At 42.6% G+C, this 252,691-nt stretch overlaps 2 protein-coding genes across 6 annotated transcripts; both read left to right on the forward strand.

Annotated features, from left to right (window-relative positions):
* The first annotated feature begins 13,156 nt into the window (after positions 1-13,156).
* Positions 13,157-27,842, forward strand: CCDC82 (coiled-coil domain containing 82). Of its 5 annotated transcripts, none has more exons than XM_058844798.1 (8): positions 13,157-13,426; positions 13,500-14,066; positions 14,520-14,748; positions 15,921-16,013; positions 18,027-18,151; positions 18,705-18,875; positions 24,297-24,482; positions 25,040-27,842. In XM_058844798.1, exons 1-8 carry the CDS (start codon positions 13,415-13,417, stop codon positions 25,103-25,105), a joined length of 1,449 nt encoding a protein of 482 aa, XP_058700781.1. In that variant the 5' UTR covers positions 13,157-13,414; the 3' UTR covers positions 25,106-27,842. The 5 variants fall into 5 exon arrangements, with proteins under 5 accessions (XP_058700781.1, XP_058700800.1, XP_058700811.1 ...); XM_058844817.1 differs by having other exon boundaries at positions 13,157-13,412; XM_058844828.1 differs by having other exon boundaries at positions 13,157-13,378.
* A 5,721-nt stretch (positions 27,843-33,563) lies between these two features.
* Positions 33,564-242,809, forward strand: MAML2 (mastermind like transcriptional coactivator 2). Its single transcript, XM_058844785.1, has 5 exons — positions 33,564-34,002; positions 178,570-180,018; positions 230,005-230,208; positions 232,234-232,345; positions 238,060-242,809. Exons 1-5 carry the CDS (start codon positions 33,607-33,609, stop codon positions 239,040-239,042), a joined length of 3,144 nt encoding a protein of 1,047 aa, XP_058700768.1. The 5' UTR covers positions 33,564-33,606; the 3' UTR covers positions 239,043-242,809.
* Positions 242,810-252,691: the final 9,882 nt, after the last annotated feature.

Here is a 252,691-nt window from a genome sequence, read left to right on the forward strand (position 1 = left end):
ACCTCTTGTCTTTCTAGTGTGAGGGGCCCAAAAGAACACACAGGATTCCAGGTGCAGCCTCAGCAGTGCCAAGTCCAGGGGGACGGTCACTGCCCTGCTCCTGCTGGCCACACCACTGCTGATCCAGGCCAGGATGCCATCGGCCTTTTTGGCCACCTGGGCATACAGTGGATCATGTTCAGCTGCTGTCACCAGCACCCCCAGGTCCTTTCCTGCCTGACAGCTTTCCAGCCCCTGCTCCCAGCCTGTAGCACTGCCTGGGGTTGTTGTGACCCAGGTGCACTTGGCCTTGTTGAACCTCAAAAAAATGGCCTTGGTCCATCAATGCAGCCTGTCCAGATCCTTCTGCAAAGCCTTTCTGTACTCCAGCAGATCAGCATTCCTGCCCAACCTGGTGTCATATGCAAACTGAGGGTGCACTTGATCCCCTTGTCCAGATCCTTGGTACACATATTAAATAGGACTGTCCCCACTAATAAGCCAAATAATTCTATTTCATTTAGACTCCATTTGACAGACCAGCCATTTGCCTGGATTGACTTAGACTAACATGGGCATTATCTTACATACATAATGAACATATTTTCAGTTATTACTGAAATTGCTAAGGTCCAAATAATAACTTTAAATAACTGAGAAGGTACTTTGGCCTGTCATGACTCACTGCTCCAGCTGTCTAGCTGAGGACCTTCACATCCTGTCCGTGTCTAAATCAGGAGGAAGCAAACACTACTTGCTCCTTCCCAGCGGTCTGCCTCTGCACTGTATTCATTACTGTGAAGTTTAAAATCATATGTAAAATTTACTGTTATCCCCTGCATACTGTGTAGCCTTATTAATGACACTTTTCCTTCCCTTCCCCCAAGTTTTGCTAGTTCTGACATCTCATCAGGATTTGAGCATATGGACAGCATACTTCAGGCCAGTGCTTTGCAGAGCTGATGGTGCAGCTTTCATGTAGATGTGGCTGTTTATCCTGAGTGGGATCAGTGCATAGCTGGGTTTAGGTTTAGGCGAGACAAAGCCTGTGAGTGCCTCAGGAGTTAGTTTCACAGTGTTATTCCCTGCTGTTTTCTTTAGTTCTTTCATATGCAGAGGTCAATACTTTTGTAGAGATTATCCTTTTAAATCAATGTCAGCTGACTTAAACTCAGATCAGCTTACACAAAGTCTGATGGTATTTGAAGCTGCAGGAAGAATGTGTGTAGGCAGGGAATTTCATGCTGAAAGTTGGCCATTAGTGTAGATCCAGGCTCTGTTAAAGCATTTTGCAGCTTCTTTAGTGTCTACATACGACATGATAGTGGATTTACAACATGCTGTGACAGCCCCTCCAGCAGGACAGTACCATTAATCTTCGGCAGACTACTGAGATCAGCACTGATTTCATGTTTGGATCCCCAAATCCAGGATCCTGTGCCCAGCAGGACTGTGATGGAATAAGCTTGTTCCAGAGCCACAGGCCTTGATCTCAGCCTGGATTTCCCTACCTCATATTTAATCATAATACTTTTCACAGGTCCTCTGCAGGCTGTGATGTGGTGACTGAAGACATAGTCAAGCATTAAGTACATGATTAACCTAAAGTGCTTGAAAGGAGTTGTTGACTTCAGGAGAGCTGCTTGTATACCTGGAGTTAAAATGCACTCAGGTGCTTCACAGTTCAGTTAATTATCATTAAATACCTGCAACACAGCAACGTGGAGATGACACAACCACAGGTATACTGCAGAATACATCTCCTGAAGCAGAAATAGCAAATATTGACATTAGGTGCACCTTTAAAGTACATTTTTCAACATTAAGCCAAGAGGATATTTGACTATCGTAGAAGACCACGATAGACTCAATATGCAAAACAAGAATACACTTAACCTGCTCCCAAGATGTGCCTGCTTCCCACAGAATAACTGTAAAATGAATAAACGAATTGAAGTTAAACAGATGCTGGTAGTTAATTACAGAGTATTGAAAACTTTGTAAGGAAAGGGGCCAGTCGTGAAAAAAAGAAATAAAATAAAATAAAATAAAATATAAAATAAAATAAAATAAAATAAAATAAAATAAAAAAATAAAATAGGTTTGGTTTGGGTTTCTTTCCTGTAAAGTACGGGCAGGAACCCATGCTGGGGTGCTGCCCGCGGTGCTGAGGACACTCTCGCAGGCCTCCCTGCCGTTCGCGGGGAGGGGGATGCGGAGGATGCGGAGGATGCGGAGGATGCGGAGGACGCGGAGGACGCGGAGGCTCGGGCCAGCGGCTCCCGCAGGGCAGCAGCGGCCTCTGCCGGCTCGGAGAAGCAGCGGCTCCCGCTCCCGTCCCGCGGTCACAAACATTTTTGTCAGTAGAAGTCCGCAAGTAGGTCAGGACTGTGCCAGGGATTGGCCCTTCCTTCCCCCTGGTAATGCCGCGGGTGGTGGCAGTGGTGCTTTTCTGTGCATTTGCCTCACTTATTCTCCTTGAAAGTACCAAGAAAGAGCAAGTTTGGCTGATGGTTCCCTCACCAGTGCACTGAAAAACGTGATTTCCAGGATAAGTTAAATTATGTAGGGAGTGGCAGAAAGGGAGGCTGAGAAGAGATGTGAAATGCAAGACACTCCGTGATTTGCATTTTAGTTTCTTGTATTGATTTCTGTGAAATCCAGGGGCGTGGGAAAAAAAAAAAAAAAAAAAAAAAAAAGAGAAAAAAGCAGTTGGCAGGTCTCCAACTCCAAATATTTCCAAAATGATTATACGTTTTATTAATCGAGGTTAAAGTAACCTCATTTGGCCAGTCTTAATGAAAACATAAGGTGTATGTTAACTAAAAATCACTTCAGCATAGCAAATTGAGATACACTGGAATTCAGGACAAGCAGCTGTCAGTACATGGGTTCCAGGTGCCATCTGCTGGGCACATCCCATGCTGGAAAGGGACAGGGTCGCCCATCACAGTGTGTCAAAGGTTTAATGTGAAAACACACACAAAGTTCTCTGTAAACAGTAAAGAGGGAAAGGTGTTTTAGCATGTAAGTACAGCATGATGGAGCACAAGAATGGTTCATGTCAGGAGCACCACTCCCAAACATACAAAAAAATATAAACAAAGGTCACCTTGAAAAAAAGGACATACTGTGCAGAAAAGCCAAATAATTACTTGGGACTATAAAAAAAGATACAAACAGAAAACGTCAACACCATCCTACACCTTCCACCCCACCAACCCCAGAAGTACAACCCAAAAGGAGCCTAAAGGAAGCACAAATGCATCACAGCTTTGCTTCACAGTGTGAGCCACGCAAGGCAAGTGCACTGCAGCCAGCAGGGCTTTCTGTCCACTTCAGGTTTTGTGCTGGAATCAGACAGGCAGTCTGGCTTTTCTGCATAAGCACCCTTCACGATTGATGACTTGGAGTCTCTTTTTTAATGACTTTGTTTCAGCACTGCACTAGGACCAGAAGGGATTAACCCACCCCTTAAACAAAGTGAGAGTCCCTACCTGGGGAACTCGCAGCACAGAGCCTGAATTCTAGGAGGCAGGTCCCTTTAGTACAGTGTTAGCAGAATGTACTTTTTGGGTCCTGGACTAAAAACCCTCAGATTATTCTGCAAATTAAGCACTCTTTTGTGAGCTACAGTTCTGGGTTTTAGGCTCCTTCTAAGTTTCTTTGATAAGCTACAAAGCAAAGCTACCATGATGCTTAAATTAATTTATCTTCCATTGCACCAGATTAAGAGTACACATATGGTAATTTCCTCTATCCTTCCCCTTCTCTCTCTTTCCCACACACACATCTCCCAAGGCTGTAGATGTATAGACAAACAGAGGGTTTTTTTCATTGTTGTTTCATTTTAATAGGACCAGTGGGAATTGGCCTACTTAATGAGAGAAACTTTTTGCTTAAATAAATCTCATTCGAAACTGTGAGGAATAGGTAGAACTGGGGTAAAAATTACAAACTCCCTTAAATCTGAACAAAAAGGTTAACCAAAATGGCACACTGATGCAAGGTACTAACATTTTATTTGGGAAAATTTAAGTGTGTGATTTCTAATATGGACACATGTATAACTTACAAAAAGCTGTCACTAATTTATAGTTTAAAATATTTTTTTTTTAAATACAAGACAGAGATTTCCCAACTTTGAAAATATTAATATACTCGCAATTTTGAAAAATGCTCTGAGCAATCTTTAACTTCAGAGGGTATTTCAACTAACCCATTTCTATAATGTGTTTTGTGCCAAAAAAAAAAAAAAAAATCACTTTTTTAATAAACCAGTTTCTCAGTTACTAAACCACTACAGCATTTTAGCAACTACTGATTTTTCATCAGATCAGAATAAAAGCAAACCCAGCAAGAAAGAAATTTCCTGAAACCATACTGGATAAATCCAGAAATCCATCTCTGTCCTAAAAACTTCAGTGTTACATAATCTACAATCACCAGAAAAAGATAAATCAGCACCTGCCAACTAATGAGGAAGGGTTATCATTACATTATTTCATAGTAACAGCTCTTCTTCCTTTCCTCAAAAATCATGTTTAAAAACCTGCTTTAAATGCCTATATGAAAGGACGGCTGTTATAAAATATAAATTCCCATGCTAAAAAAACTCTTAAGATTCTTTCTCTAGAACCACCTTCTCACAAGAAAGCAGTAAAACTGCATACTTTATGAAAGATAAAAATACTTTACTTTGGCAGTTAGGAAAAGGGCTTGTTCTGGGTCAGTTTTTCTGTTTCTGTTGACACAGCAGAGGCAGCATAAGCAAAGATCTGCCAGATGCTTCTTAACCACTGTCACAGGAGAGGAGGACACATTCCCAAATTTTGAAGTTCACAGGAGCTCTGGCCCCAGACCATGGGTCAGGTGTTTACTGCAAGGGCACCTATTTATTTTGCAACTTTGTTTTCAAGTCAGGCAGCATCTCCTCTACCCTTGGCCACACACCCTTAATCCTAGATAAATGCACAAGGGAACCATTGCATATTCTTCCTTACCATTCTCCATGATTTCTTCTGTTTCCTCCTCCACTGCTTCCTTTTGCACCCTGGTTTAGGTGTGGGTAAGTGAGCCCTGTGAGCCTTGCACCCAGAGCAGACTGGAAGACCTGCAGCACACAGCAATCCCACTCTGCTATATTTCTATAAAATATTCGTCATTCCTGCTCCCACCACCACCATTGGTCACAACAATCCTTCTGGAGGGTTCTCCACAGAATTTTGCTGTTTGCTTAAATATATCTTTGGACTACAACAGTGCTGTCAATTTTGACTAAGAAAAATACCCAAGGGAGGGCAGAAACTACAGCCAGTTTAGAGTGCAAATCTCTCCAGCTGCAAAAAACTTCTCAGCACTAATCATTTTGTGTGACAATCAGCATTTAATCATGCTCAGGTGGAGAAAGTGGTCACCCTGAGTTTGCCTGAATGCATATGTGAACGAAGCTTGTTTTGCCTGAGATTTTCTTTATAAGCACAGTAGTGGTTTCCTGGCCATTAAGTTTTTAGGTGCTTCTTTCAACTTATTTTGGTTTTTTTCAGTTTCCCAGCTAAATTGCTGAGATAACTGCCCATGGTCCTACTTGCCTGGCACTGTCAGAAGAAGACGGGAATGATTTAATAATTTAAAGCTACAGAAATGTTTTCAGCCAAAACAACAATCAAATTCCAAAGTTCTCTGAGATTTGATTCATGGTGTTTACAAAACTGTGGTTCTGTGACCTCCACTTGTCATTGCAATCATAAATAACTGGCTGTCTCCCTCTTTTTTTTTTTTTGTTTCCCATTATCCACCCTCTGTCTCTTACTTCATCCTTAAATCATACGTTCTAAGGAACAGAGACCATCTTTTCACAATAAACACTGCAGGACTATATGTGAGCTGGCAGGTTCTTCTCTAACACAAGTAATGACTACCCAGAACAGCATCAGTGAGTGGAAACTGAAACACCCCTTCTGCGCCTCCCCTGTGAGAAGTTAACATCAGGTCACTGTGGTTTGAGCTGCACAAGGTACATGGGCAAAACAGAGACCCAGCAATTGTGCAATTGCATTCTAGTGCTCTGCTCTACACTCTTCGGTTTTCAAACAATATTAAGCAGTTTGCAAATGTGATGCTTGGAATTCAACATGCCATTTTAACCACCATTTTACCAACTTCAAGTGTGGGGAACTTAAATTTAATGGAACAAAAAGAAATTAATACTGTAAGAAAAGCATAATCTCAAAATATGTTATGCTCTAGTATCGAAAGAGGCACCTTATGTGAAGGGAAAAATCCCTGTCATTGCATATTATTACATCCAAATGTAAGAAATTCCAAAGCATTTGCTATAACCAATCATAGAAAGCTCAAGTAAATTTTTTATTGTGACCAGTTTTGCTCCTAATTGGTTATATAACCAATATATTGGCAGGACAGAGAGAGATATTTCAAACAGAAAAAAAGATGTTTAAATCTTTTATTGGAATATAAAAAGAGTAATAATCATGTTTTGTTTTAATAAGCCAAATTACACAAAAATCAAGAGGGGGAGGGAAATGCAAAAGCCTTCTAACAAATGAAAATTACAGTCAGCACTGGTTTTAAAGTTAAGCTACTGGCAAATATCCATATCTAATAAAAGCAACTTTACCAACACTCCCCACCAAGAACTTTCTTTCCCTCCCCCAGTATCCCCATGTGCTTAAAAAGTAGCCATGGCAATTCCTAAGCATGTTGTATAGCCAAAATATAAGACACCAGTTAATGAATTATGTACCCCTAGATCTGAATGGGAAAGTATGTCACATATGCTTAGATAACATCAGAAATAGAAAAGTCATGGGAAAGGAACTGAGAAACTACATTAGCCTAAAAAATCTAAGATAAAAATCTTGCCCAGACCTCCAAGGGCACAGGTCTTTGAGGTCTTTCACGTGACCAAATTATTTCATCATTCACAGTGTTCAGGGGCAATTCAGTCTGGGACTGCTTACTTAGTAAATGGCTTGCTTTTTTTTTCAGGCCCATTTCACCTTGGTGAAAATGCTGCTAGTCTGCACTAAGTACTGCTTGGAAGTGTGGGGAAAGGTGGTAGAGGTTTGAATATTTCTGATCTATATAATCTCAAAGGAAGTGGATGACCTCAGCAGCACAGAGATCCTGTGCTGGCCTCTATCTACTTGTCTGTGGTTTTGATAATTTCTAGGCAGAATTTCAAGACAGGAGTTCTGTGTAACACTCTTTTGTTTGGCTTTTCCTTTTGGCTTACTAGAGACCACATCCCAGCCTCAGTATCATGTAGGCTGGGATCATGTGAACTCCAAGGCTATTTCTGGAGGGAGAGAACAAGCACAGAATAGAGGGGATGGTAAACTTTAAAGACAGAGTTAGGGTGAGGAAAAACCTCACTGCACCATCTGGTGTCTGCAGAGACCATACCTATGGTAAGGACTTTGGATGAACATAGCTTGTTAAGAAAACAAGTTATTGTACTTACAAAGAACTTTGCTTAGGAACAGAATATTTGATTACTTACCAGGTACCAGCATTTGTGTCTGTCTTGTCTACAGTTTGCTTTTGGGTAATTTTGATACATAATACATGTTGTTAATACTGTTGTTTTTTATATGCATATCCCCAATTATGCTGCAAGAGTCATAGATTTTAACAATGACAAATAAGCCCTCTTAATTAAGTATTGCTGTGCAATAGGCCAGTGGTAAGCAGATACAGAATAATATCAGGGAAGGCTGGGAGAATACTGAACCAGAGCAGACGTGCAAATTTCACAATAGTAAGAAAAATTAAAGAATTCTGGAGATGAATACGTACAGTGAAAATCCATCTTCTATTTTAATTATTTTAACAATGAAAGAACTCTCCATGTGATCTACATTTTTCATATGGTTGAAACATGTAAATCTAGAATTAAAATTACATCTTAAAATATATATCTATTTCAAAAAACACCCAGGCAATCCTGCTTTCTCTTTTTCTCTTGTGTACTTTTTTACACATCTTTTTCCCGTGTCAGTCTTTCATGGTCTGAATCTGTGTGCCTGAAGTCAGTTGCGCTTTTGTTGTTGGCTCCACAGGAGCAGGTTAGGACTCTAAACTCTATCTATCTGCAATTGTCCTGATACCTGTACATCTTTTTGCCAAGGATCTGAATAGAAACAATACCTTAACATGAAAAGTGCTTTAGTCAAACAGTAAATCTTGGAGAAGCCACATCAGCCCTGGGATGAAAAAATCCTTTATTCTAACTTTGCTGTTATGCAAATAATTTAATAAATTTCTAACCTTTACAGATAGAATCTGTAAACTGCACCTCCTTACAAACAGGGTTACCTCACCTTCATTCCCTCAATTCAGTAGAAAATAAACAACACAGTAAGAAATGTAGGGATGTCCGTTTGTTTGTGTATACTTTGGTATCCTCTTTGTAGTATGCACAGGTTAGGTTAATCAGGCAGGTGTTCTCTTCTTTATAGTTTAAATACTTACTTTTTGTATCTATAACACAATGAAACCACAAAAGAAGGATTTTAATAGCCATTCACCAAGCCAGGCCAAAAATGAAGGCTAAGTTAAAGCAGAAAGGCTTTTGCAGGTACAGAGACTCTGGTACAAAGCACAGTTAGAAGTTAGTGCACATGCACTAACAAGCAGACAAATGCTTCTGCTACTACAGCTCACTCTAAGAGTCTCTTGCTTCTGCTGCCACAGATGAAATATATTCAAGTACCTAAGCACAGTCTTGTGGGTGGAACTCCAGCAATCCACTCTCAGCAATTTTAACAGCACAGCTATTCCAGTCACACATCGTGACTCATCACGTTCCTCCTGGCAAGACTGTACTCCAACTAGAGAAATGCTGCCAAGAGGTTATGTTTGATTTGGGACCAAGAGAAAAGAAACCACACAAAAGTTAAAGTAAATTCTCCAGGAAATACTACAATGAAGGTAAAAAACTCTGTAAGTAGGATCAAATACCCCTCCCCTCAATGCACAAAACTGCTGACATTCATTACACAGTTCTTGAGGACGCTAGTAAGTTATGCCTTGGTTTTCTTCTGCTCAAAATTCAGCACATCAACATGGTCGACTTATAGCAAGCATTATCTAAACATTGACATCATTCAAACAGAACCTCTCCAGGATTGTGCAGGAATGCCTCACCCTTATACCAGCACCAGATAAACATCAAATCCTATTTATTCCACAGTCTTACTTCAACACAGAAGGATGTAATTCATACCCAATGTGATTTCGAAAGGTATTTCTGAAACCTTAAGGCCGTGAAAATAGAATAAATTGAGTTTTACTAGAGTGAAACTGGATCAAAAGAGAGGTCATCTTCAAATAGTGATAATGAACCTTAACTACATGCAGTCTTGTACCCTCCTGCTGTTTGACTGTATAGACTTCAGGCACTGAAGATAAAAGATTTTAACTTACATATACAGTAAACTACACATTTTATCAACTATTAGGTCTTTGAAATAGCAGGGAAAAGAGCTCCCAAAGGCACTGCTGACATCATGCAAGTCATCTAGTAAAAGTGATCCAGCCTATAAGATACACAATGAAAACTTTTGTATCTGAAACATCACTTCAGAATCTCACAAGACCAGAAAGCTCTCTGTGTTTCAAAAAGAGATTAAATGTTAACTCCGTTAGTCTCTTTTGTCTGAAATTCACTCTTTCTATGAAATTCAACACCACACAAAGAGCCAGAATCAGGATTAAGGATCTCATAAACCCCATTTAATTCCTTAAAAAGGCTTCTGTGCAGAAATGAATTCCAGTCTCTGAGAAAAGTTGTACTATTCACAAAAGTGGGGGTGGGGGCTTTAGAATTACTATGAAAACTCTGTGCTCCAGGAAACTTTTTAGGCTCTTTTTGGAAACATACTTCTTCTAAATGGAGATGCATGTTCTTTAAAATAGGCATTGAAAATGGAATCTTAAAATGTTTTCTCTTAAAAAATTATAGCCATTAAAGTAAATTTCTCTGTTGCTACTGATTACAGAGTGATAACAACAAAATCACAAGAACCAGGTCAAAGTCAGCCAGCAGCTACAAGAGCTTTTGGGCAGGCTTACCATTTGCAGGGATTCTCCCTAAAATTCGAGTAATAGTCTTCTATTGACAAGAAATAGGAGGCAGAGTAATGCAAGATAGTGAGTCCCCTGTAATACGTTCTTCATGCATCTTACAGGAGGTTGAGCTCAAGGAAGACAAACAGAAAGAATAAAAGACCAAAAAAAAAAAAAAAAAAAAAAACCACAAAAAAAAGAGATGATGACCTCATATTCAATTTCTACACTTCAGGTACAGTTTTACTTGGGGACCTCCCTGTGAATGCTAGCAGCTCTTTCTGGTGATAAAACTGTTACTGTGTGGTAAATTTATGTCTCTAATGCATGACATAAATGGACTGAGCAGTGCCTTTGGTGAAGGGATGGGGAGTCTCTGGATATGTAAGCTGGTGATCAGTAAAAAGTCCCTTAGAAGAAACTGCAATGCTGAAAATTTATTTCAAAAGCATTAAAGCTCATTGTCATGGGTGTCACTGCCTAAACCTCTTGTCAAACTCAGAGGTGGCTTGCCACTTCCACTCTAACATGCTGTTGAGCTATTGCAATCTGTCGGAGAGCAAGAGCAGCTTTGGTGCCTGTGCCAGTCCCAGCCAGACTGAACCTCGTCATAAGTTTAAAAGTCAAAAAGAGTTTTCTAAGGTTTTTGTATTTGTTTTGGTTTTTTTCTTTTTTCCAATTGGGGTAAGTTCCAACACTACTATTTGGGCATGAGCCAGCTTAATGCTCAGTATGCCTGGGAGTCATGGGGCATTTGCAAACGCAGCACTACTGCAGGAAACAGTCCCTGGGAACTGTGGGCTTTGAGCTTCCCATTGCTTACCTTAGGGAAAGGAGAATACCCCAAGCAGGAAGGGTCTGTTTTATGGAAGGAATGTTCATATAACCCTGTACATCACTGAAACCCAGAAAAGCTAAAGCTCCAGAGAAACTGCAATGTGAACACAGCAACAGCCAGACAACTAACAGACCAGCTGGAAAGCAGCAGAGCAAATACTCAGTGGCTAAAGCAGCCAGCAACAGAAGGGGTTACTGGGGGCTGCCACTTAAAATAGATGTTCCAATATAATAATTTCTCTATTATCTAAAATCACATGGGACTGGAATACCCCAGTAAAATATAAAATTCTGTAATGGGGAGATGCTTCCGCCATCACATGGCATAGTAACTTCACAAACTCAGGAAAAATGCTGTGGTACACAAGAAAATCAACTGCATTTATTTTCTAGGAGACAAATGAGTTTTCTTAATGTGTACAGAACATATTAACATACTTAGAGAGGAGTTTTAAAGAAAATTTGTCTGTTTGGAAAACTTTTGTCTTTCGACTGAATTTTGCTACTAAAATCTAAGGTAGCACAGGACCCCATGCTGTAGACTCCCCTGGGACTGGGGCTCGCCTGAAAAATCATCAGAAAAATCAGGATATAAGCATTGTGAATAGTAAGAACTTTTTGCTGTCCTTCAGAAGCCAGTATTCATAACTGAAACTCTTCATGTCATTGAAGGAGGGAAAAAAATGTATTTACTGGATATTCTCTTTAGTTACATACAATATTTTCATTGTAACTACGTTATTTTACGTCTGCTGTACTACAGGAGTAAAACTACCAGGACTCCTTCATGCCTTCTGTCACAAGGTGGCGACGTTGGAAGCAAGAAACGTGATGGAGACCAGGGACAGAGCAGCACCCTGAAATGCTGACTTGCACCACACTTTGGAGAAAATAATAAGTCATGGGTAAATTCTGATCCGTATATTTATGTGAAAATCCACGTACTGACTTTAAATGTAAAGCAATTTAAAGAAATGCCAGCCCAACACTACAAATTCCCTAATGCAATATAATCCTTGAATTATAACCATTATATAAATATTTTGGTGGGAATTCAACACATCTGTGCACACCTTTTCACCATATCAAATTCATTATGTAAATAAGATGAGAAATAATTGTCTTTCAAGGATTTCCTCTCCTTAAGGTTTTGTTAGCAGCTATTTTTAAAGAAATATATGGAAGCAATTACAAGATCTTGTTAAAAGAGTTCTAAAGTATGTCAGCAGAATGAGTTCCAAGGTAACAGCAGTTTTCTGCCACCGACCAAGCAAAGCAGAGAAAATTTAAGGCACGGATCTTGTTATTAAAATGCATTTGTAAGCTTATTAGCTCTGAACAGAATCCAGCATCCTATTCAAAGACGCTTTATGCAGAAAACCAGCAAAGCTCATTGTTCACAGAATCATGGAATCGTTAAGGCTGGAAAAGGCCTTTAAGATCATCAAGCCCAACCACCGGCCCAGCACCACCACTGTCTTCACCACTAAAACCTGTCCTGAAGTGCTATATCCACACATCTTTTGAACGTTTCCACCACTTGCCCGGGCAGCCTGCTCCAATGCCTGACCATCCTTTCAGGGAGTAATTTTTTCCTAATGTACGACCTAAACCACCCCTGGCGCAACTTGAGGCCATTTCTTCTTGTCCTATCCTTGCTACGCCCTCCTTTCAGGCAGTTGTAGAGAACGATAAGGCCTCCCCCAGCCCGCTTTGCTCCGGGTTAAACAACCCCAGCACCCTCAGCCACCGCTTACAAACCCAGCGGCTTCGCTCCGAGGGCTACCGAGGAAGCTCCTGTGGCGAGGGGTGCCTCATACCAGCGGCGCTCCCTGCCAGCCCCGCTGGGGAGGCGTCGTACCCCCAAGCCAATGCAGACTTTTCTCGGGAATGCACTGAAGACGGACACAATTAAACCACCACACGACAGCGCCACCTAAAACCTCCGTGTGAATCACAGGGAAAGAGCCGAAGCGGGACTCGAACCCATCACCTTCCGGTTCGCCAGGCCACTGCGCGCCAACACAAACAAAACCCACCTCCCGACCCCCACCGCGGCGTGACTGCACTTCCGTAAACATCGCGTCGGGATGAGTGAGAGGCGCGACGGCCAATCGCGATGCGCGGAGCGGTGGAGGGGGCGGGAGCCCGCGCGCTGTGGCTGAGGAGGCGCGCGGCGGGAAACGGTGGCGCGCGAGCCGTGGCGTCCTGAGCTGGAACGGCCCCGCAACCGCCCCGGAGCCGGGAGCGCCGCCTCAGACCTGATTGATTCCTTCAGCGCCGCCTCAGACCTGATTGATTCCTTCAGCGCCGCCTCAGATCTGATTGATTCCTTCAACGCCTCCTCAGATCTGATTGATTCCTTCAGCGCCGCCACACCGGGCGCGGGCGCTCCTGCGTGCCTGCAGCGAGGTGCAGCCTCTCGGGAAGTCACTGTGCGTGCTGAGTTTTGTTTGGTGCTGGTTTCCGCGTGAGTCTCTTACTGGCGCTGCTAAGTCATAAACGTATGGAGCAAAATGTACTCTTTTTTTTTTTTCCCCTTTTGAATGGCACCATGTAATAAGTGCTTTGTTCTACCGGTTTATATTTAGGTGTGTTGCTACAGCCTTCCGATGGGGGTAAAACCAGTTGTGAAAAGATACGAAACAAGAAATAAGACGGAAGTGCCATCATCCAAATCCCGAGTCGATTGGAGACGCACTAGAAGGGCGCTCATACTGCTTGATAGCAATGACGAATCCTCAGCCACCTCTGAGGAGGAGTCTACCACATCAGAAAGTGAAATAGATGAGAAAGGTCAAGCGGCTGTGAAGAACAACCTTTCAGATCAGGAGGAGAACAACCTTTCAGATCGGAGTGGGGAAGTAACAAAAGATGGTGACGATGAGTGCGTTGTGCCTGGGAAGCGCAACAGGTTGAGCGCCTCTGTCATGTATGACAGTGATGAAAGCGAGGGCAGTGACATACTTGTTAGAAAGGTTTCTGCCAAACGCCGCTGTATATTGGATGACGATGAGAGTTCTAAAGAACAGCACCCTGATAAAACAGGTCCTACAGAGAATGTTTCTACTAGTAAGAAACAGAAAGTGCTCGAAAAATTGAAAGAACTTGTAAAACAAAGCGCAGCTCGGAGATCCTGCAGAACTGAAAATTGTGAGGTCAGGGTTTTATCTTTGAAATTTAATTGGAGCAAATATTTAATGTGAGGAAAGGTTAGGCAATACAAATTAGTGGGATTTTTTGGGTTTGAATGCATGACAAATTAGTAATTCTGTAATATTTTAACAGTCACATTAACTGGTGAAAATCTATCGTATTAATTTTATCAGGAAGCAGAATACCTGCCAAAGTGTCTTGGAGATTTCATGTTAGCTTAATTCCTAGAAGTAGACTGAAAAGAGGTACATGGAAGTAGCTATTTTAAAGCTGAAAGTAATTGCTATCTAGTACAAAATGATATATTTTTTTGGAAATGTGTGTTTTCCTGTTAATTGAACAAATGGTGTTATTAGATGGTCAAAAATCTTAGCTGGTGTATGTAGTATTTTGTCTGTGCAATTACTGAAAATTCTTGTATTTTAAAAAATTTTTACATTTTTAAATTTAATTAGGATTCTAATAGTGAAGAAGCAATAGAAGAGGAACCACTCCATCAGCTGCCCCTCATACCATCAGAAGGAAGTGAAACTGATGGTGACAGCTTAAAGGATTTTGTAGTAGAGGAAGACAGTGATGATGATGACATTGGCAACCCAGAGCATGTGAAGAGTCAAAATCAGCCACATCAAAAGCAACCAAATCCATCAAACAGTGAGCTGCTGGCACACTACATCCCACAGTGTAAGATCAAAATTAGTGATAATTCTTCATGTATAACTAGCTTGTAGAATTGTAATAAAATTTAATGGGCTAAATACAAATATTAAGGAATAGAATATGATACTTAAAATCAGATCCCTAAAAGATTTCAATTTATTATGAAGGCATTTTGATTTCCACAGTAAATTTCTACAGTCTTTCAGTATTAAATTAAAGGGAGGGTATAAGTTGCACAATTTTTTTTTTTCAGTTGGTGTGATTTGGGATGAAGTAGGCTGCCTGTGATGCATTCATTCCTGTGGAGACCTGAAAGCATCATCCTTCATCCTACAATCTTGTGGTTTATGCTAAGACCGGCTATGTTAATCTGTCCAAATTCTGTTTTCGCTATGAGTTTGGGGCTTGGGATTTTATTTCTTGGATTTTTTTTTTTTTGTTGGTTGGTTTTTTGTTATGTTTTGGGGTTTTTTTATGTATTTTTATTCTGTGGTGGTAAGACTTGTGACCAGAGGTCTGGAGGGGTTTCTGACTCCACTGGCCAGTCTCAGCTGAATTACACAGAGCAAGAAAACTCTTCAAGGTGTTCTTTTATGAAAACAAATTTATGGATGGAGCAGAGAGATTTGAAGCAGAACCTTATGCAAATCTTTTTTCTGCCATATTTTGTTGTTCGGTTGTAGATATGTAGTGATAGCACAGTCACTGCTAGTGTAGGTAATTACAAGCATTTGTGATATTCCTTCCCCAGTGAAGACATCAGCAGAACTGTGTTTGAAAGAAAGAAAAAAAATGACCACAAGAAACAAAATGCAAGCAAAAAACCCATGACCACAGCATAAGCCTGGGCCTTCTCTGATTTACATTTTCTGCTATTTGTAGAACAAATGATTCACTTCTCTTTGTGTTTGTAGTTCTTACTGTGGACTCCTCTTGCTGGAAGTGCATGTAACTTTAGGGTGCTAAAATTCTGTAGGATCCCTGGGATGATGAGAAGCACAATTTAAAGGCAAAATCCTATGGGTGTGAGTGTTGTGCATTAAAATAATTTCTAAATCTATATTTAAATAACTTTAAAATTCTAAACTTACAATGGAGAAAAAGAATTCTTCTTACAGGACTTCTAACATGGCATTTTTTTTTTTTTCTGATTTTTTTCCTTTTGGTAAATTTTGGTTGTATTGCTTTCTTCCCAGTATCTCGCTGTGATCATTATGTACACTTCAAAAGAATAGTAAAGGCTTTCCTCATAAATGCAATTGATGACACTTTTCTGAGCTCATTATATGGTAAGTAAATTGCATTAAATAATGTATTAATGCATTCAGAGTTGTACAGAGCCATTTATTGTAGGGAAAAGTGTTTCTCCTGATTAGGGTATAGAACTGAGGGTCCTGAAATCTGTGTTTTTCCTGCTATATAACTTTGGTGGGGGAGAGCAGAGGGGACTATCTGAAAATGATACAGTAATCTTGGAAAAATGTAGACTTAATTCTTGAGCTTAAATGCCTTCTTGAGATGTAGGAATGTGTTTCTGTGTTACTAATCAGTAGTAACCTTTCTAGCATGAAATCCAAATTAATTTCAAAGCAGATATCTCAATAAAAACATTGCAAGGTCAGCTGGTTTGTCAAAATCTCTTGTGCTTCATAGCTTTTTTTCTTAGGAATTTGATAGATAATAAATGCTTTTAATTATGGAGATGACTCTACATCAGATTTTTTTTTCTATTTTTTTTTTTTTTTTTAATCACATCAGATAAGTAAGCTTCAGCTGCAGTCCATACTTGTCTTATTCTTTCTGAGGAAGTGCTTTTTGGCATTTGGCCTAGCAGGGCTGAATAACAGCCTCACACATAGTTTCATAAGCATTATAAAGATGGGATTAAGGAGAGGACTCGCAGTGTCAGATTGTGGAAGGAGTCAGTAAAGTGCCATGGTTTTGATGTCATCAGGAACTAAGAGGGAATGGAGAAACTGAAGTACACCACAGACCTCAGAATAAAGGTTCTATAGTCTTGGACCTAAAAATGTCTTTCATCTACCGCTGTTGGTTCTTTCAGGTTTTTGGTTTGTTTTGTTTCAACAAGTAAAAGCAAGCCTTTGAAAAGTAGTAAGTAAACACTGCCAGATTAATGTTGTAATAACTTCCTTCTATTTCAAATTATATCTGCTCAATAAAATGTAACAATTTATTGCTAAATTGCTGGAAGTAAATGACTTCTGCGGGTGAGCTGGAGGCTGTACGTGAACATTGTATGAACATAGACTAGCATTACAAACATATATTTTTGTAACATAGAGTGGATTGTTCTGAGTTAATTGAAGTGAATCTCTTCATTAGTTTTGACTCAAAAGCAGCTACTGTAGTATTTGAGTTCACACTTGCTTTTTATTGGGAGGGATTTTGTTTTGTGGTCTAGCACAGCCTCTTCAAGCTCCTACTGCAAATGTGTGTGTAAAGTGAATATGGAAAAACAGTTAATTGCAATTATGGTTGCTAAAATGACAATTAACTGCTTTAAAAAGCTAGATAGACAGTGGTCCTTCTCAAGTCTATTTTTTGGATAATAGCTGGCTGAATTCACTTTTATGTCTGTACACACTGAAGTTCCAGGGCAGTGTGCACTGGCCTGCATCTAGGGAAGTCCTGTTTAATTCCTGGAGTCCACCATGCATTTGGGAAACAGTAACAGTGGTAATTTTACTCATCCTTATGGTTTTTTATTTATTTTTACTTGAGTAAGTATTTAGAAGTACATATGCTGCCTAATTCAAGGCATCTGACTGTGCTACTGAAGGTCAGTTTCTTTGTGATCTTTATGTGACAGAGAGTTGTCAAAATTTCTGCTCTGAAGTAGCTCAGAGCAGTTTGTTTTCATAGATTCCAATACTTTTCTTTTACATTTTGAACAACTTAAATAAGTTGGTTGAACAGCATGACATTCCCCCACATGCTTCCTCCTTTTCTATTAAGTGGGACTGAGTGAATTGATCTCCATTTGGGATGAGAGCTTTTGATTTGATTGTAGAGTTTATTCATGTACCCCTTTTGAATTATAAAATACATCCCTTTATGAAGAGGTAGGGATTGCATGGATGAGTTTTATGGGTAACAGTAGCAAATGTATTTGCAACTACACATATATGCTACTATACCTATATACATATGCTATAAATAACAATTTAGTAAAATTATTCATAGTTCTTAGTATGCAGAAGCATATTGTCATTGAAAATTTTATCAAAAAACTTGTACAATATAGGGTGGTCAGCAGATTAGTAATGATTCTCACTGAACAGATGGAACGAGACAAAAGAAGTACGCACAAGATATGCTGCTCTCACTTCATTATTTGGATGACCGCTTCATTCAGCCTCGTCTTGAGAACTTAATCTGTAGAAGTCGCTGGAAAGATCGATACAAGGTGTGTAGATTCTACTTCAAATGCTGAAATTCTCTGTAAAGGTGCAACAATCACTATAATTATATATCCTTTTTAATAACGACTATTGTTCTTTAACTTAAATAATTTGTTTTGATGCTTATGTAAATATGAGAAATATTTTCCATGTTGATAATCAGACAAATATTCAGAGAATCTGTTCTCAGCTACCTGAATGTGTCTCCTGCTAACTTCAACAGATGACATTTGAGGAGTTTTTTTGTCACTTGCTAAATGTTCTAACAAAACTTTGTCCTCCTCCGATAAAAAGGTAAACAGTATGTTCATCATGAACCTTCTACTACTACTACAAAAAATTAAGTAACTATAGAGCAATTACTTACTGTATGTATATTACTAGAAGAGTATTGGTGTCATGGGTGTGATGATTTAATAATCACTGTAATAATGAAATTTGGATCCCTTTCATTTTTCTTGGACTAATTTTGTGTGAGTACAGAGTGCTCAGCAGCCTGTTTAAGGCATCGTTCAGTTCACAGAGATTCTTTAATGTTATTTGGAATCTGTTTTTCAGGAGCGTGTGGATTGTTACCCAGATGTTCGCATAAGCTTGAAAAATACAAAAAATATGTCTTGTCAGGCCTGTGAACTGAAGCGGTGTTGTAGGTTCAATGTGTTGCTCTCTGGAAGGCTTTATAATAGTAAAACTATGGAAGTGGATGACTTCATGTCAAATGATAAACAGGTAATTTCAAACCAGCTCTCTATTTTTAAGTTTCATTTTTAAGTTTTTCTTTTATCAAGAAAATAAATCTGATTTTTTTTTTTTTTTTGACCTTTGGTTTTGCCTGCATCACAATGACCTGTGTGCTGTTTCCTCCTCACATCTACCCCTTAATGAAAAAGCCTTTTTACCTTTGTATGCCTGTAATGTCCTTAAAGCTTCCCCAGCAGGAATCTTGCATTGTTTAGTGGTCGGAAACATTGTAAAAGTAACTTTCTGTATGACTTACAATCATTGCCATTGAATGATTGTGTTTTCTATTTTGCTGCAAGTAAGATTCGTTTAATATTGCATCACTAGGTTTGCTAATTCTGTGCCTGATCTGCCTCTAGCAGAGGGTTGGAGGGTCCACGTGCACTCCAGCAGTTCTTGTTTGCTTTAGGTTCAAACATTGAATGAAAGAGTGCAATGGTCATCCTAGCAGTCCAAGTGCGACCTTACTTAATTTAGCAGAATTTACTGTTTCGTTCTTCAGATTTTTTTCCCATATCTACTATTTCCCACATAGCTCTTCACTCAGGACAAATTATCTTGGCATCTCAGATGCATTGACACTTGAAGTTGCTGATCTCCTTTCAAGAAAACTTGTTCCTACCTACATCAATACATTTTATTAGAGCCTTTTTCCCATTACTGCAGTATCGGAATTACTTGTCCAAACTAGAGGGCACTTCCATTTAGGTAGTCCTGCATCTATTTCTCCCTCAGTTGTCACTTCTAGAACATTTGGATTCAATTTTTTTTTTTTTACTAAAAGGTATTTTTCATGTTGTTACATAATGTTCCATTAAGCAGTCATTTTCACCTAAAATAATTTAATAATAGGCTAATACAATTTTATTTCACAGCTGAGCCTTTTGAAAACTTTGACTTTCAAGAACCTAGGTGTTTCTAATATTTAGACATCTTCCCTTCAAATTTACAGCTACATATAATTGTTATGATTAGGTATGCATATGACCTTCAGTAATGCAATTCATGACTTCTTATGATAAATTCAAAGCATGTGATTTGTCAAGAATTAAATATTGCTACAGTTGTTTATCAAGCTGATATCCAAGTTCTGTCTTTCTTCCCTTTCAGGAGACACAGATGGTATTTTATTTGTGAGTGTACAAGAATTTTTTAACACAGCTAAAGTTCTTCACAGTATTTGTTGAAAATAAAGAAGTTTCAGAACAAGGTTTTTTTTCAGTATATTTTATAGTGAGGTATAATAGGATTTCTTAAGTAAAAATAAAGTGAAGCCATTGTCAAACAGTGACTATACCTTACTGAAGCTCCAACGAACTGTTTGGATATTTGCAAATTCCTTAACTTACAGATTTGAGAGGTGTCACTGTGATTATCATTTTGTCATCATGCAGGGCTCTGCATGTAATGCAAGAAATTGAAAATCTGTGCCAGAGTTTTTCTTATATTACAGACCCTTCTAAGCAGGAGAACTCTGCTGATACTCTGTTTTGAAAAGTATGTTTGTGTGTGATAGTCAAGAAAGCTAGGCTTTTCCAGCAATGCTTTTTCCCTTTTTGATCCTGTTTTTTGCAGGAAAACAGTAAGTCCTCTGCAATCATCCCAGCACTGAGACTGCAGTCTGTCATAGTCATTCTTCCTCACATACAGATCACTAATTTAAAAATACTCAGTTTTTCATGGGAAGTGTGTGCCTTACCTCACCAGAAATAGTTAGTGAACTAGCACAAGAATTTAATCTTTACCTAACTTTCAGCTTAACTGTGGAAATAACAGTAGCAGTTCCCTCACTGCTGACCAAATGTTGTCCTGCATAAAGTGTTGGCTATTTTTTACTTTGGAAAAACTTGAAATATCCTATGGAATACTGAACTAACTTGCTAGTTCATTTTTGTCCTCTTCAGCTTAGCAGTACAAAATTAGAGCTTTTTTTACCCTGTGTACATCAGCATCTGGGGATGTCTGCTATGTGCCTGCTCAGTATAGCTCAGTGGCTGTTAAGCAGACTCAGGAGATAGAGTAATTGAGCACTTTCCAGTCATTTTTGATAGGGTCTTGTAATGCAGCATTTGTGTTCTTAGGGTGACCTGTAGTTTAGACTGCTAAAAGTACTGTTCTCAAGTTGTCTTTAAAGCTCTGCTGGCAATGCATTGAGCAACTTGTCCTGCCAATTTAGAAAAAAAAAATAATATAAAAGAAAAAAAGGCTCACGGAGCTACATAAAACTGCCATTTCACAAGCTTAATTGACTGGTAGAGAAGGCAGTTCAGCACTGACAGATCAAATTGAACAGAAACACATAGTTGGACTATTTTCTATAGATTTGTTTGAAAATACTCGAGAAAAGTGGATGTAAAGAGAACAAAAACAGACCTCCAACCTCCTTTTTCTGCATAAAACTTTCCTTTTCTCTCATCTCTGAAGTATTCTGCTTTGCCAGTAGAAAGAGAAGAGAAGAGAAACAGCTGTTCCAATTTTGCTTAGGCTTGCAGTGATTATTCACTGTGTAGGTGCCAATTCTCATTTCCCCCTGATCAGGGAGAATCACAAGGTTTAGAGATGTGTCCCCCACACTTACTTCCTTGCTCCTTACGTCACCTGGATTATAAACTGTTTTCTACTCTCAGTCTTGGTGTTCTGTTTATAAACATGCTTAGAGGACATGGATTCAGTCACTACATGTTGTGCTATTGTCCAACCATGCTCCTGCATTCCATACAAAGTGATTTAACACAATTTTGGCTGATAGGGCCAGCTTGAGTAGATAAGTTAAGCATTAACACAGAGGGACTGAGAACTGTGAGGGGGAAAAAATTAGAGTGAGTACAGTACTGAGATTCTTTCCAAAGCTGCATTCTGAAATAGCATTGTATTTTTAGACTATCTTTCTTGCTTAAAAACACAATACATAGTTACATTTATACGATATTTAGGTATTTGCCTTTGGCATTTCTCCACATCACACATAAATAAGCTATGAAACTCACTGCCACAGGATATTTTGGAAGGGAATAATAGTATTGGGTCCCAAAACAGATTAGACAGGTTCTTGGGAAAAGTTCTTTCACGCTATGGAACATAATATTTGGGATGATACAGACTGTCTTAACTCTTGACTGCCAGAAAATGTGTGGTAATCTTATGATCATTCTAATGTTTGTGCTGGATCTTATACTAACTTTCTACATATCTCCTGCTAGCTGTTGTCACAGGGGAGAAAACTGGGCCATCAGTTTGATGCAAGATGGTATCTCCTATTTTATATCACATAATGTTCCAAATGCCACACCTCATTGCTTGGGATACTTGAAAAGTTGTGCAATGCTCTACAAAGCACTGCAGCTCAGTTCTTCATTGCTGCAGTATTTGAAATGGTGCTTCTGGAAATTTGAATTAATCAAGGCTCAGCATTAGTTGGTAGGTTTTGCACTTCAGAAGCACTGGCAGCACCAAATACAAGCCTTAGCTTTTTAGTTTCGGGAATACTAGAAAGTGGAGCTGTATATAGGTACAACATGTACATGATCAGTAGAGAATTAAAATATAGTAATATGCATTTTTTATCTCAAAATGCTTAAAATTTCAGTTAATAATCAGATCAGATCAAAAGTTCTTTTTAGTGTGTGTGTCTCTTTTGACTTAACTGATACTATGCCTGGTGATAACCACTGAGCTGCTGGTTAATATATTTAAGAGATTAAGATATGTTCATATAGTTAAGAAAATATATAACTAATACCTATAAATTCTGTTAACATAATCTTTAAAATACACTTTTCTGTTACTTTCATTGTTGGCAGATAGAGCTAGTGCTGGGTTGCACTAGTAGGTCAGGTGTTTTGGGGAACTGCCCACAGATGCAAACATTTGGTCATGCATTCAGAAAAGCTCCCTGAAAATGTGGGTTGTAAGGCATTAATTAAAACTTAACCTTCTTGTAATTTGAGAGTATTGAGATTATTAGCAATAAAAGGTACCACTTTTATGGCTCAGAAGAAATCGTTTTACAACTTAAAATTTGGTTGATTAACATATATATATGTTTGTGCATGTAATGTAAAACAGCAATGCAACTGCATCTTGCATTCCAAATGCAGAGGACTTTAGCCATTTACATATTTGTTGTGGAAAGGTGTGACAAGACATCAGTCCAAAACAATGTTGTCCTTGGAGGATAAGTTGATGAGAGTTTGGTTGGGTTTTTTGTTGTTGTTGTTTGGTTTTTTTAAGAAAAACAGAATCAATTTCTTTACATATGTGTAAGTTACGTTGCTTTTTAGAAAACCTGACTTCCAAAAACAGCCAGATGTAGATTTCTTACCTGGTAGGCTTTTTCTCCATGGGTTGAAGTAATAATCAGTGCACCTATGGGTCATTTACAGAGGATAGACTCTTCTTCTGACTTGCTATTGTAGCTGCTGGAACTACTGCTCTGGTAGACACGGAACAAAGCATTCTCTTGTGAAATGCAGGATGTCCTTAAAGGCAGGTGAAAACTGAGTCTTGTTCCCTCCCTGCTCCTCCAATGTCACATATTCTTAGTGATCACTTAGGATAGCCAAAGTTTCTTGTAAACAATATATTACTCAGTATTTTCATGGTAGTGCTGATAGATGATACAAAATCTATTCTAATCCATGTTCTGATTATGTAGTAACAGGCACATTTTACCATTTGTTTACCTATAAATACTGCTGTGGAAAAAATGAAAAATAAGACAATCAATTTTTTTCTGCATGGAAATTATAGGAATAAAACTGGGAATAACTGGGAGATTCAGAGACTTTATTTTCTGCAGCATCATAGCTTAGCTATTCCTTCCAGACAGTTACAGATTAATGTTTGTATTGTATAAAACTTCGAGTTCAGATTTTATTTTTTTTAAATTCAACCTCTCCATTTATTAAGTGCTGTGAGGCATATGCCAATATGTGTTTATATGTTTCTTGAAGAAATAATGAACATTATTCAGTCTACAAAATATTAAAACTGGTATTTCATCTCCCTAGGAAGTACTTACATATTAAGCAAAAGCAAATAATTCCTCTTCCTCTGCTTTCACAATAAGATGGTTGTCTAAAGTGTTAGTGATTTTGTAACAAAACTCCATCAGGAGATAGGAAAGATACAACCAATTACAAACATGATTGTGTTTGCAAGAAGACCACACTGATAAGCTGCCATTGCTTGGACTTGCTGGCTGCCTGCTTGCTCAAAAAGCTGTGTCTGTGAAAAGTACATAGGTTTGTGTCAGTTTTATGCATGTAGTGTCATTCTGTTTATTTCATTATTCAAAAAAAAAATCCTGGACTGACTGTTTAAATTGTACGAGATTAGCCCACCAATTCTGTATATTGTAAAGATAATCATGGTTCTGTCCAAGGGAATCATTTGTTCATTCTGGCCTAGGTTTTGAAGGTTGGCATAGTGTGTGCAAATCGTACAAGAGTTTATCACAACTTGAAACACTTCAAGTACAAGTTATACATGGATTGCAGCTCAGTTGCTGGATTGGATGGTGTAGAGGATGAACCAGTCAAAGACACTGTAGAGCGGCTTCTCAACCACTTGGAAGAGAGTGGGTGGATTCAGAAGGTATGACTGGATTATTCCCTATTCTTTTCCAAGCAGATGAAAGTACGTTGAGATAAAATGTCTGATTTAATGGATCAGTTCTGAGTTACTGGCTGTCAATAACACAACTCAGCTCAACCATTCTCCCATTTTTGCTGACCCAGTTTTTCAAACAGTGTTGTGCTGCCTGTGCTCACACAGAGTTTGCATCAGCTTTTGACATGAAGCTTTTTGACAGCTGCATGATCTCTAGGCTGTGGTGGACAGACCCCTGTTTCATTTGGAAGCAGCAACCCAGCAAACTTGAGCTGTAACTTAGAAAGATGGGAAAGATGTACATGAGGCACAGCAAGAATATTTTAGAATTCCGTTTACACTGAAGAACTTTGAATTGTTCAGAACCACTTCATTAACTATTTTAAGACAATTTGCAGTACAATTGCATTTAGTATGCTTTCAGATATAGCTTCTAAATCATTATTGACATACTTGGTCATGTGTTGAACAAGAAAAAGCAGTCTTTACATAATACAGTTAGTAAATATTGATAAATTGTAAAAATTTTATTTCATTCACAGAAATATGATGGTCTTGAAGATTACATGGAAGATGCAGACAATTTTCAAGAAGAGAAAATTGATTAAGAGGTCATAGAGCTCTTTGGAAGACATCTTTAAAAATGTGAATGGCCTGCTTCATGTGCATGCACATGTCTGCCTGGACTTCAAGATTTTTCTATAGGCTGTTACACCCAAATTCATATGCCTTTAAATTACTGTTTGATAATGTGCTGTATCTTTTTTTCTCATCTGTGTCAATATAAACCCAAAGTTTTACCAAATTAGTCCTTACAGTCTTTCTGCATTAATCACTAAGTTTTCTACTATTAGAAATATCAATTCAGTATCTATTTACTTGTGAACTAAAACTTCCACCTATTTAGATTGACCTGCATTGTAGGGAACATAGAGGATCTTCTGAAGTGGGTATATTTGGAAAGGTAAGGCTTTGTTATACAAGAACTTAGGACTTGCATCTTACCTTCCTTATTGCTCATGTGCAAGTAAGTTCAGTCAGTTAGAATGATAGTTACAGCAAACAGGACCCAAATACAAAGATCTATTTCTCCACTGAGGAATCAATACAGGCAGTTGCAAGGCAACAGAGGAAATATTCTGCAGTCCTGACTGCATTTGCAGCACAGTAGTCATTCCTCTTGAGAAAGTAGGTGATGAGTCACAATATGGGCGTCATACAGACTGAGTCTGGCTTAGCCATCTAAATGAACACATGGGCCCACATTGCTGTCTTTGATAAGCAGCTGGGACAATTTACTGAGATTTTAAACATCAGGTTACATTGTGCAAACATAATGGCAGCAAATTGGAGTAACTGCAGTCCTAAGAGATTGGATTAATATGCCCATGCAAGATAAGCAAGAATTCTCCCAGTGTAACTTAACAGAAAGTAGGAGTTAGTCAGAAACAGGATGCATGGCTTACCAGAATGACACAAAACCCAAATCAGAGTAGATTTTCAAGGATTTAGGAAGGGTTAAGTATGGTACTGTCCATTCTGAAAAATTGAACAAGAACTGTAAACGTGTACTTGAAGCCCAGAAAGGTAACTGTGTCCTGGGCTGCATCCAAAACAGCATGGCCAGCAGGCTGAGGGAGGTGATTCTACCATTCTACTCTTATGAAACCCCTACCTGCAGTGCTGCATCCAGCTCTAGGGTCCCAGCACAGGAAAGACTAGGTGTGCTGGAGCAAATCCAGAGGAGGGTCACTAAATTGATCAGAGTGCTGGCTGTAGATAGGCTGAGAGAGTTGGGGTTGTTCAGTCTGGAGAAGGGAAGGTTCTGGGAGACCAAGTATTTAAAGGGGGCCTACAAGGAACATGAAGAGGCTTTTTACCAAGGCCTGTAGTGACAGGACAAGAAGTTTTAAACTCAGAGAAGGTAGGTATAAAAGGACATATGGAAGAATTTTTTTTACTGTGAGGTAGGTGAGGCACTGGCACAGGTTGCCCAGAGAAAGTGTAGATGGCCCACCCCTAAGAGGGTGCTAAGGTTAGGTCAGGATGGGGTTTTGAGAAACCTGGTATACTGAGAGATACCCCTGGCCATTATGATCCTTAAAGGTCCCTTCCAACCCAAATTATTCAGTGTTTCTATCCATGTATTTTGGGCTGCATATAAAAAGAATTAGGTACAGCTTAAGATAAAATGCAGGGCACAGCCTTTTGAATCCTTCATGTTGCTGTATGCCCTATTAGTTTTTTTTGGCTTAACAACTTAGTGAAAGATACTGTTAACACTCTGAATCCTTTTAACAGGTTACTCTCTCAGCAGCAAAACTAATGGAACCTGATTTCTCATAGATTTGTCCATAAGAAGTCACTACATTTATTTTGCCACTTTACTGGGAACAGATAGGCTGATTGTGTAGGCACCTGCTGCCAGATGTATTGCTTGACAGTGAACATCTGCTGCCTTTTTTACATAGAGACTGTACCTTAGATTCATCTTTTACATAGAGACTGTACCCTAGATTCAACTACCCTTTTTTCAGCATTCATTGTGAGAAATTAACTGCTTTTACTTTGTTAAGGACTTGAAATTGAGCAATGTTTTAAATGCTATTAGGGTGAGTTAGTGGCATCAGTACTCCTTTGTACCACGTACAGATACAAGATAGACAAAACCAAGATGAAAATTCCCAGTGAACAGATTGAGACTTGCTCTCCAGTAAACTTACATCGAAGATATTCTTTCCATGCCTTACCTGTTAGACACATAAACTTTCTGAGGTTTGGTATGTCTTATATATATCTCCCTGGTTACCAAAGCCAAAGGTTTCCTTCTCTATTTCTTCTCCTCCCTCATCTCTGTTCCCCTGGGAATATTGGTGGAATACACCCATCAACTTAAAAATACTCAGGAATTCATCTTGAATATATCCCTTTCAGTTATTGATACCTCAGTTCTTTCTGTTAACAAAGTCTCTGTATAGTTTGGTTTGCTTCTCTAGAACATACATCTGGTGTGACTTTATTCTTACAAAGGAAAACCATTTGGAAATGAGTTCTGTACCATGTAATGGAGTATGTCCTCTTAGAGCCTTCCTGACTGATCCTAATTTTTGCTACTTTATGAATTTTCTGAAAACTCTCGAGACTATGATTTTGCTTAAAAATTTTGTCAAAATGAATCTCTTATTTTGCTACATTAAAACAATTCACTACCAAATAAAGAATAAGTTAGTGAAACTCTGGCTTGCTGATTACAGGTAATATTTCAAGAATAAATACAGTTTGATTGAAAATTGAAATGGTCCATTCTACTTACTTTTTGATATCCCAGGTTTCTCACCTCCTCTTCATTCACCGAAAAAGCATGTGCTATCTACAGCATTTTTTTTCCAGATCAATTTTTTTTCTGTTGCTAGCAGAGATACAAAAGTATTCTGATGGAACTTCTTGGTAGAAAGTGCTTCCATAGGTTTACTAATCTTGGCTGTGATATCAGCATTGGGACCAAGAAAATGCCTTAAAGTGAAATCATTCTTCTGTTTTAGTAAGGAAGATATATTTGATTTGGCAGGAGCTGATGTTTTTGTGTGTTAAACTCTGATATTCCCCTCACTGAGATGGGAGGAAGTGATAATATTTTTGTGGCTGCTGTTCTACCTGAAGTGTTTCTAAAAGACGTTCTAAAATGTGAAGTGTCATTACATCACTTTTACATTTATCTTCACCACAGGAAGTTAAAAAATTGTTTAGAAGAGTAAATATGTAAAAATTTAGATCAGTTTTCTAGGTCTGTCTGCAAATGCTAGTACACCATGAAGCACAAAGAACACTCTTACCCCTGAGACTTTCTATATATAGAAATAATCAATAAAAATATTTCTAGCAGAAAAAAAAAAAATGTGCAAATATCTAATGATGGGAGAGGTTAGAAATCTGACCAGTCTTTCATGCTTTTTTTTCCACATCAGAGAAGTTGAATGGAGCTAGGTGAGAGAATAAAATGTTTGTTCCAGTAGAATATTTTAAATTGTTTTTAGTGTTAATTTGTGAAGAAGTAGCTCTAATCAAGATAAAGTACATGTCGTAATGGAACAATGAAGAGAGCTCAGTATGTGATTAGACTTTGAATAGGTGATTAATGATCATACTTGAAAATTACTTTAGTTCCTGCAATGTTTTGATAATCTGCTCTAGTTTAAGTTCTGTAACTGGAGACAATGATAATGATGAAGTTCACACAAGGTATTTATGCACAGGATCAGGCTAAGACGATGGACTTCTGGGACAGGAGGTTCTTTTTGGTCTATATTCTGTCCAGTTCTTGCAGCAAAAAATGAAAAGAAACTATTTTTCTCCCTATGTCCTTCAGTTTTTGAAAAGAAAGTTGTTTGCTAGTAGCAGATAGCTGTTACTGTCACTTTTTCGACAGTGAAGGCTTCTCCTGTTTCCAAAAAGCAGCTATTTTTAGCACTTCAGCAGGCAATTACAGGCAATTCCCATGCTTAACTCCTCTAGTTTACATTTATTTGGATAAATAAAGGCTTCTAGTTTTATGCTTTTTTAAGTCTGTCTGGATAAATAGAGTGGGCTAGTGTGCATGTGTGCTACACAAACACTTGTAAATACAATACCATTTGAACAGAAATAACCAGCACACAAAGTAGACTTTAAAAAGTTGCCTTTTTGATTCTGCTTTGCGAAGAAAGAAATACCAATTTCTAATCTGTATTTAGAGGAAAGACAAAAGAATGTAAAAAAGTATGACTTACCAGCCAAAGAATAATATAAGAAATATGTGAAATTATATTAAAAAACTGATAATAACCATCAGCGGCTCCACTTCCCTGAATAGTTGATGTGAATTTTGGTAATTGTCTAGGTAGTAAGTGGTAGCATGTGGTTGTTCAGGGTTTCTTCCCCTATTGTTTATTAAATAAACACAGTTTCCTTATTAATTATTATTAGTTAAAACAAAAACAAAAAAATCCACAGAAACGCTCTGTTCAAGACTGCTTACTTTATAGTATAACAGAGCAGCAGTTACAAGCACCTTGTGCCCAAAATTTAAAGGCAAGAAAACAGACTCAGGTGCAGTCACCCTCTGCTTCAAAGTTCAACAATTTGCCAGGTGGGCAGCATCATACATGAGACTGGCTGGGAATACCCCAGGAACTCAAAATGGCAAAGAACCCTTACTGAAAAGTAAATAATGGAAATGGCTGAAAATTCAAAGCTCCAAGTTCAGAAAGTCCTCTGCAGGATTGATATTAAGTATGTGCTGTTCAGTGGAGTTAATACAACTTTGAAGCAATTTGATATGTGATTTCTAAACACAGATGAACGAGGCATGGGCTGAAACTGAAGCATGCGCTCAAGATTTTAGGCGACACAGGTTCAGCACAGTCTTTTTGTTCCATTTTTGGAAATTTATTAGTGCGATGGGATGTCTGTGGTGAGGATTCCTGGCTGTGAACCCGGCACAAATAAGTGCTTTTCTCATCTGGAGGGGGCTGCTGGTTTGGGAAACTCAGGGCTTCAAGAGCAGTAGGGAATTCACACAGAAAAAATGATCAAGCATGACAGTTCATGCGAAATTACAATGTCAGGTAAAAAGCTAACAAATTAGAGTCAACAGAAGGAATAAAGTAATTAATTGTTCAAGAACCTCTAATGTTAATTGTTTTATCGTGAGTTCACTTACGAGAATGGCACTAATCGCAAGGGATGTTATAAGGTGTTAAGAATCGTTTGTTTTTAAGAAAACTGACAAGCAACCAGTCCAAAACTGATGGCCGTATCCAGGGGCTGGTGACATTCGCCAGGGTCTTCTGAGCAAAACTTGGAAAGCCGAGGAATGGCTGTGGGATATTTCCTGCTCGGAAACACCAGGGGCAGCATTTGCTACGGATTGAGAGAGCGGGGCTCTGAGCGCAGCCCCGCAGCCGGCTGCTTCTCACCTCGAAAGGGAGAGATCGAACCACAAATCGGACCCTCAGGATGCTGCTTGGCATAAAGCGAATCTTAAACGTCTCAAGTTAAAATGAAAAAAAATCTTTGTTTGGAAAGATCACTCTCTGAGTTCCACGAAATCTTGTAAGAGAGAGAATTCCTCCAGCTGTCTTGGTAGCTTCCGGAGCAGCACCATGGATTTCATATTCCCACAGCCACTTTGAAAACCCCAGCCAAGCCGTCATTTCAAACACTCTTGCTTATTCCCCATGAGATTCGTGTGTTGCTGTTGCATGTGTGTTCTGTGACTGATCCCCTTAAACACAACAGTGACATCTGAGCTGTAAAGAACAAATAAAAGCCTAACTAAGCAAGGCCTGAAGCAAAGGTAACGATGTCTACTATTTTACAAACATTATAATTTCATTTTATTTTCCAGCTGTGCCAACCCACTGTTCTCAACAGATGCAAGCTACTGTTATGTATCAAATAACCCACTCTTCCTCAGTTGTTCAAGGTTAAACAACAACCAAAAAAATCTCTTTTTCCTGTTAGCAATGCCTTCCTCTGAAGGCAGCCCAGCCCCAAATCCTTTCCCCCAGACTTTATCCCTCAGCAAAGTCTCAAAGCATTTGCTGAGACAAACATGGATCTGAACGTGCTGGAGGCTCTGGCCAGTGCCCACCAAGCCAGAACTTGGAAACCCACATCTTGCAATAAACCCTCATGTTTGTTGCCACATGAAGAAGAGGGGCATCATGAAAGTGGGGGCTTTTATATTTCCCATATGTCTAATGCTATGTATCTTTTATATTCTGGGGGATTTCCCAGGAATGTGTCGCTTCATCACTGGCGTTCAAAGTATTTATTTGCATGACCTTGGAAGGGGATAAAAACACCTGAGAGGGTTATTGTTGGCTCCTCCTCATATTCAGCTTAATGGTCTTAGTATGCTGAGATGAAATTTGTGTATTTTTCTGACTGGACCCGTTGCAGCACTGAAAGAGATAATGCACCCATCTGCTAAGGGCTGTACAATCCCAAAAGACCCTGGAGGTTTTCCATCGGGGATGTGTCTCTGCCTGCTTGGGGGCCATTTTTATTCCCAGAGGTATCTGGGAATTTGGCTAATACAGCCACAGTAGTACAACAGCATATTGCTTTAATAAAGCCGGCCAGCTCCCAGCTATTTCTGCATCCTCCTTTACAGCTCACCTACAACAGCACGCAGAACCTGACGGCTGCCAGTCGCAGCAAGGCCAGTTCCAGAGGCCGGATCTCGTCGTCTAAAATTGCCCTGCTCTAAACAGAGGAGCCGGGCGAGAGAAGCACTAAGCCTGCGGCTTTCCCGGGGAGGAACCACAGTGCAGGCGCTACGTGACTTGCCCCGGACACCCAAGAAGCTCCTTGTCAGCGGCAGAGCTCCCACATCCCGAGCCTGACCTCGTGTCGTGCACTCGTCCCGTGCATGTGAGCGCCCTAGAACGCACTGCTTGTTCTTATACCGTCTGTTCCAGAGAAATCCAGCTGGTAGAGGAGCGCAGCGCCGTGATTTATTTGAGAACTCCCTCGTACTCGACTGAAGGTCTCGCCGCCGGGGGAGGAGGCAGAGGCTGCGCTCCTCGGCAGCTGCTCCGCGCCCGGCCCGGCACCCAGGTAGAGGGCGAGGAAGGGAGAGGGGATTTCCTCGGCTTCCTCCCATGCACATACCTCCCGGGGAGCGGCAGCGGCCCGACTCCCCTCGGTGGCCGCTGGGAGGCTCCGCGCCTCGCCCCGGCCTCCCGGGCGCCGCGTCCCCGGCCGCGCTCTCTGTCGGTGACACCCGCCTCCCGCCCCCGCTCCGCTCCGCGCCCCGCCGCGCCGCACGGAGGGGCCGCGGGCAGCTCCGGCACCGGCAGCGCCGACAGCCCACCGGCAAACACCCGCCCGCCGGAGCGGGCATGGAATATACAAAAACACAAAGGAAAAGTGGCTGCTGGACTGTTCTGGGGGCAAAATGCTGGAAGTTTGTAAGTGCAACTCTCCGTTTGTAATTACTGTTTGAAGAGGGGCTGGGTTGCTTGTTTGGTTTTTTTTTTCCCTCTTCCCCTTCTCCCCCCTCCTCCGTGCTTTTCTTGAAACTGTACTTGAAACTGTTCAATATCTGGGAGTAAAAGGGAAAGTACGCGAGAGGAGTTCTTTGCCTGGGTCCGTAGCTCGCTGCTTAATATACTAAGGGGGGAGATGAGCACTGAAAGCAATACGGATTTATCCAGTGCCTGAATTAAGTGAAGGCGAAGCGTGATTTGGAAGTCCACTGACTGACTGACATTGTTCCGGACCGGGGGATCTGTCTCTCTGATTTTTAGAGGAACTACAGTTTAGCGGCAGCCAGCCGGACACAGTCACCACGCCGCAGAGTGGCCAGCAACGAGCGGGCGAGAGAAACGAGAAAGCACAAAGACTGAACTAACCCGACCCTCCTCCTCTTTCTCCTCCTTCCCCGGCTCTTTATTTGCACATTTACTAAAGACTTTAAAAAAAAAAAAAAAAAAAAAAAAAGAGAGAGAGAGAGAGAGAGAAAACCCAACAAACCCACTCCAGCTACCCTACGAGATTTTCGGTCCGCCGGGGGTTTCTCCGCGCCGCCGACCACGGCAATGCCTTAAAAATTTTCACTTCAAGGAATAACACCCCCCGCTCCCCCGAAATAAAATAAACCCAATAAACCTGCCAAGTCTCACTCATTTCCGAGGGAGAGCTCCTTCGTCCAGGGATTCATTTTGAAGGCAGCGGCTCGCTTTATTTGGCTTTTTCTTTTTTCTTTTTTTTTTTTTTTCCCCCGTTCTCCTCCCCCGGCGGAGCCCCCCCCGTCCCCCCTCACCGGGCGCCCCTCGGCCGGGGCTGCCCGGCCCCGACCCCCGCCCCTCCCGCCGGCCGATGCTGGCGCAGCCCTAGCGACCCCCTCCCGCCCCCCGATCTGTCAGCCCCCCGCGGGGCCGTCACCGCCCGGGGGCCGGGCGGGGGTGGGCTGGGGGCGCGGGGCTGACCGCCCTCCGCCCCGCCGCCAGCCCCCGGGCTCGGGCTCCCACCGCTGCCCCCGCCTCCCCCCCCATCCCCCCCCCCCTCCTCCATGCGGCAGTGAGGACCGACCCATCCGGAGGGCCAGGACCGGCAGCCAGCGATGGGCGACACGGCTCCCCCCCAGGCCGCGGGGCTGGGGGCCGGGCTGCTGGGGGGGGGCCCGGCGGCGCCCCGGGTGCACAGCGCCATCGTGGAGCGGCTGCGGGCCCGCATCGCCGTCTGCCGCCAGCACCACCTCAGCTGCGAGGGGCGCTACGAGCGGGGCCGCGCCGAGAGCTCCGACCGCGAGCGGGAGAGCACCTTGCAGCTCCTCCACCTCGTGCAGCAGGGCCAGGGCGCCCGCAAGGCCGGCAAGCACCCCAAGGCGGCGGCCGCCCCCGCCGCCGCCGCTGCCGCCGGCGCGGCGCCCCCGGACTACCACCAGCACCTCCTCGGCAACGGCGGCATCAACGGGGAGCAGCCGGCGGGGGAGCAGCGCGCCTCGGCGCTCCTGGCGGTGAGTCACAGCGCCCGCTGCCGGCGGGGAGGCGCCGCGCCGAGCCCCCGCTCGCTCCTCGGGGCGCCCGCCCTGCCCGCGCCGAACCGCGGGCCCGGGGCTGTGGGCGGGCTCGGCCCGCTGCGCCGCGGGGAGCTCCTGCCGGGCGCTGGACCCGCGTGTGGGAGGAGCGGTGGGCAGGCGCCGAGCTCGGGGGGCTGAGGGCGTGAGGGTGCTCTTCGAAGGGGTTTTGGGACTGCTTGAGGTGTTGCTTTGCGTTTGTTTTGGGCTTTTTACATCACGCTGTGCACCTACAAACGCGTCGCGCGCCTCTGCCGTCGCGCCTTGCCAAGGCGGTGACAGCGGCATCCTTGAGAAGGGCACGGGCGGCCGACGCTGTCAGTGCGTCCCCGAGCAGGGGGGAAATGTAGCGCTCGAGTATCACCCGCGTTCAGAATTGTCCCCCCGGCCCCGCGCCATCCCGTTCGCCAGGGCTTCGGACACCTATCTGAGCTCATTTCGCCGCCGTGCCGCTGGAGCTCGGGCAGTGCCTGCGCCCGGGGCAGCGGGCACAGCCCGGAGCGAAGCAGCGCCTGCGGGGCAGCTCCGAGCGCCGGCCTCGCCAGCGATGCTCAGGCTGTTATTGTCACCCAGAGTGTTTCGCGGAGCAGAGTTACGAGAGTTTTCCAGGCACTGCCGCTGTGTAAATGATACGCTGACCTTTTTCAACTGGAAATTGCTCTGAACATGTCAAGGAGGCGAAGCCTTGTCTCCTGTTACTTTATTACGAGCAGTCAGTGCACCACGCTTTTGAAGGCGTATGCTCCGCTGTGCTGCCTCCCAACTCTTAATTCTCGGCATACATGCGAAACATTGAGAGGAGTGACTGCGTTCTGATAGGCCCGCGGCTGCTATTCGAACAGCCGAAAATAGATCGCTCCCTCCGCTCCAGACATCAAACTTATCTTTCTTAGTGCCTGACGTATGCTAAAACGGGACCTTTGTGGTCGTTTCTCCCTTCTTACCCGTGCGGTGCGTGGATCGACGTTTGGGGCTGCGTTACTCAGCATCATTCGTGAGGGTGATGATGTAAGCGTTAAATGCGATAACATTGTGTCCGAGGGGAGTTTAGGCGCTTCCACCTGACTAAGTGTTCAGATTAAATCTCCCCACATTCCTCGTCACAATCAAGAAAGCCATTATCTTATTTTTCCAGTGTGTATTAATGGAATGCTTTGCACTTGCCTTACAAAGGGGGGGGGGGGGGGGAGAAGGAAAAATTCACTTTCTGAAATCAGGCAACAGGCCTATGTGGGTTGCTCTGTTTTGTTTTGTCTGTTTGTTTTGAATTTTTTTTTTTTTTTGCTAGTTGTTATTATTATTATGAAATAGCTGGAGACAGCTGTTTGGAAATGCTAAATGGAACAACTCCCAAGAAATTACTGAAAGATTTTCATCTTTTGAGTGCAGAGAGGTTGCCCTTGTTTCTGAAATACCACTGATGGGTATTAGCCAGCTGCTTGCTGGAGATGCTGTGCACGGCTCTCGCACTATGTTGCATGTTGCATTAGCTCCCAGAAAACTCCACACACACGTGTCCTTGAGAAGCAAAAGGTCTGACGAAGTCCCTGCCGTTTTTGCACGCTAGCCTTCAGTAACCCTGCTGAGAAGGTGTATGACTTCAGTAAGCATGACGTTTGGGGCCCTGAACCACGTTTTGACACCAAGTAAATGCTGGCTCTTGAAACAGCACTGTTGTAATGGTGGCACTGCACATCCTCCCAGTCTATGCTTGACACCGACATTCCTCATTTGCTGCTCTGATTAAGAAACAGAGAAAGGCTTTGGTTCAAAGTCACATCTCTTCTACCACCTTCTCCTTACCCAGAGCTCCTTAGGACATTGTTACAAATATTAACAAGGAGTAGCAAAATACACGGTGTCTGAGTAGGGTGAATTCAAGTGGGTGAGGGTCATATAGCTTTGAGGTAGTACAGCTTTGTATTCCTGTTCTTGAAAATTCAGAAGGCAGGGATTGACCAGGTAAGAGCAGAGTCTTGCTTTTCCTTCAGCCATAGCTGGAAAAGGAATTATCCCTGCCAGTTGTTCCAAGGGAAGAAGCTGAAGAAGAAAGATGAGGTAGGCTAAGACCGTTGTCCTGTGCAGTATAAATGGATAGGAAGAGAACCATTTCTAAGCAGAATTCATCCTCTATGGAGTGATTCTCGAGAGGAAATCCAGTGGAATATGCACCATTCCTCTAATTCCAGATTTGTTCCTTACAGCAGACATGAGGTGCACAGGGTCCTGGATAAAGGGCAGCTCTGAGTTTCAGTTGTGGCTGGTACAGCTCTGGCACAGGGAAGCACAAGACAGGAGCACGGGTGTGAGTCTCACACTGGGCCTGTGAGACTAGACACATACCCAAATCCAAGGGGAATGTAAAGCTCCACATTCCTTGCTGTAGGCCCACCAGTTTAGAAAAAAAACACAAACCACAGGTTCATACAGATAAGTGCAAAGGCAGTCAATAACTCTCGCTGGGGAGTTCTGGCTATCAGGACGCTCTTTGTCTGCAAAACCCAGCTGGGTTGTTTCCTCTGCTTTGCAGGTCCCGCTGCTCTTGTTACACATGCGCGGTATTTAGTGGCATTGGATGGGTCATTTACACAGTTGGACTCAAAAGTAAATATTTGACACTTAGTAACATATGAAACAATGTTTCCTTGAACACATCAAAGAGCTTTAAGTGATTACCTGACATTGTTGATACTATTATTTGATAATTATCTTTTCCCAGTGGGCACTTTAAAACTGGCAGAAGAGAGAGTTTTTAGAGGAGTTTGGTTTGGCATTAATTTAACAGTGTTACTTTGATTTTTGAGAAAGTATCTTTGGCAACAGCACTTTCTAATTGGAGCCTTGAGATCAGATTTTTTTAGCTGGACCAATGGATGTGGGTGTGTGTGAATGAGAAATTTATTCTTCGGGACACAGCTAGGGAAGCTTTTGTACTTTCTGCCTTTCTGCATTTCCCAAGAGCTAACATTTGTTTATTTACATGGTGTTGTTACTTTTCATAGTGCAGAGTGGAACAGATAAATTATTCTGTCTTTCTTTTATACATACATCTAGATGTATGTATATGCCCTCCAGCACTTAGCTGTTTATACTATTTATGTTATATATAAACAGTTAGCTCTGGAGGGCATTCCTCGGTGTCTTAAGCACTGAACTGGTAATACCAAAGTTCTTACATTGCAGTTTCAAGTCTCCAGCAGCCAATTCATTCCATCGTCCTTCTGACAGAGGCTGAGTGAGCACTGTTCATTTTGCTCTGTGAGAGCTGGGAACTCTGTCTCATGGGCACTAGTGTATTATTCTAGTCAGGTTCTTTCATTGCAGCCACCACCCGCTGGCTCTGAGTGTGTTAAGTGATGCTTGTCATCAGTCACAGGTGACTTGTTCTACTTTCACCCATCTCATGACTGTGCTGAATTTATCATTATAATAATTAATTTAAAATAATAATTAAATACAATAATATTTTCCCTACTTAGAAAAGTTACTGTGAAAGTGGTCTGCTCCCCAGATGTAGTCTGCAAGCAGGTGAAAAAAAGAAAAGGCAAAACAATTTCATAAAAGTGATGTATCCAAGGAAGAGGGGAATGTGTTAATTCCTCCTGCTCCCCTAAATTCTCATAAACAGCTGTACAAATCTAGAAGAGTCAATGGGTTTGTTCCAGTTCCCAGAGGACCTCAGTGGAAAACAGGGTTGCCTGACTGGTACCAAGAGCCAAGACTGACTTGTAAAACCTCAATTTAGGCAGTTCTTTTATGTGGAGATCCTGAATTAATTTCCTTAGGACTTTTTTTTAAATGATCCACACTGTGTTTGCTGAGGTTTGGCCTCCTCTGTGCTAGTGTTAAAGATCCTTGAGTATTTTAAAAGGAACAGTTGTGCTCTGGTATCTTTGCCCAAGCTGACACTTACCCCCATGTCCCAAGTTCTTTGTTTTGTTTGTTAGTTGGCTGCCAGGGTACCCTGCAGAAATATCTGCATTTTTTGGTTGTGGAAGCACATAATATTTGGAAACACTCTGAAGCAAGCAGGATAAGGTGACCAGCTATGGGGTGAAGTGACATTATGGTGGCGAGGATGGGTAAATTCAAGCACAAACCATTCTGCAAAGCTAGAGTGCAGTCTTTTGACTGACACAAAGTTTGGTGCCAAAGCAATGGAAATGTTCTCTTTGTGAGGTAAAGGACTGCTGTCTGCTCCTTGGGCTTCTGCAGGAGCAAAGCTGTGCTCTGATAATGACAATTTATATAGCTGAGCCAGGTAAAAGGAGTAAATCACATTTCCTGTGTGGGTGAAAAACATTGATCTGTTGTTATGGGCCCTCTGGCCTGCTGCGAGCATGTGGTTAGGATGGACATGGGTACAATTTTTAAAATCTTTGTTCCCCTTAATTGTGAGAATATTTTCCAGACCATAATCAAGAAGACTCCTTGGAAGCTGCATAGCAGCTGTTTTTAATGACGATTTCAACAAGTGAATTTGTTAAATTTATGCTAGTATGTACGAGCCTTTTCAAGCCTAGCTCTCCCATTACATCACTTGTCCCCTCTAAAATTTTTTAAGCTTTGAATACATTTAATAAAATCTTCTCCATTCTGAAACTGTTTAACAGACTGTTTCCATCACCAAAGCTTCTGCAGGCAGTGAGCAGAGGAACACCTCTGCCTGGGCATGATGTGCTCTCTAAGGCCAATGTCTGTGGCTGTTGTGGCATGCCCTCTGAGAGAGTTCTTGCACCCCTGCAGTACTCAAACTGAGTCCCTTTTCTGTAACACCACAACAAAAGAAAGTGATATTCAGCTTCTGTTTGTTCTGCTTTGAAAACTGTGACTCCAGCAAAAATGTGAGTTGTTCTGTGGGGAAATCTGAACCAGAAAGGCATGCCTGAGTCAGAGAGGCTGTTTTGCCTAAAGTTTGACTCACATCACTTTTAGTACTTCTGTTCTTGCAAAGAACGCTCACAGAAGAAGGAGTATGTGGGGTTCAGTTAGGTTGCAGTGACCAAAAAATGTCCCAGCAGCTTGGTTAGTCAGCAGGTTAAGAAAGGCCACTGTGCCTCTCTTCCTCTTCCTAACTGCTGTCAACAGTCACTCCTACCAAGATATTGTCTTCAGATGCCAGTTGTAGTCTGCTTTTCTTATGAAGTCTTCTGCCTTATGAAACTGAAACTTCAGCACTATCTCATTAATGGAAAAGAATTGCTCCATCCAGGTCCCTTTGACAACTTTGGGAGTGTGGTACCTCCACTGCTTCATTTATATTGCACTCCCTATGTGGTATAGGAGGAGCTGGAAGCTGGCATGCTGCTCCAGCTAACAAAACACTGGCATAAAGGTGCCAGCTCTGCCATAAAGTGTCTCTTTGGTCTTGCAAATGTCTCCTGCTATGCCACTATTTCCCTTCTACGCCTTAGCTTTTCTGGTGGTACAGTCTCACTAGCACATGGGACCTTGGGTTCTGCTGAAGGCTTAACTCTGCATGACAATGACCTGACACCATCACATCCTGGAATTCAAGCAGGTCATTAAAGCAACCACTGTGTAAGACCTTAGAGGGCACACAAACAGCTGCATGGTGCCTAGAAGAGCTTTGGCCACCTGGCTGCTCTCAAGAGAAGAAGAACAAGGTCTTTGCTCTTCGACCTCTCTCCAGTGTCTGCATGTCAGCATTCTCCTGTTTGAATTCCCAGTGGTGGTACTCCCTGCAGGAGTAGGATGAGGCTGATGGGATTCTTGACAGGTCTGTACTTTCCACAAATCTTAATCACTGTCTGCAGACCTGAAAAGGGTCTTACCTATATCACGCTGCTTCAGTTTGGAACAGCTTTGAGCAGTGAAAGAGGCAGTGGTTTTGGCTGCAGTAAAGAAGGAGTTGGTGCTGAGTGAGGTTTGTATCAAATTTTCAACTTAGCAGTACTAAGATACAGATTTTTTTTCTGTGCTTTTTTCTTTATTTTAAATAAAAGCATAAACTATTTATGCCCTAGATTTCCATTGGAAAGCTTCCTAAAGCCACTTGAGAGTCAACTTGTAAATTTGTTATACCTTGTCAGGTTCTTCCAAAGTATTTTTAGATGCAGGTAATCAGTCCCTAATTGTCCTGTAGTGCCAATACAAATACCTAAACCAAAATACCTGCAACTCTCAAGAAACAGTTTTGAAGTGAGCATGCTGTAGACTAAAATCTAAGTGTTTCCACTCTGACTCTAGGATGTATTCAACAGATTACTCCTGTGATTTCACTTCCATAAACTTCAGTTTCTTCTACGAAAGATACTATTTATCACTTCTGTAAAGTGAATTGAGATGTGATGGTGAGTTTTATGGCTCAGAAGCCAAATTCATTAGTGATGGAGCCTAAGACAGGAGTTTTGAATGTTTGCTTTGACAAAGCCTTTGAGGAGCTTCAAATCACCTTTTCAGCCTTTGACCTACAGATCTGAGTATTGGAAATACAAACCTGAATGAGTCTTTTACATAATCACGACTCCAGACTTAGGTTTTCATGGCACCATGGTGCCAATATTCACAATAAAAGTGCAAGATGTGGCAGTGAACCTTCTTTTTAGGAGAGAAAAGCATTTTTTGACTTTCTCTTCATAATCATGAATGTGTATGCTTCATATTTTGTTGATTTAATTGCTCCTGATTCTGCATCAATTTTGCTCAAATTAATCTCCCAGTTAAGTCATCTGTGTCCAAGTTTCATGTACTTGATGCTTCAGCAAACTGGGAGCAGAGTGAGAGTGGAACTGTGAGTGTATACACAAGTCATCAGCTTCCTCTGAGGCTGCAGCTGCTCCCCAGAGAAAGCAGGTGAGAGCTACCTTGCCCTGCATGTGTTGCCTCCCATCTGGTAGCAATGGAGGAGGGTTCACATTTGTGGCTCAGGGTGAGAAAAACACTGAGAAATATTGCTTAATTGAATAATTAACATAAAATTCCAATGCACTTACAAAAAAAAAAAATTTATTTTAGTTTTGATTTGAAAACACCTCACACCTGTGGTTTCACCTATAGGTGTTGGCATTTCCCTGAAGAAATTCCTTTAATTCAGAAATGGCTCCTGTAGCTATTTTTATCTGTGTCACTCAGTTATAATTCTGATGTGCTTGCAAACCCAGATGAATCAAGCTGGAGAGAAATTAGTACCAATTAGGAATCAATGTGAAAATCCTTCTGACAAGTGAGGATGTAGATCTTGCAAATCCATTTACCTGCTGCCTGAACCTGAAGCTGGCTGAAAGACTTGGTAAGATCCCAGACTAGGAGATGAAACCCCAAGAGGGTTCATTGTGGCCACTCTGTTTTGAAACAAAAAATGCTATTGTGCAAGAGTCATCCTGGTGGTACCCTGGCTTTATTGCAGATCTCTGCAGCCACCTCCCTAGAGTAGGTGTTGTACAAACACCCAATGAGAACTGTGCCCTTCCCTGCGTAGCTCAGTGCCTCAAGAGACAAGATAGACAACGAATGGAAGGAGGAACAGAAGCACAGAAAGGTCAAGTGTCTTGCCCAAGGCCAAACAGCAGGTCAGTGGCAGAGCTGGGAACGGAGCCCAGATTTCCTGACTCCTGGTCCAGCACTCTATTAATCATCTCTTTGCTTTGTGTTCCATGGCCTGTTACTGATCATAGGAAATGTGAGAATGACTTTCCAACAGCTTCAGAATTGCTTCTTAGTTTTGGAAACTATTGATCAGCAGCACGTTATTGAGATAAAGAGGTCATGTACTGGACTCTTGTACATGTATATGCACTAGAGGATTCAGAACTAAGTGTTCTAGGTATGAATTTCAATCCAGGACACTGAAAAGCCATATTTCATAACCCAAAATGTTTCTTCTAAGTCAAAATTTTACAGTCTTTTTTTTCCCCCCCTATGTTATGTACAAAGTGGGTTGTTTTTATAGCATCATTCATCTCACTCCTGTATTGGTGCTTACCCTATAAATTATTTCTTCCTTGAAAATGAGTTACAACAGCTTTTTAGTTAGTAGGGCTTTTCTTCTCAATGGAATTTATCCACAAAACAGACAGAAAACAAGTAAGTCAACAGTCCTGAGACACTAGTGATCCTTACTTATTTTCATTCCTCACTGTAGGATGTATTCAGTTTCCAAAGCCTTTCAATGGATTATCTTGATCACAAAGTTAATTATACCTGTGAGATTTTTTTTATCTTCTGAAAAATTTTGACTTGAGGCAAAACTCTGGCTTACTGTGGTAATGCCTTACTGAGAGTCTCTTGTAAACAATAGTATAATCACTTTCTTATAGTCATGGCAACAGTGTTTAAGCAATGAGCTTACTGAACATAATGTGCACTGTCTCCACTGAACAGTATTATTGCAGCACTGAAGTGTATGCTGCTCATTTTCAGAAGACTCAGAGACATAAATTATTCAGCAAAACAACACTGCTCCAGAAAGCGTCTTTGAAATCGTTGCATTCTGTACTAGCCAAAGAAGGACATTCATTGGTGCTGACAGGGCTGTGTTTAGTTACTGCACAACAGTGGAGTCTTTGGTCCAGGCTTGCTCCCATGGAGTTTAAGGGTGTCTGTCTTAAACTACTTGAGGACTGTGCTACCTGTCGGCAGGGTCATGCTTCCCCCAGTAATGTCTGCTGCTGTGGAGGGCAGAATGGATCAGGAGGATGCATCATGCACATACCCACGGTGTGAGAGGTGGTGACTAGGTGCAGAAGGAAGAATTTGGTTTAATGAACAGGTTTACTCAATCTCTTCCTTCACCCAGAGGATCACCTGGATGCCTATCCAGTGACTTGGAGAGGCATCTTGGAGAGTGGGAAAATTCATAGGAAGCTTCAGAATTGAACCCCAAGAAAAGAAGCTGTCCCTGTTTTTTCTGTTTATTTTGTTTTTGTATCTCTCTTATTCTAATATCTAGACCTGAAGGAAAGACCTTGTTGGCAACAGTTGTTGTTCTGGGATGAGTCATTCCACCAGATTTTAGAAATACCACCTCATGACAGTTGGCAAAAATGCTGCATGGGCTGTTCAGTTTATGTTTTTCACTTCAGAAAATCAGACCATTTATTTAGGGTTCTGTTGCTTTAGAAACCATCTCCAGACACTCCAGGTTCCTTCCCTTCCCTTCCCTTCCCTTCCCTTCCCTTCCCTTCCCTTCCCTTCCCTTCCCTTCCCTTCCCTTCCCTTCCCTTCCCTTCCCTTCCCTTCCCTTCCCTTCCCTTCCCTTCCCTTCCCTTCCCTTCCCTTCCCTTCCCTTCCCTTCCCTTCCCTTCCCTTCCCTTCCCTTCCCTTCCCTTCCCTTCCCTTCCCTTCCCTTCCCTTCCCTTCCCTTCCCTTCCCTTCCCTTCCCTTCCCTTCCCTTCCCTTCCCTTCCCTTCCCTTCCCTTCCCTTCCCTTCCCTTCCCTTCCCTTCCCTTCCCTTCCCTTCCCTTCCCTTCCCTTCCCTTCCCTTCCCTTCCCTTCCCTTCCCTTCCCTTCCCTTCCCTTCCCTTCCCTTCCCTTCCCTTCCCTTCCCATTTTTCCCCCCCTCACTCTTTTTTTTCTCTTTTTCCCCTTTTCCTCATTGTTATGGTATCTCAACATCTGCAATTTCAGTCTTGATTATGATCTGATTTGCCTCTCCTGAAACCGCCTATGGGAAATACTGTGGACGTGGCACCGTGGAACATCAGCCTAATGTAGGATCAGGCTTTTTATTTCTGATCATTACACTAGTTGAGAGTCAATTATTTTGTTTTCCAAAGAAATGCATTCTCTCTGCTTCTCTGAAAGCTTTTGGTTCGACATCCTTCCAAGCTAGATAGACTTGGTGTTCAACATGCAGCCGCTTACCTCCATGGCCCAGTTCCCGGAAACACTTATGCGTGTGCCTAATTGTGCACACATGGGTAATCGCACTGAAATCAAGATGTGTCGAATTAAGCAAGTCAAGAAATATTTGCAGCGTTTGGTCTTTGTTCAACAAACAGGCCTCAGCCTGGCTGAAGTCCACGACATGCTACAAAAAGAATCCAAATTCAGAAGTAAGTAGTGTATTAATTATCAATTGACTTTTTCCTTAAAACAGTTAATTCTGTACTTTTTAAAACTACTTTCCATTTTTCCTGCAAATCTAATTGCCCTTTCTTTCACACTCATTTTTTGTCCTCACTGCTCAACTCCCAACTGACCTGAGCTGCCAGCCACATGATCCCCTTTTATAACGATTTAAGTTCTGATGTTTCCTTTTTTTCCTACCAACTTTATGTATTACCGTAATGGTTCCTAGGACATATTTTGGCCAGCTTTTAGGGAGAGAGAGAGTGTCACAGTGTTTCAGACCTTCATTTCTAAGTGCAGTATTAAATATAATCCTTATAATTATAGCACTGCCACTTGGACCACTGTAGTTCAGGCTATGTCAACATGTCGTCAAAAGCTCTCTTTTGCAGGAGCTGGAACTCAGTCATGTTGATTGAATTGAAATTTGATGGCCAGCAGCTGCAAACACACTCTGGCCTCATTCCCCGCCCCCCTCCCCCCCACTTCCCCCATATTTCCTTGCTTTTTTCCCCCCCCTTTACTACAAAAATCTTCTTGCTTTCCATCAAAGTCATAGTTTAGAAAACAGAGCTAGTGGCTAATTCCAGGCTCAGTTATTCTGAGCCGTCCTTTTGGGTAAATCTAGGCTCTCCTTCAAGGGGTGCCCTGAGGCAACTTAAAGGCACAATCTACTGTTTGTGTGTGGATGGTGAATCTGAGAGCACAGCCCAGGTGCAGTGCAAAGGCCATCCTCAAACTAGGCATGACCATCCTTCATGTGGGAGCTCCTAGGGTTCCATCAGTGCCACTCTCAGCAGCAAAGGAAGCTGTAGATGTGCTTGGGCTGAAGTCTGTGAGGCTCCTGTGTAAGCAGGCTGGGGAGCACCACAGCCCTCTCCTCTCTCATCCCCTTGGTCAATCCCATACAGACCTCACTATTCATCTAAGCAAGGGCATTGGGATGAGGGCAATTGCCAGCAGTAGTTTGTACTGCAAGTTTAACACACGGCTTTTTCAGCCCTAGGGGACCGGTGGAGAAAAAAACAGCTTTGAACTGGAGGAAAAAAATAGCTGTATCCAGTAGTTGTATAGCATGATCCTGTCATTTTTGGTACTTAGAAACCAAAACAAACCCCCAGCATTCATAACACAAGATATCCAGGTTTTAAAAGGTGCCACTTGGAAATATACAGTAACTACTTTTCATAAGGCCCTTTAGTCCATGTGTTTACAGGTGGACCAGAATAGCTCTTCAGAAGTTAATCCAGTCCCTTGAGTAAACAGCATGTACTGCTAAAACTTTCTATATAAACCAACCATATGTAAGGCCTTTGACATACATTTGTACTACACACAATACATCTGAGGGACCCTGCTAGAGCCAGGATGGCTAGTGAGGTTGATAACCCCCTTGCTAGTGTACTGAATGTGCATTCATTCTGTCGTGCCTCTGAAGGATAACAGCCTTTGGATGATGGGTGTGCCAAAAGGGCTATTTACTGCAACACTTTATTATGTGGTTCTTTCAGCCCTCTCCCAGGACGTACTGTCTGTGCTTGGGTCTCCCAGGCTGCCATCAAAGCACAGGCTCTTTGACACAGGTCAGGACTCCTCACCCCAGCCTTGCATTGCCACTTTTGGTCGCTGAAGTCACACTCACCCCCTTCCCCTGGTAAAGTTTTTCTCTGCTGTTCCCCTCCTCCACTTCCTAAAGCTATAAGCCATGTCTTCTCTTCCACATTCACCCCCTCTCACCTGGGTTATTGCCCTCCCATCTCCCCTTTCATGCTTCTGACACTGCTGCTTCGTAATGTTGTTTTTCTAGTTTGGAAAGGCCAGAGGGCCAGGCTAAGAGAGACATGCTGAACACATGTTTTCCACATGTTCTCCTCATCTTCCCTCATACTGCTTCTCTAGCTGTCTTTAGCTTTTTGCTTAAACAGAACGTCTCATGACCATGAGCATATTCTCTTATTAGTTTTATAAAGGATGAGCTCAAAGTTCCTGTGTCATTGTCATAAGAAACTTAGAGCAAAAGCTTCTGTGAGTTGACGAGGCACTTGTAGGTTCTTTGGCCCTTCACCACAGGCCATGAGCACTCACAGACTGGGCATACAGTTGTGAATGCTTAGGATCAAGTTCAGAAAAATACTAAAAGAATATGTGTGACATTAAACATATGATTAAATACTTTTCTGTTGTGGTGCTGCTTTGTTGAAGTGGACCCCATTCCAGGGGAGGCATCTTTATTGGTCTGATTCAGAAAATACTTAAGAGTATACCAAAGTTTTAAGAGTAGTAGTTAATTCACTATCCTGTATTTTTAGTGACTCTTAAATAGGGCTGGGTGGTGCAGGCAAGGCAGAAAATGTGGAGGCTCTCCTGGTCACCTTTTACATTTTCACTCACTCTGGACTCTGAGTGTCTCTGAACTGTAAACACGTTTTGGTAGTGCTACTGCCTATTTGCCACTTGAGTGTTCAATAACGTATGCTTTGTGCCCAGGTGCAGATTATTTAAAGCAACTGCCACTAAATGAAGAGAAATTATATCTTAGAAAGGTAACTCTTCACACAGAGTTAGCATTATCTCTATGACTGCGTTTGACCCTTGGACTCTTAGATTCCTCTCCTGCATCCCAATGACCAGTTTGGGAACAGTTAGGAGTCCAGATCTTCTTTATTTAAAACATGTAGCCATCAAATCTTCTCTGTACTGAACCAAAACCAAGGAGAACTGGACATCTAATTGTATTTTTAAATCACAGCCTAAAGTCTCTGGAGACTTTTGGAACATTCGTCCCTAGGAGATTCTGCTTGAGTCAAGAATACACACTTGAGCCATGGCTGAAAAAAAAATGCCAACATGTAACATTAGCGCATCAGTCAATGAATCATCCATCAGTGCCAGAGGACAAAGTATTCTTTGTATTTACCTGAGAAGTAGTTACCTATTTACTTTCTGAAATTATACTTATACTACTAATATACTATAAGTATAGTACTATAGTACTACTTGACATTTTGGTTTGCTGTACAGTGAAAACACTATTATAAATGCCTTGTATAAAGACAGACTTTCTTGTTTCTTGAACAGTTAGAAATACTAGAGAACAAATGTAAAAGGCCCATTTCCTACCTTGCTTGTATGTGTGGTCTAGGAAAAATCCTGAATTGTGCTAGTAAGAGACAGTCCAGTCTCTTTTCTTGACAGTGATGTAAGTGTTGGGCCTTCAGACAAGGCTGAGTTATTATCATTGCCTTCTGATCTGTCACCGTTTCTGCTTTCCCTCTGTATGGGCCTTTCATTCTATAGATACATTACTGAAATGTATTTTAAAAAATTAAAGGCAATAATTTACTGAAAAGGGCTTTACCTGTAAAGGACTCTAGGCCTACCACACACAGACAGGTCCCAGCTGGGAAATCCAGTATTAAGGCTGAAACTGTGTCTCTCAGACTCACTGTTTCTCACGGTCCTTGCAGGGTGGTGGGATGCCTGGACTTCCCAGCACACATGGTAACCATTGATCTCAGTGTGGTGTTAAGAGGCCAGTGCTAGGAGCTGAAGGCAGAAGAAGAGCTGAAGGACAAAGGAAAAGAGTGAAATCTTGCTGTCAGTGTTCAAGTGTCTAGCTCTGTACAATACCATAACATGTAAGAAAAGGAGGCTTGAAAAAATTACCCTGGGACTAAGAAAGCATATTGATGCAGAGCAGGAGAGCCGTTCTTTCAAGAAGTAGTAAAATAATTTGTTGTCATTTTCCAAGGAAAAAAACCCACTGATCCAATTTGACCGACTCCACATCAGTGCAGCAGGAGCCAGTGGCCAGGTCTCCTGTTTTATCAGGCCTACTACAAGACAATTGCGCATCTAAAACTTGTGCTTTTCTGTCTCTTGGTACGCTTTGTCTCTTCAGAACAGGTTTTGTCCCTCAGCACTTTATCTGTCTTTAGCCATCACCTTTTCCTGCCTTACAAACCACTCTGTGTGCACTTTGAAGGTTGTGTGGGCACCAACCCAATGTGAGTGCTTTGTAGGGGAGGCCAGAGCCAATGCCTCTTACAGGGGCAATGAGCTGTATGTTAGGACCTGGCTTCTTCTGAAATGGTCTGTAAAGGTACAATATTACGGGAGCAATGGGTTTGAAAGCAAAACAAATCTGCTTACAAACAGAGACATTTAAGTCCTGCATGAACAGCTCTGCTGGTCTTTTGTAACCATCTCTTATCTAATCTAACACATTAGTATCTTTACAGCATTTATTATCGTTTTATCAAGGAATGGCAGGAAGGAGATTGGGGCCTTGGTAAAAGCATGAGGCAGAGAAACATGAGACATAATGTTGAGCAAAGGTTAAAAGAGCTATACAAGCTCTTTTACTAGGCAATGAGCATTTCAAACATCAGACCTTCTTCTCCTTCTCCACTGACTTTGAGGTGGTGAGGACCTGGTGGCAGGGACTCGGTGTGGGTGACTGAGATACTATAGGACAGAAATGGATTGTTCAAAGGTTTCCTGTGACTTAAAGAGTTTCTCCAGCAAATGCAAGGCTGTGGATGCCTCTGATCACCACTCAGAAACATTATTAATGAGATCATTTTCCTGGAGAGAAAAGCCATCTACACCATCAGATTTCATTTGGTTTCCTTGATGGTAATGAGCTAAAGCTACTGTCAATTCTTATTTTCAGTTAGTTTCACTGGTGGCACTGCTCAGGAACACATGGTTAGGATGGTCCAGTTAATCAATCTTCCTCCTCACTGCCTCCCCATTTCATTTTTCTTGTCTGCTCTTGCATCACAGAAACATTTCCAGCAATTCCCTTTACGTAATAGTTACTGAGGCAAAGGGCTGTCTAGTTATGCTCCAGCAGAAACCCAAAATGGAGAAGGTTAAAATGGACCACAGTGGATCATCTGATCCAGCCCTCCTGCTCAAGCAGGACTGTCCTAAACACAGGATTGTGTGTCCTATGACACAGGATTGCATCCAGATGGTTGTTGAATATCTCCAGTGAGAGAGACTCCACAACCTCTGTGGGCTACCTGTTCCAATGAAGAACTCAATGATAAGAAAGATGCACCGTTTGCACAAGTAATTCCCAAACCAAGCATGACAGGGAGGCACCCAGAGGTGTTTATGAGGGCCCATTAAGGTCCTTAGGTTTAGCCAGGATTGGCTGCTTAGCAGGAGACACAGGGAGTGCCTTTCCCACTCACAGTGGGCAGAAGAATGTCTGCTTATTCATGAAAACAGTCCTGAAACAGATGAACAGTCATGAAAAAGAGAAAGCGATATTAAGCTGGAGTGTCTGGCTCCTACTGGAACACTTGCAGCTTGCACTGGTGATGATGCCCCCTGGTGTGTCCAAAGGCTGTCAGCCAGCAGAAGATAGCACACCGATGTGGTGGGGGGACAGGCATGCAAACCAGAATAACTGGTACCTGGGACTGCTCATTGCAAGGGACACTTCTGGCTGGGCAGGGATGAACCAGGATGTAGGATGGTGATATGAAGGGCTTCACATTTGTTTTCCCAGTGTGGGCTAAGTAATTCCTTGGCTTGCAAGGAACACTAGGAAGATGGTTGAGAACTTCCACCCCATCTATCTATGAAGGGAAGGAGTACCTGCTGTTGCAGAATGAAAAGATTTGATCTACTGACAGACAATGGCTTTGCATGCAGAAATACTCTTGAGCAGCTGGCTACAAAGCAGAAAACGAACATGTAGACCCTTGGCTAGGGCAGGACCCTTCAGTGTTATATCCAATCTCATTACTTTCTTCTGATTAACACCACTGAGAGAAAGAAGAGAATCTGTACCGATAGCAACAAGGCTGTAATTTTACGTCTGGTTAATAAGCCATTTGATCTTTGCTTTACTGGTCTTGCTGGAAACCAGCCTGACCTCCTCCAGCTGAGGCTAAGATCCTGATACACATCTTCAGCCACCACCAGTGACACATGAGGGAGTGACAGAGGGAATGTCACATTCATCCTAAGGCTCCCCAGCCTATTGAAGAGAATCTTACCAGAGCTGAGGCAGACTAGTGCAAAGCTCTAGATTCCTTTTCTGGGTCTGTGGGTTCTGAGACTGCTGTGGCAGTGCATCACAGAGTCCAGGAGGAAGTTTTATTGTCGTGTCTCAGTAGGAGCCACTGGGGTTGTACTAGTAAGCTTGTTCATACAGAAGACAGGTGTTCGTGTTGCCATTGAAGAAAAAAGGACTGGCCCCAACCTAAAAGTGGAACGCTATGTTCTTAAGATAAGGAAAAATCAAATTAAAGATAATTTTCGTAGAAGAACTCAGTTTGGGTTGACTGGCTTTGTTCAGGTCATCAGTACATAATCATAGGATAACTTCTTTTTTTGTGTCCTAGTTAATGTTAACACATGGAGACTTGCATGCTAACCACTGTTTTCACCACCATCAAATTCTAGAGGTCAGGGACATCTAGAATTAAACTCACAAGCTATCATAGTGTGGGCGGACGAACCAGCTCTTTCAGGGTAGTGGCTGAGAGACTCATTTCCTCTGTGGATGAGCCACAGAAATGGATGCATAACACACACTAACCAGCGGGTTATGTTTTGGCCTGTACTGTGTGTAACCCAGTGGCCAGGGTGAAGCAATCCTAAAATGACATGGAACATACCATCATTAGGACCTCATCACACTGTGGGTATCAAAAGAAGTGCTTCTCTTGCCAGTGAGAGTTCAGCTCAGTGTTAGGGTGTCAAGATTTATGTTAGGTGCAACAAATCCTGCCTGAGCTATGAGTATGTCTATCATGTAGAAAACTCACTCTCTTAAGCTATCCAAATCAAAATGTCTCTAATGTAAGTTTGAACAAATTATTTTGGCTGAGGGTAAGGTTCAGAGCTGTTCTGCACTAACTTGGACTGAAACACATGGAACTGAAGTTTCTGGTGGCTGTTAGGCCACCAGAATCCTTGTTTGTAACATTCACTCCAAAAGAAGGATGAACTCTCCCACAGGTTGTACTGGACCAAGACAAACTGCAGAGCTCTGTACAAGGGACTGTGGCCCTGCAATGCCTCAGTCTCACATGTGTCAGTGAAGAAGGACTAATGGGGGCAGGATTTTGCAGTGGGAACTGACACCCTCAGGTCACTTGTCCTGCACGGAGGTTCACACCTTCACACAGGCTTAATCCGAGTCCAGGCACATTGAAAACACAGGGCTATCTCAGCCTACATTTAAGTTAGAATACTGAGAGCGTTATTTCCATTTTGAACTTTTTCCAAATAAATAATTTTTTCAAATATTATGAAACCAGTTAAATAATTTTGCAAAGCCTGAAGAGCATTCTTTTGCATGAGGATTTGAATTGGAAATGACTGTTTGGGGGCCAATTTACTTTAAAAATTACTTTGTCCACAAGGAGCTAGTCAGCCTATGGTATTTCTAGCCTACAAAGCTTTTTTTACTTTTACAAGGGCCTAAAGCTAGACAAGAAAAATCTTAGTCCAAAGAAATTCCAATATTGCTTATGCCAGGAAAACTATATCCATTCTTGAGTTTACACTGCTGAGGTTTAGTGGCAGAGAACTGGCCATATGCTTATCCATGCTGTCACACATACCCTCAAATTATCCAAAAACAGGGTAGCTTTTCTTGCACAGAGCAAGTTCTTACTGTGTCTACAGGGGAGTATAAAGTCTGTGGACATACCTGTCAATGTTTTATAAACTACAGATCCTCTAAAAGTTTTCCAATACATATGAAGGTTCATTTACATCTAATTTAAGCCTTGTGGCAATTGACTTGCTTTTCTTACTTAGCTTTCACAGACCCTTCAGAAGTAGTCCTCAGACCCTCATGGGTCTGCAGACCACAGCTTGAAAACCACTAGCTCTTAGTTTAAATAAGATACTTTGGGGCCTTTTGGGCCTAATTTTCTATAGCCTTGCAGCTTGTGAGGTCTTATATACCTATGCAAAGTGTGGGTAAAACGTTACCAGATGAGGAAGGTGGTGTTCGGCTCTGGTGTTGGCTTCTATTTGGACAGGTGTGAAGGATGCCAGTGCAAAGCAGTGACAGGTCAGGGCCCCACCACTACTCACAGCAGAGCTGGGGAACAGTTCTATTTGCAGAATCATCATTCTGCTGCTATTCCCTGAAATCCAGGCACTGGCCTGGCACATCAATAACCATGGCAAGAATCAGGCCATTATACACCTTGGAGTAACAGGTGGTTCTCTTGGGCTAAGGGGCTCTACTCAGGTTTAGACTCTTGCTCTGTAGTGCTGTGTGCACCCCTGTTCAGTCTTAGTGTGCTTACTCTTTTTGGTGTTTCATGTCTTGAACATGGAGCAACAATCCTCTCGATTAAGCAAAGTACAGTGAGAAGTGTTAAGTGTTTCTGTGCCTTTTCTCTCCTTTGATCTCAATTAAAGCTCCATGCAGGGGGTTACATGATCTCCATCACTATCTCCTTTCATGCCCAATAATTAGCACAGGTCCATGGGCTGGGTGCAATGCTATCCTTCCCTGTGCTACAAGGGGAGAAGTAGAAGGGGTTGGAGGGATTGTTTGCTGTGTTGATGATTATGGTGTTGCCATGGAAAAGCTGGAGACTTCAGGGGAGTTTGTGTTTTGTTGGGCAGGGAGCCAGCCTGCTCTGACTTACTACAACTGTGTGAGTGAGTGAACCATGCAGAACTTTATCCCTCTGTAGCAATTCCAAGGCAGGGAGAAAAAGAAAAGGACAGGACTGCTTTAATAAGGAGGAGTGCAGTACACTTTGCTAAGGCTGATTGCATGAAATACAGAGATGCAGAAAAAATCCTTTGTTTTGTTTTGTTGTTTTTTTTTTTGGCAGAATGTATCCACTCTCTTCTAAGGACTGAATTTAGAGCAGTGCAAATAATAAAATCTCAAGTAATCCTCCTGGAAGCGAACAGACGCATTTAATTGGCTGTATCTGTACAGAAAGGAGCATTTGGAATTCTGCTGAGTCTGAGTCCATTAAAGTCTTTGATCTGTTCCAGAAACAAAAGTGGAAGCAGACTATACTGTTTTCATTATCTATTCTGAATGAAGTGCAAAAAGTAAATACACAGTGTAAACAGGGAAAAAAAATTAATCAAGGCCTAGGTCCAGCAAAAATCTATCTTCATGCTGAGCTTCCCATACTCTGAGTAGTGCCATTATTCCCTGGAGGTGGAATTAAAAGCGATGTATGCTTTCTACGAATCCATTTCTATGGGCAGATCTCAAAGCAATTTACACAACTAGCCAGTTCCATTACTCCCACATTAGACAATGAATAACTGGATGGGGCTCATCCAAGAGAGTAGACCCTTCCTGAATCTCATGTTAGCCACAGCCTTCTCACCACGCTCCCTCTGAATGCACAGAAACTAGGTATGGGATGCCAGGGTTATTCCAAAACATTAAAACACCACTGCATAGTATAATTTGTTGTAACTGACTATTCTCTACAGCCCTGGCTTCCATGTCATCTTCTTGTGTTGTATTTAATTGAGATAGAGGCAGCTGCCTCTTTCTGAAATGTATTTGTGAAGGTAGGAAGTAACAGAAGGTGGGAAATAAAATTTTGTTATGGACTCTTCTTGCTTTCAGGACTTCTGGATGTTTCAAAAATTTCATTTTTATAGGAAAGGACTGTTGCATGGGTAATTTTCTGATTTTGTTTTTTTAAAATTAGAATTTCCTACTTGACTGTTCAGTGGTATAGTAGGTGGACCTAGGTGTCCTATTTTAACATATTTTAACTTCTCAGGGAAAGGTGTTCTAAATGTTCATCATAAATTGTCATCTAGCAAAACTCTGATTTCTAAAAGAACAGATGAAAGCAAAATTATTTCCTATAGGGGTTGGCCAGGGAACACAAAGGGAAATCTTGACTCTGCATGAGTCAGTGACGAACTTCTGGAGCTTGCAGCCCTCCTGTGATCTATTCAGAAGGTGAATACTGCAAAACCTCTGACCATGTGAGACTCCCATGAACTGCAGCCAAAAGCATCACCACCTGTTTACTTCCAAAGGTAAAAAACTGCCTGGGTACCATCACAGTCTCTGATGTTAGGCTGGCTTGCAGTGTTCTGTGATTGAGTTGGGAGCTCCAGCTGAGAAGCTGGGGACAGAGCTTGCCAACATGGGAGGTGGCAGAAACTTCTTTTGGTTTCACTGTGATCTAGGTAAGGTCTAAAGGTCAGGTATTACCACAGGATCCACCCACAGTTTGTCAGTGAAACCATTGCCTTTTTTCTGTATCTCATCACATTTAACAGGATTTGTCTTTGGAGATGATTGTCTAGTTACTTGGTGGCTGTGATATCTCAAGTAGTTACAACACAAAGTAGATTGACTTTCTGTTCCAAACACAGCAGGACAAATCAACTAGTGTAAATAAAATGTCTTGATGAAGATGTGACAGTTTACACCAGCAGAGGACTTAGCCAGGGAGATGAAGGGTTTCTGCTTTAAAGCAAATGTCTGCTCACAAAAGCTGCTTTTATCTGAAATTTTTTTTCTTACTTATTTCTGTGACATTACTGATTCAGTATGGAAATTTCTGTCCTCCCCACAGAGGTGTAGTAGCTACATGTTCAGGGACACTCTAGATTAATGAGATCTGCAACATCTTTAATCTTTCCTCACAGCATGCTGTGCTTGGGATGCAGTGTGTGAGAAAGACCAAAAGTGAGGGATGCGAGAAATTTAGTCACACAGGAAACTGAAACTCTGCTGTCATTCATTCCTGTAGTACAAAAAACCCTTTCTGTAACCTCAGCTTCCTGATTCTCTCGTGGCTGGGACCAGATTTGCCACTGGTACAAACTGGCATAGCACTCCTGACAACACACCAGTTTACTCCAGGAGATAACTTGTTCCAAGTAATTTAGCAACAAAACCAAGAGGACAACAGATGTGGATGAATCCAAAAGCCGCGAGGTCTTATGAAATGAAGGGATTGTTTTTAATAGTTGGTGAACATGAAGGATGGGCTTCTTAAGGACACTTGAACCCAGTTCTACCACCGTTTTCCAAAGGAAAAACTACTACTGAGTGCACAGCAAAAGTATCCACAAAGTTGTTTATCATTCAGGGAGTCATCCTTAAACTGAAAATGTCTTGAAAATGAATGGATTTTTTTGTAAGCTGCTCCATCTGAGGAGCTATTGAAGATTCATTCCTTAAGGATCCTAATGTTTCTCAACTTTTTCTCCACTAGCCAGAGAGGAGCTGGCTGGTATAAACTGCAGCAGCAATTTTCTGGGGTCATGCATGCTGTGATGTCAGAGAAATCTGGGAAGTCAGCTTCCAGAGTTTCTATTTTATTTTCCTCCCCTGAGGCAAAATGGTCTTAATAGTATTAAGAGAGACCCAGCTAAGGATATGTCCTACAGCAGGTCTTGCTATGTTAGTTTATAACATTTTCAGGCCTCCAGATATGGGTGTCAGTGATGCTTATGTTCTTCTACAAGTATCAGGGAAGTTAAACTGGCAGAACTGGGGTGAGGTGGGAAGAAAAGGGAAGGAAACCTCTGCACACTCCTTCCTCTGGCCCCAGGGGATTTGTTCTGTTTGCATTGGGCTTGTCTGAGCTTCAGGGCAGTGGGCAGAGAGGAAGTTGGAGTGAAGCTGTAAACTCAACCTCAAACCTAACTGCATTGACATCCTGATGCCTCTTTTGATTAGGCAGTGGTGTACAAAGCTTCCCTGTACACAGTGAGGTACCCTCCACTTGGCTTAGTGGTGTCTTCTTGCTAAAGTCATAACTTCTACCAGCTATCAGCATTTCAGGCTAGCCAAATGAGAAGGAAAGGCCATGGTTAGGGTGGAGACTAATCAGAGGGGCTAATCAAGGGTGCTGGCAATTGTGTGGACAGCCTGGTGAAAGGAGGGATGAGGAGATACCCATGTTCCCCAGCCTCCCGCTAACAGAGCCTTGCTGTTTCACATGGCTACTACAAACATATGGAAAGGCTGTGAATTCCTATGGTGCTTCTTTACCTCTGTCTCAGCCAGGTGGAAGCTCTGTGGAGGCAGAATAGCTTATGCTACACATCAACACAGCTGCAAGAGGGCACCTTCCTTCTCCTACACATCCCATCAACTGACCAAGGCAGATTTTCCGCCTACTTGATAATACCTAAATCACTCTAATGGGGAGGAGAGAGCAAAGATAAGCTTGTGAAGTTTGTGAATGCTTGGGAACTTCCTTGTGCTATTTAGAAGTCCTACTTCTTAGAGGTTGACCCATATGTAAACCTAAGCTCTTTGGATACTGCCAAATTCTTCACTCATGGTATTGCAGAGACTGCTGAATTCAGGGATAGCAACAGCAATCCTGCATTTCTTTATGCTAATTTAAAATAGGCCATCAACCCAAAAGCATAATCTTAAATTTAATCTAGAAAGGATTTTGAGCTGTATTGAAAGCTCATCTCAGGATAGCTCACAGCCACCCTCGTTTACCCCAAATGGGTTACTTTTTGTTAAGGGCTGGGTGCAGCCGCTGGCTGAGGGGGAAGGGGCAAGAGATGCTGCGTAGGACTGCACCCACATGCCACATAGTGCAAGTGTGCATGGCACACACAGCTCTGTGTGAGTGGGAGGGGAGAGGGGAAGGAGAAAAGATCAGACCACTACAGCACCCTGGGCTTCCCTGGCAAAATTGCAGAGGACTTAAAAGGAGTGATAGACTAGGTGGAAGCAGCATTAAAAATAATTGCATTCTGCTGCTTTGGTTATAACGTGTCCCTTGTTCGTAACTCCATCCGTGACTCAAGTGCCCTGCAGAAGTCTGGCCATGTGACAGCTAATAAATTCATTTATTGCGAGGGCTGTTTGTTTCAAATTCAGAACTGAAAGTTCATCTGCAGGTGCAGCAGGGCTGTGCAGGGAAGCAAACGCAGATTTACAGCTGTTGTGGCTTACTCCGCTCTGCTACAACAAATCATTTTGTTCAGGAAAAGTGGCTCTGCTGTTGGCCAACCAGGACGTGGTCAGAAATTTGAAACGCTGCTTTGTTAGTTTAAATGAAAACATTGCTGGACATGTTAGGGTGGGCATTTTTTTTAACATTTAGTGAAATCTGTCATAAATCAAAGACTGATTGAAACTGAACAGAATGTGCCTTGCTTTCCACTGTCATTTGCTATCTTCTTCCCTTGCTGTTGTGAGGGTGAGTCAAGATCAGGATTTTAAAGTGTTCAGCTCCAAAGGCCAGTTATTACTTCCTCCTGTGATCCTGTTTGATTTTCTGAAAATGAGTCAGTCATTTTTTGCTAGAATTTGGTGCAGGCTGAGCCTTTTCTCTGAGCTCCACTCTGCAAGACAAAAAAACATATTGCTTCACGGGCAAAGCAAGTCTGCACAATAGAAGACTTCCTTACAACTGGGCTCTGCCAAGTCTGCTCTTAGCCCTGCAAGGAGTCATGTTACTCCTCAGCAAGGTCATACAGGCCTAAAATAATCACTGATGTTTATCTTTCCCACAGGATATTAAGCACCCCCAAATACCACCACAAGAATATCTATTAAAAAAAAAAAAAAAAAGAGAAAAGGATTAAAAATAGTTTGCACCTCAGCTATCAGTAGAAAAGCATTATGGCTTTGCCTTTTCCCATTAATATTTTGTGATCTCACATCTGAAATGCTGAATTACACCAAGAGTGGAGGAGGATCAGTTTTGCTCATTCATTGATGTTATATCTCCCTATTAGAAGCAGGCTGTGTACTTTTCTCATCATTTTATTGCTGTACCTTGGCTGTGTGCTGTTTTTACCCTACTTCTGCCATAGGGAGAACTAGAGCATGGCTTAGTTATGGCAGTGCTGAGGCTATGTTACAGCCTGGATACTTGCCTGAAGGTGCACTAGCTGAATGCTTCATGGATCTCCATCTTTGCAGCAGCCTTGAAAAGGAGAAAATTCATGCCAGGCTGTTTCTGCAGACAGAGAGGGAGGAGGCTTGGGAGGAGTGTGAACTGGCAGCTGAACTCTGCCCAGCACCGGTGGTTGTCACACCACAGCTCCATCACCTCGCCACTGCCTTGTGAGCTCCCAAGAGGTCTGCAGCAGCTCCAGATGAGCAGAAAGGCTGCAGGATGAGCTGGTGATGAAGAAGGGAAGTGTGAGCAGGCCATGCCTTGAGTCGGGCTTCAAGAGAAGAAGCAGGGGCTGTTGGATACACAGGATCTAAGCCTGTACCACTGAGGCTGCCAAATGACAGGGATTTTATCCCAGTCAAGGGTGTCCAGCCCTGCTGTCAATGATTTGCAGTGCAGGAAAGCAAATAGACAAATGCTTTGCAGGCCATATTCCCCTGCCTTTCATGTCTATACCTCTGAACATCTACTTACTTCAGTCTTCCCTTCCACACTATTTAGCAAATCCTCTCATGCCTACAGTCCCCAAATTCACAAGCCTCCTCTGGCTGGTTGGGGAGCGAGAGACATTTCCTCGCCGCAGTGGTGTTCGTGGGAAGATGTGTGCTCAGGGGGGATGCAAAAAGCTTCAGGCAAGTTCTTTGTGTTTTGACAGACTTTGCTGAAGGATTTTGCTCTGACTTGAGCCAGACACGGTACTGGCAGATGCTGTGCAAGCTTCCCACGCAGCACTGGCAGTGCCTCTCGGATCTGACCCGCGACCACCGCCCCTCCCTGACCCCCCTTCCCTCTCCCCTCCCAGCCCAGGCCAGCGTTTATCTTGTGCGGAGAGAGCTCTCCCTGCCAGATTGCGTGGTGGTTCTCGATGTGAACAGATGGGACTAGGGGGGCAGGCTACATCTGTTCCCTGAATTCTTCCACCTTCGCAATTGTTTGCAAATGGGTGAGAGCTCTGGGAGGCTGGGAAACCATGGGTTCAGGCTCAAAATGTTCTTTTCCTGTAACGTACTCAAAAGTGAACCTGTGCTGTGTAATTAAGTTTGACACTGACGAGGAAAACACCTGCTGCTGCAAGCAGCTTGCCTCTTTACCCACAGAAGCACAGATTCTTTGCAGGACTAGTGCTAATGCTTTCTTCAGTTCAGTTTGGAAAAGCCCAAGTGAAGAAGCATGCCTTGGGATACTGTTCCCCAGCCTAACAGCATCAGGATGTCTTTTTTCAAGATTCAGCATGGATTTAATTCCTGTTTCAATTCCTCTTTATGTTTATGTAACTGATTTTCAGGAGGCCTCGGCTCTCAAGTAAGTAAGTACTAGTCAGGGACAGATGTAAATAGCAAAAGAAAGCTGAAGCCTTTGTGGAAAATGGGCCATAAACCCTTAACTTTGAGATTTTTATAGCCTTTAAGCATTTTCAGGTTGTTGTCATCCAGGTTTGCTTCTCCTGCTTATTTCTTGCCAGATCCTCCATACAATGCTTGAGTTTTCCTCATAAATCATCCTGTCTTGCTTCCTGGACACAATTGCCTCTGTCCATCCTGTTTCTGCCAGGGAATGAACTGCCTCCATCTTTCTCACCATCTTCTGTCCTACACAGCATCACCTTATGGGCCACCAAAAGCCTTAAGAGCTGGAGCCACACATGCTGAGCCCTAGTAAATGCAGTGACACCAACTCTGGGCAGGGCAGCTCTGTTGGCTCGCTGTCAGCTGAGAATGCCTGCCCAGACACCTGGCATCAGCGGGACTCAGCCACTTGACCACTATTGTGTGCCCATGCTCAGTCCCCTTGTGCCTGTCTCCTCCTGGCACAGCAATGCCAGGGTGTGGATGCCTGTGTTCCATGTGCTGGACTTACACACCTGCAGACTCCCACCCTCTGGCTGGTGGTGCTGTAGGACTGATTTCTCAGGAGGACAGAAGTACCTATTTCCTGTAAAAAGAAGTGTGCATGAGAGCATGGATACCACTGAGGCTCTGGTTGTGCATGTTTATAGCACTCATCTGCTCTTCCTCAGTAGTCTCATCTGCACTTGGACTCCACCTTGCTGAATGTGTGTGAGCCAAGTATTTTCCACAGGCAACAAGTTGCCATGTTTGTGCCTGGATTAAATGTCATCTTCTTACACTTTTTTTACTGCAGGTTTCTTTCCATTTGCAATATTCTGCTGTTTTCATTGTTTCTTGATGTTTCTCCAGCTCTGTTAGCAGTTGGTGATTTCATTCCTGAACTGTTTATTTCTTCTTTCAGATTATTTGTAAGTACTAAAAAAAATTCCACTTTAATACACTGATTCATGCATTGCCTCACAGGGCAGAGCTCATTACATTTACATGCGACTTAGCCTTTGGTTATGAACCTTCAGCCAGTTTTCAAACCACATCACAGTGGCCCTATTCTGGCATACTCAATTATTTCTCTTTTAAGATTTTATCCATTGGTAATAGTGTGTGTTTTAAAATAAAAGGAAACAGTAATTTTAAATCTATGCTGCCTATTATTTTGGCTTCCTTTTCCCTCTGGATGTTTAGCAAATTATTACGTCTTGATATCGTTTTCATTATTTTACTGTGAAGAGCAGCTAGATGTACAAGATTACAATTACTACAATCACTCCAGGATCAAAAAGCACTACTATGCTTGCTTTTATTTGGTCTTTCACTTCCTTCCCACCAAGCAGGGCAGTCGGCTCTGCCATTGAGCCCAGTGTAAGGGATTCAGAACAACTGCCCTTCATTCAAAGGCTTAGTGTTCCTGGCTTAATGTTCTCCATGAGAATTGTGTTAGCTCCCTCTCAGGAAAACTGGAGTATCCGTATTTTGATCTTCTTGGTGATACAGGTTCCAGTTTTAGCCCCATGAGAATAATTACTTACCCTTCACGTCAGAGCTAACCATTATGTTTGTTCCCAGACCTGAAGGGGACTGATGTGCAAAGGAAGGCAAGGGTATATTCTGGAGTGAAATGGGTTCACTAAGTTTCAAGTGAATCTTCAAAAACACTATTCCTAGTGAGTATCAACAACCTTTCACTGAGCTCACAGCTGCTACATGTGACTAGATTGGACAGGAGTCACTTTTGGGAAGTTGTAGTGAGAAATGTTCTCCCAGGTACAACACACATTTTTTATTTCTGTAGAGAACTCCTACAAAACTTTACAAAATGCTCAGGACAGAAAGAAACAGAGGCTATGATCAAGCATGTTTTTGTCTTTTCATTAAGAAACAAACTATAGACCCATAATTCACACAGCTGTGGCCAAATTCTCACTGGCTTTAATCATATCTGGCTAAAAACTGGCTGGTGGTAGTGGTTGTTGTGTTGTCCAAAGAGTCCAGTAAGAAACATACAATGACATAAATGACATTTTAGGTATAATGTTTTTTTCAGCACAGAAACAGTTTATATCTGAGCTGGATGCAAAACATACTTTGTTGATGGTTACAGGCTTGGTTTTCCTTGTGGTTAGGGGGTGACTGTAGGGTTTGAACTGGGAAATGGTCATCCTGTCTTGTTTCTTAACAAGGCAGATGCTTGTCCTATCATAAAACCTTCCAGGAGCTTTGGCTTTAATAAGGAAATTGTATTTTACATTCATCTATTGAGTTCTCCAGTGCCCTTCTCCAAAACAAATCTTAGACATTTGTAGCAGAACTGATCTTCCTGGATCCTGTCGTGTCCGTGGAGCAAAATAAGAACACCTTGAGTAGTATTTGATCTATGAACATTAAAAATTGGTCATAAAAATTATATCTTAAAAAGTGCTTACTCTTTTCCATTGAATAAAATCAAAAATGTTTAGAGTAAATGGCTCCTTCTTAGAACTCTACAAATAGGTGAAATATGGCCTGCCTGTCAGTGTTTCCCACAGGAGAAAGATAAACATGACCATTTAAGATAGAGGTGAAAGCTTTCAGAGTACTTATATTATAGAAGTCAAATGGGCCCTGGAGGCAGCCCTTGGCTGGACAAGCTGAGTGCCAGCCAAAGGGTCAGGAGGTGGTCGTGGGCACAGCACAGAGCTCTTAGCCCTACAAAGAGTAGTGCCAGCATCCAGGACTGCATGGAAACACAACCCAGAGCTACAAGTCTGAACTGCTGCTGGCCACAGGGAGAGGAGGCTGCTGTAGGGACTGATTTGCCAGGTGCAAGGATACATATCTGCCTTTTTCTATGGCCACATGGCATGCTTTGCATGTGGGATTTATACCAGTGCCTTGGTCTTGGGACTTGAATACCCTCACATCCCAGTGGCACCTCTATAAGGACACTGAAGATTTCACAAATAGATGTCTCCAGTGCAGCTCATAGTAGATGACTATGCTAGTCAGCAGTGGTGCTTTAATAAAAAGAATTTGATCCCTATCGAATTTAATGTACAGAGCAGAAATTGAAGAAAAGGTACTTTTTGATATGCAAGAGAAGGGTTTATTTAGAGCCTTTTCAACATCTCAGTGTTTTTTCTTTCTTTGCCAGGCTTTTACTGGTAGGAGAAAAGTATCACACTAGCTGTATTGCCAGTTTTATGATTTTCTCATGAGACAGTGTTTGCTATTTTGCCTAAAATCCCAGCTCCTAGAAACAGTGTATTATGTGAGAATCTCTCAGCTTGGTTTGAAAAGCAAAGAAAATTTCTAGTTCTTTTTTTTTGTCAGAAAAATGATTGAAACATGACCCCAATTATATACTAAGAAATCCAAAAGCATGTTTGGAATTGATTACACTTTTTATGTACATGGTTTGAAGTCAATCGTGTGATTTTTCTTTTGGAGGGAGACATCTGACTCATGATTTCTGAATGCTTGGGGAGTGGTGCTATTACATTGGGGATAACACTGGTGTTTCCAAATCTGTTGAATGATTTCTGACGCAAAATACTTTAGCTTCTTAAAGCAAAGAAATGTTTTTATTTGGTAAGATGTATAGGACAGACCTTGGTTTAAAAATATACGGAATATGCTTTTGTCTTGTTTTTTGCTGAGCAGCAGAAACATTGAGCAGATCCCATGCAAATCCCTAAAGATGAATCATAATGCCTTTTGGTATGCACAGAGAGCATCCGAGTTCACCACAACATAGACTTGACCAAAAGGTCGAATCCTGTGTATATTCAGTTCCTTTAGGGATACTGAGCTTGTGGGACTTTTATACTTCCTAAAAAGCCCCCTCTGCCCCTTTCAGAGTTAGAGCACCTCATAAAGACTGTGTAAATGCTCCTTTTGGGCAGCATAATTCACTGTCTTGGTTAGGCAGCAGTGCTGCCTGGGGAAGCAGCTTTGGTGTGAATTGCCACGATAGGTTGCACTGGCTCACAGACTCGCGTAGAACTAAGCTATGGACACATGAGCCAAGCCTAGAGGCAGACCCCTCTAAAGGCCTCTAAAGGTCTGTGGCCAGCCCAGAGGAGACTGAGCACACAGTTTGTGTGGGACCTGGGCAGGGCTGAGCATGTTGTGATGGGTCAAGTATTAGAAAGCAAAGGCTGGTGCCTTTGAGGGCAGTAGTAACTATTCTTTGTTACAGCATCATTTTTCAGTTTCTGGGTTTAAACAAAGGCAGATGATAGCAATAGGAGATATGGCTAATGAACCTGCTCCCCCTGGGAACCCTGTAACACACAGTGTCAGCACCTGGTAGATGATGCCATTCACTGTGATGCCAGTGTTTGTCCAGAACACATGGTAGGTCTGGCAGTGCTGCCATGCATGGAAGCACTACTAAAATATCTTCTGTTTTTTATTTATTGTTAGCATATTTTTACTTGAGCAAACTCCCTTCAGAATTGCCTGTAAAATGGAATTAAGGAGAATTTTTCTTGCTGAGGCCTCCACAGGCCTTTCAGATTCTTTTGATGAACCATCCATTTACAAAAACACATCCTGCATGCTTGCCAGTAATAAGGTGAAAAATCACACACAGGCTTTAGCTGTTCCAAAAGCCTAATGTTCTTTACCCCAATGTAATTGAAAGACACTGCCTGACTCCATGAGTCAAGCTATGTCCCTGATAACTTATTTGATAGAGTTGTGTATAGGGTCCCGTAATTAAATGAAACTTCCAAGACTGGTGCTTGGAATAAAATTCATTACACTGTTGGAACAGTTATATCTAGGGGGAGTTTGAACTACGTTTTCCAGTCTCACTCCCTTCTCTGTGTACTTTTTTGTTACTCCTTTGTAGCTTCATTGTTTTGGATCGAAATTAATAAAAACCACAAATTAGGATTAAGATTGCATAATCCAAGATTGTGAGATCTGGGGTATTTAAATTTTGCTGTGTTGCTAACAGTTGAGGTGCTGGTTGCTTAGCACAAGGCAAAAGCAGATCTGCTGAGATCTGCAGGAAATGAGTGCCTGAAGACAGCATGAGATGGATGAGGGTCCCAGCATGCTGCAAGGTACCTCTTCCTCCTTCACAGGAGGATCACAGGAGAAGAGAGGTGTGAGAGGGGCCAAGGCAAGAAGCTCCTGCCTTCAATTGATATAGTAGGCTCACAGGTCACCTTTTGGGGCCAGATTAACACTGAAACAATAGACGCAGGGGAAGCATCCACTTGAAACACACCTTGTTGTTTTGTGGACTGGGAACAATTGAGTCCTGGCTGCCTTGAGTGGATTCACTGATGTCTACTAAGGACTAAATAATCTCTCACCTTTGCCACAGTAAGATCATTAATATAATTCTCTTTTCTTTGTCTATTGTCAATAGTCATGCTGTTACATAAAATGTTTTCAGATTCTTTTATATGTTCTTCTATATCTCAATGTTTGGTAAAATTGGCCAGCAAATATAAGAATTAGTGGTTAAGACCAAGCAAATGCAAGTATTTTTGACTAACCTGATCTCCTTTTATGATAAGACCCACTTGGCTGATGAGGGAAATGCTGTGGACGTTATCTACTTGGATTTAGCAAAGTCTTTGACACCATTCCCACAATATTCTCCTGGAGAAACTGGCTGCTCATACTCGGATGCATGCAGTGCCCTCTGGGTGAAAAACTGGGTGGATGGCTGGACTGTGAGACTGGTGCTGAATGGAGAGGTGAACTGAACTCCAGCTGGTGTCTGGTCATACATGGTGTTCCCCAGGGCTTAGTGTTGGAACCAGTTTTGTTTAATATCTTTATCCATAATCTGGGAGAGGGGATTGAGTGCAGCCTTGGTCAGTTTGCAGACAATACCACTTTGGGCAGGAGTGTCAATCTGCTGGAGGGTAGAAAGGCTCTGCAGAGGGATTGGACAGGCTAGATCAGTGAGCCAAGGCCATCTGTATGAGGTTCAGTGATGCCAGACGCTGGGTCCTGCACTTGGGTCACAGCAACCCCAGGCAGTGCCACAGGCTACGAGCAGGGGCTAGAAAACTGCCTGGTGGAAAAGGCCCTGGGGATGCTGGTCTATAGCAGCTGAACATGATCCAGCAGTGCCCAGGTGGCCAAGAAGGCCGATGGCATCCTGGCCTGGATCAGCAGTGGTGTGGCCAGCAGGAGCAGGGCAGGGACTGTCCCCCTGGACTCGGCACTGCTGAGGCCACACCTCAAATGCTGTGCTCAGTTCTGGGCCCCTCAGTGCAAGAAAGACATTGAGGGGCTGGAGCGTGTCCAGAGAAGGGCAGCGGAGCTGGGGAAGGGGCATAAGACTGGGGCACAAATGCTGTGAGGAGCATCTTGGAGAGCTGGAGTTGTTAAGCCCAAGAAAAAGAGGCTCTGGGGAGACCTTATCACTCTCTACAACTGCCTGAAAGGTGGGTGTAGCCAGGTGGGTTTTGGTCTCTTCACCCAAAGAACAAGGGTAAAGGACAAGAAGAAACTACCTCAGGTTGCACTGGAGGAGATTTAGACCATGCATTAGGAAACACTTCTTCCCTGAAAGGATCATCAAGAGTTGGAACAGGCTGCCCAGGGTAGTGTTGGAGTCATCGTCCCTGGAGGTATTTAAAAGACATGTAGATGTGGCACTTAATGACATGGTTTAAGTGGTGAACTTGGCAGTGTAGGTTAATGGTAGGATTGATGATCTTAGAAGTTTTTTCCAACCTAAACAATTCTGTGATTCACATATGAATACACATAAGACCGCATGTACTTCTTTTACTTAGAAAACCAAGCAAGAAAAACCCACTCTAGTAAGAGCGGAGGCCAAGGAAAACTACAATGCCCTGTGTTAAGGAGAGCTATGTGGTGGGTCTTTCTGGTTCCAGGGTGCATGAAGGCCTCATCCTGACTTTCTCCACACAACATAACCTCAGAGAGGACCAGCAGTGACTCAGCTCCTTTACCACTTGCTGTGGGTACAACCTGTGGTGAGTCTTCCCCACCCAGGTTTTTTTAAATTACATTTTTCTTCCTTAGTATTTGGTATAATGGAGTACAGCAGGCACTTTGGTATAGTGTCCATTTTGAAACATGCCCAAGACCTCTTGAACACCACATTTCCTCACTAATGCAGCTTTCATTCATTTAATAACCCAGACTCACATTTTTACCTGATACAGCTTGAATAGTTCTTTAGCAAGCATGCTGCTTGCACATTATTGCTGATGGCTGATATTGGTAATATAACTTCTTTCATTTCAGTATCCAAGAAGGAAATTGTACATGTATTTAGAAGTGCAGTTAACCTTTTTGTAGGTATCAGTGCAAAGCCTCTTCTTCGATTGCTGAATCTGAGCCAATATTTAAGAAGACAAGCTACTGTAAAGGACTTAAGTGCAGCAAAAACTGTAGTCTTCAGTTTGCAAGTGAGTACCAGCACTAATGAAAAAAACATGTTATTTGTCTTCACTGATTTCTGTCTTGAGAAAGACTGAAAATATTGAATAGAGAACCTGTAGTAGGATCAGGTTGGTAGAGTAGATTGGTATCCCATCTAAAGCAGAACATCCCCTCTAGTAAACAATTTTTTTATATATTTAAGTCAGTTTTAAAGATTTTGCTACTAAGAATGGTTTTTGCTGAATCAGAGACTGAATCTTATAAGAGTGCTGTCTTTTGTGCGAGGAGCATATTCAAAACTGTAAATGAGAAAACTCTTCCTACTGGTTTTTGTCCTATTCTGACAACTTTTGCTAATTAACTGACAATTAGCAGCCCTAAAGTTTATTGTTTATCACTTTGCCTTATTTTCCCCTTTGTTAAACAAATGACCCAAAGTTAAGCTTTATGGATCACACCTCTTTGTTTGCCATTGTTGACGGATCATTTTCCACTCAGAATGGAAATGATTAAACCATATAAGAAAGGATCATGCTTGCCGCTTATTCTCTGGCATCATATATGGAAAAATATTGCAGCTGGTTGAATTGTCTAGTTGAAATTAGCCTTTAAAGGAAAACGAAACAGAAGGGAATTGTGCAAGTCGGTTCATTAGGGCTTTATCGTAACAAGGAGTGAGTGGTAAAGAGGGAGAAAAGATGACGGAGTTCATGTTCCTGCAGATTAATTTATCAGTCTTTATGGGCACATGAAAAGAAAATTATGGCTACCTATAAAGGTCTAATTAGAGCATCTAGTGTAAATTCTCTGCAGCTAATCTGGTACAGTTCATAAAAAGCAAACAATAAAAACATAATGATGTGTTGCATTAAATGGGCAATCTTCAGCAAATGGGGCTAAATTAAAAAAGGTCTATTGGAAAAGTAGGCTCTTTATAGGCCTTCAATTGAGGATAACTCATTAAATACACAGCATGTTTTGCTGTTTAGTCCAATAGTGACTAATGTACCTTGGATGTGTACTCCTGGGAATGTTTCTGGTCTTGGGAGCAAGTCAGAACTTCTGGTAAAATCCTTGTAAGTATCACCTTGAGCACTTGGGGGGATTACATGCATTTTTTAATGCTTCTTCACAGTTCTGACCTTCATTATATAGCCCAGTCCTGCTGGTGAGCATTTCTTAGTGTAAGCAATCAAAACTGGAACAACTTCTCTGACCCAGCCTTCATATCCATGCCTGAAATGTGGACATACGAGAACTTGGCAAAGGCGTGAGTTAAAAATTTTGTGTAAATACTCAGTTCTGTCTGAAAGGAATAATTCGTAATTACTGTAATTTGAGAGTGCTGAGAGTGCACTCTGAAAACTCATCTCTAGGAAGCCTCCAAATGTTAAGGCAGTGAGAATAGAAAGGCAAATGAATTTATTCAAAATTGTGTCAAAAGAATTTTTCTTAAGGATTGCTTTGACTACACCATTGTCTTTCTGCCTCATGACTGATTTCCCCTTCTCACCCACTCCAGACACAAGCTACCTGTCTGTGTTCTGTGGACTCTCTATGTCCCTATGTACTCTGGTTCTGCTGCCACTAATTGATTTTTTAGAGGCCACTTGGCCACTAATTGAATTTTTGAGAAAGTCTTTCTGCACATTTGAGAAGAAATTTTTCAAATGAACCAAACATCAAGCAAATTTTCTCTCTTTATCTTCAAGCTCTCTGTAAAACTATCAGGGACAAATTCTTAAACGCTGTTCAACAACCACAAAAGAACCAAAACAGCTTTCCATTTTTCTGGCCATGGTGGTCTCCTTGTCTGGTGGTTTCCTCTGCTGTCTGTTGTAGACAGTCCACCTTCAACAGAGAGGAACAATTTTTGGGAGGCTGCTGCTTTGCTATCATCTTTCTTTTATGGTACCATAACATAAAAAATTATAAAAAATACATAAAGAAAGGCAAGAGTTAATCAGGTTGGCAATATTTGCAGGATGAGTAAGAACTGTGAATTCTGGGGTCTTATCAAAATAGTCTCTGCAGAGAGTGAAGCTCTGGTGACCACTTCCTAGAAGTGCCTTTGAGACAAGCAGCTCTGTTCCCATGTTCCTGAGCAACAGAGAAAGAAAGTAAAAAGCTGCAGAGGCCAAGCAGACCATACAGATCATAGTTTCCTCTCCAAACCTTTCAGTGCATACACAAATACAGCAATCAGATGGCTATGTGCTATAAAATCTATGTGAGCATACTTAAGGAGGGAAAAAGAGAAAGTAGCAGAGTTTTGTGCATAAATCATCCTTTTCTAGGCAAAAGAAACAGACTTAGCCATTATGTTTACCTCCACATCTTTGGAGGCCATTTTAGCAGAGGTCTCTACTTCCCTTGGTGTGACTGCCAACTTTGAGAATTTTTAGGTTGTGGATGATTGGTCTAATTGGTTGTAAAATAAACTATTTCAAAGAACTGGCACTCCTCACATCTGCCACTCTTGGCCTAATGTGTTTATGATGTATTTGCTGATAGAGAAAAATGTTGCTGGATGTGTATGCCCTGGAAAGCTGCAAGTTGTTTTGCCTTTCTTTTGTTTCTGTTTATCTTGGTTTGCAAATATTAAGCAGACATAGTTCTCAATATGGACAAATGTGCTGCAAAATGCCACTCAGCTGAGGAGATCATAGCTGTTTTTCAATTATTAAAAACACATGCAGAAGAGTAAATGCACAGCCAATTTCAGAATGAAGGTTCAAAGCAGATGCATAACCCTAGTGAGGAAAGGTTTAGGTAACAGAAATGCTGATGTTTTTTAATTTGTGTAGTGAAATCCCCAGAGACAAGGAGGATTGTATGTTGGCACAATTACCACATTCAGGTTATATCTGCATGTCTGAGACAGTGCCTGTTAAATGTCACATAGCCCAGTTCTTCCAGTTATGCTGGTGACAAGCATTGGAGTTTCTTGTATGTTTAGGTTGGTGTGATGAGAGAATAAGTCTCTACAGGTCACACATGAGCAAAAGCTCTGGGCTCTTCGGTAAAAAGAGGTTTTACTCTTTCTCTCTGCATACTCCTGAAAGGGCTGTGTTTTTTTCTTTGTTTTGTTTAGTTGTGTATTTGGTTTGGGGTTTTTTGGGGGTTTTTTTGTATGTTTTTGGGTGTGTGGGTTTTTGGTGTTTTTTATTGTTCGGGTTTTTTTTTTTGTTTTATTTTTTTTTGTTTGGGTTTTTTGTCTATTTTGTTTTGTTTTTAAAGCCAGAGGAAATGCAAGCAATTCTGAGAACAAGGTACATCCACCAAAACAAAGTTCTGGAAAACGGGCAGAGATAAGGGAGTAAGGAAGGATGAGGAAATATGTGGCTGCATTACCACCTTCCATCCCTACAATTTCTATGTAACAACCTTCCTATGAGAAGGGAATGGGATAAACTTTGATAAACCGTCTGACTCAAACCCTGCACATCCAGGAGCCCTTAACAAGGGGATATAGCTTAAGACAAAATTCTAGCCATCAGTTGGGATGATGTCCAGAGCAGCTTACCCTGCTCCCTCTGTTCCATGTGAAATTCCTGGCCTCAAGCCCAGGAGAATCTCACAGGTTCCATTGTGCAATGAGAGCCCATGCAACACTTACCCAGCCTACTTCCAAGTCCTGAATGGTAGAAGATGGCCAGGCTGTTCTTCCCACTGCAAGGAACAGCTGGACCACACACAATTTGATGGAAAACCTGCCCTGTCTGTGTACATGCAGGCACTCAATGGTTTGTTCATCAGCAGGCACTGGGAGTCGGAGGGCAGGGAGTTCGGGTTGTTTTGTTGTTTTGGGAATCAAAATATGCAAGTGACCTCTTTCAGCTGTGTGTCACAGAGGACATGTTTGGGTTGGCTTTGTGGTGCAGCAATATCTATAAATTTTGTTTCTTTTGTCAGTTTGTTTCGCAACCTTCATGTTGTTTGAGTGTTCAGGAGGGACCACTGGTGTCTACCAGAGCCATTTGGAAGCCTTTTTTTTTCCCCTCTGTCCTGTCAAAAGTAAAACAGTTTAAGTATGGCTAAATATCCAAAACCACTGATACCATGCAATGGATAAAATAAATACTTCTGTACAAGGGAGTCAATCCTTCATAGCTGACTATGTAGTGATATCCCCTTTGTGTGCTTTCTGCTTGTTTGTAAATGTGTCATCTTCACGAAATATCTCCAATACAGATCTCAAGGGGCAAAATCCTTCCTTCTGCTTGTATGACTTTGCGCTCTCCTCTTTTACAGTGGAGGGGGAGGATGAACAGTTCTCTGTGAGCTTCCCTTGCAGGATAGCATCCCTTCTTTGAGACCAGACTTCCTGCTTGCTCAGGACTGAGCACATTTGCTCCAGACAGACCCGGGCCAGACTTGTCTTCTGCTTGGTCTTCAGCCTTTCCAGAAAGACTTACAAAGCCTCACTGGTTCAGGGTTACAGCACCCTCAGGGGAGATACACAACCATCATCTCATGGCCTAGAAAAAAAAAGATTATTTAGATGTATTGTTCTAGAAACATTTTGAGTCCTAGCCAGACATTTAGGGCCAAATTCTGCACAGAAGTTTACACAGGCATAACTGCAAGTATGCAAGTCAGTATTTCTCTCAGCAAGCACAAGTCTTTTCTCTCTTTATCCATCTTTGAATGCAAATTGCACCAGAGATCTGTGAATGATTCAAGATTAATTTTGGCATGAAAATAATCAGAATCAATAATAAAAGTGTCATCTTAAGTCTTTCTGAAACAGGCATCTTCTAGGTGTGTGGAGGATAAGAGCTCCCTGACATGTGGACTGGATGTTTTTGTTCAGCACAATGAGAATTTATAGCAAACATCATATCACGCCTGTTTCTGGGTTGTGACAAGGTAGGGTTGACTTCCTCCAGCTCATTGTACTGTCTGCAGAAAGAGTAGCATAGCAGAAGGCCAGTTGTGGTTTGTGCCACCTTTAAATGTCCCAATGACTTGTGGGCAGCTTTAAGCTATCTCCACTCATATCTTTGGGTAATCCAAACAGTACCTGACCAAGTCCTTACCACTCTGCAGGGAGGTTTCTTAGCTCAGACACGATACCTGTAAGTAGCATAGGAACAGATTATGTGCTAATTTTGCCAAGAGTCAGACAATGCAAGTAGTAAAGAACATGAGCCCCTTTTTTGATCTTAGGTATCAAAGTGGTAGAATGATACATTAGACACTTAGAGGCAGTGGTCTGACTATAGTCCAAAATATTTATGAAAAATTAGTAGCCTTTGTAATGGGAATGCCATGTAAAACCACCGGAAGCTGCTTGCCTTTCCCAGAGGAACCACTGGAAGCTCTTGACTGTGCTATTCCAATTCCAGAAGTGAACAGGATTTGCTCAGCACAGTCCCCAGCAGACAGTGGTGTTCCCAAAGTCACCCTGCCCTCACACAGTGCTGCCTCAATGCTGCATTTGTATGGGATGCTCCTTTGCTCTCCCTTATCATTCTGAATTGTCTTCACCAAAGACCTTTCTTTCACAGACCAAAGTTATTCCAGTAAAGCTGGGTTTTATTGTCTCACTTGCAGATTTTGTGGACAATTATTCACAGGGAAAATATTTATCTTGTTTTTCCCAATCTCATTTCTACACCTGCCAAATCGCCTCACCCTTTCCAACTCCTTCTAATGCCCATGAAGATCCCATTGTATCATTTTGGTCCGTTTCGTAAGCGAAAGAATGTATTGGATTGGGCAGGTCTGGATTTACTGCCAACTATGACAGCTAATTCGAATGTCTGTTAGTATCTGTGGGACAATATAATGTTCTAATCTTAACCAAAATGGCATCAGACTTCTGGCTCCGTCATAGTTAGTGTCATTATTAGGAAAAATATTTACTCCATAATGAACAACTTCATTTGTTTTTTGCAGTGAATTTGTACATTTATGATGGTAACTTCTAATAATACTATTTCTCTGTCAAACCAGCAGCCCTGAAAGAAAGTGAGAAAGTAGAAATCTCAAGTTTGTTCAAAAATATTTGACCCCAACTTGTCTGTGGGGAAAAAGTATTGTGAACATCTAGTCAATGTGTAATAAAGTTTCACAAACGTGTTAATGAATGAATGTTGGATTCTTTTCATTATTTTCTTTCTTAAAATCTCCTGGATTGTTTGGGTTTTTGAAGCTGGTCTTATGATTTTGTGGTCCAACACTTGCATTTCAAAATCTGGATATTGGCAGTAATATATGTAATGAATTTAAGGCTTATTTTAAAACAACTTTTATAAACTGTGGATCTTAGGCTGGCTGCCAGATATTAAGAATATATGGGTCTTCTTGATACAAACTTGCTGTCACTGAAAAAGATTTATTGTTGCAACAAGATAAGAACTGATAAGGGTTTAAGTCCAGCCTCTGCAATGAAAGAATTTATGTGCCATTTCCTCCTCTTTAATCAGTGGTTAGGGTAGGAATGTGATGCATTTGAACCAGTTAGTGCAAACTGTGCTTGTGGGGGTTACTTATTTGACATGACTAGGACTAGTTATGACCTTCACCTAAAGATTTCAGCTGATTCCCCTGGGAATTGAATGAGGCCCTATGGTCTACTCTGTCCCCTGGGTGGGGTGCTACTGTTTCCCAGATGCCTGGCTGTGATGCCTAGGGGTGCTGACCCTCTTGTTACCCACTGAGTTTGACATGAGTTTCCAGTGCTCTGAGAAGGCAGGCCCCACAGGGATCTGGTACACAAAAACACCCTAAACTAGGGCAGACTTTGGTTATCCTAAGGGCACAAAGCAGTTTGGGTCACTACCTGTGGTGCTCTGAAGTAGCTGCTGTTCCCAGAACAGCTGGTAGGCTGGGAGGGAAAGGAGCTGAGCCAACCAGACTGGAAAAGCCAGGAGAGCTCTATAGGGAAGGGTCCAGTTTCCAAGCCCTTGCACTGGGACGGTGGTATGAAAAGTCTGGGGCTGCTGCCCAGGGAGGCTGGTCTGAAGGAAAGATTGAATGGCATATATAAACATGATCCAGAATTGTAATACATGGGGTGAATTCACAGGAGAAGCTCACAAAACAAAATCTGTGAATGGGTAGAAGTGAAGCCTTGGCTTATTTACAGAAAACAGAGTTTATGAGTATGTTGAAAACACATGAAGGTGAGAGTAAAATAAACTAAAAAAAGGGGAGAAGTGCTGGTCTTGCAGCCTGTCCCTGAGTCTCTTCGTGCCTTGTGGCTTAAACAAAGCAAGACAGCTGGGGAGAAAGGAAGAGAAATTGCAAGAAGGACATCACTGGAGGGATGTACATGAGTAAAAGGAGGTAGTGACCTTTCATCTCAGTTGTCTCCCAAACTGTGTTGGTGGGAAGGCAGGGATAGCCATTATTACTCCATATTCTAGATTAGAGTTTGGTGTACAGCTATACACCAACTGCAAACTAGAGACTTCCCAGGGAGCACTCTGAAAACAAAATGATCCTTTTACTATCTTTAGTTTTTTTCCCTTCTCTTACACTTGCCTCCTATTCCTCTGTATCCTGTTACTGATTCTGCAAGAAAGAAAGACTCTGAGTTCATTATTCCATCTGGGTAAATCTGGTGGCTCTCTGCTCCTATTGTCCCATCCAGATGAGCAAGAAGGATTTTGATGGTAAGGAGAACAAGTGGAAGGGAGGGATAGAACAGAAAACTGCATCTGGAAGGTTGGAAAGGTCCAGGAAAGCACAGTCATGTAAAGAGAATATTTAGTCTTTAACACAGTGTGCGCTTGCTCGGAGTATAAAGGAAAGGAAATCTCTGAGCAACATTATAAACATATCTTCCAGCCCTAGTTATGCACACACACATAAATGGCTCAAGTTTCACTCCTGTGGATTATTATTGTATCAGCACAACCTTGAACTATATTTATAGTCTTGTAAGCTGCCAAGTTGCAACCTGCTTCTTGTTTTTTTCCTGGTGGCAGCCAGCATGGCCTAAAGGGGCGATTGCAGCTGAGAGTGTCAGTGGAAGAGATTGGAGTCTGGCCACCCACTCTCTGTGTGGCCACGAGCAACTCCCTGCTTCTTCGTACCTCAGTTTCCCCACTGATAATAGCAGGAAGGGTTATTATTCCCAAAGCAATTGTAAGCACTTTATTAGAGCTTCTTGTACCTTTGGAACACCTGGTGGTTACAGTAGCTGATAGCAACAGCTTCTTGTGAGATGGCCTTTTCAGCCCCTGCTGACTGAGACAGAGCTGCAGAGGACTCTGGTGTAGGTGCCTATATCTCCATAAAATCAGCACGGCTCCATGTTCACTGGGATTTTTGCAGGACAGACACATAGGCTTAAAAAACTCCACCATTTACAGAATGACAGATAGGATGCCATACCTGCATACTTGAGGAAAACTAATTTTCTTTCAGAGACAGGCACTAGGGAAGACTTTTCTAACACAGTTTATACATAGGAAAGGCAAGAAACCAAAAAGGAGAGCAAAGGTCTCCCAGTGCTTGCCAGAGCTGTGGGTACCAACAAACAGGAGTGCAGGTCTGAGGAGGTGGTGGCAGATGCTAGTGCTACAGGTTCCCGGGGTGGGAACCTGTGCTGATGAGGCCAGCTGCAGAGTTCACTGATTCTTATTTGTCCAATACAGAATTTTCTCACATCTCATGTGACATGACCCTGTTGCCATTGTGCCTGGCCCTCTGGACAGAGTCTTGTTTTGCCAGGGTTCACTTAAAGTCTAAGGCCTGAAAGGTCACAACGTCACATAGTTATAACTTCCAGCTCCCAGACTGTCCTTTCTATTGCTAGCTCCTGTCTCACATTTCTGGGTTTCCTCTCTCCAAATGTGAAGCCTACAGAAACCCACTCTTCCTGTGTCCTGTAACAATTTTTATCAGGTTTGTGATACGCAGTACTATCCACTTTGCAACTTCTATCTGATGGCAACAGAAAAGCCTTCACAAAATTAGCTGATTATATTTCTTTTATTTTTTTTAAACAAATAGCTAGCTCTTTTTAAATTTTCATTCCCCTTAAAGCTTCGGTCATATCTCTAATCTTGGGGGCTACTCAGACATAGAGAGGGCTTTCCTTTTTCAGCACATTCCTATCCTCCACTGTCCACAAGCCAAAAGATGATGTGATCCTGGCAGCCCACTTTTTGTGTTGAAAGTGTGCTTTATGCTAAGGTTCTTCCCCCTGGAGTCTTCTTTGTGCACTCCTCAAAACGATGAAATCAGGGATCATAACTCAGCAGCTAATTAGAATGATGATAGCACCTTATCCTTGGCAGCTTGCCAGCTTGCCTGACTGCAGCAGTGGGTCTTGCCTTGGAGTTTGGTCTCATTTCAACCTCCAGGCCCTTGAGTGCTGTGATTACTCTAAAGGTGTAGGTCTCCCACCATGGCCCATTCCAGCCTCACAGCTGGGGTGCTATGGCCTCCCTCCCTCTCTGAGATCCCAGCATCTCAATCAGCTCGCCTCTGCTCTGTGGCACACTCAGGGATCATAGGCAAGAAGAGAAATTGTGAAGTTGCATTGCTGTAAGAGGGAGTGCTTTAGGAGACACACAGGCTGCTCAGCCCTTCCCCATCACTGGAAGTACTGTGCCTCTTCCTAGGTCACATCCTATACTTCACATCTAGATTTGCATCAAGAGGAAGAAAAAATCAGGAGCAAAGAAGGTCGGGGAAAGATGAACAGTCGCTTTAAACCTAGGAGTCAAATAAAATACTTCCCTTCTCCATTACTACTCATTAAAGAAAAAAAAAAAAAAAAAGGCACTAATTGAGCCAGTTCCTGACTGTAGTTTTTTGGGGTGGGACAGGAGAGAGGAAAGGCTGAGTCACAATTTCTGAGCACTCAGCTCTTCCATAATGCTTCATCACCAAGGATTTTAAAGGTTTTGACATATGAATGAGTTAAATTTCACCACTTCCTAGTCAGGCCAGGAAAACCTTTGCTGAGTTCATTCACAGATGAAATGGAGCAAGCCTTTAGGTCAGAGTTTTCCAACCTGGATACTTCATGTTAGATACCAAAGCTAGAAATAACTTTAAAATGTAGTGGGTTTAATAGTGCATTTATCCATGCTTCTACTGCCACATTAACAAGGGGTATCTGGATTTGTTTAGGATTTAATCAGACTGTGGAATTCAGTAGCCTACTTCTGATCTGGTAACACCAGATACCTCCTCTGCCTCCACCAGAATTATCTGTGAAAGGCTGAAGAGGAGGCAGATTTGCTATTTTCTGCCGAAGGAGGGAGGGTTTCTCACTCTATGAAGTAGTAGCATCCTCCTTTCTTCCCTCTCATCTTCCCTCCCGTGGTTTTCTGTGTCCAGGACCATGGTAAAAGCACTAGAGATAATGGAGCCTTCAGCACCTTCAGCTCCAGAGATGCCTACTGTCAGGTTTTCACTCCTTCTACTTCTCAGAGCTCTTGCATGGAAGAAGCCAGCCTTGTCCAGTCACAATCTGCACACAGACAATAAGAAAATTGCCATGAATCTGCACAACAATTCAATGGCTTGGACATGGTTAAGTCAGGGGAAATCTATGTGAAACCAGCCAAAATTAAGTGTGTTACCTTGGAACCATTCTGGGCCATGAGCCATGAGTGAGACATCAAGGACCTGGAGCACTCCTTGAGCTGCCTGTGTGGCAAGGCTGGGGTCTGCTAACCAGCTGATCTTCCCTGAACTGTCAAGGCTGCTCACCTGGGCTGGAGTTCTCCAGAGAGCTGCCCCATTTTATCCACCTCCAGCTTCCTTGCCTGAACCTGCCCCATCTTGTCCTGGCACAAGCTAAGGAACCCCCATCGAAATCTGAGCTCAGTTGCTTCTGAGTAGTCACTCTGGGGAATACAGGACCAGGCACAAACCTTTGGCAGGTTACAAGGCCTGCTGAGATGGCTGTGTTCTCTTCTTCAAAAGTGTGTCTTGCAGGAAATGCTGCACTAAGGGGACTTTTGTGACAGTATTGTAAGGCACTGTGAGTATCCTCTGGGCTAGCTCTGGGCTAAAGTTTATTTTGCCTCTGTATCCCGACTGTCTGAGCAGAAACGTTGGCTTAGCTTGTAAATGTGACTTCACAGAAACATGGCAAAAGACAGAGATACCTTAAGCCAATAAATGCTTCCAGATGGGGGCATTTCTGGTGAACTTTTTACTTCTGCCTCTAAATGAGGCACTGTTAGCTTTCTACAAAGATCGAAAAGATCTGAGCCCTAGGTAAAGTGTCGTGGTTCTTTCTTTCTTCTTTTCTTTCTTTCCTTTCTTTCCTTTCTTTCCTTTCTTTCCTTTCTTTCCTTTCTTTCCTTTCTTTCTTTCTTTCTTTCTTTCTTTCTTTCTTTCTTTCTTTCTTTCTTTCTTTCTTTCTTTCTTTCTTTCTTTCTTTCTTTCTTTCTTTCTTTCTTTCTTTCTTTCTTTCTTTCTTTCTTTCTTTCTTTCTTTCTTTCTTTCTTTCTTTCTTTCTTTCTTTCTTTCTTTCTTTCTTTCTTTCTTTCTTTCTTTCTTTCTTTCTTTCTTTTTCTTTCTTTCTTTCTCTCTCTCTCTTTCTCTCTTTCTCTTTCTCTCTTTCTCTCTTTCTTTCTCTCTTTCTCTCTCTCTTTCCCTCTCTTTCCCTCTCTCTTTCTCTTTTTCTTTTTCTCTCTTTTTCTCTCTCTCTTTCTCTCTCTCTTCTTTCTCTCTTTTTCTTTCTCTCTTTTTCTTTCTCTCTCTCTTTTTCTTTCTCTCTCTCTTTTTCTTTCTCTCTCTCTTTTTCTTTCTCTCTCTCTTTTTCTTTCTCTCCTCTCTCTCTTTCTCTTTCTCTATTTTTCTTTCCTTTTTTGCTTTTTGAGTATTTTAAGTTTTCCTCTTTTTTTTTTTTTTTTGTGCAAAACAAAGCAGGTAAGAAGAAGGACACACTGCTGTTTTAAAAAATGCAGCTTATTATACTCTTAGAAGCCTGTAAATAGAGGAAAAAACAGGCAAAAGAGGGAGAGCAAACAAATTTTGACAGTAATAGCAGTGAGCCAGTGGAACATCTTGAAAGGAACTAGCCTTGTCCTAGGAAATTAAAAAGACATGTGTGCAGCTGTTAAAAAGCCTGAGAAAAGTGTCTATGATTCCCAAGCAAGGCAGTCCTGCAGGAGGAAGTTTACAAGATCTAGGAGTAGTAGTATCCTTGACTTTAATCTGGTCTTGGAAATTATTAGTTCTAAGCATGCTGGAAGGAATTAAGAGCAAACAAGGGGTTTCAGTTTAGAATCTGAGTCTTTGATGCTTTAGGAAAGTAATTTGATTGCATCAAATGGGTCCCAGGGATAGGAACCTTAGTCCATAAATATCACCGATCCACATCATTAAAAAAACTTCAATCTGCACTTTTTTTTTTCCCTTCTTCTTTTTGCAGTGCTAATATTCTTTGGACACAAGAGGCCCACAGCTGAATCAGCAGGGAGATTGATTTCTCTCTCTCCCTTTAAAAGAGGGAAAGAAGGTCCCTTTGGGTCAGGGTTAAGGGCTTGGAAGGGGCCTAATGGGAAAGTTCATCTCGCAGCTGCCAGCAGTATATAGTACCAGGCCCATGGATAACAACAGGATGTGGGTTTTGAGCACTGTCAGCTCCTTCATGATATATTTCTTTTTAATTTTCTCCTTTTAAAATAATACACCAGCTAAGAACATTCTTTATTATCATAACAAAATCTCTGCTTCAGTGACTCTGAGACGTTCCTAATTGTTTTCAATCTGTCAGGAGCGCTTTCTGTTTGCATTTCTGCAACCACTCAAGAGATTGCTGTAAAGAAAACAAACAAAAAAAATAGCCTGGGCTAACTGAGGGGTTGGGTAATGGGTTATAGCACTTTCACCTCACTCAGCACTGCTGAGCAGGAACCAAAAACTGAATTGGTTGGTAATAACTTGAGTATCAGCTTTGTAACAGCCAATTTTGAGCTGTTGTTAGCACTTCAAGTCACCAAACAGGCACAGTGACAGCCAGTGAGTTAAAAATAAACTCTGGTTATGGTGGAAGGCACGGGGAAAGCACACCATTCACCCAAGTGGAGATGGAAAGTGAAGGGGGAGAATGCACGTAGCTCTTTGCACTGTCATCCTGTGAATGACAAATAGCAGTGCATTTCCCACGGTGAAAAACACATCTGATCTAACTTTTCATGCTGTTTTCTGAAGAGTGATCTCATTAACGTAAGAGCAGAGTGATTTCTGGGAACAGCCGTATTCTAAGTGGTTTCTGCTGTCCCTGCAAGAGTCAGTGATGCCGGGCAGCCTTATGCCACCATCCCTGCATCCTAACCTGTACACCCTACAGGTCCTGCTGTCTGATGGAGGGAGCAGTGGAAGCACAGGGGCTGCAGGGAAGGCAATGCACTGGCAGCCCAGGGCCCCCCGCAGATGTCTGCTGGCAGAGCTGGGACACATGGGCCATGGGAGGAGCACCGAGGAATTTTCCCATCGCCGTTCCCTGCGTGTGTGGGTGTTGCCTCCCACCACGGAGGCAGCGTCCTGTTATGAGTCTCAGCATTGCAGCACAAATGGTGGGCCCCCAGCCCAGAGGGGGTCCCTGCTGTACCACAGGCTGTAGGAGAGAGGTGCTACCTTGAAGAGCTGCAGAACTAAGATGGACGAAAGCTGCCCCACTGAGCACGTGAGCTGAGAACAGAAGGCAGCGTTCATGTCACCTTCTAGAAATGCTCGTGAGATGTCAAGTCTAGCCCTCTTCCTTAGTGGTACAGGGACCAGTGATCTATCTGCAGACAGCTTGGATCTCTTCTTGGGCTTGGTGATGGATGTAGTGGTCATGATGACAGGGCCCCATAACCAGAGGGAAACTTGAATTCAAACCTGGTAGACTTTGAAATCAACAACAGAAAACGTAGGAGATGTGCATCAAGTCCATTGAGGTTTATTCCGGATAACCACAAAGGTGAAGACAGAATTGGTCACTGAGCTCCTCAATTGCAGCTCGGTGTTGTAACCACCCATTCCACCAGAACTGTTCTCTCATAGCCCTCCCTGGCCATCAGGGCTCCATATGTCCCTCAGTGCAGAGGTAGCTGAAGGAGAGTCAGGGCTGATTTTACACACGTTAACAAAAAAGCAGAACCACAGGAACTGTCAGTATGTTTGGAAGGAACTCATCACCCTGGTATCTGGTATGTCCCAAGCTGCTCTCAACTACTGGCACTGAGAAGTTCACACCAAAACGCAGGAGCTCTGACCACCCCTGGGGAAAGGTCTGGGTGAAGAGTGGGCCAGTGCAGAGGACCCAGAGCCATGGGCCTGAGTCAGGCTTTTGTTATGAAGGATGGGAAGAAGGGCCTATGTCAGAAAGGACTTACCCTGCTGGTTTGGAGGTCATGACTCCTTTTGCTCTGCCACAGACTTCCCACGTGTGCTTTAAGCACATCATTCAGCTCTCTTTGGCTGCCTGTGTATGATGGAAGGTGTTGCCTTACTCTGTCTCACCAGAGAGCTGTAAAACGTGATCTGTTCCAATTTTCAGGGGCTCTCACTGTCACTTATACAAGTAACTTAAAAAAACTTCAGCTTAAAGCAAACCACCTTTGGGACATCTGCTTGGTCCCAGTAGTTGGGAGGAGCCCACAGTAAGAAAAAGACATGAGGTTCCTGTTCCCCACTGCTACACAGACATGGCTGACAAGTCTTTTCATGGGATATGGTTTCCCACCTGTTTTTCACCAGTATAAAAAGTTCTGCTAAATGCAAGGCAGCAGTTGGGTTCATGCTTTTCCACAGGAAATGCTGGACACAGAGATAAGCTCGTCTAAGTTAACACTGGGATAACAGCAAATCTTTAGCGAGTAGGAATGTGAAGCATGGCAGCCACCATAGCCATGGGGTATGTGAGGGCTCTGTCACATTTTTTAGGGAGAAGCAAAATTGCTTTTCCTCTCACTTTCCTGGGAAAGAGGAGACAGATGGTTAGCTTGACTTATCAGGAGTGTTGTTGCTACTGCTTCTTGTCCTCCCTGTGCCCTTTGGCTGCCTTTGCTCTCTGCAGCAGCATACAGATATACACGGAGTGGCTGTGGGCAGAGGAGGAGAAAACAAGCTCCAGAACAAAAACAGAAAGTGTGTTCTCATGCAAACCTCATTAATAATGGAGAGCTGGTGAAGAGAAATGGTACAAAAAACAAGATACTTGTTGGAAAGAGAGGGAATGTGCTGCAAGAGGGAATGTGAAAGGTGAAGGTTTTCAGAGTTTACATCACTCTCCATAAAACAAACTTCTGGCTATTTCACAGTTACTGCAACATTTAGCCAGACAGTAGGATGACAAACACCACTTAAAAATCAACAAAGAAATCATTTTATGATATTTTTACTATCTCAGATTCTTTTGGGTTTTGGGGTTTTTTTTTCTATTTCAGCTCAACATCTCAAATTTTCTTTTTTACTGCTGGCTCTCCAGAGAATTCAAATTCATGCTGAAATGATAAGCCTTTTTCTCAGGTAAAGCAAATAAAGCCCATATAGCACTGCTCAGCAAATACATGTCTCTTGGAGACATGCTGCCAGCAGAGACCTTGGCTTAGCAAGTCATTCATTATTCAGGGCCATCATGCTACTTTCTGGCCCAGTGGTCCAGATAGATGGTTTAAAGATGCAGTACCTGTAGCTCTGCCTGGAAGTCTCTGCCATAGTATGACATAAAGTCCTCCTAAGATTGTGGTCCATGAATTCTTTCTCTTTTATGCTGGTCATTACTCTCAGAAATGCATATGAAATTGATTTCCTTTTCATGACATTGTTTTCAAATGACTCTTCTGTTTTCTTCTGCTTGGTTTTTGGCAATCTCAGTGGATTGGGAGCTACACGAAATAAAATTCAGAGTGTCTCCAAATGTTTCACTGACAAAGTTGTCAGTGCTTGCTCCCCCCTGTGTTTTATTGGATTTGGATGTAGCAAGGAAACTGCAAAGAATTGGGGCATCAGGGTAGTAAAATTCAAATGCAAGAATATAGTAATCAGAAGAAATTAGATCCTTTTGAGCTCACAAAAGTAGAACTAAGAGCAGAACTTGGATGCTAAACCTGGTAGGCATTTGGGATGTTGGGTTTTTTAAAAGCTCAGGAAGAGAACACAGGAGAGTCAGTTGCTTTAATATGCACTGCCCTTCTGAGCAGCAAAGTTCCCAAATAGTAAAACTCTCCCAACAGCTCTCCCCTTGCTTGCAAACAGCAAGCTTACATGCAGGGAGGGGGAAAAATGCAGTCACATTCCTTTCGCACTCCCACTCGCCTCTGAGGTTCTTCCACTTCCTTCCTATGGCTTTTTTTAGAACTGTAGTGTTTTTCTCACGTCCGGCAACAAAGGATGTTTTGTGCTGCTCCTGAGGTTGTTGGTTTCTTTTTTTCTTTTTTTTTTTTTTTCTTTTTTTTTTTTTTTTTTTTACTTTAGATACATGTTTGAAAATATCACTCTTGTTTGTGTGGAAGCAAATTTTTTTCCCTCTGGTACTTTACAGATTTGGTCAATTGCTGAGGACTTGTTTAGTAGCTAAAATCCTTCCACCAGAGTCAACATTTGTATTTTCCTGTATATTTGTATTCATCTTCTTATTTACTTGTGAAAACCACCGTGCTGCAACCCTAAAGGTTGAATGATACTGGGGAGTCAGTGATACTGCAGTGATTTCTCTGCCCTGTTAAGGAATAAGAAATGGAATCACTCCAGAATGACCACGGTGCAGATGAGAGAAGAGCATGGTGCATAAATTGGTTCAGAAAATGCATAGCTTACAAAATCCACAAAGGTCTTGTGTTGTTCCCAGTAAAAGAAACAGTGAGGAGACAAGAAGGAGCAGTTTAATAATGGAATCAGTCTCCAGCCTGTAGAGTCAGCTCTCCCATTTTACAGTAGTGTAACATAATGAAATGAGAGTGGAGATATGCATCCAGGATTAAATCTTTGGGGTTTGTTACATTCTTGTCCCCAATCACTACAGCTGGGTCTTTGTCACAGTGATAAATTGACCGTGGTCACACACTGACATAATTCACTCTGAGAAGTAAAACTCCAAACATCAGTCATCGCCATGTCAGGGACCCTGGATATTGAATATTCAGGCATTCGGTGTTTCCAATTTATTATATTTTGTAGGCAACTAGACAAGGTGGGGAGAAAGCCCATAGACAGCCTGGAATTATATCATAAATCTCCAAAAGCCCTAACACAATCTTTAAGACTACCTTCAGTTCCTCAGACAGAGAGAATGAGTGATACAGTGAACCGGATTTTGACCTTTTGCTCAGCAGTGCTGCACAGGTATTATTACACTGTTGGCTTTGGCTTCTGTGGGACTCGGTGCATAAGTGTCTCAGAAAGGAAGCAGTCAGTGGTAAAACATAAGGACTGCTATTGCAGTGCCTGCTTCATCTCGGTAGTCAGGGTGAAGCAAAGAGAAAATGAGAGGCTGTGAGTCTCCACTGTCTGGTGTGGGAATTGCTCCTGGGCTGTGCATATGGGGCTAGAGAGAGGTACCACACACTGTCACTGCAGACACCCTTTGTACTGCATATAAATTAAGAAATACCCGTACCCCTGTTACTTGCTGGATGTTTTCTCCAGATTCCTGAGAAATACCAATACCAGCTCTCCAAAACAGTCAGCAAAATACAAGAACATGCTGGAGCTCTAACAAAGCGAGCCCTGATTAAGAAAACTATTTGATTGCTGCTTTTGTGGCATGTCTGGCTTCCTATGCCTGCTGCCAAGTTCTCCAGAGTGGAAGGAGGAATTTTCCCCTATTATATGGCCAAAGCCTTGCAGAAGTCTTGGAGCCTGCTTTGGTTGGTGTGAGCCATTGGGCATGTGCTGGGGAGTCATAATGCCACATGCACAAAGGGGGGAACCTGTGCAGACCATGGATGTCTCTGTGACTTCCTGATAGCTCAGCTATGGCTCTGTTCCCTGTCTTCTCCCCTAACACTAGGCTGAATGGAGGGAGAAATGTCAGATCTGAGTGATTTGAGTTGCCCCTCGTGTACTACTCTCACTCTGAAAGTCTAGCTCTAGGAATTGTGCTGTGGTGCCATCAATCCCCACTTTTCTGCTAGATTATTTCTCCCCAGCCTTCCAGAAAGTAACACATACTCGAGCCACAGGCACCCCAGCAGCCCAAGGCCAAGACAGACACATGGAGGCTGCTTCACACAAAGATGCCAGGCAGTGAACTGAGATGCCCGAGGCATGTTTGCTTGTTTTATCCACCAGTTTGGATAAGGGCAGTGATTCTGACAGTCAAACACCCACGGTGGTAAATATCTCAAACAAACACATCTGTTTACCAAAAGTCTTCCATTGGGTTTGGCTAACATGAACTAGCAAACCTGATTTAACCCCAGCCTTTTATTCAGGGTAGGCACAGCAACTTGCAGCTGCTTCTGGAGAGGCATTTTCTCTAAATGGCTGGGTGAGGCTATCACTGGTGAAAGGTGGTGTCATATGGCTGTCCATGGCAAGACCTGGCTGGCAGTATGACACCCTGCCAGGAGAAGCTGGTTTTGTCACTGCAGTGGGATGTGCTATAACAGCCCTATGAAATGTCCTGTCTGGCTTTTCTGTGACCCAAACAGATCCCCAAGCCATCAGCTGATGGTTTGTAACCCAGCAAGCACCGTGGCTTTTGCCAGCCCCACACCTCAGTGGGAGCAGGTGGTATCCTGTGGCTGCAGCCAGTGTGCTGTGGTTCAGCAAGGTCAGTGCTCCTCCAGACAGAGAAACAGCATTGTCAATGTAGCCTGGGTAAACAGCCTGCTAGACTATGGTCAACTCACTTTGCAAGTCAAGATAAATAAATTAAAAAAAAATTAGTAAAGCTCACTATTTTTTTTTTTAATTTATACAGCAGGAAAACCCTTAACTACTTGCCCAAGTAACACTGAAAATAAACAGCAACAGGGAGGGGGGTGTTCTGAAGGCTTTATCTTGCTCCTACGCTGTCCTACTCATCCCTGTTGCAGCCTCCAGTCAACCCAGGTCACACTGGCAGCCTGATCTTGTTGTTCCTATTACTTTAAAGTTGCTGGCTTACATTTGTCTGGATCCCATTAGAAAAAATAAAAAGCTACAGTTTAAACCACTGTCCCTAGAGGCAACTGCAATCCTGCTTCAGTAAAGACAAGCAGGTGTTGCTCTGACACTAGCTCACACCTGTGCTGCTTCTGCACCACTGGGACATTTCCCAGATCAGGATGGTGATGCTTTCACGGCCCTCGAGTGTAGTGTGGCACAAAGAGATGAAATACACCTACTTTGCCTTTTCTAGAAAATGTGATTTATGATCAGGAAGGATCTACCTTTTGCGGTGGGCAAGTGCTGCAGGACAGAGCTCCAGCCAAGACAGCACCCAGGGCTGTGGTGCTCCATCCCAGCCATAATGCTGCAGGGAAAGGGAGGGTGAAACAGTGTGAGACTTGGCAAATCTTCATGAAGCCACAGAGTAACTGTACTCGGGAGAGAAATGCAGCCCCTAGATCTACTCTACAAATCCCAAACAACCTCTGGATAAGTTTCAGCTGAAAACTGGCTCTTTCATGCCCGTGATAACTGCACTTGACAGCCAAACAGAGACCCTTTCATATTTAAAAATAGAAAAAGCAATTAATTATTGGAGTCAATATAAGCCAGGAGCTGGCAGAGTAGCAGAGCAGTGTCTGCAATGATCTGACTGGAGCAGAGGCCATAGTGGCTTTAGAGCTCATGCGCCCATCAGCCCAGGGGGACACGCCAGCATTCGGAATGCAAAGCTGCTCAAACACAGGCACAAAACAGTCATGCCCTAAAGCATCAGGGTTGGTAAGCAGTAGAAATGGGAGGCAGCCTCTGAACCCCCTAAAGAGCTTAAAGGAGTCAGTGCTATTTTATCAAACCCTGCCTGGCTCAGATTTGGACAACTCGAGCTGAATGCTTGCCTGTCTGCTTTACTGTTCTCCAGTGGCTGTGTGCAGCGAGTGCCAGTGTGTCAGAGGCAAGCCTTGGAGGTTAGTGGGCAAGCCCTGAGAGCCAGAGCCGCTGATTTCTCTTTCTCATGGCTGGTTCAGTGAGGAATGAAGCATTGTGCAACAAAGCCAGGCTCAATTTTTTCTGTCTCAGTCTTTACCTAGAACAGACCATGATGGGAAGTAGTGATGGGACTTAAGAATTCCTGGCTTTGTTGCCAGGGACTTGATAGCATTTGACCTTCTCTTGACTCTGAGTCCTTTGGACACTGGAGAATTCCCCAGAAGGGAGCTTTCCTTATCCTCCAGGAAAATCCTATTAGGTTTTTTGTGGTGGTTTTTTGTTTGTTTGTTTTTGTTTTTTGTTTTTTCTAATTTTTTTATTTTATTTTTTTTTTGTTTGGTTTGGTTTTTTACTATAAAGCCCAGTTCTTGACACTTGCTAGCTACAAGCTGTCCTCATGGATTAGCAACCCAGAGAGGTAATGAAAGCCAGCTGCCTTAGTCACTTCATTTTCTGCTGCAAGATACTTGCACATGGCTGAGGTCACTGATGTTTGGTGAGCCCAAACCATGTGGAGAATTGCAAGGAGAAGCAGGTCCTGAGCTGGAGGAGACTGTGGCTAGGAAACTGAAGTGGTGGTGCTGTGATGCGAGTCAAGGAGGGACCTTTGAAGTGCAGTCACAGGCAGCTGCCTGTGCCAAAAACAAACACTGCACAGGACTTCCACTTTGCTAACAATAATGAAAGCAGTTCCTGGAATGATTTGCTTGTCCTGACAGCAGCACAGTTTGGTTGAAATATGTACAAATTAAAAAAAGAAAAAAAAGAATAAAAGAGGAATTGTAAGAGAGGCCCTTCCTTGGACTGGTTGTTCTCACAGCCTCCTTTCCCTGATCAAATTGGTAATTCCCAGCAAAGCCACGATTCGAGTGCATGGTGACTGCTCTTTTAGCATGATCAAAGGAATAATTATATGCAGTGGAATTCTCCAAACACAACAATCGCGTGTGATCCGCCCGGCATGGGGAACCGGCTGCGTGTCTGCAGAAAGCTCCCATTTGCTCCGCAGACAAGCAGCCCCAGGTTGCAGCCAGGGACTGTCCCTGCCTGCCACCACGGAGCTCTTCCTCAGCTGCCTTCCACTGTGTAAGCTCACTCCCTGCTTTTGGGCTGCCTGAGTGGCTGGGGGATGTGGAGGTCCTTTGTTTCTCTGTGTATTCAGGGGATGAAGGGGATATTCTCCTAAAAATTGACTACTGCTTTCTTAGTTTACTCTGAAATGGAAACTTTATTTATAGAAGCAACAGCAGCAGCAAGCACCCTGGGCCCTAGCAACAGCAAAGTGAGCTCTACAGGTTCTGATGGGAAGTACTGCCAGGTATTGTGCTTCAGCAGCAGATTTTGCTCATGGTCTCCCACTTTGCACCTGTCCCATCTCTTCTAGGAACTGCAAATTGGAAATCAGCCTTTTCTTCATCGACTGGACAGTTTTTTCCTTCTTCTCAGCAGTCAGCATAGTGTAGTGTGTCCAGGGAAGGGAGGGCTTGTGGGGACACATGGAGGTGGGGCCTCTCCTGAAGTGGAAAAGGTTTCTCTGGTGGCCTGAAGTGGGTCTGCACCAGGCCACCAGGGCGTTTGAGCAATATGGGCCAAGCAGAAAGTCACTGAGCCCCAAAGTGACTCCATCACTCTTCTGCTACATCCCTAGCTGTTGTTCAAGCCCAAAGCTTCCAAGTTGCAGGATTATTGCTGGGGCATCCAGCCATTCCATTGCAGTCTACCTGCTTCTGCTTTACCCAGACCACACCAGCTCTGTAGGAAATCCCTGAAGCTGCTCACACTCACCCCATTGATAAAGCTCACCTGAAATCCCTGCTGAAGTGCATGCCTGGGAAGCAGCAGTGCAGATGCTGGCCCAGTCTGCATTTCATTGTGCATGTGTGTCCTGTCTCATCCAAACTATTCCTGGCATGGTCTTGTCTTTCTTTTCAGTTTGGCACTTAGGATGAGAATCTGAAGCCAAGATTGCCCATGTAATTGATGCCTGGACATGGAGTATTGGAGTGGTCTGAAACTCAAACAAATCACCCTCTCCACCTTGCAAATGGAGTCTCATTTTGTTGATTTACATAGTTGGCCTTATCTATTCATTTTACCTCCTCTTTATTCAATTATTCCTTAAAGTATCCACCAGGTCAGATGGGTACTGTTAAGATGCTTTTGAGTGCTTGGTGGTCTACCCTGTATCACCTTCATCAGTTTTTCCTATCTTTTTCCACATGAGCCTGTAGATTATCTAGATTGTTTTTGTTAATAGGAGACAGATGGGAATTGGGTGTCAAGTTGCAATTCTGAAGCGTAGGAGCTTCATAGCCTTTTTAAAAATGCATGGTATTAAACATAATTAAAACAAAATTAGTTTCTGGCATTTAACAATTAGTGAGGCAAAATAGGTGCTTAATAAGAGAGAGAGAGAGTAATTCTTTAGTCTGACTAGTCACCTCTGAACTCCAGGCTGACATACTTACATGTGGTACAAAAAGCCAGACTCTTGCATTCTCTAAATCTGCCATGTTTGCCCTGGCACTGCACAGCTCTCATTTCAGTGGATTGCATTGCCTTTTTCAATCAGATACACAGCACAAGAACAATATGGAACGAGAAACACTGGCATCACTGATATATCTAGGACCTTGTGCATTAGACAAATCAGATTTTGAAGGGCTTACTTTGCCTTAGCCTTTTAGTCAAACCTTCAAAATTAAAAGCAAGAGGCATTTTTCAGAGCACACAATTGTAAAATGAGCTGCACACACAACTGTAAAATGAGGAGTTTTACACATGGCTGAAGAATAAGTGTACTGAAATGAGTATGTCAGCTCCAGGATCCTGTCCTAGTTCTGGCCAGGAGTGGATGCTGGAGGAAAAACGTATGAAAACAGGCAAACATGGCACAGTCCTTTTCCTGATGCAGTTGTAGGGCTGGGAGTTCCTCAGTCACAGAAAGCATCTTTCTGTTTAGTAATTCCAGTGGGCTTGCTTTCCCTCCACAAGTTTGTTTTAACTTTTGGCCTCAGCAACAGCTGATGACAATGAGTCCAACAGTTTAATTTGCATTGAATGGAAACCTGCTTACTTTGATTTGCTCAAAACCTGATGCCTGCTAATTGCATTTAATGCCCTCTTTTGGAAAAAAAGAAGAAATGGGAGGCTCCAAATTCAGCAGGTGACAGGTGCCTCCATTACAAAGCATCCACAATTGTCTCATTCTTCACCTCATGCAGTCACTGCGTGGCTCAGCCTCCTTCCCTGGCACTGAAGTGTGATCTTCTCACCAGCAGCTTCCAGCAGGCAAAGCCCCTGTGCAGGCCTGCTTGTTGCAGTTCAACAGGTGAATGGACAGTGACTCGGGCTCCCCTCTTGCTCCATTATGTCTCTTATAATTTCTAGCTCAAAGTTGATATTGTCTGGGATTTCCTCATATGCAAGCTTTGCACTCAGTCAGCTATCCCACACCCCTTGGATGCAAAATAATGCAGAGGGCAGGAAAATGGGATGCTCAAGTGTCCCAGCTTGGGTCAGCTGGAACAAAAAGGTTATGCAGATCTGAAGTAGCCAGTTCTCAGATGCCATCCAAGTACCATCACAGAAATCTTATTGTGGCTGTGTGGGGATATGCACCAGAAGCTCTGACACCAACTGTCTGCTTATTTACTTACAGAGAATAATTCATGCTCCAAAGCTCTCTGTCAGCTCCATTTTTTTATTTCATAATTTGTATCCCAGGAGAAGCTCTTTTCTCATTGACTAGTAGAAAGTGCCCCCCTGATTTAAACCCAAGCCTGGGTTAAATATCACAAGTTATGCAGTACCATGATATCTCCCTATTTAAACTGCCCCCCTCCTTTGGAAGGGATACCCCCAGGTTTTGTATAGTGTGTCTGAAGGATGCTTGTAAACAATGTAAGAGAATTTTTTTCTTTTTATTGGTACAAAAATATCATCAGCTTAATCTGGCAAAGTACTCCTAGTGTGGACACATCTGGCAAAGCTGTACTGGTAGTGGAAAAACTCTTTTCACAAGCAAAACAAGTTTAACTGTACAAGTGTGGGTTTGTCACTGTAGCTGAGGTGAGGGGAGAAATGGCTCAGGGCAGGACTGAAGATCTTATCTCCCATGATCTGGAAAAGCGGGTGGATAGTGAGGTGGCAATGTCTTACATTGATAGTTATTAAGGGTAATAAAAATGAAAGTTGACTGCAAAGACTTGCAGAAGGCACTCACTGTAGTGAGGCAATAAAAAAGCAGATAATTTAGATAAACACGGGGTGTTGTGCATGGGAAAAACCCCTAGCTGTAGATGCCAGTTGTAATAGACTGTGAGTTAGCTGTGTCTGCTCAGGAATGAGATCCCGGAGTTGTAATGGTTCTGTGAAAACAGCTTCTTGTTCCTTGACAGCACTACAAAACAAATTAAACATCAGAAGTTATTATGAAAAAGAATAAAATCAGAGCTATACAAATTTTCTAGTTCTGCCTTTGCATCTCAGAAAGGGTGTATTAGAAATAAAAAAGGCACCAAAATTGTGAGGATAATCTGAAGTATAGGACAATTTCTACATATTTGGGACTCCCTTGTCAGAAGAGGGAGTGAAAGATTGGCATAGAGGTGCTGACAACCATGAATGCCCTCCGGCAAGTCTGCTGGAAATTATTTGGGCTGTTTCTTTTCACACAAGACCTATGGGATATCCAGTATGGTGACAGTGGTGCTGGGCTTTGGACGAACAGAAGGAACAGTTGCAGTTAAACTGCAGAACTCACTCCCACATGATTCTGTGTTGCGAACAATTTGTAAGGTAAAAAGCAATTAAACGTATCTCAGGAAGGAAAAAAAAATGACAGCCATGAAGTGTAAACACCCCAGCTCTGTCTCAGGAGATCCCTAAACTAGAAACATCTGGCAATGGATTGAAAATACAAAGCACTTATTCCTATGTGTTTACCTCATTCCCATCCTCTTCCCCATGTACCTTCGGTCAGTCTGAGATGGCAATAGGACATGGAGACAGATTGACCTTTGGGCTGACTCATGGCTAAAATGCTTAAGTTTGTCATAACACTTATTTATACCATTTTTATTCAGATCATGAGATGAGTTGTAAAGAATCAGAGTGAAAGTGAGATTCTCCCGCAATAAAAGTAATCTATGCTTCAGAAGGATTACATTAAATTTATTTTTTTTTGGAAGAAGAATCCAGTGAGGAATTGGAAATCTAAAAAGTCATCATTTGAGCATTGGAAAGGCATCATGCAAGTCTCCCTAATAATCTTCTGCTGCTGTCTGTCGTCAGCCCATTTCACCTACAATCTTAGCTTTCAGTCATATCTCACATTTTGAAAGTTCACATGATGCAAAAAATAATGAAAATATGTTAATTGGACTGGCTTGGTTATTACAGCTCCTGAGAATGGGGAAGAACATTTCAACTCCACTTCCCACAGCCAGCCATCTGTCCCTGCTCTCACCACTGCAGTCACTCAGGGCATCCTTCCTTGGATAGCTTTAGGAAGAGGCACAGGGTTGGCACATAGGGTGAGCCATCTTGCAGGCTGACCCTCGTAGATTCTGTATCTTTCTAATATAGCTTCTTCTTCTCCAGCCCTAAACTTTCCAGCCTGACAGACTTCACTGACAGGTTTTCTGGCTGCTGTTAAGGTTTGTTAGACAACTCTTAGGCTTCACCACAGATTTAGCTTCATTTTGGTGCTGGGAAATGGATCATTGAGTTTAGAAGTGAGCACCCAGAGTGCTTTCAGAAGAGCTGCAGGAAGTAGGTAATTAATTATTAAGAAATAATTAGAACAGAAAGAGGTTTGCATCAAAGTAAGGATTTAAAACTTATCTGGAAGACTAGCGTTCTTCCTTGTAGGTTCTTCTAAAGAAATGTGGAGCTGCTGATAGTGTGAAACATGCCCATGAACCCCAGTGTGCTGACTGTGGATTTGTGAGACACTTAAGGACACCTGGAGGGGACTGCACAACTGATACTACCACTGGCACAAATAGCTCACTGAAGAGCCATGGTCCAAGAAGTCACTGCAATGACTGGAAGTGGAAGGTTAAGGAAGGAGTTGCTCTGTGTTTCTGTTCTAGGCTGACCCTCTGGCCAGGAGGAGCTGTGGTGCTCAGGTGCTGATGAGAAAGGACTGGTGACACTTTCCACAAGTGTATGCTCCTCCCAGCTGCAGCTTCATGTCCACAGGACAGCAAACACTTTGGAGAAACACCTCTCCCTGGGACACTAGATGGCTGCTTGTCTTTCTCAGGGAGGAAGTAGCTTCCATTTAAGGATCTGGAGAGGTTCTTGGCAGGGATTGGAGCAAAGCATCCCAAACTCTGGATCCCGTTGGCAGAAAGGCTGGGGCAGCTTGAGCTCATGCTTGAAGTGCCATCTTTTGTCAGCTTGAGATTTTTCAGAATTTCAAGGCAGAAAGAAGGAGAGGGGTATGAGGAAGCTATTAAAGATATATAAAGTAAACTTGGAGCAGGGAGGAAAGCATGTTTCATTGAGGTGCCGTGCACTTTATTCGAGAGAAGGATCGGTAAATGCTTATTATTTTAACAAAGACTTTTTCTGTCGTGAACAAGAGAAGCAGATGTTTAAAAGACGGACAGGAAGCGGCTGTGACAAATGAAAGGATTTTTGATTGAATTCATGAGCTGTGTTTCCTGCCAGTAATTCATTCAGCTGTAGGCTAGATCAAAACATAATATTATGGTTTAATCAGCACGCTTTTTAACACGAAGCCAGGATATACAAGTTCTTGGTGCTACAGGTAAAAAGCCATTAGTACACTTGGCTCAGAAGCTTTTTTTAAAAGCATTATTCATTCTTTTTCTTTTAAGCAAATACTGTCTATCAGCAAACACCTGAGAGCTCCTAGAGAGCCGTGTTTTGGAGCATGCACAAGCAGCTGTAGAAAGGGTAAAGCACTATCAGGGTATGGCAGATGAAATAGGCTGTCTAGAAGTACAATCCCACTTGCACTGCAGTCAGAGAAAACTCAGCTTCCTACCAGTTGCAGGGAGCATTAGATCAAGCTGGTGTGTGTGTGTGTGTGTATGCACACTGCAACTGTTAATTTTGATGTTTCCTGCCTCTCTCCCATCCTCCTAATGAATTCTATTTGTTTACAGCCTCAAGGAAAGCTTGTCACTAGAAATTTCCTTTTGAGTTTTCAGCTCAAGATTTCACAACCACAGAACCATTGCAACACAGTGATAAACAAGCTGAGGGAGGCAACTCTGGAGAATTGAGGCCTCTCTTTTTCACCATTTAGTTAAGTAAATAGTTACCAAATGTGCTGAGAGGTAGAGAACTTTATCCCTAGCTGTAATAAGTATTAGCAAAAGTGGATTTTTTTCCTATCCAAAAAATTAGAGTAGGCGCAGGAACTGCTTATCCTTTCACCACTCCTTGTCAGAAAGGGTCAGATGCTGGGATGTACTTCTGGGACACAGCACTGTGCTGTAGGCTGTAGGAGAGCAGGGAAAATGGAAAAGAGAAGTTGCAAAAGCTGCCTGAGGCTTGGGGTCACAAAATAGATTTACATTTCTCAGGGCAAACACAGAACCTGGCTGAAGCTGAGAAATAATAACCAAGATGTGCCTCATGCACAGACACCAGCTGCCCTCCATCCCCTTTGGCCAGGCTCTGGGAGCAGGGATGAGGACACAAAGCAGCCTCTGCCAGGCCCCTGCAGGGGTGCAGCCAGCATGGCTTGGCTGCCGGCTGGGTCCGGGGCCCATCCTGCACCGAGTGTGTCCTGTGCAGGCTGTAGTCCTTGGCTGGTAAGCACAATATCCACAGATCTGCTGTGATTACCAGGCAGGCTTCCTCTGTCCCATTCAATCCTCTGTTTCTACAGGTGACCCTCTCATTATATCAATGTATTGCAGAAAGCCCTGCAGCCGTGACTTCCAGGGGGCATGCTGGGATAATGTAGATAAAGGCTGCTTTCTGGAATTTGGGAAGAAATTACACAGCACAGATTTTCCTTGCTGAAAAAAAAACAAAAAAACAAAAGTGCTTTGGAGCAACCAAAACTTTTTAAAAATACTTGTGAAATTTAGCAAGTGATGGCAGAACAGGCATATCTTGCCATTTTTTACATAATTGGTTTGTTTTTTCACTGGGAAACAAAGTTTCGTTTTGCAGTTTGTCTCAGCTTTTTAATAATAGAGTACAGTAAGAGAGAAAAATCATTCCAGAGAAACTAAATTCAACTACAAAATTTCAGTTTAAGTTGAATGTGTATTTTGCTGTTCAACCCAACCTGAACAGATCTTTTTACCTCTTTGAGTATTAACAAAAGTGTATTTTTCCACTGCCCAAGGAGTGGAAATTAATAATTATTATTAATTTGTAATAATAATTATTAAAAGTAATAGATTTTAAAATATTTCCAGATTTCTGTCTAATTCAATGTGCAGTATAATTACTGATAGGAGAAAGCAGATCAGATGTGGAGGACCATATCCCTTACTCATGCAGAGAAGACACAACATACATTTTTGGATTTACACACTAAACCAGTTGAGCTAAAGAATAAAGACAGGGGAACTAAATTACCTTTCCTCTTTTCCAGTAGCAGAAAACACAGGAGCTGCCTCATCTTTCAGTGCACAACCTGATCCCACATCAAAGGAGCTAAAGGTGTGGTGGGATCTGCTGCCAGCCAGCTGTTTGAAGCCACTCAAATCATAGAAACGTAGAATTATTTTGGTTGGGAGAGACCTTTGAAGGTCATATAGTTCCAAACAGATGGCAAAAAGCAGGGACATCTTTCACTTGACCAGGTTGCTCAGAGCCATGTCCTTTAGGCTTCCAGGGATGGGGCATCCAGAAATTTTCTGGGGAACCTGTGCCAGTGTTTCACTACTCTCATCATAAAAAATTTCTTCTTTATAGCCAGAGGTTTGAGAATGGTTTGAGTTTTCCAGTCTCCCAGCAGAGGCACAGCATGCACTAATCCTCTCTGTGTTACAGCTGGGGAGGAGGGTCCCCAGGTCCTTCTGTCCCATAAAACATCTTCACTGCCAGAATTACGCCCAGTAAGTGGTGGCTCCTTGGCAAACAGTGCAATTGTTAAATGTCAGCTACTGCTTACAGTTTAATTGCTTTTGAATTTTAGCAAGCAGCTCCTCATTCATAGCAAATTGGCATTTTGTACATTCAGGATTGTGCTATTAGCTGCACAATAGAGAGGCTGGTTTTCTGTAAATATTGAGATTTGGTAATTATAACCCGACAGTTATTAACACTCCATGGCAGATAAATGCTTCAGCTGCTGAATCTGCTGTGAGCAAACCTCCTTCCGGAAGGAGCATCTTATCAGTGAGTGGAGGAAGGCTCTAGCTGCCATACTCCATTAACACCATGTTAATGAGCCAAGAGCCCACGCACCACAATGAAAACATACCCTGAAGTGTAGCAGATGGGCTCAGAAGCCAAAGCCACACAATGGGGAAACCTAGAAAATCACAGCTAAATTCAATACAAAACAAAAGCTGGGCAGCTTGGCCCTCCTTGTAGTAAATACCCTGGAGTAACAGACATTCCTGGATCTCACTGGGTGAAATTGTAGCCTTGCAGAACCTTCCAGTGATTTCAGGAGGACTTGGGTCTCAGCTGGTTACGGGCAGTATGTCAAAACCCATCTGGAAACCACTGCTGATTGCCTGAGCTCTGCACCCGCATCTCCAGTGAAATCCTTCAGCGATGCTCACAGAGGACTTGTGATTCAGTCCTTCAGATAACTGTGCTGCTTCACACATCTTCTTGCTAGAGCTGCTTAAAATAAAATAAAAGCAAGTTGACAAACGTGACTGAATCAGTTTAGGGGGAAGCACTAACACGTTAATCGTGTAAATGATTAACAACTGTCTATTAGTCATATGTGATTGACACTTCCCCACATGCTAGTAAAAGTGCTACAGCATCATTTGTAATCTTAATGAAGTCATAGCAGAAAAAGCCCTCACTCTTTGCTGGGAGACAACAACTGTTGTTTATGGTTCTAAAGAATCTGTTCTTTTACAGACTAGTGTAAGTCTGTTTGCCTCTCCACCAGCACTGCATCACTCTACCTCACTGTCATTAGGGAGGGTGTTATGTACATGAAGCACAAAATTAGAATTAAGTAATTTTCAGTTGTATATCCCAGACAGAGGAAATGCATCCTTGTAGCCCTTTGATGAAGCTGTGTGCAACCAGTGCTGTGGTACGTAGGCAGCAGTGCTAGTATCAATACAAGTGTTCTGCACACCAGCCTGGCAAAACTTCCCCTATTGCTGCTTGCAAATGCAGAACAATCTCAAGTGGAGAAAGCCACTGCCTTTTTTCCAGGAGCTTTGATATGTTCTGGAATTTTTGGACAAAATTTCTTACCTAGAATGTTGTGATACAGTGGTTATTGGGAAAGACTTTTTGGTCAGAAATTCCACTTCCAGTCATCCAGAGGGATGCTATTTACATTTTACATCCCTGCCCTGGTCTCTGGTGTCAGGTTGCCCAGGGAAGAGGCAACTGAGGCTTTGCAACTTTTACTGGTTGGTGATCTTTGCAACAGGGAGATGTTAAACTCCGTGTGTGCGTGCTCAGAAAAAGAGCAAGAACCAGAGAGCAGTCATACAAAAAGGACTTATTAAAAACAGGGTAGGGAAGGAGTAAGGACTCCAATGTACACCTGACCCTCCAAAGGGGCCTCTTGCTCAGGGTTGGTCTGGAAAGTTGAGGCACTCAGTAGGGCAGAACTTGGCCAGAGTTCATGGTGCCAGGTCTGGCAAGATGGGAGCAGAGTCTCAGACACATGCTTCCAGTTTCCAGTGGCCAAAAAGAGATTTTGGTTAAGAATGCAGATGCCTGTATTAAAGTGATAGTTAGCTCTGTGGTCTTCCACATCAAATCTGCAGAGAGCAAAGACTTTAGGGCAGCTTCACTATGCTCTTCTGATACAGGATTCTTATCAGGGCAAATTTTTCATTAGCAAAAAATTTCCCTCTCTCTGCTACAAACAGGGCTTATCACCTGTTTCCCATCTACTTTCATTATAGGGGAGAAGTAATTGGTACATCTGGGCATTACTGGAGAAGTGGTTTGTCTGAAGCCATAATGTAGTAATTATAGACTGAACTGAGCCATGCCGATGCATTGTAAATGCATTTGCCTCTGAGTGTGTGATATTGTCACGTGTCCTTTCAGATAGACGGGTTTTTGAGGGAAGAGGGAGGAGAGAGAGGGGCAGTGTGGAAAGTTGACCACATCTTGTGCAAGTGCGGTAAGCGTCAAAGATACAAAACCACTGCCATCACAGCAGAAAAACGGTGTGACCCACTGTAAAATGGAGCAGTGATCCAAGTGGCTTGTTTTCCTGGGGAATCAATTATCCCATGCATGACACTTGCTTCTGGTCTTTTGTAACTGCGAGGAGACATCAAACCAAACCAGCTCATTTTCATTGTTCTGGTGATGCTTTCTGCTAAATAGCAACACGTGACTGCTGGTCCACCACAGAAGCCAGTAATCTAATGGAAAGTGGGACAGCAGGCTCTGGCAGCAGCCTTCACTGCCTGAAGGATGGGGAACCAGAATCTTCCAATGGCCCTGTCTGCGCCTGTGCTTTCAGAGGGGATTTTAGACACATCTCCACAAACTCCCAGCGCTCCTTCCCACATGTGACCCTTTCAGTGCAGGAGAAAGGAAGTCACAGTGGTGTTTTACGCCACTGGTTCATGGCACACTGCAGAGCCACATAATCACAGAGTAGCTGAGGTCAGCAGGGATCTCTGGAGGTCACCTGGTCTGATCCTCCTGCTCAATCAGGGCCACCTCAAGCCAGCTGCCCAGGATAATGTCCAGGGGAATGAACCATGTCCCATTGCACCAAGCTGGTATCAGCTGCTTTGGGCCTTGGGGTTTGGGTACAGTTCTGCATAGCCCAGGTGGGTGTTACAGTTCAGAGGGTTTTGCCTTGAGGCAGATACCAGTGTAAGATGCTGCTGCAGTAACTGAGCCAGCGCCATGCAAAACTAGTCGGATAATAAGGTTTGGATCTTTGGCGGTCTCTTGGCACGTCATTGGTATGCTATGGGTTTAGAGAGGTATAGGATTTCAGAATATGGGGAAAGATAAGCCTTCTGGAGTCAGACTTGTTTCTCTGGTCACTCTGGCCTCCCACCTGTGTCATTTCCATAGTTCAGTGTATGGACTTCACAGGGGGATACCACCATGAAGGGACTTTTTCCACAGGAAGGCTTGTTCTCTGCACCCTAAGGGGTGCTAACACACTGCAATTTCTCCAAATATAAAAAACGTACATGTATATTTTGGGGGTAGTGGCAGCTTGTGTTTATACTCTTTCCTGTTTTCATTCCTTACATTAAATTGTCATACCTCTGATCTGTAGTGAGCAAAATATTATCAAAAATACTAAAATAGATGTGTTTAATCTTATCCTGTACATAGGGAAAAAATCCAGAATTTCCAGAAAAATATAGCTCCAGGGTAGAGCCAGCTGTGATCCAGGTGAAAGTGGCATTTGCAGACGGCAGAAGACAGAGAAGAGCAGGATGGCTTTGCTGCTGGACCGCCGCAAGCTCCACACCAGTTGACTATCCAGCCAGAGACTGGATAGGACATTTCTATTTCTTTCTCTTACCTTTTCCAATCAGGGAAAAATGGTGTCCTTTTGGGCTGGGCTAAAATGGAGCAATCTGTTCATTTAGCTGCTGAGAAGGGAAATTAACTTCATTCTTATCCGTCTAGCTTATTAGCACAAATATTGCAGCTGCATTATCCTATCCCACATAAAACCCTGTACAGTAGAGCCTTTTAATTGTCTGGCTAATTGTTTGGCCTCAGAGCCGTCTATTTCCGATTGTCTAATTCTCATTAGAATGCCAGCTGACACTGAGTCCTCCAAAGCTGCCTTTAGCTGCTTTTAACCACTTCTGGACTAATTTGGTGGTGTTGAAAGCACTTACAGAAAAGCAACCAACAATAAGAAACACAGTGCAAACGTTTCTCTTCTCTAATGCATTCAACATTTTAAATCCTGCTCATAAAGGAGTTTTGATGCTGGTTTAAATGCGTGTATCCCAACAGAGTCACAGCATTGTTGGTAGCGTTCAGAAGTGTGTAAAATACGTGGAAGGAAAATCTAGGCACAAATGCTTCAGTCTTTGATCTGAAACATCTTCTAAAACCAATGGGTGTTTTTCACCCTATGAATAAGAAATAAATCAGGATAGCAGTGTGCAGGCCCCCAGTAAGAGAAAGGATTAGTCTATATTTTAGTGCTCTTTGTTAACCCTATGCTATGCATTTCTGAGGACAGTCTACAAAACCTGAATGAGACAAATCTTGGGGTCACAAGAATTTACTGAATTTACTGTCATATTTTATTGCTGCATAGCCCTCTTTTCACATTGTGGTACTTCAGCACCCATTTTAGGATTTTAGTCTGTTGCCATAGTTAGAAAATTTTCATGTTGTCTGTTCCTTCAGTTGCCTTCTTTGAACAGCTCTCAGCAATCTAGTTGGAGTGACATGAGGCTGGCCAAAGCTTCTTCCATGTTGCCGTGAAACTGAACAAATGCAGGCAGATAGGAAAATTCACTGAGGCAGGACTCCCTCAGAGTCATGTTCCCTACCACCTCACTGCCTTGAGAGAAGATGGGGAAAAAATATGTTCTTGACAGATTTCATGTGAAATCTGCTGACCTAAAATCTAGAGAGGAATTAAAATGTGTCTAGCAATTGAAACTGGAGCCTAGAGGTCTCCTGTGGGTTTATTGACAGATTTAGCACTAGATTTTTTGATCAGAAACACAGGAGAAGAGTAGCAAAGGCGTCAGTGTTTCACTGGTGATGGATTTGCTGGCTTCCTGCAGATTGGGTACCTCTTGCCTGACTACAGAGCCTTGGACACCGGGAGCCCCAAGGCTGCCTTTTGCTGCATCCTTCCAGTTTGTTGGGCAACATGAAAGATTTCAGGGAGTCTTAAAACTTAAAGCTGTCCACAAGCTTTCCAAGCTTCTCCCTCCAATGCAGTGGGCAGGTGGGCAGAAATGAGGGAAGCCCCAGCAGCCTCCCTGTAACAGCAGGCATGACACCTCTCAGCCAGGGCACCCGGGACGCCTATCCCCAGCAGCCATGCCATGTGCTTTGGAGGCATTGCGTTTGACAGCTATCAAAAGGAAATGCTGCAAGATCTGTAAAAATGTGTTCTTTGGTGTGTTTCCTTCACATATCTTGTAGAAAAGAGATTGGAAGGGTCACGTATGAAGTAGAAAAAACCCCTGCATGTTATTCCAGCCCATCCCAGGACTTGCCTTCTGTTCCTCTCCTAACCCCCTCAGCACCGCCATCCCCCCAGCTGTGTTAACCTGCCTACTGCATCACTATCTGCAGCCAAAGGGGTTAATGACATTTCCTGCCAGCAAGGGCAGCTGAGCCCATATGTCTGGCATGTACAACTTCTGTTTATGTCATGTTACAAAGATGTAGTAGCAAAATTTTACAACCAGTTTCTTCTTATGTCAAAGATAAAAGGGGAAGGAGAGCAAAACTTCTCCCATCTTGCAACTTGCTGGTTCCAAAAGCAGGTCCTGGGGACTACATCCAGAGTTGCCATGGTTTAAAAAGCGGTACAAGGCCATGGATTCAGCTTTGCAGCTCTTCCTCCCTTCTTGAGATGGGACATTTCCTACATTTTTCAATGAAGTTCCACTATGCTGATAGGGTTAATTTCCCAAGCATCTTTTTTTTTAAAAAATACCTGAACTACTCCTGCCATGTATTTCCCTTCCTCGTTTTATTGCTTTCTAGAAAATCACAGTGTTCTTCTCTGACATCTTCTCCTGTCTCATGGAAGAGGAGACGGAGTTACTGGTGTCTCCTTCAGCTGTGAACACAGATGGAATTTATGGCTTTTGGGGTTGTATTTATAACTGTTTTAAAAGCACAGCAAATGCCATCTACAAAGACTCCTGTTAGGCTGTTTCTTCCCCAGGCACCACGCACTTCACGACTACTGCGGCACCCAAGGCAGGGATCCTTGAGTTGGTGTGAATTACTGCTTTTGTAGCTACTTCTGCATGTTGCTCAGAGATTTACCTACGTGTGATGCTTTCTTGAATTGTGCACTTCATGTGAGCCACATGCTTTCCACCTAGAGGAACCACAAACACCACCACTCTCACCTATCTCACACAGGGACAGGTTAAAATAGAAGAGAATGCCACATATTACTATTCATTCTTTCAGGTTTGTGCCTGCATTTAGACTTCTAATTGCCATCAGGTTTCACAGACTTATAAACCTTTTTGGCTCTGTATTTTGTAGTTGAATTTTTTCTTTTTTATTATCTATAACTCATTTCTCTAGCCTGAATTTTTCAGATGTCCACAAATATCTGATTAATTTTTCCTTTTAGCCTACATTCCTAAGGAAACAAATATCATCCAGTTGTGCTTCTTGTCCGTAATAAGTTCTGGGCAGTTTTTCAGCCAAATTTGATAGAAGGTTAAAGGTCTGTAACACAAAAGTTCCTGCAGTTTCCATGAAAATTATTCTGGTTAGAAGAAAGAGGAAGAAATTAAGCTGGCACTGCAGGAAAGGCAGCTGTCACTCAGTTTTCAGTGGCAGCAGCCAACTGCTCAGCCAGCCATCAGGATCTGGCCACAGGAGTTTGTCCCACTAAATGGGCTGGCAGTATTAGAGGGAATTGTGCAGACTGCTTTTTGGTGGTGGGATTTTGAGGACACTGGGCACCATTCCTCAAGAAACTGGAGTTTACCAGATCCATTGCTCATGGAACGGCTTTAATTAAATAGGAAGGCTAAACAAACATTTTCCTTCCTCCTGATTGTGTGTCATTTCTTTTCAAGCCAATGCTTTTGAAAACAAGAGTCTAATGTTAGCACAGCTTCCCTAGAAGAGTTTTCCAAGACTCTCTGCTCCCAGCAGCTCTTACTGAAATTAATGGGAGCTGGTGGGGCTCAGTGCTTCCAAAAATAAAAACACTTTGCCAGTGTTACAGATGCAGATGTCTAAATTCAAGCTGTAGTTTTTGAGCATCTGGGACCTAAATCTGTGTCTGAGCGCTTCAAAACAAGTGGCCTGATTTTTTTATAGGTAGTGAACAGCCTTACTGAAATCAGAACTTACAGGCTGTATAGTTCAACCTATATTTGGAAGTCAAGAGGTAGATATAGGTAGCTGAAATTTAGGCACACAAATTGGAGCACATGGACCCCGCACTCAAGAGCTGGGGTTTTCAAAGCATTCAGCCTTGGCATGAGTGATCTTATTGAAATCGCTGGAGGCCAGAGGGAAAGAGTTAAATCAACACAGAGCACTTCTGAAGGCTCCTGGCTCAGCATGTACATCTGTGTTTAAGAAAGACGGTGGAATAAAAAATACTTTGCAGGTGCAACACAGCCAAATTAGTGCAGTAGAAGAAACCATAGGTTTTTAAAATCCTTGGACTGCAGCAGCAGCTCTTGCAGCTTAATGTACGCGCATACTCAGGGCTTTTTGTATTTATTTTCTCTGTGTGCCTTGTTGTTTTAAGAAAAAGGAACAAACAGGGAGCAGTTGGCTGGCAGAGCCTGCGAACTCGGTGGGAGCTGCCAACGGGGCTTGCTGGGTCTTTGCAGTGAAAAGAAGGGGCTTGTGGAGTTACAACTGCTCTGCACACCCCTCCTGCCCCATCCTGCCCCGGCTCAATGGGGCTTTGTGTAGAGGCAGGGGCTGCCCGGCAGAGCAGCCTCCTTTTTCCCTCCCTGAGATGTTGACAGGCTGCCTTTAACCCTTTCCTAACTCTATGTCAGGATTTTGATCCAAAAAAATGCCTTTAAAGATTCCTTTCCTTCTTCCAGCATATGAAAACAACAAAAACAACAAAAAACCTAAACAAGAACCTCAAAAACACTCAAAAAAACTTAGCAAAACACCCTCCAAAAAAACCCAGAGAAACCAAACAAAGAAAATCTCACTTTCTTCAGACCACAACTCAGCACAGATTAAACAAACAGAGTTTAGATGTTGCTGATGAGGGAGATGATTTTTAAGTTGAAAAGTTCAGTCCATAGCTATCAGAGCCCAATCCAACACTCCATCCTCAGTAATGTGGGAGAAGTTTAATGGTTGAATGAAAAGAGGCAGGATTTATTTGATCAGAGGTAGATGATTTATCACCTTTTGTTTGACAGCTGCAGGATTAAATGTACTATCAAGTCAGAGGTGGTTGCCTGTAAGGAGATTTACCTGTGAATGTACCCCCTGAGTGAAACAGTCTGGATTTACTAAAGATGCCAGATTTACCATAAGCAAATGAGGGGTTATAGAGGCCCACATGATTAAGTGACAAAATGGAGGTGGAAACTCAGAGGAAATGAGGTGAAACACAAGGGAATGACAGTTCAAAAATACAAACTGAAAAGCAAAAGAGGATAAAGCATTTGGGCAGGAGGCTTGAGAGGCTCTAAGGTGCAAAGAGGCAGAAGGAACAGTGTTCAGATACCCTTATATAGCACTGGCCTTGAGTCTTTGCCTATCCTCCACTGGAAAAATGTGGCAAAACATTGCCAAAGGTTCCTAGTGCTATTTATGGAAATGAGATAAAATTGAAGCCAGGTTTGGGGTAAGCAAAACCTCCTTATTCCAGAGCTGTAAAACAAAAACCCTGGTTTGGATTAAGGACCTGCTGGATCTGCATCTTCTGAGCTGGTGAGAGGGGAGCTGGTGGGTAAGGAATCCCATGAGTGTGTTGCTCTGCCTTGGAGAGCTGCTGGGAGCTGGCTGTTACGGTCATGCAATTCTGCAGAGTTCTGGTACTCTACATATTTTTTTAAATTTGACAAAAACTCAGAACCATAATCTGCAATAGTTTATTTGGACAGGCTGGGAAGACAAGGTTATTGTTGTAGTTTGAAAGCCCCGTCATTTAAAAATTTGTACTAATGATTTGTGGATGCATGCCCACGGATGTAAGGATCTGTGTGTGGAGTATCCAATGCTGGGGAGTAAAAACTGTGTCCATGCAGGGAAGAGATGGTGCCGAGGTCAGAATTCTGGACACAGACCCTGAGGAGTCACCTGGAAGGGCTATAAATGAGCACACCGAACACAAAGCCCACGGGACATGCACATCCCCTTGTCCTGCATGTACATGTCCATTTACTCAGCCTCTCTGCAGGTTTGGAGCGATCTGTCCCTTTATTTGAGTTCACGTGCATGCATGCTGAAGGGACACATCTTTAGTGCTGCCTTCTAAAATCTGATTCTAATTTTAGACCAATTTACTATTCTGATGAAATGAACCTGCAAAACATATGGCCCAAATAGCATTTGTCTAAGTGGCCTGTACGGTTCAGGTTTGATTTGTGACTTTTCTTTACATTCCCATTCACGTGGGAGTCCATGATAATTCTTGAAACAGAATAAACCAAAAGCTGTCCACAGCTGCCTCACATCAGGGTGAGCAGACAGGCTCCAGGGTCCAGCCTTCGTCTGGGGCAATTGCTACTACTGCTGTGGAGGATGGTGCATATGCACTGTGGGCCACAGAGGAGGAAGGCACTTGTTCAGCTTGTGGCTGTTTGTCCTCCAGACAGACACTGCAGCTTACAGAAATTCACTCTGGGGGCAGGGGGGAAAAAGTGAGAGAGAGCAGAAAGAAAGAAATCATTAAAAAAAAAACCAAAACCCCACCATGATGGAGATTTGGTAGTGGTTTTTAAATCACATTTAGACATAAATCCTTTGAGTTCACAATTTCCATAGATTAGTGGCATCTGTGGACCCCAGATAGACTGTAATCACTAAGATTGTTCTAATCTTCCTATGAGAGGTTTTTCAAAGGAAGTATTGAATTACACCAATTCTTAGTAGAGCTGGGTTTTAACTTGCAAGAAAGTGCTTTAAATCCAAATGCATACATTAGTGCCAGACCTATAAAGTCAGGGTATAATGCTTGTGACTTTCATACATCCTGATGTGTAATTTGTTATCCGGACAATAAAACTTCACAAGAGACACACATGTTCAGCTGCACCCACTGGTAAGTATATTATAAACCATCAGGCCCATGTTGTCACCTTTGGACTTTCTGTGTGACAGTCTTTTGAAGCACGTCTCTGCCCTTTGAAGGGAGCAGTGCTTGACTCAGGCACCAAGGTTGCCCTAATTGAATCTTGCTGCAGCATAGTGTTTCATGTCATTGTCTTGTACACCTACTCCCAACCCTGCTCCCATCACACTCTGAAAGTCATCAGAGTTGAAAATGATGTGGTTGAGAAGAGATCTATATGGTATGGAAAACTGTGTACAGAGACAGCAAAGCTGTGTGGTCCGTGCTTGTGACCAGAGCATGCAGGGGAACATCAGAGAATACCAGCAGAATAAACCTAATTCTGCTTACACACATATAAACGCAAGATGGAATTGCTTCTACTGAACACACCAGAGGGATGTGGGAAGCTGGTGTGAGATGGAAATACCACACCAGTGGTGTGGTTGTTGCGTCAGATTCATCACTGGTACATGAAAATGAAATGGAATTACACCAGAGATTACATTGTCCCCATATGGGTTTTTATGCCTGGTAAATTCTCAGTTTCAATGGGTATCAAATTTGCACCTGCTGTACTGGGTTGTACAGCTGAATGCATTTGCCCCAATGTTAAGGGGTTAATTAGACAAATGAGATTTCTCAGAAAGGATGTAGAAGATGTGAATCAAAAAGAGGGTCCTTGGAACTGGCTGCAGTGCTGACAGCCCTTAACAATGCATGCTGCCTCCAACTGCTCTCAGTGAGTGGCTGCAGCAGCACCTGCACTGATGCAGAGCAGCGTTGGAGCCGTACTTGGGGGGGAATGGAATGTGGCACTGAGAGCCCACAGGTCCCCAGCAGCCTGCTCCAACAGGTGCCATCTGCAACCTGGAAACCTAAATCTGATCTTCCCGTGTGGCCAGGAGAGCTGGAGTGTAGCTGGTGTGGGGAGCTGCCAGGGGATATATCCTTGCTCTGGAGATGGGGCTGTGTTCCATAGGACTGTGCCCCTCTGCTCAGTGGCTGCCAGACACCAGTGTGGGGAAGTACTTGCCTTTGCATTACATTCAGATAACTGAAATATTAGCGGCCCATCAGGAGAGTCTGGAGGAGTCTAAGGCAATGCTGTGCCTGCCCTGAGCAGAAATATGCTGGAGGGAAGGATCTGACCTTGAGAACAAGTTCATGCTGTGCTGTATTTCTCTACGATCAAAACGATTTGCTTTACCAGAGGGTAAACATTTTTGTTACCTTCCTGGGAACCAGTCAGCACTTCTTTTATGACAATGCAAGTTTCCAGTTTGGGGTTTACTTAGGGGGAAAAAAAACATCTTTTTTGTTTCATTTGGTTTGAGGGTTTTGTTTGTTTTGGAAGAACACCACTTCCTTACAAGGGACCACAGAAATTCATTCTCCACAGCTGTATAAAAGCCAAGCTGTGCAGGGAAAACCTGTTCCAAGCACTTGTTGATGTTCACGCAGGTTCCACTTTGTGTGATAAGACAAGCAGTGACCATGACAGAAGACTGTAATGAGAAGTCCGTGCATCAGTGAGATGTTGTCATCACCATGAGGCAGAGCTGGTTGCCTTAAGTAGATGAAAAGCAGATAAGGAGTTGGGAAAGACAATGCCAAGCTTCACTACCCTGTGCTTAGTGTTAACTAAGTAACCATTTGCTGTCTACCATGCCATGGTGGTGTGAAATTAATCCCTGAATAGAGTGCAGAGTGTGGAGTGCAGAAAGTGGATTTAATCCATGCAACCTGCAGTGATGTCAAGGGAGTTAAGAGAAAGATGGTCACACCATGGTGTGGTTTCATCAGCCAAAGCTACAATTATACAGTTTTGGCAGCCACACTTAGTTATTTTACTTTCCTATGTGATGTTAACAAGGTGACTACCCAACTGTGCCCCTACGTTGGATTCCCCAAGGTGCTGCAGAGTTTAGCATGGGCTTTCTGTCCCTGTCTTTTTTCCCTGTCTGAGGATATGAGTGTTGGCGTGTGTCTGAACAGGGAAAGGCAGATGTTGATTGCATTGTGGACCTTGTGCTTGTCTGTGTGCTGTCCTCTCTGTCTCCCAAGGGAAGCATGTCCTGATTTTGTGTGCAGAGCTTATCCTGTTTTCAGTGACAGTGAGACATTTCCCAGGGTCCATCAAACTGCTTTGGCTCTGAGTGGGCTTTCTCCAGTGTTCAATTGTTTCTTGTTTATCACAGATGTAAGCTCACACATACATCCTGGCTTAAGTGACTTGCCATGGTATAGCCCTTGCTGTAATGCACATTTGGAATGGTTATCTGTGTTCCCTCCTAGCTGAAGCAGTGCAACTTCTGTCCACAGGTCAGCCCTCCTGGAATCTGACCTCTCAGGAGTGATGGTGAGCACAGGGCTTCTTAAAAAGCAATCAAACTTTTGAGGAGACATTGCACATCCTGTTTGCCTGGATGGTACCATCCTGGAGTGCTGGTGGTGAGCTCCATGCCTCAGATAGCTAGATCTTCATGGCTGTACTGTGGAAAAGCAGTGTTCTGCTTTTTCTGCACAAACACTTGCCATGTGGCTACTTCACTCTCATCTGTTTTCAGCCTATCTGACAGCACTGGACAAATTTAAGTGTGTAGGAACAGACAAGCTCTGTCCAGGTATTTTATGTGGCTTGAGGGGAGACTCAATTCCCCATGCATGTGTAAGCAGTCTCAGAGGTTGAAGTCCTCCTCCAAGGGCTCCTTGCTCTGTGGGTCTTCTCTTTGTCACCTCTTGTTTATTTCCTCCTTGCTGTCAGCAGATCAGCAGGGCACATTAGCTGAAGCATAATTCTGGACTAGAGCTGGCTCCCATCCACTGGGTTGGACTGGCCTCACTTCACACAGCCATATACACATGTCCAAAAATATTCTTCAACTTCAGCAGACATATGGAAGAGCAAAATATATTCATGCAATAAGAGTAGCAATAAGACTGACTGAGTTGTCTGAGTTGCCACAGGCTTTGTACAGACCTCTGTCTCTCAGGTGGTACTACATTTAACATTTACGTGCATGCTTTACCTTGATTTACTGGAGGTTCATTTACAAAAACAATATGATTATGAAATACAGGTATCCTCAAGTGAATTATTTTTCACGGAGGGGTTATATTCTCTGCTTCTTACTTTTCTGAGCCTAATACCAATGGATTAGTAGCTGAGAACTATCAGGGGAAACAGTGCTCCTGATTTTTCTCTTACATATGCTATGGTGAATTAGAAATAATACTGTGGAAGGTAATGAAGTGTTAATAAGTACAATAAATCTCAGTGAGTTAAGAAGCATGTGATTGCAAGGCCCATTTTATATTTCACAGCACTTAGGCAAAAACTTTACCCCTTGCAGTTTCTACTAGGATCTAGTTCAAATGATGCTATGGTCAGACTTAGGCCCAAATTAGCATGTTTGAAGCCACAACACCTTAGTTGAGCTGTGGAGTTTTCCATGTGCATACAAGCCCTTAGCCTGGGGCCAGAGTAAAAGACTAATCTCAACCCCAGCTAATTACAGGCTAAAATATAACAAATTACCTTGCTTCAGTCTTCCAGTAAGTGCAAGGTGAATTGCCATGGCTCAACTGACCCATGCAGTAGGATCCAGCTCCAGATTGTAAACACATAGTCGTGGTATCTAAACCCCTTCTTTACTCGATGGAGACCTAGGTAATGCAATTAGTAGTCAGAAGCATTTCAGCTGATGTAAAATTGCCCTTTCCTAATATGAATAGGCCTGTGTTCATCCATGTAAGCATGTTGTTCATGTTGGAGCCTGTCCAATCTCTGAGATGTCAGTTCATGTCACTTAAATGCCATTGGGACCATTTTTGGAACAAGGCTCTAGATCCTGGGTTAGGGTATGAAATGTGCTGAAATAGTGAGATGCAAAGTATTCTTGCAGGGTACATTCATCTCGGATCTGTTTCCAAAGGGCTGCATTATCAGTGCTTTGTATCATTGGGGTCAAAACTGCAAGCAGCCTTTGTTGACTCACTGGACAAAATAAATCAGAGGCATATTGGAAGAATACAGCCTTTCATAAGATTTTACTCACATTGATCTTTCGTACCTGTGATCATTTCTGTTACAGTGAGATGATGTATTATTGCATCTTAACTCCATGTCATAGGGACAGAACTGATGTGATCCTTCATGGATAGATGGAGTGCAGAGAGTCACAGACCAAGCACTACAAAAAGTGAGGCAAGCTAGTGGGACATGATTGCCTGTACAAAAGGGATCGCCTGTTTAAATGGCCTGTGGTTGATTTCTGTCTCAAACCAACTCAGATGTTTCACTGGCACAGCTTACCATCCTCCACAGATAATTTGAACACATATTCAAACCCCGCTTTGGAGATTAGAAGAGTGTAAAGATTTGAATGTGGTTTGTGGTGTGTTGGCAGTGGTGAACAATGGAGAATGACCCCAGTGGCATTAAATTTCCTAGTAGAGACACAAGTATATTGGTTCTCCATAAAGTTGTACATGAATTAGCACAGAGCAGGAAAATGAACTCAGATCTTGTGCCTTCAAAAACCTTGATTTAACAGCAGTTTAACATGCCTGGCAATAAGATGAGAAGAAAACAAAATATGGCTTGTAGGGAGATGGAAAAAGTTACAGCACTTTCTCCTCTTGGAGAAGATTGCAGGGGTGGTGCCCAGGCTGGTGGTGATCTCTGCTGGTAAGTCTGCAGAGCACAACGTGGAACAATGCTGGGAGCCATCTGGGAGCTGTGAGAGTGTCAGGGGAAGCTAGTTTGGAAAATGTGGTGGTTGAATCTTTCCATATATTATTTTCTAATTGAACATTATCATTTTGTTTGCTGTCATACAGCCTTGATGGCCATAGGCTCTTTCCCTAGCACTTAGTGATGGGGGATCATTCTTTGCATAATTTGTTTACCCACAGACAATTTATAACCTTTCCCCATTTAATCTGGAGAAATTTGCCTAATATGTGATATGTACATCACCAAAGAACTGTGGTGCTTCCTCATTATTGGTGACTATGAGTAGAGTTCTTAAACCTTATCCTTTAGTGTCACTTGGCTGTTTGACAACTCTACTCTCTCATGGGATGAGTAAATATCAGTCTGTTCCCAGGAAGATTAACCAGTAACATGATTGAGGGGAAAGAAAAAAACCAACACAACAAACAACTTTCCAGCGTGTTTCACTTTTGACTGCCCTCCAGACTTCCCTTAGACTTGGTAGCCTTTATTTTTAAGATGCTTTAGTTTGCCTAGATTCATAAAACCTTGGAGTGTCAAAAAAAAAAAAAAAAAGGGGTATTTTTCTCCCCAAAGCAGCTAATTTGAGGAAAGGTTTAGCACTATGAATAAAAATGCTTTGTGTTCTAAGGAAAGAAATGGGTAAAAACTCAGTCAATCTTTGCCTGCAACAATATAGAATTTATCTTTCTTGATTGAAGTCAAGCTCACTGCACTTGAACAGTAATGAAGTGTGGACCACCAAATAGGGATGAAAGCAATTCCTGTCCACTGCAACCCTGTGAACTTCAGTGAAGTCATAGTCCCTTCAGCATTCCTGGAAGGAGGGATTTACTTCATTTAAGTGACTGGAAACTTGGGCCATTTGTCTCAGCTGCTTTTCTAGACTATCTGTGCAGTCAGAGAGATTTTGCATTCTGAAAGTGCCTGGTCTGGGCTTCAGGTGTGTTGGATTGCCTTTGGGAGGTGCTCCTCTCCCCACTGGCTGAAGAACGATAGTGCCAGGGCAAGGATGGGGGTTCAGTCCCATGCTGGATGTTGCACAATCTGCAGAGCTGTTTAATTACGGAAAGAGAACTGGAAAGCAACAAAGGCAGGGTGCCAAGGTGGCAGAGCTAAGCACAAGCATTGCTCCTCTTTTTGTAGTCTTTTCAAGGGTTCTCTTCCACACTGAATGTTGCTTCTCCCTGTGTCACAGAGAGGTCCATATTGTCCACTTCTGCTGAGGGTACACTGGCCTTTCTCTTCCTCCATGATCTGCTTTGCAAAAAGAGCTTGGGCAACACTGGTCCTCAGGCAGGGAGAGACTGTGACAGGTCCCAGGGACCTCTTGCACACAGAAACCTTTTAGTGACTTGGTCAGCTTGATGTTGTCTCACCAGCCAGGTTTCTGCTCATATGGTCCATCCAAAATCTCCTGTGTATTTAGAGATGTGGGTCTTGGGCAGCCGCTTCACTTGGCTTTAAAACCCAGCTCACTGTCGCTGATACTAAGGAACATGAAGCACTAGCAAAGTGAAGGGCTTCATTTTACAGACACTTGGCTTTCCTTTTGCACTTGCAGCAAAGACTCAGGATCCAGCCTTTTAAATTGAGTTTCCTAACTGCATTTCATTGTACCTGAATTAAAATAGACATCTCAAATACAGTGATCAATGGCATCTGATCCCACAGACTTTTGAGGTCCAGTTTATGTAAAAATTGTTCTATATACATCAGTTAATCCCTGCCATTGACACCAGCTGAGGACTCTTTACTTCATTACCTAAATATGATAATGGCATGCTCCCACTTCCCCAGTCATTTTATCCAAGGAATACAAAGATCTCTCCTTTTGTTAATGAGTTTATCAGCACGACACTCTCAGGGCAAGTTTGTCAAAAAGTAAAATGAGGCACAGAGAAGCTAAATCTACCCACATTCACTCTGTGCAAACTGAGATTGAACTGGAAATGCCACCTACCTTGTCCCTGGTTGTTAGGAACTGCCTCACCCAAAGTAACACATGTGCACACCAAAGTATAGCTCTTTTTTTTGTTTGTTCGCATTTGTTTGGTTGATTGGTTTTTGGGGATGTAGTTTGTTTGTTTGTTTTTATAGCAGTGCTACTAATGTTTAGAAGAATCATTTTTCAGCTACTAGGTCATGTCTTTTTCAGTTGTAGCTAGGGAGGAGTTGGCACACTGGAACACCAAGCTGAGTCACATCTTCTTAGGTTTCTTCTCAGGATGTCACATGCAGTTTTGCTCTTGAAATGCATAAACCAACCTGGGACTCAAGAGAGTGCTGGGCTCTTAAATTAAAATTAAAAGAGAGGAGAGAGAGGACTTGGGCTTTCCCTTGGGATGTAAGCTTTGTGTCAGGTAGGAAACAATTTGTATGACTTCAGGAAATTCCCCAGTTTGAGAAAGAGAGGTTCAGGAGTTAAATCTGTACTTTTTGTCAATTAAATGGAGTGGGCACATCTGGCTTTGTGAGAGGGTCAGAAACATGGATGCTACCTCTCTAGTGCAACTGATGGTTAAAACTGTACAATCTAAACAAAACCACTCATTAGCCCAGGTGATTTCCTTCTGGTCACAGGAAAGGTTTCCAGCTCAGACTGGGAGAAAGCCTGTACGATAGACATAAAACTCTCTGCTCATTGCCTCTCCTGCAAGGGAAAGCCCTGTCTTATCTCAAGGCAAGATCATTGACTTCTGAATCAGATACTTGTATAGCCTGCTCCTGCAAACCTCTAACAAGATTCCTAATCTTCTAAAGGAAACCTTTCCCATGCTACTTAACTGTGTATCCTTTTCCTTTGGTGGCTTGGGACCAAATTAAAAGAAATTAGAGGATATTACATTTCAGAGAGTAGGTTTATGAGTGGTTTTACTCATTCCCCTACTTCACACATGGCTCTAAGTATTGGTGATTCCAAACCATTATGGTGTAAGGGTGCTTTTTCTGGGTACACGCATTTAATCAGAACATTAGAAAAATTTGCATTGATATCCAAAGTTATTATGATAAATATAGGTATAAATTTTGTAAAGAGGTCTCTCCATGTCTGGTAATTTTCCACAAGAAGCTTCCTTGTCTGTACTGTGAACTTAAGTAAATTTGAGGTAATTTTAAAAATGGGTGTGTTTATAAGAGGTTATCTAATGTTTTTTAATAAGTCTTTAATGCAATATATATATTAATTTTGAAATGAAATGGTTATGTGGAAAAGGTAGCAAATGCCATTTAAGGAGAAAGAGGTGTTATTTATTTCAAGTGAAATACTTTTCACGTTATTCTGCTGCATTTCACAGTTACTGTTTGACCCCCAAAAAACAGCAAGTAAACATCTTCACACTGAGTTAGACTGGAAGTTAATTATTGTTTGGAAATAACAGGAGGAAGACTGTGACCCCTCCAGGCAGGACATAAGTATCTGCAGATCTGTATCTGTCATCAGGGATCCTCTCTGGCATGTGATGGTGGAGAACCAAATCCAAGTCTCCCTTCAGTAGGACAGTGAAGCCTGAGAAGCACAGATGACCTGTGGCAGTGCCACCTAAAAACGCACAAATTCTCATCTGTGCAGATGAGATGGCAGACCCTTGGTGCCATCACAGTTGAGGGGACCAGTGCCTTTCTTATGGGATTTAGCCCTTCCTGAAATGGTTTAGGGTTACATCTCCCCTCTCTCAGGCTGAGCAAGGACACCAAGCAATTCATTTCACTTCAGCTTCAAGTCATTCTCTAGCCTGGCTGGCCTGGATTTGGCTTTGATTGTAGACTCACAAGAGGCAACCCTTCCACATTCAAGGATGCAGTGTTTGTTTAAATGAAGAGCTGTGCTCTCTTTCCTTAACATTTTGGAGCAAACTTTCTGTCGGGAGGTGATGGATGCCAATGCGGAAGGACCTGGAAAGGACACTGACAGGGTGGTACCAGGATGCTGCCCCATGCAGGTGTTGTCTGGCTGGTGAGGACCACCCCAGTCCTGGTCTTCCTGACCAGAGGAGCCGGTCTGCCTTGTGAGGTAAAGCGAGCACAGCTGGTTGGCTTTATTGACTTCATTTAGGCTGTGGTGAGGCATAGGAATGCACCACAGGGACCTCCAGACAGCATTGCTCACACAGCTTGCATGCCTTATGAAGCCTTTTCCCGTTTCTTGACCCTCCTTTTTATCACTGTTTCTCATCCCTGTTCTTTTCCCAAGTAAATCACCCAGCTCCAGTCATTTTTCCCCTTCTTGGTTACATCCCACAGGGGCAGATGGGCTTTGCAGGCAGCATAAATCTGGAAATGGTATCAAGCTGCCAGCTGAGGAATAAAGCATCACCATTTTTTGATGCATGAAGTCAGACTTTGCTCACTTCAGTATTTGTCAAAGCATCTAGAAAATGACTCATTTTTTTCCACCTCTCTACAGAAGCCACTGTTGGACTACATCCCTGTATCAAGTATTGGCCAGATCTTTCACAATATTGTTTACAGCTCATTTTTAGGCTTGTTTCATGCAGTGAATCCTTGTGTTACTTCAGACAGCAGCAGGTGAAGTACAGAAGAGAGGAAAAGATTAAAACTTCCGGAGAAGCACTCTGCTGCATTGTTGCTCAGCCGTGCATGTGGTACAGCTAAAAATAACAGTTAATGGAATGGGAAGCCAAGACAATCTGTTGATTTATAATGGGTTTTTTTCCTGGTTTATTGCTTGAGTGCCTTGCCCACTGAAATTTGACATTGCAGCCCAACTGCCATTAGAAAATCAAAGAATACTCTTCCTTACTGTACGGGCCTCCCTAACTACAACAGGCCTCTGAATTTTCTTTGTAAGAGACATTCTTTTCTAATATCATTCAGGCAAATTAGATGGATGACTTCTAAACTAATCAAAGCATTTCATTCTCTTCCAGTGATAGTTACAAGATGATGTATATAGGCTAAGGACCAGTGTAAGGGATACACATTCCCATGTGACCTGGATCTAAGAAATTTACTTTGTCTGGATTTATAGTTCTTTTTTGATTTGAATTTTTATCATTGGTCTGCATCAAGAAATTTGGAGATAATAAATGTAGGTGTTCAGGCTTTTTTTCTTTCTTTCCAGATTCAGAATTAATCCTTAATTCCGCTTAAGAAAAGGATTTGGTACTAGTAAAAGGGAAAAAAAAGTAAGACTATTGATCTCTTTGCATGTTTTTTACTTTTAAAATCACAGTAGATTGTACACTGAGAAAGTAATATTTTACATGGTTTGTAGAAAATAAATCTGTTTTATCACTGCAATAAAAAAGGAGCCAGATGTTTAGAGGAACATGTTCCATATGGAAGAGGCTTAAAATTGTGGAACTTGCTAAAACCGTGCAAAGCTGCAATTATGGAGAAAACAGGAAGGCAGCTTCCTCCCTGAATGTACACCATTTCCCAAGGAGGAAGCAGGCCTTTTTTCTCTGCTCTTTGTTGATTTTGAAGCAGAGAGACAACTACTAAGTCATGACCATAAAAGGCTTATGCTGGCAGTGACATCAGTGATAAAACCACCCTTCTTCCCTCCCCACAAGGACTCTAACTACACTTTTGAGAGACTTCTGCTTCCCCTATAAAAGGGTGGAGGATGCATGGATTTCTTTGTTTTGTGGCCAGGATGCTATCTAATGTAGGGGTATTGGCACTGTCGCTTTTATGAATGTGTTTCCAGCTTTGCAGAACCATGAGGTGCCTCCTAAATTTTCATGGAACAAAACAAAAAACCTCCTCAGTTAGCTAATTTGATTTCTCTTTATCACCCAAAGCCATTGTGCTGAAGTGTGGTCTGCTACATCTCCAAGCATGCCTTGCTGCCTGCTTATCGAGGTGGAAGTGTCCTGGCTGGTTTTAACTCAGTGGGAACCACAGATTTATTGATTAAACTGTTGTTAAAGAGGAGGAGGAACAACATGGCACTATACTATGGAGAGCCTATGATAGTATTTACCTTTTAATGGGAGCTGAAAGCAGCCTAAGTGCTGCTAGAGAAAAGCAGTGGAAATCCTCTGCTTTCAGATGACCTGCATGCTTCTCTGCTGAGCACTCCTGAGAGAGGCTGGATGCTGATGTTGTCAGCATTTAGTATTTAATCCAAAAGCCCACAGCATTTTGCTCCAGTACCTAGGCTGATCCCATGAGAAACTGAGGCTTTGAATTCCCAAAGTTCACTGAACTCATCATGCTGTGCTGGGTGCTATAACAGGGGCAGTGCTGCATCTTCACTCTACCTGTAAAATCAGGCTCTTAGCATAGTCTGCTGTTACCTGATTTGGTAGGTGTGAGGAGAAAAGGAAACTCACTAAATCCTGACTCTGTAAACCAGAGTCAAATCTTGTATTTAAAAGCATGCCATGAAGCACTTGATTTCTGCTTGTCATTGTAATTTTATGTTTTTAGCAGAAAAAGGCGGCCAGATATGATGGAAAGGTGATCTTTGTGCAAATAAATCCCAGGGGGCTAGTAAAAAAAAATCTCAAATTTGTTGTACTGCCAAGATCTTTGGTGTTTCGTTTTCTCTGTATTTTTCTAACTTTGGGGACTTTATCCTTTGCCTTGTAAGTACTTGCATTACCCCTGCATAACCTCTATGACATTCTTGCTGGGCAGTTCTGACTACTGTGTTTGGAAGAGGGATTTTCCCACTTTTAACCTGTGCAGTGCAATCTTCCCTTGTGATGGATTCTCTCATCTTACTTCTAGGCATTGCTTGTTCCTGATTGCATGTTTTATTGCATGTTTTATTCCTATCTGCTTAATGGGTGTGTTCCTGAGTGCTACAGGGACCACCTTGCAAACTGGTGATCATAAAGTGTATGTGACATTATAGCAGAGACGGGGAGATGGATGAAAGTAAGACGATGCTCACACTTGAGGAAGTGTAAGTGGCTTTTTGAATCGTGCAGTCACGAGGCAAGGTGTCATTTCGTGAGTCACCACCAGCAGCATTCTTCTGTCCTCCACCTGGGGCACCTGCTGGTCTCTCCTGAGGACACCAGTGAGCTGAAATCTTCGGGGTCAGTGTAGAAGGATATGGGCTAATAATAAACCAGAAGATCCAGTTAGGTGATTCAAGATCTCTGTAACCACCAGTGCTTGCAGGAAAGGGTGGTATGGTTGTGGAAAGGAGACAATGTGAAGCGTCATCAACCTTAGCTCAATTTAGCTAAGAGCATTTCTGTTTCTAGCTTGTTTTATCACACCAAACCAGCTACATTCATGGGATTTGGAGAATGTGCTGCTGCGCTGCACTGGAAGTTTTGACAGTTCTTTTAGTGCCCATTAACAGGCTTAAGAGACAGGCCAGCAAGGAACCAGGATGACATCCTCTGGAGCACAGGGCTTCAAAGGAAATGGCTTCCCCCTCCCTCCTCCCCCTCGCCCCTCAAAGGGCAGCGCCTCAATGATTTTGGAGTTACAGATTTTGCAGCTGCAGTGAAAAAAAGGTGCTGCAAGTTGTAAGGAAGCAAAAAGTATTTGTGAGATCAGAGCAGAGTGATTTATGAAACAGTGAAAGGAAAAGGTGTAGCAGCTTGAAATTTTCATGCACACATTTGTACATTTTAAAGCTTTTTGGTGGGGAAATAGTTCTTTTTAATCCCCACCTTTTCTTTTTCTCTGTGAGCTGCCTCTCTACACCATGCAACAGAAGCAAAGGTCATATAAACCCTTTTTTGCCCTTACCCCATCATCTCTGCCTTTCCCAAATGCATGTGAAAACACTATTTTCCCCTCTTCACCATTTTAATTTTTTATTCTTTATTGTAGAATTAACTATAACATTTTTATTTTTCATATATGTTCCGGTATTAACATGAATTCATTCCTTCAAGGATTTCTTTCATAGATAGCGGTAGAAAGAAAGACACAGTTTTGAGCTCGTGTTGTTGGGGTTTTTTATGAATTCTGTCTTATGTATCTGCTGGCTGCACTAGAAATTTTGCCTCTTTTATAAGCTAAAGGTTTGTGAATATTAATTTATATATGTGAAACAGAATCAGTTAAAGTACTGGTCATAATTGTTATTTAAATCAGCAAGTAAAAAAAATTAATTTAAACAATCTTTTTCAAGTCTTGGTTTGCTTTGTCTAATTTAGATATTTCCCAAATGAAAAACTGAAGTCTTTGTTTCACAACAGCTAAAATACATTGTAGCTAAAAATGGATCTTACACTAAAACTGAGGGGGTTTTAACAATTTAGAGGATATATAATACATACAGATTGAAGCCATGGAATACCACACATATATTCAGATTTCAATACTACCTATAAGAGATAACACTATGAAATAAAGCCATTTTATTACTGACATATTTTTTTTGATAATCTGTATCAAATGCCACATGCACAGAGTCAGAATACAAAAATACATTTAGTAAACCATAATAAGTTTCCTGTTAGTAAGGGAATATGATAGGTAATTAAAAACATAGTATGTCAAAACTAATCTATTTTTTTTAAACTGCTTAATGTCTTAAATGATAGAAAACATTTCTTTAGGGAGGGGATTGAACAGATTATTCCAGGCTGTCTTGTCCTTCAGTTTTGAACCCATGGGTGAAAATATCTTGTATATTGGTTTTATTCCTAGACTAGAGAGGGAAAATTGGTTCACTGTGGTTTGGTTTTTTTTATTTCTCAAGTGGTGTCTTAGCATTGAGTGAAGTAATTACTGAACTGAACTAAGCTGAAGGAACTGAGAGGAAGAAGTGCTTTCTGCACCTGCAGAACAAGTTGCAGCTGTCAAGTGCTGGTTTATCACTTCAGCAAATTCTTGTTCCAGGTGCTCAGCAAGTGACTTCCCCGAAGCCTGTTGTTTCTTAAAACTTCAGTAACAGCATGCCCTGCCTGAATTCTATTTGTGTTTAATTTAAATCATAGAAATAGGTTGCTTCAGTCTCACATAAAAGATTTGATTTCAAGATTTTAAATGTAGCATAAACATGTTTATTCTTAAAGAAAAGCACGCTGTATCTAAATTGGATTAAAAAAGCAATACTATCTGAATAAAGCGAGTGATAAAGGTACAAAAATTCCCAATAACTCACACATTCCCTTTAAAAAAGAGAATGAAGTAGCATTTTTCTTGAAATTATTCTTTAAAATGTAGCTTAAATCAATAGAAGGAAGCGTGAGTTACTGAATAATTTTGTATTATTATTTTGTACAAATTATTTAAATTTGTATTATGATTTTACTTAGCTTATGAATACATTATTAAAATTTTAAATCAGTTTTTGAAGTACCCAGAGGGCTCTTGGTTATAATTTATAGAAAAAAAATGAAAAAATAAATTGAAAATACTCCTATTTGGAGGAAATATATTGAGGGAATTCAGATGATAGTTTGATGAACATTCCCTTCACTGGACATGCTGAAAGTGAGCTCTAATTTCAGATTTTTCTTTGAGTCATTTTTTTCTTATAAGAAGTCATGAGCTCATCTGACTATAACAACATCCTGCACACAAGGAAGCTTGCTACCACGGAAGGTAACAGGCGAAGTGTATCTAACCCGGTCCCTGTCTCGAGTAATGGCCAGGAGTGAATATTTAGACCAGAGTGCAGGAAATCAGATGACCATTCCTTGGTGAACACGGCCAGTTTGCAGTCGTCACCAAGGTAGCGAGACCACCTGTGGGCACCACCAAGTCAGTCCTGTGTGAACCTTTCTGTTCGCTTTTTGAACTCGCTTCTTCTTTTGGTGGCAAGTTCCCATTCAGCTTGTGAGCAAGATGGTTTAAATGGTGTCAAATTAACACTATAAATTTCTGCTTTTTACAATGTCACTGAGAGATTTTTGGATGCCACTGAAAAACTTGCATTAATTTTGATGGAAACCATAATACACAATCTGAGGTGGGCGTTTGACTGGGAAGACAAGTACATAACTAATTCAGTAAGCTTTGGTCACTTTGAGGTTGTTGTATAGGTGATGCCCTTCTGAGTCTGGCTGGCAATTTTCCAGCATTATAGCAGCCTTCAGAAGCACTAATTGGCATGTGGAACACAGAGTGCGCTTTCAGAAGGACTGAAGGGTGAATTTCCCGCTTTGTCATGTATGAAAGAATTATGGTGAACGAACTCTTATTTCACAGTGCTGTGTAACACACAGACTACAGAGCAGCTCAAAGCACAAAGTTTTGGACTGCAATCTGTAATTTCCTAAAATCTGAACCTTAACCAGAGCTTTTGGTTTAGTTTTACACTCGAAGTGTGAGTCTCTTGCTCCAAGTACTGTCAACACCCAACCCAGTAAGCAAAGGCAGCAAGGAATTAGGAATCACCCAGCATTTGTAGCACAGCTAATTACTTGTATAACATATAACGACTTCCTGAGATCTAGTGAGAAGGCCAAGAGTAGTGACGACTGCGAGGCTCCCTGTAAATCCAGCTGAGTGGAGGAATGCGTTCTCCTCCTTAGGATTGCTGGAGCAAGCAGAATTTTATCTGAACTGACGGATGAGATAAAACCAAAGCAACTGGAGATGCAGAAGTTATATTTGATCACATTTTCTAAAGCACCTGAGGACGTAACCTGCAATCCTGGCTCTCCAGACAACTGATCAGGGACCTCTTTGGGGACAGCCTATGGCCCTTGCAGTGAAATCAGGGGATCAGCAGTAGAGTGGGGAGTGGTGTGTGTCCGGGCTTTATCCTCGCGCATTGTCAGGAGGAGCCATGATGGTCATTCACAGAGGCTTGAAAACCCTCCCAGAGCTTCAGCTGTGACCTCTGAGACTCCAGCCTCCCACTAAAGAAATTATCCAAGTGTTCTAAATCTCCTGGAAGGGACGAGAAGGCAATTTGTCAGGCAGGTGAGCACACAGTCATATAAATATCATTGCTGTGGAAGACCAGGCTCAAAATGTGGGTTTTGGATATCCTTGACTTAGATGCGCCAACTACATATTCATGAGGATCAGTAGGACTAAATTTAAACAACAACAACAACAAATTACCAGCTAATATAAGAGTGAAAGGTGGGACTAATTATCCTTGTAGCAAAAAGTACCAGGTGCTCACAAGAAAAGACAGAGCACAAAGGAAGATCAGCCTCAGAAAAAGGGAGTACATTTTGTTAAAGAATCACTGTTCTTTCTACTAAGAGGTAGAATGTATTTTTCCAAAGGTCCAAAAATTTGCTTCTGCTGTTATATAGCAGTGAACATTGGGAATAACTATGGAATGAGAGTTGGTGTTGGCCAGCTGAAGTCTGAAGGCCATTTCTTTTTTAGCAGCTAAGGAAAATAAGTTTTACAGTCTAGGAACAGCTCAACAGTTCCTTCTCTGAAGCATAAAACATTCACAGGAATCAGTGGGGGTCCTGGCTGAGAAGGGAGCGGAATTTGTGGTTGAGCTTGAGCCCCATGCAACACTCTGGCGTGTAACATGCTGCAGGTCTGCAGCTGGGCAGATGAGGCCATGGATGGACTTCATGGCTCACATACAGATCCTGAACCATGGGCTGTGGTCTGTACAGATCAGTGCTGTTGCACTTGGACTGGACATGAGTTCCCACACTACTGCCCCATAGTTCTCTACACTGAAGAGCACTGACTAATGGAAAAGGTGAGAGGTGGCCTATAGACTCAAAAATTATTTGCCATCCATGCCTGCCCATGGAGGGACACACAGATTTCAGGCACAGCCACAGGTACTCGCATACTGACCCAAAACAGCCTGAAGAGCAAATCCACCCACTGCCTGCTCAAGGAGGGGATGGAGTTCAACTCACATGCTGCTCTTGGCATCAAGCCTGGGGAGTAATGAGAACTCCCTCCACCTTTAGCATCAGACAACCAATAAAAGGCAGTAAATGTTGATTTGCAAAGGAGGAAGGAAACTGAAGACAGACTGACAGTGAACACTGAGGAGGGTCACTGAGGCTTATGGAGAGGAATTGCCCCAGCTTCTAGAGAGATGAAGGGAATTTCATGTACCAAAAGGCACCATGAGAAATCCTGCACAGTGCACTCTGTAGAGTGCAAGGATGTGGCTGGATTCCAAAAGGAGTTTGCTTTGCGGCTGTCGATGCAGTCCCTTGATTCACAACTCAGTTTGGTTTCTCTCTTGACTTGTTGTTTGAAACACATGTGCAAACTGGCCAGAGTTTTGCTTTTCATACTGTTCAAGGATGATAGGAACACAAAGTTCTGCCTCATGAGTTTTGTCGACCCATTCCCTTCCAGAAATTTGCTCACATCTGATTTTATTTCCTCTGCCCACTCTCTGTAGATACTGAGTTTCCAGTGTCATTTGCCTCCTACACACGCTCATTAACCCATTTCCCTCCACCTCTGATCCTACAATGTCCATTTTATCCAATTAATGGTAGGAAATAAGTGGGGGTTTTATGGCAAGGGTGTGAAGTTCCGTCTGACACTTTGCATCTTTCTAAAGAACAATGCTTTCTCAATAATTATGTTCAGATGACCATTAAGTTGGTGCTGCCACAGTTCTCCCTTCAGTTTTAATGAATATAATAAACAGGAATGAACTTCTGCTATCTGCAGCTGCTGCCATTGTCCGTGAACTGCACATTGCTTCAGAGTTTATTTTAGCTTTAAACCTCTTTCAAACAATGAGCAAGAATGAAAAAAAAAAAAAAGTTGGTGCATTTCTGTCAGCTCTCGCCTTTCATAGATGTTTTTGGCATGAGAAATGCTGTAGGATAATTAAAAAAAAGCTTCATTTTCAGAAGTATTTGGGAAGCAAGACTCCACTGAAGTCCCAGGGCTCTGAGAGTGCTCAGAAATTTGTCACCTCTGGGGTGCAAAGTCTCTCCCTGGTTGTATGACCATGCAAATCCCAGAGTAGGGGACTATTGAGGTAATGGAGCGCAGGTTTTTCAGTTATATTCAGATAAGGAGAAAATCCTGGCCTGATCATCTCCTTGTTTGGGAAAAATCTCAAGCTTTTTAAAAATATCAGCCTGCCTCAGTAATGCTTTGCATCTAAGACCCTTCAAGGAGGAGCTGAAGAGAATTTTATAATAATTTCCACCACTAAGAAGAGACCTATGTAAGACAAAGACCCCAAGAGTCATGGTACATGGTCCTTGCTCTGAGCACGAACATTTAACTGGCAGCATTGCAAGTGGACAAGTACTTATCTCATCAGCACTGAATCCTTAGTCTGTGTATTTTGACCTTTGGGTTTGTTTTCTTGTTAGTATTTTTTTTTTTTAATTTAAACAGATGTGTTTTTTTTTATTCAAGATATGCAGATGTACAGAGCCATTGCTGCATATACTACCTTTAATCACCATACCCAAGATAAATTGCTGTTCCCTAAATATTTTATTTCAGATACAGGTATCTCTGGCAGTTCTGAAAAGTTCTGAACACTGGACCCAAATTTAGTTGAAATATCTAGTTTAAAATTATTATTAGTAGTAGTAGTATTAGTAGTATTATTGTTATTTCTACTATTACTATGTACATACAGCTTTTGCAGCATTGTGATTAAGGTTGTGTCAGCAAGTGACATTTAAAAGCCAAGTTTAGGGACTTAAACTTGCTGAAGAAATTCATTTGGGGCTAAAAGTTGGCTTTGCAAGCAGTTCTGTGGGAGTTAGCCAATATCTTTGCATTTTTTGGCTTCTCTTGGCTTTGAGTCACAATGTGACTGAAACATGCATTTCTTATTTTCTCTGTTTAAAAACTGATCTGTTGTCTTCCCATCTTAATATAAGGTAGCCCCAGTTGTTAATGCTTGACCTGAAAGTAGTTATATGTTTCTTATTCAGGGGCAGAAAATTGGTGAATTGCAGCCAGATTAACTGAACAAGCAAATCCACATTGTGCACTGTTACTTACTATTGTTTTTCATGAAGGTGACTGACACATCTCTTTGCTTGACAGTTTGTAATACCATTTCTGCAGGACTGACCATGAACACTGTAAGGTGTTTTGAGATTTAGTAATTCCCTGAAGGGGCACCATACATGCCTAGTGTTACTTGTCTTGCACATGCCTGACAGATAAAAATCCAAATGGTTTCACCTCCGAATGAAAATCTTAGGTGATGACTTGACTATTATTTGATTGATCTGCACAGTTGGTGGTTTTGGGGTTTTTCCACCACTTTTTTGCCTAATGGCTTAAAAACACTCTGAAGCCTGTTTCCTCTGAGGCTTTTCAAGGGTTATATTAAGGCTTGCAACAGCCTGGGAGGCAGATTCTTAAATCATTGATTTTTGTGAGACACATGTCGATATTACACTGTGAGCAGGTAGCTGTTCGCTGTCATGCTACCTACATTATTGTAGGGCTGTACATACCACCAAGTTAGCATTGTGGTGGTGTCATTTGGAAACCTCAGACCTTTTTTGTTTAGTACTATCATGAAAGCAGGTATGGATTAGGAATATATGAAGTTACTTCATTTCCCTTTATGGAGGTATTTGAAATATCTTTGTATTTTGATGAGAAGGTGTTTAGAGGAGTATTCAGTCCTCTTGTGATTACAATGAGATTTAAGATTTACCCAAAAACCCTGCAGCATCCTCTGCCAGCTTCTACAGTTCTTTTTCTTTCAGTACTTGTACTCACCCCCATCTCTTCTATGGCAGTAAGCTTGGGTTTGAACTGTCCCTTTTTCAGGAAACCACCAGCTATGTGCTCAGGAAACTGGGGACACATTCTCAGTTGTGGCTGTTCTTCAAGAGGATCCCATGAAAATTGCTTTTGGTTTATGTAAGTTCTGTGATAGTTATCTTAAGGACTGCTTCTCCTAGTTATCATGGGCCAAGGTTTTAGTGATCCAAAGTGGAAGTCAGGCATTGGGAAGAAGTCTCTTGAGGGGGGAGCTTGTCTTTAGGGAACAACTTGTCATTTGTTTGTGAAAAGCAGTAGAGACTGGAAGGAGATTTGGAAGACATGGCTGGAGGAGGGGATTAGGAAGGCTGCACTTCCCAAAGAGGAAGATGCCAGGGAAGCCACTGCAGAGTAAGGTGCTCACTTGGACATTCAGAAACAGCTCTGGAAGTTTTAGCCTGTAGTGAGATTGAATGAGGCTTCAGCACATGTCAAGCCCGAAAAGAATGCTTTCTGCTGCTTTTAGATTTTACTTAAATGAAAATACATGTCAAAGATTAATAGCCTTTATGCTCTAGCACAATCTATGATATCAAACCCCCCAGCATTCTAGAAATGATGATCTGTCCTGCCTTCCCCAGCTCTGTTTGCTGGCATTGTTGGTAGACAGATCCCCCAGTCCTCTCTTTCCAAGCTGAAGAACACCAGTCTCCTTCCTTTCCATCCACTTCATTGCCCTTTGTGTGTGTCCACGTCTCTTGGTGCAGGGGGTTGAGAGGGATCAGCTGAGGTAGCTTATGAAAACCTAAATTCATCCTGTGCTGTTTGGTGAAACATTTACCCGTGGCTGTTTCCCGGGATTTTAAGAGGAGGCGGGCAGCAGTATTTGGTACCCACTAATTAAATGCAGTTTGAACTGTGTTGTTTGTGGTAATGTAGTGAAAATACAGCCCCTGCTGTGACATCTGCAGCTAGACAAGTGACACCACTCAGCCTCTGGTCAAAACAATGTTTTCAATTCAGCAAATAACAGCTAAAACACTGTAAAGACCTCAGAAAGACAGAGACAAATGAAAGACCGATTCCTATTATTTCCATAAGATGTTAACCAGGGCTGAAAAATGCATATTTTCTTTTTTCCAGGAAGATTTTTTATGGACATTAAATATTGTTTGTGATTTCTTTATATTATGTTTTTTGAGAGAAAGTATTTTGCTCTTCTGTTGAGTAGTTCCAATGTTTACAAAGGGAGAAGAAGCTTCCTCATGGAAATTAGCAGATCTAAAGATTTGGAAGTAATTTGTTTTGTGGTATATGAGGTCTTCTTCCTAGCGTACATGTTGCTTAATTAAAAAAGCCAGTATAAATCTTGCACATAAGTCTAACAGAAGATATTAGAAAATGTAATTGAGGCTCACAAGTGAATTTTTAGTTTTTTCAAGGGGCAATGGTGCCACCTCTAAAAGCACAGCTGACAGGATTTCATGTTCCTACACTGCCAAAAAAGAGAGTGATGCTGAAAGGAATAGAGAATTCATGAATGTTGAAAAAATATCAGAGGAAGTGGAATGACCTTGCCCACTGCTCACGCTTAGATGAGTTTCTCCATGAGAGTTTAGAACTGTAAAACAGCTGTACATGTCTGGATGAGAATGGTAATGCAACCAAATGGAAGCCATGCCATGTAGTGAAATCATACATTTGGTAAATGGGAGATCTATAAATAGTTTTTTAAGGCCTAAGAATTATTAAATAAGAACTTATACCTGGATGTGCACTCCTTCAAGAGCTCCAGCTGCTCAATAGCTTGTTTTGGACTACAGCATAGAACCAGAGGCAGTACATTTTACAGATGTGCTTTCACCCTTTGCAAACACTCTACTAGAGGTGATTGAAGAATGTTGCCAGCATACTGCCAGGATGCTGTGTAGCTTTCCATTTGAGGCTGGTGCCAAGACAAGACACTCAGTCTGTTGGCTTACAGCATAACTACCTCCCAGGTTCATCCATGGAGGTCTGTGCTCCTCAGTGTGCTGGCAAGGTGGCAGCTGCCACAGAAATGCCTGTCACCCAGTCAGGTAACAGGCTGACCACTTTTCCTAACATTAATGTTAATGTGCCTCTCTCCCACCCAGACTGTGATCTGGGGTAGAGCAGTGGAGCTGTCTCGCAGCCGCTACCGTGGAGCGCGTTCCAGCATTGTTCAGTGCTGAAAGCTGCCTCCAATTAGCCCAGCTGCACCTCCTTTTTAGGAGAGAAGAGCCAGCTGCCAGTCAACGTGATGCTAACCACAGCATCCCGCCTGCCACCAGCCAGGGAATTTGGTGTGTCCTGGCCACATCGGCTCCACAGCCGATTGGAACCCCCTTCCACAAGATTTAACCTCCTCCAATCTACATCTGCAATGAGGTTTAATTTCCTAAAGGTGTAGAGGGCTGCTAGGATTTAAGAGATCTTTAGTCAAATGTTGTTGATGCCAAGGGGTTCTGGGTGCCAGCTGGCACAGAGCTTTTGTAAAGGCCCAGTCTGAAGGAGCCAGGGCACTCCAGACTAGAAGAGTAATGCACCTCTTAGGGTCCAGTTGCCTATTTACATTGCAGACTCACAGACCTTTTTGAAGGCTGACCCTATGTACCTGAGAGATATCATTTGTGACACCTGTCTGACCCACCAGAAATGGTTTGAGAGCAGCAAAGCATGGTCATGGGCATAGTCACCTGTTGAACCATTCAGGTTAAACCCAGCCTGGACTATGCACCAGCACCACTAAGTCCCTGCCCTTACATTAGTGTCAAATGAAGTTCAGGGTAGCTGAACACCCTGTGCTGAGCAGGGTTTGGTTGTAGGGCAGGCACACCCGTGCTGCTCCAGAGCCATAGCCATTGACTCTGGGGCTCTGCACACTGCTGGCTGTGTCCTATTACCCCTGCACAAATTATCAGTTATCAGCCAAAGCTGAAAGATCCTCTTGCAAATGAAACCCCAGCTCCTACAGCACTCGGTACCTTTTGTAATGTCAAACTCAGACAGTTTGGCTGGGTCTCACAAAAGGGGCCTTGCTCCCCTTGCACATGATCTGGCTTCCTCCCAGAGCACAGTGAGAAGGGATGCTCCCCTCACAGCAAGCACCGACAGCTCCCTCACTGGAAAACTCATCTGAAAGCAAGAGCAAAATGCTTCTGGCGGGCACAGCTGGAGAAATAGTTCAGTTGTGCACCTCCATTAGCCATTAGCTGGACCCTTGCAAGGAAATAAATGTTAGCAGCAGCCTTTAACTTACAGGTTCCTTACCTAGAAAGGTCCTGCCACAAGACTGTCCCATAGCCTTGCTTTATCTTCTGCAAGAGCCATGCTAAGTCTCTGAAGGTACTCGGGAGTTCAGCATTCAGGCAGGGCTCAGCATCCAAATCTACAGCAAGCTGGAAAGCACATGAAACCAAATTACTCAGATTTTCCCATCTGTGCACATGTGCTTAGCTGGTTTTAAATTATCAGTGTAAAGGCCTAGTAGCTTCGTAATGTACACACAGAAAGATTCCCACAGATTTTTCTTCTCTTTTTCCTTTTTTTTTTTTTTCTTTTTATTGAAGCCAGCTGAGTAAATTCATAGGAAGTTGTAACAGGACAAGTGAAATGTATACCCACATTCCCTGGGAATCCAAATGCCTTTAGCACATACTGTATTTCATGTGAAATTTATTTTAGAAGACATGAGAACAGCGTAACTTTTTCATCACTGTGTTTTAAAGCTATCACTTTTGAATGAAATAAGGTGACAAGAAAAAAAAGAAAATGTGAAAATCCCAGAACTTGATCCCCCTCTCCCACATTCTAAGAGAAGAGATTAATTTCGCCATTTTTCCAGGTCACTTTCAAATTTTTAACTAATTACAGAATAGCTTTAAAATACAGCCCCAATTTAAACTACCGTGAGTGAGAAGCGGCTGGAATGACACTTAACTGTGGAGTTGTGTGTTGTCTTGTGCTTATACTCTATTTTGTCTCAGAAAGTCTTGCTATCCCATATCAATTAAATGAAAACCATTTCTGCTGTGGCAGGCAAGTGTTATCTGAGCACCACATGAGCAGGGACCATGCAGGTGGCTGGGGAAGCCCTCTGATAACCTGTGGGGTGATGAAGCCACTGAAGAACAATGTCCATGCCAATTCCTTGGGCTAAGCAGACCTGCTGTTGGTCCCAGCAGACATGTCCATCTGCATGGTCATGCTGGTGAGGAGCCTGGTGGTCAGCAGCAGCTTGCCAGTCTCAGCATTGAAAAGGCAATGGTACCAGGGCATCCTTCACCCAATTCCTACCCTGCCTCCACTGCCTTTTATATTTAGCCTTATAAAAATCTGGGAGACAAACCTCCAGCTCACTTGAGTCAGGGGCTGATTTATGCTATCTGAGGGATGTGAATGTCTTCACAGCCGGTTCCTCATTTGTAAAATAAACTGAGCTGAGCTTAATGAGATTTTGTGTGATGACTTTGATGAGCTCTGCATTGGATGCAGTAACATATAGACCACAGCAGTGAGGGCTGATGCAACTGGGCAGGCAACCCCTACATGTAGAGAAGGGGCAGTGGTCCCTGATGGGAGAAATAAACCAGAAAAAAACAGGATGTCCTTGGGGGTGGCCCTGGTTGGCCTCATTATGATGGGGGATAAATGGTCAAAAGGGCATGATCCTCTTGAAGTCAATGTGATATCCTGGACCTGGATATGAGTCTGAGTTCTCCAGGAGTGAATAGTTTTTGCATCCATTCTGAAATTAAATGATTTGTTACTCAGCTACATGATAGCTGTGTAAATGTAGATGTCACTTAATACTGCATGAGCTGCTTCTGCAGTGTTGTGCCCATGAATTTGCTTGCTGCTGCGCTGTGAGGAATTCCATGCCTGAGTAAAGTCTGCAGGGCTGGGCTTCAGGTGTTTTTTTGGTGGGATTGCACATTTCCAAAAGTGCATGTACAACAGAGAGACTTGTCCCTCTTTGTGCAGGCAGCTAGACTCACTCTTGCTGGGCTCCAAACCCCTTCCTCCACTAACTGGAGTAGGAATGAACTTTAGCAGAGCTGAGTTCAGGCTTTGAGCCCAGGCTCTCTTCTGCAAACATAACTTTAGTTGGTATGTTCAGCAAACACAGATCTGACCCCTTCTCCCACACCTTGTCCTTCATCAATGCTATTGCTTATTGCAAAGCCTTTTTTTTATTATTTTGAAATGAGCCCTGACTTCCAAATGAGCTTAGTCCCAGCATGCTGACCATCACACACACATCTAGCAAGGATTCCCTGCTGCCTTCTGAAAATAAATACACTTAAATGAAAGGGAGACAAGGCAATGACACAAAGGCTTTACCTTGCAAAACTATTTTTTTGCAGTAGTTGATGATAATTTCTGAAGGCTAAGATAGTCTTGTTTGTGATTGCAGTTAAGAGTCCAAGTTGTGGCGATCTGCCCCATAGATAAGTGCTCTGGTGTTGTATGATTCTCCTCAGAGGCTGGGGGAATTGGTCCTTCTGCTTCCACAGAGGCTCCTATGCTTTGGTTGTTCAGCAGAATGTTGGGTCTCCCTGCATGGCCACACTCATGGCCATGCATGGAATAACACTTTGCTGTTTATTTAATTATGAGTTTTGCTCATTTGGGCAACTTGTGGTGGTTGTTGGCATTGGTTGCGTTACGTGTGTAGGGAAAGATGAAGACGTGAACCAGGAGTAAGTCTTGCAGTAATCTGATTTTCCAGCTGTGCCACTCATCTGTTCTCTTTGGCTTCACGCCCATGACAACTTTTTGCACAATGCCCATTCCCTCTTCTTTTCACACTCACTACTGGTTTGCTACACTACATTCCTGGCTCCAAGACCCATGTGGGACTTTCATCTTGGGTAAGGGAGCTCAGCACCTGGTCGGGTCAAAAGAAAACACAGGAAATGGTAGGGTTTTTTGTTGGAATTTGCTGACTCAGCAAAGCTGAGCAGCCTCAAAGAGAAACTTTGATTTTGACATGGTTCTGCTGGAATGTGGTGGAGTCACTGCCTTCTCCCCTTTCATTCCCCTGCTTCACCAGCAGGACTGACAGAACCAGATCTCTTGGGCTATCTGAGGCCATGAATCGCAGCTGGCTCCACAGCCCAGCTTCAGCTCCTGGAGCATTTTGAAAAGTGCAGACTTTGCTTCTAAATCCCTTATGAAAGTCCAAAGAGCGAAATCCTGCCTGAGGTCGCCCAGCTCCCCTCCACACTATGCAGGATGGAGCCTTTCCCCTTTGACATGTGGGTTTGGCCCAGCTTTCAGAGGCTCTGTGCCCTGGAGGGGCTGAGGTTTGGCAGGACTCGCACGCTGCTCCGCGCCTCTGGCTCACACACAGCCGATGTGACAACCCTAATCACGCTGAGCGTCTGGCAGGGGCCTGCACCTCCCCAAAGGGGGGCAACTGTAGGTACAATCGGGTTGCTGGCTCCTTCCTTCCCCCACCTCTTCTCTTACTGATTCCTCAGCCACCTTTGCAATCACTGCTCCAGAGGTCTTTTTCCTCTCCTCATGGGAATGATGGTGGTTGCAGTCTCTTCCTGTTGGAAATAAGAAAAGTTTGGGGGTTGGAAACAGGTGCCCCTCCTGTCCTCTGCAAGGGAGTCCTGAATCTTGGAAGAAGTTCCTCTCCCCGCTGTTTCCCTAAGCAAGGGGAGACGCTCATTATCTTTCAGGAGCAGTAAAATGGTCTAAATTACCTCAGTTTGTTGGCTATTGCCCCCTTTGTTTTTATTTTGTTTTTGAAGAGATCACCCATCACCCCAGTGTCTGAGTGTTCATTCTTGAGAGAAAGCATCTGGGGTGGCTGCTATCCCACCAAAAAGAAGTACCTGGTCATATGCACCCCAGGAAGAGAGTACTGGGCTTTGCTTTTAGAGATTTGCTTTTCATGCAGTACTTTCATCCCCTTGTCAAATGCTCAGAACTGAGAAGGTCACAGGGCTTATTATATTGGCTATATGCAGGCAGCATGCAGCCTTCCCAGCAGAGCTCTGTCAGTGCAGTTCAGGCCTGACCATAACTCCCCTGAGCTAAATCTGTCATTTACGCTTAGTTTTCTATCCATGAAAAAATATTTATTGGGGCTTGAGTTAAAGTTGCCAGATGAAGCCTTTGTCTGGTAGTTAAGGGAGCTTTCTAGGATGCAAACAGAGGTATTCATCCTAATACACTCATGGCATTCAATAAAATAAAATCTCTCCTAATACTGCAGAGGAGCTGAAATCCTCAGGTGCTCCCTGTCTAGCTTAATAACATCATCACTGAGTTTCCTTGGCTTGTCTTCTTGAAGTGAAACATGCCAAAATGCTAATGACAAGGGATTTTTAAAGAGTCAGTGATTTGTTATGCTGGAAAATGGATGAGTGTGGAAAACAACGGGTTTGGGAAGCTCACACAGATTGCCAACCTTCCTCTAAGTTTTAGCTGAGACCTTGTAAAAATGGACTGTCAAGGTTATCAGCTCACGGACAATAAACAGTTGAGGAATGCAAGGTTTTGTGGGGAAGATACAGCTCTAAAATATTTTCTGGAAAGACACTGGAGGAGGTTACATTTGGAACCTTCCAAAGATAAGCAGCCATAGCAATATTTATTGTTTACATGTAACTACCATACTTCTGTCATTTACAAGGGAGGAATCATTTTGCAAGAATTTGAAATAAAAAGCTCAAGCATAGATGGTTCTGATTAGGGACTCACAGAAAATGCTGCACATTTAAGGTTACAGCCAAAATCTGGTCCAAACCAAGATAGTCCAGTGTGTCTATTTCTCTAAGGATATTAATCTTCGGTGAACCTTGCTGGGCTGGTAAGTTGTTGCTGTCTCAGCCATCCACCCCACTACCCTGGGGAGGTTGTCCTGCCTGGGAGACGAGTCTGCAGAAGCAAGGGTCGTCTCTAATTCCTGCCACCAATACCCTGATGAAGGTGAGCTCAGCCCACAGCAGCAGACCGTGAGGAAGCTGGCTAAGGCACTGACCCACATTCCCCTCCATCAGCTGCTAGAGGGAGGGGACGGAGTGCCAGCAAGATGCTTCTCTTGCACTACCCCAGCAAGATTCTCCAGAATCCATCTGCCAAAGCCCTTGGTGCCTGAGGTTTACTGTATAAAAAGGATTAGAGAGATTTCTACCTTAAAACAATTTTATTTCAACCCTTGTAAACCTACACTTTGTATATCAAAACCCCTTTAAGAACGTACAGAGATTTGGGGGTGTTTTTTCTCCTTTCTGTCATTTGCTTTGTGGCATGTTTGTTCTGAGATCACCTTCTAGGCATCTTCTATTAAAATATATGTGACAAGCACCAGATCCACTTTCACGCAGCTGTGCAGTATGTTATTTTTCATGCTAATGCACTGCTACAATTCTACTGAGTGCAGTTATCTACAGATCAAATTCGCCACATGTGCTCTGTGTTTTTTGGCTACCAGGTCAAGAGCAACGGGGAGAAGGAGACGATGTGCGTTTGTTAACTATTCATGTTGCCTTCATGAAACATGGACTTAATATTCAGGCAGTCAGAGAAACTTTTGCTTTGCCCCACCTGCCCTCTTGGTTTTTTGTTTTTTCTGTTAGCACAGCTGACTGCTTCATTGAGACTTAAGACCAAACAGACTGTTATTACATGAGACAGAGTCACTGTCTGCCACCAGGAGATGATTTAATGTTATGTGATACACAACCTTACTCTATGCCCCCCTACTGTTTTCCACACAAAAATCATTCTCCAACTTGCTTTGCTGTCAGGTTTCACCTAGGAGAAAATTTGAGTCACTGACTACAGCAATGACAGCAACCAGAAGTAATGATTAAAGACCTCCTTGTCATCATTGTGCCAGATAGTTGTGGGTGAAAGGGGCTTATGAAGACACATTCAAACCTTATTTACCCCAAGACCAGCAGCTGAATTCTGCCTTAGATAAGATGCATGCAGTACACAGCAGGACCACATGCAGAAGTTGCTAACATAGCCTGAATCTCAAGCTATCCTATTAAAACAAGGAGGAAATACTAGCTTTGGTGAAATGCTAGATATCAGCGTGGTTGGAGTTACGCTTCCAGATTTCTCCTAGAAACGCAGAGGGAGCTTTTAGGATTGCAAAAAGGACTCAAGACAACAACATACAAGCAATGCAGCCTATCTCATATCAGATCTCTCTGACATCCACTGCTTTTGGTGCTACTGTCTGAGCTAAGACCTCCCACCATGTCTGATGCCCTTGCTCCACTGCAGACTACTTACTTAGTTCACCTAAATATGAACCAAAGTTTCACTTCCTTAGGGCGAGAGGTTTAAAGTTATTAATAATTTTTGGCCTTTAAAGTGGAATAATTTCTTCCCAGAGCCTTTACATGGCCTTCTTCAGGGAAGAGGGCATCTGCAAACTGTCTTCATCTTCTGGAGAGAGATTTATCTTTTGCAGCTACAAATGCTCTGTTATTTCTTCATGTACCAGGGAGAAATGTTGCCTCTTTTCCTTTCCTCATTTTCTCATGGTCTTGGATTGATGCACCAAAGCAGTGGAAACTATTTCCCAGATTTTTCTATGACTATGGATTGCTGAGTGTACAAGAAGATGCCTTTTCAGTTTACACTTGATAAAAAAAATCATGTCTCATCCATAAGTTAATTATTTGAGAATGTCACAATAATAAACTTTGACTTCTTAACCTTTTCCAGAAATGATGCCAAGACTAAATCCTGAGGCTGCTTTCTAGCTACTGGTTAGTAGCTAGAAATCTGACCTTTTCTGTCTGTGCAGAAAACAGAGGCAGTGATGCAGCTCTCCATGCTGCTAAAGTCAGCTTGATTACAACTCCATCTTTCTTTCCAAGCAACATTAGCCCTTGGGTGTTTTGGTCTGTCTCCCTTTTTCTTTTGAAGAAAGACACAGACCTGAGCTGGACTTGGAAAAACTTCAGAACATCACTACTGCTCACAAATTAGTTAAGCTTCATCTTTGCCTCTGCTCACTTCTTACCAGTTGCCTGCTCACTGCTGTTATATCTGACCACCCTCGAGTAACGTGTTGTGCAACATTGACTGTCCCTTGGACACATGCTGTTTGTTCTGCCAGCCTCTTCCAGGAGAAAAACAGAAGCTCTTGAGAGCTTAAAGGGGAGTTTAATTGTGTGTTTTTTAAATGAATATGCTAACACATACCTTAAATATCCTTTCAAGATAAGTCTGAAGAGTGGCACTCTGCCTGTGGAGCAGACAGCGGTTAGGTCTTGATATCCAATGATTGCTGGGGAGGTTTGTACCACCCTATGGACTGGGCCTGGAATACATGCTGTCTCCTGCTCAGATGTCTAAGGAGCCATGTCTTGCAGACAAATAAAGTTGTCAGAAGGACTCATTTTCACCCCAAGACGCATACTCCATGTAAAACTGCTCTGCAGTACAGAGCTGGCAGCAGCAACTGCACTGAAGAGCTTTGTTTATCACATTGTTGTGCTTTAATGATTACTCAGGCTCAAAATTATGTGTTCTTCAGGAGTGATGGGGTTTGGGACTGTCAGTCAAAATTTGTAAGTGATGTTGTTTTTATCCCACTTCAGATAACATGAGTGAGGATGTTCCAAAAATTGTTTGTCATCTATGTTTTACAGTTTAAAGGTGATCTCTCTAAGCTATTATCCCCCTGCCACTGTTGCAGAAATAGTGTCTTCTTTTTAAGGTGTTCAGAGTCATCTGCCTATCACTGAGATGATGACAGCCTTGTATTAGTTGCTGGAGGTTGCCTGGAAATTAACCCCTCCCTGTTTAGCTTGTGTGCCTTGTCACAGCCTCTTCTGGGACCTGGTGAGGTGATGCAGTGGTGCTTGGTGGGCCTCTGCAGGGAGGATGAAACATCAGGGATGTCTTGCCCAACATCAGCTATTTCTGTAGGCTGACATTTGCAAAAATCAAGGTGCTGACAGAAAAAGTCCTGACAAAATTCACTGCAAAAATGAAAGCATCTCCCTCTTGCAGCTCTCTGCTGACTGTTGTCCCAAGATTACCAACCAGCCTTGGCTCAGCACTGGCAGGAGCCAGCCCTGAAGCCTCTGGCTCAGCCTCTGCCATGCACTACTCAGCAGCTGTGTAAGACCAGCTTTGCTCTGTCCTTTAGGCTGAACACTCCTCCTGGGGTCCTGCCTGCAGCTTTGGGCCAGAGACAGCACTTTGTGGCTGAGGAGTAAGAAAAGCTGGTGCAGCATCTTGAAACTCCTGCTACCATGTGCTGAGTGGCTGTGACTCAAAGCCTCTTGGCTCTGGAATTGCACTCAACTGCACCTTGGGGAGCAGCAAGATCTCTCAGAGTGCTGAGCAGCAACCTCTGACATCTGTGGAAATTTGTGGGGTTAGCATTTATCTGCACTAAAGCAAAAGGGAACAGAGGCCAGTCTCCGAGTGCCACAAATGTGAAATTACTCACCAATTTTCAGAATGCAATTACTTCTCAGTTAATCAAGGCCCTTGGAAAGGCTCTGGACACTTTTTACAGGCATAGCTAGTGAAGTGATTTTTGTGTTAACAACATTTATTTTGGTCCTTAACATGTTTAGATTGTGAGTAAACCCTTAGATGCTATGCAAAATGACAGCAATTTATGGCAAACCTTTGGAATTAAGACCCAAACCAGTTTTGCACTACAGGCATGATGGATTAATCACCATTTGGTTCTGCATATAAGCAAAAAGTCTTTTAAGTCAGTTCTGTGCTGCAGAGGAAGTTGATGGAGCTTTGCTTGTAACGTGAGTAATGAATCTTGGCTGGGATGAGCATTTTGGAGCCACAGTTCTGCAAAAATTCAAATCCCTGAAGGAAGTACGGTAGCATGAAGACCTGCAAATAATGGATTACAGTAATCCCACCAGGAAGTGATAATGGCATGTATAAATATTTGCCTTAGTTGATTGCAAATTATATCCTCCTGAAAGATGTTTGTCACTGTCGTTAGTCATTAGCATTTTCTAAATGCTTTACCAGCTGTTGGGTCATGCATAATGAGGACTCCATCCCTACCAAGCATGACCGAAGTGTCTGGATCGGATGGGATTGGTTTTTCTATGTGTTTTTATTCTACTGATTATCATATAATCATTTAATAGTTTGGTTTGGAAAGGTCCTTAAAGATCATCTAGTTCCAGCCCCACTGCCATGGGCAGCGACACCGTCCACTAGACCAGGTTGTTCAAAGTCCCGCCCAACAAACCAAAAGCCTGTGGTGTCAATCTGGAATATTTTGCACCAAGTGTGCAAACTGTGTGACCATGAAGTGAAATTGTGGCCATGCAGAAGTCTGCATCTAACCACAAAATGAAATGAGATTGGATTCATATGCAAAACAGAGGGATTCTGTTGCCCAATGCACTACCACCCCATTTTTACTGGCCACAGCTCTGCAGAGTCTGGCTGAAGGTAGAGATGGCTCTGATAAATGGGAACAACCTGTACCAGCAAAAAGCTCTGGCAATTTCCCAATCAGAGTCCTATCAAGCTTGGCTAACTCACAGCCTTTTACATCTCGCAGATTCCAAGAGGGATTAAGTCTTCATTGTCAGTCTAGCGAAGTAAGTTGAAACTTAGCTGAAGTTTTAAATCAAAAAAGAAAGATCCAACAGTCTTCAACAGAGGCAGCAGACTAGGAGAGAATGGGATTTAGAACAGAAGCACAGCCAGAAACCAATGAAGCTTTTATGCCATCCCTCCTCATTTATGTATAAATCCCATTCTTCCAACTATTTAGATCTTATCTCCACACAGTAGCTGAATTAGGTTTATTTTGTAAACCAGTTTAGGAAAGCTAGTGCAAACCCCTGTAGAGATACCCATATTTTGGTTTAAGAGTGGCTGCAGAGGGTAAGCTGGCACCTGAGACAAAACCTCAGTTAAAGTGATAATGCTTAGGCTTATCTGCATGGAAGATAGAGTGAAAAAACTAAAATGTGAATTTAAAGTGTTTGAGGAAGAACCTATTAAACCCATGGGTACATGCTTTTATTCATACAAAAAAGAGCTTTTAGTTTTCTTGATTCAGTTTTAAAACAAGTTACGGTTACTTTATTTCAGAATTAAACCTTCCATATTAGTATTTAATGTCCTTTAACTGATCTACTTGAAATCCATCTCTGTAATTTGGCTTTGTTTCCAGTGTATGCAAACCCCTTGTAGTCCAGTTCAGGTTTGCTGGAAAATGAAGTCTGAAAAATATCCTCACTAAGCTATGTGAAAATTAGTTATAAATTTTTCAGTAAAAGGAAGTATAAGCCTCAGGTAGCCTCAAAGCATCAGTCAGCTGGATTCTCTCAACCCTATCAGTTTATACCACTTGCAGACCAATCCCTTTGCCTGTGGTTTATACTGCTGGTTTTGCATTATTCCCTGCTGGGGATGGGTTCCAAGCATCAGAAAAGCATTTCTGTTGCGCTAAGTATACAGCATTTCTCATATTCTCCCACATTCAAGGGAAGTCGAGAGCAGATTTGCTGTCAAGGTAGCAACTTGTAACCTGCCTCATGTTCCTGAGAGGACTGTATTTTTTCCTGCTGCCTCTCAGGCAGGAGCTGGGTCAGATTCCTGCTCAGAGCTGTTAATAATTGCACAGGGACTCTTCTGCTCAGCGAACTTTCATTTTCACCAGGTTCCCAATTGACAGGATGTGGTTTGCTATGTAAATGTAAAGGAAAAAAGAGGATCTTGCCCTGTAGGCTTTCAACTCCTAGAATACTTTAGGGTCTTTGGCCATGCAGTTTATTTGGCTTTTTTTGCTACTGTCATTTGTTAGTGTGGTGATGTTTGAATGCTCATCAAAACACTTCCTACTGCCTAGAAATTAACTTGCTAATTCAGAGGAACATACATTTACCGGAACATCCTCTCCATGACAGTGACTATTGGAGATATTACAGGAAAAGGTGAAAACAAACAAACTGGAATAACCTTCAGGGCAGACAGTTATGAATGAGCCTGCCAAACATCCTTGTGTTGAATGCTTAAACACATACCCACATTTATTCACATTGTAGTGCCACAGCAGAATTCAACCACTGAATCAGTAGCTATAGAAGATGCCATATTCAGAGATACAAGACTCTGATTCTCTTCTTCTCTAGAATTCAGAGGAGCAAGAATTAAAAGATAAGAAACAAAAGCTGGTTGAGAGGGGGCTCAGGTCAGCATTTGGTGTTCTTGTTCTTATGACAGGCATCAAACTTGTTTGAAGACCACAAATGAAAACTGATGCTGATTCCTGTTTTCCCTCCTGTGGGCTGCAATTGTATGCCTGTATTCATCTCAAGATTATCAGCACAAAAATGGGTATAATTTTAAAATCTCCAAAGTACATAAAAATGGCCAGGTTTTGGCTTTCCTTACCTCTCTCCTTCACTATTTCCTTTTTCTGTCTCACGTTTTCATGCTCTGCTGTCTTCGTGGTACTCTGAGCACCTTAAGCCATGGCATTAGCCCATGGCAGAGGTGACTGTTTTCCTTCTTGAGCAATTCCAATTGAGTTATTCCAGCTGTTCTGCATTTTTGGAGGTATGGTTTCACAGCTTGTGTTGCACCCTTATTGTGTGAAAGAGAAATGTGACAAAGCCTTGGCCTTCAGAGTCATTCCAGAGAGCCCACTCCATAGACATGTTCTGTCCCACATCATGTCCTGCATCTGCCTTGGATAGGCCTTACCTTTGCCATGGACCCCTGCTGAGCCTGACCTCTGTAGTGATCTGCACGAGTCTGATCTGTGGGAATGGATCTGGGCTCTTTCAAAAACTACGGTAAAGTTGTCAAATAACACTGCAAGATACTTTCCTGGCAAAAGCTGCTGTTTGTATATGAACACATCAGGAGAATCCATCAGACTTAAGTTTATGCCCAGACTTTTGACATGTGGGTATTGTCTGAGGGAAGAGCAGTGATGAAAGGCGTGTCTGGTGTTCCACAGTGGGAACACACCGATTTGTCACCATCTGTCCTGGTCTGTACTGCACAGGCAATCTAGACATCTCCTTCCCACTACCTGGCCGTGGTGCATCACTCTTCAGGCATTTGGACAGATGCCCTGTTTCACCTCTGGAAAAATGGGTGAAACTCTTGTTTTCCACTCTCCGGCTCACTTGTGTGGAGAGGAGGGGCTGAGGTATAGGATCTGCAAAGTGGATTTAATTTTCAGAGCTTTCCCAGTTTCCCTAGTCCACCTGGACCCAGGGAGGGGGGAACTCCCATTGAGATCTGGGGAGGGATCAAAGAGCAGGGGTTTTGCCTGAGGGGAGCCATGGGGCAGCACTGCCGTGGGTGATCCAACACCTGCGCATTCCCAGAGCTGGCAATCAAAGGCTGCGTGGCCTCGAGCTGAGAGTGTCTACTTTTTGTTGTCAAACTTACAAGTTCAATTAGAATTGAGGGGTTTTGGTTTTTCTCAGATTTTTCTATTGATAACTTTTCTGTTTGTCTCAGTCACATCGATCATGACTTTTTCATCTGCTAATTAAATACAAGTGATACCAAGTTTATTGGGCAGGATTTGCAGGTGGTCTGCATCAGGATAAACCCATAGCAGCAAGGAGAAGATCAGCCACATCATATTTCTGAAAAGTCAGATGCTTTCATATCAGGAAGTAAAACCTAAAATAAAACCTTATTTCCCATTCCCCTAGCTTTAAAACACTGGAATCACTTATAACTAAATCACCACACTGTCATGAAGTTAGTAACATGGATATAAAACAGTTTTTTCTTCCCCATTGTTGTAAGTTTAATGATATCTTGGGCATTGTGGTTTGAGCCAAAAAAAGCTCTCTTTTCATATATTCTTTAGTCAATGCAAGTTTTCAAGATCCTAGTCTTTATGTTGCAATATTTTAATTATTATTTACTTTATTTAATTGCTCTTTTCCTAAATATACATATTTTCTCTCCACTTCAAGGCTTTTGGAATTTTTCCAATCAGTCCAGTATCAAAGAACATTTACAGTCTTGTATTTAAAATCCTCATGCTTGTAAACTAAAACCTGTGCAAGCCCCAAGGCCAAGGCTTTGGCTGTATGTTGTTCATAGCTGATTTTTTTTTTAATGTATATGCTAATTTTTTTAGGAAAAAGGTCTCTTGCAAAAGCAAGAATCTTATCAGAAAGTAAATGTTTACATTTTCAGATTGGGACAGAAAGATAAAAAGTGAAAAATCTAAAGCTGATAAATGAAATGTCTTCATCCTCTATTTTTCCCCTTTTTCCCTCCTCTTTGTTCTTTTTTTTCCTCGTGTCATCTCTATGAAAGGGATGTGAGAAAAAATTCTGTGAAGACCAAAAGCCTTTCTATTTCATGTTGAACAAAAAAAGAGCTTTGTTATTTTACTGAACATAAGAACACTTGGAGATCACAGTTTTCTTTTGGAATTTTATATATCTATATACATATATATATATATATATATATATATAAGAAAAATCATGAGACAGGGCCCAATCACTGAGGCACTGACTGAAGCCTTTCTGTAATATTTTGCAGGATGTCTTTTGTTTGAAGAACTCAAGGCTCTTTCCAGAAAGGTCTTTTAAGTCTGTATCTGGTGGGGACGCACCACACTCAGTGAAGTCCCTGAAGTAAGACAGAGTGGGGTGGTATCACCAAGGTGCTTGCACAAATAGAAACGCAAGTGGTCAGGTTCTCAGCAAGGATTAGCAAGAGATGTGGTGGAACAGAGGGTTCTGTGGGTGCCAAGGACCCCCCAGCCCTCACCTGTACACGTTGTGTGTGGTTTTGCTTTGGAGCAAGCCCGTGCTATTCTTGCAATTGCCGAATCCTGTGCCATGCACTCTGGGATGGCCCTGCTTGAGCAGGGAGGTTGGACCAGATGACCCACTGAGATCCCCTCCAACCTGACCTGTCCTTTGATCCTGTGAAATCTTGTGCAGCTGCATGGGCTGAACCACGGCCTTCCATGCTGGGAAGGCAGAGCAGGACTGAGAGGTTTTCCAGCCTGCCTGTTCCCTGTTCCTCACCGCCGTCCAGGGAGGAGCTCCTGCATCTCATAGCCACGCTGACACTGCCCATCAGCCTCAAGTCTTGCAGTTACCCTTAATTGCAATATACCTACCTGTATTCGTGGTAGCTGTACCTGAAACTGCAGTGGCCAGTGACGGACAGCTTTCAGGAGAAGCAAAGCTTAGAGTCAGTTTTGGCAACAGTGTAGCATTGAGCAGAGCATTGAAAGATGGGGTTGGAAATCTCTTGATAATAAACTTTCTTGGGAGATTTTTAGCAACCTTTGTGTCTTGTCCCAGCTGGAAATGCTATGAGAACATTTTTTCTTGGGGTATTTTGTCACTCTTAGTTTCAGATAGCAAGTGGGAAAATATTTATTCTAACATCAGAGAGGTTGAAAAAATGGTCTAGTAAACTGAATCCTGGAACAAAAGGGAAATTGAAGGGCTTTGGTTCTATTTAGACTCTTTCAGTACTCCACAGAAAGAAATCTGACAATTGCAGAAATAAGAGGTAAAGAAAGCTGCCCAGACTTTTGGGATATCTAACTATTCTCCTTGCTGGTTCAGTTTTTCCTTGTAGTACATTGTCTTTTATTTTGTCAGTCTACTTTTAAGCAACCCAAGTAATAAGTCTTCCCCTTATTCCTGAAGACACAACAATAAAGTCAGTAGATCTCAGAGTTAAGAATTTTTTTTTCTTCATATCCAGAATATTTATTTTTCTTTTTTACTTAGCACTTGGCCTCATGAGCAAGTTATCCCAGCTGAGCTCAGCTCTGGCGGTAGCTTTGTTCTCCCTTGTAGCACTCAAAAATTTCAGCCTGCTCTAACCTATTTCAAGGCAGTTTAGTGCAAATCAGCTTTTGGGCTACAAGTGCACAGGTAAAGAGTTACCATGGCTCTGTTTACACACAGTAACTTGTCAAGTTGATGTATTCCTTACTTGTGTCCAAGTTTTTAATTCCATTCCTGATGTTCCCTGGTTTAACTGGTTGGCCCAGTTCTCTTTAACATCTTCATTAATGACTTGAATGTAGGACTCAAGAGAACACTTAAGTTTGCTGACAACGCTAAATTGGGAGGAACTGTTGACTCCCTTGAGGGCAGAGAGACCCTGCAGAGAGGACCTCAAAAATCAGAGGCCTGGGCAGTCGCTAACCATATTAAGTTTAACAAGGGCAAGTGCTGGAGTCTGCACCTGGGACAGGGTAATCCTAGTTGTGTGCACAGACTGAGGAATGAGATGCTGGAAACCAGTGCCACAGAAAGGAACTTGGGGGTCCTGGTCCATGGCAAGTTGAACATGAGCCAGCAGTGCCCTGGCAGCCAGGAGGGCCAACCCTGTCCTGGGGGCATCAGTCACAGCATCACAGCCGGGCAAGGGAGGGATTGTCCTGCTCTGCTCTGAGCTGAGAGGACCTCACTTTGAGTGCTGGGGGCAGTTCTGGGTGCCACAATAGAAAAAAGATATTAAGCTCTTAGAGAGCATCTGAAGAAGGGCCACAAGGATGGTGAAGCCATCCTTCACAAGGAGGGGAAGCCGTATGAGGAGCGGCTGAGGTCACCTGCTCTGTTCAGCCTGGAGGAGACTGAGGGGAGAGCCCACTGCAGTTACAGCTTCCTTGTGAGGGGAAGGGGCAGGCACTGATCCCTTCTCTGTGGTGACCAGTGACTGTACTCCAGGAAACAGCATCAAGCTGAGTTAGGGCAGGTTTAGAGTGGATAGCAGAAATATTTTTCTCACTCAGAGAGTAGTTGGGCACTGGAACAGGCTCCCCAGGGGAATGGTCACAGCCCCAAGCCTGACAGAATTCAAGAGGCATGTGGACAGTGCTCTCAGGCACATGGTGTGACTCTTGGGGATGGGTTCCTGCAGGTCTTCTGCAAGACTTGATTATCCTGTTTAGTCCCTTGCAACTCATCACATTCTGTGTTACTATAATTAAAACACCCCTGTAAATAATAACTGTTCCCAAGGCATTGATATTGGCTGGGCATTCTAATTCAGTGCTCAGGTAGGCTATGTACAGTTAACCTTACAGTTAACTTCTTAATCCTTTCTCATACCTTAGTCCTTCTATCTTCCTCATCTTACCTGCTGCTGTCTTCTGAATTCCCTGCAATTTCCCTGCTCCTCTGACTCTGGGGAGCACAGCACAATACTCCACATGCTCTTATCACAGCCTTTTCTGAGCACATCACAAACAACAGTTTAGCTTTAGGTATGAGCACAACTTTGAGTGACCCGAACAGTGCACTTTCCATATGCCTCATACCGGTTCTGCTACGGGCAGCTGTTCATTTCTAGACCAATATACTGTGTATTGTTCTCCTAAGGTTTCCTTTTTATCTTTAACAACTGTACTTTTCAGAAAGATATGCATCTAGAGCTCTGTTGTTGTGTCTCAGTTATCTACAGATCACGTATGATCAATGAAAAGCTCCTCTCTTTGCCCTGCCAGCTCTGCAAGCCTAACCTGGGATCTCACAATGAAACTAGGATCTTTCTTTGGTTATACATGATTCCCAGGAATCCTGTTTCAGCCTGAGCCTGAGCTCTATTATCAATACAATTAAGGTGAATTTGAGCTGCCGTGTAAAGTTTTCAAAAGAGCTTACATGACCTTAGAGGCTGGGGCTTATTTTCAAAAGTGACTTGGTGCACTCAGAAGCCTAAGTGAATTAGTTCTCTATTAAATTGGTCCTCTCTTACAATTTAAATGCTTTTGAAAAGGGAATTTAGGGTTCCTTTGGCATTTCAGGCATTTCTGACAAGATTCTTGATGTTATTTAGGTGCAAGTGTATCAGACCTCAGCTAGCACAGGAAAACCGGGAAGTACCAAGTTTATTTTTCAAACTGAAATTTGAGTTTAGGGTTGTAATGCCCAGAAAACTTATGTTGGAAACTAAGACAATTCAATCCTGAAAGTAGTGAGAATAAACATAAAACCCTTCAGTCCTGGCTTAAAAATGTAGTCACAGACTAAGCAACTAGACACACTGTGGTGGCTGCTGTAAATCCCCATTCAGGGACACTCAGTGCAGCTGAAGGAAGTGACAGGACACAGCAAGAAATAAGACACTCCATTATATTAGAGAACATTTTTTTTGAGGCTCTGGCATTTTTACTCTGTACTTGCCTTCACTGTAATGGACTACTTCTCTTTGTGGTTCTTAATGTTTTATTAATATTTCTCGTAAATACAAAACATTTAAAATAGGCACATATTTTAAAATATTAAAAATATGTAAAAAGTGCATGACAGACATGAAACAGCAATGTTGCTTATGATTGTACCAATTTACTTCTATTTGTCTGAGTTTTGCCTGGGAATGTTATTAAATGTCCTGAAATTGAGGTCAAGAGAATTTTCTGCTCAAAAGTTTTATACTATGTCAATTAAATGGACTGTGTTCCTCAATCAAAATGCAATTTTTAATAATTTTCTCTTTCTCTTGCTCACTGTGGTTCTTCATTGCTTATATTCTTGTCAGACAATGTTGCTCACAAATAGCTACTGAAATGCTGATGGATTAAAGGTACATTAGAAACAACCTTTAGCCCAAGTGGGAAAATTGATCTGCCACAGAACAGCACTAATTCCATTGGAATTAGAATAGAGTTCATCAGTGCTACTGATGCCTACATATAGTTCTCATGGAATGAGATTCACATCTGAACTCAAAGTGCATGCTATCCCACACTCAGAGAGAAGAAGCAAGTCTGTTCGTGATCCAGTCTTATGTTGGAGAAAGATATAAAGACCTACTTCACTTTAAACAAATGTATCTTTCCATTTAGTTTCAAGGTTTTTATTGCACCCTCAACTTTGCATCAATTCACATTAATGGAGAGAAAGTAGCAGCAATACTGAATAAAAAGCACTGCCATACTTTTGTAGGCAATCAGTTCTCTGAATTTCTGGTTCAAGATGAGAAATTTATTTTCAGATTTTTCCCTCTGTGCTCTTAAACTTGTTTCTGATCTTACAGGATGCTCATCTTGGTGAGGTTAGATGGCTCCTAAGGGCCAGTCTGACTGCAGGAGCAGAAGCAGGCTGTCTTAAGGCAGTGGATCACTGCACTCCGAGGAAGGGCTTGTTGGGGTCGGTTTGGTGCGATGGGATTGCATAAGGAATAAACCAGGCAGGATCTAGGTCTTTTTTGTTTATATATTTTTATGAGATTTGATGGCATTAGATGCCAGCCCCTCAGTTGTGATGCAGAGATCATTTGATTTTTCAGCGATGCACATACTTCACAGTGGTTCTCGGTGTGTTTTTGTAATTAGGCATATTTAACTGTGCCTTGTTTTACTGCTGGAGGAAGAATCTCATTTGTCAGCAGTTTTAAGCTTTGCCAAATAAAGGCATATTGGCAAACTGCATTGAGCACTCTGATAATAACCCAACTTTAGAAAACACACACCCTGCTGTGTTGTATTCAAGCCATGGTGCTGTTGAAATTAAAAGGGGAGACAATGCCTGCTTTCAAAAACTGGAGGTTCTTTGTATTCTAATAAAAGCCTAAATTAATGTTTTAAAAGGTTATTGCTATTTTTTACCAGCTAGCTGGCACTGTGTATAAATCTTATTTAGGCAAGGTCCTACATTATTTCACTGTTTTTAACACATCAGCCAGTATCATACTGCCATGGATAATCAGTTCCTGAAATTCATTAGTCCAACCAGTTAAATCCCTTTTGTTTAGCTTTAATAGCAGGGTATTTCTGTGTTTTTGGGAATCTAATATATGATGTACATTCTGACAACACCAGCAGGGACCACAAATATTTCTTACATAATCTAAAGGACATATGTTTGGCTTATGGCAAAAATAACCTCATCATTCCTGTGTTTTAGGTTGAGGTGTCCATGTGAGGTCCTTTTATAAGAGCAAAGTAATAGGAACTATGTATAATTTAATCTTGTTGGCTTTTAATACATTTCCTTCAGCTTTTAAAGAGTGCTCTAGGAAATGGAAAAACACACAGTCAGCTATGAAATTCTATGACACTGATGCAGTCAAGCTATAAAATATTCTTTGCATCTTAATTGCATTTTATATAGCTGTATAACCTTCTGTAATTCTTAACTCTATAAATCCTAGCTCTGCATCCCGCTCTGGCAGCTCAGCGAGAGGGCAGAAGAATGTTTCCCACAGTTCATTGTTCGCTTCGGTTGTGTGGGCAGCACACAAACGTCAGGACTAAGCAGGAAACTTGCACTGAACTTTGCAAACTGCTTTTTGCAGACAAAGGTTCTCCTTATCCCTGTGGATGAACCTGATCTCGCACGATGAGATCCATATCTGAGCTCTTTCCAAAACCAGCCGTGATTTGACAGCCAGGTGAATGACAGAGCCTGTTTTATGTAGCTGGTTTACTTAAAGGTTTGGAGGACAGTTCAGAGGAGAAGAGAAGGTAGTTTTATTGGTGTATAACTCTGAGAACAAAGCAGGACAGAAGCTAAATACCTATCAGGTGATAGATCAAGCCAAAGCCAGAATAATCTTTCAGGCACCACCAGCCATGTGAAGCACTGACATAATGCAAGTGTGCCTGCAGTGATGCTGGAAGCAGCAACACAGCAGATGCACTTACCAGTATTTTCTCCCCTCTGATCGTCCTCTTCCAGTACGAGCTGCATCCACAGCCTGTGCCACAGTCACAGCCTTGCAATTGCTTCCCCACTGTAAAACAGAGACTGAAGAAAGAACAGCCCTTTGCAGAGACAGGAGACTGTGGTTTAAAAGTGAGGAAAACAGTGGGAGGATCACAAAGCAATGATGGATGTGATCTGTTCAACTCTGTAGCATATTTCTAATAATAGAAGGTTTTTAGAATGGATAGACAGAGGCATAACAGGATCCAGTGGCTGAAAATTGAAGCTGGATAAATTTAGATGAGAAATAATGCTCTGTCTACACTGCAGATTACAGTGCAGTGTTGAGATACATGAACATTAAATGAGCTAATTCAGAGAGCAAAAGCCATCCAACAGCAGTGGCAGGGAGATCCCAGATTGATATTGCTCAAGAGAATAAAAGAGCCTGCTCAGAGGTCTGTGCTACTGCAGCCCAGCCATTCCCAGCTATCCAGTGAGCATTTAGCCTCACCAAGTACCCCAGATCTTGGCCCGTGATCTGCACTGGAGGCACAGACCATGTCACAGAATCACAGAGTGGTTTGGGTTGGAAAGGACCTTAAAGATCATCTAGTTCCAATCCCCCTGCCATGGGCGGGGACATCTTCCACTAGACCAGGTTGCCCAGAGCCCCATCCTGCCTGACCTTGTCAAGAGCAGGTGAATATTGCAACATCTCATCAAGGAATGCTGAAATAAGTGAGTGGCATGCTGTGTCTTGCTTTGCACATAAGATGTTGACAGATTTTACATGAAGATCCCTTTTTGGTTTTGGGAATTCTACATGGTTACATAAAATAGATGCTGTTGAGCACCTGTTGAGAAGGTATTCAGCAGTTGGAGGTTAAGCTATTTGTATAGTTGAAAATTTCTGCTATACCAGCTGAAAATCAGAATTTCTGTGTCATGGTGAAATTTTATATTTTGGCATTTGGCTTCATTTTACTTTGGAAGATTTTTTTGGTTTCTTGTACTGCTGAACTTCTGTAATTCTTTTTTCTTTGGAAATGCTTTCCACAAAATATATTGCTTTTAACAAACCATCACTTCTGCAATGGAAAATCCTTTCTGACCGAAAAATTTCAAACTCCCCACTACACAGTTGAAACTCATGGGTTAATGTCCATGAAGTTCCACAGGACCACCATCTGCAGGAGGGACTTTTACAGCCTCTGTTAGAGAACAAAAATAAAGAGGAACTGACTTTAGCCCAAAGGGATTAATTGGTACCCTTATTTCATTAGGTTATTTAAAGCAAAGATCTCATTAAACTTTCATTGGAATAACATTAGAAAAAGTCTTGTAAGCTGCAGCTGTTGGGAAGAATTGAGAGGTCAGCAAATTACCAGTTGATAACAAAAAATAGTATTACAGTCTGAGAGAGGGAGAATAAAGGTGCAGAGTGGAGATCTGGGACCTTTAAATTCTCTGGTTTTATATTTGTTGGCTATGTAGACGCTGATGTGCCGCTTGCTCCATGTAAAGTCTGTTGAGCTAAGAAGGCTCAGAAGAAGCAGAGGAGACCTCATAAGCCTGGTGTGTCAAAATAAGACAAAGTTGTTCATGTGGTTCTTCACTGAGGTTGTTTGGCTCTCTGGCCTAATTAGCTGCTGTGCTAGGGATGATTTATGTTCTTTGAGTTTGCCCTGTTGAAACCGCTCCACATGCACCATGCTGCACTAATGGAATAGTCTTGGCACCCCCAAAGCGACCGCATGCACATTGGGGTGAGACCAGGACAGCACTGGGGAAGAGAGCAGCATTAAACCTCAGCTCCAGATGCCTTACATCACTTACAGCCTTCATGTTTCTGAAGCTGGAGGTTTGTATTTATTTTGTATTAGACATATGGAAATTCAATTAGAAAGCCTTTCCACTGGGTTAGCTTGAGAAAGGGGTGAGTGATGGTTACTGTCTGGTTGGGTTTGATTAATTTTGGCCCACTTTCTGTGCTGTTTGGACCTGTGTAAAGCAGTGTTTGAACCGAGGGGCCAGACCCCATACAAACAGCTTTCTGAGGTCACTGTTGCTATGAGATGACAGGTCCACAGCACAGCTCCTCTGCATTCAAGGGAATGCACAAGGAAGCCATTGGACACCTTGGCCAGGCCCTGTTGCCTGCAGTCAGGGTGCTTGAGTTCACATCTCAGCCCTGTGACCTCATGCCTCCCCTTCTGTGCCCTCCCTCCCCTCCTTGTCCTTCTCTGTGGCGATTTGGGCTATGCTGAATATCTCAGAGGGTCAACAAAGCCTGGGCCCACCTGCCCAGGACCAAGGCACCCACATGGATCCACATGTGCATCCATGGCTGGTCTCTTCCCTGTAACACTGTTCCCAGAGGGCTTGCACAAATGCAACCAGGAACAGTTTGCATTTGTGAGGATTTGGAGAAAATAAAGGTTCAAAATGCTATCCTGTTGCAGCATCATCTGCCAGCTCTACTTGCAGTAAGCACTGGGAAGTAGTTTATAATCAGGCAAACTATTTGCTAGAAAAATCAGATTTGAAGCCCTTTAGATGCAGGGTTGAATTGATTGTTCTTCCTTTATGGGACAGGAATGCTAATGATGTCATATTTAGATGCCACTAAATGGACTTAGTGCTCGACTGCTGCAGCCAAGGAGGGCTCTGCTTCTCTCCCTTCCCCTGCCTGTCCTCCCACCACTCCTCTTCTGCTGGCACTGAGTGTTCTGCCCCCACCAGCAAATGTGTTCAGGAAGCTAGATCAGCAGAAAACTAGCCATACAGAAAGGAGCAGAGAGCTGTCAGCTGGCTCAGATCTCCAGCCCAGCTCATCTGAGGCCAGAAAAATGCCAGTACACAAGGAAAAGTGGGAGGAGAAGAGCAGGAACCATTCTCAGCAGTGGTTATTGTTTAAATCAGAATAGTTTCCCTACAGAGACAAAATGTAAGATTTGAAAATGCCTGAATGTATACCCTGTCTCTACTAAGTCTCCCAGGCTATCTGTCCCTTCTTCCTCTAAGAGTTCAGATATCCTACATGCCCTTCTACAAGCCCCTTTCTGCAAGCCTCTGCAGCTTCCAGCACATCAGCAGATCAATCCTGGAAGAATTCTTGGCTGCGGGAATATTCCTATTTTCCTATTTTTTTTTTTTTTTGTATACATACGTTGCATTGAAAATGCTGATTGTGTTTTACCCTGGAGATTAGAAATCCTAACAAAGTACACTGAAATCATTGAGTTATTTCAGTTAGCAATTCCTGGCCAAAAGAATTTTGGGGCTTTTTTTTCTATAAGTGAGGTTACAATCAGTGCTTGAATTTTGGCAACTGCTGAAGACCCGCATAGTTTCACTGAAAAAGGAATAAAGTACTTGTCAAGACAGGAATATTTGATTTATATCATCAAACACCTCTTCCCATGGCCTGTACCTATTGAGAATTTAGGCTCTCAAGTAGTACAACTTCAGTAATTGTGCTCTTCTGGTTGCCAGTGGTAACAGTCCATGTGCACACTCCCAGTTCCTGACAGATACTTGGAAATGTGACTTAGCATAACCCAGTGTAACTGAAGTATAACTTAGTTTACAATTACTTGAGTTATACCCCGTTAGTGAGGGGCTATGAGCACGTGCACACGTGCAAACGCGCACGTGCGGAGTGGCCATGACTGAGCTGACACATGCCAACGTGTCACGCTGCAAGAGCTGTTATAAGTCTGAACTCATGGATATGTTCTACTGGAGGAGAACCAGTATATCCATGCTGGCTCTGAGAAAATTGAAGCAACTGCTCCTGAATTGAATTTTGGTGTCTCATTCTGTTTCTATTATGAAAGAGAAGGGTGGGCGCTGACTTCATTAGTCCTGTGTGTTGCTGCATGGGGTACCACAGATGGGTAGAAAACCCTGCAGCCACATAGGCAGAATTACAATGGTCTGTAATGGATGGAAGCTGTATAGAGACAGATCCATCTCCAGGCTGAGTGTGATGTATATGTACATATGTACTGATCTTTTTGAATCTACCATTGAACTTGTATTAACAGAGGATCAAATTCTTAGTTGATTTATAATGAAGTGTGATTCCATTAATTTCAGCTACTCCCTGGCATATCTGCATTTCTCTCACAGTTGTTAATACCTTGGTCCTTCAGGAACAGACTTGCAAACTCAATTGGCACTAAAAACTAATCCTTGTCCCTGATGTTAGCTGGGTTTCACCTAGAGTGAAGCAGTGGGATTTGCATACAGTGTGTTCCCAGAAATGCATATGCACGGTGTGTTTATGCATAAACACACATATGCATATGTGTGTTTATGGCTCACACAGCTCTCTCAAAAAACTTCTACCAGTGAATCTCACATGATCAATACTTGCCTCTCTTCTAGGTTTTCATATTATGCAGAGTAGTAGTAGATTTTTTTAGTATGTCTGAACAAATAGAACTTGTTTCTGTTTTCACAGTTTGGGTTTTATCTCAGAAGAGATAATACGCATGAGACTTGAGATTGTCCAGGAGATAAGTGAGAACTCCTTTCTCCAGAGTTCCTTCATGTTTGCTCCCCCAGTGTTTGCACGGCCAGATTTATCATCTGGTCAAGGCACGTGCACAGACTTCATTTTCCACCTGGACAGTGAACTGGCAGTTCTTTAAGGCCACCTGTGTGCTGCAGGACTGGTGACCTCCCAGGGCTGCTCACTCCTGGTCCCCTGTGCACCACACAGTGGGGTGGTAGGGGGCTCTGCCCACTGTGGGCAACACAGCCAGAGGGCAGCTCTGACATTTCCCTCTGCTTCTTTTTCCCTTGATGGAGAAAGCAGAGCATTCATGAGTCAGTTCCTCAGTGTTGCCAACTTCCGTCACTCATAAAATCGTTAATTGGGCATGCAAAATCATGCCATTTGGGGCTTTTAGGACTGTTGTGTTTTTTAACTCTCTATCTTTTGCCTCCTAGGTTGCAGGAGCTTAGGGTGTCTTTTTTTAAAACCTTCTTATGTAGTTCCCAGTTTAAGCATGCAGCGGTTCCATGTTAAGCAGCAGTCTCAGCCAAGTATAAGTCAAGAAATTAGGGTATATATGTAGGCTGGACTATGGGGTTTTCTCAGCCACTGTTTGATCTCTTGACTATATATCAGCTCCCAAGTCTGGCCTTTGAAATGTTTGGGTTTATAAGAAACCAATAAACATTACAGAAAGACATCCTGAGCAGAGTTTATGTGGTCTCTTGGATATTACAGTAAGCCAGAATTTCAAATACACCAGAAAACCCTATTCACTGTGGTCTTAAATAGCATTAGAATTGCCCTTTTGCCATTCTGCTACTATGAATCATTAGGCCCCAGCAATGTAATGCCCATTAGATCATCCAGTTCAGCTCCCAGTCCGTCAGATTTCAAAATACAAATATTTTCCTCAGACAAGATCTTGCATTCAGTTTACTACATTGTAGACTTTCCAGTGCTTCCCTTAGAAAAGAGTGGATCAAGAATACTAGGAAATATCAAATCACATTGAATATGTCATTCCAGATTGTAAACAAGCAAAGCTAAAAATAATTTCAGGACCATGTACAGTGGAAACCTTCCACTTCCAAAAAAACTACCAAATAGCTACTCTAAGGGAGCCCTTGCATATCTTTGTATAGTTGTAGGTTTTCCTTTGTCAGATATTTTTATTTAAAATATAAGATAACAAAGAATATGCTAGAAGCTCAGAACAGTGGTTTCTCTTGGAGAGATAGAAAATGAAGCAGACTTGTGGTTCTGCTGCTTGTTTACGTGTCATCCTCTCTTAATTGTAAATAATTATAAGCTGAATCAAATGATAGATATCTGCTGTGCTGAATTCCACTGTTCTGATTTAGTTACACTAAGCATGGAGGTTTTGAGTCTGATTTTTAGAACTGTCAGGCGCCAAATAGCGTGCTTCACATTAGCCTGCAGTTCTGTACCTAATTTGCATTCAGTTATGCAAATTAAACATTTGACTTGAGTAATCACACACAAATCAGCATGTCTGATCATTTGCACACATGCTTATTCACTTCATTTGCTCAAATAAAATATATACTCAAACTAAGTAGGCAGTTTAGTCTGTAACCATTTTAGAAACCAGCTTCAGAATTTCTGAAGCTGTTAATGTTGTTTCTTAATCGGGCAGCTGCAAGCAGTTAATAGACATCTTTTAATAAAATTTCCCTTGTGCATTTTTGCATGCCTTTAGAATCTGTTAGTGATGGACATAGGTTGCCTGAATACATGGAAAGTCAAATGCATGGAAGTTTGTTAAAGTTGACCTTCAGTTGTATTTTTGTCTGTTGGCATGCTAAAAGCAAGCAAAAAATAACCCTGAGGACTAGTTAGAACATAACCTGGTTTGGGCAGCTTAAGCAAGAAGTGCATCTACACGTGCTAGATAGAAATGTGCAAATTTAGCCTTTTTCTGCAGTGAAAGAAGCAAAAAATAAAATTACTTCTGTACCCAAATATTCATTCTGTCAGTAGCATTCCACTGTTCCAGGAAGTTGCAATAATATGGATTGCTATCTGATGAAAAATATCAGCTTTTGGAAAAAATGTGAAATTATTTAGCAAATGGAGCAGAAAGTGGGGGTTCAAAATACCTCAAATACGTTCAGTTCTTGAGGGAAAAGTGGCTGTTGGCACAGGCACAGAAAACCGCCTTGATACACTAATGCTCAACAAATCTATGAAAAATGCATTTGATAAGCAAGGTCTTTTGAAATTAAGATGGTTTTACTATTTCTTTGTATACAAAATTGGAATACAACCAGTTCTTGTAAATTAGATAAATAAGAAGTTTAGGAATTAATCATAAAAAAAGATTCAAAGAAAATACTATTATTCTTCTGAGATTGCTGTAGGAGTCCCAGCAGGGTGATGCCGGACCAAAGCTGACTGCCTGCGTGGTGAACTCTGAAGGCTGTTTGCCATGTCATGTATTGCATTCAGAACTGAGCAGGTAGGTGAGGAAGGCCAGGACACATGAACTCTGTCTGAGGGAACTCTGTAGTGAACTACAGAAAGCTGAAGTCTCTCTGAAATCAGAATGGTGCTGAGATCTCTGCTTCTGTGTATGCACTAGGATTCTTTGAGGCATATTCACTGAGCCTTTGGTACCCAAGCAAATGCACTCTCAGAAGCATCAGCTGTTGCTCTTAGGCATCATCATGAGTCAGAGGTCACTTTAGTTAACCCATCTGCATCCCTCTTTGGTCAGGTACATTAAGTCAGTGGTGGTCAAGGTGTCCTGATTCCTGCCAAATTCACCGTCAGGAGAGGAGCTGCTGATGCCTGTGTAAGGCATCTTTACTTAATAATGGACTTGTGCCCAAAAGGTCCAAGGTGGTCATAGCAGGGACAGAGAGTCCAAGAAGCAGTGCTATCTCCTCACCATCCACTCATGGCCTGCCACACACCTGCACAGACAGCCGCAGGGACTATCTGAAAGACCCCAAGTGATAAAAAACAATGTACTATATAAAGTAAACCTGCAAGGCATTTTTAGTTGGCAGAGTCGTGCAGGCCCTGAGCATGGTTTGACTTTGGGGGAGGCTGGGAAGCTGCCTGGCCAGAGGCAGGCCCTGTGACCTCAGACTAAACAGCACCTTTACAAACAATGGGGGTGAGAGATAAGTTTTGCTTTGTTTTGGTCTCCATATTAATTGTGATTAAAAATAGAGCCCTCGGCAGTGGCAGAGAGCAAAACAAGTGTGGCATTGTTAGCTTTATCAGAAGAAACAGGGAGCACGAAGGATGAAAACATGAGGCAAGAAGAGAGACCAAGAACTGTGTGAGTCTGGACCACCCGCTCCCCCCAGCTCAATCTACCTGCTCCTTTTTAATGCAGAACAATAATACATTTGTCTCCACACTTTGTGCTTAAATGAAAGTTTTCACCTGTCAGCAGTTAGTGTCAGGAGATGACAATCCTGTTCTTAGTTCATCCATTCCCTGCCTCCGGTTCAGGATTACACAACTACGAGTAATTTGGTGTTCTCAAGACTTTAGTATTGGAAGTAAAATCTCAGCCCCACTGGGATTTCCAATAACAACATATTCATCAGTTTCAACAGATTTCACCCATGGGAAATAACATTCCAGCTTATTCTGAAAGTCTTGGCTGAGCTGATCTCTAGAAGATGAAGACTGCAACACCATAGACTCAGCCTCAGAACTGTGTAGGGAGATGCTTCTGACAAATCAGTGCTTACATTTTCCAGTAGTTTGTTTGCTGTGTGGATGAATTTGGGCTTAGCGATGAGAGAGGAGTTTGGAAGCTTCATTTGAAACAGTATGGGACAGAAATACCCAGAAACAGATCCCATCAGCATTTATTAGTGGTTTTTTTTGTTACACCAGCAGTCAGTGATATCTACCACATGAAAGCTCCATTTTTGTGGCTGTTATATGAACATAATTATAACAAATGACATTTGCAGACCAGAAGACATGAGATCTTAAGAAACTTCTTGTATTCCTTCAAAATGTATTTCTTAAGTGCTCACCCCCAAACAAAGAGCAGTTTTAGATGAACAGAGCAAGTGAAAAAAAGTGCACTTTTAATTTCATTTCATAAACAGCACGAAGTCTGGACTGGCTGAGACCAGACTGTCTGATTCTGTATGTGATTACACCTAGTGGTCATTATTATGACCAGATAAGCAAACACCAGCCTTCCCCACAATGCTGTCCCAGCCTCCAACCATCTTTGGCTAAGCATCAATAAATGGAGTATTTGCATTCAATAACTTGAATGAATTTTTTGTCTATTAATTTATCCAGTTGCTTTCTGAACCCGTTTAAACTTACAGCATGAATGATATCCTGCTAAAAATAGTTCTGTAGCTGTATCTCACATCAGGACCTCCTTGTTTGCTTTTACCTTGCCATATGCTCATTTGACATGATGTCCTCCAACTTCTGAATTGGAAGATTCATCGATTTCTGTTCATATTTCTCTCTCAAATTTTCCTTTCCTTGCCTGAAAAAGTCTATTTAAATTGTTCCTCTATGAACAGAGGTTTTACTTTTTTTTTTCTTTGATAGTCCTTTTTGCCCTTATCTGTATATTTTTCTTTCTACTATCTTTTTGGTTTTTGAATGGGGGTGGTTTTAGACACTGGCAGCACGATGTGTCTTTGCTTTGCTCTCTGTCCCTTTGCTGATGTTCAGCTTGCTGTCTGAGCACTTGCATTTCTGAGCACTGAGACGGTGTTATAGCACAGTCTATTCTGACCTTGGGATGTCATTCCCAAGGACTGAGTTTAGGTCTCTTGCCTGTAGGTAGAGTAAGGACTGTTTTGTATGTGCTGGATTTTATATTTGTCTATATTGAACTTCATCTGCTCTTCTATCATCTAGATGCTGATAATCTTTGCCTGTGAGTTTTCACTCATAAATTGCTCTTACCCTTCAGTTCTGGCTTTTAAGCAATGTGAAGACCTTTCCTCTTACCCACAACAGCCTAATTTTTTTAAGCATCTCTAGCAAGTGATCTTGCTGAGTGCCTTTGGGCACAAGCTTCCCCTTTAAGCTGTGTCAAATGGATACCTCTTGTTCACATGCTTGTTACCTACTTCAAAATCCTTACTAGAGTTGTGAAGTACAATTTTCCTTTACTAAAGTTGAGCTGGACCTCTCCAGTAGATCCTATTTATTCTGGTGTCCCCTATAGATATTATTTTACAAAATTTTTATATATACATTTTGCCTGGTACAAGCATTTTCCCTTGAACCTTTTTACAAATGGTGCCATATTTGCCACTTTACAGTGTTCTGATGCCAAGATCATTTTCAGCCAACAGCTGCACATTATAGTTAGCAGTTCAGCTAAGTAAAAATGGAAGCAGAAAAAATAGTGATCTTTTTAAAATTTATTTTTAGTTTCCTGGAAGAGAGTTTAGTTTTGCAAGTTTCTGAATGACCTGGCATTTTAGTTTGCTGCTAATGTCAGCCCATAACATTTAGTGATTATCTGCTAGTTTATCTTTTCACTATTTGACAAATATGTGATGAAGGACACTCAGCCAGTCAGAGAGTAGAGAAACTGACCTGTGCTGCAAGCACTGGGAATCCAAAAATGAAATGAGAAACAAAAAAACCCCAGTAATCTGGAAACAAAGAGAAATAAAACTCACATACAATAGAAAACTTGAAAAGAGGAAAAATAAAGCAGTCAATTTTATTTTGAGTTGTTCTCAATATTTTTCCGCTTCAAAGAGGTTGCTGTTCTTAGCGAAAAACCAGCTTTGCTGTAAAATGTTTCTACCACTGTTAGAACTGAGCTTGGAGGAAAGCAGCTTGTTCAGCAGTATCTGTTACTCATCAGGGATGTTGTATATTTAAACTGACGTAGGACTGTGCTACAGAGGCTGGAAACATTAAATAACGTGCAAGTTTGTGTTTCCTTGTGAACATAATTGCCTGACCTCTACAGCAGAAGCAATTTGCCAAGATTTTCTTAACAAAGGCAGTGACCTTAGTTTACTACATAGTATGAATGTGTTCGAGCTTTGGCACTGGTGTATACCACATTCCCTTTCTTTCCTCTGCAGTTTTCCCTATTGTTCAACTCACTCTGTTTACTTGGGGCCCAAAAGAACCAGCACAAACTACCTGCTCCACCACACATATTGATTAGGCTGATATTGAATTACAGTTCCTTATTTTAAGAAGTTTTGTCAATGTGCAGTCCTGCGGAGCATTGTTTATGAAATAAGGCTGTTACAAGGTCAGAGGACTAGCAACCCCGTGGGATGGTAAATGGCATTGCAAACCATATACTGTTAATTATTTAACATGTCTTCAGATGAGTGATTTGAACTGAACTGTCTCATCTTTCACAGCTAAATACTGAGGATGACTCAAAAGCTTTTATGGCCTGAATCATACAGGGTAATTTACCTCGGAAAATTTAGATGGTAAAGAATCAGAAAAAGAAAGCTGGGTTTCTTACAGATTTAAATCATTGTCCCTTTGCAGCATTCCTTCTTTTTACCAACCACAACACACCCAGTTCCTTCTCCTGCGTTCTATAACATCCTCACCAGGCAAAAGACAGCAGATGTCACCTGGGTCACTTTGTACCTGTGCCAGCCTCTGGTGAATAATTATGTGTGGGTTCAACCAGCACCTCCCTTATCTACTGGATATTCTCTTCCCAGCCACTAATTTTCAGGAAATCCGTAAGAGTTTTGCTTTGCTGAGACTCCTGCCAGTCTGTCAAATTTGACTGGAATGCACTCAGTGTTGGCAGAGAGAGGAGGAAAATGAAAAGACCCTCAGTAACCGAAATTCCAATTGTGTGGTGATATTTTATGTTTATTGTCTCTGGAAGTCAAATGTCCCCTGTGTCAATCACCCAGCCATGAACATGCTATTTGAATATAATGATCTATTTAAAAGTAGATCATAATATGGGTGCATCCTCAAAAGTGCACTAATGACAATCTAGTTCACATATAAGCTGCCCCTTAAAGCTCCACAATAGAGAGGAAGAAACAACCTTACTGCTTTGCTTCATTTTCTCTTTCTTCTTCAGTTCTCCAGCATCTTGCTGATGGAGGACAGATTGAGTTCTGTCCTCCACTGTTCTTCAGACTAAATCATACACTGTCAATCTTCCCTCCTCATTTTCTGAGATGGGTCATTCCCTTCTTTTTTTTTATGTCCTTAATATTGTTCCTTTTCCTTCCATGTCCAACTTTGCCATCATCTCCTCTTTTCTCTCTGCTTTTCTACCCCTGTCATGTTTCCTCCTCATTCTTATCTCCCTGCCTCATAATTTACTCTTTTATTCTCTGTCCCCTGATCCTCTGTGCTATCTTCTACTTGAATCACACCATGCCTGCATGAACTCGTGCCTTCTAAAATGCATTTCATCCATTTTGGTCAGAAAGGGGAGTTGAGGCCAGCAGGATTGCTTGAGTGGAGACCATATTAACTCAGGCTCAAGTTTTCCAGTGGAGTTTAAGCAGCTGCTCAGCTTTGACACTTAATCCCCATTAATTTTGAGTAGGATTAAGGGGTCTAAATCCCTCTGAGCCTCTGGTCCCAGGTCAGCAACATTATCCATCCCACATCACAGCACCTTAGCAAAACCCTCACAAAACTTATGCTATAAATGACAGAAATGGCCAATATATGTGGCCACTTTTTGCTGTGCTTACATCATCTCACCTGCTTCCTAATTAAATTGCAGTTGTGCTGATTAGTGGGGATGTACTTGTGCCTGAAACCATAATAAAAAGCTGCTGGGGGAAGAAGCTAAGAGGGGAAAAGGTCAGAGAAATATGGAAACCTGGTCACTGTGAGGATATGACTGCCAGTTTGTGGATTGCCTGATTTCAGCAGGTTCTCAGGAGAATTATGTCTCCATGCACATTCTTCTCCCTTTGGGTCTCTCCAGCACTACAAGGAGAACTGAAGGAAACTGTGAGTAGGAAGGCAGATTTTCCAGTTCCCTTTGTAGGAATGACCCACTTAACAGATGATACAATCAGGGTATTTGCTCTTTTTTGCCGCTTCCAGTAAGGGATGTTCAAAAGCAAAATGCCCATTCATTGGGATGCCCAGTGTCCAAATTGGCTTGCACAAAGGAGCTAATCTTGTCCTCGGCAATCCTATTTGTTCAGGTGCAAAACAAGTGTCTGTAGTAGCTATCAATCTAAATACAGATACTGGCGCCTAAAAAAGAAAAGGAAAGAAAAGAAAAAAATAAATAAAGAGAAAGAAAGAAGACCATTTCAGACAAGCCATAGTGAACCCAAGCAAATTTCAAGTAAATTAATTGTGGAGAAATACAGTGTATGATTTTGGCATCCTAAAATTAAACATATTCCTTATAAAATGGGCACACTGTGCAGCTCTCTGACATTTCCAAATGAAACAATAGGACCACTAGAATGGAAAGTCTGCAGGAACAGCAGACAAGGAAAGGAAGTTTAGGTTGAACAAAGGTTTTGTTCATTTTTACAGCCCCTAGAGGAGAGCAGTGCTGTACAGAAGCTGTTAATGATGGGCTGGATTGGATAGCTGAAACCAGTGCCAAGATCTGAATGTGTTTTTACTCCAAACTCCTCCCCAGCTGTCCAGATACCCTGCAGACTTTCCAGCCGGTGTGAACCCCATGGGCTTCTGGATCAGCACAAAAAGAAAGGGTGGGGGGGCAATCCTATCCATGGTTTGCATGTCACCTTCTTGCTTGATAAATGCAATTCACTTGCATGAAATAGCAAATCATTAAGCTTTGTCTGACAAACTTGCAAGTTGACCTAAAGTCTTGGGTTGTAGGAAGGGACTGTGCTATGCTGAGGGCTTGCTCAGGTAACTATGGCAACTCTGCTTCTCCGTTAGGCTTTGAAAGAATTGTCCTTAAGTGAAAACAGCTCCAGCCTACCATCTCTGTTTAATAAATAATCTGCCAGTGGAGGAGGATTCAGGTTCAGAGAAGCTGTGCTTCCTTTCAACTAGGCTGGAAAATAGAAAAGTAAAATTTAGCAAAGCCTTTTTCATAATTTTGATGACATGACTTTGTTCCCCGGGCATGTAAACAAATCCTTCATGCACTCCTGGGGCTCGTCGGAGGAGTACGGGCTCTGGGACCTGCTCCTCACGGCAGGTATATGCAGAATTAGAGCTCATGAATTGCTTTTGCTCATAATCTCCCTGCTGTACTTGAAGTAATTTCTAAGCTATATGTCATCATTTTAGATCTACATGAGCAAAATGTTTCTTTGTATTAGGCAGTGAGGGAAAGAAAAAGAGAGAAACCTTTTGAAGTTTTTCATTCAAGACCATCAGGGGGAGATTCAACCTGTGTAGTTCTGCGATATGTCAAAGTGCATCGAGGTCAGAAAATAACACTGCACAGCTCCTGAGTGGGAATGATGTTTACAGGCTTTTCTTTTACAAGTTTGGATTTTGCCAGGGACATTACATGAGAACTTACAATTTGTTCTTTATAACTAAGAGCCGTTTTGAACAGTAGCCAGGCAGTCCAGGACAGGTTCTTCTTTTAGGCTCTGCTGCAGCAAGGACAGGCTTTAGGGTCTGTTACAAGTTTTGTGTTGCCTTCAGTCAGGGTTGGGTCACTTGGGCATCTCAGAAGCATAAAGATGGGACACCTTGGTCAGCAGCAGTCTCACTTCTCCTGCCTCTCCCTGCAGCAGAGTGAGAGAGGAATGGCCAAAGCAGCGCAGCTTCACTCTGCTGCTCCATGTATTTGCCTGAGGTGTCTCTGTTCCAGCGCACATTTTGTACTTGGCTGTATGACCTCTTCTTCACACGATGGGGTGGGCAGCACGATGTATTCAGAAGTGTAGTCAGATAAATAGAAGAAACCTTCTGGGGCCAGCTGAGCGACTTCCACAGAGAGGGTCTTACAGATCTTACAGACAGCTGACAGGATCTAAGGGACCTTTCAGATCTAAGCATTTTGAAACCTGTCCAGTCTCCTGACCAGCTGGGAGAGCTCTCACCCCACCTGTGACCTCTCTTCTCTCTGTCCATGGACATGCTCTCTGCAATGAAGGCAAAGGCACTGAGGGCCACAGTGTGCCCTTTCTTCCCTCCCTGCCCTGTCACTGTGTGAATCCCATCCAAGTTTGCCTGCCAGTATCTACTGGTCTCTGCCAGCATAAACAATGGCAGAGGGCCACAGTGGCTGCAATTCCACTTATGAGGAGAGGAACAATAAGAGATCAGTTTGGTCCAGAAAGCATATGGAAGTGGACAAAATGGAGGCATGACAAAAGCAAAGAAAAGATCTACAGAAATTGTACCTGTATGACCTCTTCAAAATGCTGCAGAACCATGGTAGGATCACCTCTGCCTTCCCCAGCTCCATAGCCTGGTGGGAGGAAAGCAGTTCAGACCCTTTGAATGTGGGTCTGATGCAGTGATGCAGGGTCCAGTGTCATCAAGGAGAGGCACATGCCTCAGCTTTTTCCATTGGGCATCAAGATAATAAAGCCAATAGCAGCACCAGGCAGGAGTAGGACCTGGTCACCACCCCAGGACAAGGCAGAGGAAATGCCATGGACAATGCCAGGATGAGTGGGATGACTGAGGAAATGAAAGGAAATGTGTTCCCTGCTGAAACCTCCAAATTTGGAAGATGCCTTCCGCCCTGTCATATTGCTGTTTTCTCAGCATCTGTTGGTTCCTGAGCTGAAGATTAAGGCTCGCAGGCTCATAGACACTCTCTGGTTATTGTCTATGAGACCAAGACATGAAGTCATTAAAAATAACTCCCCTTGCCACTACCCAAATAACTCAGTAGGACTGAGTGACTATAACCCAGTTCGACCTTTTGTCATTCTGAGTACTGCTATTGTATGGCTGAAGTTTCATGATTTGTGGAGAGCAAATTCCCCTCCCAACAAAGGCCAAACCAGAGCCAGGGTGTTGTACACATCTCTAGTAGAGCAGAGTGGAGTGGCCATGCCCAAGTTCTCTCCAAGCTGAGGCAGCCCCAAAATCATCACGTTTCTGGGGAGGGCCTGTCAGAGGGTACAGCTGAGAACCTTCCGTACTCATCTGGAGTGAAGGTTTATCACTACATTCTATCAAGATTTGCACAAAGTCTGCCTTTGTACATGAGATAAAGTTTCCATTCCTGACTGAAAAAAGGAGGGGGAGGAAAGGGAGAGAGGCTCAGAGCCTAAGAATCCTAACACTTAGATGTCTTAATTAAAGGTAAACTTTTCCTTTAGGGCGGCTGTGGTTAGAGCAGCAGGCAGCGAGACCTGACAGCACAGGCTAAATTGAGAGAAAAAAAGACTCTTTCTTTTTTTTTTGTTGGGTTTTTTTTTTTTCCCAAACATTCACTTTGGCCTCGGTCTGAAATGACTTTGAAACTGCAGACACTTTCATGTAAATGTTCTTAATAAAGGAAAAAAAGTCTGCTGCGGGACATTTGTAATCCTTCTGATTTAGATGTTTTAATAATGTGCGAGTTTATCTTGGAGGATGGTGGCTGACCTGGAATTAATGTCTCTGCCAACGTAAGGCTAAAAGCTCAGACAGAAGACTTAAATATAATAATATAATATGTGTCTGTATGTGTGTATGTGTATATATACACACACATATATATAGACATATATATGCATGTGCTATATAAACACATCTTTAAGTAATCATAAACGCCCTTTAAAAATTATTTCAGCACAAATTAAGGTATAGACAGCATCTGATTGGCTCAGTCACTACAGAGTGGTGCCTCATGATATATTCATTTCCTATTCTGGTGTGGTTAATTGGGTATTTCAATTTAATTACTGCAGTCAATAGCACTTTCGGTTGAGTGTCTTAAGTGTTCATTTAATTTACTGTAGATTTAATAAGGCAGCGGTTGTATGTAAAGCTGTTAACCATCTGGATGGGCTGCAAAACCCATCTTTTCTCTTGGGTAGCTAGAGCCTGATCCAAGACACACTGATGTCTACAGCAGTTTTTCTGTTAAAATCAGGAGCTTAAAACCTAGGCTCCTTGGAGAGCAAGGAGGTGGGCAAATGCCTCTGGCTGAGCTTCCTGGCTGGCCTGAGTGAGGGTTTTCAAGGTGCTGTTTCCCTTCTGTAGGCAATTTCATATAGCAGTAATGGTAGGAAGAGCAACCTATAACTCAGGGTTTGATAATTGTGAGCTATGAAACTGAGCCTTAGGATTTTAAGCAAAATTTCAAGTGGTTTCTCACAGCCTGGGTAAGGAGGTGATGAGTTGGGTCACACCTAGGAAAATTTAAAATAAACACACCAATTTGACAAACATCATGCAACTGAATGATCTATTTTACCCCTGTAACAAGGTCTGGCAGAGCTGTTCATCCTCTCTCCACCTCCTGAGTGAGTCACTAGCTCATGCTGTGGGGCAGGAAATCTGCAGGTCTGCAGATTTTCAGATCACTAACCTTCTGGGAGAAAAAGAGGAGACCACTAGATACAAGCATTGCCTCTTGTAATATCAGGGCATCTCTTAAATGGGAACGATTTGTTTAGGCAAAAGATGATATAGCATAGGCTATGACTATAGGGTCTGGACTTTAAGGCCTGGAGACCTGGCTATCCTATCTTCCTGCACAGCTCTACTTAAAAATTAGGACCTGGTAAAATTGTAAAATACCACAATAGTAGAGATATTGTGCTGCCTAATGATGCTGGCAGGTACCTGAGGGAATTTCCAGGAACACCTGGGTCAGGAGCAGCCAGACATTACATGTACCAATATTCCCTCCACACAGATCTCATAACTTAGATACATGAGAAGAAAGAAGAGGGGGCTCTAGGCAGGGGAGAAGTAGCCAGATTCCACCTCTCTGCCATGGGACAAGCAGAGGGAGGGTGTTGTGGTGTATCCTAGAGTAGCCCATCAGTGGGGGCCATGGTGACCCCACTGGCTGCCTCTCCCTCCATCCAATGGCTGGGTTTAGCCAGCAACCCGCACTCACATAGTGCCAGTTCTGTGATGTTGCCCTGGCCCAGAGCCATAGCTGGCTGGCAAGCTGCACGTGACACTGGAACCCCAGGTTCTGCAGGGCTGCGGGCTCCCATGCTCCCCAGGCTTGTAGCCAGCCTGGGTTTAAAACCAAGCTGCAGGAACATCAGCAGGAACAGGACTCCAGCACACGAAATCTAGTCAAGAGAAATTCTTCTGCTGCAGAAAGTAGGCAAAAGGCAACTGGAGATGAATAGGCTGCCTGACAGCTGGCAGACACACAGCCTGTCTGCCATAGATGGTAATATAGGCACTGCAACTATTACAGCATCTAAAGGCAAAAAAAGCAATAAAAAGCTTTAACCTCTGCTACCCGGGAAAACTAGCAATGGTTTCAGATGCTGTCAGTGGAGAGGAGCCTTTGTGATGGTTGTGACAGGCAAATGGTCTAGAAAGCTTTACTGAGCTGTGTTTGGGATTAAGGGCTAGGAGCGCCTGGGTTCGTGCTCTATTTGTACTAGTTACACAGCCAGTTTTAAAAACTGTATTACTGCTGTTATTATAATGATATTGCTATCACTACTGTTATTTTCTTTACACATCAATGGAGCCTGAACAGGCAGTTTTAATTTCTTACGTGAATGCAAACGGCATTTAGATTTTTGTGGAGATCAGACACCAGACACATTCCTACATTCTTGTCCAATGTTCAATATTTTTCCATGAGTCAAAGAGAACAAGAATGGGCATATTGTGTAAATGCAAAACTCTGCCTTTTTAAACTGACACGACGAATTTCAGCCCTGCCTCTTTGTCTCTCTCCTCCAAGCAGGGGCTTTTCAGCCTGCCAGATTTTGTTACTTACTATCCTTGAAAACAGAGGGAGGGAAAAGTCAGTCCTTGTTAATTCATTGTCCCAGTTACCTAGCAGTGCAGTATCCTTAAGGACTGCTGGACTTTTTTTTTTTTATTATTTTTGCTTTTCTGAGATGTTGAAGAGCTATGGCTTTCCTGCCAGCTCCATTGTATTCCCTCAGTAAAAGCCTGAAACACTAGAGGCACTTTAAAAAGGAGCGAGGAGTCTGTTGCAATAGGCATCCAACAAAAGTTCCTGCTGCAATCTGCGCTTCCAGTAAATGCCGGTTCGTAATCCAGATTTCAGGCTTCAGGGCTGGTTCTTAATAGAACACTGATACAGGTCAGTGTAGCTGCATCTCTTTACAGCAACAGAAGATTTGGCTCACAGTTGTATTGGGCTTCAGTACAGATTCACAAACAAGGCCATGTATGCAGGCAAATATCAGCATTTAAGGGATCCCTGGAATTTGAGTTTCACTCAAGGAATGTACCTCTGTATTTTACAGTGTGTGTGAAATGTGCCTGATGGATGACCTAAAGACTGAACTCATCCATGCCTGCCAGAGCAAAAGCTGCCCTGGAGACTGCTCTGATTTGTCCATATCCCAAGCAACACTACATGGCCTTTCCAAAGGCTTCTCCCAAGTACAGACCACCATAGACAGAAGACTGCATGAGAACAAAGACTTTATTTCTAGACAGATATAAGTTTGATTTGTTTTTCAGATATTTTAATAGGCTATAAAATGCTGATTTCCACACCATAAATGAGAATAAATATGTATATACCAGAGCCAGCCTAGTCTTAGTAATATGCAAGGGAAGTTTCACTGAAGTGCTTTGATAACCCTGAGTTTTTGGTTGCTCTTTTTGAGAGTGGAAGGTTAGTGAATGCCCTTTGAGCACATTTGACCCAGAGCTTCCTAGCTAAGGATTACGAAGGAAAGAAAAGCATACAGAGGGCAAAAGGAATTAATTAGCTCCAAGAATGGCATGGCCATTTGTCCACTAGGAACCAGTCTGCTACCTCCAGAGTTTCAAATATAGTAGTTTGCTGTACAGCCTTTCATCTGTAACGATTTCTAGTCACCATTAAATGGTACCATAAAGGTGAAAGGTTTCACGTTAGTTATAAAATGGAAAATTATATTTATCCTGGCTAGTATTCTCAAAAGTGTGCTGGGATCTATATTTTGACACCTAAAGACATGCCTGCTTTTCAGAGCGCTGAATGTGCATTGGTGTCTTTTGGAATTTAGCTGGAAAACAGGGTTCGTTATTAATGTGTTTGACAGTGTCTAAATGCATGAAGAGAATTTTTCAAAAAAAATATATGAAGTCCTTGTCATGGAATCTTATAACCAAGAACAGAGAAACAAAGTCCAGCAAAGTCCATTTAAAGACCTATATACCTCAATGAACTTTAGATCAGGCTTAAGCTAAAGCATTATTTAGCAACTCAGATTCATCTGATGGAGCATCAGTTTGCTCAGTCAACCCTTTGATTGTTTATGTCATTTAAAAACTACTGATCTGATGCCTTCCCTGAAGGAATCTGTGTAGAAACAGAGACTGACATTTCTCACGTACATTGTCATTTATTGCTTTCATCTCCTCCTCCTCCCTCATCATATATGTCGTTAACTTGGAGAAAAGTCAAATTTACACATTCCCTCCATTTGCTCTACGTTCAAAATTTTTCAGTTAAATACCAGATCTATCCTAGAAGTGAACAACAAAAGAATGAGAGGGAAGGAACACAAATTGCTGATTAGAGGTAAAGAAAAACAGGGGAGCTGGAAGGGGGCCCAGGTAGGTTGTGGAGTCTTCATCCTTCAAAACATTCAACACTTGCCTGGACAATGTCCTGAGCAATGTGATGGAACTTTGTTGGTAGCTCTGCTGAAAGCAAAGCATTCAGTGGCTTCAGGTTGAAGAGTGGGTTTACATTGGAAAATAGGAAGAAATTCCTTACTGCAGGGATGGCGAGGCACTGGGACAAGTTGTCGAGAGAACAGGTTGCTGCTGATGGTGCCCTATCCCTGAAAGTTTTTAAGGCCAGGCTGAGTGGAGCTCTGAACAACATGATCTAGTGAAAGGTATCCCTGTCCATGGCAGAGGGGTTAGAATTAGATGATCTCTAAGGTCCCCTCCAACCCAAGCTAATCTATGATTCTCTGATTCTGTGTCCAGAGGTCTCTTCACAGCTCCATCATTTTATGATCCCAAAGGTCTTCTAGGAAACTCTTCACTAAGGCCTCTGCCACAATACTTTTATTTTCTTCCTGTGAATAACATGGTAAATGGACAAGTAGCTAGTGAACTCTTTACTGTGTTTGTGATCTGCAGAAATGAAGGGACACAGCATTGGAGCTGTACAACTGCAGAAGATTTCCACTGCATGACATGTTGGGGTTTTACTCCAGATGCCTGGACTCTCTTATCCAAGCCAGCAGAGCAGTTTAAGAGTTCAGCTTGTGGCCACACCTGAGGCATCATTACTGTGTGGGCTACAAAAGTGATGCAGCTCTGATGCAACAAATCTTGGTTGTAGTTTAGAGATCCTCAGAGTCCTTGGCCGAGATGTTTTCACTGCATAGGCAAAGGAATGCTGTTTCTTAGGATGATTGTGGTACCTGTGCCCATTCTTGTAGGAGTGTGTCCCCCTTGTCCCAGTGTGCTACTGTGTCAGGAAGGAGATGCTATTCCACTCAGTCATTTCCAAACAAGGAAATTTTCTCATTTTGAATTTTCAAAGTCAACAATCACAATTGCCTCTAGAAACAGATTCAAGGCTGCTGTGGAGGAAAAATATGACTGAGATAGGCTGTTATATTTGAGAGGCCTAGAACTACTAATTTTTCAGTGCTGTTTCTATTTGCATGAGTTCACTCAAAAAATGATCAGTGCATATAGGAAAATAAGCCATATAGGAAGCATCAGTTGTAATGAATCCACTCATATCCCTTTCACCAAAAACTATCATAGTGGCCAAAAATACCTGAAAGTTTTGTGGTGACCCTTTGTCATTTATTGCCATGGCTGGTGGGGACGGGCTGCTGACTGTGGCTACCCAGAGCACCGACAGTCACTGGCACTGCTGCTCCAAGCCACAAACCATGGTGTGTGCTCAGCAGCTGGGCTTTGCCTCAGAGGGGCAGGACAAAGGGCCTGAGGGCTGCAGTGTACAAACAGCATCACCCCATCCCTGAGAAGGTTTGAAAATCCTGCCTAGATGCAATCTCCTTGAACCTCTTTTGCCAAAGCAAACCTTTTTGCAAAAGCCAGGCTTTTGCAAGATGGTCTGTACTATAAAATACTCTCTTTGCTAGCCAGAGAGAAAACTAGAGGACTTGTTTTCACTTTCTTCAGAGATGTGTCCATGGACTTGACTTGTCTACTTGTGCAACCATCCTCTCATCCTCCTGTATAAATTCATGCTCTCCACTTTGCTTGTCATTTCTCACGTTCCTTTTAAGCATGATCTTGTAAACTTTTCAGTATCTAAATTGCTGGGGTTTCCTTTTATCTTACAGGTCCCTTTTTCGTACCCTGGTCCGCTCCTGGTCCCTCTATTCACACTGACCTTTTCCAGCTTCTGAAGCCTTCCTTCCACTGTGATTCCTTGTTTCCAAACCTTTCCATTCAGTCTCTCTAGCCATTTTCATGGGCTTGGACTCTTTCGACCTCCTCATCAAGATGGTACTCAAAGAAAGACCAAATAACAAAAAATTCACCTGAACGTGTGCTAGTCCAAGACAACAAAGCATTTGGGCTTCCTGTAACCTGCTAATGACCTTCCATAATGATCACAATTCCATATTGATCATCATATTCTAGAATGACCTAGATACTGGTCAAATTAATCCCATTTTTACAGTTTTCCTCCAGACTCCTAAAGTGTTGAAATACAGGAGCTGTGAAACATGTCCAGACTTGTGTCCTTACTGAACCTGGAGGCATCAATGACAAATATATTGGAGGAAGATACACAATCACTTTGGCATGCCTGCAAAAGCCACCAGTCCACCCCTTACCTCTTTTTCCTGTGCACCACCAGTCCCCATGAACCACAGACTAGTTTGAACCTTGATGTTTAATATTTTTCTTCCCCTTCTAGATATGTTATCATCACCTTTCATAAGTCACCATCTTCCCATTTCCTAACAAATGCTCAGTCTCTCTTTAGACATTAATGAGCTCTGAATCTCTCATCCAGTTCTTCAGACTCTATCCACTTTGGATGTAAAAGTGTATCATTTCACTAGGATTGGATGTATTGCTACTAAAGTTTGCTAAATAATCTCTTGATCTGCAGTTAATCAGTCTTAATATATAAACTTTCATAATTTTCTTTTATTTGTCCTTTCCATTGTCCATTTTCTTCATAGGAGTATCTTCAAAGCTTTTTAATTGTTGTTCCAAAACCTTCCAAAGCTCTCAAAATTTTTGCCTGTTTTGCTCAAATAGATCCAAATCTTGGTGGGGTGTATTTGGCCTGTTCTGTCACTGCACATTTAAGCTGAAGATTTTGAAAAAGGCTCTTAAGCACTGCTCTTACTTAAATGTCCTTAATGGGGTGACTGTGCATGATGGGTGAGAGCCAGGGGAAGGTGCTAGTACAGGTCAAACCCAAGCATCGAGTAAATGCAGCAATCTTGTAGGAGACCTCTTACCACAGGCCTGGATTTAATCCTAAATATCGCTTCTCCACTAAAGTTTTTGGCAGAGGGTCAGGACTCCTTCCTTCTAACAAGAAGCCATTTTTCCAGTTGCTCATTAAGTGTATTAGTTGATGCATGATGGAAGGCAGCTCTTATTGACATGGGCCCTCCTTGTCCTGGCTGATAGAGTCTGATGCTGGAAGCATGACTGAGTAGTAAGCTGAAGGGATCTTTCTGTTCCAATTGACAAGTGGTGACTGTATCTCCTGTGAACTGTAATGTACCCTGAAGAAGACCTCCAGGCCAAACAGTTGACTTGAGTGTCCTGTGTGATGCATTGATTTGCAGAAAGAGAAACGTCTAAATATTTCCTTATTTTCCAAGATGGAGGGCTACTGTCTTCCTCCAGTGATTGAACTTTTGCTAACAGAGTGTTGCAGAGGGGATGGGGGCTCAGACAGGTAATCCAAGCCCACATGTGGGCATGAGTGTGTGCTCTAATGAGCCTTCAGAGTGACAATTTGGGAGCAGCGCTGAGCAGAGTACCAGGACCAAACTGCTCTCAGCAGTCTTTCCTTAGGTGAAATCTGCTGTGCTATTATCTCCAAAAGGCAAATCAAATAACAGCAGCCACATTTTTAAGGATTAGGAGCTTCCTATGCAAGACAGTATGTGTTTTTAATACCTTAAGCTGACTTATGAAACTGGTAAACAATGTGGAGGGTGGTATTGGATGACCTCTTTTTATGCATGATCATCCTGTCAGCATTTATAATGCATTTGATATTTCCTTCTCATCAGGATAGGATCAGTTAAGCAGTCGTATTTCCCAAAGCTCAGGTTGCATTATGCTTTGTTCCACATTTCATGGTAATAAATGTTGACATAAATTTCTGTAGATTTCACACAAAGTGATTGTTAATTTATTCATGATTGAAAAGGATCATACAAAGAAAGAAAGAAAGAAAGAGCGAGCAGAAAAGACTCCTCTAGAAGACAAATACACAGCTTGCAAGAAAAAAAATACAGATCTTTTATGCCTATTTGTTTTGCACACAGTAATGACTGCTACACTCTGATTAGCAATCTTGACCTAGTTAAAATGCTATTGTTTTTCTCTGTTCCTACTCTTCTAAAAGACTGTGACTAGACATGATATTTTTTAATCCATCAGATGTAAAATCTGCATAAAAAAATATAATTATTGTGCTTCAGCAACCTGGACCAAAGCCCTGACATTATGTTTCTAGGCAGTACACTGTGAATAATATGGTTGCATTTTTAGGTTGGTATGTTCAGCTGGCAAGATACATAATTTTTCCATAAGCAAAGGTAAATTGTGGCATTTCTAACATACTGATTGCTATTCCAGCCTTGTCCCAGCTAATGAAAATTAAGTGGGTACTTGTCAGCCAAGAAACATCCTTATTTGTTACTATAAATTCAGTTTCAGTGGCACTAAACATCATAGTAAACAGGGAAGAAAAGTTGTGCTGCCTCTCAATTGTCTCTCAGCTTTATTATTGCCAGTGGTGCTTACGTGTAAGGATCAAGCAGAGTCAGGTCACCACTGCAAGAGGCCTGGATAGACACCCAGATCAGAAGGACAGGCATGGGCAGCGAGGAGGTTTGGGATGGGTAGAGCAAAATTCTCATGGCAGTAAACCTTGGTCATCCAAGTGGTTGCTGGAGCTGGTTAGCTAAGTAGGAGGGGAGTGAGGCAGAGTGGAGGTGTGCTCTCAAGCTGCTGTGCTCGCCAACAGTGCAGGGCTGAAGGCACCTGTGCCTCCTCCTCCTCAGGCTCAGAGAGTGCAGTTGGTCCCCTTCTTATGAACGGGGTGAGCAGCAGAGGACACCTAGAGTTGAGCCTCTGCAACCTGACTGGAGCAAGAAACAGCTTCTGCTACCCCTGCACAGCTCTTTGCACCCATGGAGGAGCCACCTCGTCCTAGCCATGGTGCTCTGAGGACACTCCAACTCTCGGGGCTGCTCTCCATAGTGCACAGTGCCCAGGGCCTCCACTCTGTCACTCAGTCCTGCATGAAAAATTAATATTGCTTACCAGATCAGCATCATCCAGCAGATTGGACTTTGTCAGCTCAAGAGTGCTAAAATCTCTCTGAAGACAACTCTCATGCTTGCATCCTCAGCCGTGTCATGTAGATGCTGCAGTTGAAGGCAAAAGATTAAAAATAAATACACTTGTGCAGTGCAGAGAAAGTGAAGAGCAGAAGGGCTGGGGAGAGGTTCTCAGAAGGGGATCACACTACTGAGATTTTCAGGAGAGACATCAGGGTGAACCAGATTCTCCTGGATGTGAGGAGGGGGAAGGATCAGAGCAAATGGATTTCAGATGCATAGAAATAGTGGCAGTGGGAGCCCTCAAAACTGAGTCTGTAGTCAGAAACAGGCCTTGAGGGTGCCTAAGTGATTGTGGCATTAGGAGCAGTGGTGGCCCGAGGGATGGCATCTCAGAGGTGGCCCCTCATCATCCCTGTGTCAGCCCCAGGATGCCTCTGCGGCTTTGAAGCTGGCTGTGGTGTGAGTCACCACGACCATCCTGTCTGGCTAAAGGGGTATGGAAGAAAGGAGAGAGGCATCTGATCCTCCTGCATGCTGGGAGATGCCTGCAACAGGGAGGCTCTGCACTGCTGAGCCCTGGTCCCTGCCTGGAAAGGTGCTCCCCAGCTTGGCACAGCTCTGAACACCACAGGAGGTGATGCTGCTGGCAGCAAACACTGCAAACCACTATTTTGAAATTGAGAGTTGCTATCATTCAGAATCAAGCTCTAAGCCTCAAGGGTGACTTGCTAGGTCCAGCCCTGCAATGCAAAGGTGCTTTCACAGCATAAGTATTATTCAGCATCTTTTCCTCCTTCAGAAGGATTTTTTTCCCCCCCAATTTTCATTGTTTGAATATTTTTCATATATTTCCTGTAATTCCTTTACCCTTTTGCTTCCCCAACTACATGGAGTATTTTGTTTACAGTGCAGCCATAGACACAGTCCACACATATTGTGAGAAAGTCTAAAAATGGACCTTTTAAAGTGGATTTGTTTGCTGTTTCTACATTAAAAGCACAAAATCCAGAGCTGCTTTTTCTATCATCAGAAGTATCACTCCACAGGAACTGCTAACACTGCCTGCTTCACAGTGTGGGGTTTCAGTCAGTAGCACCTTGGGAGTTTCATCCCTGTTCATACATTCCACCACACAATGTAAGAATGCTGCAAACCTTTGTAGGAAATTGTGAGAGTTGGGAGAACAAAGGTGGGAGGAATTTTCCTTTCATGTCTTCCACTAAAAGGCTTAGTGGCGACCTAAGATTATCAAACTGCGGTATTTTCTCTTTTGTTTCCTCGGGGTATTTTGGTGTTTTGGCCCAGTCTTGAATGTCCAGCTATAAATATTTCAAAATGATAGTCAGATACTACTAACTACTAACTAACTAAGATACTAAGATACTACTACACTACTAACATCTCTGTACAAGGCCTTGATCTGCAGGCACTGTAGAGTTACTTGGGAAAGTCAGAGGGACAGCTTGTGTCTTACTTATCCTGAGAGCTGTGAAACTCAAGGTGTTGGATGGTTAGTCTAGGAGTTCTGTCGAGCACCGTGCTGCTTCCTACACAGTGTTAAATGAAATAAAGAGCAATTTCTAAAGGAAGTCCAACTGCAGAAGCTGTATGAAATGCACAAAAAATAAGGCTTTCATTGAAAGTGAAACCAATATAGATAGACTGTATTATTTCCTGCTGACACAGACAATTCTTTTCTTGGCCATATTGGATAGACCTTTCAGAAAAAAAATAAGGTGATTACACAGGAGTAATGTCAGAAATACATAAATTTTATCATGATGTGATAAAAATATTGTTTGATACAGATATTTTGGAGATAACAATCTCTAAAATTTCTCATTGACAAGCTGTGCTTTTGCACCAACATTTTTTTTATTTGCATTTTCTGGGGAAAAAAATTGATCCAGGAAAAACAAATTCAGCAAAATCGTCTAGTTTTACATTTATTTGAAAAATTCAACCAAAAGAAAGGCGAAGCCAAAACCTTTCTGTTTTTCCAAACAAGAACTTATTTTATACCAGGATTTGATGAGCCCTAATTATTAGCTCAGTGGATCTCCTGCTGATTTGGCCTGGTGTCAGAGAGCATTAAAGAAAAAGCTGCCTCTCTTAAATTCCTTTAAGACTCTGACTAAGTTTTCAATATAAAGCTTATCAATATTATATATGTCCCTCCACACAGGACATGGTATCACACCAGGTTGTTTATATCATGTCATCTCAAGAGTTTTCCCTCCACTGTCCCCAAGCATTTTGTCCAGGAACAGTGCTGGGCTGTCTCGCAGAAATGACCTCCAGAGGCTCAGTTTTAACTTCAGAAAATCAATCATCCAGCACTGCCTTTGCTGTAAGTGCATGAACTCACACTGACTCACCAGAGCCTGCTCAGCACAAGGTCTCACCATAACACTTGCTGCCAGGAAATGCCTGTACTCCGTGCTGGTTCATCCAGTGCTGCCCACCTACCTGTGGGATGGAGCTGGGCATGGAGGGCTTCCTCCTCTCCCACTTACTGTTATGTCACTCGTTTCCCATCACAGGGCCTTTCACTATTACCCAGTTCAAGCCGTCTGAGATGTGTAATCGTAAGTCTGTTTGATCTGAGGAATGTGCCTGTGTGTGTTATAGGAACTTTTGCTTTATGTTTACTGACCCAGATCAATCCTAGCTTGCAAATTGAAAGAGATGGAGCCTGAAATCTGGCAAGTTGGTTTGTTGGTTTTTTTTCCTTCTGAAGAGTCTGTGCTTCGCTTGGGTAAAAAGGGCTTGAGCACTGACTTTTAGTCAATAATTGAAAAACGTGATTGCTAGAAAAATGCAAAGATTGCAGTGATGGAACCCTGGTCCTTTTCCTTCTGAAAACAAAGGGGCAGCAGCGCCCTGCGAAAGGCAACATTCAGAGGGGCTTATGATGGACGCTGCTCATCTTCCTGAAAAAACACAGCCTAGTCCCCTGGAGCCTCCCCCACAACATATAATTGGTAACAGCACAGTGCAAAGAGGTAGAGGGGGCTCCATCCCTGTGGGCTTCTTACATCCTTCCCATGCCCTCTCCCTCCATATCCTGAACTCATGGGGGATGTGAAGTCAGGACCTTTGTAGCAGCCTCAGTGAAGTCCCTGGAGTTCCCTGCGCTTTTGCAGCCTCACTTGCTCTCATTTCTGCTTTAAGGTGTGGACATCTATGGACTGATGGTGTTGTCAGCATTCCAAGGGCTATGTTTGCAAGGTTTTGGGGAGATGTGATAATTTACAACTTATTATTCTTTAGAAATGTACAGTGCCCTTTCTGGTGGGCACTTGAGTATGTGTCATGAAACCAGGAGTCCTCCAGGCCATGTTAAGGGAGGGGCTGCTTGGTTAAGGGATTTGTCTGGTGATCATGGTGCCCTGCCTGGCTCTGCTGCTGACCTGTGTGTGGCAAACCACTTCCCTGCTCACCCACCTCATCCTGCTATCTGCTAGAAGCTACTTCAAATGCAGGAGAGAAGCCGATAATACACACAGCACAATGTAACACCGGCGTTTTTATGTGTGTCAGGAAGCTTGGTGCAGGTGCCCTGAAAATGTGGAGTTTTTTAAACAGCTCCCTCTGCTTCAAAATGTCAAGCAAACCCAAATTAACTCAGAATGTCATGTTAACCACATAAAACATGTACATATGCAGGGGTTGTACTCTTCATTATCTGTTTAGCCTTTCTGTCAGCAACACATCTGAAAGCAAAATGTGCTGCCAAGTCATGTATTCTAATGACCTGTGGACTTCCCCATTTCCCAGGAAGATGAATCTGTGTGTATGAGCATGGTTTCTAATAAACACACTGACAGCAAAGATGATGGTAAAAGGAAGTGCAACTTACCTTTTTTTGTTCCAAAGGAAAGTACAGTGACTCAGTGTCAGAAGGAACATGCTAACCCAAGACAGTCTGTGCTCTTTGCAGTGACCACCCAAACCTCTCCCCAGTGAGGGACACCTAATGACAATTAATTACTCTTGCACACACACAGTCTGTGGACTAATACAAGTAGGCATCAACATGTTTGTCCTTATGAAAACATGAATCTGTGATTTAAAAGCTATGCTGGAAAGTTAATTTGAAATATGAATTTGGATTTTCAGTGTCAGAGACAGAAATTACAAATTTCATTTTTAGGGCTAAACTCAGTGACCTAATGATGCAATGGAAGAATAGGTGGGTTTGGAGGAAATATGTATTTCTCAGTTAAACACTTTTCAAGCAGGTAACTGGTATTCACACCAGAATAAAATTTTTGACATCTGGAGTTATCTGGGAAGAGCTTTTACCTATAGGTAAGCCTGAAACTGAGGGACATAGAGGCCATGGACTTCTGTACATGAAACAGCATGATGAAAATAATGTGACTGGAAGATCTCATAAATCATTTTTGCTCACTTAACTGGAAAATTAGAGTTCTCAGTTCTCCCTGCCCTTTGCAGCCTCCTAAGGTATCACATTTTATACAGGTTTATTTTCTCACTGGGACACACAGGTATTTCTCAGGTGGCATTGTCCTGATGCCTCAAGGGCCTTTGCACTTCTGCCCACATGCAGAAGATGAGCCCTGTTTCACCACTGAGTTTCCTGGCATTGCTCAGGGCTGAAACAGGGACAATGTGTGCTGGCTCTGCAAGGGCTGCATGTGCACGTGTCTGTTCCTCGCTGCACGCCCCTTTGGTCATGGAATCATAAAATCATTAAGGCTGGAAAAGACCCCTAAGATCAAATGTACAGGGCTAAATATAGGACAGCTGCCCTTATTTTAAAGTGATCTGTTCTTTTATGAACTGTGTTCAAAGCAACTCTTCTTGAGGGCATCTGCATCTTACTTGAGGGCATATGTACCAAGTCCAAGCTTTTCAGCTCATGGGACTGACATCTCTGTTTTCTGTGTGTGGGATGGGAATTTGTGTGTACAACCACAACAGATGAGTAGATCAGGCAGACAGAGCCATGAACCTCTTTTCCTTTGGTAGGCCCACAGGGCTGGCAAGGAAATGGAAGTATGATTGTAAATATTCAAGGAAAAGGAAATAGAGTTACAACTCTCAGAGCCGTGTTGAGTGGACTGTATGTTTTATAAGAGATGTTTCAGGACATAAACAACAAGGGCTTAATGTATTCATATACATCTTTGGGAAATAATCTGGCAGTACATCAAAGACCAGACCCTTGGCTGACATAACCTGACATGGCTCCAGTGAATTCATTCTCAGTTTTCAACAAGTTAACATCTAACATTTTTAATTATACACATTTCTGGCCAACCTACTTGAGCTTAGGATGCCTTGATCTTGTGTGTGCCATTATGATGTGTTCAAGGACTTTTGGACTGTACGGGTGTCAAAAATGTTCTTTTGGATCATATACCAAAATCAGGAGGGTGAAAACCTGCAGTGCCGGATAAGCACAAGAGCAGATTTCGTGAATGAATTTGTCTCTGCTGACTAAAAGTACTTTAGATCTGTCTGGCACGGCTAGATTGGAGTAGATCTGCAGCAGTGAGCCTTTACCAGCTACAGCTCTGCCTACCTTCCTCTCTCATCACACCTATGAGGGGAAGGGGGTCTGTGATCAACAAGAGGCAGCAGTGCTCGAAAAATGCTGATGGCAAGGGTGGTGATGGAAGGGAGATTCACCTCTTAAAGCCTATTTGCCTACAGTTCTGCACAGCTTCATTGACTAAAGAAAGCCCAGATGAGCTTTCTTAACTAAGCAATGCTTACCTGTCTGTTGCCTGTTGCCTTTCAAGCAATTGAAATTATTTCTTTGGTATTATCTAATGATAATTTTTTTTTTGGTCTCTGCTTCTTTCAGCTCCAAGGCTCCTTGAAGAGAAAGTTGGTGGTAAATCTGTCACCTGTCAACAAGAGGCCCAACGGTGTTTCAGAGAGCTCTTTCCTTGACATTAAGAGGATAAGAGTGGGTGACAATATCTCAGTGGGACAAGGTGGACAACATGTTAACAATTGCCAAAGCCAGTCAATGTCAGGAACCATGACTGTGGGACAAGGATCACAAAGAAAGGCCAGCGGCCTAGCAAACAATACCCATGCTAGCGGGAATGACCTGTTTAATATGACTTTGAAAGAGGTAAAGAAAGAGCCAGGAGAAACAATGTCCTGCAGCAAACACTTAGATGGCCAGACATCCCATGAGAACATGTTCCCTAACAGATATGGGGAAGACTCATGGGACCAAATGATGGACCTTGAGCTTCAGGAACTGTTTAATGAACTGACTAACATATCGGTGCCACCAATGAGTGATGTCGAGCTAGAGAATATGATAAATGCCACGATAAAACAAGATGAGCCATTCAACATTGACCTAGGACAGCAGAGCCAGAGGGGCCCTGTGAGATCTCTGCAGATGGATAAGATGGTGATAAAAAGTGAGTATGCAGCAGGCATGAATCAGGCTCCTGTGGGCTCCCCGCAGATGAGGCCTTCTTCTACAGGTCCAGCCTTCACTATGGCTACCACTGCCATGTCTGCCTCTTCACCCATCCCCTCGGTGCCTCAAACACAGGTGTCGCAGGTTTCTTCCGCGCCCAGTCGGCCATTGCCTAACTGGCAGGAGGTGTCTCATGCACAGCAGCTCAAACAGATCGCAGCCAATCGGCAGCAGCATGCCTTGATTCAGCAGCAACAGCAGCAGCAGAACCAGACCGCCAACTGGTCCACTCTGTCTCCATCAGGACCTTCCCCTGGACCCTTTGTGCAAGAGAAAATCCCCAGTCCTTCTTTTCGCCAGCAGCAGTTCAGCCCACAAAGCTCAGCAATGCTTGGGGTGCCAGTGAATGGAAGTCAGACAAAAGGGATGAACAACTATGTTTATAAACCAACCACTCCCCAGAGCAATCCCATGGACATAATCATGCAACAGAAGCCTCAGGACCTCAACAGAAACTTTATCAACAGTGCTCAGCCACCTCTAGATCAGCATCATGGCAACACAAAGCCTTTGTTTCACTTTAACTCAGAGCAAACAAACCAGCAGATGCCTTCGGTTTTGGGTTCCCAAAACAAGCCTGCCCTTCTGCACTACACCCAGCAGGCACAGGGTTCAGCTCCCGTGCAGCAGCCACAGCAACAGCAGCAACAACAGCCGCAGCCACAAACTGCTCAGCCTCTCCCAAACCAGTCTCTCCAGAGGCCGCCTAATGTAACCCTAGCAATGCAGCAAAAAATGATGCTTCAGAAAATGCAGCAAAGCCAGCAAATCTCAGGTTTGCAGTATCCAGTCTCTCAGCAGCACAGACAGGTAAGACAAATTCCTCCTTCTTTGTTACAGAATCGTTCTGGTCCAAGTAATAAAAAAGCTTTTCCAGCCTGGCCTCATGCCTGCAGGAGATGTGTCCTGGTGACACTTAATGACCCTCTCAGCATGCACTTCTGCAGAGCTGGTGATGGCATATTTAACAGCTATTCAGGTGTATCATGAATGCACATTTAGAAGAATTTCAAGAAGCACATGCTCCTAACACTTTTCTCTTCATGCAATGGAATGAATATGTCACTACTATATATTATGTGGATACTTGTCAGAAAGGTGAGATAGTAGGGCAGATGCAAGCGTATTTTGGACTCCTATCTAAGCTTTCTAGCTTACAAAAATTTAGGCTCTTTTTAAAGTCAAAATTTTCATGAATTCCCATGTTATCTTAGATACTGTGTTTTACAATGTTAATTTTTGTGCCATCATTTTTCTCAGGGAGGCAGGGTTATGAAATTCTGTTTTTAGATATCTTTTGACTGATATGACAAAAAATACTGTTTGCACATTTGCTATCGCTTTGGCAAAGAAAAACTAAGATTTATCTGTGAGCTTTATAAACACCCATCACACTTCTGGGAATATTCTGTGGATAAAGTACATGCCTTAGAGATGGAGGAGAAGGTTGCCACAGATATGTCTACAATTATATTCCATGTGGCCAGCTCCCACTGTGTTATCATGAGACAGTACTCTGACAAGATCTGCTGTTGTAGCTTAGCTGTGCTATGCCAAGTCCCTGTGCACCCAGGTCTCAGATCCCAAGTTTCAAACCTGCCAATCAAAGTGAGAATGTGCAAACTTGCTTTACCCCAGAGTCTGGAAACCAGGTGCAAAACAAGTAAAACACATTTGACCTTGGAATGTTTAGGCAACTCTGAGTAGTTTAGGTGGGATTTCGTCTCAACATATCTGAAGATATGGAATTGCAGTATAGGTGTGGAGATCATCTGTAGATGGGGAAAAAGCTATGAGAAGCTACCTAAAAATAAAAGGCTAGGTTTTCCATGGACTCCCAGAAAGTAGCACTATGAACAAATCATTCCAAGCTGGAGTTTCTTCACCAAACTGGGTGAACAGGCTGATGCTTTAAAAAGAGTAAATACAGTTGTATGCCTGCACACTTTTCTCCTTTTAACTCTTTTAAAGTTCCTGACCAACTAACCATGACAACTCCCTTAGCAAGAGGTACCAGATGAAACCTGTGGGCAGGTATGAGAAATTGCTTTGTTGAAAGCTGCTGTAGAATGAGTGTTTGCAGGATACAAGCACAGTTTTGCTGTTTTTTGTCAGGGGTCTGCTAGCTGTTCCTCCTCTTCTTGAGCCACTGTGTGCTCTCTTCTTAGGTGCATTTCCCCATTTTCCTAATAGACTGGCATCCAAATGAATTTTAACAGTTCCTTCATTCAGCCATGATGGACCTTCCAGCAATCTGTCATCACAGGGGAGACAGGCAAGACTTCTGCAAACACTGCTGTTTTCCTGAAAAAAATTTGCAAGGTCACATTCTGGAAAGGCATAAAAACATGACAGCAACTCTGCCTGAGGAAACATTAACTACTTGCTCTGTGTCCTCTTGGGCTGCTGCTCAGGGAGGCCAGCCAATAAGATGGGACTTGGCACCTCAGCCCTAGTAGGACTTGCAAGACTTACCATGAGTCTAGCGGGATTTCTCACCTGTGCAGCCACAAGATCTTTGGTTTAGAAAATTTGTCCTAAGTGAACTTCGCTGAGTGCCAAACTTTAGATATTACACCAAGGAAGGGGTTTTGCCTATCATCACAGACTTCTTTCTGCCAGCTAATTTTCCAATGTTTCTTCTCATCTGACCACTTCCCACAGCTGTTTCTGCAAGATGTGGCTACCTGACCCACAGCACAGTTGAGAAGCTTGGAAGCTTTTTAGACACAGTTTACAGGGCTTTTGCAGTAAGGATGCTGTTTTTCCTGTGCTCCAGAGAGATAACTGGATGTTTTTACAGATCCTTAGCAGTTGTTCCAAAGTGCTGATGAAGTTCAGAACATTAATTATGTCTCTCTCAATTAGAGTATTTTGTAGTTTCTGGAACAAAATTGGTCCATAAATTACAGGGTTTTTAAAAGGTTTGAACCTAACTTCTTACCTGCCAGTATGTATTGATGAGTTCTGTGGACCCTTTAGCACCTGCCTGCACTGCTGCAAGAGCCCACCAACCCCTTGGACAGGGCCTGCTTACCACATAAATCTGGATATTAAATGGGAGGGGGAGGAGACACTGCTAGTATTATCTTCCAGTAAAGACAACAAAGGTCAAAGCGACCTTGTGGGTCGATTGATGCTGATTTTAGCAATGGGGACATCATCTCATTTAGGCTGTACGGTCTGCCTTCCTGAAGGATCATCTCCCACCTCTGAGGATTTCTACACATCATTGAAAGTAATGCATGATTAATTACCAGCATTTACTAATTAACTTCATGTTTAATATTTATTTTACTCATGCTCTATTTCTGCTTGAAGAATCAAGATTTGATTCTGCTTGGTATCATTCAACTCCTCCTCAGATCATTATAGGACCATCTCACAACTCACTGCAATGCTTTGTAGCTGGTAATGTGAGGGCACATTCATAAAGGACTGTGACATTGCCATCAGAAATCACTGACTGGAACACTCTAAGTTCACATTTTTAGCAGAACTAGCTCACCCTCTGGATTTTTGCTCCCCAAGCTTTAAGATCCCCAAAACCCATTTGAGCTTGGTTTTATCAGTCCAAACTGGCTAACTGGAAATATAAGGCTTATAATTTCTCTGCTTGTCATATTCCTTTTGTGTCAAATTGAAACAAACTTACAGAGGGATTTGCTAATTAGATGTCTTTTGCCTCTAGGGAAAAGTCATAAAAATGATGGAAATCATCTTGGTTTCCTGGAAGGTTGATCTGAATGAAGGGTTTGTTTGCCTCTCTCCTTTATTCTCCATTGTTCTGAGAAAGATTCCTTTCTATTGTCTATCTGAATGCAACATACACATAGTCATGAAAAAAACCTCATAAAAATTCAACACTCTCTTTGTCTAGGAAATAATTAGAAGCTCCAAATTCTATACAGATTTAATCAGATTTGTGATACTTCTACAGAACCTCAGCTGAAAATCTGTAACTGGGCCTGGGTAGAAGTCTAACTTTTCCCCTTTGAAGGAATGTAGTCTAGTCAGTGAGAGATGCTTCTGAAATAAGACTTAAGATTTTTGAACTGAAGACTTTAGATTTTTAGCTAGTCCAAGAAAATCCACACCCATTTTCAAAGTTTTTTATCAGCCATTATACTTGTTCACTAAGATCTATTCGGTTTCTGTGAAGAAGTAAAAACAAACCAACCAAACAAACAAAAACCACCAAAGAAACAACAAAAAAAATACCGTATCTACTAAATTAAATATTATTCATCCCCTTCTGGTTTTGACCTAAAGCCAAATTAAACTCAAGGATTTCAAGCTGAATTTTTCTCCAATTGTTTTTATTCAACTTCATTTGCTCAAGGGAAGGGAGAATAGAAGGCTGAGCTCATGAGAACAGGAACCCTAACAGAGCAAGGCCACTCCATCTGCTACATGTGGTCATGTGTCCTATTTAGTCTTGGCTTTGGAGGCAAGGATAACACAAGGGATCGTGAGAGCTTCACCCCCCCACTTTACATCAACAACCAGTAGTCCATAGTTTTAAGGGTCTGGAAACATCAGTGTAGATACAACCCACAACAGTGTCTTCTTGTGGAAAACTCAGGGCCTTTTTAGTCCGTGTTCCTTAAGAATTGCTCTGAGGATGGGATCACCTTCTCCTTTTTTGTGTCTCTACTCTCTTCTTCAATAACCCAAGAATTGTGATTAGTCGCAGTTTAAGGGGTGGTGGTGGTACTTGCCCTTACTTGTCCTAATTGGAGCACACCTTAGATCATTTTCTTTACCAGATCTTAACAGGCTCCTTTTAAGTCCAACCAGTCTTCCTCCCTGCTGAATACTGAGCAGTCCTTTCTCCAGTACTGGCTCCTAGCATGTTTTCCCTGTAGGGCCACTCATCAGCACTGCACTGAGGGATGTGCCACCGCAGAGGAGCTCGGGGTGCTGATGTGACCCACCCTTGCAAACCATTCCATTGCACCAGCCCTTCCAATGCCCAGAGCTTAATATGTGTTCATCATCTGAAACATCTCCAAGGGACAGAGATGGTATTTCAACTAACCTGGCAGCTCTGCAGAGGTCCTGGAACAGATTCTCCTCTCCTTTTCTCCAGTGTAAACCCAGGGAAATTTCATTTATTTTCAGGAGAGTGTAATTGAACTCACAACAGCACAGTGAGCAGGATATGACCTTCTACCTTGTTTTGTTTTTTTTTAAGCACGGACAGCATAGGGATCCAATAAAAAGTATATGTTAAACTCTCAGATAGTTAGGGTGCTATGTGAAGAAGCACCAGGACCGAAAGAACTAATGTCTTTTTTGAAAGTGCAGATATTGAAAAACTCTTATTACCATTTATTTCTGAGTAGTAACTTACATTTCTAATTTAGCCTCTGAAATTTCTCAAAGAAAATGTGTCTTTCTTTATCAAAAGAGTATTTTGCTAAACTTCTGTGTTTACCACTATGGAAGAAAAGAACACATTGTGATGAGGCAACCTCTCTCTTTTCACGTGTGAAAGAAGTAGTTTACAAATATTTGTGAAATGAAGAGAGAAAACCTAGAGTAGCTTTTGGTAATTGGTACAAACCAGGAGTTGAATTTGACTTAGATCATAAATAACAACGATTCCAGGCTTTTGGAATCTGTAATAATAGAAACTGTTCCATAGTGTAAGAAAATAACAATGTGACCTTTCTCTCAAAGCTCTCTATAAAAATAATATTTGGATGACAGCTTTTCTTGATAGCTCCATTTTGGTCACATTCCCTCGTACAAGGACTTCTGAATTAAATATTCTGGATAAAAACTTGAGTATGTCCCAGTAACCACCATCAATTGCAGGGTCATAGCTGATTTATGAGCATGAAACCAGAGAGAAAATGTCATAAGTTTATTGTCATTACAGACAGTTTTCTTGGTGCCTTATATCATTCATGCTCAGTTTGCTGAACAAAACACATACACAGTCCCACTGTGGACAGTCAGTCCCTGAGGATATTGTAATTCAAAGTTTCAGAGACACTCCAAGTTCCATAAGGTTTCTTGAACTCTTTGCATAACACATTTATACACTGGAAGAATAGTACATTATTATCCATGGTCAAATGCTTCTTGGTTGGGGGATTTGGGAGGTAGGTGAGATAGTTCCTGAGGTTCCCTTTGAACTGCTTTTTGAAGGTACTTCCATGAAGGTACCAATGAAAAACATCATTGAACTTCTCTGGATGAGTTCTTCACTAGTGTCAGCACACTTGAAGTCTCATTCATTATCTATTAACATTGTAAAAGTGACTAGGAGTTCCACTGAGAGGGGAAAATATAATTCTGTGAAGAACTGCATAAATTCAGATTAAAAGTGGCACCTGTTTCAAAGGGACAGCATTCATCTGACTTCTGTAAGATCAAAGATAAGATGGGTATTACGAAAAATCTGCTAAGTTAGTCTATCTTGACCTGTGGACTTGTCCATAAAGTTACGATGTCCACAAGGGCTTCTTACCTGGTTGAAGTGAGGATTCCTGCTATTGCTGTGCGTGCGTCTGAGGCCAGAGTCAAGCCCTGACTCAACTTCCTGCAGGGATTTTGGAAAGGCAGCCTGGAAAAACAATATAATTCCACAACCATTTGGAGCTGGCATGGTGAAAAACCCTTTCCTGTAAGTTTTTACTTGTTTGTAGGCAATTTATGAATACCTCAAGAAGTCAAGGAACAAAAAAAAAAAAAAAAAATTAACAAGCCCCAGTTCTCCCTAGAGTCTTCTATTACTTTAATTCCCCAAAGTGCTCAAGAGTGCTTAGTCCCAGTAATTTGTCTCTCTAGGGGTTCAAAATTAAGGAATATTTTAATGGCAAATATTTATTCCTCCACTCAGCCACTTTTACTGCTGGTCTTTTTATGGTGGAGACCTGCCCCAGGCCACAGATGACTGTTGCTAAGACAGCAACAACTAGTAATGTTCCTTTAATGTGAGTTTTCATGGGTGAATTTACCATTTGAATGTGATGCTGTTCCAGAAAACCAGCCAGATGCTCCAACAGAACTATTCCAGAACCATCTGCCTGCTTCATTTGCTGCATGCCTGTTTCTGGTAATGTACACACACAGTATAAGAGACAGTTTTTGCCCTAAAGAATTTATAATCTAAATAAGCAAGCCAGCCAAACCTTGAGATGAAGGAAATGTTACTGTATATTTTATATATTCTTGTGTATTTAGGGAAAGAAAGAAAGAAAGAAAGAAGATGTCATTCAAAGCTGTTACAATCAATCCACTGGAGTTGTTGGATACGCTTACTATTGCAGAAAAATCCTCTGACAGAGCCTGGAGTTGAACCAGACCCACTGAATCAGTAGAAAACACAGGAATTAAGTAAAAGAAGGGATATTTATCCCTCTCTTTCATACCAGATATCTGTATTTCATGTTAACCCCCTAAGCCTCCTATGTAACCAGTGAGGAAGGCGCACTCAGCGTACCCAAGTGAGGCACACAGTGGGGAACAACCTCTCTGCAGACAACTCTCAGCACCCATGAGCCCAGCTCTGCTGCTCTGCCTGAAAGTCGTGTGCAGACTGAAACTTGCTTTCACACACTGAGTTGTGCGGCACTATGTCAAAAGAAGAGGAGGACAGAGGCTTTCGACTCTCTCACGTGAGGTTTCACAGCGTGGAAGAGCTGTTTTAGATCAGACTAGAAGCTTCAGAAAGGGGCAAGAAGTCCTTCTCCACCCAAGTCTTGTGTCCACTTCTTCCTCTGGCACCAGCTCTGGCACTTGCCTGAGCTCTCACAAGGCCAGCAGAGAACTATCCTTTTTCTCTCTATGTAGGCTTTCTTCAGCTTGTGGGGTCAGGCAAAGCCAGCACAAGAGAAGTGGCGGGAGCACATAGGTGGAGACCAGAAGCAGAGATGGGATTGCTTCTGCCAGCAACAGCGAGCTGTTAAACTCACCTCAGGTGACTGGTGGTGGGGAACCTCACCTAAGGCGGTGTCTGGAGAAAGAGTGAAAGGTGAACAGCTGGCTGCAAGAGAGAGACTGGGCGTGGAAGGACAGAACAGGGAGAGTCAGGGAGCAGAAGGTTTAGTGTGAGGGAAAGAAACAGCCAGATGGGACTGGATCCAGAGGGGGCAATTGAATGGGATTGACAGAGCAGGATGGTAAAGGAGTGAAGTGCAGGAGGAGTCTGAGGGTAGGAAGAAGGCTGGAAGGCAGTAATACTGAGTGCAAATTTGGCTTGGGTGAGCGGGAATGAGTGAGAAGGAATGGGAGCTCAGGGGCAGAAAGCTGAGAGTGAGTCTGGGTGCAGGTAGAGGAAGACAGGGCATCCAAGGGAAATAGTGTGGGAGAAAATGGAGCACAATAGGAGCTACTGATACACAGGGGACGAGAACCAACAGTCTTTCAAGGGGGAAGTGGAAGATTGGTAACACTTAAAAACTGTTTCTGTATCCTATGCCAGGAATAAGTGAAGGAGCATGAGGGCTTCATGTCCAGTAGTTCCCAAAGAATCTGCAGGAAATCTTCAGGACAGGGCAGGAAATGCAGCTCTGAGCCCTTCAAATTGCCAGCTGAAAGGACATACTACACATTTCAGGCTGTGCTGTTCATCCTGTCAGTCTCCATCAATCAGGGAGACAGAACAAGCAGCCTATTTACCCCACTGGGAAGCAACTAATACAACTCTTTCTCTGGTTTTCTTCCTTCAGGGGACCCTGCAGCTCCTCCACCATCTCCAGCTGCAAATGTAGCCATTGCATAACCAACTTATAGAACAGAACAGAACAGAATATATAGAACAGTTGAGTTGGAAGGGAGCTACAATCATGTAGTCCAATTGCCTCACCAAATCAGGCTGACCAAAATTTTTATAAGGTTCAAATGCCTCTTAAACACTGGGAGGTTTGGGGCATCGACTACCTCTCTGAAAATGCTGTTTCAGGGTTTGAAGTTTCTTCCTACCTTGCCAAAGAGAGGAAGATACACAAGGAAGAATGATGGAGATTGGCCTTCTCAGGCCTTCATAAGAAGCTGTGTAATCCACCTTAGTTGAAAAGTTCCCCATGATTGACTGATGCCAAAATATTTGCAATAACCAAGGTGTGAAAATGAGGAAAGATGATATTTTTGTGGATCCAATTTGTTATATAACTTGTAAGAGGGAGAGGGACTGTGAGGGCTTTCTGTAATTCTGTGAAGACGGTTTAGATGTACTCTCACAGACTTTTCTTTTTCCAGTCTTTTCTATAATTTGCAGTGGTTGCAAGCCGGGCCACAGCCCGGCTCCAACTGAGTGATGAATTACTAAAGGATTTAGTGCTTTGGTTCTAGTTAGAAAAGCATCCAACTTTATCCATTGCAGAACTAGATTTCTCTGAAGGACTGTTAACTGCAATCCCAGCTAAAGCAGGTTTTGCTGGGGTGACTCCAGTCTTGTCTGGTTTAAGCTAGAATGGGAAGAAAAAAAAAATCTTTATTTCCTACTGGAACTGGTAAAAGACATGGGAAGACAGAGGGATTAGCAGAAGTATTGGGAGCTTCACAGCCTAAGTGCAAAACAGAGTGGGAGGAGGGAGGGTGGGAGCAAATTCTGGCTATCCATCCTTAATCCAAAGCCGCCTGCTCCTTCCCAGGCTCTACTTCACTGTCATACACTTGCAAATTCACTCCAGGAATGAAAACAGACTAAGTTTAAGCTTGTTCCCAAAGCTGCAAATTTGTCCCTGCTGGGTGTTAATTTAACTGCTTCCAGGGCACCAGGATGTCTACTGGTGTTCACTGGGCTAGCTTTCTTCTGTTTTTTTTCCCTCACACATCTGGTGTTGTGAAAACTTCCAAGGCACCACACAGAAGAGTGATGAACTGACCACTTTTAACCCTTTCTGCAGCATGCTAAGTATGCTACCTGTCTCTCCTCACTGTTTTCTCCCTACAACAGACTCAGTGATCCTCGTTATACATGGGATCCACAAACGCTAAAGTGGGTCTTGTGAGTATTTCAGAGGCTGAGAATTGAGACTTCCTTCAGCTCCATCATTCTCTGTTTTTCCTGTGAACAAACCTGGCTTAACAGTAATAACTGGACTTCAAAAATTTCCAGCAGGAAGAAATGTATTTGGGGCAGGGAGAGGTTTTTTCCAAAATACTTCTTTTTTCTGTTTGCTTTTATCTAGTGTTTTCACTTCCCAGCAGGGAGGGCGTTCAGCGCAATAGTTTCACTCACATTATGGCAAGTGGTGGCCTTTTCCTGTTGGTTTTTGATCGCTGCCGTTTGTTCACTAATGGCATTAACTGTTTATCTGCTGCATCAACTGAACCAGAGCAAATCCAGAACAATCTGGGTGTCTCATTTCCAGGCTTAGTTGTTGAACTCTACCTGGCTTTTGCCACTTGGTTTGCTTCCTGTCGAACAAGTTGTTTGCATGACCAGCTCACTTGTTTCACTAACATAGTCCTAGCAACAGTATACAAAATGGCTTTTTTTATCTTTGGCAAGGGCTTCCTAAAAAAAAAAAGCCAAAGGTACTCTTCTGTTTTGGCCTATTGTGCAATGCCAGCCTCATGGCACAAGGAGCGTGCAAAGTCCTCTTTTGCTGTCTTCCTCTCAGCCCTATCATTACTGTGAATCCTGCAGCTCTCATTCTGTGTTTCCAGCCCACTGACTGTCCCTTCTCAGCCCTGCTTCCTCTTCAGCACCCAACTCTGGGGAGCTGAAACAGCATCGAGAAATATCTCACAGCCATGTGGGCTGCTCAACACAGTGAGAAAGCAGCAGCATCCATCACGTCTGTGCAGGAGACCCAAGTGTGCCACAGTCTTTGATTCTGGCATCTTCTTCACTTAGGGCTTTCACTGCTGAGTTTATTTTTAAGAGGAGTAAATAACTCTTGGTCCACAAATTACAGGCTTCCTTGGTAAACATGAGAGCTAGTTCGTGAGCTAAGTACAGCTGTGTTGTCAAAATCTTGTTTGGTATTTGAAGTGCTATCAAGGCCACCCATCCTTTTCAGAAGCACTTCTTGGTGAGCCAAACTCCAGGGCCCCAGGCAGCACTGGAACCATTCTTCATAAATGTTTTCTATAGACATATGGATACACTGTATTCAAAAACAAAAACAAAAATAGTTCTTTAATTGTCCAGAAATGTTACCCAGAGTGTTGGATTCACCATCTGAAAATACTAAGGAAATTGGGTTTATGGAGACATAAACATTCATGTCCCAATTAAAGCCTGATATTTTTAAAGCTGCAAAGAAGGACTTATGTGTCCATAGCCAAATTATTTATATAGATCTAGAGAATGTTCATCCAAAAATCATATAGCTTGAACATATCCACCTCTGTTTTTCTTCTGACAAGTTTTCCAACCAGTGCACCTAGTAACCACTTTTGATATTGGCCATAAGTAAATTTAGGCTGGAAATTAACAGCACATTCTCAACTATTGGCTTCCCTGAAGAGAGTGCAGGTGGCCAAAAATCTTACTGCTTTTAAGATAAAATCTAGAATAAATGTTAGATATGTCATAGCAAGGCACTCAGTTTAAAAATGGGATTCTATTCTACTCCCCTGCTTTCACAGCAAAATAAAAACTAGTCCTCTGACTGGTACCACATATATCCCTTTCTTTGTTAGAACTAAGTGGGGATCTGTGGAGACAACCTCTAAGTGAAGAGGAGTAGATGTCCCATGGCTAGGGACACCAGATAGTCTTACAGACAGTTGTACTGTTCATTTAAATATACAGTCTGCTGTGAGGATATCTTCCCTTTCCTCTTCCAAATGAATCCTAATCAAATTGAAAGCTAGTCAGTTGGTACAGTAATTGTATATAAATTTGCATATGAAACATTAATTAAAGTCAAGCTGTAGAAAAATTAAAAAAGCTAAAAGAACTTTGGACTTTTGTGTGAAGATCACTGCACTTGATGCCAGGGAATATAAAAATGACTGTTTGCTCAAATGGGCACAATGTTAATGAATCATTTTAATCACCTTCATTATGTTCTTTCAAACAGAGGAGACTACAATACAAAACCAACCCTGACAAAAACAACATATAAAACCCAGAGGCAGTTTGTGAGGCTGCTAATTAGATAACTTTGTCCTGATATTTGCATTTGAGCCTATGGATCTGGACAACACAGTGTGTTTCTCTCAGGGCAAGAAGCAAACAAGTGGCTGCTGCCCCATGTCCTCTTGAGTGACTTTCCAAGGTGCCTTTTGGTTTCTCGGTCCTCCAGGGTAAATATTTGGGATAGTCATTATTGTGCTTTTCCCAAATTTTTCTTACATCTCAGGTCTTATTGTGGCAGCAACAAAACAATGCAGAAGCTGGAATTATGCTATAAATGTTACTCAACAAAAAAAAAAAAAAGAAAAAAAAAAAAAGAAAAAAAAGATAGAATGACCAGATTTTGTGTTATTTTAGCCATGAAATGCTACAAGCAAAAACTAAACCAAATTGAGTTCATGCACAAATATCAGTAGGAACAGAGATAGTAGTGATAGCAGAAGTAATGAAATTATGTAAGATATGCTAATTGTTTTCTACACACTAATTCACCCAGAAAGCTTCTGTGAAGTGAATAACTATTAACTTTTCTTTAGAGGTTAAAAATTGAGATGGTGAGATCAACACTTTTTCCCAACACAGCTGGTGAAGTGAAACCATTTGTTATACATGTGGTGCTTCTAAAAAGGTGTCTTCATACAAGGTAGCTGAGTTGAGGAGAAATGAAGTAGATTAGTATTTGTGAAATCAGGCCATCAATTTAAGTGCATAAGTATGGCTTTAATTTTAGTCTTCAAAATAGGCTCAGATTCAGAATTAGCATAAACTCTGCAGGTTTTGTAAAAATTTTTCAAATTAAAATGTTTTGACCAAGCACTCCCCTGTCAAAACTTCAGGCAGGCAAAGATTTCTACAAATGTCAAAATATTTTGAGGAAACTTCCTTTTAAAGATATAGAGGTTTCAGAAGCCAAAGTGGTCAGAATTTAATTTCGTTAATATTTAAATATGTATGGCTTAAACAATTTTAAAAATTCATAGGTTTACATTCTATGCTGAGGAAGGCTGTATCTGTTGATATTCGTGTGTGATGGAAATGAGCTCATGTACACTACAGTAGAACCATAGCACTTCACAAAATGGAAAATAGATGCAAGGTAAGAGCTACACTTCAAATGTAGAGCATAGGATAAATTGATTTCACACCAAGGCTTCTGAATTTGCATCTCAAGTACCTCATATATGTCTATTTACACAAAGGTGAATATATTTTCATGTGTGATGATGAAGAGGGCAACTCTGTCCTTATTGAAATGTTAATCAAAATATTGTTCATAATTGCTATATTCCTTAAGCAACATTTTAAAACAAAAGGTACATTTAAATATTTTAATTTTATAGCCAAAGCTCTCAAATATTGGGAGGAAATCAGGAAAACAGTTCTGTTTGGAGCCACAGAAATAAGGCTGCTTGATCACAGCAGAAAAGATTGTTCACACAAAGTATGCCAGAAATGGTGCCTGGTTTGGGGGAAATTCATCTTAGCCATGTCTCCTCCAAAGAAGTTTGCAACCACCTGACCTGCAGACCTTTGTTGTGGCAGTATTTTTTTTCACTGGATTGGTCTCAAGGTGACCTGACCCATTTTGGCCCAGCAGCCCCAGACCTTGTGAAAGTGGATGTGCTTTGCTTTTCAGCTCTAGAGCGGGCACAGCGATGTGATTGGGAGCTGCGCCTCTTGGAAAGTGTTTTCAAAGATGCCTGCTCTAGGAGAGCTTAGCAGAAGTTTCTACTACCATATGTGCTCTTTCTGCTGCTGTCTTCAAGGCAAGTTTAATGACTGTTTTCACAGGGTGACACAAATATCCTAAGGAGCACAAGCAACAGAAGGGAAATGGTGATTTTCAGCCATTTATACCTTATCCAAACTGGAATGGCATTTCGTGAAGAAGCCAAAAGCAATAGCGTCAAGGCCTTGTTTGCTTCCAAATTTTTCTTGCAAGAAATGAAGGAAAATAGATTTATAAACTAATTATTGCAGGATCCTTTTCAAGGAGAGTATGTAAAGCCACCATAATACTGCTTTTTGCATTATGTTCAAAAGACTTCTGTTGATCACTAGGGTGATCTGGGGAAATAGTGACAAGTAAACCATTTACTCCTCCCTGCCATAGCAAGTTCCTAAGCAAAAATTCTGTCTCTGATTCTGATTCGGGTGGAGATCCCCTTAATATCATTATGACCATAGGAAAGAATTTTTAATAGAAGAAAACTTTAATTACATCTTTAGACCACTCTGGTGTAACAAGGACTTAGTGTTAATAAGAATCAGGCTTTAGGTGTTCCAAATGCTCTTTAAAAATAACATAACAATGTGCAAAGTAAACTCCAAGTTATTAATTCAAGAGTAGTATGAGCAGCAAGCAGCAGTAAAGAAACCCAATATATCCATCAATCAACACTGTGGAAGTCTGTTTGTTTGCACTAGTTAGAGAGTGATGAATAGGTCCTCTGTGTAAAACATTCAGCTACAGTGTGAGAGGGCAATAAATTATGTTTGTTAATTTTATATGCCATACATATAAAAATCGCTGAAAATTGTCACTGCACTGTGATGGTGGCAGAAAGGTTTGGTGCTGTAGAACCTTTACACAATGCTTTTTCATCTCCAGAAGTGAAGGTCTCTGGCATTTCCTGCATTTCAGGGAATATGATATAAAAGTCCTGGAGGAAGAATTTTACGTCCTAATCACTCGGGCTCCCAGCTGCTTCACTGAACTACACTTATCTAAATAGGATGCTTCTCACTTATGCTTATAATCACCGTTGCCTCAGCAGTCATAGGAGGGACAGGGACCTCCAGGGAATGAGTGACTCTGTCCCCCAGGAGGAGTCAAAAGGGGTGGTGAGATGTGTGGTGATGACAGAGGCAGGGGGGAAATGATGCCATGGCTCACCCTGCTCTAGAGAGGTGAGGCAGATGAGGTGCATGTCCCATGAGGGTGGTGAACAGTGGGGCATGAGCTCAGCTGTGGGGCCAGCCTCTGAGCACATCTTGGCCTCTGAGCAACCAGAAAGGAGCATCAACAGTTTGATCCCCGGCTAAGGTGGAGACAAAATTTAGACCTGGGCAGCCAGCACAGGCTATGAAACCACACCTGCCTGGTGTTTCACAGGCTGCTTTTCAAACTGCTTTCAAACCTAGGGTCAGTGAGCACAGTTATTAAGCCTAGGTTAGACTCTTGCGGTTTGGTTTGTCTTTATCCGTGTGAGCTCTTTGCACTTTTGGCTGTGTGCTTTGGCCAGGACAAAACTTTGCACACACACGCTTCTGCTTCACAGAAATTTTTCCCCTCTAGTTAAGCTGGTTGACGTTGTGTAGTGTATATTGAAGAAAGGTGCAAAGTCTTCAGTAGTACTAAATAGTGCAGGCAAAAGTATGTTTGAGTATTTTTAAACCATTGTCACAGAGGAGAAGGCAAGTTTGACAAACCACTCCACTTTTAGGAAGCTTGCTTTGCAGCAGTGTGTGTTTCTCAAGTCATGGCAGCAAGAAAATGAATATAATGCATGAGATTGTTGCCATATTATTAAATGGCAATGTAAAAACTGCTTACTTTCATGGGAATGAGGTTCTTTGCCAAAAAGGAGATGCCTCAGCTCCCCTGTGGGACTGCATCCTAGTATGGAAGGAATGGAGGGAGCTGCTGTGAGCAGCCCGAGCAGATAGCAGGAATGATCGTGTGCATTTGTGGCAGTGGGTTTGTAAGGATGGAGGAGCAGCTGCACTCTTGGCAGCAGATGCAGCACGCCTGGCACAAGGTGAGGCTGACAGATCTGCCTGATATCCCTGCCCTCACATGCCAGCAAATATTCCCCAAACCACTGCTTGCCCTTTCCATCTTATTGGCTGCTGCTCCCACTTATACTTGGGTGCAGATCCAAAGCAATTTCACTGAAACTCACTTGCACTTTGCAGGCTGCTGTGACAGGGCAGAGTTCAACCTGCACACACAAGGCAGCACAACATGACATGGCAAACTGGACAGTCCCTACAGGGGAAAATCAGGAAGGCTTCACTGATGGCAGCAGTGAGCTTCATCCCCCAAGCTACACAGTAGAAATGAATGTAAAAATAAAACTAGTTTTGTTTGATTTGTTAAACACAATTCATTTCAACCCCCCTGTCAGCAAAAAGTAATTTTTTCCCTAGATATTTTTATTTTATCGGAAATGGGGAGAACTCATTAACACTAGTGTTTTGAACTGTAGTTTAATAGAAGGCAGACTAACACAGTTCATTAAAATATGCATGTTTGATGTTTGAGGCAATGTTTGCAGAAATCCTCAGGGAAAGGATACTGTGGAGCTAAAATGATGTTTTTCATAGCCAAATGGCATAATCTCATTACCAAAGTTTTACAATGAAGATGAAAGGTACACTTGGTAATTGCAAGGGATAAACAGTTTTCTCTCCGTAACTGCCCTTATTACTCACGGATAACAGATCCAGTGCAGACTGTTACATTTCTTTCTCTTCTCTTCTTTCCTTTATCACCCACTTCGCTTATTATTCACCAGCAGTTTATATGGACTGGATCTAAGGAATGTGGGAACTTTTTTCCCCCTATTTCATGGCAGAGGAAGATCCTGAAAAGATACATTTGCAAACATTTAGCCCGATGATGCAGATGTTGCTCAGGGAGGATAAAATTTTAAAAACTGAAATTCTTTTCCATGACTTCTCTCCTATAACTTTCTGACAGGCTATTGAGCATGCTGCTCTGCAAGCTCTTCCAGCTGGTGAGCCCACCACTTATTTCAAGGAAATCCACTGATCCAGTACAGCAAATAGAAACTTTGTTTTCCTTAGTTACCTTTTCATCCTCAGAAGTAATCTGTGCCCCCGCCAGGCATCTGATCTTATGCTAAAAGCAGGATTTAGGAGATGTGAAAGAGAAAGGCTACATCTGCCAGAAAAGTACAGCTCTTCTAAAAATTTATCTGACCCCATTGTCTTTGGAGAGGAAAAGAAGGGTCCTTACCTTTCTTGTAGGATATAGGAAAAATCCTTTTTTGCCTTTAGTTCAGTGCTGCTCTGGCAGCATTGGAGTGGCCTCTGGTCTGTGTTCTTACACAGAATTGACCTGAAACCACACAGTCAAAACACTGGACCCAAGTGTGATCTGGCCAACATGAATTTTACATGTTCTGGTGGACTGGATTTTGTTGGGTACCTACTGGCATCTTTGGTTCAGAAAGAAAGAGAGATTGCATCACGGTTTTTTTTCTGCTACTTTACAGCTAGCTTGTAATATCTGTAACTGAAGCCTTTAAAGCAGGAACTGACACCATTCCCATGTCCTAAATGATTATATGACCCTGTAGGATTGAGTGATGTGTTAATCTTTTCTAATTATACTGTAGTGTATCTCTTGTGTTCAAACACGGTCACTAACAGAGCTGTTTCTGCTCCCATGGATGTAGCTGGCAGAAAGCCAGCTGGAGCTGCACCAGGTCCCATTTGCAGCCCAATGACCATGTGTTTGGGGGTGAAACTCAAGAGCTTGGGTTCATGGAAGACGCAAGAAAAAAGATGCTAGAGCGGGATGAGATCTAAAATGATGTTTTGAATGTTCTGTCTCTTTTGCAATATGATTCCTCATTCATCATGCAAATTTATAATTTTCATGCAATTAAAAAAATAATTTTTGTTATGAAAGTGTGTTTGATTAGCTTGTACAGTTGACAGCTAATATAGCTATGTGAAGTACTCACAAACACAAAACCTCTCCTCCTAGTGGGAAATTTCATTTTTTACTGGAGAAAAGGCATATTTTCCTTATCATAACCAGAGAAGGAAGATGAGAATTTGTTCTTGTTCGTCCCATTATTGGCTGTAACCCAAGAACTTTACATAGATGATCCAAAGGTGTTGTATCATGACACAAAGCCACGTCTCAGAAATGTGTCCAGCTGTATCCTCACTGATGCTGCCACAGTGACCATGTACAAGCGCATTAGATTAGTTGGAATCACAGTCAGTCCTCCTTTTAAAGCTGCTGATGCTCCCAGAGTGATACAGAAGTGCCACAGGGTAGGTAAATAAAGAACCCAGACCCACAAAATCCAAATTCACAATGGCCTGTCCCACAGTCCCACGTGGGCCAGAACAGCAGTCCCAGCTGCAGGAGTGGGTGGTTGCTGCCATTGCTTCTCCTTCTTGCTGGTCACAGAGCTGGTTAAAGCCCTCGGGTGGACACACCTCTGCTGCCAGACAAGCACTATTATCAGCTTAGTTTCTGTCATTCAGCAGCAGTAATGCTGCCATCTGAACAACTCCTGTCAGCATACAGTGGATCTCCACTGGAGACAATGCTGGAGTGCCTGCTGCAAGAGAAACAGCCTGCTGTGGGCAAGCCTGGGTGTCCTTCTGCCATCCTGAAGGAGCTTTGGAGCATTCCCTGGTTGTATCACGCCCTCCTTTACACAACAGATGGATTTGAAGGTACCTCAACATGTGTCCAAGTCAGCAAAAGTGCAGCTGGTCTTCCCAAGCCCTCAGCCTGCATGGTGGTACCCAGATCTCCAGAAGTGATTAGCAACTTCTGAGGCTGTGTAGTGGAACTGACAAATGCCTGTCTAGGACCTAAGCCTGCTCAGATCCACAGGACTCCTCACTAGAACAATACAGGCCACTGGGTCACAGCACCTACAGCATCTCATCAGTGTCATAGAGATGCCCGAATTTAGCCCTCATTCATCTCATGAGCTTCTGTGTCATGCCTTCCTGGGGGCAGACCTCCATTTCAGGGACTGTGGTGGCCTCTGCCATATCTCAGAAGAGCCTGGCAGAGTTTCTTGGAAGTATTTGTGATCCCTTAAGGCCTGTATACACAGTGGGCCAGAGGGTCTGGGACAGAAAACAGGCCCTGGGGAAGCTGTGCTGCTGGGGATGGACCACACTGTGTGCTTGCCTGCTCCAGCAGCCTGGTCAGAGGCCTGAGTTGGTGCTGCAGGCCATCTTTGTGAGCTGGGTCACTGCTTTGAGCCACCTCCCTCCATGTGACTCAGGCATGTGACCGATACACCAGATGAGTCCTGCGTAAGTCAGCTCTGTAGAGCTGCTAATGATGGAAGTGGCACGGCATGAGAGCTGTTGCATGTTAAAAAGTTGCAAAAATGAGAACTCAGACAGTACATTTTTTTCATGAAGTTGCTTAGGCAAGCTGGAGGTCAGGCATTCTAGAGCTCTTTGCTTGACAGCTGTCTGTCAGATGCATGTAAGTTGATTTTAGCAGTCAGCGTGCACCTGCCATCTCCACCTTTTCCAAAGACTTTAGTGCCAAATGTCAAAAATGGGGGATTTTGAGAATCTGATCCTGAGCTGCTGGTGGCTGTCATCCCAGGTTTGATGTTGAGTAGCTACAGTTTGAAAGGGTGGATGAATGATTGGTTCATGTAACTGAGAACTGCTACAGAGGCGTTAGCTACAGATTACTTGCTGCTACCTAAGCACCCAGTTTAGACAGCACTGAAGTCCCTTCAGAGGGGGTTTGGACTATTGACTGATTCCTTTAGCTAGAAAAGCTCTGTGATCCAAGCTGGCAGGAATCTTGTAGTTGAAACATAAATCAATTCCAGCCCTCGGCAGCAGGTCTCTATCAAAACATGAGACGGTCACCGCTAGAAGGAGGAGTGACTGTATCCCTTCTAGTTAGACTGAGATCTGTCAGAAGCATAGGAAGAGAAAAGCAGGTAAAATAATGGAGCAGGAGAATAAAATGAATATCTGTTTTGTCTAAATTTCCACTTGCTTTCCAACTTCTAAAGTTTTTTGGGAAAAACATCAATGTCTTTGACTCTATGTAGCATTATTATGATACTCATTTTGAGGCCAAAGTGTTATTGGTTATGGAGAGAAGAGAATGAAAAAGATAACTTCTTACTCAACTGATCAGTCCCTGGTGTGCATTGAGTCATAGCTGCTTATTTCACTGTCAGAAACAAGTTTTTACTCTTTTTTTCCCCTTCCCATTAGCAACACATAGCACTGACAGCTAAGGGAGGGCTGGATGGCTCACACTCTGGCTCTCAGGTCAGTAACAGCAGAGTTAACTATGTTTTTATTACTGCAATGAACCACAGGCTAGAAGAACACAGCCTGACTTTCAGGTCACAGGTAGTGTTCACATTCCTGGCAGCTGGAAGAAACAAATGAGGGATCTTGCAATGGAAAGAAAATGTGAGCCCAGCCCTCTGAGTGTCCATGTTCACAGCAAATACTACACAAAAGCATGGCTCTAAAAAGCCTCATGGACAGATCAAGAGACTATTTGGGAAAAGAAAACTGTGGAACATGTCTGACCCTTAATAAACCTTAAGCCAGCACAAGCCCTTTTTGGGAACAGAAATGTGGTCTTGGGGGACAGAAATAAAACTGAAAGGGAAGGCAGTGGGGCACAGCAAGAGGCCATATAGAAAACAGGGAGTTTTACTGCCCCAAGGCCAGGTGTTCATTCACCACACCAGGCATCACTAGCTGGGACACGCTGCGGGAGGATGCCCTATGCTTCCCTCCCAAGAAAATCTCTGTGACTGGATTTGGGCTGTGTAAATGATTTTGTTAATGATAAAATAACTGGTTGGTTGATTGAGGAAGTTCATGCTGAGGAAATCCTGTTCAGTCTCCTACACGTGCCATGACTCTGCATTAAAAGCCTAAGGACCAAATACTACAGTCTGTTTGTTTCCAGTGTCAGAAAGGAAGATTTAACCCAACAGGCTTGCTAAACTGGGATTATGGCAATGCATTTCACACTGTTGTATCTGTCTCTTGCATTTGTTACTAGCCAAAACAGATTTCATTTAACCAGGGAATTAAGCTGAGCTAGTGGGTGCCAATTTTGCATGAACCTTTTATACTCCTATACTCATTTTCCTACTTCTATCATTTTAGCTTTCTCTAAGTTTATTACATGTGGATAGATCCTGGTGCCAGCAGTTCTTTTTCCCTCCAGTTTCTGCAGAGCTTTTCACGTGCATGCTATGTACACTTACTCACACACAAAAGGAAGCACTCCCAGTGGAGTTGCTCCGAGTGCGCTGCCAGCACATAGCAGAGGTGAAACCACCAGGCTGCAATAAAAAGTTTTGCCCTTGAGGCAAAAACAGGGATGGAGACAAAAAGCATTTATCATTTCCTGTCACTGTTATTGTCTCATGGTTCCTCCTCAGCTAATGCCAGACCTCTGGCAGTGGAGCAGGGAGGGATGGGAGAGCTCATGCTGTGCATCCACTGAATTAACAATTTGAAGGAAGAGGCTTCCAGTTGCTCCTTAAAGAATCAGTTAGAAGGGAAGCTCAGGAAAATCTACTCTTTTGGTAGGTCTCTTTGCAGGATAGGATTTGACTTGTGAGTTATTTAATTTAGTTAACAAAAGGGTTTTAATTCATTCAATTAAATGTACTTAAATCTGCCTTATAATCCTACAGACCCACTGGAGTCAATGGGAGCCCTTGCAGTGCCCTCAATGATTTTGGTTCTATAAAATACATTTTCTAATTATATTTATTTAATTTATTTAGTTGTAGTAAAGATTTCTGGGACAGGAAAAAAAAAAATCTCATGCTTTCTGAATTTAAATCTAATGCTCACTCTGTTCCTAAAAGTCATATTTCAATGAAAGGCTTCATTCTATCATCAAACCAAATGAAACATCCATGATGTCTGAGCTCTTCTAATGTTTATGAAATGTGGATGCAATTTGAATAAGCAATAGAAATAAAATAAAAATTCCTTTCTATCAGGACTAGAATTTTAAATTTCTCTCTGCATTTTTTCTGCGTTTCAATGATAAGCATTTAACTTAGTCCCGCCAAAACTACTAAAGAAAAACCCCCAACAAAAAAAACAATTTGAAATATCAGTGTCTCCACAAAACACTGAAAATTTGAAAACAATATGCTTGACCCTTTCAAAATGTGCAACCTCACTCCTACGCTTTTATTTTTGTAGCAGCCCAAAATCTGGCAAGACACTTATCTCTCCCATTGACATCACTGATTCATGGATCAGTGCACATAGGCTGGAAGCTTGTGATTAATATCTTCATGCTAGTATTTTTACACTTAGCTAACTTTGCCCTAAGAATAATCCAACTGCTATCAGAATTTTTTTAGTTCACAGTATATCTTGAAGTAATTATTGCAGGTTATTTCACACTTCCATTGTAAAAGCAGATAAAGGCAAGCCAGATCACAGCTGTGTTGTCCTCAGTGCACTCAGTGACAAAGTAAATGGCAGTCTGTGCCTCAAAATGGTACATATTCTTTTCTCATTTGTAAACTGTGGCATGCTATTGTGATATTTCATGTAATAACCAGAACTATTCATGCATATATTTCTTTAGTGGAAAGTCCCTCAAAAACACTTGTTTGGGGCAAAAAAAAATTGATGTTACTTTTTACCTATAGAAAGCTACAAGACAATTCAGAACAGTTCCAAAGGTGGCTCTTCATCAACTTTAACTTAGTTGTTCTTCAGCCAGATTTCAAGGCTGATATCTTTTCCATTTTGAAGTAGCATTTTTGCATCCTCAGCCTGACCTCTTGGCTTGTATTTAGTAGCCACAGGAGTCCAGGCTCTCTGCTGGGAGTCTGCAATGCCAAATAGAATCACCTTGTTAAAACCAACACTGAGGTAGCATCAGGTTGAGGGGACAATAATTTCTTAAATAGCACCAAGCTGATCTCTTGCTACCTGTTGTCTGCCCATGGCCTGACCAGATGCTCTTGTAGGGCACTGCTCTTCTATTGCCATGCCCTCTCTGACATGGCAATAGCATTCCCAAGTTATGGAAAATAGCTTAAATGACTTGACTTTTCTTACCCTTATTTTGCACTCCTGCTTTCAGCAGCAAAGTGGTCCCAGTCACTCTGCAGCTCTCAGTGTTTTGCATTTTTCTACTTCTGTTCTTTCATATTCTTGCTGTGATGAGGGAGCAGGGTCTACCTGCCAGCCATGTATGCCTAAGCAAAACTATTTTGGCTTTTGAAGGTTGAGTCAAAGACAAAGCATTCCCAGTAAGATCTGTTTCATATATATCATCTCTTAAGTATCCTTTAAATGCTTCATTAATTCTGAGGCATTAGTACAGCAAGGAATAACTTTTCACTTAATCATTCATGACCAAGAGGTTTCTTGTAAACTAGATTCACCCTCTCATCTCCAGACTTTTTATTCTTCTATCTTGCTCCTCATTTGAAGTAGCAATCTGCTACTTACCCTGAAAACAGTTCTTTCCAGGCCAAAGGAAATGGTATGAAGTTTCTTTTTCCTTCTCCCCAGCCTGCAGCCAGGACAAGCAAGTCCAGAAACTCACTACTGAGTGTCAGACACAGAGTCCCAGCAGGGACAGATGTGTTCAAGCCCGTGACAAGAACTGAGGGTATGAAGTCTTTCCCAGGCCACAAATGTCTTGCTGCTTAAGAAGAAGAACTGATCTCCCCTGTTACTGTCAAAACAGAAGAGAAATCTGGAGTATTATTTCCCATAAAGTTTGTTTTATTACTTACTTCGCTAGCTGGGTGAAAATTCCTATGGAGCTCACAACTTTTATTCTTTTCAGTTGCTTTTTTGGGGTGATAGGACCCCATTGAGTCAGTAGATCTCCTTCATCACCCTTGAGCTAGAAATGCAAAGAAGAAAAGAAAGAATTAAAATTCTGTACAAAGGTCAGAGAAAGCTTAAAGCCTGCAACTTGAAACCACTGGCACGAAGCTGCGGCACTTCATATTTCTGCTGGGAAGGGATCCTGCTCATGGAATCAGAATAAAAGAAGTTCTTGTGAATCTCACCAGTGAATGTAGTGATATATACAGGCAAAAGTATATGTGTATGTGTTATGCATGCATCTTTGTTACATATATGTACATGTATATAAAGAGGGAAATCTTTAGGGGCAGTTTTCATTTGAAATCCTTGCTTACTCCTGGATGATTAGAAAGGATAATAATAACAATAAAAAAAAAACCTCAAATGGGGATTAAATCCACAAGAGAAGAAGTGTTCCATTTATTGGAAGCCTTGCTTATCTTGCACAGAGTAAGGGGATTATGCGATTGCTTTTGTGTTCTGAACGATTGTGGCTAGACAGTTTCTGACATAATAGACTTGCCTACTGAAATAGAAACATTACTGTGAGATGGATTTGCAGCTGGCTGCAGAAATGCGTTTGTCTGAACAGAAACATCCCTTGTAACTTACTGAAATGCTTGCTGTGAGCGTGGAAGTCGGGCCTTTTGGGGAAGACATACACTGACATAGTTGTGTTAGGATCACAAGACGCCTCTGGAGACACTGGGGTGGTGCACTTGGAGAAGGGACCTGTGTTCATGAGCCCTTTTGAATTGACAGTGCAACCCCACTCTCGCGGACTGGAGGCAGGCTGTATGAGGAAAGCTGGCTGTTGGGACATGTTGCTAACTGAGGTAATGGGCACTGAGCAAGGAGCTGATTTGCAGGAGCACGGTGGAGTTATGTGGTCAGCTGTCCCCAAGAGCAGGCTTTGGAAATACTTCTATGCCAGGGATCCATTTCTGTGGACGCACAGAGTACAAACTCCTTTCTGATAACCATCATTAACTTCAAATATTGCTTGGAATGCTTAGGGCTACAGGGCTCCCTGAAGACCCTACAGCTTTGCACTGCTTATTCAGACTGACTGGTGTGCTGTCCTCCAGGGTTGCTGTCTGCGTTTTTGGGATGGTAGCATGTTCTTTGGAAGTGCTCAGTCCTGCTTTGCTCTGGTGTTATGATCATAAAATGCCTTTGAGTGTTAGACACAATTTTTAGCACAGCAGAAGAGAGCTTTTGAATCCTTTTCCAACCAAGGAGAGAACTTCCCTAGGTGATACCGGAGAAAGCAGAGCAGGGGCCAGTTCCTCTATGTCCCTGCTTTTCCTTGGACTGCCTCTTTCCCCACATTGGTAGCTCAGCAAATTCCATGTGACAGAGGAGGTGCTCCCATCCAGCATGGCTGGGCAACAAGAGAACCGAAAGCCCAGGCTGGGGCTTTCGATGCTCTCAGTGTGGGGTGGGGGCAGTTGGCTTCAGAGGAGCAGTGCAAAGCCAGTGCAGAGCACATGGGAAAAATCCTCCCCCTCTAAATCTGAAACACTGCACCCAGGCACAGTGCCAAGTCAGATCTTTGGGCTGTGCTTTGCTATCCCTCCCACCAAATCTCGGTATGTCCTTTCTAAATGTTTCATCAAAATAAAGCACGATCCCAGGGCCTCCTGTGTGTTCACGGCTGGCAGTCCCCAAGAAAGGAACAGCCTTGGAGGAATGTGCTCCAGGATGTAGCTCCTGGGGGGATGATTGAGCCTGTCTCTCCTTTTCATAGATGGGGCACACTCATGGGTCGGACCATTTTGTTAGGCAAGGCAGCCCAAGGCACAGGAGTGTCAGAAAGGGACAACAAAGGGTTAAGGTGTTCAGGCCATCGAAGCCACATCAGAGTTTCTCTCCTTTCCTGTTTCCATTCATCTCTGGCCACTTCCACCAACACACCCACTCCCACCCCTTCCCATAACCTGGTCACTTTGTTTGGGGAAGACATTAATTTTCTGCAGTGTTGCTCTTAGCGTGGTGTGGGGCTTTTTTCCCCTTTAAGATTATGTCACTTTAAAATCATTTCACTTCTAAAAATTACAATAAACTTTACACTTTCCTGCTGTAAAACAGGCCAGTGCTGTCACTAGTTTGCCCGTTCTGGGGGATTTATGGCCCCAAGTCTGATGTGATGCAATCCTCTCAAATGAAAAATCATCACGACTGAGCCTGTAGCACAAAGAGACGATTTAAGAGGAACGGGAATAATTAAGGCTGCCCCTTACAAGCCCAGCACAAAGGCATTTCTCAGAGCAGCCTGTACTCTTAGTGAATAGGCAGAAGGGGATCTTAGTTGTCCAAGACTGAAATCCCCCATGGTGTCCACCACATCTGCGAATGAAGGCAAACCTGTGTCTTTGGGTTTTAGCCAATGCCTAGGGGGAAGGGAGACTGAGATTCTGGTGGGTTTCTTCCTTCCTGAGCCCTCCAGACGTTGCCAACCCTATCTTGGTGAGGGGAGGATGCTGAACTTGTGCCGGTAGCAGCACACACGCACACACAAATCCCACATAGCTCTGTATTACCCTGCTTGCAGTTGTTTCCTCAGTAGGGAACCGAGAGCCCCACATATTTGCATAAATAGCAGATAGGACTTCAGTTTGGCCAGGGCTGGCGTCCCTTGCTCAGCAAGGATGCTGTCTCACGTGAGCTCCTGGCTTGAGCTTGGCATCCCTTGGATTTAGAGTCTCCTGCTACCACGTCTCCTGCATGAGCCACTCAGCTTTGTGCCAGTCTCGAGCAGGAGTCTTCTCGATGTCACAGAAAAGCCCAAACCAAGGGCTGTTGAAAACCTGTGACTGTTTCCCAGCATCCTGGGGACTGCAGCTTTCTGTGTTAAACCTCCCAGGCATCTCTCTTCCCGAAGGTCCCTGCTGCAGCATGCCTTTCTCTCAGAGACCCAGGCGCCAGGTCACCACCTCCTGCTGTGCCGCTGGGGGATGAAAAAGGGTCCTGTGGTGCTCTAATCTTCCCCTCTGTCTTTTGCCTAAGGCACAAAACTGCCGGGAGGGGGTGGGGGGAATCGCCCAGCAAATGAATGCCCTCCTGCCCATTTACTATTGGCTTGAAATCTGAAATTTGAGACCAATTAGGATTCAAACAGGGCATTTAAGGAAGAGAAAAAGGCACGTTTTAGCTAAAATAATATGTTTTTAAAGTCCCCACCAAGACAGTTTCCCCAGAAATTCAAGGGATTTTAGGCTACTACTTTAAATGAGGGTGCTTTGAAACTGGCACGTGTTGTATTAGCAGCCCTTGCCGCTGGGCTGCTCTCTCTTTGAGAATGAAATTCATGTCCAAAATGTTAAAGGAAATTGCCACTCCAGCTACATGACAAGTGGTAGTTTCAAAAATACCGAACTTCAGTTTATCTGCCCCCCTTCAACTAAAAAAATCATCTGTGATTGCAACAGGAACAGGTTCTGGCTGTTTCAAGCTTTTATTAAATCTCACTTGCTACCTATAAATGTGACTAAACAGAAAACCAACAAGCATGCTATAGAGACCCAGCTTTTGTTTTTACAGGATTTTGAACTAAATGATACATCCAGTTTTCATCTTCAACTTCTGTCTTGGCTCTGTCTGCCTTTCCAAGAAGGAGACTTCTGATTATAGAAAGCCTTAGGTCAACTTGCAGCTGAAAGCACTCTAAGGTCACAGTTTTTGCATCATTCTGAACACAAGTGGTGTAGTTTATTAACAATAATAAATATAAAAAATAAGAGAAGTGTGCCAGTGCTCATCACATTTCATATGAGCAGGCTTCTTAAGCCTTCATGCAGGAAAAAAATAAATTGTCTTTGCTTCAGCTCCTCGTTTACTATAATTTCTGTGTTTGTTGTTTTATCTACTTCTTAAATCCAGTTCTGAATGTGACTCATTGGTATTCTCAGCAGACCACATTCAGGGGGACCACCTTGTCAAAAGTCAGATCTGAGAAAGTGGCTCATTTGCTCCACATACTTATCTCATTTTCTGTTTGCAGGGCATTGATGCAAATCCCGATATCAGATAATTGCCTTGCTTTATTTTACCTGGGGGCATGTTTTTGAACCTTGGATTATTCATGTAGAATTCTCAGCGTTTCACAGCTAAGTTGGGACAGTTAATTCATGTGTGGTCACATGAGCTCAGTAGCATAATTTCTGTTTGTTCATTTGGTAGCCATTTCAGCACACTGGTTTTCACTGGTCAGTGAAGCAATGCCAAGAAGAGATAGAACAGAGCTGGACTTAGCCAGCATGGTGCCCCAAGAAGAGGTATTGTCCTAAATTCTTCTTGCAGTGTATTATATCAGTACGTTTTTCCTGAAAGCCTCTCCCACAATCTTCCTCCAAACCTCTCTTCCTCAACTTTCTGTCCCCTGTCTCTCCCTGTTTATTTCATGATCTACAAAGGATTCAGGCTCTGAAGAGCAATTGGAGCTGGACATGCAGATGTGCAGAGGTGACAGTGCTGCTGTGGCTGTGCCAGTCAAATCTTTATCCTAATTCTGCCTAAATTTACCAAACCATTGGGACAAAGGTCTTGGTGTCACTCAGTCATGCTCACATTGACCTTAGAGGTGAAATGGAAAGACACTATGCAGCCATGTAGGGAAGGACAAGGAAGTGCATGTGTCCATCCAGCGTCTGGCTGAGGGTTGAGGGTTGCAACCATTCCAGTTCTCCAGCAGCTGCTTAAGAAGGGAAGGTCTTGTACATCAGCCTGATTGTCCTTGTTGTTGTAGCTTCCATTTGGCTTTGCCAAGTAATAGATCATTCTCCATTTTAGAGTTCCTGTTTTAATAGATGCAAATTATTTGCACTCTGGTTGCTTTTTAGAGCTGGTCTACAAATAAACATTGGGTCTTCTCCAGCAGTGAAAAATTTTTAATCGTCTGAACATGGAGAGAAACATAAGCAGCTTGAGCTGCAAAATAAATGTGTAATGGTGCAGATTCATTCCTGTTTGCACTTCTCTTGGGCATGTTTCCTGCACAGATAGAATGTAAAACTGGTTGTTTCAAAAGAAAGCGGGTGCAGGCTCTGTCTTTGGGCACATAGTTGAGCTCAGGTAGAAGTTGGGAGGAGATGCCATCTGCTGGGAAGTTCGGACATTGTCAGAAGGAAAAGCCGCCTTGGAAGCAGCTGTGAGCAAATGATATGGAAGATTAAATTAATGCTCTATGTCTAGCCACTAGCTCGGGGTGAGTCCCACCTCCCACTTTCTCTGCAGCTTGGAGCGCTGAAGCGGCTGCTTTCCTCCTGGTGGGATGGTTGTCCAGCCCTTGCTGGCCAAGCAGCTGCTGCACCAAACCACAGCTACCACTGCTGTTTGTGACTGTATGAGGCTGGGAAGGAGGATGTCGCGGGGGAAGAGAGAAAGAGGTCAAACAGGAAGATTTAAGGAAATCAGTAGGAGTTGGTATAAAAGAAAATAGAAGGTTAAAAATCTAGAAATTTAAGTGAAAAGATAAACGAGCCTAAAGAAGCTTTGGAAGGGAAAGCTTTTAATAGCAGGAACCACAATAGCAATAATTGCCATCATTGGGGACTGAAAAATGCATGTGTCTAATCCAGCAAAATGTTGAACTTCCCTGAGTAATGCTACTAACACCTTAGTTAAGCAGTTATGCAAATGCTTATAGATAAGGATAAATTTAAACTAAAAGCAGGAAACAGCACGTCAAAAATAAAACTGTTAATTGTTTTTTGATTTAATCCTCTGATTCTCATTATTGCTTCACTCTACAACCCACTGCGTTTTCACTGTAACGTTCAAACTTTCAAGGTGGTTGTAGAGAAGAAGGTAGAATTTAGTGCTTTTTTCATTTCCCCCCAGTGTGTGATTGTACTAAATGTGTTTTTAGTATTGCTTTTTACCACTTTGACTTTTTTATTTTGTTGTTGTTGTTCACATCAGAAAACCACAAGACAGACATTAGATATGATTTATCAGGAAGTATCTGGCGCTATGCCAGATGATTAAAAAAGAAAAAGAAAACAAGCATAGCACACATGGGGGCCTATCTAAATAAGAGTCATTGAGCTGCAGTCATTAAAGAGAATTTCTCTGTAAACTGGAGTTGGATGAGCTGACAGTAACAAAGATATCTGTATAATTTTGTCATAGGAAAGGAGAAATGCACATATTGATGGGGATTCCTTCCAGTATCTGAAGGGGGTCTACAAGGAAGCCAGTCAGGGACTTAATAATGACTTGCAAGACCATGAGTTATTAGAGACTTGTATGGTTCAAGCTCTTCAAAGATCATTTCTCAAAGACCTAGGGGAGATAAGGTGATGAAAAATAATAGGCAGTCACAGAGGTGGCTGGGTAGATGAGTGCAGAGGTGGCTGACCAGGCAGCCAGTTGGCCAACGATTTAAGAACGTGACCTCTGGATTACCTGTTTCAATTGCTTGAAAGTTCAAATCTATTCTCCCTTACCTGGGTTCTGCAACTGAAGGATTTGCAGCTTGCTGGGGCTTTTATGCTGGTCTTCATGAGGGATCACTCCATGAAGCACCTTTTCCTCGGGCATGGGAACATCTACTCCTCTGCTTGAGGTGAGGGAATGGACCTGCTCCTGAAGAGGGAATCTGTGCTATCAGAAGCATCATAACTAGCTCCTCTCAAAAACAAGAAAACATTGTTTGAGTGATTTTTTCCAAAAATATGAAGATGGGAAAGTAAGATCATTTATGCCATCCTTGCCACCATGAATTTTACGTGAGCTTCAGATAGCAGAACTCTGGGAAACTAAGGGATTGTTCCAGTTCAGAGAAAGGAAGTGGATTTCTGGGAAGAAGAGGGAGGACAAATTTGTGTCTCTTGAGATTTAATTACTACTGAAATTCAAAGCTCTCCAAACTTCCTGCGTTTAGTTTTCCTATCTGTAAAGTTTTCTTTGTGCTTGTCCCAACACTATAATACCATAGGAGACAAAAACACCTCAGAACTTCTTTGTCAGAATGCAAAAATACACCTAATGTAATTAAATTAAATTTGTACTATACTAATTACATCTCAAATAATAATAGTAGCCAGAAGAAGAAGTAAGGCTACTGTAAAGTAGAAGTAGGAGAAGTAAAGTAGAAGTAAATGCTACTGTTTGAAGAATTCTGTGTGTACTCAAAGCCCATGACCAATATTGCTGTTTTCAGTGCTGCAACGCTTCATCGCCCTCCTAGTGAAAAATAAGGTACCCTCTACAAAATGTGCCAAGTGACATGTGAGTCAGTCCAAGAGCTCTGAAATCCTGTCTGGAACGCCAGGGGAGTAGTTAAGCAGCTGCCTTCTTATTGTCATAAAACTTGATAGCTTTTTGCAAATATGTACAAATAATGTTTTGTTTACTTTCACTGTGAACACACATACTGCCAAAAAAGCTCCAACAAAGTTCAGTGCTAATTCTTTCCCATCTTCATTTCATTGCTTATCAATTTGGCAGGAGAAGGAAGAGACAGGATTTAAAACAAAACAAAAGTAGTCACAATCTCATTGTCAAACTTGATAGTTTTTAAAAATAACAAAGAGTCAACATCTGAAAGTAAAAAAATGGGATTTTGTGGGACTGGAATAAAAGAGGGGGAAGGGTACTGAAATACTTTCATTCACTGTTTAAAACAATTGCTCCAAGCAGGAAACTTGGCACTAGAAGCTTTTATTAAATCAGTTCAGAGGGATCTGTTTTCAACAAATGAGATAAATGTCAAGTCAAAGTCTTTAGGCACTCAAAGTGCATCACATTTTCCTTCCCCAAGAAAGCAGAACAAAAATGTGCACAAATGAAATTACTTACATATGTAAGAATCACATTCAGTTTAAATAATCTTTTCTTCCTGCCTGAATGTATCAACAATGTATCAGAGCTTAATGTAATCTTTTAAGAGTGTGATTATTTGAGAATGTTTTGATCCCCTCTACTCCTTATTGTTAACATACATCACACCAAACATGTAAACACTTATTTATCTGTATACCATCTTTATTTTGGTCACTGTAGTTCTGGGTGTTTCCTGTGTGTATATGGACAGGGACATTAGGGAAATCAATAGTAATTCTTTACAAAAATTTTTTGGGGGCGTCCATTTAGCAATCTCTCTCTTTTTGCTCAGTCTCCCATCTCTGATTATGTGCTTTTCCACCTCCTGGATATCTGTGTTTCTGCTGCCTACTCTCTGTTAGTGCAGCCTAATGCTGCCATGTACATTCATTGTAGTGGGCAGGAGGAAGGACCTGGCATGGAGACAAGGGCATGCTGCTCTCATCTGCAGCTTTCAAACTTCCATTGCTGGTTAGTTCAGGGGTTTTCTGGATATTCAGTCCTTTGAATTTTTAGTAGAAATATGGCAACAATTTTAGGAGCATACATTCTTTTTTCTTGGAGAAAGCAGACAGAGGAGTTGCAGTTTCAGAAAATGCTAAAACACTTCTGAGTTTTGTGAGGTCAGAAAATGTGGGATAACATTGATCTCTTCATGCTGACTTAGTTCCCTGAGGATCCCAAAGTGATGCCTAAGCAGCCACAGGAAATTAGGAAGTTTTTATTTCCACTGTTTTTATTGGTGTACTACCTGGTTATGGCTTTGCAAGACAAGGGAGGGAAGCTACAAACAACTTAAAGAGGCGGAAGGGTGCTGAGGGAGTCTTTCAATCCCAAAGCACTGAGGTTTGTAATCCTTACTCAAGCTAGGGAAGGCTATTGTCAATAGTCCCTTGATATTTAAGCTCTCCAAGCCACTGAGTCACTGGGCCTACTCATCTGAGTCATTACAGAAAGGGGGGAGTGCTGCTGTTGCACAGAGGACTTTAGCAAAGGCCAGTTTTCAGGGAACATCCCACTGAACAAATCCTGTCCCATCTAAACCTGAAGAACGTTCAAAGTTCAACAGGATAGAGCAAGAGAGAACTGGGGAGGGGATGGCAGGTGGGTGATGGAAAGCAGGGCTGAGTACAGTGGGTCAGATGACTTCTGTCTTCTCCAGGGGATGCCCAGCCAGTTTTCCATTCTTGCTTCATATGATTCACACTTTGCTCTCCCAGCATTACTGTTGGGAATCTCAAAATATCAGAGAAAGGATGAAAAGAAATCTTGTTCCTTGCCAGGTCAAAACATTGGCTAGGGACAACACAACTCCAGGAAAAGCCATGGAAAAGTATAGTTCTGGTGGCTCACATTCCTGGTTACAGAATTTGATGGAGCCATTTAGCAAATCTTCCTAAATGAGCTGTATGGCAACCAGTAAAAAGGTCCAATGGTCCTGCACACTTCCATACTGGGAATGTCTGGCACAGGTGTTTGTTAGGGTGACCTTTTTCTCTGGTACAACAGTGCTGGGTCTTGTGACCGCCTTGAAATATGGAACTCTTTCTTTGGAGGAAAAGCTCATGGAGGTCCTAGAAAGAAAATCAGGAAGTTTTCCTTTCTAGTACTGTCACTGAATGTTTTCTTTGAAAGATTATTTCTCCAAGAGGCAGAAGCTTGCCTTCCAGACCTTTCCATTCCCCATACAAATCTCTAAACTCTTTTTTCACCTCTTCCTCTGAATCTAATGATGCTCCAACCTGATATCTCTTGGGAGTGAAAAAAACCTATATCAGTCTTTACCCTTTCAGAGCTTATGAAAGTGGCCCTGCTTCAGTCTCCAGTCCATGTCTTCCCTGCATAGGTACCAGCTGTATGCTTGGTTTGGTCCTGAGAAGATTTCAGGAAAGGTCATGATGACAGGAATTTCTCTATGATCCTTTTATTTTCCTCTCTTCTTAAGCCATGCCTGTGATAATAAGAACCTTAAGGTAAAAATTCAAGCGTGATAGCTTTGTTTCTCCCCAAGATACGAACATTAGGATTGTGTCCATTGTGTCAGTGCCTCACATGTTGGCTTCTCAGTAGAAGATGGAGAGTATTAAATTAAATGTCTTGCTCCAATCCTATGAAAGCTATGGACATCTGTCCTCAAAGGGCAACTGAGATTTTTCAAGTACAGGCATCCCCAAGTAGGCAGAAAGCCAGCAGAACCAGGTTTATGCTTTCTGCTGTGTTTGTACAGGGCCGATTCATGGACAGGGTAACTCAAGGAGAGTCTTGGACTGAGCCAGTAGGTCCCTGCAGGGCCATTCTGGCTGGCATAGGATTGTTTTGGCACTTCTAAATACCAGAACATAGGATACTGGGATTCTTGGGTCTTTTTCCTGTGTTTTGGATGTGGTCTGCTGGTGGGTTGTAGAATGTACAGCCAGGAATGTTAGCTGGAAGTGCCAGTGTAGATGGATTTGGGGTCTGTTTTAGCATACACCTGTCTTCTGCTCCCCATTTCATTTAAAAGGAATCTCCATTTCGTTTTGGTTGCTATATAAATATGGAAATGTGGAGACTCTTATTCAACAAAGTTCAGACTATCAATGGGCTAAGAGACAGACAAATCAAGTTAGGAAAAAAAAAGTGTTAATAGATGGTCAGGTTCTTAATAAAAGAATTTTGTCATTGGGATTAAAGCCAAGATCTTTGATGTGTAACAGTCAAATACATCTATTGAAAGGGGCAACAGAGTGAAAAAGTTTGCTCATAGGAGAAATTACTTAGCATAAAACTACAAGCCAGCTCAAAAAAAAGAAAAAAAGAAAAGAAACTTCCTGGCAAATAAATGACTATGAAATGCTGAATGTCTAGAAATACAGAGTAACAGACACGGTTAAAAGAAACAATCCTGTGTCTATGTACAAAATCATGAGCTCTGACTTAACTGCCACTTCTCAGAGATATATTGAGTTGTTATGAATAGTTCTCTGAAAATATCAGGGTCAACAGTTAGTGGAAAGGCAAATAGCAGGTACAAAATATTGGCAAGGGAATAGAAAGCAGACTACAAAACATCATTACCCCAATGTTTTGACTTATGATTCACAATTCACTCCCATTTTGAATGCTGCAGTGCAGTTCTGTTCTCTCTAGAAGAGGATCAGAGAAAGGCAGCGAAGGTGATCAAGAGAAATCTGGGAGGGCCTGATGAAGGCATGTAGGTATGATTGACATGAAGAAGTTGTATGAGGGGGAGGAAAGATCTGTTTGCCCTCTGTTTCCTGTACTCCAGGTATTTATTACCAGTTGCTGTTGGAAACAGGATACTCAGGTAACTGGAGCTGTTTACTAGCTCTTATGCTTGTTAATATAGAATGGAATGGAATGGAATGGAATGGAATGGAATGGAATGGAATGGAATGGAATGGAATGGAATGGAATGGAATGGAATGGAATAGAATAGAATAGAATAGAATAGAATAGAATAGAATAGAATAGAATAGAATAGAATAGAATAGAATAGAATAGAATAGAATAGAATAGAATAGAATAGAATAGAATAGAATAGAATAGAATAGAATAGAATAGAATAGAATAGAATAGAATAGAATAGAATAGAATAGAATAGAATAGAATAGAATAGAATAGAATAGAATAGAATAGAATAGAATAGAATAGAATCTGGGATAGGAGAAAGCTGTTGCAACCCACTGTTATTCATAAGGGAACTTGTACTACTTCTTGCTGTGTTGTGGATGTATCACTGATTTTTGCACAGAATTAAGGGCAGCAGAGGAGGTCAGGCCAGTGTTTCTGCTGAGGCATCAGTTACAATGAAGAGAAACAAGATGAAGTTTAGCTTGTTGGCAGAAATTTCCCAGAATACATTGGCAACTGGGCAGAATCAGTGCTTTGGTTTACCTCTCAAGCACACTGGCTCTCCATTCCAGCAAAGGAACAAACCTAGACTGTTTTGTAAGATGGGTCAAATTCCTCAAAATGGACCTGGTTTGCAAGTATCTGCTACTCCATGACTGTGCCAAATCTAAGGATTCTAGCAGCTCTCCTAGACAGGAGTACAGGGAATCACATTCTGATGCTTAGTGAAGGCAATTCAATTTTGTAAAGTTGCCAGCTACTTATCAGAAATTCAGAGAAATGCAGAATTTACAGCACTGTTGTAATTATTGTAATATGCATTATTTGTCACTATGAGTGGTAACACTCAAGCAGAGTTAAGGAGCATCATGAATAGTTGTTCTGTCATACCAATATTACTGATAAAAACTAACAAATTTTGGATGATTACAGGCACTGTCAAACCATGTCCTCAGCTGAGTATTTCAGGGGTCTTATCTGCAGTTGCTGTGATCACCAATGATACGTGATCATGAGAGACATCAGTGGAGATGAGGATTTCACTTTGTTATCCCAGTACCATGACACTGAGAGGCCTCACTATACTGGGGCATCATGGTTCCCGTGTAAGGGCAAGTGGTATCAATGAGACATGATGGGCACAGCAAGGCTTTCTTTCATTAGTGTTGGTCTTGGATTTGGGGTAGATCTGCTCATTTACAGCACAAGAACACTGCAGGAGTGGCTCTGATGCTGGTGGGTGTGGTTTGCTAAGCAGGGAGGTTCACCTCTGTGCACCTTAGGGTTAACTTGTGGCACCACTTGAGGTTGTCAGCAGAGAAACCCAGGCAGAAGCTGAGAAGCTAATCTACATGCTGGAAATGGTGTTCTGGGAACAATATCTCTACCCAAACTAATTTTCCTTGTTTCTGAGCTTGCTCAGAGATATCACAGCATCTCTCCAAGGCATAACATTGTGTAGCTCTCTGATAGTACCTCCAGAAATCACATGGATGTTCTCTGTAAAAAATGGGAAGGAACTAAAGGTCCTTGCCAACACACTTTCGAACTGACTATGTCTTAATTTATCCATGACAGAGTGTCTTACTCAGTAGGTGAGAATTTAGCTATGAGTATATTGAGTGGCAGCCAGCTTGGAGCATGAGTCTAATTTACTGTAACTCTTGCTACATTCTGTCTGATCATTATCGTGCTGAACAAAATGTTTTTAAAGTGCTTTTATAGGGTTGAGTGACTTGTTCAATAATTTATACCATTTTGGAGGGATTAGAGGATGAATTTAAGTCATCAAATAATGCCATTCTGGCTCAATGACTACATTCTTTATCAGGGAAAAAAAAAAAAAAATCAGTTGTAATTATGCTCAAAAAGACAGAGACCCTTTATTCAGCAGTTCCCCCAAGAACAATGATATCAAAGATGCTGATAGGTCTCTCAGCTGTAAAGAGGGCTGTCCTTCTTTGTTAGGAAGGAATAGATCAGCTGCTGTCTCCTTATCTGTGTATCCATTGTGCCATTTATGCCACAGATTTTCAGTATGCCGTGCCTTTAAAGGTCTGCTCCTTGCAGAAGCCAGGTACCCTTCTGCATGCAGAGTTGTGAAAACTCTTGGGGAGCCCATGGTCCCACTTAAGCTGCTGGGAGTTTTGCCCGTAATTTCAGCAGAGAATTTCTGTCCAAATTCATGGAGCAAAGAAAAGGCCTTTTGATGGCTCTCTGGGGACCTTTACTTACACCAGATTGCAAGGTGTCTGCCTGACCCTTATGATTAATTTAATGTTTCTTTTCTTTTCTTTTTTTTTGGTTTTTTTTTTGGTTTGGTTTGGTTTTTGGTTTTTGTTTGGTTTTTTTTTTGTTTTTTGTCTTTTTATTTTTTTTTATTTATTTAAACTGATAGCTGTCCTGGCTAAGGAATCACTGTTATCTCAAGAAGTTGTGCTTTCCACCAGTGGAGTGAGCATTGCAAGATTTCATTGGACCCTTACGTCTAATGCTGTCAGACTAGCAGTGTAACACAAAGTTTTCATTTTCTCCTTAAAGATATCCAGCAAAATGATGAAATCCTGCTCACTTGACCTCTGAGTTGGCTTTTCAGACAAGTTTTTAACAGCTTAGGAAGACTTATCTCAGAGAGGAAAATCAGGTCATGCAGTGTGTGTGGACAAAGACTGGATAACTGATTTGAGCAAGGGAGAAGAATACATTAAATCATCCTTTAGCCTTGTAAAATGACTGTGTGTACAAGGTGAACACTGGTTGGAGTAATTCCCCCAGAGGATTTGAGAGGTTCAGGCCAGAAGTAAATATGTCTAACCATGAGGGTGTTTGGATTTGTACTTCTCTGCACACTGGTCTCCATGTCCCACACTTATTAACCTGTCTGTATGACAGAGCCTGGTCCAAAGTCCAGTGGGATCTTTCCAATGCATTTGCATTTGTCTCCTACCTCTGTTACTACAGACTTGGTGCCTGTGTATGTACTTAGTCAGATTTCTTACCATCAGATGAGAATTGTCTCGTTTCATTGTATAGTCTCATGCCCAAATTTGCCCCTCCACACTCCTCCAGTCAGCAGGAGGAGAGAGGCACCTCCAGACTCATCCCATTCATTTCAGAGGCCAGACTTGGCCAGTAACCCTCTGGAGACAACGATGTGAACTCCATAAACAGCGGGAGAGCCCTGGTGACTGGATTAGGTACCAAACTTTCTGATGGCATGGAACAAGCTTTTTTCTGGCTCCTAGATGGGATAATACACTAAGTCCAGCCCACTGCTTGTCTAGGAAAGCGAGGACTGGTGGGACCAGCTGTAAAGATGGCTGTCAGAATCACTCAGCACTCTCCTGAATTCAGATACCATAGTAGTTGCGACACCTAATTATCCATGTATAGTAGGTGGTCCAAATAGGAGCGCACAGCAGAGTAGCAGATGGGGGTTGCTGCTGTCAGATTAGATTGAGATTAGATAAAGCTTAATTAACACTTTATTTTTGTAAGATTCAAGTCGGATTAGTCACACAAAAAATATTACATAGAAGCAGGGGAGAAATCAAGAGGCATAACTAACATTATTAAAAATCAAGGAAGCATTTTTACAGAGCAAGACCTTGCTAGTAAGGGGTTATTCCCTGAATTTGACACCTCTGGTCTGGAGAACAAGATGTATGTGGAAAGAGTTCTTTAACCCACCAACCAGCTACTGTGTAAATGTGCCCTTTCTAGCACAAGCAACCTAATTTACATAATCATACATATTTCAACAGCCATTTGAGGTACTTTATGTCGTTGGTTAAAACTCATTATTTTCCATCACTTCTATATTTGTAATAACAAGAGGGACACAGTATTTTAGAGATGTTTTATCAAGACCCCTGGTAACCTCAGTACAATTTATCAAAAGTTTTGGCATCAAACCCCACAAATGTCACATCAAAACTCCTTGCTATCCAGTATCAAACTTCTGTCATGATATTTTGAATATTCTGAACCCACAGCTTGACCCATCAAAAGATTTTTGCCCTTCTCCTAATTAACAAAGGTATGTGGAGTCTTCTGTGTCAAAGTCTCCTTCTGTTGTTTGAATCCACATAGTCTCCTGGTAGTCTTCTCCTGCCTGTGAGTTCTAAAAACTTACCAGAAATTTTTGTATGATTCACAGAAAAGGTCATTTGCAAGAATAGCCTGCAAAGCACTCATTGGGTAAAATGTTTTTCAATGCCAGATAGTACAAACCAGTGAGCCAAGTAAATCCCATTTAAACCTCATTTTTAAGTTAAAGGAGACACGTGCTGTCTATGGCCCAAGAATGAATCCAACTTTTGCTTTTTAGGATAGGAAAAGGATGTCACAGATTAAGATGATTTTGCTGTAGAGAAAATAGGCAGGTTTGGAATATCTAAAATCCAAAATAATCCAAGCTTGCAATAAATGAACACTTCTCCCTTGCCCTCTATTGCTGTCCAACTGCCAGGACTGTGAAGGGATGACCTCTACAGGGAATTCAAATCAAACCAAGCCAATTCCTTTGGTTTTTTTACCTCTGTGGTGTCTAACCAACTATTTCCAAAATGCAATACAACTCATGTAGTTCATTTAGTTCAGCTGGTTTCTCCTTTTGCTTTCTCTCCTTGTAAGCACAGCTAAGTGGTCAGCTGGGTGTTTCTATTTCACGGCTTTATCTGAGCTGTCTGGTCCAACACAGCTCAATGGGCATTGCAGATGCCAGTGAAAGCTCTTACTGTACCTTTTATCACCTCAGCTCTGCCACCAGACAGTGAGAAAGATACACTCTGGCCCCTAAAAAATCTGATACCAATAAACAGGGTCATTTCTTAGTTTATGTGTTTATTAAACTGTGTGGCTGTGACCAACCATGTGAAGATGGGGGCAGAACTTGTACCTCCCCAGTGTCTCTTCAAAGGCATTGCCCAAAGACAGCATTGTGTCCCTCCCAGCAGACCCCATGGCTTGTCTGGCAGGGCAGACAGTGTGAGTATAAAAGGCTATCCAGAGCCCCCTACTCCTTGCTCTGTGGGGTATTTACCTTTGCTATATCCCAAATATGGGAAATACCACAACAAAATATGCAAGTGATTTGACAAAGGCATTGCTACTTTCCATTGCTCAGAGAAAGAAAACAGGACAGTGATACCCTGTCCACCTGTTCTTTTTCATAAGAGACTAAGTCTGTTTAAAAACAGGGATGCAAAACAGGTTTTTACTGCTCTTGCACAAGAATAATACAAAATGAGCAGAAGTCGTCCGAGAAAGTTTTTGTTGGCACCAACCTTCCCATTCTCCGGAGTCGCACGTTATCTGATAGCTGGCATACGGCAGGCTCTGGATAGTCTGTTATTCTTTCCCACGCTGCAAGATTTGGGCAGTAAATAGCTTAAATAAATGCCAGAAGTATAATTCACTTTTTACTTCATCTGATTTAAGGAAGACTTTCCTCAGATAATTCCTCGCAGGCATGCTGTCCAAGGCAGGACTGGTCCCTGGTGGATCGAGATATTCTGACCTCTCTAGCTGGCTCCACTTCAGCTTAAAGGTTGGAGATAAAGAACAGAAGAAACAACTCACTGTATCCAAGCACTGTTGCACTTTTCTTTGAGCTCAATGAGATGCTGGGTGCTCCTTGAAGGGCCTGTGTCATTATGGAGCATTACTGGCCCTATGTCACCTTTGAAATAACCTTTTATTCCTGCAGCAGATAACCACAATGCCTGGTAATGCTACCAGAGGGGCAATGAGGCAGCAGATCAATTCCCATGATGGGGATCCTGGCCAGGCAAAGAGCTAAACTCTGCAAGGCTGAAAGCAGAAGTGGATGAGCTCTAACTCTGTTACTCCTCCAAGAAAATGAGTCTTAGTACCATAAAATTGTTTGAGTTGGAAGGTACCTTTAAAGAACATCTAGTCCAACTCCCCTGCAATGGGCAGGGACACCTTCCACTAGGTCACATTGCTCAGTCTCTTCCAACCTGACTGTTAACATTTCCAGGGCTGGGGCATTCACAGCTTCTCTGGGGAACCTGTTCCAGTGATTCACCAATCTCATAAAAAAATTTCTTCATTATATCTAGATTGTTTTAGTTTAAACCTAGAAGTGGGAATAGAGATTGCCAGTGAAGACTAAGGCAAGATTGTTGAGTATCTCATCATCCATTCTTACCAGTTTGCTGGTCATGTTCATTGAGGGGGTAAAGCTTTCCTTATCTTTCTTTTTCTGGCTGACATAGCTGTACAAGCCTTTCTTGTTACTCTTTGCATCCCTTGCCAAGTTCAGCTCCAGCCACACTGGCCTTCCTGACCCCATCTCTGCACAGCTGGGAACCATTCCTATACTTTTCCTGGGATCTCCGTTCTTGCTTTAACTACCTGTGCAGTTCTTTCTTGCCTTTTAATTTGACCAGCAGATCCTGACTCATCCATGTTGGTCTCTTGCCTCCCTTTCCTGATTTCTTACAGCTGGGGATTGAGAGGTCTTGTACTCTATGGGAAGCATTCTTAAAGATCTGCCAGCTCTGTTATGCTCCTTTATCCCTGAGGGCAGTCCTACTGACTAACCCTTTAAATTGCTGGAATTTTGCTTTCCTAAAATTCAGGATCCTGACTTTACTCTTTGCCTGACCCAAAGAAGTGTTTGGAACTGCTAGGATACCTGAGAAAGCCACATTGCTTCCTACATCTTGAGATGGTAATGAAATATTAGTCAAATCCCAGGAGCACTTTTTAGGAAATCTAGTATTTTCACATGTTGGCACAGACAGGTGAGGGATAGGTAGATTTGTCAAACCCTCAGGCTGCTTCAGTCACTGGCACCATTTTATCACACTCATCAAGACAGTGCTAGGGGATGGCAGGAGCTTAGGTTTATGTCAGCTCCTGCAAATTAACTCCCATCAAATTAAGTTGTTTTATAACAAGAACAGTGGTTGTTATAAATGAAGGAGAGGGAAGACCACAGTTGGGGTTGTGCGATAAGGACTCATTTAAAACGGCACAGATGGGCAGTAAAAGCTGCTCTGTTGAACCACGCATTGTGCACTTGCACCAGTGCCGTGGGCTGTCCCAGTTGGAAACCATTTGGTTTTGTCCCACTCCCTGCTTCTGTGCCCAGTGACGCTTGGCTACCAGCTCCAGATGCTGATTTTGTTTAGCACCAGTCATTGTCCTGGGACAGGTAAGTGAGAACCAAGAGATCCAGTCCCACCTGAGGCATGTCCCTTCTGCAGCTTCAATCAGTGCGGAGAGACGCAGGCCAGAGCCATTCTTCACACACTGATTTCAGTGTTGGCCATCATTTGCCATCAGTTTGGAGCTGTTGGTGTCAGAAGGCTGATCCCAGCAGGCTCCAGTTTAAGGATGCTCATGTTCTTACTGTGTATTCTCAGCAGGAGAGCTTTGATCTTAGTACGTGTCTCTGACAATCACATCACCCATGTTGTGCTCATTTGAATTGAAGTGCTTGGCTCCAGTGATGTGGTTTTTCTGTTGTTGTTATGGTTCTGCATGTTTAATTATTTCTTCTTTCTTCATTGAATATTTTGTTCAGGTTGCCTGCTCCATCCTCCTGCAGAAAAATTGGCATTTGTGGTATTTGCTTTGCTTTTTTTTATTGCTTGAGGAAATATTATAATTTTTTTTCTTCTTCTTTTTTTTTTTTTTTTTTGGTGCTTGTTAATTAGTAGTGACACAAATTTGTTTAAACTTCGGACAATTAATAGGGAGGGTGAATAATATATAATCTACCTCATTCACCTGGCTCCATGGAATCCTAGGAGCCCAGGTCTCCACAGCAACCTCTGGAGCACACCTCCCTGTACAGTGCCCACGTACCCTTTGGTTTACTGTGACTGTCAGAGCTGCCTGCCAGGGGGAAACACGAGGATAAGGCAAGATGCCAAAAAGGCTACATTATACTTAAGCCTGCTACCAGTGTCTTTCTTAACACTGCTTTGTAAACTGAACATTGAAATATAAACATGTAGGTATGAGAGAGTCTCCTGTTACTGAATTACCCAGCACTTCCCCTTGCAAGACTCTTGCTTCGATTGGCTATGGCTTTTCTAAGTGGGCTGAAATTTTCTGTATTGACCTCAGGCTAGATAATTTTTGTGAAAGACAATAAACATGTGGCAGTGAGACAAGAACATATATTAGATGAATAAGATATACATATACACAGATAATATAAACTCCTACTAAAGATACAGACAGATAATCACAAGTGTCTAATTCAACCAGTTTAGGAAGTTTTCACTGCCTTAGCTGGAAATTACCACTCCTTAGTGGAAGCACAGAGCCTGCAAGTATGCACGTACCTTGTCCTGTAGCACTAGGCAGAACAGGTCCCCTCACACCAGCTCTTGTTCCAGCTAGAGGAGGGGAAGTTTCTTAAACCTCCCTCATTTGGTTTGCTACAATTGTGTGATGATAAACTAAAGGGCTTGGCCTTTTGTAGTGTAGATATTGCTATTGCAGCCATTGCAAATGGTAATGCTGAAGCAGAACAAATTGTTATGTGTTTGGTTTTGTCCAAAACCAGATTGGAGTCTTCATCATTTGTGCTTATTGGCAAACTTATTTCAGAGTAAGAGCTCATGAGGCATTTAAAAATAGAGCTCCATACAGATTGCAGAATAGTCTTTGCACAAGTACATCAGTGGAGGCTCTCTGCTGGTCTCTCTGAACCAGGTATTTTGTCCAAAAAGTGTAAGATGAGGTCACTGCAAGCCAAGAGTGCCACTGTGCCCCTGTGGCTGGATGGAGATCTGGGAGGAAATTCTAGCCCTGTTGAAGTCAGCTGGAGTTTTGCCATTTACTCTGATGGAGCCAACATTCCTCTTCTGATGCAGACATTTCACAATAACCTCCTCTGTTGAACTTTCAACACATGCATGTTATTTTCATTACAAATAAACAAAATATTTCTAAAATGGACACCTTCATATATACATTATGCCAGAAGATGACATTAAAAGTTCATCATGGTGCACATGGTAAAATAGTAATAATCCATCCTTGATGTCTCTGGGAAAAATTCTGACATGAACAAATGTCCTTTAGGTCATTTTGCCTGAATATACAGCAGTCAAATTTACGGCTGAGGATTTATTATTTTTGCAGAATGCACATGCATTCCGAATTTGCCATTCTCAGAAATGGAGACAAGACATTAGTCTGTGTGCTTGGCTTTGGGAAAAGACATCCCTGTGTGTCCGGACATGGGCCCTGGTATAGAGCAGACAGGAAATCTGCCAGACTGCCTCGGCAGGAGGCTGCCTTCAACACGTGCAGCAAGGAACAAGAAATGTCTTAATGATTAATCACTGTCAACCTTTGTTCTCATTAAAGACTTGATTGTCAGACAAGGCTGGTAATGAGGCGCTGTTCCTGGGTCTGTTGCTATGTGATTGTGCAAGGGCTGAATTTGAGCCTTGCACCCTGCAAGATGCAGTTCCCACTTTGGCCAAGTTTGGGCTTGGAAACATTGTTCTAAGAGTGCCTGCTAGTGGCTATGGACCTGTGCCTGACATGGCAGGGCTACAAATAAATCTGAAAATACGTTCACAAGGATCTTGGGCGTGAGCAGCTTCCTTGTTGGTGTTGAACAGGCAAAGTGCTACAATAGGTTTCTATTAAGAATTGCACAAATAACTATCCATCAAAGTGAGGGTTGGCTCCTTTCAGGAATTTGTTCACCCATTTTTATGTTTGAGATTGTGCACAGTGTTACCTATTTCTGAGAATAGTTATGGGGTTCACTTAAATTTCAGTGTGTCCAAAAAAATGTAATTTTAAAAAGCCTAAACTCCCTGGATCTTCCAGTGAGAGCTGCAGCAGTTGGGTTTGCTGAAATACTTATCCCTCTGCATGCTGAGTACTTGCTACATCACTTGATGTCCAAACATATCACTCCAATGGGCGACTTAGACCATGAGGATGCAGAAATCAAGTGTGTTTCCAGTTTCAGTGTCTGAAGGGATTAGTCCACATTTCCTCTTCGGGTTCCACCATTCCTTTTTTTGAAGGAGTGACACAGCATTTGCTTCTCTTCCCTGGTTGGATGAAGACACAAGTACTTCTGGCAGACAGCCTGGGCTTGTGAAATTGCAATGCTAGTGTCCATGTTTCATTGTGTATGTGCCTTGGAAACATGGTTGGCCCTGAAATTTTTGTCCTAAGAGCTCAGATGTTCTCAGGAGAAAAACACAGAAGACAGTCCTGTGTGGCTGAGCCAACTTCTTATAAACACTCCACAAAATTACTGAAAGGAACTATTTTACAGCCTTTACCCAGCAGTTTCTCTGGATATTAGACGCAGCTAAACCAGCTCTTCAGATCTTGCAATATTCAGTTTTTTAAAATGCTGTTTATACATATAAAAGCAATTTTCCTGGAATATATAAAAATATTCTCTGACATGTATTAGGGGAAATTCAATCTATGATAGTATCTTCTGTGTGGTTAATTTTGGAGGCTTTTAGGTCACTCTATACAACACCCTTAGAAAGTCATACACTTTTCTTGACAAATCATAGGGTGTTCACACTCTTCCAGGCATCTTACTCCACCGTGACTAGAAGCATCCAAGATGAGGAGTGCAAGGGAATGTTCCTATCATCTAATCTGGGTTCCTAACTCAGTTGTCTAAATTAAACATCTGAAGCATAATTATACAGCCCTATCTCCCTGTGTAGTGAAGAGAGAGCTGCAGCAGACAGTTTAGAGAGAATCTGCTCCAAGTATTTTGTTAGAGACCTAAACTTTGAGGAGATTCACTTTTATGCTGTGTATTCCAGATATTAAAAAAGGCTGAATGAGTTAGAGTTGCTCAGGAAGATGCTGTTTTCCACTCCCATCAAGCTGAACAAGCACAAAGGCAAAGGGAGAATCTGTTTGGCTCTGTTTCTCCCCAGTCTGTCTTACTTCCTTATACACAGATCAGATCCTCAGCTGTTGCAGATGAGTTTAACCTCAGGAACTTCTCGGTGCTCCCAGAGTATACACTGGCACAGAAAGCAGCCTTCTGCACTCCAGTCAAGAGTGAGAGTTATTCCTAAAAATATGAAAACTCTTTAGCTTTTTCACTAGAGCTGAAAGAGTTCTTACTTGACAGGCACTTTGCTGTGGTCCTGCTGGAATTTTGCTTTCTTGTCTGAGGCAAGGACACAAGCAGACAGTGCTTGGAGTTCAGACAACCATGAAAAGCCCAGTATTTAGCAGAAAGGGCTGTATCTGCTTCCATGAAATGCAGCAAAAAAGAGATGGCTCAGAAGAGGGTTGGCTGGTACTAAGACTGGCTGTTGAGCAAAGCACCCTGTGCTTGGCATCCTAAAGTTGCATGAGTCAGACCAGCTCTTCTCAATAAGCCTAAATGCTTGGCCCAGCAGCTGCAGGAGAGCTTCAGTTTGTGGCTGTGGAAAGCAGCATGCCAGCTGAGGCTGTGGAGGCTCACATCAGGGGCTCATGGGGGTCTGGGTTTTGCTAACAGCCTTGTACAGTGCAGGACTTGGTTGAACCATTCCCCTTGTCCTTCTTCTCCTTCTCCTCTCTCTCTTCCTCCTTCTTCTTTTTCAAGTGTTCAGTTGTCCAGGGTGGTTTGCAGTCAAACCAGAAAGCCCCGGAAGCTCACACTGTTGGGACAGCCACTGGTCCCTTAAAGAAATCCACGGAGGAGCCTTTTCCTTCATTATCCTCACTCTAAGCCTGCAGTGAAGAGCTGATGATGTGAAGAGTGATGATGTGCCAATGATGCCAATTAACACAACAGAATCAAACTGCTTATGAGTGAGGACGTCATGCATAGGTTCGGTCACCAGTTGAACATAACTTTGCGCATTCTTTCCCCTGGAAGCAGCTTTTTGTAAGGCAGGCATCTGTCACTGTGTAGGCTACCATAAACTGATCGGAAGACTTTTCCTTTCTTATTTTAATTCTTTATTTCTTTGGGCCAGAATTGATGCAAAAGAAGGGCAAAAGTCAGAGCTGTCACTCCCAACTGATGCAGGGCACAGAATGAGTTACCCACACAGAGGAACAGAAAGGTGGAAAAATTCCCCATCTCCTTTTGAGGGGAAATCTGCAAGAAGTAGAAGTTCATCTTGTGGCACAGATGTCAGGGTTCCTGACTGGGAAGCAAACAGCCTCTGTGGGCATCGTGGTTTTGTACAAAATTGACCATTGTTTCCCTTCTGTCCCATCAAAATTATTCATAAATTCAAAGCATTCCCAGGAGAAAAAGGGGAAAGGTTTGCACATCCTTTTCCAGTCAACTGTCCTTAAACCACATTCTTGTGAACTAAGAATGCAGAGACATAAGCTTGCAAAAGGATTTCAGAGCACCTGACAAGCTTCGTGGGGAAATGGAAGGTGAAAGGAAAAGGAAAAGGAAAAGGAAAAGGAAAAGGAAAAGGAAAAGGAAAAGGAAAAGGAAAATGAAAAGGAAAAGGAAAAGGAAAAGGAAAAGGAAAAGGAAAAGGAAAAGGAAGACAAAAAATGAGGAAAAAGTCTGTTTTAGAAAGTTCATATATGTGTTAAAAGCCAAAACATCCTTTCATTTGTATGAACACAAATCAGTTGCAGCAGGGATAGTGAAAGGCAAACGTGGTCTTAAATGCTTTGATTTACTGCTAATTTAAACATTTGAACGTAATGTTCTTTGTGATGCTTAAGAACAAAACCGCAGTTGTGCTACCAGGAGCTCTCACTGTCCACTGAGGAGCTCTCACTGTCTGTTTTTCTGCATCTCATAGGTTTTATATGTCATTGTAACATCAGATAATGTGGTGCAACACATCTGCTTTGTATGTCGAGCATCACCATGCTGAAGTTTCAGCTCTGGCAGGGCAGATGGAGTTTTGTGGTGGTTGGTGAACACTAACCCAGCCCCAGCTGGCACAAGGGTTGGCCCTGAAAGGGCTGTAGGTCATTTGCAGGGTTGGAGAAACGTGGAACATACATGAGCAGTGCCAATGAGTGGGGCAGAAACTGGGGGTAAACCCAGGTGGACATTTGTACCTGTTGGAGGTGTGATGCTTCCAGCCTGTCCCTGACACCTGGCTGGCTGCAGGAATGTGCTCCCATCACGTTACCTCCTTGGGGGCAAAGTGGACAGGTTACCTTCCTCATGCAGGGAAACAACGTGGTGACACCGAGCAGACAAGCACTCAGGGCTCCCCTGCTGGAGGGATGCTGGGCTGCCTCTGCAGTCTGCTGGGCAGAGGTGCCCTGGGCAAGGGGACAGGCATGTCCCACTCCAGACTTTCTTTGGTCAGGCTTTCTAAAGTTAAACTGCATGAACTGCAGCATGGGAACCCAGGAATGACATTAAAAACCAGCAGCTCTAGGTGTGGGGAGTTGAAGTAAAGCTGCTGCAGTAAAGCCAGGCTTAGAGCAGGATGAAACAGTTTAACAAAAGCAGGGTAACTCCAACCCAAACCTGCCCTTCCTCTGAGGGATGTCAGAAAGCATGCTTTGTCCTAGTGCAGGCGCAGACCCCCATGTCCCTGGCAGCAGTGTAGCCCTTCCTCTGTCTGATTTGCAGTGATGAAAGTGCAGGGTGAGAGCAAGGCTCGATAGCACTGGTTCATGAAGGGTCAAACTGCTGTGCAGCTAGTCCCCTGATTTATTAGGAAAGTGTTCTTCTTTCTCCCATTGCAAGGGGCAGATCAGCAGGCAGGAGAAGTAACACATCGTAGATTCATAGGCTCACACTGACATTTCATGAACAGCAGAGAAAGGACCAAATGCAAAAAACCCCCAACCTGGCTCCAAGCTGATGATTTACACTGTTTTCTCAGGGTCTGTTTGCCAAGCAGCTGGTGTTTTGTGCCAATGGCTATTACAGAAGAGCTTTCTTTGATAGATACTGTGAATGAACACTACACAGTTTATCTTGAAACAAAATCCCCCCCACTTCTTATATGGGCTGGTAGGGAACGAGGGAAAGAAAAACTTGGGCTTTGTCGGGTTTTTTATGTAGGACTGAAAGCACATTCGGGGGAGCCTGCACTATCTGTGCAAAAACGCAACAGATGAATTCTATTAATGGATGGAACATGTGGCTGGGTTCAAGCTAGAGTTGTCATTTGAATATAGAAGTCAAAGCCAATTTATTGTAACATATTTTTCTTTTCAAAATATTTTAGGAAAGACAAAAAAGTTTGCGCAACAACTTGGCAAGCAGGTCTGTTGAGAGGAGGTATTTTCTATCTTGCAGCTAACATAAGGGCTGAAAAATGTGGCAGTGCCGAGCAATCCTAGATTCCTTCTGGAACTGAAAGAAAGTGTGCAGGATATAATTGTGTAAGAGCCCAATAAATTTGAAGGGTGGGTTTGTAACACTGCCTTGGGGGCTGCAGGTGGCTCCAGAAGAAAGTCATGGTTTTTATTTCAGTAACAGTCTTCAAATACTTTACCTAACTAGCTACGCACTCATGCGGCCCCATCTAGAAGCCACGGAGTTATTTTAAAATAGAAATACCCATAACAATCATTGTGCTTCTTTCATGCCAGATGGTAGAAAGATAAGTGGGATTAGTCTGTACTGAGCGTGTGTGTTACTGGGGAGGGGAGGGATGCAAAATCTAAGGCACAGGAATGAGCTTTCCGGGAGTTTGCAAAACGCTAAACATCAGTGCTCCGTGGTCTGCAGGGCATGGGTAGGCTACCTATGACCAATCCTTGTCTCAATGTCGGTCAGCCCCTATTTGCCCAAATGCCAAGGGGGACAATGGCCATGGAGCAGAGCTTTACTAGGATAGTAGGATACTAGGATAGGCCAGATCCTGGCCCTACACCTCGGTATTGAGAGAACCGCTGTGTAACAGGGAGCATCAGACTCCCACTGTGGAGTCTTGTGTTGCAAGGCAAAAATGCTGCTGCCTCTTAGGTTATACAGAGTTATGTGCTTGGTTCTTATGGTGAATTGCAGCCAAATGGGGTCAGAGAATGGACGTGTCTCCTGACTGTTGTGACCTCTTCAGTGTATCCCATTTTCTTTGTAGCTATATGGCTAAGAAATACGTGGTATTGAGTGATCCAACATAGGCTGAATATTTTTGTGTGTGTACTGAGAAAGCTATTTCCTGCATTTGGTAAAGGCCCAAGTACCAAACACTGCTGGAGCAAGTAGGCAGAAAACATATTGCTGCCAAGGGAAATAATGGCTAAGAGAAAAGGAGCAGCATACTGTCATTCCATGTACATTCTCATCTTGTATGAGCATGGCTTGAGTTAACATGTACCTTCCCCTCTAAGATGACTTTTTGCCATCCCTTTGTATGAAGCTGCACACTGGGAAGAGGAAGCAGATCTAGATCCCTTGCAAAGACCAGAGAGACCCTAAAACACTCTTCAAGGTCCTTCCCAGACACATTTATTTTGCTGAGGAAGTTGATACACTCTAAGCCTATTTAATCGTGTTGCTAATGGGATTCAATTAGCAGTCTCTCAGAGATTGCTCTTGTCAGGGAGATGACGGGAAGAATGAAAGCAGCACCATTCACCCCACTGTGAAGTATTAACTTACCACCTCTGTATTTTCTAAGAATAGATGGCACTTCTAGCAATTAGACTGCAGCTTCTTGCTGCTGTTCACCAGATGGTAGGAACCAGCAGACTCCGAGTTTGTTCCCTTGTGGTCAAACAAACTGCTGTACAGCCCGATGAATGTTTCCTGAAAGATCCCCAGGACAGTTCTGTTACTTCTGTTAATGTTTCCCAAGCTCCTGGTACAATATTGAGGTTTTCCACTGGAACCACCTGGCATATTTTCAGTCTTTCCTGAGGGATGAAGTTACTCAATTCCCTTCTTACTTTGTCAAAGCCTTTGTATCAGTCACTTGTCCTGAGAGTCTGTGGGCTGTGTCCTGAGCTTCACAAAATTGCACAAAAAGGATTATTTCCTTTTCTTGATGCTTGTTATTATTTTCATCCTTCACGAGCCATTTCTTCTGTTTCAGGAACAACACTCTGTGGTAGGCCAGGGAGCTGGCCCCACTCCAAGCTCCAGTTCTTGCTCAAATCCAAACACTGGAAGTGGTTACATGAACTCATCCCAGCAATCATTGTTGAATCAGCAGCTGATGGAAAAGAAACAGGCTCTGCAACGGCAAATGATGGAGCAAAAACAACTCCTTCTACAGCAGCAGATGTTGGCAGAAGCTGTAAGTTTACTTATTTCTTATTTTACATAGAAAATATTGTCATAAAAACAATAGAAAAGAAAGCTAAGACAGGGAGGAGAAAGCCCCCTAAAACTTCAAGGTTGTTCTGGCGATGCCTAGAACTTCAAGAGTGCGCCTTGTATTTTTCAGCAATTTTCTAAGCCTTTTTGAAACCTGCTTCCACCTATATGAAACAACTCAAGTGTCCAAGCTACTGCAGTTTCATTACAAGAACAGTCCAAGCATATGCTTGGTTTGAGGCACATGAATATCGTCTGTGGTTTTCTTTGCAAGATAAACCAAAGCATGCTGCTATGCTACTTTGACCTCAGAGGAAAGTTTACTTCCAGGATCTGTCACCCAGGCAGCATAGTGTAAAATGCCTGTGTGTAAGGAAGGATCAGGTACCTTGACTTTGGGGTTCATCACAAGTTTGTGTGCTTGGCTGGGATTGTATATGAGTCCTGGTTTTATTTTTACATTTCTAGATATCTGTAGCCAGTTCTCTCTCCTTTGATATCTGAGAGACTAGTTGGGAATTTCTGGTCATTTTAGGAGACATGAGAGATCCTATAAAGGAAATATTTCTTGACTTTTCAATTTATGCAGAAGAAAAAAAAAAGTTTCAAGTCAGATCTCTGTGCTGAAGTTTTCTGTCAGAATTTTTAGCAGAACCAAAACTTAATTGTTCAAATAGCTTCTCTTAAATGAAATGGAAATTGGATCATCTTGGCTTTGCTTTTGTATTGTGTACATAAGAAATATACATAAAGCTTGCCTACAGTTTTTACATGAATTGCAGGACTTTCCTGGAAGTCTGTCTTATTCACAAGGATTCAGGCAGAGCAGGATATAAAAACAAACCTTACAAATCTTAATCAGACCCTTCACTCTCATCATGAATTTTGGAAGTGCCTAAATAGCACAAGAATGGCTCTTCTCCCAGTGTTTTTAAATGCTCCTGAGAGAAAATACATATTTTTCACTAGAAGGTCCATATGCATACTGTTTTCAGGCATATTATCCCCAGATTACTCCACTGGACTTGCATCATCATCCAGGGCCTGACTCTTTCACACTGACAAGCTGGTTTGCCATTGTGGCAGCTGAGCACAAAACCCTTGCACATCTCAGAAGAGGTGTGATGCTGCCCCAGCAGCTGTCCAGTAAAGGCACATGTGCACCAAACACAGTTTCCTGCCATGGGGACACATATCCCAAAGAGCCACGTCTCATGAGTGGGCAGTAGGACTCTGGAGGCATCAAATCATGCTCATGCTGATGAGAGATTGACTCTGGTGCCTGCTCTTTCCAGATCTTTATAAGCACAGGGCAGTTAGTCAGATTTCGGTTCAAGGACTTGGATTTTTATCTTCCTCTCACCAGAGGTATGTACCACACAAGTTCCAAAAAAAAAAACAAAACAAAAAAAAAAAAAAAAATCCCCAACTAATATTTTTTTCTGCAATCTTTCCCTACTGTCCTTGCCCCAATTCTTGTACTACCAATGTAAGACAAGCACCTTGTACAGGGAAGCACAGGGCAATGTTGAGTGGCATGAAAACAGACAGCACAGCACCATCCTTGCTAAACCATGTGTCCTGCTGGTATCCCTACTGAGCAGAGCTGGGGGGAGAAAAAAGCAAGGATTTTGCTGGGTTTTGTGGTCACCCCTCCAGTGTAGGAAGACAGAGTGAGGGGAGGGATGGGCATGGCTGTGGATGGGGATGACAAGCTGAAATTGGAATACACTTTATACTGCAGTGCAGACATGGCCATTGTTCTCAGAGGCTGAGAGAAAAGTTGAATGAGACTCAAACACAATGCAACCAGCAAAGAAGATTTCCATATAGACTTCAGTAGGTGATGGCACAGTTTCACAAGTGACTCTCCTGGATCAGACAGGGTGAAAGGAAGAAATACTTCAGTTTTGTACATATTGAGAAAAGAAAGAGATTGGCAAAACACAGGGCCAGGAAAACAAAAAGAAAAGTAAATTAATCTACTTCTGCTCTAATCCTTTAGGAGAAAATAACTCCACAAGACCAGCTGAACAGACACTTGACAAGACCACCACCAGATTATAAAGACCAAAGAAGGAATGTGGTCAACATGCAACAAGCAAACCAATATCCTGGTAAGTAGCTATGGGCTCAATGCAACTCTTTCCTTTCTTCCTTCCTTTCATCTGGAAGATCACCTGTAGGAGCCGTGCATGCATGGCATGACTGAGGCATGATTTTCTGGATATCTGCTTCCATCACTGCAGAGGCAGCAGCTGGTGGCTGTGCTATTTACCTTACTGTTCTGCACCGCTGAGAAGTGTTGGTGTATGATCTGGTGCTTCATCCAGGCTGATACCACCTCTCAGACACGGGGAAGGAAGGGTTGGTACTCCTCCCACCAGCACTATCTGGGACAGATGTGCACCCAAATACTTGATGTAGAGATGTGCTCTTGACTATGCAACCTCACTGTGTTCAGATGCTTCTCTCACATATGTGGTGCATCTTGGTTCAGAGACTGAGAGCCATCTCTCTCTTCAAATGGCAGTTCATGTACAGTGTGAGATTTTTAAGTATTCCACATGGCACCATCATGGGTGGTACTTTTGGTCTGTTCAATAGGCTGTGGTCATGGCCCTAGTGCTGCTCTACGAGGAGCATTTCAACAGATCAGTCTAACAGTAGAGTAAAAGCCCTTGCTTTCTGCCAGAACTGCCCAGGGCAGGAAATGCCCAACACTTCAGGACTAGTCCTTTGCTTCAGCTCTTGTGCCCTGACCTCCTAGCTTTTGAAGCACAGGATTGCTTATTTGGCTTTTCATACTGTTCACCTTGCTGACTGGCTGAAGGCCACTCAGAGAGCAAAGACAGAATGAGGAAAAAATGCTGAGGAGAGAGGAGGTGGGGGAAATGAAGCAGATGGGACCAAAGGATTTTCTTTATACTGCAAAAGTGTCTGTGTCTGTAAGTATAAAAAGGATCCTTTGCCTTCTAGGATATTTTTGTATGCAACATGCTAAGGAAAAACAAGAATTTTTTTTGTTGTTTTTCCATAACTGTTGGCTCTGCAGATTCAGCCAGTGATATGAGTCTTTCCCTCTTACCTGTCCTTTGCAGCAAAACTTTTTCAGCTGCTATTATGATTTTAATGAGCTCTGAAGTACAGAACTCACATGCCACCTCTCTGCCCAGTCTGCTATCTATGCGGGACCCCCAGCCCAGCTCTGTAGGGATGGGCCAGGTTGGGCTGCTCAAGCAGCATTCATGCACTCTTTTGCTCTGCTTACAAGTTCTAACAGTGATAAGCTTGGTGCAGCCTGCAAACTGCTGCTGGAAACTGCTGCTTTCTAATGGACCTGGGTGTTAATCTTCTCCAGTAAACTGGCTCAAGCATCCTAGTGGAATAGCCCATGGTGAGCGCCCTGCTCACTGGCTTGGTACCTCCTGTACTCCCCAAATAAATGCTTCGGCAACCCCAGCATTTTGCTGGGGAATCTTGTGATTTGGTGTGTTGTTTAAAGGTTTGTTCCTGGAATCAAATTATTAATTGAGACTCTAAAAACGATCCGTTTCTAGCCTGAGAGAGAAAATGGAAGTGAGTGCAGCCACATGTCTGAAAGGTTCCAAAGTGAGTAGATCACCATTGTTATGTGGTGGCTCTTGTTAATCTGATGGACTCCTTGCCGGTCTTGTGGTATTTGGAGTCCCATCTCCTCGGTTTGAAACATGTGGGAATGGCAGCACTTGTTCATTCAAATCTCAAGTCCCTGCTGAGTGAGCCCTGGCAGGACAACGGCTGTTCAGGGGAGGCTGGGAGAAAGGGCTGTTCTGGGAGCTTCCAGCAAAGCTACCAGATGGAGCGATTAGGAAACTCTTGCATAAGGGACTAACAGTAGGGAAACTGTTCCCTCTTTCTGGGAATAGCTTTGGTCAGATCAGGGAAGAAGAAACAAAAAGCTAAATAAAACTGCACAGGCTGGAGAAACTTGGTTAAGTATTTTATTTCTCTATACTTTTCCCCACAGTGCCATGCCATGGCAAGAAACCCCCAAGAGAAGAGCAGGTGAATTGGATAGGGAAGCTGTTTCTCTGAACTGCTGTAGCCTGGGGTGCCCAGCTGCTGTACACAGTGCTTCTGAGGAAGGCATTTCTTCCCATCTGGAAGAAATAAGAATGGAAAGTACTTGCGTTAAAAATAAAAGCACAAAAATAGCAAAACAAAGAAAAAGGAAGCTTCGTCTTTTGGCAACAAGTACAACCCCTTCCAAAACACTTGTGTTCTTCAAAAAGTATAGCATTTGCAGGAGCAGTGTGATGGCAGCCCTGGGGTCTGCTAAACAGCTGGCAGGGTCACCCCAAGAGGGGCTTCATCCCAGTGCCAACAAAGGGACTCTCCAAACTTGTAGTTCAGCTGGAGAGAAACATCTCTCCCCAGCTTGCTGTTCCAGATCTTTTGAAATGCCAATGAATTCTGTACCATTCCTCGTCTTTAATATGGGCTCAAGGGAGCAAAAAATCAGGGCCCCATCCCTATCACCCCTACAAAAGGATCACAGAATCACAGAAAGGTTTGGGTTGGAAGGGTCCTTAAAGATCATCTAGTTCCAAACCTCTGTCACTAGACCAGGTTAGTCAGAGCCCCATCCAACCTGGCCTTGAATACTTTCAGGGATGGGACATTGACAACTCTTTCACATATGCCAATGTTTCAACACCCTTAAGTAAATTTCTTCCCTATGTCTAACTTAAACGTATCCTCTGTCAATTTGAAGTCATTCCCCCTTATCTTGTCACTGCATATCCGTGTAAAAAGTCCCTCTCTTTCTCTTGTAGCCTCCTTCAGGTACTGGAAAGTACCTCAGAGCCTTCTCTTCTCCCAACTCATCAACCCCAACTCTCTCAGCCTGTCTTCCTAGGAGATGTTACAGTAGTTCCAAAAATGCACAACCCACCAGCAAAGCTGAAGAAGGGGCTAATCATGCGGTTGCCAGCTGAGCACTGATTGTGAGAATGTGATTGACCCTTGTGGGCTAAAACCAGGTGGACTCCCCATAGCATGTCCTGTCCCAGGGGCTGCCCAGATCAGGGACTGAATTTAGGTGCTGAAGTTGGGACAACACAATGCTTAGGATAATTAGATCCTCTACAGTCAAGTGTCTCTGACTTAGAGCCTGTTTGTTGGAACAGGCAGCCTTCAGGACCGGGGGAGCTTCTTAATTTAGGTATCTGTGTTTATATTGATTTGGTATAAGAACTCTGGCTGTGGAGTCACACTTGGTCTTAATAATGATTTAGGAAGAGCTATTTCATTTCCTTAAGTCCTTAAGGAAAAAATGAGTCCTTTGCATCCATTACTAAATGGAAATAGCATATGTATAAAGATAATGCAGAAAAAGGCAGAAATATATGATTTGTTATTTGGTTCCAGTCTGTGGGAGCTGAACATCATTATGGTGAAATTTCAATAGGAACAGTATATTAAACAGCTGTTCCTAAACATAGGCTTTTAAAATATTTATGCCCATGATTTCTCTTAGAGAGTTTTAAAAGAACTGTCTGAGGGGTTCTCCAAATTCTTTGTGTCACCTTTTATTTAGTCTGGAAAACCAAGGGAGACTGCTAATGCCATGATAAAAATTGAAAGACTAAGTAGATAATTGCAGCCCTAGTAGGCTAATACAGAGCTCAGCAAAACTGCTGGGGTGCAGATACAGCCCAAATAATAAAGAATTTTGGAAGGGGAAGATGTAATTAATTTCAAGCAACATGGGCTGATGTTATAAGAATCTTTTCAAACTTGCATGGTATCTCTTTCAATGAAACCACAACTTAAAGGCAATAGCTGTCTAGATTATGCCTGTTAAAGCATCTCATTTCTTACTGCCTATTTAGGTTAAGAAACCTGAGTGACACAAAATTAACATATCTCAAAAGGAAATGGCTGACAGGTCTCCATATATCACTTGAGAGCAGTCTGTGTGATACTGGATATGCAAACATTGTCCGTGGTGTTGCTGAACTGGAAAAATGGAGCTTACTTTACCTCCACATTGCAGATGTGCAAAGGTTATTACTGTGACCACCTATGATGTACAGCTCTGAAATCAAACGTCAAAAACAATGTCAGAAGCTCCAAAAGGACCAAAGGACTGGAAAACATGCCACACACTGAGACTGAAGTATCTGGAGAATGCTGCAAGCATGACACAGTCTTGAAGTATCTGTATAGTAGGAAGGAATTTATCATGGAACAACTAATAAAATTAATCACAGAGACCAATATATCATAAGATTTGGTGATGAAGCCAAAGTTAGTCAAATTCTATCTGGTTTTGCCATATGTATGAAGGATTAAACCAAGGTAGTGTCTCATGCCCAACAATTGCTATTAGTTGCACCCTATGAAATAGCAAATCTCCTCGTTCCTCCTCTGGGAAAGGCTCAGAGAATTCCTGGAATTCAGTAGTACCTTGATAGCAAGCTCACTTGACAGCTTTTCTCACACTCTGGGGGCCACCCAAAGAGGTGTGAGAATTTAGTTTCTATGTGCCATGTGGCACAGATTTCCTCAGCTGACCCACACATTGTGTGAAGAAACATCTCCTTTCATTGGATGAATGGTTCATCCTTGAACCTGACTTTTTCAAGATGTGCTTCTTGTAGGATTTGTACTGGAAGCAACAGTAGCAAAGGGAATTACAGTATGGAGAAGCTGATTGTGTGCAGAGAGGGTTCTCCACAGTGGCATCTACACTGGCTGTGTTTAAAAAGTGATTGGTCTTAGTCTCCCAGGGATTAGTTCAGTCTTGCACTGCATAAGCACTCAGCCTTCATGGTATAAATGACCTACTGTGGCCTCAAAATAGATGCTATGTAGCCAAAGAAGTGAGCTTGTGCCAATGTTTAGGGGCTGAAGGCAAGAAAATCCTCTCTTCTTGTCTTCCATTGGCAGATATCAAGTACAGGAAAATTTTCCATTGGGCAAGAATCAGCTAGGAGTGATAAATTTGTGCCAACTCATGACTTGTAGTTTTCTGATGCACGAAAGGGAATGTTCAGGTGCAGCAAGCACTGGCACATGATGTGCGGTTCCCTCATGGGCAAGTCTGTTTCTGCAGAGGCAAATAGCCATAGCCTGGCTGGGAAGAGAGCTTAGAAGGGGCATGTGTGAGGCTCACCAGGCACAGCATTAAGTCATGTCCTCAAGCCCATGTGGGAGGACAGGCACGTCACAGACTGGGCTGAGCTGCTGTCCCAGCATACGGCTGCAAATATGTGAGATGCAGTCTCAGCTCCTGCTGTCATCTGAGATAGACATTCCCAAAAAAGGATGGCTACTGCTGCTGTAGGTGTCTAAGAAAGGTGGAAAAGGAGTCTGATGAAAGTGCCTCTCACTCTCCATTGTCTCTAGAAGGATCCAGGATGAGCCATGCCCTCTAAGGAAGAAAAGCTCTTGATCTCTGATCACTAAGAGAAGCTTTGTCCTGTCTGACGTGTCTAGTGCTTCTGTAAAGGAAGGCAGGAAAGTCTTCTCTCCTGCCCAGTGGTTCTGTCTATCCTTCCCTGCTCCAATATTTCTTTCACAATGAACACCAGTTTTGGCTCATGTGCTCTCCTCTGAAGGGATGGAAAGACCACAGGTGGCTTATTATAGACCAAACCACCCTTTGGATGATAGGCATCTTCAAGGCCTTGAGCAAGTTCATGTAAGTCCTCTTAAGAACAGTGTGTCTTCTTCAAGAAACTCTGCTCATAGAAAACTGGATTTTTGAACTGTTGGTATTTGAATGACACCACACATTGATGCACTCATGCTTGTTGTAACACTTCTGTTTTTTCCTTTCCAGGTGGTTCACCAGCTGTGAGCATGAGTTCCAACAACATGTCCTTATCCAACCCAATTTCAACTCATAGCATCATGGCCCAGAGCTCCAGCCTCATGTCCACCCCTGCTGGAACCCGAATGCCTTCTGTTCCTGCTGCTCGGAGTATGGGCTGCTACGGGAACCTTCCTTGCAACCAACCAAGCACATACAATGTGACTTCAGGAATGAACCAAATGCAGCCCCACAGAAACCAAAATCAGGTTCTGCCCAGTCAGAATAACCCCATGGTGTCCCGACAGCAAACCATGACACAGGGGAACAACGGGGTGGCTTTTGGGACAGGGTCAGTGGTCAACTCTCAGCAAATAAGGCCAAGCTTGACCCATGGAGCGACAGGTATCCCTGCTCAACGGCCGGCCAATGTGATGATCACAGCTACTGCCAGTGCCCAGAACTGGGCCCCACAAGAGGCTGCAGTGAAGCAGCAGGATGCACTGAAACCTGCAGGGGTCCGTTTCCCCACCGGCACTCCATATCCTAACCAGTCCTTGCAGCGCAATGTTGGCAACCAGCATTTTCCTCCGCGTGCGTTGGCACCTCCTAACCAGTTAACGGCGGGAGTCCAAATGAGGCCCCCTCTAAACCAAATGCACCAGACTCTAAATGGACAATCTGCTGGCTCCCTGCGAGGGCTCAGCATAAGACCCAATCAGCTGAGGGGACAGACTGTGCCTACCTTGAATCAGCCAGGAACAAGTATGACACCGCCATCATCTCTGCCATCAACCGGTTTCACAACTACCAACCAAACCTCCCGGGCTTACCAAGGAAGTGACCATGGTAATGACCTAGCGTTTGACTTTCTGAACCAGCAAGGTGACAGTATAGGACCTGCGCTCAACAGTGACTCGGATTTTATAGATTCTTTACTGAAAACAGAACCTGGTAATGATGACTGGATGAAAGACATCAACCTTGATGAAATTTTAGGGAACCACTCCTAAGTGACAGTACCAAGAGGTAACCAGATGAAGAGGCAGCAAGGACATTAGCTTTCTCTTTAGATGCCAACAACCTGTTTTATTAATTTACACTCCAGTAACTGGGCTTTCCTTTAAAATACAACACAGAGCAACTGCCTGGTTTGAAGAGTAGCTCTAAGAACAAAACTGAAGTGACAGTGTAAGTGATATTCCTGCCTGCCCCAAAGAAGTGAAAACATGTGAAGGGTCTCTTCCCCACACCTGTGCCCAGCCCATTGCAAACTCATTGGTTCTTCTCAGAGGGGCTCCAGGAAAAAAATGTGTTCAGCTTCCCACACATGGAAGCACCAGACAGTGGTATGGGCTGTGGAACATAATTTCTCTGAGTGCAAGTAAGACCCCGAGTGGTCCACAGCTCTTCAGTCATCGTGTTCACAGCCCTTAACTTCCTTGGGACTGCTCAGCCCTGACAGCATCAAGCCCTGTGTAAATCTCATGGCATTACAAAAACTGTTTACTTCTGCACAGTACAAACTTATATTTGCTTTCCCAATGATTTTGTTATAAACCCTGTACCTTTTGTAGCACACAGCAGGGTAAGTGGTCTCATCCAAGGGAAGAAGGAAACAGATCGCCCAGCATGTTACTCGGTGTGTTCTAGCATTTGTGCTCTCCCTTTCATCAGTGTTTGCAGTGAGTATTCAGAGGATGCTGCTGTTCTGCCAGCAGCACAGTCATTCTGGGCATTGAGGGAAACATGAGACGAACTACTACCAAAGCTCAGGATCCTCACTTTGCCACTTTTCCCTGCCCCAGGGACTTCAGTGACTTCATAGAAATTTGAGTGAGAAGGGTGCTCATGGTTTGACTCTGACTACTCTCCCAGTCCAGCTTAGAGGAGGGCAAATACCTAAAATGGCTCAGCTAAGCCACTGTCCTCGTTTTCATCTCAAATCATGGCGAGTAACAATCAAGTAGTTCAGCCTGATCTTCTCTCAAACAGGTTTAGCCCAGACAAAATGACATCATCATCTACCTGCCTGGGGGAAAGCTGCCATTTTGATTGCACAGCATTTTGGTCCCATCCTGTTTTCTCCTTTGCCATACGGGGGGAGTTGAAAGAGTTCTGGTGATGTCCCAGGTCCCCACAGCCTCTGTCTGGAGTACAAGAGGCTCTGCCCCTGAAACTAGCATGCACATCAATTATAACTCACAGCAGGAAGCTCCATCAGCCACATCTGTGTTTGTACATGAAACAGTTACGGGGATTATTTCCGGGCACTGGACTCAATCATCTGTTCTGGGTTTGGGGACAGACCAGCTAATATTGCCTTGAGCAATTTCTGTGCATCACTAGGAAGATATCCTTGAGCAAGGACCATTCCCATGAGCAGTTTGCAGCCACCTTGCCTTGAAGGCTAACAAAGCAGAGCTGTAAGGATACAGGCTGTCCCACATGACTAGACTATGCCAGGGAATAGTCTTGACTATATGAATTTTTTTGCTATAGACTCGGTCAGAAATGGCATCAGAAGGATATGCTATGTCACTATAAAGCAGCTCCACGGTGATTCAGACAGGATTCATGGATGGGAACAGATCTCGCAATTCAAATGAAAATGCTGTTCCTTCAAATGATGTGGTGCAATGTGTTTCACAGCCTCCTCTGAATTAACTAAAACTAGATGTGGCAAAGGAATACAATGCCTACGTTCGCATGCCTTGGTGCCAAGAGGCATTGCTCAGCCCGTGCAAGTGCTTTATTCATCCTTGTTAGTGGCAGCGGGATGAGTAGACTATTTGACAATAGCCTCTGCACTTATCTGACCTACTTCTTGCAAGAGGTTTTAATAAGGCTTTTCCAGTCATTTCACCCTGTCATTTCAAATGGGCACAATTTTTCAGAATGTTTCAAGAAGCATCGTCACAAAAATGAGCACCAGCACCTCCACAAAAGGTGTAACATGGGCATTTAGTTAGATATGCCAGTTGAGGCTGTCCATTCCCAGAGAAATAAGAGGGACAAGAAACCCTGCTGAAGAGTCCCTTCTGCCAGCCCAGCTAGTGATCATTGCACACCCCTGCATTGTGTAACGTGGTGACTCAGCTGCCCAGAAAGCTCCCTCTTTTTGGCCAGGGTGCATGCAGTCCCTTTGATATGTCAGTAGAAGTTTCTCCAAGTCTCTGAAGAGCTTTTCAGCTCAGGCCACTGGGGTCCCACCTAAGCTTGGAGAGATACAGATGTGATGTAACAAATGTGTCCCGTATAAATCATGCAAAACTAGACTGAAGTAGTAGCTGCATGAGTTTGAAGTGAAAGGAAGATTGGCTTATCTGCCTCACACACTCCCTGTCCACGAGCAGGTCAGCAGTGACTGCCAGAGCTCTGGTAGGAACAGACAGCTGCAATGGATGCCACAGAGGCCAAGGCTGAGTTAGTATCACCATGAGCAATGGGCACTATAGTCTGGTAACTTCAACCACCCTCACATGCCATTGAAAAAGCCACCACTGGTTTCTGTATTAAGGCCAGACTGATTTCCAGATCCTCAAATGATGTAAAAAAAATTGTTCAGCTGAGGAGCTGGTCCCAAGGAGTCAGGAGTTGGACTCAATGATTCTCGTGGGTCCCTTCCAACTCAGGATATTCTATGATTCTATGGTTCTATGATATCATGCAGTGGTGGACTCAGTGCTGAATGTTGTCCTGCTGGCCTCAGCCTGGAGTGCAAAAGACACTGGGCTGTGAGTGCCACCCCTGGGAGCAAAATTACATCCTGTCTTAAGTAAATTCAGAAAAGGTAGAGGCCATTTCCAGTCCTGTATATATATGCCTGATGCATTTGAAATATGAGCTTGTGAAAGACTCTTGCAACCAAAACTTGAATCCAGTACCATTTCTTCAGAACACTTGTATCTGAATGGAGCTAGTGTCTTCTTTTTCTTTCTTTGCAATGGCTAAGTGCACTACCCTTAAAGTCTATTTTTCATCATTGACTGGGCACTCTTCACAGTATTGGGTTGTAAATATAAAGAATTATTTGTTTTGTAAACTTTTGTAAAAACAACAACAAAAAGTAATAATATTTTGGTAGGAATAATAAAAATCATATTATTTGGGTTATATTTATACATATGTGAAATAAATATACTATCAAAAAGTTGTATTTTATACAAAAAGTCAACTGTTACCTTTTGTATTCTATATACAAAGTTTTGTATGATATGATTGTTTATTTTTATCTGCAGATTTCAACTTTGGGTTTTGGGGGAGGGCAGAACGGGATCATGGTTAAGTAGCTGGGTCTGACCCCAAGCTCACTGAAACCAATGGAGTTTTTCCATTGCCTTCACAGGGCTTTGAATCAAGCCTTTAAATCACCTTCAGATATGTTTCACATCTGAAGCTCTCTGGAAACCTCAACATGAAAACATTCCAGGTTTCAAATTTTACCCCCGAAAAAGGCTTTTATTATTATAATTATTGTTATTATTGTTATTTCAGCTGTTGAGAGGCAGGTGGGACCTATGTAACTGTCATGTCCTTGTTGCATGTATGTCTGCTTTATATTTTCCCCATATTATAAACCAGTGTTTCTCTATACAGACTGAAAAGAAAAAGTTGCTGTACAGAAGTGTTTGTGTTTATGCATTTTTACATGTGGCTGTATATACCTCCTAGTACTATGCAGTGACACTTATTTGACTCCATTTATTTTTCACCTAAACATGAATAGTATGTTTTTCAGTAGCTATCAAAACTCTGCCAAGTAAATCAATCAAAATTATCCCAGGTGTCTCTTTTCTTACTATGAATTTTATATTGAATGTCTGTTTAGTCACCTGCTCATTCATCTGAGTAAATTAAAACTACAGTGATATTTTGGGGGGGGGGGGGGGGGGGGGTGGTGAAAAAAATGAACATTTGGCAGTTTCCAGGAGCCTTTTTGCCAGCAAGCTGTGATGTCTTCCTACTGACTGAAGACATGGTTTCACTACCAGAAAGGGTTAACAAATAAGGGTTAACAAAAAATACTATTTCAGCTCCTGGTGAATGGGTTGATGGAATCTTGTAGCAGATTTGCTTTGGGATCCTGCAAAAATTAAAGCTGAGAACTGTACCCCCAAGAGTTAATTACCCCAAGAGGGCTGGCTAGGTCCCCAAGCTCATGCCCTGCCCTGGATCATACCCTGGAGATATTTGCCCCACTCCCCTCACTATCAGAGACCCCTAACGAGAAGCCAGAAGTCAGACAGCTGGCTACTCCTTTCCTCCTTGCCTTCTTCACATTACACCTCATTCCAGCCTAAAGAGATTCCAGCCTATAGATATTCCAGCATGTACAACATCACCTTGGGTTGCCAGCTTGTTTTACACAAATATTCATCCCTACCAGGCTATTTTTAGAAGGTCAGCCCTGACGAAGTGTCCCGTTCCTCGAGAGGTTTTCCGGCTCCATCTCCAAGTGGGCGGCTCTTCCTGCCCCATGAACTGAGCAGAAGGGGTGGTGGAGGGGATGTTTCGAAGGGACAAATGTCAGCACATCGCTGCCTGTGCTCAAAGGCTGCCTTGTGCTATTTTGAGATGTAGGAGAAAAAAAAGGGCTCCCCACATCTTAACTGCTTCACTGCTGGTGCTGTTGATGAGGGACTGCCATGCAGCACATTCACCCTTTCAGTCCCTCTCTGCTCACCTTCCCCTACAGGGTAAGCAGGAAGGCACCTCCTTTGGCTGCCCCTCACAGCACCTAGAGCACAGCTCTACTGGCTGCTCCCCTCACAGGGGATTCTTTTACTTTTGTTGCTTGGTCCCTCCATTGTATCTGACTCCTACCCACAAATGGCTCCTTTGTCCTGCCCTGGCATCTGGTGCTTTCACAGGAGGGGAGGGGGGAGGATGCTGGCAGACGCCCGGTGTCCATCCCACTGCAGTAGCTGTGCCCATGCTCCTGATCCTGGGTGGACATGCCAAAGTGAGGAGCTGCCCAGGAGGTGTGTGGCTCTCCCCGTTTCAGCATTTTCAGCACAGGTGATAGAAAGTGCTTCCCCTGCACCCAAGGGGGAAAATAAGGTACAGTCCCACTCACCCACTCTGAGTGGACTGGGTGGACTTACTGAGTCCTGCTCAGGTAAATCTGAAACAGATCAAGAAACTCATGCCCTAAAGGTGTGTCTTTGTCTACCTCAGCTGTAAAGGCAAAAAGAGAGGCAGGCAGAATGTGGGCTGCTGCCCACCTGAAGAAGGTACATCTTTGTCGGTGAGCTGGAAAACAGGCTGGGACCCCTCCCTGTCCCTGGAGCGTGGCTGTCTTGCCACCAGGCTCAGAGTCCCTGGTAGTGCGTGGGGGCCGTGACCACCCTCCTGCAGGTCTCACAATCAAAAGCCATTCCCACAGTGGGTGCAGGACGAGAGGGATAAGACAATATAAAATAAAAGTCACCCTGTGCCACATGGCTTCTGTGCCAGAAAATGTCCCCTGGACTGTCTCCTGTGCCCAGGGAGATGTAGCCAGCGAGGCCACACGGAGGAGGTGTGAGTGCCAATGAGTATTTTCCCTGCCTGGCCAGATGCAGCACAGCAGGAATTGCACCAGGCCCAGGCAAGGGCTGACCTTTCCCACTGCATCCAAATCACTTGGTGGGAACCACTACCAGCTCGGGCAGTACAGCCAAGAGCGCTGCTCCCTCCCACGGCAGCATGGAGATCTGGCAGCTGCAGGGACAGGGGTGACATGGACAGGATTCCTCCTGCCACAATAAAAGTTTCAACCATGGTAAAAGCTTACTTCATCATAATTTTTAAATTAGGCATTCTGGGTCCAGAAAATGTCAGGCAAGCTGAAAAAAGCAGGTTGATTAGGACTTAGAAATTTCATCTTTAAAAAACTAAAAACAAAGCCAAACAAAACTGAACCAAAAAAACCCACCAAACAAACAATAACAACAGCAACAAAAAACCAAACCTGCAAAAACAAAACAAAACAAAACAAACAAAGCAAAGCAAAACAAAACCAAGCCAAAACCAAAACAAAAGAAACTCAACCTGACTGCAGCATTTGGTGAATTGGCATTTTCATTGCAAGGATCTCCTTTAGAAGAGCTGAAGCTTAAATGATTGTTTCTCCTGTAATAACTCAGCCTCCTGTGTGAGCACCCAGCAAACAATGGCCTTTGTGGGTGGACACCTGTGGATCTTCATGTTGCTGGTGTGCTGTGTGCCTGGGTACCAAGGCTGGAGGAGCTGCTCCAGCACCCCCAGGACAAGCAGTGGCAGAGGGAGCCTGCTCCTCCCAGAGCAGCAGGGATAAAGCCTCACCTGGCTGCGCTGCTGTGTGCCTGGTGAGCTACTCACTCTCCCCAGACTTGTCGTGCATTCCTGTACATGGCTTCAGACAACAAAGATGCTCTATCTACATTTTTTTGGAGGACTGCCTGACATGTTTTCACTCTGGATTACTGGTCTGCCTTGTTTGACAGGACACAGTTGCTCCGTTTTATCCTTTTTGCCCAGGAACATTGGGAAAAACCCTGTGGTGCTGTTAAGTGTTTGGATGAAATGCTGAGTATAGGTACATCCATGCACTCCTCTTGAAGTTAAGAGATCTGATGGCAAAACCTATCCCTCAATATCAATTTGAGATGAAAGGTAAAGCTCCTGGTTGTTGTGAAAGTCAATAAATATCATGTAAGGGCAGGATTTGTCCTTGATACCATTATGTTGGAGTGTCATGGTGAAAATAAAACCAGGGAATGTGTTCAAATGGCCTTTTGTGCTTACCTGACCTCTAAGTACAACAGGGAAGTTCAAATCTAGAGGCCTAAAATTTTTTTTAAAAACTTTAAGTTAGTTCCTGAAGCAGTCCTAGAGTACCAGCTACTGAGAAATATTTATTAGAAATTATTGTAGTATTGTTTAAGGATCTGATATGGAAAGCTTCTTCTTGTAGATGTGGCCTATAGGGTTAATTCCATAAGCTGATTTCATGAACAAGTGGGCTAACATAACATACAGGTTAATATATGAGTATAATTTGTATATCAGTGGAATTTCCACCACTGAAAGACATCTAAATTTTTCAAGAAAAAACAGAGGTGGGGTCTCAGTAATTTGGCTGCATCTCTTCAAATTTATTTGAGAAGGAAGCTGATGAGTTTTCCCAAAGTGCAGTTTTTAAAAAGAGATTTCAGAGTGTGCATGCCATATTATTTGATTCCTCAAATTTAGCAATGTCTTTAAGGTAAATACTGAAGGATATCTAAGAATACATGCATTGGACAATATAACCCTTTGAGAATCGACACAGCAGCTTTGCCAAGGAATGTTTATTCCTTTTTTGAGTTCCTTCTTCTCTTAAGGATTGTGCTTTTGTTCCATGTTACTTCAGCAAGACTTCTAGACAGCATAATGTTATTCATAGTATCTCTATGAATAACCTAACTCTACAGCAAATTAAAATTGGTGTAAGAAACCCCATTGTCCTCTCGCTGATTTCCTTAGTGTGAACATGTTAGCCTTGGTCTGTTGGATAACCAGGCTCACAGGATGTCTACAGCAGACGTGGGAACCCCATTTGTGTTTCCAAAAGGCTGATCAAAGCTGCAGGGCTGTGTGCCATCCCTATTCACACGTGAGCCGCAAGTTAACTGCATTAGTACAGCTAAAATCAGGATTTCATGCATAACACTCCCTGAAAGCCAACTTTTCCCTCCATTTAAGTAACAAATCCACTAACTAAAGAGTTTGCCCATAGTTACATGACATCTTTATGTTATTATAGCCACATTGGTCTTGATTAATTGTGTGGATCTTACTAGAGTAAAGCCATCACATGATAATCTTATTCATTAACTTTCCCTCCAATGTCAAAGACTTAATCTAGTGGGTTTTACCATATAAACTACTAGCTTCTGACATACAAATACCAATAGACCATCTGTTTATACTGGGGAGTTTAAAACCTTCTCACAGAAAATATCTGGAGTGCTTTAGAAGGTTACAAAGGGAAGCTTTCAACAGATAAAAAGATAGTGCTATTTAAAGAAGTAAATCATTAAAAAATGGAATTTAAAAAACTCTTCCTGAAGAACATTTCATTAGTTTCTCAGCATTGAATATAGTCTTTTTATAAATGACTCAAGTGCACAAAACAGCACAAAACCTCAGAAATATTCTTTTGTTACATCTGTCTTTTTAACCCTCGGTAGTGGCCTATTTTGGCTTCCCCTTTTGGTTTTCTTTAAAAAAAAAAAATAATTTAGAACTGAGTCTTTTTTATACACTTTACTGTGCCTCCAAAGCCTCCTGCTATTAGATCAGTTTTAGCTTTCAGCAAGTGAGAGCGTGCAATAAAGAAAAATCTCCCAATGGCCACCAACACGGCGGCACAGCGTAACTCTGCACTTGGATGACAGATTAGCTCCAGAAATGCTACTTTTTATTAAATTATCTAAGCTTTCATCAGAGAATGCTTTCACCAGGCTTTTACAGCCTTTGATAAAAGGCAAGATTTCTGATAAGGAGCCCAAAGCCCAGCTCGCACGCCTACATTGATCTAAAGGATGATGTCTGGCCCTCAGATTTTAGCTCGTAGAATACTGCCACCCTGGTAATATGATGTAGTCCAGGCAGAAATAAGCAATTCAAATGAACAGAAGACTAGAAAATATATAGACAAGAATGAAGGTTCTTTAGCCTGAAGAGGAGGAGATTTGAGTGGGAATAGGAAAGAGAGTCTTTGAATGGATAGATCACAACTGCTGGGGGGAAAAGACTGGGTAATTTCCATAATGATCTCTTCAGGCCAAGAAATCATGGCTTCAGGTTAGATGCCAGGTGGAATTTTTTAACAGGAAGGATAATATGAGGATGGACTGTCTGAGGAGGTTATGGGGTCCTCAGGACCTACTTAGGCAGCTGTCAGAAATGGTACTGGTGTGCTTATCTGTCTTTAGCCAGTGGAATGGACCAAATGTCTTCGTGGTCCTCACACAAAGGCAGCAGAAATACTGAAAACAAGTGAAAAGTTTTCATGTTGCAGAAGAAAAGGGGGAAAAAATTAAATTGGTTTGTGGGGCTTAAGTCAATGAATACTTACCAATTCATATGAAGAGCAATGCATCCCAGCCCACTTCCCATCCTCCCATCCTGCAAGGCAACTATTCAAATCCCACTCTGCTCCTACACCATAAAAAAACAGCAGGAGGCTTGAGAGAGATGGGTTTGTCCCAACTGTTGTGTCTGCTCCTTCAGATGTTTTCCTGGAGAGTGAATTTAAAGAAATCTTCTATTTCAGCTCCCTTTCCTGAAGAAAAAGATTTTGATCCTGTGTTTGCACTTTTATGTTAAAGTTACCAGATCAGGCTGGCTAATCACAGGAATGATCAGAAGCTCTAAGAGATACCCGAATCCAGCCCGGAGCATGTCTAAGTTGATGTCTTTGTTCACTTCACAAAACTAAACAGGAGTACCTTGTGAGAGGATTAGGTATCTGCAATTCAATCCAGATGATTGCTTTATTATGGAAAACCATCCCTCTCCATACCACCCAGAAGGACAGCCACCACAGGACGACGGGCTCCTGTTCCATCCCAGCTGAAGCTGCAGGCTTTAGAAGCAGAGTTAAAAGAAGATGTACAGCTGCTACAGGAGAGGGGCTTAACAGCGTGTGAACGCCATGTGCCTGTAAAGGTATTTAAAGGATTAGAGGAGAATTAAATGTTTCTCTGTCTTTGTTGTTCAGCACAGCTTCAAAGCTGGAAGACAGATATTAAAGAAGATATTTCCTGTCTTTAAATACCGGAAGGAGACTCCTAAAACAATAGCAGGGAAATGCAGGCATGACCTAACAGATTTATACACAAAGATGCTGGATGATTCTTATTGGATGGGTGAAGAGCGTGCTATTCTGCAGTAAAAAACAGTGATATAAAGTTCACAATTTCAAATACTGGTGAACAATCCCTATCATGGACAAAAGAGCTGGCTCTGGATTCCTCTCTGGGAGACAGAAGGCAAGTACCCTGGCTAGTGGTTTCAATTCACCCCTCCACACTGGGCTGTGGGCTTACTGGCCGATAGCAGAGAGGTGCTTCCCATGGCCTCTCCTCAAAGCAGTTCTCTTGGGCATCCAGGGGTGTTCACCAGTTTACCTGCTGTTGTTAAATCTGCCTTACACCAAGAATCAGAGCTCTTAAGTTCCCCGATCAGAGAACTTTCTCTAAAACCTTTTAGGAGTAAGCAAGTTTGAGACAGAAACACTCTTGGAGGGATTCTCAGGCCAGCAGGTGCTTTCTGGGAGAAAGGTTCAATTAAGGATTCAAGTAAATTCAGTGTCTTAGCTGGCAAGGGGAGGAATGGAGAGTCTTTCTCAGAGAGGTTATGACATTAAATCAGATTTTTACTGAACTGAGAAAATTGCAGCTCCACGAATAGGTCTAAAGGGATCTTAAGATACCTTGGCATGCTCCTGATGCCAAACTATTCTGCATAGCTTAGACATCTTTGGGGACATTGGCTAGGCTGTGGCTCACAGTCTGCAGTAGCTGCCCTCAGGCACCAGAGCTCTGCCCAGGGCAGCCACTCTGATCTGCGCTGTGGCTGCACTCTCGCTCCAGGCCCTTCTGTCTCCAGCATCATCCTCTCAAAATACCAACTCCAATGCTTCTGAAATCATCTTTAGAAGGCAGACCGATGGCTGTTTTCTGCATGAGGGAACATTTCTTCCAACTGCATTTCGGAGTTTTATGGATTATTCTTCTTCACTACTCGTTCTTATTTAATTCATTATAGAAAGGGCAGAGCAAAGGCGAAAACCTCACTCATTATATATTTCTCCTCTCCCGTTCCAGCCTATTTCTCTGAAAGATGTCATCACTGAAACAGTTAATTGGGACTAGTAGCAATTTATATCATCCTCAGAGAATAAAGGAAAATTCTTTGTAACAGCAAACCTCATTCTGAGCAAACACAGCCCTGACTTCCTAGGCTGCCCATCACCTTAAACAGCTGCATTATTTGTGACTTCACAGGCCCCACAGTGAAGAAAATAACTTTATTCATCTTCACTGTCATCATAGTATAAATCTGAAATGTATTTGGGTTTGTGTTAGGTTTAATGAGAGTGGGAATGTGCTCCCTAGAAGATTATACAAGTATTTTTACAATGTGCACTGAGCTAACAGATATTCAGGTTATTGAGCAACACGTTCATGCAGCCAAAGGCTTTATATCTTGTCCATGAAGAATGCTGGAACAGAAAAGGACATTTCTCTCCTTCTTTTCCTTTTTTTTTCACTTTTTTAGAAGTGAATTAATATCTCTTACTGGGGACAATGGTCTATCCTAAATTAGGGTTACTTAACCCTTGCCTTTACAATGGACTTTTGTGATCCTTTTCTGTGAAGGGATCAGGCCTCCATTTTTTTTGGAAGCACGTATTCATACTCTGCACATGGAATGTCCTTGGGGTAAAAAAGTATCTTTGACTTGGAAATGCCTCTCTACTTTGGTTGAGACATTGAAAGTTAAACCTCTGTTATTTCACTTCTCAGTTTCTCTAAGTTGGAAAACATGTTGGAAACACTCCAGAATGACTGAAGCATTGAGGGAACTATTGATGACTTGAGAGGCTACCTAGAACGGAGGCTAGATGGTGTTAAGAGAATAAAGTAGGTATTTATTAAAAAGGCCATCAGAGGATACACCTAGGGCAGTACAAGAGCTCAGCCGAGGTTGCACCCAAGATGGATGACGGATCACACTTTTCACACTTTTATAAGTTTTGGTCCATTTACATTTTGGGGTTAATTGTCCAATTTCAGCTTCAGATTGTGAAGTCCCATCCTTCCAGATTGCTCTCTTCAAGTTGCCATTGTCTATGCTTTTTGGGCCTGAAGCTGCAACGCTGTTCTTGGTTCTCAGGCTGGAAAAGGATTGTTTTGTCTAACTAAACTATGAAGAGAACTTGCTAACACTTTATATGAAGTTCAGAGTTATATACTAATGCAGTAGAGAATCTGGAAAACATGAAAGCTAAAACTTAAGGCATCACTATGAGGCACATGCTGATGGTTCAAGTCGGGGCTCATTCTGAATTCCTGCTGACTTCAGGCACTGCCAACACCACAAAGCACCTCTGCTCTCTGCAGTTGCTTTTGTAGCAGAGTTTGCCAAAGCAAACATGTCCCAGCCAAAGCATCAGCTTCCAAACTATCTCTGCTCCCCAGTCACCTGAGCTTGTCTGTCAGCATGCTGAGGATGGGCTGAGCCTGTTGGCAGAACAGCAGCACATACTGCACAGAGACACAGCTGAGCTGCCAGAGCAGTTGCAGCTGGGAGATGGTGGAGGACTGTGCTTCATGTCACCATCTTGTCACACCACCCTGGGGCCCCCATGACGGACTGAGGGATGCCATCCCTGAGCAGGGGAAAGAAAAGAACAGTTGCCTTAGGTTTTTTTATTCTCCCTCCACAGCAGTGCCAACATATCCAGCACTAAAACTCACTTCTCATCCTTCTTCCTTCCTTGTCAGGGTCAAAAATTCCCCAGCTAAGAAATGAGGACTAGCATCTTCCTCCATATACTCGCCACCAGCAGTTTATGCCCCTCTCAATCTCCCAAACTGCAGGGACCTGACGCCCTTGTCCTTCAAGGGCAGGAAAGAGGATACTGGATTGTGCTCCTTCTTATCTTTTGAGCCAAACACATGAGACAGCAATCCTTTTCAAACATCCCAGACCCCAACCATACAGATGTGTACGAGTAGAATGAGGGTATCAAGACCACCAAAGTCTCTTAGTTACCGTACCGAGGGTTCAGAGGTGACTCACTGTAGATAATAGTAAGGTAACTTAGTACACTCACATAAAATAACTAATGCTAATTTTGGCCTTCACAAACTTCAGAATTATATTATATCTAATATATCTAATATTAATATATTATTATATTATTATATTATTATATTATTATATTATTATATTATTATATTATTATATTATTATATTATTATATTATTATATTATTATATTATTATATTATTATATTTCAGCACTGCATCAGAGCCTTGCTATGCAGGGTAAAAGCAGATGACATCCAAATGCTGAACTATGACCAGAAGTGGCATATTTGGTGTTGTCTGTGAAGCCTGCACTTATGTGCAGGCATAAAACTGGTTCCTAATTGCACAGTTCCTTTATGCTTATTGCCTCGAACCTTCCCTGCATCCAGACAAGGATGGGATGTCTGACTGAGATCCCTTTAGGTTATACCGGGAAATTTGAGAACCAGGCATTTCCTAACTTTTGGTATGTATGGCATTGCATCCTAAATATTTCTTTCATGCATTACTTTGATGAATACAACACAGATTTATGTATTCATCAATCAAACAGGTGGCAGAATAGATAAAAGCTGACTGCTCCCTTTGCTAAAGCCAGCTTCAAGAGGAGAGCAGTGTTTTTCATGCCTAGGAGAACAGTAACAGCAACTAGAATTCTCAGCTTGTGTCAAAATTAGAGTCTGAGACCACTTGTAAGGCTTTGTAGGCTTCTGCAGTTGTACACTTCCCTGACTAGCCACTCACTACCACCTTCCTGGGAGAAGCACACACTTGCTCCCCTTTCCAGCTGTCTGGTGCTCCTAGAAGTACTGCACAGCATCCTCATACTG

This window comes from Poecile atricapillus, chromosome 1 (assembly GCF_030490865.1).
Source record: "Poecile atricapillus isolate bPoeAtr1 chromosome 1, bPoeAtr1.hap1, whole genome shotgun sequence".
NCBI classification, from domain to species: domain Eukaryota; kingdom Metazoa; phylum Chordata; class Aves; order Passeriformes; family Paridae; genus Poecile; species Poecile atricapillus.

Bases quoted from the DNA above. Each gene is read 5' to 3' on its own strand.
- MAML2 (XM_058844785.1), top strand. From the start codon at position 33,607: ATGGGCGACACGGCTCCCCCCCAGGCCGCGGGGCTGGGGGCCGGGCTG. The intron at 230,209-232,233 runs GTAAGTTTACTT...CTAATCCTTTAG, and splicing joins AGCAGATGTTGGCAGAAGCT to GAGAAAATAACTCCACAAGA. The intron at 232,346-238,059 runs GTAAGTAGCTAT...TTTCCTTTCCAG, and splicing joins ACAAGCAAACCAATATCCTG to GTGGTTCACCAGCTGTGAGC.
- CCDC82 (XM_058844798.1), top strand. The intron at 16,014-18,026 runs GTAAGTAAATTG...CTCACTGAACAG, and splicing joins TTTTCTGAGCTCATTATATG to ATGGAACGAGACAAAAGAAG. The intron at 18,152-18,704 runs GTGTGTAGATTC...TCTGTTTTTCAG, and splicing joins GCTGGAAAGATCGATACAAG to GAGCGTGTGGATTGTTACCC.